General features: G+C 38.6%; 33 protein-coding genes, 3 long non-coding RNA genes, 2 pseudogenes and 1 gene segment (V, D, J or C); 3 read left to right on the top strand and 36 right to left on the bottom strand.

Annotated features, from left to right (window-relative positions):
- Positions 1 to 643: 643 nt before the first annotated feature.
- Positions 644 to 1,736, bottom strand: LOC122973310. The gene is made up of 3 exons (XR_006399972.1): positions 1,644 to 1,736; positions 1,438 to 1,469; positions 644 to 1,286 (listed from the first exon to the last, which is right to left on the bottom strand). It is a non-coding gene; the product is annotated as an uncharacterized LOC122973310 (long non-coding RNA).
- Positions 1,737 to 1,811: 75 nt separating this feature from the next.
- LOC122973295 lies at positions 1,812 to 20,375 on the bottom strand. The segment is given in 3 exon segments: positions 1,812 to 1,917; positions 19,726 to 20,064; positions 20,205 to 20,375. Coding segments are annotated over 3 exon segments (447 nt in total).
- LOC122973287 lies at positions 11,299 to 13,738 on the bottom strand. The gene is made up of 6 exons (XM_044340695.1): positions 13,196 to 13,738; positions 12,701 to 13,042; positions 12,464 to 12,508; positions 12,215 to 12,334; positions 11,999 to 12,030; positions 11,299 to 11,573 (listed from the first exon to the last, which is right to left on the bottom strand). The coding sequence occupies exons 1-6, from the start codon at positions 13,239 to 13,241 to the stop codon at positions 11,472 to 11,474; spliced, it is 687 nt and encodes a 228-aa protein (XP_044196630.1). The 5' UTR covers positions 13,242 to 13,738; the 3' UTR covers positions 11,299 to 11,471.
- LOC122973313 lies at positions 19,117 to 19,718 on the bottom strand. The gene is made up of 3 exons (XR_006399976.1): positions 19,547 to 19,718; positions 19,318 to 19,434; positions 19,117 to 19,142 (listed from the first exon to the last, which is right to left on the bottom strand). It is a non-coding gene; the product is annotated as an uncharacterized LOC122973313 (long non-coding RNA).
- Positions 20,376 to 26,419: 6,044 nt separating the features above from the next.
- LOC122973281 lies at positions 26,420 to 29,472 on the bottom strand. Its single transcript, XM_044340687.1, has 6 exons — positions 27,995 to 29,472; positions 27,500 to 27,841; positions 27,283 to 27,327; positions 27,078 to 27,188; positions 26,895 to 26,929; positions 26,420 to 26,776 (listed from the first exon to the last, which is right to left on the bottom strand). The coding sequence occupies exons 1-6, from the start codon at positions 28,038 to 28,040 to the stop codon at positions 26,621 to 26,623; spliced, it is 735 nt and encodes a 244-aa protein (XP_044196622.1). The 5' UTR covers positions 28,041 to 29,472; the 3' UTR covers positions 26,420 to 26,620.
- Positions 29,473 to 36,614: 7,142 nt separating this feature from the next.
- LOC122974506 (immunoglobulin kappa light chain-like) lies at positions 36,615 to 40,253 on the bottom strand. Its single transcript, XM_044342542.1, has 5 exons — positions 40,199 to 40,253; positions 39,370 to 40,056; positions 38,476 to 38,595; positions 38,358 to 38,395; positions 36,615 to 38,088 (listed from the first exon to the last, which is right to left on the bottom strand). The coding sequence occupies exons 1-5, from the start codon at positions 40,251 to 40,253 to the stop codon at positions 37,969 to 37,971; spliced, it is 1,020 nt and encodes a 339-aa protein (XP_044198477.1). The 3' UTR covers positions 36,615 to 37,968.
- Positions 40,254 to 44,639: 4,386 nt separating this feature from the next.
- On the bottom strand, positions 44,640 to 48,970 carry LOC122973272 (immunoglobulin kappa light chain-like). 3 transcript variants are annotated; one of them, XM_044340679.1, is made up of 5 exons: positions 48,763 to 48,970; positions 47,930 to 48,637; positions 47,689 to 47,811; positions 45,168 to 45,172; positions 44,640 to 44,804 (listed from the first exon to the last, which is right to left on the bottom strand). In XM_044340679.1, exons 1-5 carry the CDS (start codon positions 48,815 to 48,817, stop codon positions 44,685 to 44,687), a joined length of 1,011 nt encoding a protein of 336 aa, XP_044196614.1. In that variant the 5' UTR covers positions 48,818 to 48,970; the 3' UTR covers positions 44,640 to 44,684. The 3 variants fall into 3 exon arrangements, with proteins under 3 accessions (XP_044196614.1, XP_044196612.1, XP_044196613.1); XM_044340677.1 differs by lacking the exons at positions 44,640 to 44,804; positions 45,168 to 45,172 and adding exons at positions 46,909 to 47,435; positions 47,555 to 47,598 and having other exon boundaries at positions 47,930 to 48,970; XM_044340678.1 differs by lacking the exons at positions 44,640 to 44,804; positions 45,168 to 45,172 and adding exons at positions 46,909 to 47,432; positions 47,555 to 47,598 and having other exon boundaries at positions 47,930 to 48,970.
- A 4,534-nt stretch (positions 48,971 to 53,504) lies between these two features.
- LOC122973306 (immunoglobulin kappa light chain-like) lies at positions 53,505 to 54,740 on the bottom strand. The gene is made up of 3 exons (XM_044340713.1): positions 54,663 to 54,740; positions 53,831 to 54,538; positions 53,505 to 53,712 (listed from the first exon to the last, which is right to left on the bottom strand). Exons 1-3 carry the CDS (start codon positions 54,715 to 54,717, stop codon positions 53,558 to 53,560), a joined length of 918 nt encoding a protein of 305 aa, XP_044196648.1. The 5' UTR covers positions 54,718 to 54,740; the 3' UTR covers positions 53,505 to 53,557.
- A 6,162-nt stretch (positions 54,741 to 60,902) lies between these two features.
- On the bottom strand, positions 60,903 to 63,523 carry LOC122973303. Its single transcript, XM_044340709.1, has 5 exons — positions 62,762 to 63,523; positions 61,933 to 62,640; positions 61,689 to 61,814; positions 61,566 to 61,609; positions 60,903 to 61,434 (listed from the first exon to the last, which is right to left on the bottom strand). Exons 1-5 carry the CDS (start codon positions 62,814 to 62,816, stop codon positions 61,321 to 61,323), a joined length of 1,047 nt encoding a protein of 348 aa, XP_044196644.1. The 5' UTR covers positions 62,817 to 63,523; the 3' UTR covers positions 60,903 to 61,320.
- Positions 63,524 to 66,907: 3,384 nt separating this feature from the next.
- Positions 66,908 to 68,446, bottom strand: LOC122974505 (annotated as a pseudogene).
- Positions 68,447 to 71,837: 3,391 nt separating this feature from the next.
- LOC122973275 lies at positions 71,838 to 73,762 on the bottom strand. Its single transcript, XM_044340682.1, has 4 exons — positions 72,914 to 73,762; positions 72,680 to 72,802; positions 72,549 to 72,592; positions 71,838 to 72,423 (listed from the first exon to the last, which is right to left on the bottom strand). The coding sequence occupies exons 1-4, from the start codon at positions 73,614 to 73,616 to the stop codon at positions 72,304 to 72,306; spliced, it is 990 nt and encodes a 329-aa protein (XP_044196617.1). The 5' UTR covers positions 73,617 to 73,762; the 3' UTR covers positions 71,838 to 72,303.
- A 2,810-nt stretch (positions 73,763 to 76,572) lies between these two features.
- LOC122973312 lies at positions 76,573 to 95,648 on the top strand. 2 transcript variants are annotated; one of them, XR_006399974.1, is made up of 5 exons: positions 76,573 to 76,766; positions 92,867 to 92,998; positions 93,172 to 93,318; positions 93,404 to 93,485; positions 95,502 to 95,648. It is a non-coding gene; the product is annotated as an uncharacterized LOC122973312 (long non-coding RNA). The 2 variants fall into 2 exon arrangements; XR_006399975.1 differs by lacking the exon at positions 76,573 to 76,766 and adding an exon at positions 88,120 to 88,282.
- Positions 78,032 to 80,159, bottom strand: LOC122973300 (immunoglobulin kappa light chain-like). The gene is made up of 5 exons (XM_044340707.1): positions 79,913 to 80,159; positions 79,081 to 79,788; positions 78,831 to 78,947; positions 78,715 to 78,758; positions 78,032 to 78,583 (listed from the first exon to the last, which is right to left on the bottom strand). Exons 1-5 carry the CDS (start codon positions 79,965 to 79,967, stop codon positions 78,470 to 78,472), a joined length of 1,038 nt encoding a protein of 345 aa, XP_044196642.1. The 5' UTR covers positions 79,968 to 80,159; the 3' UTR covers positions 78,032 to 78,469.
- On the bottom strand, positions 83,621 to 85,313 carry LOC122973269. The gene is made up of 5 exons (XM_044340673.1): positions 85,255 to 85,313; positions 84,420 to 85,127; positions 84,180 to 84,302; positions 84,049 to 84,092; positions 83,621 to 83,923 (listed from the first exon to the last, which is right to left on the bottom strand). The coding sequence occupies exons 1-5, from the start codon at positions 85,307 to 85,309 to the stop codon at positions 83,804 to 83,806; spliced, it is 1,050 nt and encodes a 349-aa protein (XP_044196608.1). The 5' UTR covers positions 85,310 to 85,313; the 3' UTR covers positions 83,621 to 83,803.
- Positions 89,993 to 91,731, bottom strand: LOC122973271. 2 transcript variants are annotated; one of them, XM_044340675.1, is made up of 5 exons: positions 91,568 to 91,731; positions 90,765 to 91,457; positions 90,518 to 90,634; positions 90,395 to 90,438; positions 89,993 to 90,264 (listed from the first exon to the last, which is right to left on the bottom strand). In XM_044340675.1, the coding sequence occupies exons 1-5, from the start codon at positions 91,623 to 91,625 to the stop codon at positions 90,151 to 90,153; spliced, it is 1,026 nt and encodes a 341-aa protein (XP_044196610.1). In that variant the 5' UTR covers positions 91,626 to 91,731; the 3' UTR covers positions 89,993 to 90,150. The 2 variants fall into 2 exon arrangements, with proteins under 2 accessions (XP_044196610.1, XP_044196611.1); XM_044340676.1 differs by having other exon boundaries at positions 90,518 to 90,631.
- Positions 95,649 to 95,821: 173 nt separating the features above from the next.
- LOC122973299 (immunoglobulin kappa light chain-like) lies at positions 95,822 to 98,301 on the bottom strand. The gene is made up of 5 exons (XM_044340706.1): positions 97,586 to 98,301; positions 96,748 to 97,458; positions 96,507 to 96,629; positions 96,370 to 96,413; positions 95,822 to 96,245 (listed from the first exon to the last, which is right to left on the bottom strand). Exons 1-5 carry the CDS (start codon positions 97,638 to 97,640, stop codon positions 96,126 to 96,128), a joined length of 1,053 nt encoding a protein of 350 aa, XP_044196641.1. The 5' UTR covers positions 97,641 to 98,301; the 3' UTR covers positions 95,822 to 96,125.
- A 3,008-nt stretch (positions 98,302 to 101,309) lies between these two features.
- On the bottom strand, positions 101,310 to 102,919 carry LOC122973276 (immunoglobulin kappa light chain-like). The gene is made up of 4 exons (XM_044340683.1): positions 102,862 to 102,919; positions 101,990 to 102,700; positions 101,743 to 101,856; positions 101,310 to 101,490 (listed from the first exon to the last, which is right to left on the bottom strand). Exons 1-4 carry the CDS (start codon positions 102,917 to 102,919, stop codon positions 101,375 to 101,377), a joined length of 999 nt encoding a protein of 332 aa, XP_044196618.1. The 3' UTR covers positions 101,310 to 101,374.
- Positions 102,920 to 107,617: 4,698 nt separating this feature from the next.
- LOC122973257 (immunoglobulin kappa light chain-like) lies at positions 107,618 to 109,734 on the bottom strand. 2 transcript variants are annotated; one of them, XM_044340657.1, is made up of 5 exons: positions 109,443 to 109,734; positions 108,579 to 109,289; positions 108,332 to 108,449; positions 108,210 to 108,253; positions 107,618 to 108,071 (listed from the first exon to the last, which is right to left on the bottom strand). In XM_044340657.1, the coding sequence occupies exons 1-5, from the start codon at positions 109,495 to 109,497 to the stop codon at positions 107,980 to 107,982; spliced, it is 1,020 nt and encodes a 339-aa protein (XP_044196592.1). In that variant the 5' UTR covers positions 109,498 to 109,734; the 3' UTR covers positions 107,618 to 107,979. The 2 variants fall into 2 exon arrangements, with proteins under 2 accessions (XP_044196592.1, XP_044196591.1); XM_044340656.1 differs by having other exon boundaries at positions 108,332 to 108,445.
- A 5,098-nt stretch (positions 109,735 to 114,832) lies between these two features.
- Positions 114,833 to 116,144, bottom strand: LOC122973278 (immunoglobulin kappa light chain-like). Its single transcript, XM_044340685.1, has 3 exons — positions 116,019 to 116,144; positions 115,155 to 115,865; positions 114,833 to 115,024 (listed from the first exon to the last, which is right to left on the bottom strand). The coding sequence occupies exons 1-3, from the start codon at positions 116,074 to 116,076 to the stop codon at positions 114,876 to 114,878; spliced, it is 918 nt and encodes a 305-aa protein (XP_044196620.1). The 5' UTR covers positions 116,077 to 116,144; the 3' UTR covers positions 114,833 to 114,875.
- Positions 116,145 to 120,946: 4,802 nt separating this feature from the next.
- Positions 120,947 to 122,656, bottom strand: LOC122973302 (annotated as a pseudogene).
- A 4,862-nt stretch (positions 122,657 to 127,518) lies between these two features.
- Positions 127,519 to 129,244, bottom strand: LOC122973261 (immunoglobulin kappa light chain-like). Its single transcript, XM_044340663.1, has 5 exons — positions 129,093 to 129,244; positions 128,221 to 128,931; positions 127,974 to 128,087; positions 127,852 to 127,895; positions 127,519 to 127,714 (listed from the first exon to the last, which is right to left on the bottom strand). The coding sequence occupies exons 1-5, from the start codon at positions 129,145 to 129,147 to the stop codon at positions 127,595 to 127,597; spliced, it is 1,044 nt and encodes a 347-aa protein (XP_044196598.1). The 5' UTR covers positions 129,148 to 129,244; the 3' UTR covers positions 127,519 to 127,594.
- A 4,176-nt stretch (positions 129,245 to 133,420) lies between these two features.
- LOC122973262 (immunoglobulin kappa light chain-like) lies at positions 133,421 to 152,286 on the bottom strand. 2 transcript variants are annotated; one of them, XM_044340664.1, is made up of 6 exons: positions 151,680 to 152,286; positions 150,210 to 150,368; positions 149,338 to 150,048; positions 134,222 to 134,335; positions 134,100 to 134,143; positions 133,421 to 133,961 (listed from the first exon to the last, which is right to left on the bottom strand). In XM_044340664.1, the coding sequence occupies exons 2-6, from the start codon at positions 150,262 to 150,264 to the stop codon at positions 133,842 to 133,844; spliced, it is 1,044 nt and encodes a 347-aa protein (XP_044196599.1). In that variant the 5' UTR covers positions 150,265 to 150,368; positions 151,680 to 152,286; the 3' UTR covers positions 133,421 to 133,841. The 2 variants fall into 2 exon arrangements, with proteins under 2 accessions (XP_044196599.1, XP_044196600.1); XM_044340665.1 differs by lacking the exons at positions 133,421 to 133,961; positions 134,100 to 134,143; positions 134,222 to 134,335 and adding exons at positions 148,538 to 148,851; positions 148,965 to 149,008; positions 149,088 to 149,204.
- Positions 139,678 to 141,558, bottom strand: LOC122973258 (immunoglobulin kappa light chain-like). 2 transcript variants are annotated; one of them, XM_044340659.1, is made up of 5 exons: positions 141,417 to 141,558; positions 140,545 to 141,255; positions 140,298 to 140,415; positions 140,176 to 140,219; positions 139,678 to 140,037 (listed from the first exon to the last, which is right to left on the bottom strand). In XM_044340659.1, exons 1-5 carry the CDS (start codon positions 141,469 to 141,471, stop codon positions 139,946 to 139,948), a joined length of 1,020 nt encoding a protein of 339 aa, XP_044196594.1. In that variant the 5' UTR covers positions 141,472 to 141,558; the 3' UTR covers positions 139,678 to 139,945. The 2 variants fall into 2 exon arrangements, with proteins under 2 accessions (XP_044196594.1, XP_044196593.1); XM_044340658.1 differs by having other exon boundaries at positions 140,298 to 140,411.
- A 2,593-nt stretch (positions 152,287 to 154,879) lies between the features above and the next one.
- LOC122973260 (immunoglobulin kappa light chain-like) lies at positions 154,880 to 157,878 on the bottom strand. Of its 2 annotated transcripts, XM_044340662.1 has the most exons (6): positions 156,644 to 157,878; positions 156,273 to 156,521; positions 155,811 to 156,179; positions 155,564 to 155,677; positions 155,442 to 155,485; positions 154,880 to 155,303 (listed from the first exon to the last, which is right to left on the bottom strand). In XM_044340662.1, exons 1-6 carry the CDS (start codon positions 156,696 to 156,698, stop codon positions 155,184 to 155,186), a joined length of 951 nt encoding a protein of 316 aa, XP_044196597.1. In that variant the 5' UTR covers positions 156,699 to 157,878; the 3' UTR covers positions 154,880 to 155,183. The 2 variants fall into 2 exon arrangements, with proteins under 2 accessions (XP_044196597.1, XP_044196596.1); XM_044340661.1 differs by having other exon boundaries at positions 155,811 to 156,521.
- Positions 157,879 to 161,409: 3,531 nt separating this feature from the next.
- Positions 161,410 to 163,609, bottom strand: LOC122973267 (immunoglobulin kappa light chain-like). The gene is made up of 5 exons (XM_044340670.1): positions 163,270 to 163,609; positions 162,440 to 163,147; positions 162,190 to 162,306; positions 162,068 to 162,111; positions 161,410 to 161,964 (listed from the first exon to the last, which is right to left on the bottom strand). The coding sequence occupies exons 1-5, from the start codon at positions 163,322 to 163,324 to the stop codon at positions 161,851 to 161,853; spliced, it is 1,038 nt and encodes a 345-aa protein (XP_044196605.1). The 5' UTR covers positions 163,325 to 163,609; the 3' UTR covers positions 161,410 to 161,850.
- Positions 163,610 to 167,963: 4,354 nt separating this feature from the next.
- Positions 167,964 to 170,829, bottom strand: LOC122974502. Its single transcript, XM_044342540.1, has 5 exons — positions 170,331 to 170,829; positions 169,489 to 170,190; positions 169,236 to 169,364; positions 169,112 to 169,152; positions 167,964 to 168,083 (listed from the first exon to the last, which is right to left on the bottom strand). The coding sequence occupies exons 1-5, from the start codon at positions 170,383 to 170,385 to the stop codon at positions 167,964 to 167,966; spliced, it is 1,047 nt and encodes a 348-aa protein (XP_044198475.1). The 5' UTR covers positions 170,386 to 170,829.
- A 19-nt stretch (positions 170,830 to 170,848) lies between these two features.
- LOC122973212 lies at positions 170,849 to 174,737 on the bottom strand. The gene is made up of 5 exons (XM_044340550.1): positions 174,634 to 174,737; positions 173,838 to 174,509; positions 173,624 to 173,743; positions 173,093 to 173,136; positions 170,849 to 172,920 (listed from the first exon to the last, which is right to left on the bottom strand). Exons 1-5 carry the CDS (start codon positions 174,686 to 174,688, stop codon positions 172,801 to 172,803), a joined length of 1,011 nt encoding a protein of 336 aa, XP_044196485.1. The 5' UTR covers positions 174,689 to 174,737; the 3' UTR covers positions 170,849 to 172,800.
- A 1,557-nt stretch (positions 174,738 to 176,294) lies between these two features.
- On the bottom strand, positions 176,295 to 179,031 carry LOC122973815. Its single transcript, XM_044341567.1, has 5 exons — positions 178,607 to 179,031; positions 177,784 to 178,491; positions 177,539 to 177,664; positions 177,007 to 177,050; positions 176,295 to 176,642 (listed from the first exon to the last, which is right to left on the bottom strand). Exons 1-5 carry the CDS (start codon positions 178,659 to 178,661, stop codon positions 176,523 to 176,525), a joined length of 1,053 nt encoding a protein of 350 aa, XP_044197502.1. The 5' UTR covers positions 178,662 to 179,031; the 3' UTR covers positions 176,295 to 176,522.
- A 1,219-nt stretch (positions 179,032 to 180,250) lies between these two features.
- LOC122973816 lies at positions 180,251 to 182,605 on the bottom strand. The gene is made up of 5 exons (XM_044341569.1): positions 182,551 to 182,605; positions 181,709 to 182,407; positions 181,466 to 181,591; positions 180,941 to 180,984; positions 180,251 to 180,583 (listed from the first exon to the last, which is right to left on the bottom strand). The coding sequence occupies exons 1-5, from the start codon at positions 182,603 to 182,605 to the stop codon at positions 180,464 to 180,466; spliced, it is 1,044 nt and encodes a 347-aa protein (XP_044197504.1). The 3' UTR covers positions 180,251 to 180,463.
- A 1,106-nt stretch (positions 182,606 to 183,711) lies between these two features.
- Positions 183,712 to 205,577, top strand: LOC122973980 (prostaglandin D2 receptor 2-like). 3 transcript variants are annotated; one of them, XM_044341796.1, is made up of 2 exons: positions 183,712 to 183,848; positions 203,588 to 205,577. In XM_044341796.1, the coding sequence occupies exon 2, from the start codon at positions 203,656 to 203,658 to the stop codon at positions 204,811 to 204,813; it is 1,158 nt and encodes a 385-aa protein (XP_044197731.1). In that variant the 5' UTR covers positions 183,712 to 183,848; positions 203,588 to 203,655; the 3' UTR covers positions 204,814 to 205,577. The 3 variants fall into 3 exon arrangements, with proteins under 3 accessions (XP_044197731.1, XP_044197733.1, XP_044197732.1); XM_044341798.1 differs by lacking the exon at positions 183,712 to 183,848 and adding an exon at positions 198,329 to 198,417; XM_044341797.1 differs by lacking the exon at positions 183,712 to 183,848 and adding an exon at positions 201,862 to 202,093.
- LOC122973981 lies at positions 184,289 to 185,824 on the bottom strand. The gene is made up of 5 exons (XM_044341799.1): positions 185,766 to 185,824; positions 184,958 to 185,659; positions 184,709 to 184,840; positions 184,587 to 184,630; positions 184,289 to 184,471 (listed from the first exon to the last, which is right to left on the bottom strand). The coding sequence occupies exons 1-5, from the start codon at positions 185,806 to 185,808 to the stop codon at positions 184,346 to 184,348; spliced, it is 1,047 nt and encodes a 348-aa protein (XP_044197734.1). The 5' UTR covers positions 185,809 to 185,824; the 3' UTR covers positions 184,289 to 184,345.
- On the bottom strand, positions 192,040 to 198,138 carry LOC122973984. 2 transcript variants are annotated; one of them, XM_044341803.1, is made up of 7 exons: positions 197,934 to 198,138; positions 193,924 to 194,049; positions 193,493 to 193,816; positions 193,059 to 193,403; positions 192,741 to 192,872; positions 192,434 to 192,480; positions 192,040 to 192,330 (listed from the first exon to the last, which is right to left on the bottom strand). In XM_044341803.1, exons 2-7 carry the CDS (start codon positions 193,964 to 193,966, stop codon positions 192,202 to 192,204), a joined length of 1,020 nt encoding a protein of 339 aa, XP_044197738.1. In that variant the 5' UTR covers positions 193,967 to 194,049; positions 197,934 to 198,138; the 3' UTR covers positions 192,040 to 192,201. The 2 variants fall into 2 exon arrangements, with proteins under 2 accessions (XP_044197738.1, XP_044197739.1); XM_044341804.1 differs by lacking the exon at positions 192,434 to 192,480 and having other exon boundaries at positions 192,252 to 192,330.
- A 451-nt stretch (positions 205,578 to 206,028) lies between the features above and the next one.
- si:dkey-165a24.9 (G-protein coupled receptor 4) lies at positions 206,029 to 208,324 on the bottom strand. Of its 3 annotated transcripts, none has more exons than XM_044341800.1 (4): positions 208,185 to 208,324; positions 207,899 to 208,076; positions 207,243 to 207,809; positions 206,029 to 206,890 (listed from the first exon to the last, which is right to left on the bottom strand). In XM_044341800.1, the coding sequence occupies exons 2-4, from the start codon at positions 207,934 to 207,936 to the stop codon at positions 206,467 to 206,469; spliced, it is 1,029 nt and encodes a 342-aa protein (XP_044197735.1). In that variant the 5' UTR covers positions 207,937 to 208,076; positions 208,185 to 208,324; the 3' UTR covers positions 206,029 to 206,466. The 3 variants fall into 3 exon arrangements, with proteins under 3 accessions (XP_044197735.1, XP_044197737.1, XP_044197736.1); XM_044341802.1 differs by having other exon boundaries at positions 207,243 to 207,592; positions 208,185 to 208,321; XM_044341801.1 differs by having other exon boundaries at positions 207,243 to 208,076; positions 208,185 to 208,322.
- A 1,118-nt stretch (positions 208,325 to 209,442) lies between these two features.
- On the bottom strand, positions 209,443 to 214,773 carry ugt5g1 (UDP glucuronosyltransferase 5 family, polypeptide G1). Its single transcript, XM_044340547.1, is given in 3 exon segments — positions 209,443 to 211,950; positions 211,952 to 213,165; positions 214,650 to 214,773. Coding segments are annotated over 2 exon segments (1,578 nt in total). The 5' UTR covers positions 213,163 to 213,165; positions 214,650 to 214,773; the 3' UTR covers positions 209,443 to 211,583.
- A 2,287-nt stretch (positions 214,774 to 217,060) lies between these two features.
- On the bottom strand, positions 217,061 to 218,136 carry LOC122974501 (placenta-specific gene 8 protein-like). Its single transcript, XM_044342539.1, has 3 exons — positions 218,016 to 218,136; positions 217,457 to 217,641; positions 217,061 to 217,367 (listed from the first exon to the last, which is right to left on the bottom strand). The coding sequence occupies exons 1-3, from the start codon at positions 218,134 to 218,136 to the stop codon at positions 217,146 to 217,148; spliced, it is 528 nt and encodes a 175-aa protein (XP_044198474.1). The 3' UTR covers positions 217,061 to 217,145.
- A 508-nt stretch (positions 218,137 to 218,644) lies between these two features.
- On the bottom strand, positions 218,645 to 222,725 carry LOC122973787 (cornifelin homolog B-like). The gene is made up of 4 exons (XM_044341524.1): positions 221,185 to 222,725; positions 220,343 to 220,459; positions 219,758 to 219,912; positions 218,645 to 219,302 (listed from the first exon to the last, which is right to left on the bottom strand). The coding sequence occupies exons 2-4, from the start codon at positions 220,446 to 220,448 to the stop codon at positions 219,183 to 219,185; spliced, it is 381 nt and encodes a 126-aa protein (XP_044197459.1). The 5' UTR covers positions 220,449 to 220,459; positions 221,185 to 222,725; the 3' UTR covers positions 218,645 to 219,182.
- A 307-nt stretch (positions 222,726 to 223,032) lies between these two features.
- On the bottom strand, positions 223,033 to 229,295 carry LOC122973841 (placenta-specific gene 8 protein-like). Its single transcript, XM_044341612.1, has 4 exons — positions 229,097 to 229,295; positions 227,560 to 227,680; positions 227,227 to 227,381; positions 223,033 to 224,066 (listed from the first exon to the last, which is right to left on the bottom strand). The coding sequence occupies exons 2-4, from the start codon at positions 227,672 to 227,674 to the stop codon at positions 223,905 to 223,907; spliced, it is 432 nt and encodes a 143-aa protein (XP_044197547.1). The 5' UTR covers positions 227,675 to 227,680; positions 229,097 to 229,295; the 3' UTR covers positions 223,033 to 223,904.
- Positions 229,296 to 233,350: 4,055 nt separating this feature from the next.
- si:dkey-112a7.4 lies at positions 233,351 to 237,652 on the top strand. 2 transcript variants are annotated; one of them, XM_044341709.1, is made up of 3 exons: positions 233,351 to 233,623; positions 233,958 to 234,299; positions 235,990 to 237,652. In XM_044341709.1, exons 2-3 carry the CDS (start codon positions 234,119 to 234,121, stop codon positions 236,067 to 236,069), a joined length of 261 nt encoding a protein of 86 aa, XP_044197644.1. In that variant the 5' UTR covers positions 233,351 to 233,623; positions 233,958 to 234,118; the 3' UTR covers positions 236,070 to 237,652. The 2 variants fall into 2 exon arrangements, with proteins under 2 accessions (XP_044197644.1, XP_044197645.1); XM_044341710.1 differs by having other exon boundaries at positions 233,351 to 233,628.
- A 1,052-nt stretch (positions 237,653 to 238,704) lies between these two features.
- cldn7a (claudin 7a) overlaps positions 238,705 to 243,793 on the bottom strand; it is a 5,560-nt gene continuing 471 nt past the window's right edge. The window contains exons 1-4 of the mRNA XM_044341432.1: positions 243,767 to 243,793; positions 240,995 to 241,159; positions 240,143 to 240,227; positions 238,705 to 240,054 (exon numbers count right to left, since the gene is read on the bottom strand). The exon at positions 243,767 to 243,793 is cut by the window's right edge and continues 471 nt beyond it. Of these exons, the coding sequence (XP_044197367.1) occupies positions 239,886 to 240,054; positions 240,143 to 240,227; positions 240,995 to 241,159; positions 243,767 to 243,793 (446 nt within the window). The 3' untranslated portion in view covers positions 238,705 to 239,885. The remainder of the gene's footprint in view (positions 240,055 to 240,142; positions 240,228 to 240,994; positions 241,160 to 243,766) is intronic.

Here is a 243,793-nt window from a genome sequence, read left to right as displayed (position 1 = left end):
ATATAGTCTTGTTAAGATTGTTTCTACATCAGTAGAGATCAAGAGGTTAAACAAATTTAGTATCATGACCCATGATGTTCACTTGAGACCACACTGTGCTGTCTCTTCCTGTCAAACAAGTGATGTGTCACCCAAACCTTCCCTATCGTACTCTCTCTGTAACTAAGTTTGACAGTCATCAGTGTCCTTTCTGCTCTTTTAATTGTCACATTAAGATTGTAGACAGATGAAATAAGAAAGACAAAGACTTTGGCTTAGAAAATAAAAAGAAAAACACAAGCATGAAAATACAAACTAGTTTTTATTTTTGTGGTTGCTTGTATTCACCACCTTCATCTGAGAACAACCACAGAATAATATGATAAAGCATCAGAGCTGCAGTTCCAGTTGCTTCCTGTGTCTATCTAGTGGCAGCATAAACAACATGAGTTTCCTCCTCTCTCTCTGCTGCTGGCCTCCTGCTTCTTATTGTTTTTGGAAGGAACCTCAGCACTGAAGAGTTCAGCTCATCTGAGCCCAAATACTGTAAATCAGAGAGTTGGAGTCACATACTGTATCTCACACTGCAATCTCTGTTTTTTCAATGTCTTCAAGTGCTGCACCTTTTACCAACACAGTTCTTCAAAAGTCAGAAAAAACAAAATGTAGTAGCAGTTTTATTTGGTGTGTTTTGTGGTTGTTGCTACATTGTGAAAGTAACACACTGGAGAAAATAGTACAGAGCTGAAGGCCATTCTTGCTGTGGTTGAGATGTCTCTTTTAGGCTGACACAGACAGTACTGTTTGTTACACTTGAAAGTGGCAGGATGGACGACTGAGAGCATAAATACATGTTACATGCTAAAAAAACACACCTGGATGTTAGCTGTAGACTATCTTTATATTTTCTTCCACGTACCACTATAGACACACCGACATACTGTATGTACTGTGCATACAGTCTATATTAAGTCAACATTTAAAGCTTAAGTTTCTGTATTGATGTGCTGTAATAACATCTTTACAAGAGCGATATGGAATAAAACTCAGCACTAGAAAGAAGATGCAACTGTTATGCATCTTTTTTTCTGCCAAAGTGATGGTCTCCTGTCAACCAAACACACAAAAACACATAAAAACACAAGTGCAGATTCACATGAAAAAGCATCAGTTCCCCTCTGAACAGCTTTTCTTGTTTCTTGAGTCTATCTGGTGGCAGCATACACAACATTTGGCTCCACCGCTCTTCTTTTTGCTTTTTGACAGAAAGTCACTGCTGCATAGTTCAGGTCATCAGAGCCCAGATTCTGTAAATAAAAGTATTTACAGTCAGTCACCTTAACAAGTGGAAATGAAGAGAAAAACAAAACTATGGCTGGACATGATCTTAAATTATAAAACAAATACAAGTAAATGATCAAACTTTACTTGTTAAGTAAATGATAAAACATGATTCACCTCACTCTGTTGTCGATTCTTTTCTTCATTAGCTGCCAAATGAAAGAGACAATGGATCTAATCAGTTAATTGACCGTCATTATTCTAAAACTTTACTGTTATTCCGTTTTTGGCAAACATGAAATTTAGTATTCTTCCAAAATATTCACACAACTTTAAAGAATTTGTGAAAAAAATATAAACCAAATACAAGATCGAAACATTACCTCTCTGAAGTTTTCTGTTTTTAACAACCAGACCAATGATGACCGTAGTGTGGAGAACAAACAGACTGCCCAAGATCACCAAGATCACACCCATCAGCTTCGTTGTTGCATCAGACTCTGCCACAAGAAAGATCTTTAATCAAACTGTTTCTCCTTTTCTAGCTAAAAATGACTAACATTAAAATGGACAAATGAATTTTGCACAATGAAATCTATAAGAGACTCTTACGTTTAGACTTTCTGTCAATGTCATCATATGATTCATCATCACTGCCTTTTAATGAAATGAAGATACATTTTATTGTTATTTTGTTTTAAAAATGTGCATCAATATCTTGTTCTGACAATAATTAAATAGCCACATATAGAAAGACATAAGAGAAGAATCTAAATTTCATAACATCTTACCTTCGACATTTAAATGTATGACACTTAAAACTGTCTGTCCACTTCTGAGTAAAAATCCACAGAAATAAACCCCTGAGTCAGATAAATTCACTCCCTTAATGTTGAGGGAGACTGTGGAAATGTTGGAGCTCATTTGAAATTTTCCATTTTGAAATCCATCACAGTATTGAACAGTTTTAGAGCTGAACATATATGAGATACAGCTGGCTTTGTTTCTGTTGACCAGTCTGAACCAGGTTGTCTTTGATGGAATGTTGGAAATGTTGGTGCACTGCAGTGTGACGTTTTCACCAGGCTGGACCTTCACAGTGTGAGACTCAGAAAGTGAGACAGAGATCCAGCCTGAATCACACAGCAGAGACAACAAGAGATTTAGTTGTTATAAGAAGAAAAACAAAACCTCTTAATAAATTGAATAATGAGCAAAAACCATTAAATTGTGGCAGCAATGAAGTTGAGAGAAATGTAGTGGCAGTACTTACTGATGCTGCAGAGAATGAAAGCTGTTATCAAGGTAAGGTTCATCATGGTGCGTATGATTGTAGCTCAGCAATGTGTGTAATCAAACTGTGCTCCAGGAAGGGTGCTCTCAACTTAAGAGGTGGGGCCATTTTTTCTTGCTCATACAGTTGCGTAAACTGTCCACATGAATGCTTTCTGTAAAACGAGTGTTGATGCCAAATGATCGTCTGAACGGATACGAGATGGTTATCCTAAAGATTATTTTAGCTGCATAGTGTTCAAACCAAAGTTAAAGAATGATAGACAGTCACATGTTATTTTCTTATACTAAATACTCACATGGCCTGGATTAATCTCATAAATGCCATAAAAATGGCCACGTCAGACATCTGAGAAGTGTCAGGAAATGTAATATTTTAAAGAGTTCCTGGTCACTCTGAACACCAGCGTGCAAGCTGCAGAATATGAGATAATAGTCTTCATGTGTAGAACAAAGTGCTTTCATCAGTTGTTCATCAGATACATTGAGGAAACAAACAGGCCCAAATAGAAACAACATAAAGACAAGTGGAATTTAAAATCATCTGATGAATGAAAGATGCAGGTTTTATCAACCACTTTTGTTTTGTTGTGACTGCATCAGAAGCTTTAATTAACATTCTTATTTTTTGTAAATGAGGTACTTCCAGTTTTCTTTATGTTTACAGCTGCAGACAGTTGACTTGAATGGTTTACAATACAGATGCTGGTCATGTGTTGTCATTTACTTACTTAAAAATTTTATGTATCTACAAAAAATAGCGTGTTTTCCCACAACATGCTTTAGTGAGTGGGTGTGAAGATCTGTGATTCCATTACATACTCATACATATTCACAGCAGTAGATCACGAAGCTGAGCCTCAATAATAATTCATAAACCTTTGTTTGACTAGTTTATTTCTGAACCTGCCCATTGCACACTGCGTCGTCACATGCTGCACCGTCACGCACCACGCCACCCACCACCACAGGTAAAACACAGGCCTGTGGGAAACACTGTACATGTTGAAGACACAGCAGAGATACAGCAGGTGCAGCTCCTGACCATCTTCACTGTTGTCACATCCTGCCAGGACTTTCTGTTGTGTTTGGATTCTGTGTTTTTGTTCTTTTGGGTTTTCTGTGTTACACTTATGTTGCCCTACTTGAAAAAGTGAGGCTTGACCTAGTCTAATCAGTGCATTCAGGCTTAATCTGTTGCACATTTGCAAAGCCAGGATGAGGAGGTGCGACTATGTCAAGCCAGATGTAAGTAATTCAGATAAGTGCATGTTCACGGCTTTCTTAAACAGACCACAAGGTCGATCACAGAGTTACTGATGCAGAAATGGAGAAGATGCGTGCTGCATACTTCTCACCAAGTGAGCATCAGCTTATAATGGAAACTTATGAGGAGGCGAAATATATGTAAAAAAAAAGGCAATACGGCCGCTGTAATTAAACAGAGAGAAAAAGCCTGGCAGACAATAGTGGACCGACTGAATGCGTAAGTAGTCCAAAAATACACTTATTAACCACTGCTCCACTGAAACGGTCATAATTACAATTCAAGGGATTGTCATTTTCACAAATTAACAGTTGTACACTTTGCCTTAAAAGTGAGCAGTGGAAGTTAATGTTACTCAGGAAACTTACTATGAAGACTAATTACAAACCATAATGCAAGAATATGTACTACAACCGTATGTGCAACTCTCTCTATCTATCTATTTATATATATATATATATATATATATAATCTCTAAATGTTCATACAGAGCAATTATGACTGGACAAAAGAGGACTTGGTAACACGTCAAGATTAAAAGAATAAAAAGAACATTTTGCAGGCTGGTAAGTGCCTTGATTGCTGATGTACAAAAATGATCAGCATGTACAAATCAGGTGTATAAATTACTTAGAAGGTGCACAGGTCACATATTTTATTGACTGCACTTATTTTAGCAGTTAAGAAAAAGGCTCAAGTGTCTGGCACTTGCCCTCTTTATACAAAGTACATTATTCCAGTACTGCACATGGAACACAATCAACCATTTATATGGTGTTATGTGGACTGTCTGACTTTGGTTTGCCTTGCAGCATCTGGCAACACAGTCACTCTTCTGGAGCCACCAGATGATAATCCGGTGAGTATTATTCATTAAAGGCATAGGCTTGGCACATCTTGTCAACACTAGGTCAATACAAGTTCTATTGACAGGGGGAAGGCACTTCTGCGGCATATGACAAGGACACCGTGTCACTGGACTCTTGAGGTATCATGTCAGTCTTGTGGAAATACTTGGTCCATAATGGATAAGAAGTAGTGATGTGGTGCTGATAGAAAATATCACATTTGTAACAGGACCCAGATACTGTACAGCCTGATAGTCAGCCTGGCAATATAGTGAGTATCGCCTAAAGGAAATCCACATTATGCACAATTCCTGTTGTGCTAATTGATAAGCCTTTTTACAGAATTCACAAACTGTCAGATGTCTATACACCAAACACCTAGAGAGACAAATAGAGCTGGCAGATGTGAAGATTTAAGTCCACAAGAAAAAACTGCAGGATATGGACCTTGACATGGAAATTGAATGAAGGAAACTGGACCTGGATATCCTGAAACTAGAAAGAGAAGTAAGTGATTTCAATGCACACTTTAAGCATGACTGGAACACAATGTATTAATCATTGTTGTTCTCTCTCCCAAGCTCCAAGCAGACAAGTGATGACTGCAAAATAAAAAGGTCAAAACACATTGTGGTGTCCTCCCTGTTTCGTGAATGTACAGTATACTATATAGTTATTGGTCCAGTGAAGTGAGACTAATTTGGGAAGATTGTAAAATTATGAAACGTAACAACCAGAAACTGTGTGCTACCAATGCCAAATAAAATATATGTACACAGGGAAGAGTGACATACACTATCCTGTATTAGTAAGGGATAGGCTTCATCAAAAAGAGAATCAGTCAACTGAAATAATTAACAATGTATTGGTCTCTGACCAGTCTGCCATTAACGTTGTCTGGAAATATTGCAGCATTGTCCTAGTCAATCTGTAATGCCACTCTGGGAGCCCTTTCCTTCCTGAGACAGGCAATATTCTGCAGGACTGTGCAGGCAACAGTGACGTTGCAGGTCCTGTCTGGGGTGACCCTCAGGTGGTGAAGACACTGAAAACGTGACATTGGGTCCTTGTTCTCACATGGGCAAGATTATTTGCTTGCTGTGCCACTGTTTGAGGGTCTGCAAGGGGAGTGAGCAGGAATGGCTGACAAGCATAACCCCTGTCTCCCAGCAACATGCAATAGAATACAAAATATAATCGTTACAAGAACATAAATGGAGTAAAACTTTTGACACATTTATTATGTTCAAGGTTCAAGGTGCTTATCAATAAAATGTGTGTGGCTCACCTTGTCATAGTCGCTGGTAAACCGTACTGGCCTGAAAGACTTGGGAGTCATGAACTGAGCCAGGCCACTTTGCCTCTAAATTACTGATTACGCAGTCAGCATCACAGATCATCTGAAACAATAAGATGCAGCCTATTAAGGTAATTAAATACACATAATTAATATATGTAGTTGACAGTAACCATAAGTCATTCTTACCTGAACATTGATAATGTGAAAGGATTTTCTGTTTACAAAATCTCCTTCATGTGCCCCTGAGGGATGTTTAATGTGGATCTGAGTGCAGTCCAGTGCACCAATGACATTAGGGAAAGCTGTAACACAAAATAATGAGTATCTTACAGTGACTGTTCTAATGTTAACGCTTTTTTGTTCTGTAATTGATGTTACCGGTAATCTTGTAGAATTCCTCTTTAATGTAGCAAATTCTTCTGTGGCCAGGGAAGGCGATGAAGATATGTGCCAATGATTTTAATGCCAAATACACATTTCTGATAGAGTGGCAAATAGTGCCTTTATTCAGGTTTTCAGCATCTCCAACTGAATATAAGAACATGCCACTTATGAAGAAACGTGGGCAGGACACAGTATAAATGCAGAATGCAGGTTTTTATTTAGGTGTAAGCTGCAAAGAGGAAACAGCTGCTCTAGCGGTGATAACTGTGAACCTTTATTAGTATTAGCACAGTGCACATGTGTACAGACACAAACTCCATCAGAAGTTTCTACAGCTGTTAAAGCCAACTGACAGCTGATCCATCTGTGATCAGCTGTTGCTGTCATCAGAAATGGATGTCACTTCACATGACGCTTCAGAGGAGAGGACGTCTCATGTCTCTTAAAACAAATTTCCTCGTTTCCTGTCTCCTCGCTTGGTTTCCTTGTGTCTCTTCTTGCATCCACAATGGGAGGGACTAAGACACAAGGAAAAGACGCAAGTGAGGGAAACGTGGATGCAATTTAAGAGACTTGGGATGCACCCTATCAGCTCGCAATCTGCCCTTGGGTTGTGTCACCTGTTCCTTGTTGTCTTTGTTGATTGCCTCATGTGTTTCACCTGTGTGTTGTTTCACTCACCTGTGTTCAGTTTGTAATCAGACCCTGTGTATTTAAAGTCCAGTTTTCAGTTCAGTCTTTGTCAAGTCATCTGTGTTTTTGGTCAGTGTTCCTTCTTCCTGTGTCTTTTGAGTTTTTCTATAAATTTCTGCATCTGATCCTGCCGTCTTCTGTATTTGGGTCAACCTGCTTCACTCGCTTTTTGACAGCTGTGATCTGTACTCAGTCTTCCTCAACGCAGCTGCCAACATGTTTCTTGAAAAATATCAATGACTCCTTACTTATTACTCATTGAATTGGTAATCACATTACTTTTGTACCTACTCAACAGTAGAAAGAAATGACTTATATGAACTGTTACATTAATTTCTGTGAGTCAACCCAGCTCTGTCAAAGGTGCTTTCCAACAATGCCACATCTTTTTGTATTGAATGAGCAAAAGCAGAAATGAGACATTTTGGTTTGAAGGGGACATTTTGTGCACATTTCCAGGTCTATATTTATATTCTGGGGCTCTACTGGAATATCTGTGCATGATCTACAGTTCGAACTTTTTATCTTATACTGGCTCTTTATGCAGCCCCTCAGTTCAGCCTCTGTTTGAAACAGGTCATTTTAGCCCCTGTCTCTTTAAGGCTCCCCTCCTGATTAGCCCACTCTGTTCTGATTGGCCAACTCTTGGAAGCTGCGTCTAAGCTGACATCTGGGGACTCTGGAGGCTACGTAAACAAGAAGTAGTAGTAGTAGTAGTAGTAGTAGTAGTAGTAGGATCTGCTTCTTTTTCTTCTTCACTTGAAATGGAAACTTTTCAGATACATCTGTACATGTTTAAGCCTGATTCTAATGTTGGTATTATGTTGGTGGACAACACAAACAACACAATTTGAGCAACCTTAGCAACAACCTTGGGAACAAAGGCTACAAAATGGATGGTTGTTTGTGGGCATGTGCGAACAATCACTGTCATCACGAGGAGGAAGTAAAGGTAACATTGCAAATGAAGCATTCAGAGCAGGCTGAAGCCCTGAATGTTGACTTTCAGAATAAAATAATGAGTATAGGCCAGAGGCAGACTGAACACCTCTGGATGTCATGTATGCAGCTACACTGGAAACATCCACAATGTCCAGATGATCAGCCATCCTCCTCTAGAACCTCAACAGTGAGGCTCAGCTAAGTGGCTAAGTGATGTACTGCTGTGAATATGTATGAGTATTTAATGGAATCACTGATCTTCACACACACTCACTAAAGCATGTCATGTCAAAACAAGCTATTCTTTGGGGGGTTTTTTTAATTAAAAAAAAAAAAAAAGTCTCCATAAGCCGACAGTTTGACATATATATCAGGTATGAACGTGGGAACTGTTGAAAGGTGAATTTTAAAAAAATCATATGCCAATAAACAGAACTTTATTTCAGATACCTGGAAAAAGAGCGATGAGTGTTTAACCAGTTCCTCCACATGGTATCCCTGGAGGATGGTAAAGCTGACACAGTTGTTGCTGCTGCAAAGGATGTCATCCAGAAAACTTGAGGGGGGGTCACATCGTCAGGACCTTGAGGGGGGCTGTGTGCACTGATTGGGGGGGGGGGGGGGGGGGGGGGGGGGGGGGGGGGGGGGAAGGAATTTGACACTTAGACACTGAGACAGAGATCCACCTTGAAACACACAGAGACAAGAAGAGATTTTTAATTAGAGAAAGTTTGACGGATAATAAATCTTAAACAAAAAGCAGAGAAAACAAAATATTTTTTTCTATAAAAGAAAAGGAACATAAGTAATTAATTTGGGTATATTTTGTAATTAGTGGATAGTGCATCTTGCGTATGACTGTTACACTAAACTGCCCGCAACTGAACCAGTAAGGCTGCTCTCAACATAAAGAGGCGGGGTGTTTTTTCTTTTTTTAGTTACTTGTCTTATTGCTCAAACTGACATCATAAATGCTTTCAGGAAAAGTGTTGATGCAGAATGTTACCCTCAAGTTATTCTTCAGACCATGTTATACAATATGTTGGTCATATCAGACGTTGCAGTTGCAGACATTTGTGTAGAAGCAGTGATTATATACCCCCATATATTAGAACTAAATGGAGCTTTACCTGCACAAGGATGTTTTTGTCTCAGTACAGAGGTGGTCTCAAACGCTTGTGGTCTCCTGTTGATTTCCATCATTGTACACTCAGTTCAGTTAGGACACTCAGGTCAGATTTAAAGGTGCAATAAATGACATTTAGCCTCACTGGATGTCAGCAAACAACTATTTTCTATGTAAGGATATAGTGGAGTAATGGCTACCTGAGCAGTGATTGAAGTTACACTCCCTCTGTGTGTGTTGTTGTCTGAGCTTCTCTGTTCTTTATTTTGGTAGCCACACCAGCCCCATGTGCATGTTGATGCATGTTAGTGCATGTGAGTCCCTCTGTGTCCGTTTCTAAGATGGCGGCCACATCACAAACTTCTCAAATTACAGGTAAACAGTACACTAAAACATGTTTCTGAAAACATTTGAGGTGAGAAATAGGCAATGCAGTAACAGAATCTTGATCCATATTTGATCAGCACCGCCTAGTTTGACAGTTTCAGTATAGATCTGAGTTTTGTGAGTTGTTGGCTTTCTTTTTTCCCCCAATTTTATTGAGTAAACAAAACACATTTGTTTTGGTCTGGGATGTTGATTCTATAGTGCGACATCTAGTGGCTGACTGTTGTGAATTGCAACTTTAACCATTTATTTCAACAAGACATGCATTTTCAATTGACAGCGAAGCTCTGCCCATGTGATGCTCTGGAATAATCTGAGCAAGTTGACACAGACTGACCCTGAGCTTACAAGCCCCCGGCAGAGCTTTACATACACAATGATTGAAGAACATGTATGATTGAACATTCATGTTCACAACAGCTGGATGCTAATACAGGAGGAGGCTGGAGAGGTAGAGTGAGATGAATTACAGTCAGGAGGTAATGCAGGAGTGAGGAGCATAGTGAGCATTATGGCAAGCTGAATGAATGAGCACCTCCGAGTTTATAAGGACAGCGTAAGTGGATGGAATAGATCATGGACATGTATGATTGGACAGAAATGAGACATGTGACTATAACTTACTTCCATGCCTGCCTTAACTAACGCTTAACTCCTTTGATTGTTTTTCAGATTTTTACTTCTATGCAAAAAAAGTAACTGTTTTCCACTAGTGCAGTATGGCATGCTTACATAAGTGACAGTAAAAGATCTGTTACCAACATATTCATACATACAGTATTCACAGCAGGGCATCCCTGAACTGAGACTGGTGGTTTAGGAAGTTCATGCTGCCATTGTGGGCCCACCGCTCTGAAAATGAGCTAATTAGCCTTATAGACTGTGATGGTGGAGGATTTCTTTGCACCCTGAATTGCCTGTACTATGCCAGGGTCTAGACCTAGACTCTGTATTTTGACCCTTTTAGGTCCTATGCCATGAGTAGCTGGCTGAAGATGGACCATGCTTTGATAGTGCTAGTTCCTGTGCTTTTGTATCCTACTGTGTATCCTATATGGATTAACCAGGGTGAGGCTACCAGTATGGTTCAAGAAAACGGGACTTTGTAGTGCTTGCATGCTGGCAGATATCTTGGACTCTGGCCAAAGTGTGACCCAAAACATGAAGTCATCCATAACTACTTATCTCATCATGATGAGTTTTTACAGTAGTTCTGAGAAGAATTTTCCTCTTAAAACTGAATGTCAGTGGATGTATATGCTAGCGTGAGAAGTTAAACCCATAGAGCATGTTACAGGGTTAGAAACGTGGCTCCTTCTCCATTAAACGCTATTCATATGCTTTCAGATGAAGATCTGTGTTTCAAGTGTGAAATGTGACTCATGACAAGAGGAGCAGTGACACAGTTGAAGGCTGATTTACAGCTCACATGATGCTATTTTATTACATCTCCACTTATCACTCACATGGTAAAATATCACAGTAAAATATTCAGTTTTGACATTGTTTAACTGTATGTGTTTCCAAAACCTCTATACAACTTCAGAGACTCTGACTTTTCTCTAAATTTGTTTTTAGAAAGCTTTGATCTAACAGGCCACATGGTTCTCACCTCAGTGGTGCTCAGACCACACTGAGCTGTCTCTTCCTGTCAAAGAAGTCATGTGCACCTCACTCACTCATCCGACCTCAATATAACACTATAAGAGAATCTGGACAATCATCAGTGTCCTCCCTGGCTCGTCCTCCATCAAACACAAATCATATGTTTTTACAAAATAAACTTTGACTGTGAGAAAGAAAATGCTGAGAATTAAAGCTCTGCAGTAGGACAGTGATTGAAAATGATCTTTATTGCAAAATGAGATTTTTTTGTTGGCAAGAGATGTTATTCCTCTCAGCAACAACAACACACAAAAGCCCCAAAGCGGATTAATATGATGAAGCATCATTTCCAGTTGTTCCCTGAGTCTATCTGGTGGCAGCATACACTACATTTGGCTCCACCACCTTTCTTTTTGCTTTTGGTTGAAATGTGACTGCAGCGTAGTTCAGCTCATCAGAGACCTGATTCTGTAAAAAGAGTATTTACAGTCTTAATGTGGTGACTTGATAAGATTGAAATAAAATACAATTTAGATACTGGTTCTTTGAGGCCGATACCAATATTGATATTTGGCCAATTGTCATGAACACCATGATGCCTTGATTTTTTTTAAAGGATTGTGACATTTAGTGAAGATGTGTGTGAAGGAAAACATTTTACAGTTGAAAAATAAACTTGTTCGTGCTCTCTGATGGACACATTATGTAAAGGAGACACTGTTTCTAAATGACACATATCTTCGGCACTTTTATTTCTTGCCGATTTTGCTTATTTCTTACTCATCAGCCAACATAAACTGTGATACTGCAACAAGATCATTTCAGCTAATAGGTCTGGCTGTTTCTTGCTCTGTCATACAATATATCAAAGCAAATGTAAAAGTAGGATTCACCTCACTTGGTTGTGGATTCTGTTCTTCTTCAGCTAAAGGACAGAGACAATTACATCTGATCAGTTATTTGACAGTCATTGTTCTTAAATATTGCTGTTATTACATTTTTCAAGCAAGACGTTTCATATATTTCCTCCATATTGTCAACACTTGAAGAGAATGTCCAGTAGCAACAAAACCAATTATAAGACACACACAGTAACTTTGAAAAAGTACCTGTCTTAAGTTTCCTGATTTTAAGCAGCAGACCAATGATGACCATTACAAGGAAAACAGTCAGACCAGCCAGGATCACACTCGTCAACTTTGTTATTCCATCAGACTCACACTCACATTCTACAAGAAAGATCATTAAATCAGACTAAATTACTACCAGAAGTGACTTGAGATGAAAAAACAAATCAAGCAGAACTGTTTCATTTTCAAATGTTTGATAATCTGCATTTCTACATCTGCAAATCTTACTTTTAGATGTGTCATCCATGTCATCATGTGATCCATCATCACTGCCTTTTAATGAAATGAAGATACATTTAGTCTTGATTTTGTTTTGACAGATTTCACAATCATTGTTTGGTAATGTTTAAACTGTCACTTTGTTGCATATGTAGATATTAGATAATAATTATGAAACATATTAACAATATAAACATAAATGACCAAATAGTTGGTACCAAACAAAATACAAGACATTAATCTTACCTGCAACATTTAAATATATCACAGTGAAAACTGGACGGCCACTTGTGTAGAATCCACAGAAATACATTCCAGAGTCTGATGAATCCACTTGTTTGATGTTCAGAGAGACAGTAGAGGTGTTGGAGCTCATTTCAAATTTTCCCTTCTGAAAGCCATCGCAGAGTTCAGCTTCGCTGCCAGATTTGATCATAACAGAGATACAGTTGATCTTGGTTCTGTTGACAAGTCTCAACCAGAAAGCCACAATGCTATTTTTTAATCTATCGGGACACTGCAGTGTGACTTCTTGTCCAGACTGGACCTCCACAACCTGAGACTCAGACACTGAGACAGAGATCCAGCCTGAAACACACAGCAGAGACAAGTTGTTACAGGAAGATAAACGATACCTCTTAATGAATTTAATAGTGAGTATATAAGTTTCAGTCGTGTCGGCTGAACATAGAATAACAACATTTGTAATGAAGTTGAGACTAATTCAAAGCCAATACTCACTAATGCTGCAGAGACTTAAAGCAGTTATCAAGGTAAAGGTCCTCATGGTGTGTATGACTGAAGCTCTGCAATGTCCGTACTTGATGTGTGACCCAGGAAGGTTGATCTCAACATAAAGAGGCGGGCTGTTTTCTTGTTGCTTGTCCTGTTCCTCAAACTGACATTAATGTTCTCAGGAAAAGCATCTTGATGCAGATGTTTGCCTCAATGAGAACGAGACAAAGTTATTTTTCAGACAATGTGATTTCATAATAAATAATCTTCAAGCCAAATTACATACAATATAGTGAAGAAAGATATATAGAATAAGAGTGTTTCCCCTAGGTTGATTGCTTTGGGGCGGTGGGGGGTGAAGGGTTGTGATGGCTGATGAAAAACTCAGAAGACACATTTCCACGACAACGATTTGGAAGACGAGTCTTTTCTTTGTCTTGAGAAGCTGCAGCATTTATTTATTTACTGCCAGACTGACAAGTTACTGCTAACCTTTTCATCTGCTCCGCTCGCAATCACCGTCACTTTTTTGCCTCTCTCTCTCTGCACTCGCTCAAGAACACACGCTCATTTACACACTCACCACACACACACACATTACACACATTACACACTGCCCTATTCCTAAACAGAGCTACACTACGGCAGTGTGCTGCTGCTGAATGAATATTGGGGAAACACTGAGATATTTACCTCAATATCCAGTTTCTTGCTGTTTGTGCTTTTTCTATTATATCATTACACATTATAGCTGCTCCAAGACTAAACAGTGAGTGCTGACATGCTCTCCATGTTGTTGTTATCTCTGATTTCTTCACAGAGCTGAATACAAACCTTGAGTGCACTTATCATTGTTCTTTTTTTTTTTTTAATATTCTCATTCAACATTAATTGTTTATTAATTTAACAATAAACAATAAAAAAGATTGGGAGCAAGAAAATCCTGAGAACATTTTTCAGGACCCGTTATTGTCGAGTGCTTTCATCTAAATTTCACAAAGTACATGCTTCATATCTGGTTGTGTAAATATGAGTTTGTATATTTCAACAAGTGTGAAAGAAACTGTGAAGGTCAATTAGTCAGTTTGTATAAAGTAATGAGTGGAGTAGTGAAATATTGTCAGGAGTTGATATATACTGGTAACTTTTAACTAGACTTGGATGTTTGTGGTTATGGCTGAAAACCAGTCTTTTTTGACAAGTGAAAGGACCAAGAGGCAACAAAACTCATCATTAACAAGCCGAAGTGCAGCTTCATCCTTTCTGTTGTGGCCTCTCTGCTCTGCATGTGTGCGTGCCACTCAAACAGACAGCAGAGGAGAGACACAGAGAAGCAGGAGAAAATGAAGCACATAAAGAAACACAGTTATGTAACCTGGTAGAGTGGTGGAGTCCTGACCTCAAACTCTGCCTGCTGTTATCACAGCCACTGCCCAAAGGCTGATGCCCAACAGTGTCCCGACTGCAATATAAGTAAATACAGGCAGAGGGCAGGGTCTCTGCAGATACATACACCAACACGCACTTCTAGTGGGTCATAAGTGATGATTACATTTGTATGAGTTTATACATTGTTTGTTTTAGGAAAAGATAAATTCATGAGCTTGATTTTGAGAAACAAAGTAGAGATGTTGGATCATGTTGGTCATTTCAAATGTTCCATTTTGAACCCCATTACAGAAAGAAGCAGGCTCAATATAATTGTACAGAGAGGAAATACAATGGGGCTTGGTTCTGTTGACCAGTCTAAACCAGAATAAACCAGAGAGGAAGAAGTGGAAAAGTTGGAGCACAGCAGAGAGTCTTCTTCACCAAGCTGGACCTCCACAGTCTGAAACTCAGAGGCTGAGACCGAGATCCAGCCTGAAACACACAGCAGAGACAAAATGAGATTTAAATCCCGGCTGTTAAGCAACAGACAGACAACAGTTCCTCTAATCAACTGTATTAAGTCAATTCATTTTTCCTGCTGGTTATTAAAGAAAACATAAGTTAGCCATGGAGAACATTTTGAGAGTAATTCAATGTCAGTACTTACTGAGGCTGCAGAGAAGTAAAGCTGTAATCATAGTAAAGCTCATCATTGTGCATTTGATCATCTACACAACAATGGATCTTAAAATCACTGAGCTCCAGGAAGGAGGTTTGATTATGTCTGTTTATCTTGTCAGCCACTGACCACATAGTTGATATTTTGGGTTGAAGTTGTGGTGCTGAGAACATAGTGTTTTTCTGAGGTAACACATCTCGTTTTGACCTGTATCCCCCTGCTTTGTACCAAACTCTACACTGAACACAGGTTCATTTAAAACTGATCTTTTTATTCACTTTTGGTAAGACAGCCAACAAGCATATTATCCAAATACATGAAGGGGTAAGAAACTCAGTAATTGTTGCAATATAAAGACTCTAAATTCTCAACTTCAGAGACAACCAGGCCTTTATTTGACACAAACTTATAAAGACATGAATCTATTCCTAATTTCCTCTGTTTGCCTTTATAATTGTATCACATTTTAGTAAAATGTCTTGTTTGCTGATCTGAGTTTAATTTTGCAGCTGGTGTTGTAATGCATACTCAAAATGTCCTCCTTGTTTACCTGTTGTCTTGGTCAAATCAGTTCTGTTCCTGTGAGATTTTCTCTATAACAACAATACTGTTTTCACTCACTAATTAATTCTAGTTGATTCTACTTCATTGTCCTCAGGTACTGTCAGTAAATTCAGCACTTTCCAGCAACATGTGACAGTAAATAGCTCTCTCAATGTTGTACTTAATAGTTCAGTTACTGTGGTCTGTAAAGAACGTGACGGTTTGAGATGAGATGGATTTATACTTGATGGTATTTTAACTGATTACATCTCAACAGATACATCACCAAAATATCTTCACGTTAAGAAGAAAACAAGTTGTGTGAAAGAGGAACAGTTTTAATTGCATGTGGTTTTACAGCAGAGAGTTAAAGGCCAGTCTTGCTGTGGTTTTGTTTTGGCTGGTTCACACTTTCACCACAATGGAAAATGACAGGGGCAGGGTGCACAAGACTTGTTGCATGTCTGCACAGTTGCTATACTTATTCACTGTGTCAGTACATAATGGAGACATTTCTGAAATGTAGAAATAATAATATATTGAGCCAAATAGAGGAAAATATAGTCTTGTTGAGATTGTTTCTACATTAGTAGAGATCAAGAGGTTAAACAAATTTAGTTTCATGACCCATGATGTTCACTTGAGACCACACTGTGCTGTACTTCCTGTCAAACAAGTGACGTTTACCTCACTCACTCCTCCCTTCTTGCAGACCATCTGACTCTCCCTATAAGGAGATTTGACAGTCATCAGTGTCCTTTTCTGGCTCCTCCTCCATCAAACATCTAACATGCTCTCGTTTCTCTCAGATTAAGATCAGAGGCAGACAGAATAAGAAAGACTTTAACAGAGAAGGATTGAAAGAAACACAAGCAATAAAATGCAAACTTTTAATTTATTGATCATTTTTTCACAGTGAGTCCTTCCACCCACTGCCCACACACAAACACACATCAGGTTACTGTGATAAAGCATCAGTTCCTTTCTGAGTTTATTTGCTGGCAGCACAAGTTCTCACCTTTTTTTCTTTTGTCTGTCTGAAGAATAAGATGAAGACAAACAAGATAAAAAGACACTGAGACTGAGAGCAAGAGAGAAAGAAGCACGAGAGAATCAAAACTCAACCAGAACATAATTAAAATTAGATTCTAGACAAAGTGATGTCAACTGCTCCTACTTACCACTCACATATGAAAACACATCAGCCAATTAATATGACAAAGCATATTCTAAACTCACACATCCAGTAGCTTCCTGAATCTGGTGGCAGCAGCAAACACAACATTCAGCTCCAGCTCTCTCTCTGATGCAGACCTGCAATTTTTGTTTTGTTTTTGGATGGGCTACATAGTTCAGGTCATCTGAGCTCACATTTTGTACATAAGAGTTCACACAGTCATGTGTTGTATCTTAGATGCTGTAGCTGAGTTTGTCAGGTATCATCCTTAAATCTGTGCATAATCAAAGTTTTTTTTAAAATGTCTTTCTTCCAAACAAGTAGGATAAATCTTGTAATTCAGTCACATTAAAGTTATAATACTATTGTTTTCTCCAATAGCCATTGAATGTATTTCTATTCAGTAATGATCTCTCAGTATAGTAGTTATGCTTCATTCCTGCAGCTTCTACTGTTGTTGTGTATCAGAAGGTGCATTATTGCTCAAATACCAACAGAAAGATGAGAAATACAGAACTTTGGTTTTGTTTTGGCTGGTTCACACTTTTACCACAATAGAAAATGACAGGGGCAGGGTGCACAAGACTTGTTGCATGTCTGCATATAAATGCAAACACAGCTACTATACTTATTCACCGTGTCAGCATATAATGGAGAAATTTCTAAAGTGTAGAAATAATAATATATTGAGCCAAATAGAGGAAAATATAGTCTTGTTAAGATTGTTTCTACATCAGTAGAGATCAAGAGGTTAAACAAATTTAGTATCATGACCCATGATGTTCACTTGAGACCACACTGTGCTGTACTTCCTGTCAAACAAGTGACGTGTCACCCAAACCTTCCCTATCGTACTCTCTCTGTAACTAAGTTTGACAGTCATCAGTGTCCTTTCTGCTCTTTTAATTGTCACATTAAGATTGTAGACAGATGAAATAAGAAAGACAAAGACTTTGGCTTAGAAAAGAAAAAGAAAAACACAAGCGTGAAAATACAAACTATTTTTTATTTTTTTGGTTGCTTGTATTCACCACCTTCATCTGAGAACAACCACAGAATAATATGATAAAGCATCAGAGCTGCAGTTCCAGTTGCTTCCTGAGTCTATCTAGTGGCAGCATAAACAACATGAGTTTCCTCCTCTCTCTCTGCTGCTGGCCTCCTGCTTCTTATTGTTTTTGTAAGGAACCTCAGCACTGAAGAGTTCAGCTCATCTGAGCCCAAATACTGTAAATCAGAGAGTTGGAGTCACATACTGTATCTCACACTGCAATCTCTGTTTTTTCATTTGTGCTGCAGCACAATGTCTTGCTGCACCTTTTACCAACACAGTTCTTCAGAAGTCAGATAAAACAAAATGTAGTAGCAGTTTTATTTGGTGTGTTTTGTGGTTGTTGCTACATTGTGAAAGTAACACACTGGAGAAAATAGTACAGAGCTGAAGGCCATTCTTGCTGTGGTTGAGATGTCTCTTTTAGACTGACACAGACAGTACTGTTTGTTACACTTGAAAGTGGCAGGATGGACGACTGAGAGCATAAATACATGTTACATGCTAAAAAACACACCTGGATGTTAGCTGTAGATTATCTTTGTATTTTCTTCCACGTACCACTATAGACACACCGACATACTGTATGTACTGTGCATACAGTCTATATTAAGTCAACATTTAAAGCTTAAGTTTCTGTATTGATGTGCTGTAATAACATCTTTACAAGAGCGATATGGAATAAAACTCAGCACTAGAAAGAAGATGCAACTATTATGCATCTTTTTTTCTGCCAAAGTGATGGTCTCCTGTCCACCAAACACACAAAAACACATAAAAACACAAGTGCAGATTCACATGAAAAAGCATCAGTTCCCCTCTGAAGAGCTTTTCTTGTTTCTTGAGTCTATCTGGTGGCAGCATACACAACATTTGGCTCCACCGCTCTTCTTTTTGCTTTTGGACCGAAAGTTACTGCTGCATAGTTCAGGTCATCAGAGCCCAGATTCTGTAAATAAAAGTATTTACAGTCAGTCACCTTAACAAGTGGAAATGAAGAGAAAAACAAAACAATGGCTGGACATGATCTTAAATTATAAAACAAATACAAGTAAATGATCAAACTTTACTTGTAAAGTAAATGATAAAACATGATTCACCTCAGTCTGTTGTCGATTCTTTTCTTCATTAGCTGCCAAATGAAAGAGACAATGTATCTAATCAGTTAATTGACCGTCATTATTCTAAAACTTTACTGTTATTCCGTTTTTGGCAAACATGAAATTTAGTATTCTTCCAAAATATTCACACAACTTTAAAGAATTTGTGAAAAAAACTATAAACCAAATACAAGATCGAAACATTACCTCTCTGAAGTTTTCTGTTTTTAACAACCAGACCAATGATGACCGTAGTGTGGAGAACAAACAGACTGCCCAAGATCACCAAGATCACACCCATCAGCTTTGTTGTTGCATCCGACTCTGCCACAAGAAAGATCTTTAATCAGACTGTTTCTCCTTTTCTAGCTAAAAATGACTAACATTAAAATGGACAAATGAATTTTGCACAATGAAATCTATAAGAGACTCTTACGTTTAGACTTTCTGCCAATGTTATCATATGATTCATCATCACTGCCTTTTAATGAAATGAAGATACATTTTATTTTTATTTTGTTTTAAAAATGTGCATCAATATCTTGTTCTGACAATAATTAAATAGCCACATATAGAAAGACATAAGAGAAGAATCTAAATTTCATAACATCTTACCTTCGACATTTAAATGTATGACACTTAAAACTGTCTGTCCATTAATGTAAAATCCACAGAAATAAACCCCTGAGTCAGATAAATCCACTCCCTTAATGTTGAGGGAGACTGTGGAAATGTTGGAGCTCATTTGAAATTTTCCATTTTTAAATCCATCACAGTATTGAACAGTTTTAGAGATGTACATAGTTGAGATACAGCTGGCTTTGGCTCTGTTGACCAGTCTGAACCAGGTTGTCTTTGATGGAATGTTGGAAATGTTGGTGCACTGCAGTGTGACGTTTTCACCAGGCTGGACCTTCACAGTGTGAGACTCAGAAAGTGAGACAGAGATCCAGCCTGAAACACACAGCAGAGACAACAAGAGATTTAGTTGTTATAGGAAGAAAAACAAAACCTCTTAATAAATTGAATAATGAGCAAAAACCATTAAATTGTGGCAGCAATGAAGTTGAGAGAATTGTAGTGGCAGTACTTACTGATGCTGCAGAGAATGAAAGCTGTTATCAAGGTAAGGTTCATCATGGTGCGTATGATTGTAGCTCAGCAATGTGTGTAATCAAACTGTGCTCCAGGAAGGGTGCTCTCAACTTAAGAGGTGGGGCCATTTTTTCTTGCTCATACAGTTGCGTAAACTGTCCACATGAATGCTTTCTGTAAAATGAGTGTTGATGCCAAATGATCGTCTGAACGGATACGAGATGATTATCCTAAAGATTATTTTAGCTGCATAGTGTTCAAACCAAAGTTAAAGAATGATAGACAGTCACATGTTATTTTCTTATACTAAATACTCACATGGCCTGGATTAATCTCTGCCATAAAAATGGCCACATCAGACATCTGAGAAGTGTCAGGAAATGTAATATTTTAAAGAGTTCCTGGTCACTCTGAACATCAGCGTGCAAGCTGCAGAATATGGGATAATAGTCTTCATGTGTAGAACAAAGTGCTTTATGTCTAGTTGTTCATCAGATACATTGAGGAAACAAACAGGCCCAGATAGAAACAACATAAAGACAAGTGGAATTTAAAATCATCTGATGAATGAAAGATGCAGGTTTTATCAACCACTTTTGTTTTGTTGTGACTGCATCAGAAGCTTTAATTAACATTCTTACTTTTTGTAAGTGAGGAACTTGCAGTTTTCTTTATGTTTACAGCTGCAGACAGTTGACTTGAATGGTTTACAATACAGATGCTGGTCATGTGTTGTCATTTACTTACTTAAAAATTTTGTGTATCTACAAAAAATAGTTTGTTTTCCCACAACATGCTTTAGTGAGTGGATGTGAAGATCTGTGATTCCATTACATACTCATACATATTCACAGCAGTAGATCACGAAGCTGAGCCTCAATAATAATTCATAAACCTTTGTTTGACTAGTTTATTTCTGAACCTGCCCATCGCACACTGCGCCGTCACATGCTGCACCGTCACACAGCACGCCACCCACCACCACAGGTAAAACACAGGCCTGTGGGAAACACTGTACATGTTGAAGACATGACAGATCACAGCAGAGATACAGCAGGTGCAGCTCCTGACCATCTTCACTGTTGTCACATCCTGCCAGGACTTTCTGTTGTGTTTGGACTCTGTGTTTTTGTTCTTTTGGGTTTTCTGTGTTACACTTATGTTGCCAGAGGGGTGTTCCATCAACGCAGTTAAAGAAAGCTACGCTTACTTGAAAAAGCCTGGCTAGAATTAACGTCAACTTTCACTTGAGGCTCAAGACTTGAGGCCCACTAATGCAGCTTAGCCATGTCTAGTCAACGCTAAGTCTAATAACGGGACAGAGTGCATTGTAAACTTGGCAGCCACGCATTGCTCTGTTCTGTATTTCTCTGTTTTGTGTCTTCAGGTTATGCTAACCCATTGTTGCTAACTTTGGAGCTAACCCCCTTCACTTTTCCAGCATTTGGGGAAACAACAGATGTGACTTTTTAGCATTTATTAAGCGACACACTGTAGTCTGTATTGTACATTTACTGCCAGACTGACAACTTACTACTAACCTTTTCCTCTGCTCCGCTCGCATCCACCATCACTTCTCTGCCCCTCGCTCTCTCCCACTCGCTACGCAAACATACTCCTTAACGGAGCCATGCTACCAGTCGTTTCCCAGGCAACAACACAGAGGTTGACTCACGTACCGGAACAGCGCTGCTCAGAGACTCCCAAACGCCGTCAGATATCAAATATTAATTTTTTTTTGGCGGGGGTTCTCGTTGTGTCATTATGGTGAAACACAGATTCAGTAAACGTTCAGCACGTTCAGTAAACGTTGAGTACAGTTAGACCCAGTGGTCTCTATTAGGTTGAGCAAGTTCAAAGTTGTGAAAACAATGGGGGTGTTTTGAATACACCCCTGTTTTCACAGGTAATTTGTTAGTCTGTCCCTCCCGCCACAGGAAATAATGGATTACTCCTGGAAAGCTGTTGATGTAGCACTTTTCTCCTCATGAAAATAACACAGAGATTATTCGACCAATGAGAATTTAGTCGGACGAGAGCATATCGACCAACTAATCAACCAGCAGACTACAGCCTTACTGTCTAGGACATTTATCACTATAAGCAGATGATTATTATAACCATTTCTTTTTCTTTATTTGTCATAAACAATACCATCTAATTGACATTTGTATATTTATTAGCCTACATGAATATAAAGTTACCAGTACAGCTGTTTCAAACACAGTGTGCACATTTTTGAAGCAGCAGGTTCTGACTTTTGCAGGTAATAAGTTCCTTCTTTTCCCCGGCGGCAGAACAGGCGAAGATAGTGGTGAATTTTGCTTAAATTTCCCTTTAATTGTCATAAGCTTCGAGGATACTACGTTTGTCATTGAGAGAAAATGACTTTCTGTCTCTGTAATGATTTCAGTGTGCACGCAGCAGCAGCTGCTTATCATGGGAGTAAAGTTTTGTATAGGAATGATTCTGTCTCAGAGCTTTTTGATCCATATAAACAGCTGATCACTGTAACTGTGATCACTATAAGCGGTTACCACTGTATACATTTAAACGCAGCAGGAGGACATGGTTTGGACTTTATTTAATTTTCTTTTTCTCTTCACAGCTTGAACAAAATGAGTGAATGAATAAATAACTAACTTAAAAATAAACGCTGGCACACTTTTATTTCTTAAATTATAAACGCTAAGCTTTTAAATAAAAGGGTTCACTCCAACACAGAAGTGGCCACGAATAAAATGGGGATTTACTTTAGTATTTTTTGTAAAAGTCCCTCAGAGTTCTTCTATTTTATGTTTCCGAGCACGGACAAGTGATGTGAGTGCGAAAAGACACTTGATGGGACCGTCTTTTGAGAGTCTGTTTCCGTCTGTCGGACATTCTTTGACATGCAGCTGAATTAAGCTTGACTGCTAGCCTGCCACAGAGCAGGCTAGTTCTTCTGACCAAGTTACCATGGTTACTGAGCTGGGACTGATATAAGCCGCAGTGGTGGAACGGAACTCTTACTTAAATAATCGAAATTAATTATCGAAATAAGCCAGGCTACACACCCCTGTAGTCATTTGATTGAGCTTGTTTATTATTTGACTTTCGGTCGGATTGTGTCATGTGTTCTGGAATTTGGTTTTCTCTGTGTTTCCCTTGTGTGTTCCTTCACTCCTCCTGTGTTCATGTTCATCCTCCTCTCACCTGCCCTGCATTACCCTCGTTAGCCCTGCCCTGCTCCTAGTGTCTTACTCAGTCTATCAGCTCGCAGTCTGTCCTTGTGTTGTGTCACCTGTTCATTGTTGTCTGATTGCTTTAGTTCCTGTTTTTATTTTGAAATGTTTTCTCCTTGTGTTTTATTACCTTTACCTCCTATGTTTTCCGACTTTGTTGATTGCCTCATGTGTTTCACCTGTGTCTTGTTTCACTCACCTGTGTTCAGTTTGTAATCAGACCCTGTGTATTTAAAGTCCAGGTTTCAGTTCAGTCTTTGTTAAGTTGTCTGTGTTTCTGGTCAGTGTTCCTTCTTCCTGTGTCTCAGTGTCTCCTGTGTGTTTTGAGTTATTCTATAAGTTTCTGTATCTGATCCTGCCTGCTGTTCTCTGTGGTCAGGTCCACCTGCTCCACTCACTTCGTGACAGCTGTGATCTGTACTCAGTCTTCCTCAACGCAGCTGCCAACAGGTTTCTTGAAAAATATCAATGACTCCTTACTTATTACTCATTGAATTGGTAATCACATTACTTTTGTACCTACTCAACAGTAGAAAAAAATGACTATGAACTGTTACATTAATTTCTGTGAGTCAACCCAGCTCTGTCAAAGGTGCTTTCCAACAACTCTACATGTCACATCTTTTTGTGTTTAACAAGCAAAAGAAGGAAATGAGACATTTTGGTTCATAGGGGACATATTGTGCACATTTCTAGGTCTATATTTATATTCTGGGGCTCTACTGGAATATCTGTGCATGATCTACAGTTCAACAAACTCTTTATCTCATACTGGCTCTTTATGCAGCTCCTCAGTTCAGCCTCTGTCTGAAACAGGTCATTTTAGGTCCTGTCTCTTTAAAGTCCCCCTCCCAGTTAGCCTACTCTGCTCTGATTGGCCAACTCTCGGAAGCTGTGTCTCAGCTGACTTCCGGCAGCTCTGGAGGCTACGTAAAAAAACCGTAGTAGTAGGATCTGCTTCTTTTTCCTCTTCACTTGAGATGGAAACTTCTCAAATACATCTGTACATGTCAGAGACTGATTCTGATCTGAAATATGCAAGTGAAGAATGCAGACAACACATGGAACAACCTTAGGAACAAAGGCTACAAAATGGATGGTTATTTGTGGGCATGTGTGAACAATCTGATGTCATCGCAAGGAGGAAGTAGAAGTAACGTTGCAAACGAAGCATTCAGAGCAGGCTGAAGCCCTGGATGTTGACTTTCAGGGAGCATTTTTTCACACATTCACCTCAAGTTTTGGACCTTTGACCATGTTTAACAAACATCTGACATCTTAACATTATAAAAATGAGAGAAAATCTCAAAAAGCATAATGTTGCCTTTTGACAAGCAGCTAGCACACACATTGTAGAGATTCACAACAGTGAGCCCCAGCGCGCTCACACACACACACACACACACACACACACACACACACACACACACACACACTACCAAATCTGAACAAAACCCTGGTGATACCCAAATATAGCAAGAGCTAGCCAGCTAAGGAGACACAATATACACCTAGAGCACTCTCAACTGAATGCACACAGACATTATGTTGATCCTCCATCCAATTCTTTGTAAGACAGCAATCCCACCTTCCTATGTAGGAGTACAAAGAGCATTTCTGGGATTAGTAACTGTCGTCAATGCTGAATTTAAAAACTGAATCCTTTACATTACTTGTAAGAGATTTGAAACTACTCATTAATGAAAAATGTATCACATCAGTGTAATGTGCTCTGGTTAAAACATTCATCAAGAATGTTGTTGGATTTGTTCTGTGTCAGCTGTCAACTGATCTTTGTGTGACTCAATACTAGTAAAACCTCACAATATGTCAATAATGTGTATAGACCAGAGGCAGACTGAACACCACTGGATGTCATGTAGGCAGCTATACTGGAAACATCTACATCTCTATGTCCAGATGATCAGCCGTCCTCCTCTAGAACCTCAACAGTGAGGCTCAGCTAAGTGATGTACTGCTGTGAATATGTATGAGTATGTAATGGAATCACTGATCTTCACACACACTCAAAACAAGCTACTTTTTTGTGGATACTTCAAAGTTTTAAAAATGATGTCTCCATAAGCCGACAGCTTGACATGCATTTCAGGTATGAATGTGGGAACTGATGAAAGGTGAATTAAAAAAATCAGATGCCAATAAGCAGAACTTTATTTCGGATACCTGGAAAAAAGAGGGACGAGTGTTTAACCAGTTCCTCCACATGGCATTCCTGGAGGATGGTAAAGCTGACACAGTGTTGCTGCTGCAAAGGATGTCATCCAGAAAACTTGAGAGGGGGGTCACATGGTCGGGATCTTGAGGGGACCTGTGTGCATTGATTGATTGAAAATTTAAAAAAAAAAATGGAATTTGTATTTTTTGTACCTTGGCAGGTCTTAATCTATCTGGACAGGCTGCCCAAGTAGAGAGAAACACTGATGTACAGTCTGGAGCAGAGTGAATGTTTTCACATGAGGCTGTCAGTGTCAAACTGTGTCACCACAGTGTAAAGTGCAACAAGGGGCAGGTGGGAGCCACATATAATTATATTTAAAAATACGACCTTTCAAAATGCATATTTGAATTCAGATATTTAGTACATCAACATCAGTTTAAATATCCAGTTTTCACTTTGATAGTTGTAAGTTTTACAAAAAGGTTTTTATAAATGTTCTGTAGAAGCTGATCATTTAGTCTACTTGACAGCAGAAAGTCACACAGTTAACTACACAGTTAACTACACAGTTTTGACTGAACAGGTCTCTTGACTTTCAGGTCAGTTGTGCTCTGACTACACTGTGATATTATGTGTAACTCACTCACTCCTCCACTGTTGCATCTAACTCTCTCTATAAGAGAATGTGGACAGTCATCAATGTCCTTACTGGCTCCTCCTCCCTCAAACACAAATCATATTGTTTTTCTGTCAGATCTCCATCTGAGGTGAATAAAATAATCAAGAAAGAGACTTTGAGAGAGAGATTTATTTGCACAAATAACAAAACACACACAAACAATACATTAAAGAATTAAAAATGATTCTCATCAGGTGCTTAACTCAACAACACACAACACAATTTTGTATGAATCAAACTTGTTTAGATGATTTGACATCATTTTTGGATAAGTTGATGGTGTGTATCGCTACCCTCACAATATTCCAGCAGCAGATTAATGAAGCATTAGTTTCACTCTGAGCTGTTGCTGTTGTTTCTTCTTGTCTGTCTGCAGGCAGCATAAATAACATGAGTGTCCACTTCTCTCTGTGATGCAGGCCTCCTGCTTCTTATTGTTGTTGAATACAAAGTCAGTGCTGTGTCCTTCAGCTGATCAGAGTCCAGATTCTGTAAATAAAAGTACATGCAGTTCTACATGTCAAATAGCTGAGTTTGTGAGAAAAACACTATTGACTTGTGATGATTCTACAACCTTTGAAATGATCAAACACAAAAGTGGATTTACCTTGTTCACTAGTGAATTCTGCCCTTCAGTCGCAGCTGAGTGACAGAGACAATACATCTGATCAGTTAATAGAAAGTTTGCTGTCGTCACATCTTGGCTACAAGAAATGTTCTATTTTTTCATCATACTGACACTATTGAACATTTCCATAAGTGTTTAGTTTGAGCAATTCTCATAAAGTACCTGTCTTAAGTTTCCTGATTTTAACCATCTGACCAGTGATGACCATTACAAGGAAAACAGTCAGACCACCCAGGATCACACTCGTCAACTTTGTTGTTTCATCACACTCTTCTACAAGAAAGATCATTAAATCAGACTAAACTTTACCATAAGTGACTTGAAATTGAAGAAAAAAAATCTGCATTTCTACATCTGCAAATCTTACTTTTAGATGTGTGGTCCATGTTATCATGTGATCCATCATCACTGCCTTTTAATGAAATGAAGATACATTTAGTCTTGATTTTGTTTTGACAGATTTGCATCACAATCATTGTTAATGTTTAAACTGTCACTTTGTTGCATATGCAGTTGGATAATTCTGAAACATATCAACAATATAAACATAAATGACCAAACAAAATACAAGACATTAATCTTACCTGCAACATTTAAATATATCACAGTGAAAACTGGACGGCCACTTGTGTAGAATCCACAGAAATACAGTCCAGAGTCTGATGAATCCACTTGTTTGATGTTCAGAGAGACAGTAGAGATGTTGGCGCTCATTTCAAATTTTCCCTTCTGAAAGCCATCGCAGAGTTCAGCTTCGCTGCCAGATCTGATCATAACAGAGATACAGTTGATCTTGGTTCTGTTAACAAGTCTGAACCAGAAAGCCACAGAGCCATATATTAATCTATTGATGCAATGCAGTGTGACTTCTTCACCAGACTGGACCTCCACAACCTGAGACTCAGACACTGAGACAGAGATCCAGCCTGAAACACACAGCAGAGACAAGTTGTTACAGGAAGATAAACGATACCTCTTAATGAATTTAACAGTGAGTATATAAGTTTCAATCGTGTTGGCTAAACATAGAATAACAACATTTGTAATGAAGTTGAGATTAATTCAAAGCCAATACTCACTAATGCTGCAGAGACTTAAAGCAGTTATCAAGGTAAAGGTCCTCATGGTGCGTATGACTGAAGCTCTGCAATGTCTGTTCTAGATGTGTGACCCAGGAAGGTTGCTCTCAACACAAAGAGGAAGGATGTTTTTTTGTTTCTTATCCTGTTGCGCAAACTGACTACATTAATGCTTTCAGGAAAAGAATATAAACGCAGATGTTTGGCCTCAGTGAGAACAAGACAGAGTTATTTTTCAGACAATGTTATTTAATAATGAATAATATTCAACCCAAATTACATACAATATAGTGAACAAAAATATACTGAATAAGAAAATCAAATTTCATCAGAAGATTAACACATAATCTCACACAGGCTCCACTGTCTGCTGGACTCTATGGGTAATCCTCCTCTCATATCACATGCACACAATCGCTCACACTCACCAGAAGCAGTGGCAGCACATCGACAATATGATGTCTCACTCCGCTGCAACTAGACTGAGCTGGAGCTTGAGATAGATCTCTACAGTGAAGATGAAATCACCGCTCCATCTGGCTCTCTGCCGCCACGGCCACCGCTGTCAGATGCCTCAGCTGAGACACTCCAAGCGGCTTCTCCAATGGATGATGACGACAGCCTCTCATCTGTCTCAGCGACTTCACTGACCTTCTGAAATCCGCCGCCCATGTCTGTTCCCCAGGATTTCCTGAAAGTTATGGCTATGGCGGTGGAGCGTGTGGTGCTTCCTTTGCCCACCCCCCATTCCACCCAAGCTGGTCAACTGTGAAGGATTTTATGGCCTGGCTCATCCTGATCAGCCTGCCTTCGTTTCGCCTCCTCTACCAGACATCTGGCATTTCGCCGAAGCGTCCTGGAAGGAGCTGCTGAGAACGAAGTCACCAGTGGCAGGGACTGGTATCCTTCTTGACAGTGCAGGGTCACATGGAGACAGACTGTCCTGGTGTGCCCCCCCTGGAAGAGGCCATTGCAACCCTCTTACTTACCTACACTTGGCTGGTTGGGCAGCAGTGAGAAAGCTGTAGCCTCCACTGGCGCAGGACAGAGACACGCTGGAATATTTAAAAAAATATTCGGGCTGGGCACACAAATACACAGCTGCATGCCTCCTTCATGGTAGATTTCCCATAGCGCCAGACGGTCTCTTCGGATCCCTCTCCTCTGTCACTCAGCACTTCAAGAGGCTTGAAGAAGAGAAGACGCAGCTGAGCTGACATTTGCCACTCGCCCCTTCTTTAAATCAGAGAGGAGACGAGGTGCACGAAGGAGAGTGCGCAGCAGATTTGGAACTGGTTTGGGAGAGTGGAAGTGGACCTGTTCGCCAGTCAAAATAACACCCACTGCCTGCCGCACAACGATTGACCTTTGGGGGTGGATGCCTATGCACACACGCCATGGCCAAGAAGCTGCATTACGCCTTTCCTCCGCTTTGTCTCATTCCCCTGCTGCTGGAGAGAGTGAGACAAGAGTGGTTGTTGGTCATCCTGAAAGCCCCTGGACTGCCGTTTGGCACCGTAGTATGCAGAGATGACTAGGATAATAATAATAATAATAATAATAAATTTTATTTATATAGCACTTTTCTAAACAATGTTACAAAGTGCTTTACAAAAGAGAATGAAACCAACAAGGCAGATAAAATAAGAAAAGAGGAACACATAGGTAAAGGCAGAAGTACATAGTAACAATAGAGAATGCACAATGATAGTAATAAGACAATGGAATGCACAGGAGTAAAATAATGATTAAAAATAAGATAAAATAACATCAATTAATAGGTGTAAAAACAGTAATTAAAACATATCAAACATTTCCAAAAGCTTTCACAAAGAAAAAAGTTTTAAGATGAGTTTTAAAAAGAAGCTAGAGACCTAGTGTGTCTGAGTTCAGTGGGCAAAGAGTTCTAGAGAGTGGGGGCTCTGACAGCAAAAGCCCGATCATCCTTTGTCACAAGCTCTGACCTGGGAATGACCAACAGGGCTCCATCTGTGGATCTTAAGGGCCGAGGGGGCACATATCAGTTCAGTAGTGCAGATATGTAACTGGGAGCAAGGCTGTTTAATGCCTTAAAGTTAAGTAATAAAATTTTAAAATCAATACGAATAGAAGGCTAACTGGGAGCCATTGTAGGGAGGCAAGCACAGGGGTGATGTGCTCATACCTTTTTGTCCCAGTAATGAGACGAGCAGCAGCATTTTGGACCAGCTGGAGACGGTGAAGGGAGCCCTGTCTGATACCTGAATAAAGTGTGTTGCAGTAGTTTAGTCGAAAGTATAGTTTTTTGAAGATCGGCAAAAGATAAAAATGACCTAATTTTGAAGATGAACTTCAACTGGTAGAAACACAACTTCACAACATTTTTGACTTGATTCTCAAAACAGAGGTTGGAGTCAGATGTTGGCGGCTCAGCCCTGCTCCATACCCCAGGTGTGGGGGGGCTTGGCATGTTATGTTGAACGCACAGCTCCCTTTTGGCTATGGAGAGGGAGTGGCTGGTAAAGCCCTACCCAAGAATTGCCTAGCTAGTTGGCTTTATGAGTGCATCTCCCAAGTCTACAGGCAGGTGGGTAAGGTAAGGTCCAAGCAAATTCCACACATAGCATGGCAGCCTCTATGGCCTTGTTCAGTGGGGTGAGTGTCGAGGACATATGCATGGCGGCGTCCTGGTCTACGCCTTGTCCATTCGAGAAGTTCTATGTCTTGGACATGACAGGCTCCTTTTCAAGGTCCATGCTTGCAGGTGTGACTCAGGACTTATGAAAAGGGTGGTGTGTGTCAGCTGTGGTTCACCTGACCCCCTCCTGGGCAATTATACACCCGCATTCTCCGTGATCTAAGGTAACTCAGGAAATGGGGTGTACAGGGTGTTTTGCATATGACCTACGACCTATGTGAGGTTAGGCCATTTTTTTCACCCAGCTCTGCTCCATGTTAACTGTACTGGGTTGGGCCCACTACTGCACCACTAAGCACCTGGGATTATACAGTTGTGGCAGTCTGATGATATGGCGCACATTCATCAGGCTCCTCCTGCTGTGTCCATAGAGTCCAGTAGAGGGTGGAGCCTGTGTGAGATAGAACAAACATTACAATATTGTAATCCTATTTCTATAAGCACAGGCAGCACCCTACCGATGGACCCTGCCACTCCCACGCCGTCCACTGAAGTGGTGTTGGATGGTAAAGCGTCAGCGAGACACTGCTTATATAGTGTGTTGGACACACGTAATTGGTAGGCGCGTCCTGATTGGCCAGCTATGTGCATGCAAATTTCAGTGAGTGATTTCATGCGTGTGATCGAAGAGGAGTATTACCCATAGAGTCCAGTAGACCCTAACCCTCCGCTTGTGCTCATAGAACTAGGGTTACAATATTGTAACCTTCGTTATAAAAAAGCCCTCTTCAGATTGAGAGTTGTCAGGAAATGTAATGCTAAGAGTCAGTTGACACTCTTTCACTGAATAACAGCAAGTTACACAAGTTTATGTAAAAGCTGACATTATAATGTTAACACAGAACAGTGATCTTAAATGTAATGGCACTGAAATCCATTGGGAAAGAAATACATAGTTGTTAGTTTAATTTCACTTGAGTAATTTACTGTTGTGGTCTGTGTTTACATTACCTATTCATACATCCCTACGTCTAAAACAAAATCTAAATCTCAAACAAAATCTAAATCTCAAAAACCTCGCAAGAACTTTGCACGAGCTGCAGATAGTAATGGGTGGACCGATTCTTTTCACAGTATCGGTTCATTTGAGTTGATACATATAAATGTATCAAACCTTCGAGTTTTGATAGTTTTTGCAAAATACTCAGTTATAGTACAAGCACATTCAACAGCTAGTGCTGCCTGCCTCACAAAATTTCTCTTCAGTGCATTACCAGTCATCATGTATAAATTTACATTAATAAAGATCAAATATTAATTTAAATGCATTGATTCACAATCCCACTTGTATGTAAGTAGGCTATATATCAATATGATGTTACAGAAATGTGATGTGACACTGACCAACGATCTGTCGGTCTTTTTGAGGGGCAGGTAGCAGACCTCCTAGTTTGAGAGAACAGCAGTTCATTCTGTCTCGTTCAATTTAACCTGCCGTCTGTCTCGACTTAAGTCCAATTAAATCGCTTCTCGTTCACTCATACGTCCTAGTTCGAGAGAACAGTTCATTTGACCTCGTTCAGTGAGTAGCTGCCAGGCTGTCTCGACTTGAGTCACTCGCTGATGATCTTGTACGAGACAATGATTCCTGCTCATTCATTGGTGCTCATTCATGTTTTGAGCAACTGCACCATTGTGGTTTTGGACTGTGGGAAGAATCAACATGTAAGAGTCTGTCCATTCTTGATGAAAAGCTGTTTGCAGTTTTCACTGTCTAATCTTCTCTTTTTTTGAGCACGCCACGTGATTTCTTCTCTCCCCTTGTGTGTATGTGTGTGTACCATGAAGGATAGAAAAGCTGCTCTGTATAAAATACATATTCTCCGTCATATAATTTATCATTTATTTCACTCATCCATACGATCTGCCCGTGGGAAGAAGGAACATGTAAGAGTCTGTCCATTCTTGATTAAAAGCTCTGTTTTTGCTGTCTACTGTCCTCTTTTTAGAGCACGCCATGTGATTTCTCTGACTGTATTTCTAAATTATCCACTCGTCACTCTGGCGAGTGGAAAATAGGAATTTCCTACACATGCTGGAGAAAGCTGCTGGTTTGCTGTGTTTGTTTGTGGGGGTAGATAACTGGTTCACACTCCAGCTTAGTAGGTGGCAGTGATGCACCTTAACGCTGGTTGCCACCCACCATAAAATATAAAAAAGAAGATAGTGCTGCACACCCAGCAGCAGGTCAATCAGGCTGAGTCTGAGACAGTGACAGGAGCAGGAGAGCAGCCCGGGCTTGTCAGGCAGAGATAATGTTATCCTCTGCCTTCTGCTTAGAATTAATCACCAGCTTATCAGATCATAACCTAACCTTATGTGCGAGAAAACTGACTAAAAATAGATTTAGGACCACGGCAACTAAGGCCCTGTTTACACCTGGTATTAACATGCGTCTTGGGTGATCCGATCACAAGTGGACAGCTTTAAGTGCGTCTGTTTACACCTGGCATTAACATGCGTCTCCACATGCGTCCTGAGTGACCACATGTGATCTGATCTCACTTCCCCGCTCTATATGCAAATAAACATGGACATCATTTCTGTTTTCAAAGACCAAATTTGTTCGTTATTCATCCAAAGCTGTGTTTTACTTCTTTGATAACAGGATAAATATTCAGGATATAAATACAAATTCCGCGTCGGGAGAGAGAGAGATGCAGCGATCTCCCCGCAGCTGCATTTCTCCATTCAGAGACAATTTGCATATTTAAGCATAAGATACAGCAGCATAACTTCATTGATTATTTAAATCTCCGACACGCCGACAGGGTCAGTCAGGGTCTAACATTAATTACTGTTCTGTGTTTATCTGCACATCCAATAGGTCAGCTGTTGCACACACAGTCCAGGTTCATACAGTGAAACTGTTTGGAGTAAAGCAGCCATCCTGAGTTCATTATGTCGAGCAGTGCAGCAAAACTAAAAACTGTAGTTATCAATTTGACAGGACAGAGGAAACTATCCAGCTACGTTTAGCTTCTGAAATATTTAGTTAGACAGTCAAGCAAAAAATTAATGGTTTAATTTCTATTCTAACTGTCGATTTGAAGAGGGAAACCGGTTAGGGGAATGAGAAAAACAAGAAAAAACGGGAGGTGGATTACGTTTTTAATTCATATGGAAAAACAAAATAATTTGTTTATCCTGTTATCAAACAAGTTGAACAGCTTTGGACGGAGGGTCCTGTGTCTAGTCTGCCGGAAAATAGAGGACGTCAGTTGAGTAGGCGGTCCTTCAATGTGGCCCAGGACGCGGGATCTCAGTCCATCCTCAATGCATCTTGGGTGTGTTTACACCTGTACTTAAAGCTGTCCACTTGTGATCGGATCACCCGAGACGGATGTTAATACCAGGTATAAACAGGGCCTAAGACAGTGATCTTTCAATGCATACCCAGAGCTAAGCAAGAAGAATTTGTCAGTGAAATTAACAGCTTGAACTGGGATGATGTACTGTCCTCTGATGATCTAGACTATGACTGTGATACTTTTATTCACAGAATCAACTCTGTGAGGGAAAGATTTAATGTGAGGATACGGATAAAATCTAAAAATAAAAACAATTTACTGTGGTTTAATGTCAAAACTAATGAAATCTAGAGAGGCTGTGCTAAGGAAGGTAATTAAAACTAGAAGAGACACCGACATGCTGATTTATTAAGGTTTAAGGTTTAAGGAACAAAATTATCCAAGAGCTAAGAGAAGCTAAATCTCGTTTTTATCTCAATATATTGAATGAGGCAAAAGGCAACAGTAAATTGATCTGGAAAAACACTGATAATCTCACAAGGAGGGACCCAAAATTTTTAGGAGCACAGGGAGAGTTAATTGAAGATCATCTTACTGTTGCTTCTGTCTTTAATCATTTTTTTCTTGAGTCTGTATATGAGTTAGGAAAAAATATTATGAAAAGGAAACTGGATATTGTCCTTATAGATGCTACAGGCCAGGTTTTCGAGCTGGTGGGGACTAGTGAGTTACAAGTAAACAAAATCAGCTCCTTAAAAAGCTCCAAAAGTAGAGATGCTGTCCAATTTGACACCATGTTTGTTAAATCACACAAAGATATTTTAACTACCCCTATTGCTCATTTAATTAACTTGTCTTTTAAACACAGCTCCTTCCCTGATGACTGGAAATGTGTCACACCTATTTTTAAATCTGGAGTCCACCTTGAAGCCAGTAACTACAGACAAATAAGTATACTGCCAGTACTCTCAAAGGTTGCTGATAAAGTTGTCATTGAACAACTGACAACATTTCTTAATACAAGCAGCTTTGGTCTACATTGTATGCAATTTGGCTTTAGAACAAGTCATTCCACCGAAACTGCTACCTTGCACTTAATAGAGAAAATTAAATCAAGACTTGATAAAGTAGGAGTAGTTGGTGCTGTATTTTTAGATCTGCGTAAAGCATTCAACACAGTCAATCATGATGTTTTAATATAGAAACTCTCTAAATTTAACTTCTCATCTAGAGCACTGTCCCATAACATGAAGTGCACAATGGGTGTTCCACAAGGGACAGTGTTAGGTCCCCTATTATTTAGCCCAGGGGTTCTCAGCTGGTCTCATTCTGGGACCCATATTTTCCCATAGTCATTAAGTCGTGACCCGCTTTTATAGAATTCAAACTGAGCAAATTTATTTTTTCAAAAATATCCTTTGAAAAAACATATGTATGTCATCTTTTTTTTTTTTTAAACATATATTTACATGCACAAAGTGCACTTCAGAGCACATTATTAAGAGGAGGACCATGACAACTGCCAGTACACTAAAATAAATATCAAAACTACACAAAATAAATAAGGCCACAAAATTAGATATTATGGCAAAAATCATAATCACAATTAATTTGGTCAATATTGAGATCACGAATATTTAACACAATTACTTTTTGACTCTCATTTTGCCGATTGCCAGTGCCAATATATGCACATATTTTTTTCCACCTGGCTGAGTAGACTATTACACATGCAATCATAGATTGTACTAATGATCAAGAAAGACAGTATATGAGGGAAGAAATTAGGAAGACTGGATTCAGGAGCTCAGCATTAAAAAAATTAAAACCTGCCAAGTGGGTGGAACAGTAGTTTTCTTTGAGTTTATTAGACAGGATTAATGTGTAGGATTTAATCTTTGGTCCACAGTCCGAAGCAGAAGGGGGCGGTAATGCACCTCATATGCTGGTTGCCAACCGCTGATATAAACCAAAAAGAAGAAAAAGTTTTTTCAGAGTGGTACATCCTGTCAGCTGAGGGGTTTCCTATGCAGCCGAACATGGCAGCACCTCCACGGACTATTACATCCCGGCGGTCCCGGTGCTTCCTCCGCAGGCTCCACTTCACTCAGCTGCCCGACAGTCCCGCTGCTTCTTCCCACTTTAACCTGAATAACAAACTGGGGCTCAGTGCCCTGGTTGGATCCAAATGGAGAGCCGCGGCTAGCTGGGAGGCTATTTTTACAAAATTTTCACAGAAAAATAACTGGATTTAAAAAAAAAAAACCCAGAAAACTACTTTTTAATGCCCAAAATAACAGTATACAAATTCCCAGATTTTCAAAAAAAAGAAAAAACATTAAGGGCCGTGAATATACTGTATATCTCCAAAACCCAGATACAGGAAAGTACCTTTTTTTCCAAGTAATTCTCTGACAGTTAATTCTCTGTGGATTTAGAAGCCAACCTCAAGGAAATTGTCCAGGGACCATCATCTGAGACCGTCCAGCCAGGCGACTCTGTGACCTTCACCTGCACAGTACAAACTGGAACCTGTGATGGAGAGCGCAGAGTTTACTGGTTCAGACACGGATCTCGCCAAGGAATCCTTCGCACCCACATGGATCAGTCTAAACACATCTCCACAGCACAGTCTCCATCACAGAGCTGTGTCTATCATTTTCAGAAAACGAACCTGAGCTCCTCTGAAGCAAGCTGCTCATCAAAGACGATGTTGAAGACCCAATGGCACAGATTAGAGTCTTAGTCTGGCTGTCCATCATTAGAACTGGGATCCTCCTGCTCTTTCTAACTTTGTGTCTCTTGGCTTATATCAGTAAGAGGTGGTGAAGTCCTTAATGTAGAGAATACAGACCAAAAGTAGATGCACACATTTTTTATTTGGCTGTTACAATTTTGAATAAAAGTAACTTTGACAAAGCTCTTTCATCATTTGTCTCTTCATACAAGGTCATTATTTTTGTCAGTGTCACTTGAATTTACAATGAATTTAATCTCTACAAAAGAAAAGCAACTACACAAACAAAACAACATTTTAAACAATTATATAAAACACTTGAAATTGACGGTCAAAAATATTGAAAACAACTTTTCAACCCAGTTGCACTGAATATTATTATTCATTAGTCAATTTATTTAATTCTCCATATAACTTCTTTTTTGTAATGATATCCAAGTCAAAACCAGTAAATTTGAGAACGCCTTCAGTCAACAAAAAACACATCATTTCAACACTGAAATTACTTGAGATTGTGTTAAGATGATTTCATTCTACCAATAACATTAATTTGTTATTGAAAACATTAATAAAAAATAAGAGAGGCTGATGGTGGTGGTGATGTGCTTTTTTTTTTTTATCTCCTTCTTAGTTAGTTTAGTTTAGTTTAGTTAGTTTCTTTTTTGTTTTAGATGCTCTCACCTCTTTCTTCCTGTCAAAAACTAGATGAGTAAAGCAGTGAGAGTACCTCAGGAACATGCTCACTTTGTTTAATCAACCTATAAACTTGAGTTCAGATCTTGCTAACCACAGTGCTACATACCAAGGTGTGTGCGGTCACTCAGAGATGCACAAAAGCACACTGTGTTGTCAATGAATTTAGGCTTCTTAAGATAGAGGTTGATGGCTGAGAGGTTGGCAAAAATAGTTTCCTATGATCTACTGAAAGTCTTGGGGTGGAGGTGGAGCTACATAGGTTTTTGGCACCAAAATGAGGACATCCTGCTTGAAACGACAGTACTACACATGAAAACAAAGAGAGTGAAAGGTCCTATAGAGAGGTGTGAGTGCACTTCTTTTGAATTTGGCAAAGAAGAGTACAGTGATAGTGGAAATTGGCAAGTTGTAAGGCAAGATGTAAGTTTCGCCACTCATCACTTCAAAGAAACCGTCTGACAGAAGTCATTGCAAGGCAAGCTTTCAAAGTATTTGATCAAATGTAAATGAAATCATTTTGACAGAAGTGTTTGTGTTTCAGGAGAACTCACATTACCCTGATAAACAGTTGTCTTTGTACACAGAATCAAAGCACAGATGAAACATGTTGGCTCTACTGCTTTACAGTGGAGTACACACATTCACTCCAGTGGTCGTCCTGCTGTCTTCTTGATCTTTTGGCCTTGTGATCCCTTAAAGCAGCATAATGAAGGTTTTCTGCATCTTGACCTAACTGTTAACAAAATATATGGTTAATTACTATAATATAACATATAGCACATGCATGTGTAAGGACCTGTCATGGTGAAACAAACTAATTCATGCGCTCAAATAAATAATTTGTGTGCACTAATTAACAGAACATAACATTAAACAATCAATTAAAACTACTAACAACCAAAACTGACCAACAGCTGCAACAAAGGCCAACAGGAAAATAAAAATAAAGATGTTGCTGTGCTGTTAAAAATTCTTAATTGTTCAATAGAACATGGTGCTTACCTCTGCATTAGGAGTAGACGTCGCTGAAAATGTTGAGTCTGGTTGTGACAAACAAAATAAAAAGTCAGTTTTGTTCAAATGAAATGTGTCCTCAGTACTTCATTAATATTACAAGTACCTGTACATTGGCAGTTTCTCTTCATTATGCACACTGTGAGAGCCAGTAAAACAACCAGGACTGTGGTGAACGCCAAAGCTCCGCTCAAGAAATGCACCAAGGGAAGAAGGTCCACCTCATCTGTAGACATTACAGAGCTTTTAGCTTTTTTCTCATGTATATCATAATGGTCTTGAGCTTTTCAAGTCTACCTTAAAACAGAACTGACATGCCCATATAGTATGCACAATAAAAGGGTTGTAAATAGTCCACCTCTCCATACAGGCCACAAAAAGATTTCAGTGTAAGTAATGGGGGCCAAATCCACAGTTCTTTGACCTGTGTAAAAATTCATTCTTAAGTTCAGATGAAGCTAATATGAGGCGCTCAGCAGTCTGAGTTCGTCAAAACAAGTGTTTAACTTCCATATGCAATACTCACATGTCAGTTTAAAGAGTTGTTGATCCTCAACCCGTTTATCTTCCAGCGTTAGTCTTTTTTTGTGATTGTATCACCACAAAAAGCATCCCTTGCTTAGCTGTGGTGAAGGGATACTTCTTGGCAGTCAAATGTATATTTGTTGCCAGTGATAAACCTGTATTTAACTGCCAAGATGAAGATACCAACTTGATTTGTTTAAATTCTGAAATATTGAAGCCTCATATTAACTTTGGCTGAACTTTGGAAAGCATATTTTTCACAACAAAAACTGTTGAATTATTCTCCATCTCTTACAGTGGTGTTGCTTTAGGAGGCAGTTGCTTCATGGTTGGTAAAGACAGAAGGAATGATTATAGCAACCATTCATTCTTACTGGCATGTGAGTATTGTATTAAGATAGAAAATCTGGACCTATTCTTTAAGGAGTTCTCTCTATTTAACAAATGACACAACCTCTGCTTGATTGTTACTTACGCTCAAAGTCCAGCTTGGTCTTATTTCCAAATAGTATCTGTCCACATGAGGCGACAGCACAGTAGTACGTCCCAGCATGAGAAAGATTCAGACTCTTCATTGGCAAGTTGTAGACACAGGTGTGTGTTTGTGTGTTGTTGTTCCTCTCACACTGATCATTCCTGCCTCCATGTGTGTAAATGATTCCTGGATGAGATTCTTCAGAGTTTTGGAACCAGTAAACACTGTGTTCTCCATCATCACAGGTCCCAGTGTGTACTGTACAGTTCAGAGTCACTGGCTGGATGCTCTCAGATGCCGACTGATGGACCAAAGCTTGGATGTTCAAACCTGAACCCTTTACATTGAGAGCAGTGCCCTCTACAAATTCAAAGTCATATAAATTGCTACTGACGCAGTAGTAAGTAGCTGAGTCTGAAATGCGCAAAAATGAGATCATCAAGTGATGGGTATTGTTTTCAGTATCCAATGAGAAACGTGGATTGTCCTTGAATTCATCATGAAAAGTGTTAACTTTGTTATGCCTGTAGAACGTAGTCACCAGCTTTGGTTTCTGTCCCAGAGTTTGCTTGTACCAGTAAAGCATCACTGCAATGTTATCTCGACAAAAGCATTGCAAAGTCACACGTTCCCCAACATTAGCTGATTCAAAACGTATAGATGGTTGTTTTAAAGATGTCATATGAGCTGAGGAGAAAGTGAAGAGACAAAGGAAATGCACAAGTCATTTAATGCCAGTATGTTGTAGTGAACTGTATTGCAAAATGCATAAAAACATGTTACAATCATATGGTTACACTTTAAAGCAAAAAGGCAAATCACAACTTACCTGAATTCACCACAAACAGACATGTGAAAAACAAAGCAAAGTATGGAGGCGTCATCGTGCTTCAAATGCTGTGATGAATGAATTGAATCTCTGTACGTTCTCTGCTCTTCAGAGAGATGACTGTGTTTGATTGGCCAATCAGAGGTCCTAATTTGGAAAGAGTGCTCAGTGCCCCTTGCCCTGATAATTTTGGTCCTTGAGAAGAGCTTTATCAGCAACAACATGACTCTTCAGCCTCTAATTAGATTTACAAAGAATCACTGATAAAGAAATGACTTGTGTAGTTTATACATAACATCATACAGTGAAGTCAGTGAACAAGGCGAATCAGGATTTACAGCTTGCAGAAATATGTTGACTGACTGACTGGCTGGTGGGCAATACAAGCTAGTTGTAAGTGCTTAGCATTGATGTTAAATGACTACCTGACAAGCATATCGGGGATAATTTTCAAGATAATATTAATGGTTTTCTTCTAAAGTCGGATGAGAATTTTGAGCAATTTCCTTAATGGTTATTCAGCCACATTAAAAATCAATAGTTGGTTAATCGTTAACAATTTATGAAATACAGTGTACATTTTTCTGCAATAAAATCATTTTAAACCACTGTTGTGGCCTATAATCACTGCAAAATCAGTAGTGAATTAGGAATTTGAAGAACAGGGTCGGTAAACAACAAGTTTCTTGAATTATAAATGAAATAAACAATGTTTTCATTTAAAATGCGAAGTACCCATCTTGTCTGTCACTATTCACAAGTATGTCACAGGACTTCCAGGCTTCATTAGAGGACATAGATTAAATAAGACCAGATCTGTTGGACACATCAAACAAAAACAAATATAACCCATTTTTCCTTTATCAAAAGGGCCTTCAACAGTAAACAGTCTGTAAAAATATTGAATGAATATAAAACAGCTTATCCACAACTGACTTCAGTCTTAATGGTTTTATATATAATAATGTGGGAATTTTTAAAATGTGTGGGGTCCTTACAGGCGGTCAGAAAACACACCTGTAACTCCATCTTATTCAACAGTAAGAGGCACCACGGAGTGGTGCAACTGGGTACTGCAACAAATCTTCAGTATCTTTTCTGATAGTTACACTGCACGGCCGTAGTCTTCTGCATTGTTGGTGAATATATTCTTAATTTCTATTAATTTATTAATGGAAATTAACCAATAACCAATTAATCGCTGACATCACTGTTCAAAATAGTCCAAGATACCAAGAAAGTAAACTTAAGTGTTATACATTTCGGTAACAAATAAAAGACTTCAAGGTCACATTCAATATCTTAACTCTGCTGACCACTATAAGAACTCCATCTTCAAGCTATGTTACACACCAGGGTTTACTGTATATGTACACATGACTCAGTCAAATGAAAAACAACTACTAAGATTTAAAAAATACACAAAAATAAATTTGTCCAATTTGTGATCAATAACAGAACTGTCAACAGTACATAAAGCCACATGATGTTCAACCCAAACTGTTTTGACCTAATGATTAGAAAACCCTGCAAAGAGACCATGCTGATTTGTTGACAGATGACTGTTGATGTAACACTTGAGTGTTTTTTCTGTGTGAACTCTCTGAAGGTGCTGCTCTATTTCCTACCACTTACTGAACCTGGAGACAATATAATAGCTGAGTTGTTCCACACTTTATAATACATACTAGGAACTAAAAGGTGTTAGGTGTTGTCATGGTCAATTAGAGAAAGCTTCACTCTGAGGAGAACTTTAGTTAACATAAGATGATACTCTACTCTCACTTTTAAAATGTTAATCATTCTGTCCTTTTGTGTTGCAGCATGTTATCTGCATTTGAAATATGACCCTCATTTCAGCCAGTTGCCTTTCAAAATGGCTTTTTACTCTTGCCATTTGTCTCAGCTTGTGTACGCTGTGGTTTAGAGACCACAGGCCAGTCTTCCTGTGTTCAAGCGAGGGGTTATGTTTCCACCAGTGGAAACGTCTTCACAGTAGTTCACGCCTTAGTCACAAGAGTCAAAACAAGAGTGAAATGCAGAGAGCTGGCTAGTTTGATGCTACCTGCACTTATGTTTCTGGTCAGAAGAATCTATTAATAGGTCAGAGGGGATTTTTTAGCATGCTTTGTGTACTGTGTCTGTATCTAATGCTGCACATCACAGCTTCCTTTAACAGGGGGTAGTTTGCCATAGACTAGTTTGTGTTGTACATTTTGCCTTTTCTGTTTCATGTATTTTGTGAGGCTTACAGCTTCTGGTGGAAATGACAGAGAGAAGCTGTGCTCTCTTTTTTCCCTCTGCAATGCAAAATGCTGAATATTATTCTTTTAGTTATTTAAGGATGAGCATTGTGACGTTGTAACTAACTAATGTTAATCATGCATCACCACAAACTTTTTTCCTGCTGTCATAATCATTAGCTTTTATTTTGTTTCGCCTACTGCTGCATATTAAAGGGCCAGAATGACTTCTGATAATCCATATAACTCGCTGACCTTTTTATTGGAACGACTTTATACCAAAGAAATAGTCCCCATGAAAAGTGCTCACAGTGAGGTCCATGGATTATTCTGAGTGACAACAACACTGTTTTCAAAGTTAGCACATCACATTTTCTGTGCTTTTTCTTTCTTCAGTGTTTGTTTGTTTACTACTGTGGTCATGGAAATGCTCTGATTAGCTTTAACCAGCCTATATCGCCTCCTTGACAACTGAGATGGATCACCTCCTGCATCTAGAGTATGTTCACCAGGGTTGCATGTTTGTGGCAGCTGGGCCTGGCAATTTGTTTATATACCTGTGTGGAGAATGTTTGTGGCCTTAATGCAGCAGTCACTGGATTCATGCAAGACCCAAGTGCTGATAACTGAACCAGGCCTGCAATTAACAGTTATTTCATTATTTCAGGCTCTCTTTAGTCTTCATTCTCTCTGATTTGTCCGCCTTCTCCAGATGAAACTTCTTGATTCTGTTGTCAGTACCTGATGTCAGAATAAACTACAGAGTCTCCACTGTATTTCACTGTAGCTCGCCTGGAGGAGAGGCGTCTGGGTGCCGCACTCACAGATGCGTATATAACTGCTTGACTAGCCTGTTAGAAACAAAATTTCCAAAAATGAAGACTCAGAAAGATGTCTTGCAAATCAAACAGAAAAGTTATATGAAGCTAACATATTTCTCTGTTAGTGCTCTTACCTGATTGCCTTCAGAAGATCCATCATTAGCCTCTAAAGAAACAAAGATAACTACTGTCAATTGAAGTTACAGCTGAATGTAACACAATGTGGATCTGATTCCGCTGCAGATATACAGCTGATCAGTACAATCTCATCTGAAATACCTGTGGGATCTTTCCTCCGACATTTCAGCATCAAAAAGGTTCCTGGTCCAAACTGAACATCATTTAAATTCATCACTCCACAGTAGTATGTGCCAACATCTTCCCACTTTGTTGCAGATATGCTCAGATTACTGCTGATGCTGTTAAATTTAAATGAATAATGGTGACGAAATTCATCAGCAAAGACATTACAATAGTAGTGAGAATCAAATGCTGTCACAAGCTGCAGTCTCTTCCCTGTAGTCAGTTTGTACCACACTCTTTTTTTCATTTCACTCTTTATGTGACATTCAATAGTAGCTGAGTCTCCGAGCTTCACTGTCTGGAAAGAAACAGGCTGAGAGATAAACAGAATATCATCAGCTCTGTGTGTGAAGACTCTCATGAAAAGATTCCACAAGTGGATTTTTGTTACTTACACAAAGAGCAGAGCAGGAAAACATTTAAAGAGTACATCATCATCTTGTCAGCTTCAGCCTACTGAAGGAACAGCAGACTTACCAGATTTATCAACACTTGTCCTACATTCCGCCACATCTGTCAGGTCCGATTGGCTCATCATCCTCACCCTGCAGAGCGTGATTGGCAGCTGAGACAGCAAGCTTTGACGTCATAAGCCAACAAGAGTTTTTCACTTTGTAGTCTCTTTCTGACCCAGAACAGACCAGTTTTTCTGTAGCCTGAATCAAATGTCACTTCCTCACAGACCCTTTCTGTGAACAATGTGAGGCCCCTTTAACAGGAAACAACTGAGCAGCTTAAATTAGAAGAGGTGTAAATCACCATGTTTGCTACAAGTACTGATAAATCTGTTGTTTCTGTAATGACAATGATAAAAGTTTAGTTTTAATAAACAATGTACATGCGCCTGCAGGCAGTATGTCATCTCCACTGTGAATTACACTGTGAATTTATTTTCAGCACCAGACACAAAGACGTAAGTTTATTGCTGTCTGTTGGTACAGAGATAATGTAAATCATTGCACTTCATGTTACGTCTCTTGTTTAAGGAGTTTATTGGTAAGATAAAACTTTACATTGAACACAATGAAGTAAAATCATACTTACAAAACTGCTGTTTTAGGGAAAGCAAAATGACCCTTTTAAAGTCTAAACATAGACACAGATAAAACATGTCCAGCTCTACTGCTTTACACTAAAGTACACACATTCACTCCAGGTGTTGTTCGTCTGGCTTCTTGATCTGTTGATCTTGATCTCCATCAAAGCAATGTAATGGAGGTTATCTCCATCTTGGTAACCCTGGACATGAGAAACAGTATATCACAATGTGGTACACAACCATTTATGCACACAAAAAAGTGCTGTGCAACAGCTGAATATTTGAATAGTAATTCAATAGTCTAAAAAGAGAATACCTTTGCATTTCTTTTTGAGGCTGCTGAAATTCCTGTATGAGAATCTAAAAAAACAGAATTTAAACCTTCTTAATATCGTGTCATGTTCAGTGAATACACATTAAAGATAAAAACAGCACCAGTTACCTGCACAAGGAGAGTGGTTTCTCTTGTTCATCACACACATTAAGAAAGCCAGTAAAACATTCAGGATGGTGGTGAACACTGCAACCCCACGCCAGAAATTCACTGAGACAAGACAGTCCACCTCATCTGTAGGGAGCCAGACGTCAAGATACATTACAGCTTTGAGCTTTTTTTCTTAAGTTTGATTAGAAGATAACCATCACAAATCTCTGGTTAGAAAGTTACTTACAGCCAAAGTCCAACGTGGTCCCGTCTCCAAACAGTATCTGTCCACATGAGGCGACAGCACAGTAGTAGGTCCCAGCATAAGAAAGATTCACACTCTTCATTGGAAGGTGTAGAATGAGTAATGCAAACCTTCTTGTGTGGTAGTAAATCTGAGATCATTAAGTGATTTTTAACACTTTCAGCATCCACTGCTTATACCAGTAAAGTCTTGTTGTAGCATCAGGTTAATAGAAACATTGTAAAGTCAAACTTTCACCAACATTTGCTGATACAAAACTACTTTCTTGATGAGATGAGGAAGATGTCTCATCAGTTGCTTGAGCTGATGTGAAATAAAAGACAGAAAAAATAAATAATTCATTTTTAGTGATAGAATTCAGCATAATCAGCACATAAAGAAATATTTGAAACATTTGGACAAGCTCTTGTTACAAAACACCACTCACCCATTTTTCCCATTTTTGCTATTCTCAATACTCACAAGGCAATCTTTCAAGTCTAACAATTACAACAAAGTACAAACAGTTTAGATGAAAGAAATGGCCTCACAATCTCATTCCAATCCCACCTATTTATTTTACAAACAGAGTCTAGTGGCAGCGATTCTCAATAGCACCACTAGCTGATGTAGCTGTAATGTTATACAGGAAATGATTAATCATAACCTCAAAAGCAGATCATTTGAACCTACACTATCTCAAAGCGAGGACTATTTTTATGCATAACTGTATAAATAAAATAAAATAATTCCATCCAAGTCTGACTAAAGCTTAAACTAAAGCAAAGTAGTCTGTAGAAGTCTAAATAAGTCCACCACTGAACATTTGGCTGTTTATTAATTCAGACACTTTCATACTGTGAGGAAACACACCACTCTGTCTGTCTCTAATCGATCAGCGGCGGGTTCAACTGAACCAATTCAAAGGGTGGTCTACAAATGTGTGATTTTTTTTTGTAACTTGTTTTTATCAGTTGCTGAAAATAGTAAAATGATCATTGATATAAGCTGCGTAAATATAATCACCTGAATGCAAGGACTGTATGATGATAAGTTTATTTTTAAAAAGACAAAAAGTGGGGTCGCAAAAGCATTACTTTGTTTCCCCTAATTGAATAATGGGGATGAATTCGCTCCACTTGCTCCATTTCACAAGCACGGATGGTAATGACGACTCCAAGATGGAGGCCAGAAGAAGGAGAGGAGTATGAAGTGCAGAAGATGATGGCCTGGGAAGACATTTATGCTTTAAACTTTAATGCTAACTAACTTTATACTTAGACTAATAAATACAGTTCACATCAACATGCGAGTCGTAACTACTGCTAGGAGAATCAAATTTCTCTGAAACCTCCAATAAAATATAAAGTACACATAACACATATGGATGCCTCATATCACTCATAGTTCACATTCAAGATATAATTCATTTCAACACAGATTTAAAATTTATAGTGCTCTATTGACCATCCACATATATTTTTAACACTTACACACGCAAATCTGCCATCATATAACCACCGTAAGTGGTCAGATGCTCTGAACACAAACATAAACATTGTCTCAAGGTCAAATTGTTCCATAATTACATTTATTTCATCATTGCTGACAAAATGTTCATCGAAATGCACAGTTCACATAATCATGTTAAAACCCATTCAGGATAAACAAATACCACTTTTTCCCCTCATGTTCTTCATATCCAAACAGTAACTTGTTATACAGCATAAATGAATCTGGCCTTCTAAATGTTCTTGTATAATCACAGAAAGAATATGATTTTAGAATCAAAGATATATGTTTTATTAAAAGAAAACAATTTAAGAGCAGAGACATCCTGTAGAGGTTCTTTAAACCACACTGACAAGCAACAAAAAGAGTAGAGAGTCCTGAATGGGCTAATTATTACTGAACTCTACCAAAATGCAGAAAATCTCATCTTTTGACTACAGATCATGAAAGCAAATATTTATCTCAAGACCTTTATCTAAGACTACAATACATGATTATCAAGATTCTAAGAAACTTTCCTCACAAGTTCTACATCTTTACACTGGAGTACACACATTCATTCTTGGTGTTGTTCCTCACTCTTCTTGATCTGTTTGCCACATTAGCATTTAAAGCAGCATAATGGAGGTTGTCTGCGTCTTGGTTACCCTGCTAACAAAATATATAAAAGTAAATCACACTGTGATTAAAACAATGTCCACAACACAATTAATTGCTGTGATATAAAAAGGTGGTTAAATGGCAGTATAATACTTCAAAACTGCATTCACCTCTGCATCTGCTGTGGACGGAGCTGCAAATCCATGTTGAGGCTCTGATCATGAAACAAAAAATACTCTTTTATTCAAAAGCTAAATTCAATTAATACAAGTTGTCATAAACAAGTGGTATCATTTGCCTGTACCTGACTGGCAGCTGTTTCTCTTGTTCATCTTGTACACTGAGAAAGCCAATAAAACACTGAGGATGGTGGTGAACGCCAAAGCTCCACTCAAGAAATATACCAAGACAAGAGAGTCCACCTCATCTACAGAAAGTCAGACACCAGGAACAGAGCTTTCAACATGTTTTCAGTTTTCATCCCAAGCTTAATGAGGGAGTAAGACTGTATCAAATGGGACAATGTCTCCTAAAAAGTTACTTACACTCAATGTCCAACGTTGTCCCGTTTCCAAATAGTATCTGTCCACATGAGGCGACAGCACAGTAGTACGTCCCATTATGTGAAAGATCCAGACTCTTCATTGGCAAGTTGTAGACACAGGTGTGTGTTTGTGTGTTGCTGTTCCTCTTACACTGATCATTCCTGCCTCCATGTGTGTAAATGATTCCTGGATGAGATTCTTGAGAGTTTTTGAACCAGTAAACACTGTGTTCTCCATCATCACAGGTCCCAGTGTGTACTACACAGTTCAGAGTCACAGAGTCTCCTGGCTGGATGCTCTCAGATGCCGACTGATGGACCGAAGCTTCAATGTTCAAACCTGAACCCTTTACATTGACAATAATGCTCTCTAAAAATTCATACGAGTATGAATAGCTACTTATGCAGTAGTAAGTAGCTGAGTCTGAGATGTGCAAATCTGTGATCTTCAAGTGATTTTTCTTGTTTTCATTATCCAGTGTGAAACGTGGATTGTTCTTCAATTCATTATGAAAAGTGCCATTACTTTCGTAGTTGTAGAAGGTGGAGATGAGCCTTGGTTTCTGCCCCAGAATTTGCTTATACCAGTAAAGCCTTGAAACAACACCTTCATAGAAACATTGCAAAGTCACCTCATCACCAACATTAGCTGATATAAAACCACTATCTTGACGAACAGATGAGGAGAATTTCACATCAGTCATCTGAGCTGAAGTGAAAAAACAGATAAAAAACGTATAGTTAATTAAATGTGATAGAATTCAGCATAATCAGTAAATATTTGAAAACGAACCACTAACAGATAAAAGTTGGAATCACAAACACGCAACTCACCCATTTCCACCAAGAACAGACATGTGAGATAGAAAGCAAACACTGGAGATGTCATCGTGTTCAACTTGCCGTGTGAAATGAAAAGATCATTTACTTTTCTCCACTCCTCATAGACAAGACTGCGTTTGATTGGCCAACCTGAAGTGACACTGTATAGGAAACATGATCACATGTTCACTGTCATCTGTACTGTCAAATTTCATTCTTGAGAAGACTCACTTGGTGAGAGGTATATGAAGAACATAATGGCTCATTAACGTGGCATTAAGTATAAAATAACTAAAATATAAATTACCACAGACATCCTCACTCATATAATACTGATCTCACTAATGGACCATATTCACTCAACATATTTTGTTCATGTTTCTTTAAAAATACAGAAAAGGCTTACAAAAGCATGAAGATAAGAATAAAAGGCTTTTGGTGCTTGGAAATGCTCGTCATCCAATAGGTGGCTCAGTGATGCAGTGGGCTACTAGTGGCTACTTATTAATCTCCTCTTTAATCCTTTAAAGTTATAATCCTTAATGTTTTCATGAAACAAACCCCATTTTGATTATGGTCAACATTCTTGCTGCAATAGTCATGTGATGTATTTGCATTCTTCATAATTACCTCACTATATAGTAGTTTCATTGCTACTGACATTCCCTGTGTTCAATATTGTTTTATTAGTTCAATACCACTGAATTTCAGGTCATATAGTTGTATTTTCTGCTCTGCTCATCTACTTACCCATAATGGCATTCTATTTTTTTATTTCATTGTGTATTATTTTGTTTCTCTATTCTATTTCCTATTCTGAGGTGCCCACTGCACATCTGAGTTTCCCCCTGGAGATCAATAAAGTTTATCTCTATCAGATGACCTCCTACATATTATGAGGGATTCAAAGAAAATTACACAATGTGTAATCCAGAGTAACTGTTTGTAATTATTCTCATAGAGATTAGCCTAACTCTTTACTGTTCATCGTGCTAATGTTATATCTGAGCTGTGTGAAGTTACCACTGATGCAAATCTGACATCTCTTGTGGCTGCTAGTTCATAATAGAAGTATTAAGCTGGCCAAATGCTGTGTGGTTTTTAATATTCTGCAGTCCCAGGACACGTAATGTATTTGTCATCAAGTTTAACCTGACATCAGTTGTTCATCAAAAATGTGTCTACAATACAAGACTTGGGTATTTTTGTTAGCAGATAAGTTCTAAATATTGTAGGTTGTGGTGGAACAAGAAGGAGCAACCACAGTGAGTTAGATGAAGAGTTGCAGGTGACAGGCTGCACACCTCCTTAGCAAGGTAACTTTCTTTTCACTGTGCCCTGCTGTCATGTAGAAAAGTACTTGCTCTGTGTACAGCATGAAATCACATCACGGCTGCTCATGGTTTGATGGAAAATTCAAATTTTTCACTTGCTTTATTAAAACGATGGTTTGTTTGGCTGCTCTGTTAACAGATGCACCAGTTGCTCTTATTTTGTACTTCTGACCACGTAGTAGCTGAAGGAGCGTTTGCTGGTCCACAATCCTGCGTATTAAACTGAACTTGCTCTTTCTACCAGTAAGTATGGGTTTTTCAAAATCAACCAGAATTAAAATCTTAAGGATTATTACCTTTAAGTTCTGAGTAATCAACACCCGATTTACTTAAAAAATGAATCAATCTCAAGGCAAAGATGTTGCAATGTCTTTCTGAGCACCTTTGAGAAAACTCTTATCTGGAGCAAATGTCAAGTCGTCCTGCTAGACCTCTCTGAAAACGATCTGAGGCTCCCTTACTTGGAAACCACAGATCAACGTAAAACTCTTGTTGTAATTTTACTGCTTTCATACAACACATTGGGCCTCATTCACTAATATGTGCGTGGAAATATTCTTACTTTGTGCACAAAACAAGTTTGCACACAAAATTACCGTCTGGGTTCATGACATGTGTGCACTGGCCAATTTTATTCTTACCACTGTGCGCATGTTAGTGAATCAGAATCATTCTGAATTGACAGGCATGTGCCCACTATCGGTAATTATTACACAGCTTTGATAAATACTCCTGATTCTGATTGGTCAATTACAGCATTTTACGGTCTGTTATTTCTGAATAGCAAACCGCTGCTATGAAATACAGACTGTTGCTAAGGATGCAGTTCTGTTAATAGACTCTGGAGGACCATATCCAATCATATCAATCCGCAGAAAGAAGTCTGGTAAAATTTACCAACTACAGCTCATTTGTGACACCTTGTGGCAAAAAATCGTTAGCAATAATGTCTGTGACTGGGCACAGATGTGACGGCAGCCTGAAGAGCTACAGGGCTCCAACCATTACAGAAAGGGAAAAGTTTAGCAAGATCCTATCGTCCAGTCCAGGCAATGGCAGCAGATCTGGTGAGTGCCTCTCTTAGTTATGCATCACTACACACTAACTTAAATGATAAGCAGTAGTGATAAGAGTAATATTGTTACCAGTTGTAACATTAGTAACACGTGTGTTTCCAGGTACGTCAACTGCAAAGCCCCGGAGAGAAGGAAATGTAGAGATGAATGACAGAAACGTCATGATCTTAAGAAGGCTACAGAGTTTTCATAGATAGTAATGTTACTATGCACGCAGTTCCAACCGTAGAATATAATGGACTATTTTTTTAGTGGAAGCAATAAAATCATTTTTAAATTAATAATTATTTTAAACCAATATTTTGTGTTAGATTATTGATTTCTATAGTAAATAGTTGTGTAACAAGCCTTCAGGGTGATTCAAGACCCCGACACGAACCCTGTCAGGGTTTACTTCACAATAATGACCTGCTCGCTGTACATTATCCCTTACTTAGCATACTACCTGGAAAGCTCTGTTGAAGCAGTGCAGCAATGCAGTGAGTAAAAATGTAGAGACTTTACTGCTTGTGAAATGCAAACAATAGTTTCAGAAGTAGAAGCCAGAAAAGGCAGATTTGGCTGATTAAGATGTCATTGGCACAACTGTTTGGAGCCTGATTGTGAATCCTGTATACAGCCTGCACACCTGTTACACTACTACCACTCAGTGTACATGCACATGCTGATGTTCAAAGTGTCCAAGAAGTTTGTCATATAGCATCATTGAATTTCTTCCTCTTCACAAACAACATCGTGTTTGATTGGCCAATCAGAAGTGACGCCTAATGTCTTACTTTGGAATCATGATCACATGTTCAGAGCCAGTTATAGTATTAAGAGAGGATTTACAAGGTCAGGAGTATATGAGCAACTTAATGGCTCTTCAACTTTGTCAGCAATGGCATTAGCTTTAAAATGACCAAAGCATACAGTACCAGTGAAATGTTTGGACACATTATCTCATTTAAGGGAATGGGAAGGTGTGTCTAAATTTTTGACTGATACTGTATATGACCACAAACATCCTCATTAGTGTAACACTATTCTCATCTCATTCTTTTGGTTCATTTTGACTTTCTGATAAGGTACACAAACTGGGAGGTGAGCCTCATCTCTTCTCAGCTCATGACACCACCTCAAGAAACACCAGAGGAATATCTCTATTAAACATAGTGAGTATGATATATGGCTCAAAGGCAGAATGTTTTGCTTATATATCATCCACATTTATTACTACTTCACAGAATTCATGCAAGTTATTACACTTCTTTCAAAAATCATTCAAGTTAAAGTTAAAAAGATAACATTCTTACTTTTTCTTTATTAAGAGTTTAACACTCAAAACTCAGCTAATCTGCTTCATCAGGACTGTGTGGGTGTGGTTTGCACAGATGTGATTGACAGTGGCTTGGCAAAATAACCCAACAACTGACGTCAGATTCTGATTCAAATTTAGCAAAAGTCTAATTGGGACAGAAATACGTGACATCACCTTATTCCCACCAAGCCCCGCCCACAGTAAACTACTAAGAGGAGTGCAGACAAAACAGCTCAAACAGATATCTCTCAAGTGAAATAAGCAAAACTTTTACTGTCTTTTCCATTCTGTGTTGATTTGTTTCAACTTCAACCTTTTTCTGCCCCAGTGAAAAAAGTTATAAATAGCATAATTTAACATTAACAACAGTAAATCCAGCCTGTCACATAATTTTGCTTGAGATCAGCCAATGTACATTCATGCAGTTCTGTCTCACATACACTTGTTCTGAAGCCCATCTTGTAAAAATGTCATTAGCTCGCTGATTTGCTAAAATTTGACTTGGGTTGTGGATAGAACATTAAAAATTTTTTAATTTGACATAAATATATTATTACTTCAATCCATCACCAACATACATTCTCAAATAACTGGTTGAATCAACTCATCTCTGGGAATTATGGCTGCTCCTGTCTATGGTCACAAGAAAAATATACTGATAACATGATCTCAATCTCTTATGAGTTTGTTAGAAACACTAATAAAGGCATATCTTATTACACTGCAACAAATATAAAACATGTACAGTTCTACTGCTTTACTCTTGAGTACACGCATTCAGCCTCGGTGTTGTTCCTCTGTCTTCTAGATCTGTTGATCTTGTGCTCCTTTAAAGCTGCATAATGGATGTTTTCTTCATTATGGTGACCCTGATCATAAAATATAAATCAGTAAATCACAATATTTGAGAAAAATAAGAATAAATACAAATGGTTGTGCTTAAAAATGTTTTAATAATAATACAATAGTTTATCTAAAAAGACAAAAAGAACATACCTCTGCATCTGTCACGGAGGGAGCTGAAAATCTCACTCGAAACTCTGAGAAAGATTAAAGAGTGAGCTTACTATAATGCCATGTTCAGTGAATACACACTGTCAACTACAAAGAATAGCAGTTATCATACCTTTACACTGGCAGCTGTTTTTTTTCTTGATCACACACACTGAGAAAGCCAGTAAAACAACCAGGATGGTGGTGAATGTCAAAGCTCCACTCAAGAAATACACCAAGACAAGAGAATCCACCTCATCTGCAAAGAGCCAGACAAAAGGAGACAGTAGAAAGCTTTTAGCTGTTATTTTTAGTTTAAATACGGAGTTATGCACTTATTAAAAAAAGGACAACCTTTGTTAGAAAAAGTTACTTACGCTTAATGTCCAGCTTGGTCCCGTTTCCAAACAGTATCTGTCCACATGAGGCGACAGCACAGTAGTAGGTCCCAGCATGAGAAAGATCCAGACTCTTCATTGGCAAGTTGTAGACACAGGTGTGTGTTTGTGTGTTGTTGTTCCTCTCACACTGATCATTCCTGCCTCCATGTGTGTAAATGATTCCTGGATGAGGTTCTTGAGAGTTTTTGAACCAGTAAACACTGTGTTCTCCATCATCACAGGTCCCAGTGTGTACTGTACAGTTCAGAGTCACAGAGCCTCCTGGCTGGATGCTTTCAGATTCCGACTGATGGACCAAAGCTTGGATGTTCAAACCTGAACCCTTTACATTGACAACAGTACCATCTACAAATTCAATCATTAATGAAAACCTTCTTGCGCAGTAGTAAGTAGCTGAGTCTGAAATGCGTAAATCTGAGATCATCAAGTGATTTTTACCACTTTTAGTATCCAGTGTGAAGCGTGGATTGTTCTTGAATTCATCATGAAAAGTGCTATTTCTATTAAACACAAATAAGGTAGACATGAGCCTTGGTTTCTGTCCGAGAGTTTGCTTGTACCAGTAAAGTCTTGTTGTAGCATCAGGTTTATAGAAACATTGTAAATTCAAACTTTCACCAACATTTGCTGATACAAAACTACTTTCTTGATGAGATGAGGAAGATTTCTGATCAGTTGCTTGAGCTGATGTGAAATAAAAGAAAAAGCAAATGAAGAATTAATTTCAAAAGATACAATTCAGCATAATCAGTACATAAAGAAATATTTGAAACATTTGTACAAGTTCTTGTCACAAAACACTACTCACCCATTTTTCCCAAGATAAGACATGCCAGATACAAAACAAAGTTTAGAGATGTCATCGTGTTCAAATTGCCGTGTTGAATGAAAAGAATCTTGATACTTCTCCTCTCTTTAGAGTCAAGGCTGCATTTGATTGGCCAAACAAGTCACATTGAATGTCCTTTTTAGGAAACATGATCACATGTTCACTGACACCTACACTGTTATTTTGTTTTTTTTAAACTCACATGGTGAGAGGTGTATCAAGAACATAATGGTTCCTAATGTTAGCTTCAGATTTTGAATTACAAAAAATCAATGATGTTTCTATACAGTATGCACACTAGTAACATAATATTATATAAAGATATAATGTAGCCCATTTCTGCTCAAAATGAACATACTCATCATGTTGAGCAGATTAACAGGCAGGCATGATACTTTGGTAACTACAGTATCAGTCAAATACAGATATATAACATGGAAAAGATCATTTACCAAATATAGTCATCATTTAACAAGAAAAATGCAACCTATTTTTATGACTTGGTGTGATTCAGAATCAGAAACACGTTTATTTTCAAGTAGGTTTACACATACAACGAATTTGCCTTGTTGTTCTGATGCATAACAATCAAAAAATAGAAAGTAAAAGGAAACAAAGGTTACGATATTGTAACCTTAGTTCTGTAAGCACAGGCAGAGCCCTCTACTCCTCTACTGGATTGTATGGGTAAGACTCCTCTCCAATCACACACACACAATCACTTACTGAAATTTGCATGTACGTAACCAGCCAATCAGGATGCACCTACCAATTATGTGCATCCCGCACCCTATACGTCTCACTGCCACTCACCATCCGATCAGCAGGATCCATCGGTGGAGGGCTCCACCTGTGCTTATAGAACAATATTGTAACCTATGTTCTATCTCACACAGGCTCCGCCCTCCACTGGACTCTATGGGTACAGTAGGCGCTTGATGAATGTACACCCTGCTATGTCATATCCTCAGACTGCCTCACTGAGTCTGGCCAGCCACAGGCTAGTTGCCGTGGCCAACCTACTACTTTATAATCCCAGCCACTTAGTGGAGCAATAGGGGGTCCAACCCAGTCCAGTTAACATGGACCAGAGCTGGGTGAAAAAAATGGCCTAACCTTGCAGGGGTCATAGGTCATATACCAAACACCCTGCATACCCTATTTCACCAGTCATCTTGGATCACGGGAGAATGCTGGTGTATAATTTCCCATGGGAGGCAACTAGCCAACTAGCCAGGCACTTCTTGGATAGGGCTTTACAAGCCACTCCCTCTCTATAGTACACAAACCGCTGGTCAGTGCACAGAAAGGGGGCCGTGCTTTCAACATAACATGCCAATGCACGTACTAGGCACAAGAGGTGCAGTTATGCCTCCCTAGCATCCCCATGGGCAGAGGACAAAACGCCTCTATATGAATAGTTCCTATGTTCTTAGAAACAAAGGGGGAGGAACAAAGTGGGGTTCAGTCTGAGAGTAACACCACTGTGGTCACCACGAAGCAGCAAACAGCTGGGGTGAACCCACAGGGTGACCAACTCTCTCACTCTCATAGCTGAAGTCAGCGCAAAGCTGTCTTGAATGACAACACCTTTTAAAGAGGACTCACTAGAGCCTCAAGCACCACCAGCAGTTCCCACCTGCCGTTGTATCCTGACCCCTTGCAGGAAACGCTTCACGAGGGGGTGGGTGAAGACAGGTCTGTCGCCAATCCCTCCAGAACAGGAGGAAATGGCTGCTGCATACACTTTAACAGTGGCATGAGACAGCCGCTTATCCACCAGATATTGTAGAAAGGAGAGGACCTCTCCCACTGCACATGTCAGGGGGTCCAACCTCCTCTCCTCGCACCAGCATTGGAATCCCAACGATTTTGCCTTGTGGCATAAATGGAGGGTCCTGCTCTTGCCACTTGGATAGTCTGCATGACCTGTGCAGACAGTCCAGCCTTCATCAACCTATCCCTCTCAGAAGCCAAGCCCAGAGAGGTTGGCCTTATGTGGGCAGCGCGCCAATCGAGCCCACCTCCTGGGACAAAGCCCCCCACACGTGGGAAATGGACAAGGGCTGGGCCGCCAACATCTGAGTCATCTCTGCATACCACAGCACCGAATGGCAGTCTGGGGCTATCAGGTTGACCGATAACTGCTCTTGTCTCACTCTCTCCAGCAAGGGGGGAATGAGACAGAGAGGGGGAAGGGTGTAAAGCAGCCTTCTTGGCCATGGCACGTGTGCAAACGCATTCACCCCCAAGGGTGGATCATCGTGCAATGTCAGAAAGAACCACAATGGGCAGTGGGTGTTGTTTCAACTGGTGAACAGGTCCACTTCCGCTTTCCCAAACCGGTCCCAAATCTGCTGCACCACCTCGGGGTGCAGCACCCACTCATCTGGCAGAGGGCTGCCCCTCAACATGAGGTCACCTGCCCTGGAATGTGGTAGGCTCTCAGAGACAGAAGGTGTTCTGAGGCCCACCCCAATAGGTACTCTGCTATCTTCAACAGGGTTGCAGACCGGCCTCTGCCCTGCCTGTTGATGTAGGCAGCTGTGGTGTGGTTGTCTGTTCTCATCAACGCATGTCTCCCCTGAACCAGAGTCAGGAAGTGTTGGCGAACCAGGAGCACCACCTGAAGTTCAAGGAGGTCGATGTGTCTGTTTTCCCCTGGAGGCCACACATGGCTCTCCCCAGACAGGTGCCCATCAGGGACGCAACTGTGAACACCACGATGTAGGAGGTCACTCGGCCTAGGGGTGTCCCTGCCAACAAATGCTGTGGAGCCCCTCAGTAGTGCAGGTCCTCCTACTGGCCACATCCACACATGAACGTGCAGGGAGCCAGCGAGTAGCCAAACTGTAGCTTGTTGTACTCGTAGGTTATCCCCTGGAAGGCGAAACAGAGGAACTTCCTGTGCATCCATCACTCTCTGCATTTCTCACAGAAGAAACAAGAGAGGAGTCTCCTCTCCACTGTGCATGAGTGGGCCCGTGGCGTTACTGTCTAATGAGGAAGTAATGCCATCGGCCACACTAATGTAACCCTGAGTGGAGCGCTGTGTACGCCGTTCCTGAGCAGGATGGCGTGAACTCATGGTCAGTGTGTGGGGCATTATTCCTGTGTTTGTGGATATGACTCCACTCACCGCATCACCGTTTCCCAGGGAGGCGGTGCTGTTTTTTTTGGACCGGCCAGTACAACAGACACAAACGGGAGGCAGGATGTGTGTTTTGCGCATCACATCGCGCCAAATATAGCACTTGAATGCGCTCAGCACTGGGCTTTTTTTTTTTTTTGGCTCACACCATATGCAGCTGAACAAAGCCTCCAACGTCTGCGTCTTTGATACAGAGAAGAGAAGCAGGGGCATGGGCAGAGCAAGTGCTTTCTGTATTACATAGACTCTGTGATCGGTTGGATGAAGCAGGCTGAGCTGTTATCATCCCAGCATCACAGAAGGCTGGAGAGGATGGAGAGGGCAGGGTGGAGGATAGTGCTCTTTGGAAAATGTAATTTGTTTTTATCAGAACATTTTCAACAATTTTGGAACGATCACTGTTTTTAGCATTATGCGCACAGACACACGCTGGACATGAGCTTGAACAGAGGTAGGAGGGGGCCGTGAACTCTGCCGCAATATCCCATGGCCCACTCCGCGGTCGCAGGAGGGCCATTGCTGCGTAGTCTCCATCAAGGTGGTTGAAGCAGGGGGGGCTGACGGTGCTCTGCCCTGCCTGCATTCCCTCCTTTTCACTGTGATATTGTGGCCAGCTGTGTGCCCAGCCGGACTATTTTCTCAAAATAATCAAGCGTGTCTCTGTCCTGTCCTGCAGAGGCTGCAGCTTTCTGCTCACTGCCCAGCCAGCGGAGTGGCTCCTTCCGGATGTTTCACCGCACTGCCAGATGTCTCCCTCTCCCTGGAGAAGAGAGATCAGTGAGCTGATTCCCTGTCACTGAAGAGGGTGGTGAACAGTAGCGAGACGCTGCTTATATAGGGCGCAGGATGCATGTAATCAGTAGGTGCATCCTGATTGGCCGCCTCTGTACATGCAAATTTCAGTGAGCGGTTGCATGCGTGTGATTGGAGAGGAGTATTACCCATAGAGTCCAGTAGAGGGCGGAGCCTGTGTTAGACAGAACACAACCACCACAAAAGACAGGTGATATAAATATATAAATTGAAGAGAGACTGTAAATGAGGCTGCTGTAAAGAGACGCATTTTGACAATAAATTAAAGGTCAAACTTACACAGAAACAATTGAATACTTCCTTTTAAATTAATCTATTCAGTGCTTTTAGCACCATAAAAAAGCATCTATTGTATGTAAGAGTGTAAATACCTTTACATCTTCCTGAAAATCACATAGCCTGCTGTAAAGCATGGGGGTAAAGTTCTGCAGGTCTCGTTGTAATGACTGTAAGGCCGATAGAGCTGACTCTAAACCTGAACAGTAATAGTGAACTAGTAGAGCACCAGGATTCTTGAAAGGATGCCAACTGTTGGGACAGCTTGGCTTTTCATTGATGCTGTCTTAGCTCAATCAGTCAGATCAAACATGGAAGAGAGAGCACATAGAGTGCTGATAGTCAAAAGAAAACCTTCGTGTTCCATTTGACTTTGGTACAAAAATGAAAAGCACATACAGCTGGCAGAAATATTATCCAAAGTGGAAAAAACACATGACCAACTACAGTTGCAGTCGACAGAAACTTTCTATTTGTGGTGGCTGTAGCTCACTTGGTAAAGCGGGTTTAATCACAATGTTGCTTCAGCCAATGTCAACAAGTCCTCCAAATGAAACAACTAAATACGTTGTTTGACCATGCACGCCACATAGGAGCATTTTCTAATCTCACACCCCTATCAGCAGTAATCGGCAGGACATCATCATTAGTCTGTGCTTTTTAAAACCATTACAAATGACTGTTAAAAAATTGTGATGTTTTATGATGAGGTTACACTGTGGTTAAGGTCTGGTTACATTTAGGTACTAAAACCACTTGGTTAGGTTTAGGGAAACATTATGGTTTGGGTTAAAGTATTCATTTTGTTAAGGTTAGACAAATATGTGGTGTGGATTCAAGTTACTACTACTTCCTTAATGTTAGGCGACCTTCATCATCCCCTTAAGGTTAGGGGATAATCATAGTTAAGGTTTTTAAAAAACTGTCCTGACTCACGGTTGGAAACGGGAAATGAACAATGGTCTCCTGTGGCAAAGTCCAATGTTGGGTTAATGCCCTCATCGACCCCTCCTCCTCTGAATGTGGAAATCTGTCAGTTTTTAAATACATCATCTGACCTGTGCCACTACTCCGGATTGTAATTACTACGGCCACTAGATGGCATATGTCACTCAAACATAACTATATGTTGTTTTTGAGTGACTGACATTACGACATATTTGTTGGGTCTCACCAGCCAACGACACGTTTCAAGACTCTAAGAAACAAAGGGAGTCCTCAAGAAAGTCAATTTCCCCAGAGTCTGTGGTTGTTTACACCCAAGTGTGAACTCCACCCATGGACCCAGGTTAACAAAACTAGAAATTCCCCTTTTCTGCCGTCTTTCCCCTCATGGCTGCTGTGGGAGCTCTCTTGTGTGGCCTGCTCACAGCAGTATATAAAAAGGTGATTAAATGGCAGTTCAACAGTTAATTGAAACTGCATTCACCTCTGCATCTGCTGTGGACGGAGCTGTTGTTACTGGTGTCAGCTGTCTGTCATGTGTATGTCGTTATCATGTATATTCAATTTTGTGCCCACACTGCCAACTAATTTCCCTCTGTGATAATATCATTAATCAAATACTTCAGATAGATGTAAAATATCGAAGGTATCATGTCTATTTGTTACTATGAATTAGAAAGTCTTTAATAAAGGCACAACTGCAACTCTCATTTTCACATAAACAGTAATATCGTAACCTAATAGTCTTCCTGTGTCATTTTATTTATTAGTACCAGAACAATTAAGTTTCATCACTCACCCACTCAATAGGGTGGTTGAGGTCAAACACATGCTTTTTATGATAAACATGGTGCCAGTGCTGCAACAACACCTTCACTCTTGCATGAAGAAGCACAAGTTACCGTTATCAAGAATTGCACACACACACACACACACACACACACACACACACACACACACACACACACATTGTCTCATGTGTTCAAAATTCAGATGATGTTTATTTGATTATTAATATACAATGTACACACAGTTCAAAAACACACACATGAGTTGGTTATAAAAAAAACAACAAGATTAAAACACAAAAGTTCAACACAATCTTGATCCTAAAAGCCCACGAGTACCTTCTACAGCATTGACCAAACCAACCTTGAACATTTACTGGTTAAGACACAAAAATCCTTATATTCATACAGTATGTACTAAATATAACCTTAGATACACGGTTTACTTGCAAAAAAACAAAGTAGCAATTTGCAGATACTCTGCTTCAGACCACACTGCAAAAAGTAGAGTTTCCTAAAAATACCAAAGCAGAGCAAGAGATTTAAGAAGCTATAAAAAACATATTTCTTTTAAACTTACAACTAAATCCATGTTACACCTTCAAAGAGATTCTACAATATTATGTCTTATGCACAAAGTACAAATGAAACATGTCCAGTTCTACTACTTTACGCTGTAGTACACACATTCACTCCAGGTTTGGTTCTGTCTTCTTCGTCTGTTGGTCAGGTTCACACTTAAAGCAGCGTAATACAGGTTTTCTGCAGCTTTGTAACCCTGGTAACAAAGTATTAATTATTATGATATTATTCTAAACAATGTCCTAAAAAGAAATGTATTGTTGTACTGAATGTTAAAAAAGGATATTAGCTGTAATTCAAGAATTAATGAATACAGTTATTATTCACCTTCGCATTGACTGTAGAGGGAGATGAAATTCTTGCCTGAGACTCTGGTTGTGAAACACAGAAAAAGTTTTTTATTCAAAAGTCATGTTCAGTGAATACAAGCTGTCAGATATAAACAGTTACCTGCAGATTTGAAGCTGTTGATCATGTTCATCATGCACACTGAGAAAGCCGATAAAACACTGAGGATGGTGGTGAACACCAAAGCTCCACTCAAGAAATACACCAAGACAAGAGAGTTCACCTCATCTACAGAAAGTCAGACACCAGAAACAGAGCTTTCAGCATGTTTTCAGTTTTTATCCTAAGCTTAATGAGGAAGTAAGACTGTATCAAATGGGACAATGCCTCCTAAAAAGTTACTTACTCTCAATGTCCAACGTTGTCCCGTTTCCAAATAATATCTGTCCACATGAGGCAACAGCACAGTAGTACGTCCCATTATGTGAAAGATCCAGACTCTTCATTGGCAAGTTGTAGACACAGGTGTGTGTTTGTGTGTTGTTGTTCCTCTCACACTGATCATTCCTGCCTCCATGTGTGTAAATGATTCCTGGATGAGATTCTTGAGAGTTTTTGAACCAGTAAACACTGTGTTTTCCATCATCACAGGTCCCAGTGTGTACTATACAGTTCAGAGTCACAGAGCCTCCTGGCTGGATGTTCTCAGATGCCGACTGATGGACCGAAGCTTCAATGTTCAAACCTGAACCCTTTACATTGACAATAATGCTCTCTAAAAATTCATACGAGTATGAATAGCTACTTATGCAGTAGTAAGTAGCTGAGTCTGAGATGTGCAAATCTGTGATCTTCAAGTTATTTTTCTTGTTTTCATTATCCAGTGTGAAACGTGGATTGTTCTTCAATTCATTATGAAAAGTGCCATTACTTTCGTAGATGTAGAAGGTGGAGATGAGCCTTGGTTTCTGCCCCAGAATTTGCTTATACCAGTAAAGCCTTGAAACAACACCTTCATAGGAACATTGCAAAGTCACCTCATCACCACCATTAGCTGATATAAAACCACTGTCTTGACGAACAGATGAGGAGAATTTCAGATCAGTCATCTGAGCTGAAGTGAAAAAACAGATAAAGTATAGTTAATTAAATGTGATAGAGTTCAACATAATCAGTAAATATTTGAAAACCAACCACTAACAGATAAAAGTTGGAATCACAAACACGCAACTCACCCATTTCCACCAAGAACAGACATGTGAGATAGAAAGCAAACACTGGAGATGTCATCGTGTTCAACTTGCCGTGTGAAATGAAAAGATCATTTACTTTTCTCCACTCCTCATAGACAAGACTGCATTTGATTGGCCAACCTGAAGTGACACTGTAAAGGAAACATGATCACATGTTCACTGTCATCTGTACTGTCAAATTTCATTCTTGAGCAGAGTCACTTGGTGAGAGGTATATGAAGAACATAATGGCTCATTAACGTGGCATTAAGTGTACTCACCCATAATGGCATTTTATTTTTTATTTATTTTTTTATTATTTTGTTTCTCTATTCTATTTCCTATTCTGAGGTTAACCTGACATCGTTTGTTCATCAAAAATGCATCTAAAACACAAGACTTTTTTGGTAGCAATATTGTAGGTTGTGGTGGAACAAGAAGGAGCAACCACAGTGAGTTAGATGAAGAGTTGCAGGTGACAGGCGGCACACCTCCTTAGCAAAGTAACTTTCTTCTCACTGTGCCCTGCTGTCATGTAGAAAAGTACTTGCGCTGTGTACAGTATGAAATCACATCACGGCTGCTCATGGTTTGATGGAAAATTCAAATTTTTCACTTGCTTTATTAAAACGATGGTTTGTTTGGCTGCTCTGTTAACAGATGCACCAGTTGCTCCTATTTTGTACTTCTGACCACGTAGCAGCTGAAGGAGCATTTGCTGGCCCACAATCCTGCAGTATTAAACTGAACTTGCTCTTTCTACCAGTAAGCATGGGTTTTCCTAAATCAACCAGAATTAAAATCTTAAGGATTATAACTTTAAAGTTCTGAGTAATCAACACCTGACTCACTTAAAAAATGTATCAATCTCAAGGCAAATATGTTGTAGCAGACCTCCTGGCCTCTGCAATGTCTTTCCTAGCACCTTTGTTTTCTCTTATCTGGAGCAAATGTCAAGTCGTCCTGCTAGACCTGAAAATGATCTGAGGCTCCCTTACTTGGAAACCACAGATCAACGTAAAACTCTTGTTGTAATTTTACTGCTTTCATACAACACATTGGGCCTCATTCACTAATATGTGCGTGGAAATATTCTTACTTTGTGCACAAAACAAGTTTGCACACAAAATTACCGTCTGGGTTCATGACACGTGTGCGCTGGCCAATTTTGTTCTTACCAGCGTGTGCATGTTAGTGAATCAGAATCATTCTAAATTGACAGGCATGTGCCCACTATCGGTAATTATTACACAGCTTTGTTAAATACCCCTTATTCTGATTGGTCAATTATGGCATTTTACGGTCTGTCATTTCTGAATAGCAAACCGCTGCTATGAAATACAGACTGTTGCTAAGGACGCAGTTCTGTTCATAGACTCTGGAGGACAATGTCCAATCATATCAATCTGCAGAAAGAAGTCTGGTAAAATTTACCAACTACAGCTCATTCGCGACACCTTGTGGCAAAAAAACGTTAGCGATAATGTCTGTGACTGGGCACAGATGTGACGACAGCCTGAAGACCTACGGGGCTCCAACCATTACAGAAAGGTAAAAGTTTAGCAAGATCCTGTCGTCCAGTCCAGGCAATGGCAGCAGATCTGGTGAGTGCCTCTCTTAGTTGTGCATCACTACACACTAACTTAAATGATAAGCAGAAGTGATAAGAGTAATATTGTTACCAGTTGTAACATTAGTAACAGTTGTGTTTCCAGGTGTGTAAACTGCAAAACCCCGGAAAGAAGGAAATGTAGAGATGAATGACAGAAACGTCATGATCTTCAGAAGGCTACAGAGCTTTCATAGATATTAATGTTACTATGCACGCAATTCCAACCGTAGAATATAATGGACAATTTTTTTAGCAGAAGCACTAAAATAATTTTTAAATCAATATTTTGTATCAGATTATTGATTTCCTTATTAAGTAGCTGTGTAATAAGTCGTTTGGAGCCTGATTGTGAATCCTGTATACAGCCTGCATACCTGTTGCACCACTACCACTCAGTACGTTTAACAAAATAAAAAGTTGGTAACTGTGTAGATCTGTGGAATTAATCTAAATAAATCTCTACTGCTGCACCAGGTGTGCATTGCATTTCGTCTCTCACCGCAATAGGCCGTGATGCAGTGACGATGCAGAGCATCCCTCCCTGTGCCACTACTGAACTGTCAGGCTGTGAGGACACTGAACAGGCTGCTGGTTAACAAGCTGCATATATCACGGCCAAATCTGATGGAGGAAATTAATCACTGTCACATTCAATATGGAAATTCTGATATATCAGCTAAAGCGAAGTCATCCCAAAGTGGGATCAGGACAGTTTTAATCTATTAATAATTTCATAACATTTGTGATGATGATTTATAGATTACAATGTCTTAGCTATTACTTTTATAATTAGTAAATAAGTTGTGTATTATTGGTAATTTCACACTTTTAAATGTTGTATATTTAGGTCCAAACATTTTTTAAATAATTGTGGTTCTAATATATTGTTTACATTGAATACATATAGACTTGATCGTTATTAAAACTGTGGGACATTTATGATTTGTGTGTATGCATGGTCTAAGGCAGTTCTAAATTTGTTTGCAGAGCAAGAATAACTTCAGGTAAGAACATATTTATGAATCCCAAATTTGTGTTTAAAACGTTTGTACGCACAGTTCAAGCACAGATTTGTGCATATGCACTGTTTATGAATGAGCCCCATTGTTTGAAACTAAGCCTACATCATTGGTTTATGTTTTTTTTTTTTTTTTATCATAACATACAAGAATGACCCATCCTTGTCACTTTACATTTTCTCATCACATTGGCAGATAACATTTGTGGTTTGTGGGTTTACACACATGTACGTGTACGTGCACATGCTGATGTTCAAAGTGTCACAGAAACTTGTCATATAGCATCACTGAATTTTTTCTTCTTCACAGACAGTACTGTGTTTGATTGGCCAATCAGAAGTGACACCTAATGTCTTACTTTGGAAACATGATCACATGTTCAGAGCTACTTATGGTATTCAGAGAGGATTTACAAGGTCAGGAGTATATGAGCAACTTAATGACTCTTCAACTTTGTCAGCAATGGCATTAGCTTTAAAATTACCAAAGCATACAGTACCAGTGAAATGTTTGGACACATTATCTCATTCAAGGGAATGGGAAGGTGTGTCCAAATTTTTGACTGGTACTGTATATGGGAGGGTGAGCCTCGTCTCTTCTCAGCTCATGACACCACCTCAAGAAACACCAGAGGAATATCTCTATTAAACATAGTGAGTATGATATATGGCTCAAAGGCAGAATGTTTTGCTTATATATCATCCACATTTATTACTACTTCACAGAATTCATGCAAGTTATTACACTTCTTTCAAAAAAAATTAACATTCAAGTTAAAGTTAAAAAGATAACATTCTTACTTTTTCTTTATTAAGAGTTTAACACTCAAAACTCAGCTAATCTGCTTCATCGGGACTGTGTGGGTGTGGTTTGCACAGATGTGATTGACAGTGGCTTGGCAAAATAACCCAACAACCCAACAACTGACGTCAGATTCTGATTCAAATTTAGCAAAAGTCCGATTGGGACAGAAATACGTGACATCACCTTATTTCCACCAAGCCCCGCCCACAGTAAACTACTGAGAGGAGCGAAGACAAAACAGCTCAGACAGATATCTCTCAAGTGAAATAAGCAAAACTTTTACTGTCTTTTCCATTCTGTGTTGATTTGTTTCAACTTCAACCTTTTTCTGCCCCAGTGAAAAAAGTTATAAATAGCATAATTTAACATTAACAACAGTAAATCCAGCCTGTCACATAATTTTGCTTGAGGTCAGCCAGTGTACATTCATGCAGTTCTGTCTCACATACACTTGTTCTGAAGCCCATCTTGTGAAAATGCTGATTTGCTAAAATTTGACTTGAGTTGTGGATAGAACATTAAAAACTTTTTAATTTGACATAAATATATTATTACTTCAATCCAACACCAACATACATTCTCAAATAACTGGTTGAATCAACTCATCTCTGGGAATTATGGCTGCTCCATTCTATGGTCACAAGAAAAATATACTGATAACATGATCTCAATCTCTTATGAGTTTGTTGGAAACACTAATAAAGGCATATCTTATTACACTGCAACAAATATAAAACATGTACAGTTCTACTGCTTTACTCTTGAGTACACGCATTCAGTCTCGGTGTTGTTCCTCTGTCTTCGAGATCTGTTGACCTTGTGCTTCCTTAATGCTGCGTAATGGATGTTTTCTTCATTTTGGTGACCCTGATCATAAAATATAAAACAGTAAATCACAATATTTGATAAGAATAAAAATAAATGCAAATAGAGTTGTGCTTAAAAATGTTTGAATGGTAATATAATGGTTTATCTAAAAGACAAAAAGAACATACCTCTGCATCTGATGTGGAGGGAGCTGAAAATCTCGCCTGAGACTCTGAGAAAGATCAAACAGTGAGCTTACTATAATGCCATGTTCAGTTACACACTGTCAACTACAAAGAATAGCAGTTATCATACCTTTACACTGGCAGCCGTTTCTCTTCTTCATCTTGTACACTGAGAAAGCCAGTAAAATAACCAGGATGGTGGTGAATGTCAAAGCTCCACTCAAGAAATACACCAAGACAAGAGAATCTACCTCATCTGTGGAGAGCCAGACACCAGGAGACAGTAGAAAGCTTTTAGCTGTGTTATTCTGAGTTTAAATACGGAGTTATGCACTTATAAAAAAAAAGGACAACCTTTGTGAGAAAAAGTTACTTACTGTCAACATCCAGCTTGGTCCCGTTTCCAAACAGTATCCATCCACATGAGGCGACAGCACATTCGGTCCCAGCATAAGAAGGATTCAGACTCTTCATTGGCAAGTTGTAGACACAGGTGTGTGTTTGTGTGTTGTTGTTCCTCTCACACTGATCATTCCTGCCTCCACGTGTGTAAATGATTCCTGGATGAGATTCTTGAGAGTTTTTGAGCCAGTAAACACTGTGTTCTCCGTCATCACAGGTCCCAGTGTGTACTGTACAGTTCAGAGTCACAGAGCCTCCTGGCTGGATGCTCTCAGATGCCGACTGATGGACCAAAGCTTGGATGTTCAAACCTGAACCCTTTACACTGACAACAGTACCCTCCTCAAATTCAATCATTAATGAAGACCTTCTTGCGCAGTAGTAAGTAGCTGAGTCTGAAATGCGTAGATCTGAGATCATCAAGTGATTTTTATTGTTTTCAGTATCCAGTGTGAAACGTGGATTGTCCTTGAATTCATGAAGAAATGTTCCATTTTTATTAAACGCAAATAAGGTAGACATGAGCCTTGGTTTCTGTCCGAGAGTTTGCTTGTACCAGTAAAGTCTTGTTGTAGCATCAGGATCATAGAAACATTGTAAAGTCAAACTTTCACCAACATTTGCTGATACAAAACTACTTTCTTGATGAGATGAGGAAGATTTCTGATCAGTTGCTTGAGCTGATGTGAAATAAAAGACAAAGCAAATGAAGAATTAATTTCAAATGATACAATTCAGCATAATCAGTACATAAAGAAATATTTGAAACATTTGGACAAGTTTGTTTCACAAAACACTACTCACCCATTTTTCCCAAGATAAGACATGCCAGATACAAAATATAGTTTAGAGATGTCATCGTGTTCAAATTGCGGTGTTGAATGAAAAGAATCTTGATACTTCTCCTCTCTTTAGAGACAAGGCTGCATTTGATTGGCCAAACAAGTCACATTGAATGTCCTTTTTAGGAAACACGATCACATGTTCACTGACACCTACACTGTTATTTTGTTCTTTAAATAGAATCACGTGGTGAGAGGTGTATCAAAAACATAATGGTTCCTAATGTTGGCGTTAGATTTTGAATGACAAAAAATCAATGATGTCTCTATACAGTATGCACACTAGTAACATAATAGTATATAAAGATATAATGTAGCCCATTTCTGCTCAAAATGAACGTGCTCATGTTGAGCAGATTAACAGGCAGGCATGATACTTTGCTAACTACAGTATCTGTCAAATACAGATATATAACATGGAAAAGATCATTTGCCAGATGATCAACTTTATCATTTAACAAGAAAAATGCAACCTATTTTTATGACTAGGTGTGATTCAGAATCAGAAACAGGTTTTTTTTCAAGTAGGTTTGCACATACAATGAATTTGCCTTGTTGTATAACAATTGACAAATAGAAGATAAAAGAAAACACAACTAACACAAAAGACTGGTGATAAAAATATATAAATAAAAATTCATCCATGGTGACGATATAATTGACTCTCTTTCAAAGCTGTATCCCAGAGAATGAAGACTATAATTCGGGCTGCTGTAAAGAGACTCATTTTGACAATACATTAAAGGTCAAATTTACACAGAAACAATTGAATACTTCCTTTTAAATTAATGTATTCAGTGCTTTGAGCACCATAAAGACGCATTTATTGTACAAAGAGTACAAACACCTTTACTTCTTGCTGAAAACCACATAGCCTGTTGTAAAGCATGGGAGTAAAGTTCAGCAGGTCCCAGAGTAATGACTGTAAGGCAGATAGATCTGACCTAAACCTAACACAGTGAATTAGTAGAGCACCAGATTTCTTGAAAGGATGCCAACTGTAGGGACAGCTTGGCTTTTCATTGATGCTGTCTTAGTTCAATTGGTCAGGTCAAACATGGAAGAGAGAGCACATAGAGTGCTGATAGTCAAAAGAAAACCTTCATGTTCCATTTGACTTTGGTACAAAAATGAAAAGCGCATACAGCTGGCAGAATTATTATCCAAAATGGAAAGATCACATGACCGACTACAGTTGCAGTCGACAGAAACTTTCTATTGGGGTTGGCTGTAGCTCACTTGGTAAAGCGGGTTTGCCTTTAATCACAAGGTTGCTTCAGCCAATGTCAACAAGTCCTTCAAATGAAACAACTAAATACCTCATCTGACCATGCACGCCACATAGGAGCATTTTCTAATCTCACACCCAAATCAGCAGTAATCAGCAGAACATCATTTGTCTGTGCTTTTCAAAACCTTTACAAATCACTGTTAAAGAATAACAATGTTTTATGATGAGACAACACTGTGGTTAAGGTCTGGTTACGTTTAGGTATTTAAACCACTTGGTTAGATTTAGATAATCATCATGGTTTGGGTTAAAATGATCATTTTATTAAGGTTAGACAAATATGTGGTGTCGGTTAAAGTTACTACTACTTCCTTAATGTTAGGTGACCTTCATTGTCATGACTACAATAATAACTATGGGGTTAAGGTTAGGCGATAATTGTAGTTAAGGTTTTTAAAAAACTGTCCTGACTCTTGGTTGGAAATGGGAAATGAACAACGGTCTCCTGTGGAAAAGTCCAGTGTTGGGTTAATGCCTCCATCCACCCCTCCTCCTCTGAATGCAGAAATCTATCAGCTTTTAAATATGTCATCTGGCCTGCACCACTGCTCCAGGTCATAATTACTACGGCCACTAGATGGGATCTGTCACGCAACCGTAACTATATGTTGTTTTTGAGAGACTGACATTATGATGTATTTTATCGTTTTTCTTGGGAAGCCAGTCTAGCCAATGTATGTGTGTGCCAAAATCTAAGGCAAGTTGGACAGATATGTCATACAAATTACTGTAATATAATGTACTGCTGTCTACATGACCAAGGCATGACAAACGTTAGCATGCCATGGCTAGTCGAAAAAACAATCGGGACAATTTAAGGTGAATCCTGACTGGCTCCATGGTGGGTTTTGTCAGCTGAAAAATAATAAACAAAGTTGAGATTCACAGTTTAGAGACTTTGGCCCAGAGGTCCTGTTGTTCTGGGCTGATGTCTCTGTGACAATGCAGCAATGAAAAGGGAGAAAATAGAGAATTAGAATATGAGACTTTAAACAGAGAAACAGAGATCACCATGACGAAGAATAATATATGCAGTAATGACCATAGGTGCCTGGTTATGTTTAAAAATAGGGGAGCAAACTTGGAAAGATACATTATTGGCAAGGGGGTCTGGGGGTCCTCCCCCAGAAAAAAATGTTATTGAAAACAAATTTCCTGCATTTCTACACCACCTAATCTAAATCAAGAAACAGCCACCTGCACTAGTCTAGAATAGGAGGATGCTATGAAAACCAGGAATGCATCAAGAACAGAACAGTATATAATTGGGTGGATGAGGACAGGAAATGATTATTAGAAGAATGGCTATTTCATATTTGAAATTATATTCATAAAAGCATTATGTAGCCTAAAACAGTAGTAGGTTGCAGGCTACTAGGCCACCTTCAAGGTCAAACAAGGACAAACAATTTATATAAATGAAATAGATTTACAACACATCACAATATGATTTGGATAATCAAACCTGGTTAAACAATGTTAAACCTGAGGGTTGCTATTCTCAATACTCACAAGGCAATCTTCAAAGTCTAACAGCTGCAACAAAGTACTAACAGTTTGTATGAATGAAATGGCCTCACAATCTAATTCCAATCCCACCTGTTTATTTTACACACAGGTTCAAGTGGTAGCTATGAGCACCACTAGCTGATGTAGCAGGAATGAATAATTATAACTTCTAAAGCAGATCATTTTAACCTACATTATCTCAAATCAAGGACTATTTTAATGCACAACTCAGAAGGCGACCTTTGCTCAAGACTTAAAAGGGCCGTTTTCAGTCGAGCACTAGACTTTACACAGCACAGAGCAGCTGGATGAAAGAGAGATCTTGAGATCATTGCACAGAGTGAAGTGTCCTCGTATTTAAAAATGATTCCATCCACTTGGATTTCTCTGAAACCTCCAGTATAATATAAAGTAAACAAATATGGATGCTTCATATCAGCAATAGTTCACATTTAAAATATAACTAATTTCAACACAGATTTAAAGGCTGTTGTGATCTATTGACCATCAACATATATTTTTAAAACCTGACACACCCAACTCTGCTATCATACAACCACCATAAGTGGTCAGATGCTCTGAACGTGAACACAAACATTGTCTCAAGGTCAAAGTGTTCCATAATTACATTTATTTCATCATTACTGACACAAAATATTCATGGAAATGCACAATGCACATGATCAGGTTAAAACCCATTCAAACAAATAATAGCATTTTTTCCCTTCATGTTCCTCATATCCAAACAGTAACTTATTACGTTATACAGCATAAATGAATCTGGTCTTCTAAATGTTCTTGTATAATCACAGAAAGTATATGATTTTAGAATTAAAGATATATATTTTATTTAAAGAAAACAAATTAAAAGCAGAGACATCCTGTAGACGTCCTTTAAAGCACACTGACAAGCAACACAGAGAGTACAGTCCTGAATGTGCAAATTACTAAACCGTACTAAAACACAGAGAATCTCATCTTTTGACTGCAGATCATGAGGCACATATTTATCTCAAGACCTTTATCTAAGACTACAATACATAATGAAGGAGATTCTAAGAAACCTCACAAGTTCTACATCTTTACACTGGAGTACACACATTCATTCTTGGTGTTGTTCCTCGCTCTTCTTGATCTGTTTGCCACATTAGTATTTAATGCAGCATAATGGAGGTTGTCTGCGTCTTGGTTACCCTGCTAACAAAATATATAAAAGTAAATCACACTGTGATTAAAACAATGTCCACAACACAATTAATTGTTCTGCTAATAAAAGGTGGTTAAATGGCAATTCAACTGTTAATTGAAACTGTATTCACCTCTGTATCTGCCGTGGACGGAGCTGCAAATCCATGTTGAGGCTCTAATTGTGAAACAGAAAATGCTCTTTTATTCAAAAGCCAAATTCAGTGAATACAAGCTGTTAACAAGCAGAATCATTTGCTTGTACCTGACTGGCAGCTGTTTCTCTTCTTCATCTTGTACACTGAGAAAGCCAATAAAACACTGAGGATGGTGGTGAACGCCAAAGCTCCACTCAAGAAATACACCAAGACAAGAGAGTCCACCTCATCTACAGAGAGTCAGACACCAGAAACAGAGCTTAGAGCATGTTTTTATCCTAAGCTTGATGAGGAACTAAGACTGTATCAAATAGGACAACGTCTCCTAAAAAGTTACTTACATTCAATGTCCAGCTTGGTCCCGTCTCCAAACACTATCTGTCCACATGAGACGACAGCACAGTAGTAGGTCCCAGTATGAGAAAGATCCAAACTCTTCATTGGCAAGTTATAGACACAGGTGTGTGTTTGTGTGTTGCTGTTCCTCTCACACTGATCATTCCTGCCTCCATGTGTGTAAATGATTCCTGGATGAGATTCTTCAGAGTTTTTGAACCAGTAAACACTGTGTTCTCCATCATCACAGGTCCCAGTGTGTACTATACAGTTCAGAGTCACAGAGCCTCCTGGCTGGATGCTCTCAGATGCCGACTGATGGACCGAAGCTTGGATGTTCAAACCTGAACCCTTTACATTGAGAGTAGTGCCCTCCAAAAATTCTAACGTGTTAAAATAGCTACTAACGCAGTAGTAAGTAGCTGAGTCTGAAATGTGCAAATCTGTGATCTTCAAGTGATTTTTATTGTTTTCAGTATCCAGTGTGAAGCGAGGATTGTTCTTGAATTCATCATGAAACGTGCTGATTACCTCATATTTATAGAAGGTTGAGATTAGCTTAATTTTCTGTCCCAGAGTTTGTTTATACCAGTAAAGCCTTGCAACTTCACCTCCATAGAAACATTGCAAAGTCGTCTCATCACCAACATTAGCTGATATAAAACCACTGTCTTGACGAACAGATGAGGAGAATTTCAGATCAGTCATCTGAGCTGAAGTGAAATAAGAGACAAAGTAAATGTATAGTTAATTGAATGTGATAGAATTCAACGTAATCAGTTAATATTTGAAAACCAACCACTAACAGATAAAAGTTGGAATCACAAACACGCAACTCACCCATTTTCCCCAAGAACAGACATATCATGTCAGACACATGTCATTGTGTTCAACTTGCCGTGTGAAATAAAAAGATCATTTACTTTTCTCCACTCCTCATAGACAAGACTGCTTTTGATTGGCCAATCTGAAGTGACACTGTATAGGAAACAGGATCACATGTTCACTGCCACCTATGATTGTAATGGTGAGAGATATATGAGGAAGATAAAGGCTCCTCATCTTTGATTTGATTTGAAATCACTAAAAAATAAACAACCAAGAAATATCCAATATAAACATAGCTGTAATAAGACATAGTGGAGTCCATTTATGCTCAATATTTTTCATTAAACAGGTAACGAAAACTAATTTTGAGCAATTCATCCATACTTGATACTTTTTAAAGCTGTAATCTGGAGAAACAACACTGCACTCTGTGCTGTATTTAAGAGACAATTTTCTTCAATATGCATACAAGATATGATGGGCTGCACGATTAATCAAAATAAGATCACAATGTTGATTCAGGCTCTATGCAATCTCATTTTTATGAGACAATGATTCGGCTGTGTCTGCATTAGTGTGGAGATCCAGTACATCATGAGAGAGGCAGAGAGCGACAAAAATGTGTTAGAGTCACTGAAACCCAGAAATGGTGAGAAAGGACAAATAGATGTGTCCCCCTAGTTGTGACAAAAAATGCTTTGCTTGTAGTGTCAAAGGTTTTAGTCTGTTGTGTGGAACTGGATTCACAGATGAAGATGTTGGTCAAAAGCACCTACATTACAACCACTGGAAATGTCACAAAACAGCCAGGAAAAACTTCAGCTAAAATACAAAATATGTGTTAATTAATCACCTGAACCTGACTCAACCCACAAACCACCAATTTTTTTTAACCAACACCAGTGGGCTCAGTAAGCTGTGACCAGGCAGCAATAGGCTGCGGACCTTTCGACTACCAGCAGGAAAAATAAAAGGGGGTAAGCTATGTTCTGCTGTCGCTCTGGAGCTTGTTTTCTCCTACTGTGTTGAGGAAATAATGTTTTAGCTGTGTGTGCTCAGGAGTGGACAACTTGTCACTGCGGGGGTGTAGTAGCTGGAGCACTAATATCTGCAGGGTGTTTCTAGTGGGATAGCACCATTTTTGTTGTGTTTTGTCGATATGCTGGTTGTTTGTTAACGATAGCGGGAGAGAGGCAAGGCACTTGGGAGCGTGCAAAAATGTCACTTCCTTTCCGGCCCATGTCCTTCACATAAAAATCAGTCCAGAGGATGCTGCAGACAACCAAGAAAGTCGGGGAAGGTCTCATTTTACATTGTAACATTACTACCCGTTCACTCATTGGCAATAAAAAAGCATTCATACATGTAAATTGCTTCACAATTCTACATATAGAACCTTTAAATGTTTTTAAGTTATTTATTTGAAATGTCTACAGATGCGCTAAGCAAAACTCAGGAGACTCAGCACTACAAATTTTGCTGTTCTCTATTTCTCTGTTTAGTGTCTTCAGGTTAGGCTAACCCATTGCTGTACTGTACATTTACTGCCAGACTGACAACTTACTGATAACCTTTTCCTCCGGTCTGCTGGCATTCACCATCACTTTTCTGCTGCTCGCTCAACTTGTACAACCACACCCTCGCTACGGACACACATTACGCACTGCCCTATTCCTTAAAAGGAGCTCCGCTACCAAGACTTTCCCTGGCAGTGACACAGAGGTTGACTCATGATTTGGAACAGTGGTGCACAGAGGCTCCCAAATGCTACTGATTTCTGAATGAATTGATATTTGGTGTTATTTTTGGCATCAAAAAAATATTTTTCTTTGGCCTGGCAGGGGTTCTTGATGGCCTTGCAGCCCGCCAGGCCTGTACAATTGTAAGGGAAGCACTGCTTAAGTACTATTGGTAGTCCTTAAATGTTTCCTGATAAAGTCTCTACTGTGTTGGGAAGTTTAAGTGGTTTTTGGATTAACATCCAGTTTACACAGGATCAAGCTGTATAACATAAGACTGCGTCTTGGTTGGCAGCTTACACGCCGCTCCTTTCCTGCTCCGCCATCTTAACGCAGCAGTTTTTCTTTTGTTGGAGCAGCTCTCTGAAGGGTGACATTCACTTGTGAATCTAATGTCTGTATTTATTGGCTGTTGAATTAAAATTCAATTTTTATTGATGTGTTTTATTTGTTTCTAACTTGTGTCTAACTTGTGTGGGGAAAGACTCCCTCCTGCTCTCTGTCATCACACATTTTCTGTTTCTGTTGTCTGATAATGGAATGAGTGTAAATTTGATCAGAGCATTGAACTCATATATCACACATGCAGTGTTGTGTAACATGAGTTACAGCACTGGGTGGCAGGTGCTCACACTCACTCTTGCCCACATTAGTTTTGCACATAAAATCTTAGTACTCATGTCAGCAACATAGATAGGCTGATATGTATTTAATTGTGTATTTTTTCGTGCTGTATGGCATTATTGCACTTATGCTAACAAAAGTTTCTAATATTAGATTGCTGCACTTCTACAGTAGAAGCACTGCAGGTTGATACTGTGTAGTATGATTCTGCTTATTGCTGTATTGCTACGACACCATACTGTCATGTCTCATCCTGTCTTAAGGTCATGTTTCTGTTTTTCCCCATCATTCAGTTCTGCATTTTCTGTTTTACTTTGGTGTCTAACTCTCCTCTCGTTTCTGATCCACTTCCTGCCCTTGTGTGTTTTCTGCTCCTGTCATCATCTTTATCCCCTAATGTCATCCACCTGTGTCTAATTACCCTCCCTCTCCTTGTGTATTTAGTCTGTGTGCTCCCTGCTCCCTGTGCCAGTTCGTCTTAGCCGTTTGTTGCAAGCGTTCCAGTCTTTGTATTCCTAGTGATAGCCTCTTTATGTTTTTTGACTTTTGATCTGATCAAATCTCTGCCTTGCCCTTTGTGTTTTGTTTGCCTCCACTGACTGTCTGCCTGTGTACCAAACCTGCCTACTCAGCAAAGACTCTGATTTTTGGAAACCCTGGACTGTCTGTGAGTTTTGCATTTGGGTCCATTTCTGGGGCCTGTACTACAAAGCAAGTTCAACATACCCAGGTTATCTTTTCATTAGCAGGCTTCACTGAGCCTAACATTGGCCGTCCAGATAACCAGTTCCATGAAGCTGGTTATCAACCTGCTCAGTCAACTCTGGGTTTTCCTATCCAGCTACAAGCACATTCATGTGAAAGAGGCGGGGTTGTTAATTACAAGTGACATCATCAGAACTATGAATGAAGTACTTCATACAGTGTGAGATGAAACAGTGATATCAAGTACACACGGAGGAAAACTTCTGTTTTAGGAACAGAAAAAAGTCATATTCGACGAAGTGAAATGTAAACAAGCCTGTAAACATACAACAGAATAAGAAGATGTAGAAACACTAGAAATTTCCAAATATTAAAAGTAGGCTTAAAATACATGTAGGAATTAATATAAATGGCTTAAGTATAGAGTGAGTATGTTTTGCTTTTTAGTTGGATGATGAAGAAACCATTCTGAATATGTCATAAAAAAACTTAAAAGTAATGTCAAACTGTTTCTGCTAAAGAAGCAAAGAGTGTAAAAGTAGTTAATGACTGATGAGGTCTATCTGACCCAAATGTTGAAAGTCTAGAACAATAAAATGTTTCCACTGATCTATAAAAATATATATTAGTTTTTCCTACTTGTCATTTATTGTAACTCAGGACTTTTGTCCATGTCGGGATCCTGTAGGAATGATGACTCTTTATTTCCAGTGGACTGCTTCGTAGTACAGGACTTAGTTGTGTCAGAAAACCTGTCACATACACAGCATGTTGTTACTGGTGTCGGCTGTCTGTCGTGTATGTCGTTATCATGTATAATTAATTTTGTGCCCACACTGCCAACTAATTTCCTTCTGGAATAATATCGGTTATCAAATACTTCAGATAGATGTAAAATATCAAAGGTGTCATGTCTATTTGTTACTATGAATTAGAAAGTCTTTAATAAAGGCACAACTGCAACTCTCATTTTCACATAAACAGTAATATTGTAAACTAATAGAGCCTTCCTGTGCCATTTTATTTTTGGTACCAGAACAATTAAGTTTCATCACTCACCCACTCAGTGGGGTGGTTGAGATCAAACACATGCTTTTTATGATAAACATGGTGCCATTGCTGCAACAACACCTTCACTCTTGCATGAAGAAACACAAGTTACTCTTATCAAGGATTGAACACACACACACACATATTGTCTCATGGTTAAAGTTAGATGATGTTTATTTGATTATTAATATAAAATGTACACACAATTCAGAAACACATACATGATTTGGTTAAAAAACAATGAGGATAAAACACAAAAGTTCAACACAATCTTGATCCTAAAAGCCCACAAGTAACTTCTACAGCATTGATCAAACCAACCTTTTACATTCACTGGTTAAGACACAAAAATCATTATATTCATACAGTATGTACTAAATATGAACATGGATACATGGTTTATTTGCCAGAAACAAAGTTGTGCAGATATTCTGATTCAGACCACACTGACAAAAAATAGAGTATTCTAAAAATACCAAAGCAGAGCAAGAGATTTAAGAAGCTATAAAAACACATTTCTTTCAAGCTTACAACTAAATCCATGTTACACCTTCAAAGAGATTCTACAATATAATGTCTTATGCACAAAGTACAAATGAAACATGTCCAGTTCTACTACTTTAGGCTGTAGTACACACATTCACTCCAGGTTTGGTTCTGTCTTCTTCGTCTGTTGGTCAGATTCACACTTAGAGCAGCATAATACAGGTTTTCTGCAGCTTTGTAACCCTGGTAACCAAGTATTAATTATTATGATATTATTCTAAAACAATATCCAAAAAACAATTTGTTGTTGTACTGAATGTTAAAAAAGGATAATGGCTGCTATTCAAGAATTAATGAATACAGTTATTATTCACCTTTGCATTGGCTGTAGAGGGAGCTGAAATTCTTGCTTGAGACTCTGGTTGTGAAAAAGTAATTTTATTCAAAAGCCATGTTCAGTGAATATAAGCTGTCAGATATAAACAGTTACCTGCAGATTGGTAGCTGTTGATCATGTTCATCATGCACACTGAGAAAGCCGATAAAACACTGAGGATGGTGGTGAACACCAAAGCTCCACTCAAGAAATACACCAAGACAGGAGAGTCTACCTCATTTGCAGAGAGACATAAAGAGATATTACACAGCTCTCAGATTTATCTCTATTATGACGTTTAGTTTGATTAGGGAGTAATCATGTATTGATCAGATGAAACAATGTCTGCTAGAAAGTTACTTACGCTCAATGTCCAGCTTGGCCCCATCTCCAAACACTATCTGTCCACATGAGGTGAAAGCACAGTAGTAGGTCCCAGCATGAGAAAGATTCACACTCTTCATTGGCAAGTTGTACACACAGGTGTGTGTTTGTGTGTTGCTGTTCCTCTCACACTGATCATTCCTGCCTCCATGTGTGTAAATGATTCCTGGTTGAGATTCTTGAGAGTTTTTGAACCAGTAAACACTGTGTTCTCCATCATCACAGGTCCCAGTGTGTACTGTACAGTTCAGAGTCACAGAGCCTCCTGGCTGGATGCTCTCAGATGCCGACTGATGGACCAAAGCTTGGATGTTCAAACCAGAACCCTTTACACTGACAACAGTACCCTCCTCAAATTCAATCATTAATGAAGACCGACTTGCGCAGTAGTAAGTAGCTGAGTCTGAAATGCGTAGATCTGAGATCATCAAGTGATTTTTACCACTTTTAGTATCCAGTGTGAAGCGTGGATTGTCCTTGAATTCATCATGAAAAGTGCTAATTTTATTTAACACAAATAAGGTAGACATGAGCCTTGGTTTCTGTCCGAGAGTTTGCTTGTACCAGTAAAGACTTGTTGTAGCATCAGGATCATAGAAACATTGTAAAGTCAAACTCTCACCAACATTTGCTGATACAAAACTACTTTCTTGATGAGATGAGGAAGATTTCTGATCAGTTGCTTGAGCTGATGTGAAATAAAAGAAAAAGCAAATGAAGAATTAATTTCAAAAGATACAATTCAGCATAATCAGTACATAAAGAAATATTTGAAACATTTGTACAAGTTCTCGTCACAAAACACTACTCACCCATTTTTCCCAAGATAAGACATGCCAGATACAAAACAAAGTTTAGAGATGTCATCGTGTTCAAATTGCCGTGTTGAATGAAAAGAATCTTGATACTTCTCCTCTCTTTAGAGACAAGGCTGCATTTGATTGGCCAAACAAGTCACATTGAATGTCCTTTTTAGGAAACACGATCACATGTTCACTGACACCTACACTGTTATTTTGTTCTTTAAATAGAATCACGTGGTGAGAGGTGTATCAAGAACATAATGGTTCCTAATGTTGGCGTTAGATTTTGAATGACAAAAAATCAATGATGTTTCTATACAGTATGTACACTAGTAACATAATAGTATATAAAGATATAATGTAGCCCGTTTCTGCTCAAAATGAACGTGCTCATGTTGAGCAGATTAACAGGCAGGCATGATACTTTGCTAACTACAGTATCTGTCAAATACAGATATATAACATGGAAAAGATCATTTGCCAGATGATCAACTTTATCATTTAACAAGAAAAATGCAACCTCTTTTTATGACTAGGTGTGATTCAGAAACAGGTTTTTTTTCAAGTAGGTTTGCACATACAATGAATTTGCCTTGTTGTATAACAATTCACAAATAGAAGGTAAAAGAAAACACAACTAACACAAAAGACAGGTGATAAAAATTCATCCATGGCGACGATATAATTGACTCTCTTTCAAAGCTGTATCCCAGAGAATGAAGACTATAATTCGGGCTGCTGTAAAGAGACTCATTTTGACAATACATTAAAGGTCAAATTTACACAGAAACAATTGAATACTTCCTTTTAAATTAATGTATTCAGTGCTTTGAGCACCATAAAGACGCATTTATTGTACGGAGAGTGCAAACACCTTTACATCTTGCTGAAAACCACATAGCCTGTTGTAAAGCATGGGAGTAAAGTTCAGCAGGTCCCAGAGTAATGACTGTAAGGCAGATAGATCTGACCTAAACCTAACACAGTGAATTAGTAGAGCACCAGATTTCTTGAAAGGATGCCAACTGTAGGGACAGCTTGGCTTTTCATTGATGCTGTCTTAGTTCAATTGGTCAGGTCAAACATGGAAGAGAGAGCACATAGAGTGCTGATAGTCAAAAGAAAACCTTCATGTTCCATTTGACTTTGGTACAAAAATGAAAAGCGCATACAGCTGGCAGAATTATTATCCAAAATGGAAAGATCACATGACCGACTACAGTTGCAGTCGACAGAAACTTTCTATTGGGGTTGGCTGTAGCTCACTTGGTAAAGCGGGTTTGCCTTTAATCACAAGGTTGCTTCAGCCAATGTCAACAAGTCCTTCAAATGAAACAACTAAATACCTCATCTGACCATGCACGCCACATAGGAGCATTTTCTAATCTCACACCCAAATCAGCAGTAATCAGCAGAACATCATTTGTCTGTGCTTTTCAAAACCTTTACAAATCACTGTTAAAGAATAACAATGTTTTATGATGAGACAACACTGTGGTTAAGGTCTGGTTACGTTTAGGTATTTAAACCACTTGGTTAGATTTAGATAATCATCATGGTTTGGGTTAAAATGATCATTTTGTTAAGGTTAGACAAATATGTGGTGTAGGTTAAAGTTACTACTACTTCCTTAATGTTAGGTGACCTTCATTGTCATGACTACAATAATAACTATGGGGTTAAGGTTAGGCGATAATTGTAGTTAAGGTTTTTAAAAAACTGTCCTGACTCTTGGTTGGAAATGGGAAATGAACAACGGTCTCCTGTGGAAAAGTCCAGTGTTGGGTTAATGCCTCCATCCATCCCTCCTCCTCTGAATGTAGAAATCTATCAGCTTTTAAATATGTCATCTGGCCTGCACCACTGCTCCAGGTCATAATTACTACGGCCACTAGATGGGATCTGTCACGCAACCGTAACTATATGTTGTTTTTGAGTGACTGACATTATGATGTATTTTATCGTTTTTCTTGGGAAGCCAGTCTAGCCAATGTATGTGTGTGCCAAAATCTAAGGCAAGTTGGACAGATCTGTCATACAAATGACTGTAATATAATATACTGCTGTCTACATGGCCGAGGCATGACAAATGTTAGCATGCCATGGCTAGTCGAAAAAACAATCGGGACAATTTAAGTTGAATCCTGACTGGCTCCATGGTGGGTTTTGTCAGCTTAAAAATAATAAACAAAGTTGAGATTCACAGTTTAGAGACTTTGGCCCAGAGGTCCTGTTGTTCTGGGCTGTTGTCTCTGTGACAATGCAGCAATGAAAAGGGAGAAAATAGAGAATTAGAATATGAGACTTTAAACAGAGAAACAGAGATCACCATGACGAAGAATAATATATGCAGTAATGACCATGGGTGCCTGGTTATGTTTAAAAATAGGGGAGCAAACTTGGAAAGATACATTATTGGCAAGGGGGTCTGGGGGTCCTCCCCCAGAAAAAAATGTTATTGAAAACAAATTTCCTGCATTTCTACACCACCTAATCTAAATCAAGAAACAGCCACCTGCACTAGTCTAGAATAGGAGGATGCTATGAAAACCAGGAATGCATCAAGAACAGAACAGTATATAATTGGGTGGATGAGGACAGGAAATGATTATTAGAAGAATGGCTATTTCATATTTGAAATTATATTCATAAAAGCATTATGTAGCCTAAAACAGTAGTAGGTTGCAGGCTACTAGGCCACCTTCAAGGTCAAACAAGGACAAACAATTTATATAAATGAAATAGATTTACAACACATCACAATATGATTTGGATAATCAAACCTGGTTAAACAATGTTAAACCTGAGGGTTGCTATTCTCAATACTCACAAGGCAATCTTCAAAGTCTAACAGCTGCAACAAAGTACTAACAGTTTGTATGAATGAAATGGCCTCACAATCTAATTCCAATCCCACCTGTTTATTTTACACACAGGTTCAAGTGGTAGCTATGAGCACCACTAGCTGATGTAGCAGGAATGAATAATTATAACTTCTAAAGCAGATCATTTTAACCTACATTATCTCAAATCAAGGACTATTTTAATGCACAACTCAGAAGGCGACCTTTGCTCAAGACTTAAAAGGGCCGTTTTCAGTCGAGCACTAGACTTTACACAGCACAGAGCAGCTGGATGAAAGAGAGATCTTGAGATCATTGCACAGAGTGAAGTGTCCTCGTATTTAAAAATGATTCCATCCACTTGGATTTCTCTGAAACCTCCAGTATAATATAAAGTAAACAAATATGGATGCCTCATATCAGCAATAGTTCACATTTAAGATATAACTAATTTCAACACAGATTTAAAGGCTGTTGTGATCTATTGACCATCAACATATATTTTTAAAACCTGACACACCCAACTCTGCTATCATACAACCACCATAAGTGGTCAGATGCTCTGAACGTGAACACAAACATTGTCTCAAGGTCAAAGTATTCCATAATTACATTTATTTCATCATTACTGACACAAAATATTCATGGAAATGCACAATGCACATAATCAGGTTAAAACCCATTCAAACAAATAATAGCATTTTTTCCCTTCATGTTCCTCATATCCAAACAGTAACTTGTTATACAGCATAAATGAATCTGGTCCTCTAAATGTTCTTGTATAATCACAGAAAGTATATGATTTTAGGATTAAAGATATATATTTTATTTAAAGAAAACAAATTAAAAGCAGAGACATCCTGTAGACGTCCTTTAAAGCACACTGACAAGCAACACAGAGAGTACAGTCCTGAATGTGCAAATTACTAAACCGTACTAAAACACAGAGAATCTCATCTTTTGACTGCAGATCATGAGGCACATATTTATCTCAAGACCTTTATCTAAGACTACAATACATGATAAACAAGATTCTAAGAAACCTTACTCACAAGTTCTACATCTTTACACTGGAGTACACACATTCATTCTTGGTGTTGTTCCTCGCTCTTCTTGATCTGTTTGCCACATTAGCATTTAATGCAGCATAATGGAGGTTGTCTGCGTCTTGGTTACCCTGCTAACAAAATATATAAAAGTAAATCACACTGTGATTAAAACAATGTCCACAACACAATTAATTGTTCTGCTAATAAAAGGTGGTTAAATGGCAATTCAACTGTTAATTGAAACTGTATTCACCTCTGCATCTGCTGTGGACGGAGCTGCAAATCCATGTTGAGGCTCTAATTGTGAAACAGAAAATGCTCTTTTATTCAAAAGCCAAATTCAGTGAATACAAGCTGTTAACAAGCAGAATCATTTGCCTGTACCTGACTGGCAGCTGTTTCTCTTCTTCATCTTGTACACTGAGAAAGCCAATAAAACACTGAGGATGGTGGTGAACGCCAAAGCTCCACTCAAGAAATACACCAAGACAAGAGAGTCCACCTCATCTACAGAGAGTCAGACACCAGAAACAGAGCTTAGAGCATGTTTTTATCCTAAGCTTGATGAGGAACTAAGACTCTATCAAATAGGACAACGTCTCCTAAAAAGTTACTTACTTTTACACTCAATGTCCAGCTTGGTCCCGTTTCCAAACAGTATCTGTCCACATGAGGCGACAGCACAGTAGTAGGTCCCAGCATGAGAAAGATTCAGACTCGTCATTGGCAAGTTATAGACACAGGTGTGTGTTTGTGTGTTGCTGTTCCTCTCACACTGACCATTCCTGCCTCCATGTGTGTAAATGATTCCTGGATGAGATTCTTCAGAGTTTTTGAACCAGTACACACTATGTTCTCCATCAACACAGGTCCCAGTGTGTACTGTACAGTTCAGAGTCACAGAGCCTCCTGGCTGGATGCTCTCAGATGCCGACTGATGGACCAAAGCTTGGATGTTCAAACCTGAACCCTTTACATTGAGAGTAGTGCCCTCCAAAAATTCTAACTTGTTTAAATAGCTATTAATGCAGTAGTAAGTAGCTGAGTCTGAAATGTGCAAATCTGTGATCTTCAAGTGATTTTTATTGTTTTCAGTATCCAGTGCGAAGCGAGGATTGTTCTTGAATTCATCATGAAACGTGCTGATTACCTCATATTTATAGAAGGTTGAGATTAGCTTAATTTTCTGTCCACTGTTCTGTTTATACCAGTAAAGCTTTGCAACTTCACCTCCATAGAAACATTGCAAAGTCGTCTCATCACCAACATTAGCTGATATAAAACCACTGTCTTGACGAACAGATGAGGAGAATTTCAGATCAGTCATCTGAGCTGAAGTGAAATAAGAGACAAAGTAAATGTATAGTTAATTGAATGTGATAGAGTTCAACATAATCAGTTAATATTTGCAAACTAACAACTAACAGATAAAAGTTGGAATCACAAACACGCAACTCACCCATTTTCCCCAAGAACAGACATATGAGATAGAAAGCAAACACTGGAGATGTCATTGTGTTCAACTTGCCGTGTGAAATGAAAAGATCATTTACTTTTCTCCATTCCTCATAGACAAGACTGCTTTTGATTGGCCAATCTGAAGTGACACTGTATAGGAAACAGGATCACATGTTCACTGCCACCTATGATTGTGATGGTGAGAGATATATGAGGAAGATAAAGGCTCCTCATCTTTGATTTGATTTGAAATCACTAAAAAATAAACAACCAAGAAATATCCAATATAAACATAGCTGTAATAAGACACAGTGGAGTCCATTTATGCTCAATATTTTTTATTAAACAGGTAACAAAAACTAATTTTGAGCAATTCATCCATACTTGATACTTTTTTAAAGCTGTAATCTGGAGAAACAACACTGCACTCTGTGCTGTATTTAAGAGACAATTTTCTTCAATATGCATACAAGATATGATGGGCTGCACGATTAATCAAAATAAGATCACAATGTTGATTCAGGCTCTATGCAATCTCATTTTTATGAGACAATGATTCGGCTGTGTCTGCATTAGTGTGGAGATCCAGTACATCATGAGAGAGGCAGAGAGCGACAAAAATGTGTTAGAGTCACTGAAACCCAGAAATGGTGAGAAAGGACAAATAGATGTGTCCCCCTAGTTGTGACAAAAAATGCTTTGCTTGTAGTGTCAAAGGTTTTAGTCTGTTGTGTGGAACTGGATTCACAGATGAAGATGTTGGTCAAAAGCACCTACATTACAACCACTGGAAATGTCACAAAACAGCCAGGAAAAACTTCAGCTAAAATACAAAATATGTGTTAATTAATCACCTGAACCTGACTCAACCCACAAACCACCATTTTTTTTTAACCAACACCAGTGGGCTCAGTAAGCTGTGACCAGGCAGCAATAGGCTGCGGACCTTTCAACTACCAGCAGGAAAAATAAAAGGGGGTAAGCTATGTTCTGCTGTCGCTCTGGAGCTTGTTTTCTCCTACTGTGTTGAGGAAATAATGTTTTAGCTGTGTGTGCTCAGGAGTGGACGACTTGTCACTGCGGGGGTGTAGTAACTGGAGCGCTAATATCTGCAGGGTGTTTCTAGTGGGATAGCACCATTTTTGTTGTGTTTTGTCGTTATGCTTGTCGTTTGTTGACGTTAGTGGGAGAGAGGCAAGGTACTTGGGAGCGTGCAAAAATGTCACTTCCTTTCCGGCCCATGTCCGTCACATAAAAATCAGTCCAGAGGATGCTGCAGACAACCAAGAAAGTCGGGGGAGGTCTCATTTTACATTGTAACATTACTACCCGTTCACTCATTGGCAATAAAAAAGCATTCATACATGAAAATTGCTTCACAATTCTACATATAGAACCTTTAAATGTTTTTAAATTATTTATTTGAAATGTCTGCAGATGCGCTAAGCAAAACTCAGGAGACTCAGCACTAAAAATTTTGCCGTTCTCCATTTCTCTGTTTAGTGTCTTCAGGTTAGGCTAACCCATTGCTGTACTGTACATTTACTGCCAGACTGACAACTTACTGCTAACCTTTTCCTCCGGTCTGCTGGCATTCACCATCACTTTTCTGCTGCTCGCTCAACTTGCACAACCACACCCTCGCTACGGACACACATTACGCACTGCCCTATTCCTTAAAAGGAGCTCCGCTACCAAGACTTTCCCTGGCAGTGACACAGAGGTTGACTCATGATTTGGAACAGTGGTGCACAGAGGCTCCCAAATGCTACTGATTTCTGAATGAATTGATATTTGGTGTTATTTTTGGCATCAAAAAAAATATTTTTCTTTGGCCTGGCAGGGGTTCTTGATGGCCTTGCAGCCCGCCAGGCCTGTACAATTGTAGGGGAAACACTGCTGAAGTACTATTGATAGTATTTGCATTGTCATTAAATGTGACCTGATAAAGTCTCTACTGTGTTGGGAAGTTTAAGTGGTTTTTGGATTAACATCCAGTTTACACAGGATCAGGCTATATAACATAAGACTGCGTCTTGGTTGCCGCTTACACGCCGCTCCTTTCCTGCTCCGCCATCTTAACGCAGCAGGTTTACTTTTGCTGGAGCAGCTCTCTGAAGGTTGACATTCACTTGTGAATCTAATGTCTGTATTTCTTGGCTGTTGAATTAAAATTCCATTTTTATTGATGTGTTTTATTTGTTTCTAACTTGTGTCTAACTTGTGTGGGGAAAGACTCCCTCCTGCTCTCTGTCATCACACATTTTCTGTTTCTGTTGTTTGATAATGGAATGAGTGTAAATTTGATCAGAGCATTGAACTCATATAACACACACGCAGTGTTGTGTAACATGAGTTACAGCACTGGGTGGCAGGTGCTCACACTCACTCTTGCCCACATTAGTTTTGCACATAAAATCTTAGTACTCATGTCAGCAACATAGATAGACTGATATGTATTTCATTGTGTATTTTTTCGTGCTGTATGGCATTATTGCACTTATGCTAACAAAAGTTTCTAATATTAGATTGCTGCACTTCTACAGTAGAAGCACTGCAGGTTGATACTGTGTAGTATGATTCTGCTTATTGCTGTATTGCTACGACACCATACTGTCATGTCTCATCCTGTCTTAAGGTCATGTTTCTGTTTTTCCCATCATTCAGTTCTGCATTTCCTGTTTTACTTTGGTGTCTAACTCTCCTCTCGTTTCTGATCCACTTCCTGCCCTTGTGTGTGTTTCCCGCTCCTGTCATCATCATTATGCCCTAATGTCATCCACCTGTCTCTAATTACCCTCCCTCTCCTTGTGTATTTAGTCTGTGTGTTCCCTGCTCCCTGTGCCAGTTCGTCTTAGCCGTTTGTTACAAGCGTTCCAGTCTTTGTATTCCTAGTGATAGCCTCTTTTGATCTGATCAAATCTCTGCCTTGCCCTTTGTGTTTTGTTTGCCTCCACTGACTGTCTGCCTGTGTACCAAACCTGCCTACTCAGCAAAGACTCTGATTTTTGGAAACCCTGGACTTGTCTGTGAGTTTTGCATTTGGGTCCATTCCTGGGGCCTGTACTACGAAGCAAGTTCAACATACCCAGGATATCTTTTCATTAGCAGGCTTCACTGAGCCTAACATTGGCTGTCCAGATAACCAGTACTATGAAGCTGGTTATCAACCTGCTCAGTCAACTCTGGGTTTTCCTATCTAGCTACAGGCACATTCATCTGAAAGAGGTGGGGTTGTTAATTACAAGTGACATCATCAGAAGTATGAATGAAGTACTTCATACAGTGTGAGATGAAACAGTGATATCAAGTACACACGGAGGAAAACTTCTGTTTTAGGAACAGAAAAAAGTCATATTTAACGAAGTGAAATATAAACAAGCCTGTAAACATACAACAGAGTAAGAAAATGTAGAAACACTAGAAATATTAAAAGTAGGCTAAGGCTTAAAATACATGTAGGAATTAATATAAATGGCTTGAGTATAGAGTGAGTATTTTTTGCTATTTAGTTGGATAATGAAGAAACCATTCTGAATATGTCATAAAAAAAACTTAAAAGTAATGTCAAACTGTTTCTGCTAATGAAGCAAAGAGTGTAAAAGTAGTTAATGACTGATGAGGTCTCTCTGACCCAAATGTTGAAAGTCTAGAACAATAAAATGTTTCCACTGATCTATAAAAATATATATTAGTTTTTTCTACTTGTCACTTTATTGTAACTCAGGACTTTTGTCCATGTCGGTGTCCTGTAGGAATGATGCCTCTTTATTTGCAGTGAACTGATTGGTTAGTGGTTGAGGTGTTGACAGGTTGTGATCCAATCCTCTTAAATTAATCTGCTCCAGGTTAACTGTTCAGCATAACAGAAGAAGAAGAAGTGAACCACTGTTGTGGGACTGAATACCCAGAGTTAAACCTGAAGTTACCTCACTAACCCCAAATCCTGCTTCGTAGTACAGGACTTAGTTGTGTCAGAAAACCTGTCACATACACAGCATGTTGTTACTGGTGTCGGCTGTCTGTCATGTGTGTGTCGTTATCATGTATAATTAATTTTGTGCCCACACTGCCAACTAATTTCCTTCTGGAATAATATCGGTTATCAAATACTTCAGATAGATGTAAAATATCAAAGGTGTCATGTTTATTTGTTACTATGAATTAGAAAGTCTTTAATAAAGGCACAACTGCAACTCTCATTTTCACATAAATAGTAATATTGTAAACTAATAGAGTCTTCCTGTGCCATTTTATTTTTGGTACCAGAACAATTAAGTTTCATCACTCACCCACTCAGTGGGGTGGTTGAGATCAAACACATGCTTTTTATGATAAACATGGTGCCGCTGCTGCAACAACACCTTCACTCTTGCATGAAGAAACACAAGTAACCGTTATCAAGGATTGAACAGACACACACACATATTGTCTCATGGTTAAAGTTAGATGATGTTTATTTGATTATTAATATAAAATGTACACACAGTCCAAGAACACATACATGAGTTGGTTAAAAAACAATGAGGATAAAACACAAAAGTTCAACACAATCTTGATCCTAAAAGCCCACAAGTAACTTCTACAGCATTGATCAAACCAACCTTTTACATTAACTGGTTAAGACACAAAAATCATTATATTCATACAGTATGTACTAAATATGAACATGGATACATGGTTTATTTGCTAGAAACAAAGTTGTGCAGATATTCTGATTCAGACCACACTGACAAAAAATAGAGTATTCTAAAAATACCAAAGCAGAACAAGAGATTTAAGAAGTTATAAAACATATTTCTTTCAAACTTAGAACTAAATCCATGTTACACCTTCAAAGAGATTCTACAATATAATGTCTTATGCACAAAGTACAAATGAAACATGTCCAGTTCTACTACTTTACGCTGTAGTACACACATTCACTCCAGGTTTGGTTCTGTCTTCTTCGTCTGTTGGTCAGATTCACACTGAAAGCAGCGTAATACAGGTTTTCTGCAGCTTTGTAACCCTGGTAACAAAGTATTAATTATTATGATATTATTCTAAAACAATGTCCAAAAAAAAATTGTTGTTGCACTGAATGTTAAAAAAGGATAATGGCTGCTATTCAAGAGTTAATGAATACAGTTATTATTCACCTTTGCATTGACTGTAGAGGGAGCTGAAATTCTTGCTTGAGACTCTGGTTGTGAAACGCAGAAAAAGTTTTTCATTAAAAAGTCATGTTCAATGAATACAAGCTGTCAGATATAAACAGTTACCTGTAGATTGGAAGCTGTTTCTCTTCATCTTGTACACTGAGAAAGCCAGTAAAACACTGAGGATGGTGATGAACACCAAAGCTCCGCTCAAGAAATACACCACGACAGGAGAGTCTACTTCATTTGCAGAGAGACATAAAGAGATATTACACAGCTCTCAGATTTATCTCTATTATGATGTTAATTTTGATTATGGAGTAATCATGTATTGATCAGATGAAACAATGTCTGCTAGAAAGTTACTTACGCTCAACGTCCAGCTTGGTCCCGTTTCCAAACAGTATCTGTCCACATGAGGCGACAGCACAGTAGTAGGTCCCAGCATGAGAAAGATTCAGACTCTTCATTGGCAAATTGTAGACACAGGTGTGTGTTTGTGTGTTGCTGTTCCTCTCACACTGATCATTCCTGCCTCCATGTGTGTAAATGATTCCTGGTTGAGATTCTTCAGAGTTTTTGAACCAGTAAACACTGTGATTTCCATCATTACAGGTCCCAGTGTGTACTGTACAGTTCAGAGTCACAGAGCTCTCAGATGCCGACTGATGGACCAAAGCTTGGATGTTCAAACCTGAACCCTTTACATTGACAATAGTTCCTTCTGCAAATTCAAACTTGGATGAGTAGCTGCTTGCACAGTAGTAAGTAGCTGAGTCTGAGATGCGCAAATTTGTGATCTTCAAGTGATTTTTACCAGTTTCAGTATCCAGTGTGAAACGTGGATTGTTCTTCAATTCATCATGAAAAGTGCCATTACTTTCATACTTGTAGTAGGTAGAGATGATTCTTGGTTTCTGTCCCAGAGTTTGCTTATACCAGTAAAGCCTTGCAACAACACCGTCATAGAAACATTGCAAAGTCAAGTTGTCCCCAGTATTAACAGATACAAAACTTCTCTCTTGACGAACAGATGAGGAGAATTTCACATCAGTCATCTGAGCTGAAGTAAAATGAAAGACAAAGAAAATTCACATTATAAACACATAATTAAAGGAGGAATGACTGCACATTTTAAAAGACACAAACTGGATTCATAAAAACACCACTCACCCATTTTCTGTCCCAATAACAGACATGTCAGAAAGAAAACAAACTCTGCAGATCTCATCGTGTTCAAACTGTCAGGCTAAATGAAAAGAATCTTGGTCTTTTCTTCACTCTTAAGAATCAAGACTGCGTTTGATTGGTCAACCAAAAGTGACACTGTGTGTCCTGTTTAGGAAACATGATCACATGTTGACTGTCACCTTTAGTTTCAAGTTTGAGACACGGTGAGAGCTAAATGAACTACATACAGTACAGATTCCTCATCTCTACATTAGCTTTAAAATCACTTAAATTTATGACCACATAGTACACATGTATTCATACTGATCTAACTGACAGGACTTTGTTTAATAAAATTAGTTCATTATCCATGGTCTACTTGGTTTCAGTCATAAGGAGATAATATATTGATTAATTAACCATTGTTTGGTTTCAAGATAATGTAACATTAATAAAAACATATAGTGGAGTTCAGTCACGCATAGCCTCTGGCAGTGAACTGATCTTTATTAGGAAGACGTGATTATTAATAACTACCTTAAGATGCCAGACATAGATATCAATAAACAAGTAATTAATAAACCCTATCACTAATATTTTGTGCAGTTTCTTCATACTTGACAATATTCTTGCCATGCTGTAGACCAGAGAACACATGACTGTCACCTGTTCTGCTGCAAAAAGACAGATTTGGACAATAAATTAAAGGTCAAACGTACATAGAAAATAATTGAATACATTTCCCCCCTAATTATTCTTGGACATGACAGGTCCTGTAGGTTTATGTATGGAGATTCAGATGTGCTCAGCGAGTTACTGAGTCAGTGCCTTTGGAGATCAGTATCTTCCATTTCACACATTTCATCAGATTAAAAAGGAATCCAAACATGTCGTCCAACTCCTGCATTTGTGTAAAATATGTACAGAGAGCAGTATGAGCCTGATTAGCTAGTCCGTTATATAGACTTGCTCTGGATGCGGGTCTCACCTGTCTGGGAAAAGCCTAATCGCATAGATTATTTTTCATGTGACATTTATTTTCACTGAACAGACAGAAAATTTTCTTTGAAGTATGTTTGGTTAAAAAAATAACTGTATTGCGAGGCCCTAAAAAGGCACGAGACCCCGTACAGTCGCACCACTTGCACAGTCCTTGCGACAGCTATGACCATTTCTGTGGTCCTTGAAGTGAAGGATATAAAAGCAAAAAGAATATTTGTAGTGTAGAGTGTAGAGGTCAACAGCTCTCAGAGTGATGACTGCTTCATTTCTTTTCTTTGTGTTTCTGTGTTTTTTCTTTAGGTTCAGGGAGCAACACTTGCTTACTCCACTCTGTTCTACAACATGGTTATTTCAACCACACACAGCCAACAACCTGTTTGTCCACTACCTATCTGGTTTATGAAGTAGGAAGAACTCAGATGTGTCTTCGCAGTGAGTGTTTTGACCCTTTGCAACCCGTTCACTTCTATGTACTGTATGTATGAGAACAATTGCTTGAATCTGTAATTTATTTACTACAGCCTCATCTGTTATATATTCTGTTTAATTTTCTTACATAGTAATGATTAATATGCCTACTTTACCACAACCTTTTACTCATGAAGACCTTTCAGAGGCTGGTTTTACAGCACCTCAGGCCCCTGGTGCATGACTGCCTGGATCCGCTGCAGTTTGCTGACATCAGTGTAGACAATGCCGTCATTTACCTGCCGGACAGAGTTTATAAATACGTGGAAAAGCCACAAATCACTGTGAGGATCACGTTCTTTGACTTCTCCAATGCTTTCAACAGCATTCAGCATCTCCGGCTGGCTGAGAAAGTTTTTTGTGATGCAGGTGGAACAGGACCTCATGGCCTGGATTACAGACAACCTCACCAACAGGGTGCAGTATGTCAGGCTACAAGGCTGCTTGTCAGGTGTGGTGATGAGCAACACTGGCATACCCCATGGAACTGTACTGTCACCGTTTTTTTCACCCTCTACACCTATAAGTTCCTAGGGGTACAACTCAACAACAAATTGGAAGGTCTGACAAAACGGAGGCCCTCTACAGAAAAGGACACAGTAGGCTGTTCTTTCTGACTAGGCTGCTATGGATGTTCTACCGGTCTGTAGTGGCCAGTGTTATCTTCTTTGCTGTGGTGTGCTGGGAAGGTCACATAGGAATTTGTGGTGCCAACAAACTGGGCAAGCTGGTGAAGAGAATGAACAAGCAAATGATATAAAATGATAAGAGGCATACACTCCAAAAGATACAATTTAGAGTCACAGAGAACTCACCCATTTCCCCCATGAACAGACATGTCAGATAGAAAGCAGAAAACATGTAGGTGTGACAATCTGCTAGCAGCCTGTGAAATACATAAAATTCATCCTATTTTTTATAATTTTGAGCAGTTTTTCCATATGCAACGAAACAACTGACTCTCCTCCCAAGTTATAGTCTGGTGAACAGTGATTTTAATCTGTGCTGTTGTGAAGAGCCACATTTTGACAATAAACAACCAAAGCTATTTGCATGAACAGATACCACAATGGTGAGGTTGAAAGGGCTTTTGACTTTTATATCACCCTCATCAGGACAGTTTAATCTTTTAAGTAGAATATGTTGTAAATCTTATTTTCATTGACTTGTGTCAAGTTGAATTTAAATGGGATCTCTTTTTTTTTTCTTTTTTTTTTAATCACATTTGATTATAAAATCTAGGATTTATAAAAAATCATTCTGGTTGAAATATACTTTCAAATATCTGCTTTTATTTGCCATTACTCTGTTATTCTGTCTTTTGCTATCAATCATCAATCAAGTAGTATTTCAAGTAGGCAGCAATAACTCAGTTTCCATACATGTTACCTGAAAAGGCCTGCACAGTTATGGGATGTTGAAGTGGTCTTTATCTTAAGGAGCATGTATGTGAGAGTACAAAGACTTCTACATCCTGCTGAAAACCACAAAGCATGTTGCACCAAAAGAGATACAAAGCAAAAAAGATTAGAGTTAAGGGTCAACAGGTCTCAGAGTGACTGGAATTCAGACAGACTTTACTGTAACCACATTATTAGTCGAACGAAGTTGTAGGGCCTCAAGTTTTCAGAAAGGACGCCAGTTGTTGGGATATCTTGGCCTTTCCCAGGTGCTGTCTCAGCTCATCAGTCAGATCAAAAAACTTGGACATAAAGTCAGTTGAAAATCTCCCTGTACCGTTTTACTTTGAAACCAAAATGTTGAGTGCAAACAGCTGGCAATAAATATGATCAAAAACAGAAAGACAAAGTGATCAACTAAAGTTGTATTTGACAAAACCATTATATTAGTGTTGCCTGTAGCTCAATTGGTAGAAGCTGGTGACAGGTGCTCCTTAAGACACTGAAATCCAAGTTGCTTGCAATGTACATGTTTGGGAAAATCTAAGGTGTGCTTGAAAAAAGTGTCTGCCAGATGACTGTAATATATTGTACTGCAGTCAATGGGGCCAAACGTTACAATACATTGGCTATTAAAAAACAACAGCATGAGAATTTTAAATTACATTTTTACTAATTTGTTGAGATTTTGACCTTTGTCACTGTGTGGTAAGAGCCTTTTTCTACTTCTTTGGGAACCAGGAGTAGTAAAATCTTTTCATGCTTTAATTTTAATGCTTTATTCACTTTAGTTGAACTTGTATTGTGTGTTACATGTCTCACTGAATGTTTCATGTATGGTTTCAGTTGTACTTGGGTTCTGACATTAGTTGACATTCAGTAAATACTTACACTGGGTAACATTACACTAGATTCCTGCATCATTGAGCCACTCAGCTTTTATGTTTTATGAACATTCATTCAGTTTATCCTAAACAATTTTCAGCAACCACAACAGCAGTTGTATTAGAAGAGAGCTGTCATCAGTTATTAAGACTACTTTGTCTTTTTTCTTTTTGTCCATCCAGCACAGTGGAGAGAATGTGTGTCGGTATCTGCACCTGGTCAGGGACGAGTGAGACCAGCCACATGCTTTATCCAGTACTCAAAGCACCATGAGCCAGAGGTACCACTACCAGAGCTTAAACATAACACAAACATTGTCTCAAGTGTTCCATGGTTAGATTTATTTCATCATTACTGACACAAAACATTCATGGAAAAGCACAATGCAGTTAATCAGGTTAAAACTCATAAAAGACAAATAATACCATTTTTTCCCGTCATGTTCCTCATAACCAAACAGTAGCTTGTTGTACAGCATAAATGAATCTGGCCCTCTAAATGTACTTGTATAATCACAGAAAGAATATGATTTTTTACAATATATATAACATATGATATATGATTTAAGATACATGTTTTTTAAGGAAACAGCAGAGACATCCTGTAGATAAACTTTAAAGCACACGGACAAGCAACAAAGAGACTAGAGAGTCATGAATGTGCCAATTACTAAACCCTACCAAAACACAGAGAATCTCATCTTTTGACTGCAGATCACAAGGCACATATTTATCACAAGACCTTTATCTAAGACAACAATACATGATAAACAAGATTCTAAGAAACTTTATCATTTTTCATAAGTTCTACATCTTTACACTGGAGTACACACATTCATTCTTGGTGTTGTTCCTCGCTTTTCTTGATCTGTTTGCCACGTTAGCATTTAAAGCAGCATAATGGAGGTTGTCTGCATCTGGGTAACCCTGTTACCAAAATATATAAAAGTAAATCATACTGTGATTAAAACAATGTAACAATACAATTCATTGTTGTGCTAATAAAAGGTGTTTAAATGGCAATTCAACAGTTAATTGAAACTGCATTCACCTCTGCATCTGCTGTGGACGGAGCTGCAAATCCATGTTGAGGCTCTGATCATGAAACAGAAAACACTGTTTGCCTTTTATTCAAAAGCCAAATTCAGTGAATACAAGCTGTTAACAAGCAGAATCATTTGCTTGTACCTGACTGGCAGCTGTTTCTCTTCTTCATCTTGTACACTGAGAAAGCCAATAAAACACTGAGGATGGTGGTGAATGCCAAAGCTCCACTCAAGAAATACACCAAGACAAGAGAATCCACCTCATCTACAGAGAGTCAGACACCAGAAACAGAGCTTAGAGCATGTTTTCAGTTTTTATCCTAAGCTTGATGAGGGAGTAAGACTGTATCAAATGGGACAACGTCTTCTAAAAAGTTACTTACGCTCAAAGTCCAGCTTGGTCCTGTCTCCAAACAGTATCTGTCCACATGAGGCGACAGCACAGTAGTAGGTCCCAGCATGAGAAAGATTCAGACCCTTCATTGGCAAGTTGTAGACACAGGTGTGTGTTTGTGTGTTGCTGTTCCTCTCACACTGATCATTCCTGCCTCCATGTGTGTAAATGATTCCTGGTTGAGATTCTTGAGAGTCTCTGAACCAGTAAACACTGTGTTCTCCATCATCACAGGTCCCAGTGTGTACTGTACAGTTCAGAGTCACAGAGCCTCCTGGCTGGATGCTCTCAGATGCCGACTGAAGGACCGAAGCTTGGATGTTTAAACCTGAACCCTTTACACTGAGAGTAGTGCCCTCCAAAAATTCTAACGTGTTTAAATAGCTACTAACGCAGTAGTAAGTAGCTGAGTCTGAAATGTGCAAATCTGTGATCTTCAAGTGATTTTTACCCTTTTCAGTGTCCAGTGTGAAGCGAGGATTGTTGTTGAATTCATCATGAAACGTGCTGATTACCTCATATTTATAGAAGGTAGAGATGCGCCTTGGTTTCTGTCCCAGAGTTTGTTTATACCAATAAAGCCTTGCTGCAACATCACCTTCATAGAAACATTGCAAAGTCATCTCATCACCAACATTAGCTGATATAAAACCACTGTCTTGACGAACAGATGAGGAGAATTTCAGATGAGTCATCTGAGCTGAAGTGAAATAAGAGACAAAGTAAATGTATAGTTAATTGAATGTGATAGAATTCAACATAATCAGTAAATATTTGAAAACTAACAACTAACAGATAAAAGTTGGAATCACAAACACGTAACTCACCCATTTTCCCCAAGAACAGACATGTGAGATAGAAAGCAAACACTGGAGATGTCATTGTGTTCAACTTGCCGTGTGAAATGAAAAGATCATTTACTTTTCTCCACTCCTCATAGACAAGACTGCTTTTGATTGGCCAATCTGAAGTGACACTGTATAGGAAACAGGGTCACATGTTCACTGCCACCTATGATTGTGATGGTGAGAGATATATGAGGAAGATAAAGGCTCCTCATCTTTGATTTGATTTGAAATCACTGAAAAATAAATAACCAATAAATATCCAAAATAAACACAGCAGTAATAAAACACAGTGGAGTCTATTTATGCTCAATATTTTATATTAAACAGCTAACAAAAACTGATTTTGAGCAATTCATCCATACTTGATACTATTTTAAAGCTGTAAACTGGAGAATCAACACGCACTCTGTGCTGTATTTAAGAGACATTTTTCTACAATATACATACAAGATATGATGCTTTGATGATGATGATCAAAACTTCAGTTGAAAGTTCTTTTTAAGGAAGCCCTCAAAAACCCATAGCTGGAGCCTTAAAAAGACTACAGAGGCTCTGACTTATTACCTAATGTGAGCTAAAGATATGATTCTGGTCAACACTACAAAAAAAATAAAATATTTGCAAAAAAATTACTACTCAGTGCCTTTCTACTACTGTCCTTCATGCTGTGCTACCTGCTACCTTTACACTACTTGAGGAGGAAATGCGAAAACAGCAGTTTATGATCAAGCTGAACTATGGAACAAAATGTGAGACTGACAGTTTGTTTTTATTAGCAATGTCTTTACCATGAACTGTCTGAATCTACAGACTGTGGTTTCCTGGAGGATCACACAGATCTGATGCAGACCATTACCTGCTGGAGTTTGGAGGAGGAAAAATGGTTTGCATAAAAATGGACTAGGCTTCTGTGTTTTGGAGCAAAAGTTAGGCTGTGTATTACAATTTTTAACATTTTCTTTCACAGTTTTCTCTATCTGTTTCAAGACATTGTTGTATTCTATATTTCAGGTAAATATTTAAAAAAAAAAATGTTTTTATGTTCTCATATACTACTATATGTCTGCTACAGCAATTCAATCTGATGTTGCAAAATGCCTTTCAAAAAAAAAAAGGGATTCAATCACTTCTGTTGTCAATACTATTCTAAGTTATATTCCTAATAAAATGTATTCTGCAGCGGCAACCTCCAAGATTGAAAAATGAATGGCCACTTGAGGCTGGATCCAAAAGAGAGTCAATCCCCATAGACCCCCATGTTAAAATGCCCAACTTTGCAGCAAAAATAAACATGTTTACAGCCTGGTAAAAAAAAACACTGTTTTGGTCTCTGTTTCCCTGTTCATGACAACTGTGAGGGAGGTGAATTTTTTATATAATTCACCTGTTTAAATTTGATCGAGGCTTTAAATTATGCATAATTAAGGGTGTGGCCACATTGTGTGAAAGGTGGGTGCCGTCACAGGCAAGTAGCTACCATGGTGACAACGTTGTTTAGGTAACGAAACCAAAGCGTAACCCCAGATAAACAGAGTATAGCCTAGGCTTAGCTATAGCCATCGCTACTTCAGTGTGTTGTCTGTTCATCAAAGATAACTAACATTTTGGTTGCCAAAAAAAAACAACTGTTGTTCAGCGTTCGGTTGTACTAAAAGACCCCCTAAGGAGTCGGATGTTTAGTATTGCATTAGCATTATAACAGTTAACCATAGACTGTAAATACATTGTGCTAACCAAGCTAGCAGCTAGCACCTAACACCTAGCGTTAGGGTCAGCTCCACCCTTCATCCAAATATGGTCACTTCTGACTCCAAAGGTCAAAGATGGTGATCGTCAAAATGCAAACTTGAGGCTTCAAAATGGGAGTCCACAAACCAATGGGTGATGTCACGGTGGCTATATCCATTATTTTTTACAGTCTATGGTATTCTGACTAGTACTCTTAAAGAGGTCCTGCACACTAAAACGTGTTTTTTGAGCTGTGAACTAAATTATATAAGTGAACTGTAATGAAACACATAAATGCTGGTGTTCATATTGACATTGACACCAAATTTATAAAATTTGGCATTTCATGAGTTGAAAATGGCTCAACCTGTCATCTGCTGTTTAAAATCAGCCCTGAAAAGGCATGGCCAATGCTGACATGCTTGACCATTTTGGAGTTCTTTACGTCATGGAATTTATATAAATGGTAGAATGATAACACCCACCTCCCCCAGCCCCCGGCTTATTTTCAAACATATGCTAATTGAGAGAAACAGTTTTAGCTTCAGAAGCTAAAAACAGCTACAGTAGTGCTGTCCGGCTGGAGGGGGTCACTCCATTTGCGACTGTCTGCAGGAGGAAGAGCTGCTGGCAGCCACAAAAACAACAGAAATCCTCTTTGTATCTTGTCCTGCAGCTCTTCAGCTTTCCTGCTGTCTGTTCCTGCAGTTATCAACTGGTAAAATCTTGCTTTAAAATGTTAAATCGAGGTGTAAACAAAGCTCCGACAAAACTGTCTGCCCTGTCTGTCAGCTGAACCTTTTCCACAGAGCAGCTCTGCCGAAACTGAACCTGTCCACTGTACAGCAGAGCTGCGGTCACACAGGTTCAGTAATGACTCCGGTTACACTGTGGTTTAATGTTTTAAAACAAGATTTTACCAGCTGATATCTGCAGGAACAGACAGCTGGATAGTTAAAGAGCTGCAGGGTTAGATGTGAGAAAGATTTCTTTTGCTTTTGTGGCTGCCAGCTCTGACTTCTAACTCATTTAAATGCCGTTACATTCTTTGTCTTCTTTATTAATATGTCACTGAGAAACCAAGCCCCCAGGAACAGCGCCGGGCTGTGAGGCCAATTTGACATAGCGGCCAAACCATGTAATTACAACGTCGAGCACGATTGAATTGTTTTATCCCCATTCAAGTTAGCCAGAGGGCTAAACTGTAAGTAGCCGGCTCAGCCAGCAAAAGCCACTAGTGCACTTGCTCTATGGGCCCAATGATCCCGGAAGATTCAGGTCATTTTATATGCGGAAGTCAAACTATTTTGGCTTCATGCGCCACTGAGCAACTTTCATAGGAATGAACGGGGCCCCGCCTCCGATGCTGTATCCAGTTCTCTTTATACATCCATGTGAGAAACTTCTGCCCTCCTGCCTCACACAGCCATGCCCCTCCACGCCCCCCAACCCTCCTCCCCTTACACTCTTGCCAGCAATAATTTTCCCCAAACAGTAACACTGTGTATTAACAGAGCTTCAGATCATTAGAAGAAACCTTCCTGTGCCACTTTATTTTGTAGTCTGGGAACAAGTGACTTGTCTCATGGTCAATGTCCTCCAAATTTTTATTATGTTTATTTGATTATTAATATAAAATGTACAAAAACACATACATGCTAAACCAATACAAACAAACCAATGCGGATAAAACACAAAAGTCCAACACAATCTTGATCCTAAAAGCCCACAAGTATCTTCAACAGTATAGATCAAATGATTTACTGATTAAGACACAAAAATCATTATATTCATACAGTATGTACTAAAAATAACATGAGATACACAGTGTATTTGCAAGAAACAAAGTTGTGCAGATATTCTGCTTTAGACTACTCAGACAAAAAGTAGAGTATCCTAAAAATACTAAAGCAAAGCAAGAGAATTAAGAAACTATAAAACATCTTTCAAATTTATAACTAAATCTAAGTTACACCTTCAAAGAGATTCTACAATATAATGTCTTATGCACAAAGTACAAATGAAACATGTCCAGTTCTACTACTTTACGCTGTAGTACACACATTCACTCCAGGTTTGGTTCTGTCTTCTTCGTCTGTTGGTCAGGTTCACACTTAAAGCCGCATAATACAGGTTGTCTGCGTCTTTGTAACCCTGGTAACAAAGTATTAATTATTATGATATTATTCTAAAACAATGTCCAAAAAACAATTTGTTGTTGCACTGAATGTTAAAAAAGGATAATGGCTGCAATTCAAGAATTAATGAATACAGTTATTATTCACCTTTGCATTGACTGTAGAGGGAGCTGAAAATCTTGCTTGAGACTCTGGTTGTGAAACACAGAAAAAAAAAATTATTCAAAAGCCATGTTCAGTGAATACAAGCTGTCAGATATAAACAGTTACCTGTAGATTGGAAGCTGTTTCTCTTCATCATGTACACTGAGAAAGCCAGTAAAACACTGAGGATGGCGGTGAACGCCAAAGCTCCACTCAAGAAATACACCAAGACAGGAGAGTCTACCTCATTTGCAGAGAGACATAAAGAGATATTACACAGCTCTCAGATTTATCTCCTTTTTGATGTTAAGTTTGATTAGGGAGTAATCATGTATTGATCAGATGAAACAATGTCTGCTAGAAAGTTACTTACAGCCAATGTCCAGCTTAGTCCCGTTTCCAAACAATATCTGTCCACATGCGGCGACAGCACAGTGGTAGGTCCCAGCATAAGAAAGATCCAGACTCTTCAATGGCAAGTTGTAGACACAGGTGTGTGTTTGTGTGTTGTTGTTCCTCTCACACTGATCATTCCTGCCTCCATGTGTGTAAATGACTCCTGGTTGAGATTCTTCAGAGTTTTTGAACCAGTAAACACTGTGTTCTCCATCATCACAGGTCCCAGTGTGTACTGTACAGTTCAGAGTCACAGAGCCTCCTGGCTGGATGCTCTCAGATGCCGACGGATAGACCAAAGCTTGGATGTTCAAACCTGAACCCTTTACACTGACAATAATGTTCTCTGAAAATTCTAATGTGTATAAATAGCTACTAACACAGTAGTAAGTAGCTGAGTCTGAAATGTGCAAATCTGTGATCTTCAAGTAATTTTTACTGTTTTCAGTATCCAGTGTGAAGCGAGGATTGTTGTTGAATTCATTATAAAAAGTGCCATTTCTGTCAAACTTATAGAAAGTGGAGATGATCCTTGGTCCCTGTCCCAGAGTTTGTTTATACCAGCAAAGCCTTGTCACAACATCACCTTCGTAGGAACATTTCAAAGATATGCTGTCACCAACATTAGCTGATATAAAACTACTGTCTTGACGAACAGATGAGGAAAAATTCAGAGCAGTTGTCTGAGCTATAGTGAAATGAGAAATAAAGCAAATTTTTGTCAACTTAATGTGATAGAATTCAGCGTAATCATTACATTAAAAATATTAAAAATATTAGGATAATTTGAATGAGGAGTGAGCATACACTCCTAAAGAAACAAGTTGGAATCACAAAAACACAACTCACCTGTTTTCCCCAAAAACAGACATGTGAGATAGAGAGCAAACACTGGAGATGTCATCATGTTCAACTTGTCGTGTGAAATGAAAAGAGCATTGATCTTTTCTTCACTCTTCAGAGACAAGACTGCATTTGATTGGCCAACCAGAAGTTATACTGACTGTCCTATTAAAGAAACATGATCACATGTTCACTTCAACCTATAATGTGAAGTTTGTCTCTCCACAACATTCACATGATGACAGAAATATATAAAGAACAGCTCACATCTTGGCATTCAATTTAAAATGACTAAAAATTAAATATCTAGTATAATCATGTAGCAGGTCATAGTGGGCAGACTTGAATATTTAACTACCTGTGAAGAACATTAGAGACACAGCATGATGCAGGTCAGTTGGTAGATGTAGTTGTAACTTAATAAGGAAATAGATTTTTACAGAATATAACTGTTCTAAAACCCACATACAAATAGCTGCATGCTTTCTTTTAAATGATCTAATTGTTAATTGTCCTGAGTAAGCAGGACACTTTTGCATTTGAAATTGCAGGCTTTTCATCTTACAAAGTCAATGTAATCAGAAAAGTTTGACCTGATAAGGATGCTGCACTTTTAAGTGTTTAAAGGAAAATTACAGTTTATTTGAACCTGATGTATTTCCCATAAATGTGGCCATTCTGTCACTATGTGTCAGGTAATGTTGCTCTCTCTGGCTCTGTTATAGAGATTCTGGTGATTCACAAAAAACCCTGGCAGCTTACTGGTTTACTGAACCACCCAGCTGATTCATCCAACTTGTTTATATTTATGAGACTGTCTTTCACTGCAGTTAGAATGTAAGGAAACTAAAAAAACTAAATGCAATTATTGGATTATCTGGTGGACTATTATGCGGACAACTGTGAATCATTTCACTTTGACTGGCCAACTGTATTTATTTGAGCCAGAGTACACAGGTGGTAAATGAGTGCACTTATAAAATGCTTTTCAAGTCTACTGAACACTCAGAGTGCTCTACAATACACACCAACTTGCTCATCAGGAGTGATATAGTACTTTTATATCTAAAGCTCTCCACAATGCTTCTAATACTAACCCATTCACACACACACTCACACACTGACGGCAACCATTGGGAGTAATTTGGGGTTCAGTATCTTGCCCAAGAACACTTTGACATGCTGACTGGAGGAGCCGGGCATCGACCCACCGACCATCTAATTAGTGGATGACTCACTCTATGTCCTTCCGCCACAGAGAGGAGATAAAAGAACTGAAAGAGGAAATATAAAGAATGGAGGCAGAAAGGCAACAGGACTGTCAGGAAAGACAACGTACAGTAGCAGTTACCTCAGAGAAACTGCTGCTGTTCCTGAAGTCACTGTTCTCCTGAAGAGTGGAGAGGAAAACTTTTTCTGCAGAGTGGGACCTGTAGCTGTCAGACTCAGAAGATCTAGAAGTGTCAATGGATGAGAGTAATCCCAGCTGTGTAACTACCAAAAATGGATTTACAGCATTTATTTACATTGTCAAACAGACACTGAACTATCCACAGCCTCAGACGTAAACAAACCAACATGCAATTGGTCCCGGATGTAGTTCCCTATTAGTACTGGGAAGTTCCAGTGTTTGAGTTGTCTCAGTATCTTCGATGATGGACTTCTAAATGTATCAAGTATTCCAAGTCTTCTAGTAGTGGGTGTACTAGTGACCTATTATGCATTATAGTGACCTCTCAGGCCATTAACCAGGACACTCTAACCAGATGTGTGTGTATCAAGTGGTAGTAAATACATTTATGCTTCATTATCCTCTCAAAATATTGGGCTGTAAACTAAATACAGCTGATATTTTATTACATCAGTTTGTTTTATTTATTTATTTATTTATTTACAGTGATAATTGTGCTACATGTGTATGATGATTACAGTTAATACTGGCTTGTATGACAAAATAAGAAATGACCTGGAGAAAATGAAGACATTTCAATCAAAATGTAAAACAATTATGAACAGGCACTAAAGCAGTCAAAGTATCTTATCAACCAAACTGCAGCAGAAAGGATCTCGAAAGTATGCAAGTAGCAAAGTATCTACAGGCTAACAAGCTAACAGGCTAACAAACTGTGTCTGACTCTACATGAACAGACAGCGCATCAGCATGTACAGGATGTGTTGAAGGCAGCAAGTCTGAATGGTATCAGTTAAATCAGTATCAGCAGTTGAGTAGAGTCTAGTATACAGGTTTTTAGTACTAGTAATACAGCTACAGTAAGTAGGAGGGGAAAACCTGTCAGTCTGTCAGCAGTCACCTGCACTGCCTCACAACTAAACAGTTTCACACAGTACTCAAATGAATTTTAGCACTATTTAACATTATAATGTTTCCATTTTGATCACTGGCAGTTAGTTTGGTAACATAAGCAGAACAGGTTGGAGAAGGTGAGGGCTTTTGTTAGTGTTTACATGACTACTAGTACTTCCTGGATACAGTACGTACCAGCAGGTCCAGTACGTGTTGAACCCGGAAAAGAATCGGCACTTAGGATTCATTTGTATATTTTTGACCAGCACTGTAGAGACAGAGCCGATTAAGTCCCGCCCACTCTGGAGGGAAAAACAATTCATTGCTCTCCATTGACTTTGTGTTGTGTGGAGCTTCCTCCTTGTCACTTCTGTCTGCTAGCAAACAACAGAAAATGCCTAAAAGCTGCTGTGTGGTGGGATGCACTACCAACAGGATAAAGAACCCAGAACTAAGTTTTTATAAGTTGCTGAACCAAAAAACTGAACTTTTAAGAAGACAGAAGTGGATACAGGGTTGTAAGAGACAGACCTGACCTGAGCTGCACAGACAGCCTGCTGCTCAAAAACCTCCGTAAAAATGACACATATATCTGGACATGCTGCTAGTCACAGAGAACATATGAAAGTAAAAACAGAACAGTTGCTTAATTGAAAGGTATGTTAGTAATAGACGTTTAAATCACAGAATAGCTAACCTGCATTCAGCTGTAATATTAACTGTAAAACGTGCCTGAATTGGAAATGATTGCATGTCTGTGTGTATTGATTATGTTTATAAACTCTAGTCAACATATCAGCAGCCTGTGAAAAATGTCATACCTACCTGTTACGTAGTGGAGTTTGCTATACAGTTATATAGACATGATGTCAGCATGATGTATTGCATCGTAGCATATACAATGTAACAGGTTTCAGCATTTACTATAAACTACCTTTTACACTCTGGTAGACATAGGGCACTAAAATAATCATTTGACATGCTGAAATCTAATGTTTTTCGCTAGCTAGAGGCATTTTGTTAGCATTTCAGCCCTTGGTTGCATATTATGGCGCCGACTGTTTTCCCCTCCGGTGGGCGGGGTTTTCAGAGTATGACGAGATGCACTCTGTCTCTGTTCTCTAAGCAGTTAGCCATTATGGCTACTACAGGCAGCTAGTTTCTTTCTTTACTCTCCGTCCAGACTGAGAAACATACTTTTGAAGTGATTCATGTTTATTTGGAAAGCTGAAGGAGTCTCAGCAGTTTGTCCCAATGATAGACGTCTTTGTGAATTCCCTGAATCTCTATAACAGAGCTGGAGAGAGCAAAATTACCATGACACACAGAGCCACAGTAACCACATTTACGGGAAATACATCAGGTTGAAATGAACTGGAATTTTCCTTTAAGTGGATTTGGCTCAAGAGATATCCTTGTGAGAGTGGAAACACTCTTACATCCTGCTAAAAACCACAAATTATTTTTCTTTTCTACATATGTTCATTATTAAAAAAGTGCCAAAATGTATAACCACTGTATTTCATGAAAGCTTTTCCCCTCTTCAACCTGCTCTACATACGCTGCATAGTGAAAGTCACAGTGCTGCTGTGCACTCAGATGCAGCTCAGTATACAGTCGATGCAGAAATGTGTGGTGGGTTGGAGTCACACTCATAAAACACCAGTATATACCCCGATATATTTTGTGTTGTGTGAGTCTTCGTGTCCATGAATCTCTTTACTGACGCTGGCAAGTGCAAAGTCAGCATGACTCATTGAGTCACAATGACCACATTTATGGAAAATTCATCAGGGAAATATACCACAAATTTCCTTTAAGTAACCAATCACCTCATAGATCAATTAGTCTCATATTTGTATCCAAATCTGCACACACCTGGCATAAAGTCTGTATACAAGCTTGTTTTATAAAAACAATCAAACACTAAGTATTTCTCTGTATTTTCAGTAGTAAATGTTGAAACAGTGGCTGCATGTTGGATGTGCAGTAGAACACAGTACACAGTGGGAAGACACAACGATAACCTGGTTGTGTAATAGTGACTGAATTAATAACAGATCTACTAGATCCTGTTTTCAAATGAAGTCACTGAGTGAAAGTGGGATCATCCTCTAGCCTGTTACATTGTTATATTTCCAGACTTCATATACTGTACCTGACTTGGACATATGTGGATTCAAGTACTGAAGGTCAGTATAAAAACCTTCCTGTGCTATTTTACTTTTGTGCCAGAACACGAGAGTCACCCACTAACTAAAGTGAGTGATGTCAGTTACATGATTTCTCTGATTCATATGATGCCACCAGCCACGCTTGTATGATGAAGCTGCAGTTAATACTACCAGGGACTGAACTCACACCCACACATATTATCTCAAGGTCAAAGTGATCCATAATCAACTTATATCATTTATGTGATCACTAATGATATAAAATGTATATATAAAAACAAAAGCCATGAGTCATCAATTAATCTGTGCTTATACAATACATTTACTAGTTTCATCAAAATGGAATTTATTCAAATGTATTAAAAACTGTCTCAGTATTTCAAATACAGATTTTTCTTCTTATTTTAAGAAATCCTGCTTGAAACCACATAGACAAAAGCAACAGAGACGTTTGCTAAATGTGCACATTAACTAACCACATCTAAGATTAAAGAGATCTAATCTTTTGACTGCAGACCACAAGGAAGCTATAAAAATATATTTATCTCAAGATCAACGTGTAAATCTACATCACACTTTGAATATCAAAAAAAACTTAAAATGCAACATTTCTAATTCCACTGCTTTACACTGGAGTACACACATTCATTCTTGGTGTTGTTCCTCGCTCTTCTTGGTCTGTTGGGCAGGTTCACACTTAAAGCAGCATAATGCAGGTTGTCTGTGTGTTGGTAACCCTGGTAACAAAATATGTACAAGTTGATAACAATATGGCTCCTGACAAACATCAACACAATGTCCAAAAAACTCTCCAACAATAATGGTTATGTAAAAATGTGTTTAAATATTCATTCAACAGTTAAAATAAGTTTTACCTCGCCGTTTGTTGCAGAGGAAGCTGAAAATGTTGTTTGAGACTCTGGTTGTGAAAACAGAAAAAGTAATTTTATTCAAAGTCATGTCCAGTGAATACACGCTGTCAGATATAAACAGTTACCTGCAGATTGGAAGCTGTTTCTCTTCATCTTGTACACTGAGAAAGCCAGTAAAACACTGAGGATGGTGGTGAACGCCAAAGCTCCACTCAAGAAATACACCAAGACAGGAGAGTCTACCTCATTAGCAGAGAGACATAAAGAGATATTACACAGCTCTCAGATTTATCTCCTTTTTGATGTTAAGTTTGATTAGGGAGTAATCATGTATTGATCAGATGAAACAATGTCTGCTAGAAAGTTACTTACAGCCAACGTCCAGCTTGGTCCCGTTTCCAAACAGTATCTGTCCACATGAGGCGACAGCACAGTAGTAGGTCCCAGCATGAGAAAGATCCAGACTCTTCAATGGCAAGTTGTAGACACAGGTGTGTGTTTGTGTGTTGTTGTTCCTCTCACACTGATCATTCCTGCCTCCATGTGTGTAAATGACTCCTGGTTGAGATTCTTGAGAGTTTTTGAACCAGTAAACACTGTGATTTCCATCATCACAGGTCCCAGTGTGTACTGTACAGTTCAGAGTCACAGAGCCCCCTGGCTGGATGCTCTCAGATGCCGACGGATAGACCAAAGCTTGGATGTTCAAACCTGAACCCTTTACACTGACAATAATGTTCTCTGAAAATTTTAATGTGTATAAATAGCTACTAACGCAGTAGTAAGTAGCTGAGTCTGAAATGTGCAAATCTGTGATCTTCAAGTAATTTGTACTGTTTTCAGTATCCAGTGTGAAGCGAGGATTGTTCTTGAATTCATTATAAAAAGTGCCATTTCTGTCAAACGTATAGAAAGTGGAGATGATGCTTGGTCCCTGTCCCAGAATTTGTTTATACCAGTAAAGCCTTGTCACAACATCACCTTCATAGGAACATCTCAAAGATATGCTGTCACCAACATTAGCTGATATAAAACTACTGTCTTGACGAACAGATGAGGAGAAATTCAGAGCAGTTGTCTGAGCTGTAGTAAAATGAGAAATAGAGGAAATTGTTTGCTAACTTAATGTGACAGAATTCAGCATTATCAGTACATTAAAAATATTAGAATCATTTGTATGAGGAGTGAGCATACACTCCTAAAGAAACAAGTTAGAATCACAAAAACACAACTCACCTGTTTTCCCTAAAAACAGACATGTGAGATAGAGAGCAAACACTGGAGATGTCATCGTGTTCAACTTGTCGTGTGAAATGAAAAGAGCATTGATCTTTTCTTCACTCTTCAGAGACAAGACTGCATTTGATTGGCCAACCAGAAGTTATACTGACTGTCCTATTAAAGAAACATGATCACATGTTCACTTCAACCTATAATGTGAAGTTTGTCTCTCGACAACATTCACATGATGACAGAAATATATAAAAAACAGCTCACATCTTGGCATTCAATTTAAAATGACTAAAAATTAAATCTAGTATAATCATGTAGCAGGTCATAGTGGGCAGGCTTGAATATTTACCTACCTGTGAAGAACACTAGAGACACAGCATGATGCAGATCAGTTGGTAGATGTAGTTGTAACTTAATGAGGAAAAAGATTTTTACAGAATATAACTGTTATAAAATCCACATACAAATAGCTGCATGCTTTCTTTTAAATGATCTAACTGTGAATTGTCCTGAGTAAGCAGGACACTGTTTCTGGACAGAGAAGTTGCTGATTTTCTAATGTGTTTGTTTGATGCTTTGAGTGTAATAATAATTACCATTCACCTCCATTTTACTGGACTGGCAACAGAAGTCAAATAAAATCAGTTCAATCACCACTAAGCATAAAGTTAGACAGGCTTTTGCATTTGAAATTGCAGACTTTTCATCTTACAAAGTCGATATAATCAGACAAGTTTGACCTGATAAGGATGCTGCACTTTTAAGTGTATAAAGGAAAATTACAGTTTATTTGAACCTGATGTATTTCCCATAAATGTGGCCATTCTGTCTCTATGTTTCAGGTAATGTTTCTCTCTCTGGCTCTGTTATAGAGATTCTGGTGATTCAGATATTCATGTCAGCTTGCTGGTGAACTGAACCACCCAGCTTATTCATCCAATTTGTTTATATGTATGAGTCTGACTTTCACTGCGGTTAGACTGTAAGGAAACTAAAAAAACTAAATGTAATTATTGGATTATCTGGTGGACTATTATGAGGACAATCGTGAGTCATTTCACTTTGACTGGCCAACTGTATTTATTTGAGCCAGAGTAGACAGGTGGTAAATGAGTGCACTTATAAAATGCTTTTCAAGTCTACTGAACACTCAGAGTGCTCTACAATAAACACCAACCTGCTCATCAGGAGTGATATAGTACTTTTATATCTAAAGCTCTCTACAATGCTTCTAATACTAACCCATTCACACACACACTCACACAATGACAGCAACCATTGGGAGTAATTTGGGGTTCAGTATCTTGCCCAAGAACACTTTGACATGCGGACTGGAGGAGCCGGGCATCGACCCACTGACCTTCCAATTAGTGGATGACTCACTCTACGTCCTGAGTCACAGCCACCACAGAGAGGAGATAAAAGAACTGAAAGAGGAAATAGAAAGAATGGAGGCAGAAAGGCAACAGGACTGTCAGGAAAGACAATGTACAGTAACAGTTACCTCAGAGAAACTGCTGCTGTTCCTGAAGTCACTGTTCTCCTGAAGAGTGGAGAGGAAAACTTTTTCTGCAGAGTGGGACCTGTAGCTGTCAGACTCAGAAGATCTAGAAGTGTCCATGGATGAGAATAATCCCAGCTGTGTAACTACTACAAATAAATTTACAGCATTTATTAACATTTTCAAACAGACACTGAACTATCCACAGCCTCAGATGTAAACAAACCAACATGCAAGTGGTCCTGGGTGTAGTCCCCTATTAGTACTAGGAAGTTCCAATGTTTGAATTGTCTCAGTATACTCGATGATGGACTCCTAAATGTATCAAGTATTCCAAGTCTTCTAGTAGTGGGTGTACTAGTGACCTACTATGCATTATAGTGACCTCTCAGGCCATTAACCAGGATACTCTAACCAGATGTGTGTGTATCAAGTGGTAGTAAATACATTTATGCTTCATTATCCTCTCAAAATATTGGGCTGTAAACTAAATACAGCTGATATTTTATTGCATCAGTTTGTTTTATTTATTTATTTACAGTGATAATTGTGCTACATGTGTATGATTTTTTTAGTTAATACTGACATGTATGACAAAATAAGAAATGACCTGGAGAAAATGAAGACATTTCAATCAAAATGCAAAACAATTATTAACAGGCACTAAAGTAGTCAAAGTATCTTATCAACCAAACTGCAGCAGAAAGGATCTCCAAAGTCTGCAAGTAGCAAAGTATCTACAGGCTAACAAGCTAACAGGCTAACAAACTGTGTCTGACTACATGAACAGACAGCGCATCAGCATGTACAGGATGTGTCGAAGGCAGCAAGTCTGAATGGTATCAGTTATATCAGTATTGCAGTTGAGTAGAGTCTAATATACAGGTTTTTAGTACTAGTAATACAGCTACGGTAAGTAGGAGGGGAAAACCTGTCAGTCTGTCACCAGTCACCTGCACTGCCTCACAACTAAACAGTTTCGCACAATAGTTTCAGTTTTAGCACTATTTAATGTTGTAATGTTTTCATTTTGATCACTGGCAGTTAGTTCAGTAACATAAGCAGAACAGGTTGGAGAAGGTGAGGGCTTTTGTTGGTGTTTACATGGCTACTAGTACTTCCTGGATACAGTATGTACCAGCAGGTCCGGTATGTGTTGAACCCGGAAAACACTTAGGATTCATTTGTAAATTTTTGACCAGCACTGTAGAGACAGAGCTGATTAAGTTCCGCCCACTCTGGAGGGGAAAATAATTCATTGCTCTCCATTGACTTTGTGTTGTGTGGAGCTTCCTCCTTGTTACTTCTGCTTGCAAACAACAAGAAATGCAAAAAAAAGCTGCTGTGTGGTGGGATGCACTACCAACAGGATAAAGAAACCAGAGCTAAGTTTTTATAGTTGCTGAACCAAAAAACTGAACCTTTAAGAAGACAGACGTGGATACAGGGTTGTAAGAGACAGACCTGACCTGAGCTGCACAGACAGCCTGCTGCTCAAAAACCTCCATAAAAATGACACATATACCTGGACATGCTGCTAGTCACAGAGAACACATATGAAAGTAAAAACAGAACAGCTGCTTAATTGAAAGGTACGTTAGTAATAGACTTTTAATCACAGAATAGCTAACCTGCATTCAGCTGAAATATTAATTGTAAAACGTGCCTGAATCGGAAATGATTGCATGTCTGTGTGTATTGATTATGTTTATAAACTGTAGTCAACATATCAGCAGCCTGTGAAAAGTGTCATGCTTACCTGTTACATAGTGGAGTTTGCTATACAGTTGTCCTATCTCTACTGTAGTCATGATGTCAGCCCTTGCATTCATGTATTGCATCTTAGCATATGCAATGTATCAGGTTTCAACATTTACTATAAACTACCTTTTACACTCTGGTAGACATAGCACTAAAATAACAGTAATGCAGTTAACCATTATGGCTACTACAGACAGCTAGTTTCTTTCTTTACTTTCGTTCAGACTGAGAAATATACTTTTGAAGTGATTCATGTTTATTTGGAAAGCTGAAGGAGTCTTAGCAGTTTGTCCCAATGATAGACATCTTTGTGAATTCCCTGAATCTTTATAACAGAGCTGGACAGAGCAAAATTAGCACGACACACACAACCACAATAACCACATTTAAAGAGAATACATCAAGTTGAAATGAAGCGGAATTTTCTTTTCAGTGGATTTGGCTCAAGAGATATCCTTGTGAGAGTGGAAACACTCTTACATCCTGCTAAAAACCACAAATTACTTTTCTTTTCTACATATGTTCATTGTCAAGTGCCAAAATGTATAACCACTGTATTTCATGAAAGCTTTTCCCCTCTTCAACCTGCTCTACATGGGCTGCATAGTGAAAGCAGCACAAAGCAGCAGCTGCAGTCCTCCATCAGTGTGTAACTGGATGTGTTCAGTCACAGTGTTGCTGTGCACTCAGATGCAGCTCAGTATACAGTCGATGCAGTAATGTGTGGTGGGTCAGAGTTACACTCATAAAGCACCAATATATACCCCGATATATGTTGTGTTGCATGAGTCCTCATCCTCGTTAGCATGACTCATTGAGTCACAATGACCACATTTATGGAAAATTCATCAGGGAAATATACCATAAATTTTCTTTTCACTGGTCAGTCAGTCTCATATTTTTATCCAAATCTGCACACACCTGGCATAAAGTCTGTATACAAGCTTGTTTTGTGAAAACAATCAAACACAAGTATTTCTCTGTATTTTCAGCAGTAAATGTTGAAACAGTGGCTGCATGTTGGATGTGCAGTAGAACACAGTACACAGTGGGAAGACACAATGATAACCTGGTCGTGTAATAGTGACTGAGTAACTACAAATCCACTAGATCCAGTTTTCAAATGAAGTCACTGAGTGAAAGTGGGATCATCCTCCAGCCTGTTACATCGTTATATTTCCAGACTTCATATATTGTACCTGACTTGGACATATGTGGATTCAAGTACTGAAGGTCAGTATGAAAACCTTCCTGTGCTATTTTACTTTTGTGCCAGAACACGAGAGTCACCCACTAACTAGAGTGAGTGATGTCAGTTTCATGATTTCTCTGATTCACATGATGCCACCAGCCACACTTGTATGATGAAGCTGCAGTTAATGCTACCAGGAACTGAACTCACACCCACACATATTATCTCAAGGTCAAAGTGATCCATAATCAACTTATATTATTTATGTGATCACTAATGATATAAAATGTATATATAAAAACAAAAGCCATGAGTCATCAATTAATCTGTGCTTACACAATACATTTACTAGTTTCATCAAAATGGAATTTATTCAAATGTATTAAAAACTGTCTCAGTATTTCAAATACAGATTTTTCTTCTTATTATAAGAAATCCTGCTTGAAACCACAAAGACAAAAGCAACAGAGACGTTTGCTAAATGTGCACATTAACTAACCACATCTAAGATTAAAGAGATCTAATCTTTTGACTGCAGACCACAAGGAAGCTATAAAAACATATTTATCTCAAGATTAACATGTAAATCTACATCACACTTTGAATATCAAAAAAAAACTTAAAATGCAACATTTCTAATTCCACTGCTTTACACTGGAGTACACACATTCATTCTTGGTGTTGTTCCTCGCTCTTCTTGGTCTGTTGGGCAGGTTCACACTTAAAGCAGCATAATGGAGGTTGTCTGCTTCTTTGTAACTCTGGTAACAAAATATGTACAAGTTGATAACAATATGGATCCTGACATCAACACAATGTCCAAAAAACTCTCAAACAATAATGGTTATGTAAAAATGTGTTTAAATATTAATTCAACTGTTAAAATAAGTTTTACCTCGCCATTTGTTGCAGAGGAAGCTGAAACCATTGCTTGAGACTCTGGTTGTGAAAACAGAAAAAGTAATTTTATTCAAAGTCATGTTCAGTGAATACAAGCTGTCAGATATAAACAGTTACCTGTAGATTGGAAGCTGTCTCTCTTCATCTTGTACACTGAGAAAGCCAGTAAAACACTGAGGATGGTGGTGAACGCCAAAACTCCACTCAAGAAATACACCAAGACAGGAGAGTCTACCTCATTTGCAGAGACACATAAAGAGATATTACACAGCTCTCAGATTTATCTCTATGATGTTAATTTTGATTAGGGAGTAATAATGTATTGATCAGATGAAACAATGTCTGCTAGAAAGTTACTTACAGCCAACGTCCAGCTTGGTCCCGTTTCCAAACAGTATCTGTCCACATGAGGCGACAGCACAGTAGTAGGTCCCAGCATGAGAAAGATTCAGACTCTTCATTGTCAAGTTGTGGACACAGGTGTGTGTTTGTGTGTTGCTGTTCCTCTCACACTGATCATTCCTGCCTCCATGTGTGTAAATGACTCTTGGATGAGATTCTTGAGAGTTTTTGAACCAGTAAACACTGTGATTTCCATCATCACAGGTCTCAGTGTGTACTGCACAGTTCAGAGTCACAGAGCCTCCTGGCTGGATGCTCTCAGATGCCGACTGATGGACCGAAGATTGGATGTTCAAACCTGAACCCTTTACATTGACAATAATGTTCTCTGAAAATTCTAATGTGTATAAATAACAACTAACGCAGTAGTAAGTCGCTGAGTCTGAAATGTGCAAATCTGTGATCTTCAAGTAATTTTTACTGTTTTCAGTATCCAGTGTGAAGCGAGGATTGTTGTTGAATTCATTATAAAAAGTGCCATTTCTGTCAAACGTATAGAAAGTGGAGATGATCCTTGGTCTCTGTCCCAGAGTTTGTTTATACCAGTAAAGCCTTGTCACAACATCACCTTCATAGGAGCATCTCAAAGATATGCTGTCACCAACATTAGCTGATATAAAACTACTGTCTTGACGAACAGATGAGGAGAAATTCAGAGCAGTTGTCTGAGCTGTAGTAAAATGAGAAATAGAGGAAATTGTTTGCTAACTTAATGTGACAGAATTCAGCATAATCAGTACATTAAAAATATTAGAATCATTTGTATGAGGAGTGAGCATACACTCTTAAAGAAACAAGTTGGAATCACAAAAACACAACTCACCTGTTTTCCCCAAAAACAGACATGTGAGATAGAGAGCAAACACTGGAGATGTCATCATGTTCAACTTGTCATGTGAAATGAAAAGAGCATTGATCTTTTCTTCACTCTTCAGAGACAAGACTGCATTTGATTGGCCAACCAGAAGTTATACTGACTGTCCTATTAAGGAAACATGATCACATGTTCACTTCAACCTATAATGTGAAGTTTGTCTCTCGACAACATTCACATGATGACAGAAATATATAAAAAACAGCTCACATCTTGGCATTCAATTTAAAATGACTAAAAATTAAATCTAGTATAATCATGTAGCAGGTCATAGTGGGCAGGCTTGAATATTTACCTACCTGTGAAGAACACTAGAGACACAGCATGATGCAGATCAGTTGGTAGATGTAGTTGTAACTTAATGAGGAAAAAGATTTTTACAGAATATAACTGTTATAAAATCCACATACAAATAGCTGCATGCTTTCTTTTAAATGATCTAACTGTGAATTGTCCTGAGTAAGCAGGACACTGTTTCTGGACAGAGAAGTTGCTGATTTTCTAATGTGTTTGTTTGATGCTTTGAGTGTAATAATAAATTCCATTCACCTCCATTTTACTGGACTGGCAACAGAAGTCAAATAAAATCAGTTCAATCACCACTAAGCATAAAGTTAGACAGGCTTTTGCATTTGAAATTGCGGGCTTTTCATCTTACAAAGTCGATATAATCAGACAAGTTTGACCTGATAAGGATGCTGCACTTTTAAGTGTTTAAAGGAAAAGTCTGGTTTATTTGAACCTGATGTATTTCCCATAAATGTGGCCATTCTGTCACTATGTGTCAGGTAATGTTTCTCTCTCTGGCTCTGTTATAGAGATTCTGGTGATTCACAAATCCATGTCAGCTTGCTGGTGAACTGAACCACCCAGCTTATTCATCCAATTTGTTAATATGTATGAGTCTGACTTTCACTGTGGTTAGATTGTAAGGAAACTAAAAAAAACTAAATGCAATGACGGATTATCTGGACTATTATGAGGACAACCATGAGTCATTTCACTTTGACTGGCCAACTGTATTTATTTGAGCCAGAGTACACAGGTGGTAAATGACTGCACTTATTAAACGCTTTTCAAGTCTACTGAACACTCAGAGTGCTCTACAATAAACACCAACTTGCTCATCAGGAGTGATATAGTACTTTTATATCTAAAGCTCTCCACAATGCTTCTAATGCTAACCCATTCACACACACACTCACACACTGACGGCAACCATTGGGAGTAATTTGGGGTTCAGTATCTTGCCCAAGAACACTTTGACATGCTGACTGGAGGAGCCGGGCATCGACCCACCGACCATCTAATTAGTGGATGACTCACTCTATGTCCTTCCGCCACAGAGAGGAGATAAAAGAACTGAAAGAGGAAATATAAAGAATGGAGGCAGAAAGGCAACAGGACTGTCAGGAAAGACAACGTACAGTAGCAGTTACCTCAGAGAAACTGCTGCTGTTCCTGAAGTCACTGTTCTCCTGAAGAGTGGAGAGGAAAACTTTTTCTGCAGAGTGGGACCTGTAGCTGTCAGACTCAGAAGATCTAGAAGTGTCAATGGATGAGAGTAATCCCAGCTGTGTAACTACAACAAATAGATTTACAGCATTTATTAACATTGTCAAACAGACACTGAACTATCCACAGCCTCAGACGTAAACAAACCAACATGCAAGTGGTCCCGGATGTAGTTCCCCATTAGTACTGGGAAGTTCCAGTGTTTGAGTTGTCTCAGTATATTCGATGATGGACTCCTAAATGTATCAAGTATTCCAAGTCTTCTAGTAGTGGGTGTACTAGTGACCTAGTGTGCATTATAGTGACCTCTCAGGCCATTAACCAGGACACTCTAACCAGATGTGTGTGTATCAAGTGGTAGTAAATACATTTATGCTTCATTATCCTCTCAAAATATTGGGCTGTAAACTAAATACAGCTGATATTTTATTACATCAGTTTGTTTTATTTATTTATTTATTTACAGTGATAATTGTGCTACATGTGTATGATGATTACAGTTAATACTGGCTTGTATGACATAATAAGAAATGACCTGGAGAAAATGAAGACATTTCAATCAAAATGCAAAACAATTATTAACAGGCACTAAAGCAGTCAAAGTATCTTATCAACCAAACTGCAGCAGAAAGGATCTCCAAAGTCTGCAAGTAGCAAATTATGCACAGGCTAACAAGCTAACAGGCTAACAAACTGTGTCTGACTCTACATGAACAGACAGCGCATCAGCATGCACAGGATGTGTCGAAGGCAGCAAGTCTGAATGGTATCAGTTAAATCAGTATCAGCAGTTGAGTAGAGTCTAGTATACAGGTTTTTAGTACTAGTAATACAGCTACGGTAAGTAGGAGGGGAAAACCTGTCAGTCTGTCACCAGTCACCTGCACTGCCTCACAACTAAACAGTTTCGCACAATAGTTTGAGTTTTAGCACTATTTAATGTTGTAATGTTTTCATTTTGATCACTGGCAGTTAGTTTGGTAACATAAGCAGAACAGGTTGGAGAAGGTGAGGGCTTTTGTTAGTGTTTACATGACTACTAGTACTTCCTGGATACAGTACGTACCAGCAGGTCCAGTACGTGTTGAACCCGGAAAAGAATCGGCACTTAGGATTCATTTGTATATTTTTGACCAGCACTGTAGAGACAGAGCCGATTAAGTCCCGCCCACTCTGGAGGGGAAAATAATTCATTGCTCTCCATTGACTTTGTGTTGTGTGGAGCTTCCTCCTTGTTACTTCTGCTTGCAAAAAACAAGAAATGCAAAAAAAGCTGCTGTGTGGTGGGATGTGCTACCAACAGGATAAAGAAACCAGAACTAAGTTTTTATAAGTTGCTGAACCAAAAAACTGAACTTTTAAGAAGACAGAAGTGGATACAGGGTTGTAAGAGACAGACCTGACCTGAGCTGCACAGACAGCCTGCTGCTCAAAAACCTCCGTAAAAATGACACATATACCTGGACATGCTGCTAGTCACAGAGAACACATATGAAAGTAAAAACAGAACAGCTGCTAATTGAAAGGTATGTTAGTAATAGACATTTAAATCACAGAATAGCTAACCTGCATTCAGCTGAAATATTAACTGTAAAAAGAGCCTGAATAGGAAATGATTGCATGTCTGTGTGTATTGATTATGTTTATAAACTCTAGTCAACATATCAGCAGCCTGTGAAAAGTGTCATGCTTACCTGTTATGTAGTGGAGTTTGCTATACAGTTATATACACATGATGTCAGCCCTTGCACTCATGTATTGCATCTTAGCATATACAATGTATCAGGTTTCAACATTTACTATAAACTACCTTTTACACTCTGGTAGACATAGCACTAAAATGACAGTAATGCAGTTAACCATTATGGCTACTACAGACAGCTAGTTTCTTTCTTTACTTTCGTTCAGACTGAGAAACACACTTTTGAAGTGATTCATGTTTATTTGGGAAGTTGAAGGAGTCTCAGCAGTTTGTCCCAACGATAGACATCTTTGTGAATTCCCTGAATCTCTATAACAGAGCTGGACAGAGCAAAATTAGCACGACACACACAACCACAATAACCACATTTAAAGAGAATACATCAAGTTGAAATGAAGCGGAATTTTCCTTTAAGTGGATTTGGCTCAAGAGATATCCTTGTGAGAGTGGAAACACTCTTACATCCTGCTAAAAACCACAAATTACTTTTCTTTTCTACATATGTTCATTGTCAAAAAAGTGCCAAAATGTATAACCACTGTATTTCATGAAAGCTTTTCCCCTCTTAAACCTGCTCTACATGGACTGCATAGTGAAAGCAGCACAAAGCAGCAGCTGCAGTCCTCCATCAGTGTGTAACTGGATGTGTTCAGTCACAGTGCTGCTGTTCACTCAGATGCAGCTCAGTATACAGTCGATGCAGTAATGTGTGGTGGGTCAGAGTTACACTCATAAAGCACCAATATATACCCCGATATATGTTGTGTTGCATGAGTCCTCATCCTCGTTAGCATGACTCATTGAGTCACAATGACCACATTTATGGAAAATTCATCAGGGAAATATACCATAAATTTTCTTTTCACTGGTCAGTCAGTCTCATATTTGTATCCAAATCTGCACACTGGAACAAAGTCTGTATACCAGCTTGTTTTGTAAAAACAATCAAACACTAAGTATTTCTCTGTATTTTCAGCAGTAAATGTTGAAACAGTGGCTGCATGTTGGATGTGCAGTAGAACACAGTACACAGTGGGAAGACACAATTATAATCTGGTCGTGTAATAGTGACTGAGTTAGTAACAAATCTACTAGATCCTGTTTTCAAATGAAGTCACTGAGTGAAAGTGGGATCATCCTCCAGCCTGTTGCATTGTTACATTTCAAGACTTCATATATTGTACCTGACTTGGACATATGTGGATTCAAGTACTGAAGGATGGTATAAAAACCTTCCTGTGCTATTTTACTTTTGTGCCAGAACACGAGAGTCACCCACTAACTAGAGTGAGTGATGTCAGTTACATGATTTCTCTGATTCACATGATGCCACCAGCCACGCTTGTATGATGAAGCTGCAGTTAATGCTACCAGGGACTGAACTCACACCCACACATATTATCTCAAGGTCAAAGTGATCCATAATCAACTTATATTATTTATATGATCACTAATGATATAAAATGTATATATAAAAACAAAAGCCATGAGTCATCAATTAATCTGTGCTTATACAATACATTTACTAGTTTTTAATCAAAATGGAATTTATTCAAATGTATTAAGAATTGTCTAAGTATTTTAAATACAATTTTTCTTCTTACAATAAGAAATCCTGCTTAAAACCACAAAGACAAAAAATATTTATCTCAAGATCAACTTCTAAATATGCATTTTTGTATAAAAATAAAAAAAACCTTTTTTATATTGTATATATAATATTACTTTAAAACTGGAAATGTAACATGTAATTCTACTGCTTTACACTGGAGTACACACATTCATTCTTGGTGTTGTTCCTCGCTCTTCTTGATCTGTTGGGCAGGTTCACACTTAAAGCAGCATAATGCAGGTTGTCTGTGTGTTGGTAACCCTGGTAACAAAATATGTACAAGTTGATAACAACATGGATCCTGACAAACATCAATACAATGTCCAAAAAACTCTCCAACAATAATGGTTATGTAAAAATGTGTTTAAATATTAATTCAACAGTTAAATAAGTTTTACCTCGCCATTTGTTGTGGAGGAAGCTGAAAATGTTACTTGAGACTCTGGTTGTGAAAACAGAAAAAGTAATTTTATTCAAAGTCATGTCCAGTGAATACAAGCTGTCAGATATTAACAGTTACCTGTAGATTGGAAGCTGTTTCTCTTCATCTTGTACACTGAGAAAGCCAGTAAAACACTGAGGATGGTGGTGAACGCCAAAGCTCCACTCAAGAAATACACCAAGACAGGAGAGTCTACCTCATTAGCAGAGAGACATAAAGAGATATTACACAGCTCTCAGATTTATCTCTATTTTGATGTTAATTTTGATTAGGGAGTAATCATGTATTGATCGGATGAAACAATGTCTGCTAGAAAGTTACTTACAGCCAACGTCCAGCTTGGTCCCGTTTCCAAACAGTATCTGTCCACATGCGGCGACAGCACAGTAGTAGGTCCCAGCATAAGAAAGATTCAGACTCTTCAATGGCAAGTTGTAGACACAGGTGTGTGTTTGTGTGTTGTTGTTCCTCTCACACTGATCATTCCTGCCTCCATGTGTGTAAATGACTCCTGGTTGAGATTCTTGAGAGTTTTTGAACCAGTAAACACTGTGATTTCCATCATCACAGGTCGCAGTGTGTACTGCACAGTTCAGAGTCACAGAGCCTCCTGGCTGGATGCTCTCAGATGCTGACTGACGGACCAAAGCTTGGATGTTCAAACCTGAACCCTTTACGCTGAGAGTAGTGCCCTCCAAAAATTCTAACTTGTTTAAATAGCTACTAACACAGTAGTAAGTAGCTGAGTCTGAAATGTCCAAATCTGTGATCTTCAAATGATACTGTTTTCAGTGTCCAGTTTGAAGCGAGGATTGTTCTTGAATTCATTAGAAAAAGTGCCATTACTTTCGTAGTCGTAGAGGGTGGAGATAATCCTTGGTTTCTGCCCCAGAGTTTGTTTATACCAGTAAAGCTTTGCTGCAACATCACCTTTATAGGAACATCTCAAAGATACGCTATCACCAACATTAGCTGATATAAAACTACTGTCTTGACGAACAGAAGAGGAGAATTTCAGAGCAGTTGTCTGAGCTGAAGTGAAATGAGAAAAAGAACAAATTTTTTGTTAACTTAATGTGACAGAATTCAGCGTAATCAGTACATTAAAAATATTAGAATCATTTGTATTAGGAGTGAGCATACACTCTTAAAGAAACAAGTTGGAATCACAAAAACACAACTCACCTGTTTTCCCTAAAAACAGACATGTGAGATAGAGAGCAAACACTGGAGATGTCATCGTGTTCAACTTGTCGTGTGAAATGAAAAGAGCTATGATCTTTTCTTCACTCTTCAGAGACAAGACTGCATTTGATTGGCCAACCAGAAGTTATGCTGACTGTCCTATTAAAGAAACATGATCACATGTTCACTTCAACCTATAATGTGAAGTTTGTCTCTCCACAACATTCACATGATGACAGAAATATATAAAGGACAGCTCACATCTTGGCATTAAATATAAAATGACTAAAAATTAAATATCTAATATAATCATGTAGCAGGTCATAGTGGGCAGGCTTGAATATTTAACTACCTGTGAAGAACACTAGAGACACAGCATTTTGCAGATTAGTTGGTAGATGTAGTTGTAACTTAATGAGGAAAAAGATTTTTAAAGAATATAACTGTTATAAAATCCACATACAAATAGCTGCATGCTTTCTTTTAAATGATCTAACTGTGAATTGTCCTGAGTAAGCAGGACACTTTTGCATTTGAAATTGCAGGCTTTTCATCTTACAAAGTCAATGTAATCAGAAAAGTTTGACCTGATAAGGATGCTGCACTTTTAAGTGTTTAAAGGAAAATTACAGTTTATTTGAACCTGATGTATTTCCCATAAATGTGGCCATTGTGGATCTATGTGTCAGGTAATGTTGCTCTCTCTGGCTCTGTTATAGAGATTCTGGTGATTCACAAATCTGTGGTAGCTTACTGGTTCACTGAACCACCCAGCTTATTCATCCAATTTGTTTATATGTATGAGTCTGACTTTCACTGCAGTTACAATGTAAGGAAACTAAAAAAAACTAAATGCAATTATTGGATTATCTGGTGGACTATTATGAGGACAACTGTGAATCATTTCACTTTGACTGGCCAACTGTATTTATTTGAGACAGAGTACACAGGTGGTAAATGAGTGCACTTATAAAATGCTTTTCAAGTCTACTGAACACTCAGAGTGCTCTACAATACACACCAACCTGCTCATCAGGAGTGATATAGTACTTTTATATCTAGAGCTCTCTACAATGCTTCTAATACTAACCCATTCACACACACATTCATATAACAATGGCAGCCATTGGGAGTAATTTGGGGTTCAGTATCTTGCCCAAGAACACTTTGACATGCGGACTGGAGGAGCCGGGCATCGACCCACCGACCTTCTAATTACTGGATGACTCACTCTACCTCCTGATTCACAGCCGCCCCAGAGAGGAGATAAAACAATTGAAACAGGAAATATGAGGAATGGAGGCAGAAAGGCAACAGGGCCGTCAGGAAAGACAACGTACAGTAACGGTTACCTCAGAGAAACTGCTGCTGTTCCTGAAGTCACTGTTCTCCTGAAGAGTGGAGAGGAAAACTTTTTCTGCAGAGTGGGACCTGTTGCTGTCAGACTCAGAAGATCTAGAAGTGTCCATGGATGAGAGTAATCCCAGCTGTGTAACTACAACAAATGGATTTACAGCATTTATTTACATTTTCAAACAGACATTGAACTATCCACAGCCTCCGACATAAACAAACCAACATGCAAGTGGTCCCGGATGTAGTTCCCTATTAGTACTGGGAAGTTCCAATGTTTGAGTTGTCTCAGTATCTTCGATGATGGACTCCTAAATGTATCAAGTATTCCAAGTCTTCTAGTAGTGGGTGTACTAGTGACCTATTATGCATTATAGTGACCTCTCAGGCCATTAACCAGGACACTCTAACCAGATGTGTGTGTATCAAGTGGTAGTAAATACATTTATGCTTCATTATCCTCTCAAAATATTGGGCTGTAAACTAAATACAGCTGATATTTTATTGCATCAGTTTGTTTTTTTATTTATTTACAATGATAATTGTGCTACATGTGTATGATTTTTACAGTAAATAAAGAAAAATACTGACTCGTATGAGAAAATAAGAAATGACCTAGAGAAAATGAAGACATTTCAATCAAAATGTAAAACAATTATGAACAGGCACTAAAGCAGTCAAAGTATCTTATCAACCAAACTGCAGTAGAAAGGATCTCCAAAGCCTGCAAGTAGGAAATTATGCACAGGCTAACAAGCTAACAGGCTAACAAACTGTGTCTGACTCTACATGAACAGACAGCGCATCAGCATGTACAGGATGTGTTGAAGGCAGCAAGTCTGAATGGTATCAGTTAAATCAGTATCAGCAGTTGAGTAGAGTCTAGTATACAGGTTTTTAATACTAGTAATACAGCTACAGTAAGTAGGAGGGGAAAACCTGTCAGTCTGTCACCAGTCACCTGCACTGCCTCACAACTAAACAGTTTCGCACAATAGTTTGAGTTTTAGCACTATTTAACATTTCAATATTTCCATTTTGATCGCTGGCAGTTAGTTTTGTAACATAAAATAAACAGAACAGGCTGGAGAAGGTGAGGGCTTTTGTTAGTGTTTACATGACTACTAGTACTTCCTGAATACAGTAAATACCAGCAGGTCCAGTACATATAGAACCCGGAAAAGAGTCGGCACATAGGATTCATCTTTATATTTTTCGCCAGCACTGTAGAGACAGAGCCGATTAAGTCCTTTCCACTCTGGAGGGGAAAACAATTCATCACTCTCCATTGACTTTGTGTTGCGTGGAGCTTCCTCCTTGTCATTTCTGTCTGCTAGCAAACAACAGGAAATGCATAAAAGCTGCTGTGTGGTGGGATGCACTACCAACAGGGTTACGAACCCAGAACTAAGTTTTTATAAGTTGCTGAACCAAAAAACTGAATCTTTAAGGAGACAGAAGTGGATACAGGGTTGTAAGAGACAGACCTGACCTGAGCTGCACAGACAGCCTGCTGCTCAAAAACCTCCGTAAAAATGACACATATACCTGGACATGCTGCTAGTCACAGAGAACACATATGAAAGTAAAAACAGAACAGCTGCTAATTGAAAGGTATGTTAGTAATAGACATTTAAATCACAGAATAGCTAACCTGCATTCAGCTGAAATATTAACTGTAAAAAGAGCCTGAATAGGAAATGATTGCATGTCTGTGTGTATTGATTATGTTTATAAACTCTAGTCAACATATCAGCAGCCTGTGAAAAGTGTCATGCTTACCTGTTACTTAGTGGAGTTTGCTATACAGTTATATAGACATGATGTCAGCCCTTGCATTCATGTATTGCATCTTAGCATATACAATGTAACAGGTTTCAGCATTTACTATAAACTACCTTTTACACTCTGGTAGACATAGGGCGCTAAAATAATCATTTGACATACTGAAATCTAATGTTGTTCACTAGCTAGAGGCATTTTGTTAGCATTTCAGCCCTTGGTTGCATATTATGGCGCCGACTGTTTTCCCCACCGGTGGGCGGGGTTTTCAGAGTATGACGAGATGCACTCTGTCTCTGCTCTCTATGCATTTAGCCATTATGGCTACTACAGACAGCTAGTTTCTTTCTTTACTTTCGTTCAGACCGAGAAATATACTTTTGAAGTGATTCATGTTTATTTGGGAAGTTGAAGGAGTCTCAGCAGTTTGTCCCAATGACAGACCTCTTTGTGAATTCCCTGAATTTCTATAACAGAGCTGGAGAGAGCAAAATTAGCACGACACACAGAACCACAATAACCACATTTACAGGAAATACATCAGGTTGAAATGAAGCGGAATTTTCCTTTAAGTGGATTTGGCTCAAGAGATATCCTTGTGAGAGTGGAAACACTCTTACATCCTGCTAAAAACCACAAATTACTTTTCTTTTCTACATATGTTCATTGTCAAAAAAGTGCCAAAATGTATAACCACTGTATTTCATGAAAGCTTTTCCCCTCTTAAACCTGCTCTACATGGGCTGCATAGTGAAAGCAGCACAAAGCAGCAGCTGCAGTCCTCCATCAGTGTGTAACTGGATGTGTTCAGTCACATTGCTGCTGTGCACTCAGATGCAGCTCAGTATACAGTCGATGCAGTAATGTGTGATGGGTTGGAGTTACACTCATAAAGCACCAGTACATACCCCGATATATTTTGTGTTGTGTGAGTCTTCGTGTCCATGAATCTCTATACTGACGCTGGCGAGTGCAAAGTTAGCATGACTCATTGAGTCACAATGACCACATTTATGGAAAATTCATCAGGGAAATATACCACAAATTTCCTTTAAGTAACCAATCACCTCATAGATCAGTCAGTCTCATATTTGTATCCAAATCTGCACACTGGAACAAAGTCTGTATACAAGCTTGTTTTGTCAAAACAATCAAACACTAAGTATTTCTCTGTATTTTCAGTAGTAAATGTTGAAACAGTGGCTGCATGTTGGATGTGCAGTAGAACACAGTACACAGTGGGAAGACACAACGATAACTGGTCGTGTAATAGCAACTGAGTTAGTAACAAATCTACTAGATCCAGTTTTCAAATGAAGTCACTGAGTGAAAGTGGGATCATCCTCCAGCCTGTTACATTGTTATATTTCCAGACTTCATATATTATACCTGACTTGGACATATGTGGATTCAAGTACTGAAGGATGGTATAAAAACCTTCCTGTGCCATTTTACTTTTGTGCCAGAACACGAGAGTCACCCACTAACTAGAGTGAGTGATGTCAGTTACATGATTTCTCTGATTCACATGATGCCACCAGCCACGCTTGTATGATGAAGCTGCAGTTAATGCTACCAGGGACTGAACTCACACCCACACATATTATCTCAAGGTCAAAGTGATCCATAATCAACTTATATTATTTATGTGATCACTAATGATATAAAATGTATGTATAAAAACAAAGGCCATGAGTCATCAATTCATCTGTGCTTATACAATACATTTACTAGTTTCATCAAAATGGAATTTATTCAAACGTATTAAAAACTGTCTCAGTATTTTAAATACAAATGTTCTTCTTATTATAAGAAATTCTGCTTAAAACCACAAGGACAAAAAATATTTATCTCAAGATCAACTTCTAAATCTACATTTTTGTATAAAAATAAAAAAATAAAAAACTTTAAAACTGGAATTGTAACATGTAATTCTACTGCTTTACACTGGAGTACACACATTCATTCTTGGTGTTGTTCCTCGCTCTTCTTGATCTGTTGGGCAGGTTCACACTTAAAGCAGCATAATGCAGGTTGTCTGTGTGTTGGTAACCCTGGTAACAAAATATGTACAAGTTGATAACAATATGGATCCTGACAAACATCAACACAATGTCCAAAAAACTCTCCAACAATAATGGTTATGTAAAAATGTGTTTAAATATTAATTCAACAGTTAAATAAGTTTTACCTCGCCATTTGTTGTGGAGGAAGCTGAAAATGTTGCTTGAGACTCTGGTTGTGAAAACAGAAAAAGTAATTTTATTCAAAGTCATGTTCAGTGAATACAAGCTGTCAGATATAAACAGTTACCTGCAGATTGGAAGCTGTTTCTCTTCATCTTGTACACTGAGAAAGCCAGTAAAACACTGAGGATGGTGGTGAACGCCAAAGCTCCACTCAAGAAATACACCAAGACAGGAGAGTCTACTTCATTTGCAGAGAGACATAAAGAGATATTACACAGCTCTCAGATTTATCTCCTTTTTGATGTTAAGTTTGATTAGGGAGTAATCATGTATTGATCAGATGAAACAATGTCTGCTAGAAAGTTACTTACAGCCAATGTCCAGCTTGGTCCCGTTTCCAAACACTATCCGTCCACATGAGGCGACAGCACAGTAGTAGGTCCCAGCATGAGAAAGATCCAGACTCTTCATTGTCAAGTTGTAGACACAGGTGTGTGTTTGTGTGTTGTTGTTCCTCTCACACTGATCATTCCTGCCTCCATGTGTGTAAATGACTCCTGGTTGAGATTCTTCAGAGTTTTTGAACCAGTAAACACTGTGTTCTCCATCATCACAGGTCCCAGTGTGTACTGTACAGTTCAGAGTCACAGAGCCTCCTGGCTGGATGCTCTCAGATGCCGACGGATAGACCAAAGCTTGGATGTTCAAAACTGAACCCTTTACACTGACAATAATGTTCTCTGAAAATTCTAATGTGTATAAATAGCTACTAACACAGTAGTAAGTAGCTGAGTCTGAAATGTGCAAATCTGTGATCTTCAAGTAATTTTTACTGTTTTCAGTATCCAGTGTGAAGCGAGGATTGTTCTTGAATTCATTATAAAAAGTGCCATTTCTGTCAAACGTATAGAAAGTGGAGATGATCCTCGGTCCCTGTCCCAGAGTTTGTTTATACCAGTAAAGCCTTGTCACAACATCACCTTCGTAGGAACATTTCAAAGATATGCTGTCACCAACATTAGCTGATATAAAACTACTGTCTTGACGAACAGATGAGGAAAAATTCAGAGCAGTTGTCTGAGCTGAAGTGAAATGAGAAATAAAGCAAATTTTTGTCAACTTAATGTGATAGAATTCAGCGTAATCAGTACATTAAAAATATTAAAAATATTAGGATAATTTGAATGAGGAGTGAGCATACACTCCTAAAGAAACAAGTTGGAATCACAAAAACACAACTCACCTGTTTTCCCCAAAAACAGACATGTGAGATAGAGAGCAAACACTGGAGATGTCATCGTGTTCAACTTGTCGTGTGAAATGAAAAGAGCATTGATCTTTTCTTCACTCTTCAGAGACAAGACTGCATTTGATTGGCCAACCAGAAGTTATACTGACTGTCCTATTAAAGAAACATGATCACATGTTCACTTCAACCTATAATGTGAAGTTTGTCTCTCCACAACATTCACATGATGACAGAAATATATAAAAAACAGCTCACATCTTGGCATTCAATTTAAAATGACTAAAAATTAAATCTAGTATAATCATGTAGCAGGTCATAGTGGGCAGGCTTGAATATTTACCTACCTGTGAAGAACACTAGAGACACAGCATGATGCAGGTCAGTTGGTAGATGTAGTTGTAACTTAATGAGGAAATAGATTTTTACAGAATATAACTGTTCTAAAACCCACATACAAATAGCTGCATGCTTTCTTTTAAATGATCTAATTGTTAATTGTCCTGAGTAAGCAGGACACTTTTGCATTTGAAATTGCAGGCTTTTCATCTTACAAAGTCAATGTAATCAGAAAAGTTTGACCTGATAAGGATGCTGCACTTTTAAGTGTTTAAAGGAAAATTACAGTTTATTTGAACCTGATGTATTTCCCATAAATGTGGCCATTGTGGATCTATGTGTCAGGTAATGTTGCTCTCTCTGACTCTCTCTGATTCACAAATACCCATGTTAGCTTACTGGTGAACTGAACCACCCAGCTTATTCATCCAATTTGTGTATATGTGTGAGGCTGACTTTCACTGCGGTTAGATTGTAAGGAAACTAAAAAAACTAAATGCAATTATTGGATTATCTGGTGGACTATTATGAGGACAATCGTGAGTCATTTAACTTTGACTGGCCAACTGTATTTATTTGAGACAGAGTACACAGGTGGTAAATGAGTGCACTTATAAAATGCTTTTCAAGTCTACTGAACACTCAGAGTGCTCTACAATACACACCAACCTGCTCATCAGGAGTGATATAGTACTTTTATATCTAAAGCTCTCTACAATGCTTCTAATACTAACCCATTCACACACACGCTCACACACTGACGGCAACCATTGGGAGTAATTTGGGGTTCAGTATCTTGCCCAAGAACACTTTGACATGCGGACTGGAGGAGCCGGGCATCGACCCACTGACCTTCCAATTAGTGGATGACTCACTCTACGTCCTGAGTCACAGCCACCACAGAGAGGAGATAAAAGAACTGAAAGAGGAAATAGAAAGAATGGAGGCAGAAAGGCAACAGGACTGTCAGGAAAGACAACGTACAGTAGCAGTTACCTCAGAGAAACTGCTGCTGTTCCTGAAGTCACTGTTCTCCTGAAGAGTGGAGAGGAAAACTTTTTCTGCAGAGTGGGACCTGTAGCTGTCAGACTCAGAAGATCTAGAAGTGTCAATGGATGAGAGTAATCCCAGCTGTGTAACTACCAAAAATGGATTTACAGCATTTATTTACATTGTCAAACAGACACTGAACTATCCACAGCCTCAGACGTAAACAAACCAACATGCAAGTGGTCCTGGGTGTAGATCCCTATTAGTACTGGGAAGTTCCAATGTTGGAGTTGTCTCAGTATATTCGATGATGGACTCCTAAATGTATCAAGTATTCCAAGTCTTCTAGTAGTGGGTGTACTAGTGACCTACTATGCATTATAGTGACCTCTCAGGCCATTAACCAGGATACTCTAACCAGATGTGTGTGTATCAAGTGGTAGTAAATAAATTTATGCTTCATTATCCTCTCAAAATACTGGGCTGTAAACTAAATACAGCTGATATTTTATTGCATCGGTTTGTTTGTTTTTTTATTTACAGTGATAATTGTGCTACATGTGTATGATTTTTATAGTAAATAAAGAAAAACACTGACTCGTATGAGAAAATAAGAAATGACCTGGAGAAAATGAACACATTTCAATCAAAATGCAAAACAATTATTAACAGGCACTAAAGTAGTCAAAGTATCTTATCAACCAAACTGCAGCAGAAAGGATCTCCAAAGTCTACAAGTAGCACAGTCTCTACAGGCTAACAAGCTAACAGGCTAGCAAACTGTGTCTGACTCTACATGAACAGACAGCGCATCAGCATGTACAGGATGTGTTGAAGGCATCAAGTCTGAATGGTATCAGTTATATCAGTATTGGCAGTTGAGTCTAGTATACAGGTTTGTAGTACTAGTTATACAGCTACAGTAAGTAGGAGGGGAAAACCTGTCAGTCTGTCACCAGTCACCTGCACTGCCTAACAACTAAACAGTTTCACACAGTACTCAAGTGAGTTTTAGCACTATTTAACATTATAATTTTTCTATTTTGATCGCTGGCAGTCAGTTTGGTAACATAAGCAGAACAGGTTGGAGAAGGTGAGGGCTTTTGTTAGTGTTTACATCAACCCAGTAAAGAATCGACACTTAGGATTCATTTGTAAATTTTTGACCAGCACTGTAGAGACAGAGTCGATTAAGTCCCGCCCACTCTGGAGGGGAAAACAATTCATCACTCTCCATTGACTTTGTGTTGCGTGGAGCTTCCTCCTTGTCACTTTTGTCTGCTAGCGAACAACAGAAAATGGCTAAAAGCTGCTGTGTGGTGGGATGCACTACCAACAGGGTAAAGAACCCAGAACTAAGTTTTTAGAAGTAAGAACAGCTGCTTAATTGAAAGGTAGGTTAGTAATAGACGTTTAAATCACAGAATAGCTAACCTGCATTCAGCTGAAATATTAACTGTAAAAAGAGCCTGAATAGGAAATGATTGCATGTCTGTGTGTATTGATTATGTTATATTTATTATATTATAAACTGTAGTCCACATATCAGCAGCCTGTGAAAAGTGTCATGCTTACCTGTTACATAGTGGAGTTTGCTATACAGTTATATAGACATGATATCAGCCCTTGCATTCATGTATTGCATCTTAGCATATACAATGTAACAGGTTTCAGCATTTACTATAAACTACCTTTTACACTCCGGTAGACATAGGGCACTAAAATAATCATTTGACATGCTGAAATCTAATGTTGTTCACTAGCTAGAGGCATTTTGTTAGCATTTCAGCTCTTGGTTGCATATTATGGCGCCGACTGTTTTCCCCTCCGGTGGGCGGGATGCATTCTGTCTTTCTTCTCTACGGAGTTAGCCATAATGGGTACTACAGGCAGCTAGTTTCTTTCTTTACTTTCGTTCAGACTGAGAAACACACTTTTGAAGTGATTCATGTTTATTTGGGAAGTTGAAGGAGTCTCAGCAGTTTGTCCCAATGACAGACCTCTTTGTTAATTCCCTGAATCTCTATAACAGAGCTGGAGAGAGCAAAATTAGCACGACACACAGACTCACAATAACCACATTTACGGGAAATACATCAGGTTGAAATGAAGCGGAATTTTCCTTTAAGTGGATTTGGCTCAAGAGATATCCTTGTGAGAGTGGAAACACTCTTACATCCTGCTAAAACCCACAAATTGTTACATGGGTTTATCATCAAAAAAGTGCCAAAATATACAACCACTGTATTTCATGAAAGCTTTTCCCCTCTTAAACCTGCTCTACATGGGCTGCATGGTGAAAGCAGCACAAAGCAGCAGCTGCAGTCCTCCATCAGTGTGTAACTGGATGTGTTCAGTCACAGTGCTGCTGTGCACTCAGATGCAGCTCAGTATACAGTCGATGCAGTAATGTGTGGTGGGTCGAAGTTACACTCATAAAGCACCATTATATACCCCGATATATGTTGTGTTGTGTGAGTCTTCGTGTCCATGAATCTCTATACTGACACTGGCGAGTGCAAAGTTAGCATGACTCATTGAGTCACAATGACCACATTTATGGAAAATTCATCAGGGAAATATACCATAAATTTCCTTTAAGTAACCAATCACCTCATAGATCAGTCAGTCTCATATTTGTATCCAAATCTGCACACTGGAACAAAGTCTGTATACAAGCTTGTTTTGTAAAAACAATCAAGCACTAAGTATTTCTCTGTATTTTCAGCAGTAAATGTTGAAACAGTGGCTGCATGTTGGATGTGCAGTAGAACACAGTACACAGTGGGAAGACACAACGATTACCTGGTCGTGTAATAGTGACTGAGTTAGTAACAAATCTACTAGATCCTGTTTTCAAATGAAGTCACTGAGTGAAAGTGGGATCATCCTCCAGCCTGTTGCATTGTTACATTTCAAGACTTCATATATTGTACCTGACTTGGACATATGTGGATTCAAGTACTGAAGGATGGTATAAAAACCTTCCTGTGCCATTTTACTTTTGTGCCAGAACACGAGAGTCACCCACTAACTAGAGTGAGTGATGTCAGTTACATGATTTCTCTGATTCACATGATGCCACCAGCCACGCTTGTATGATGAAGCTGCAGTTAATGCTACCAGGGACTGAACTCACACCCACACATATTATCTCAAGGTCAAAGTGATCCATAATCAACTTATATTATTTATGTGATCACTAATGATATAAAATGTATGTATAAAAACAAAAGCCATGAGTCATCAATTCATCTGTGCTTATACAATACATTTACTAGTTTCATCAAAATGGAATTTATTCAAATGTATTAAAAATTGTCTGTACAATTTTTCTTCTTACAATAGTAAATCTACATTTTTGTATAAAAACAAAAAAAATAAAAAACTTTAAAACTGGAAATGTAACATGTAATTCTACTGCTTTACACTGGAGTACACACATTCATTCTTGGTGTTGTTCCTCGCTCTTCTTGATCTGTTGGGCAGGTTCACACTTAAAGCAGCATAATGCAGGTTGTCTGCTTCTTTGTAACTCTGGTAACAAAATATGTACAAGTTGATAACAATATGGATCCTGACAAACATCAACACAATGTCCAAAAAACTCTCCAACAATAATGGTTGTGTTAAAAATGTGTTTAAATATTAATTCAACAGTTAAATAAGTTTTACCTCGCCATTTGTTGTGGAGGAAGCTGAAAATGTTGCTTGAGACTCTGGTTGTGAAAACAGAAAAAGTAATTTTATTCAAAGTCATGTTCAGTGAATACAAGCTGTCAGATATAAACAGTTACCTGCAGATTGGAAGCTGTTTCTCTTCATCTTGTACACTGAGAAAGCCAGTAAAACACTGAGGATAGTGGTGAACGCCAAAGCTCCACTCAAGAAATACACCAAGACAGCAGAGTCTACCTCATTTGCAGAGAGACATAAAGAGATATTACACAGCTCTCAGATTTATCTCTATTATGATGTTAATTTTGATTAGGGAGTAATCATGTATTGATCGGATGAAACAATGTCTGCTAGAAAGTTACTTACAGCCAACGTCCAGCTTGGTCCCGTCTCCAAACAGTATCTGTCCACATGAGGCGACAGCACAGTAGTAGGTCCCGGCATGAGAAAGATCCAGACTCTTCATTGGCAAGTTGTAGACACAGGTGTGTGTTTGTGTGTTGTTGTTCCTCTCACACTGATCATTCCTGCCTCCATGTGTGTAAATGACTCCTGGATGAGATTCTTCAGAGTTTTTGAACCAGTAAACACTGTGATTTCCATCATCACAGGTCGCAGTGTGTACTGCACAGTTCAGAGTCACAGAGCCTCCTGGCTGGATGCTCTCAGATGCCGACTGATGGACCAAAGCTTGAATGTTCAAACCTGAACCCTTTACACTGAGAGTAGTGCCCTCCAAAAATTCTATCTTGTTTAAAAAGCTACTAACACAGTAGTAAGTAGCTGAGTCTGAAATGTGCAAATCTGTGATCCTCAAATGATTTTTACTGTTTTCAGTGTCCAGTTTGAAGCGAGGATTGTTGCTGAATTCATTATAAAAAGTGCCATTACTTTCGTAGTCGTAGAGGGTGGAGATGATCCTTGGTTTCTGCCCCAGAGTTTGTTTATACCAGTAAAGCTTTGCTGCAACATCACCTTTATAGGAACATCTCAAAGATACGCTGTCACCAACATTAGCTGATATAAAACTACTGTCTTGACGAACAGAAGAGGAGAATTTCAGAGCAGTTGTCTGAGCTGAAGTGAAATGAGAAATAGAACAAATTTTTTGTTAACTTAATGTGACAGAATTCAGCATAATCAGTACATTAAAAATATTAGAATCGTTTGTATGAGGAGTGAGCATACACTCTTAAAGAAACAAGTTGGAATCACAAAAACACAACTCACCTGTTTTCCCCAAAAAAAGACATGTGAGATAGAGAGCAAACACTGGAGATGTCATCGTGTTCAACTTGTCGTGTGAAATGAAAAGAGCATTGATCTTTTCTTCACTCTTCAGAGACAAGACTGCATTTGATTGGCCAACCAGAAGTCATACTGCGTGTCCTATTGAGGAAACATGATCACATGTTCACTTCAACCTATAATGTGAAGTTTGTCTCTCCACAACATTCACATGATGACAGAAATATATAAAGGACAGCTCACATCTTGGCATTAAATATAAAATGACTAAAAATTAAATATCTAATATAATCATGTAGCAGGTCATAGTGGGCAGGCTTGAATATTTAACTACCTGTGAAGAACACTAGAGACACAGCATTTTGCAGATCAGTTGGTAGATGTAGTTGTAACTTAATGAGGAAAAAGATTTTTAAAGAATATAACTGTTATAAAATCCACATACAAATAGCTGCATGCTTTCTTTTAAATGATCTAACTGTGAATTGTCCTGAGTAAGCAGGACACTTTTGCATTTGAAATTGCAGGCTTTTCATCTTACAAAGTCAATGTAATCAGAAAAGTTTGACCTGATAAGGATGCTGCACTTTTAAGTGTTTAAAGGAAAAGTCCAGTTTGTTTGAACCTGATGTATTTCCCATAAATGTGGCCATTCTGTCACTATGTTTCAGGTAATGTTGCTCTCTCTGGCTCTGTCATAGAGATTCTGGTGATTCACAAAAGTCCGTGGCAGCTCACTGGTGAACTGAACCACCCAGCTTATTCATTCAATTTGTTTATATGTATGAGTCTGACTTTCACTGCAGTTAGACTGTAAGGAAGCTAAAAAAAACTAAATGCAATTATTGGATTATCTGGTGGACTATTATGAGGACAACTGTGAGTCATTTCACTTTGACTGGCCAACTGTATTTATTTGAGCCAGAGTACACAGGTGGTAAATGACTGCACTTATTAAACGCTTTTCAAGTCTACTGAACACTCAGAGTGCTCTACAATAAACACCAACCTGCTCATCATGAGTGATATAGTGCTTTTATATTCAAAACTCTTCACAATGCTTCTAATGCTAACCCATTCACACACACACTCACACAACGATGGCAGCCATTGGGAGTAATTTGGGTTTCAGTATCTTGCCCAAGGACACTTTGACATGCGGACTGGAGGAGCCGGGCATCGACCCACCGACCTTCTAATTAGTGGATGACTCACTCTACCTCCTGATTCACAGCCGCCCCAGAGAGGAGATAAAAGAACTGAAAGAGGAAATAGAAAGAATGGAAGCAGAAAGGCAACAGGACTGTCAGGAAAGACAATGTACAGTAACAGTTACCTCAGAGAAACTGCTGCTGTTCCTGAAGTCACTGTTCTCCTGAAGAGTGAAGAGGAAAACTTTTTCTGCAGAGTGGGACCTTTTGCTTTTAGACTCAGAAGATCTAGAAGTGTCCATGGATGAGAATAATCCCAGCTGTGTAACTACTACAAATGAATTTACAGCATTTATTAACATTGTCAAACAGACACTGAACTATCCACAGCCTCAGATGTAAACAAACCAACATGCAAGTGGTCCCAGATGTAGTTCCCTATTAGTACTGGGAAGTTCCAGTGTTTGAGTTGTCTCAGTATACTCGATGATGGACTTCTAAATGTATCAAGTATTCCAAGTCTTCTAGTAGTGGGTGGACTAGTGACCTAGTGTGCATTATAGTGACCTCTCAGGCCATTAACCAGGACACTCTAACCAGATGTGTGTGTATCAAGTGGTAGTAAATACATTTATGCTTCATTATCCTCTCAAAATATTGGGCTGTGAACTAAATACAGCTAATATTTTATTGCATCAGTTTGTTTTTTTATTTATTTACAGTAATAATTGTGCTACATGTGTATGATTTTTATAAAAATTAAAGAAAAATACTGACTCGTATGAGAAAATAAGAAATGACCTGGAGAAAATGAACACATTTCAATCAAAATGTAAAACAATTATTAACAGGCACTAAAGTAGTCAAAGTATCTTATCAACCAAACTGCAGCAGGAAGGATCTCCAAAGTCTGCAAGTAGCAAAGTATCTACAGGCTAACAAGCTAACAGGCTAACAAACTGTGTCTGACTACATGAACAGACAGCGCATCAGCATGTACAGGATGTGTTGAAGGCAGCAAGTCTGAATGGTATCAGTTGTATCAGCATTAGCAGTTGAGTAGAGTCTAATATACAGGTTTTTAGTACTAGTAATACAGCTACAGTAAGTAGGAGGGGAAAACCTGTCAGTCTGTCACCAGTCACCTGCACTGCCTAACAAATAAACAGTTTTACACAGTACTCAAATGAGTTTTAGCACTATTTAACATTGCAATGTTTTCATTTTGATTGCTAACAGTTAGTTTGGTAACATAAGCAGAATAGACTGGAGAAGGTGAGGGCTTTTGTTAGTGTTGACATGACTACTAGTACGTCCTTGATGCAGTATGTACCAGCAGGTCTGGTATGTATTGAACCCGCAAAAGAATCGGCACTTAGGATTCATTTGTATATTTTTGACCAGCACTGTAGAGACAGAGCCGATTAAGTCCCGCCCACTCTGGAGGGGAAAACAATTCATTGCTCTCCATTGACCTTGTGTTGCGTGGAGCTTCCTCCTTGTTACTTCTGCTTGCAAACAACAGGAAATGCATAAAAGCTGCTGTGTGGTGGGATGTGCTACCAACAGGATAAAGAACCCAGAACTAAGTTTTTATAAGCTACTGAACCAAAAAACTGAACCTTTAAGGAGACCGAAGTGGATACAGGGTTGTAAGAGACAGACCTGACCTGAGCTGCACAGACAGCCTGCTGCTCAAAAACCTCCGTAAAAATGACACATATACCTGGACATGCTGCTAGTCACAGAGAACACATATGAAAGTAAAAACAGAACAGCTGCTAATTGAAAGGTATGTTAGTAATAGACATTTAAATCACAGAATAGCTAACCTGCATTCAGCTGAAATATTAACTGTAAAAAGAGCCTGAATAGGAAATGATTACATGTCTGTGTGTATTGATTATGTTTATAAACTCTAGTCAACATATCAGCAGCCTGTGAAAAGTGTCATGCTTACCTGTTACATAGTGGAGTTTGCTATACAGTTGTCCTATCTCTACTGTAGTCATGATGTCAGCCCTTGAATTCATGTATTGCATCTTTTTCTTTTCTACATATGTTCATTGTCAAAAAAGTGCCAAAATGTATAACCACTGTATTTCATGAAAGCTTTTCCCCTCCTCCTAAACCTGCTCTACATGGGCTGCATTGTGAAAGCAGCACTTGCGCAGCACAAAGCAGCAGCTGCAGTCCTCCATCAGTGTGTAACTGGATGTGTTCAGTCACAGTGCTGCTGTGCACTCAGATGCAGTTCAGTATACAGTCGATGCAGTAATGTGTGGTGGGTCAGAGTTACACTCATAAAGCACCAGTACATACCCCGATATACATTATGTTGTGTTGTGTGAGTCTTCGTGTCCATGAATCTCTATACTGACGCTGGCGAGTGCAATGTTAGGATGACTCATTGAGTCACAATGACCACATTTATGGAAAATTCATCAGGGAAATATACCATAAATTTTCTTTTCACTGGTCAATTAGTCTCATATTTGTATCCAAATCTGCACACTGGAACAAAGTCTGTATACAAGCTTGTTTTGTAAAAACAATCAAGCACTAAGTATTTCTCTGTATTTTCAGTAGTAAATGTTGAAACAGTGGCTGCATGTTGGATGTGCAGTAGAACACAGTACACAGTGGGAAGACACAATGATAACCTGGTCGTGTAATAGTGACTGAGTTAGTAACAGATCTAATAGATCCAGTTTTCAAATGAAGTCACCGAGTGAGAGTGGGATCATCCTCCAGCCTGTTACATTGTTACATTTCCAGACTTCATATATTGTACCTGACTTGGACATATGTGGATTCAAGTACTGAAGGTAAGTATAAAAACCTTCCTGTGCCATTTTACTTTTGTGCCAGAACACGAGAGTCACCCACTAACTAGAGTGAGTGATGTCAGTTACATGATTTCTCTGATTCACATGATGCCACCAGCCACGCTTGTATGATGAAGCTGCAGTTAATGCTACCAGGGACTGAACTCACACCCACACATATTATCTCAAGGTCAAAGTGATCCATAATCAACTTATATTATTTATGTGATCACTAATGATATAAAATGTATATATAAAAACATGAGTCATCAATTAATCTGTGCTTATACAATACATGCATTAGTTTCATCAAAATAGAATTTATTCAAATGTATTAAACATTGTCTCAGTATTTTAAATACAGATTTTTCTTCTTATTTTAAGAAATCCTGCTTGAAACCACAAAGAAATAAGCAACAGAGACGTTTGCTAAATGTGCACATTAACTAACCTCATCTAAGATTAAAGAGATCTTATCTTTTGACTGCAGACCACAAGGAAGCTATAAAAATATATTTATCTCAAGATCAACATGTAAATCTACATCACACTTTGAATATCAAAAAAAAAAATGCAACATTTCTAATTCCACTGCTTTACACTGGAGTACACACATTCATTCTTGGTGTTGTTCCTCGCTCTTCTTGGTCTGTTGGGCAGGTTCACACTTAAAGCAGCATAATGCAGGTTGTCTGCTTCTTGGTAACCCTGGTGACAAAATATGTACAAGTTGATAACAATATGGATCCTGACAAACATCAACATGATGTCCAAAAAACTCTCCAACAATAATGGTTATGTAAAAATGTGTTTAAATATTAATTCAACTGTTAAAATAAGTTTTACCTCGCCGTTTGTTGCAGAGGAAGCTGAAAACGTTGCTTGAGACTCTGGTTGTGAAAACAGAAAAAGTAATTTTATTCAAAGTCATGTCCAGTGAATACAAGCTGTCAGATATAAACAGTTACCTGCAGATTGGAAGCTGTTTCTCTTCATCTTGTACACTGAGAAAGCCAGTAAAACACTGAGGATGGTGGTGAACGCCAAAGCTCCACTCAAGAAATACACCAAGACAGGAGAGTCTACCTCATTTGCAGAGAGACATAAAGAGATATTACACAGCTCTCAGATTTATCTCTATTATGATGTTAATTTTGATTAGGGAGTAATCATGTATTGATCGGATGAAACAATGTCTGCTAGAAAGTTACTTACAGCCAACGTCCAGCTTGGTCCCGTTTCCAAACACTATCCGTCCACATGAGGCGACAGCACAGTAGTAGGTCCCAGCATGAGAAAGATCCAGACTCTTCATTGTCAAGTTGTAGACACAGTTGTGTGTTTGTATGTTGCTGTTTCTCTCACACTGAATATTCCTGCCTCCATGTGTGTAAATGATTCCTGGATGAGATTCTTCAGAGTTTTTGAACCAGTAAACACTGTGTTCTCCATCATCACAGGTCCCAGTGTGTACTGTACAGTTCAGAGTCACAGAGCCTCCTGGCTGGATGCTCTCAGATGCCAACTGATGGACCGAACCTTGGATGTTCAAACCTGAACCCTTTACACTGACAATAATGTTCTCTGAAAATTCTAACTTGTATAAATAACAACCAATGCAGTAGTAAGTAGCTGAGTCTGAAATGTGCAAATCTGTGATCTTCAAGTAATTTTTACTGTTTTCAGTATCCAGTGTGAAGCGAGGATTGTTGTTGAATTCATTATGAAAAGTGCCATTACTTTTGTAGTCGTAGAGGGTGGAGATGATCCTTGGTTTCTGCCCCAGAGTTTGTTTATACCAGTAAAGCTTTGCTGCAACATCACCTTTATAGGAACATCTCAAAGATACGCTGTCACCAACATTAGCTGATATAAAACTACTGTCTTGACGAACAGAAGAGGAGAATTTCAGAGCAGTTGTCTGAGCTGAAGTGAAATGAGAAACAGAGCAAATTTTTGTCAACTTAATGTGACAGAATTCAGCGTAATCAGTATATTAAAAATATTAAAAATATTAGAATCGTTTGTATGAGGAGTGAGCATACACTCTTAAAGAAACAAGTTGGAATCACAAAAACACAACTCACCTGTTTCCCCCAAAAACAGACATGTGAGATAGAGAGCAAACACTGGAGATGTCATCGTGTTCAACTTGTCATGTGAAATGAAAACAGCATTGATCTTTTCTTCACTCTTCAGAGACAAGACTGCATTTGATTGGCCAACCAGAAGTCATACTGCATGTCCTATTGAGGAAACATGATCACATGTTCACTTCAACCTATAATGTGAAGTTTGTCTCTCGATAATATTCACATGATGACAGAAATATATAAAAAAACAGCTCACATCTTGGCATTAAATATAAAATGACTAAAAATTAAATATCTAGTATAATCATGTAGCAGGTCATAGTGGACAGACTTGAATATTTAACTACCTGTGAAGTACACTAGAGACACAGCATGATGCAGATCAGTTGGTAGATGTAGTTGTAACTTAATGAGGAAAAAGATTTTTACAGAATATAACTGTTATAAAACCCACATACAAATAGCTGCATGCTTTCTTTTAAATGATCTAACTGTGAATTGTCCTGAGTAAGCAGGACACTGTTTCTGAACAGAGAAGTTGCTCATTTTCTAATGTGTTTGTTTGATGCTTTAAGTGTAATAATAAATTCCATTCACCTCCATTTTACTGGACTGGCAACAGAAGTCAAATAAAATCAGTTCAATCACCACTAAGCATAAAGTCAGACAGGCTTTTGCATTTGAAATTGCGGGCTTTTCATCTTACAAAGTCGATATAATCAGAAAAGTTTGACCTGATAAGGATGCTGCACTTTTAAGTGTTTAAAGGAAAATCACGGTTTATTTCAACCTTATATATTTCCCATAAATGTGGCCATTGTGGATCTATGTGTCAGGTAATGTTGCTCTCTCTGGCTCTGTTATAGAGATTCTGGTGATTCACAAATCCGTGTCAGCTTGCTGGTGAACTGAACCACCCAGCTTATTCATCCAATTTGTTTATATGTATGAGTCTGACTTTCACTGCCGTTAGACTGTAAGGAAACTAAAAAAAACTAAATGCAATGACGGATTATCTGGTGGACTATTATGAGGACAACCGTGAGTCATTTCACTTTGACTGGCCAACTGTATTTATTTGAGCCAGAGTACACAGGTGGTAAATGAGTGCACTTATAAAACGCTTTTCAAGTTTACTGAACACTCAGAGTGCTCTACAATACACACCACCCTGCTCATCAGGAGTGATATAGTGCTTTTATATCTAAAGCTCTCTACAATGCTTCTAATGCTAACCCATTCACACACACACACACACTCACACAAAAATGGCAACCATTGGGAGTAAATAAGGGTTCGGTGTCTTGCCCAAGAACACTTTGACATGTGGACTGGAGGAGCCGGGCATCGACCCACCGACCATCTAATTAGTGGATGACTCACTCTATGTCCTTCCGCCACAGAGAGGAGATAAAAGAACTGAAAGAGGAAATATAAAGAATGGAGGCAGAAAGGCAACAGGACTGTCAGGAAAGACAACGTACAGTAGCAGTTACCTCAGAGAAACTGCTGCTGTTCCTGAAGTCACTGTTCTCCTGAAGAGTGGAGAGGAAAACTTTTTCTGCAGAGTGGGACCTGTAGCTGTCAGACTCAGAAGATCTAGAAGTGTCAATGGATGAGAGTAATCCCAGCTGTGTAACTACAACAAATAGATTTACAGCATTTATTAACATTGTCAAACAGACACTGAACTATCCACAGCCTCCGACATAAACAAACCAACATGCAAGTGGTCCTGGATGTAGTTCCCTATTAGTACTGGGAAGTTCCAATGTTGGAGTTGTCTCAATGTCTTCGATGATGGACTCCTAAATGTATCAAGTATTCCAAGTCTTCTAGTAGTGGGTGGACTAGTGACCTATTATGCATTATAGTGACCTCTCAGGCCATTAACCAGGACACTCTAACCAGATGTGTGTGTATCAAGTGGTAGTAAATACATTTATGCTTCATTATCCTCTCAAAATATTGGGCTGTAAACTAAATACAGCTAATATTTTATTGCATCAGTTTGTTTTTTTATTTATTTACAGTAATAATTGTGCTACATGTGTATGATTTTTATAATAAATAAAGAAAAATACTGACTCGTATGAGAAAATAAGAAATGACCTGGAGAAAATGAAGACATTTCAATCAAAATGTAAAACAATTATTAACAGGCACTAAAGTAGTCAAAGTATTTTATCAACCAAACTGCAGCAGAAAGGATCTCCAAAGTCTGCAAGTAGCAAAGTATCTACAGGCTAACAAGCTAACAGGCTAACAAACTGTGTCTGACTACATGAACAGACAGCGCATCAGCATGTACAGGATGTGTTGAAGGCAGCAAGTCTGAATGGTATCAGTTCTATCAGTATCAGCAGTTGAGTGGAGTCTAATATACAGGTTTTTAGTACTAGTAATACAGCTACAGTAAGTAGGAGGGGAAAACCTGTCAGTCTGTCACCAGTCACCTGCACTGCCTAACAAATAAACAGTTTTACACAGTACTCAAATGAGTTTTAGCACTATTTACCATTGCAATGTTTTCATTTTGATTGCTGGCAGTTAGTTTGGTAACATAAGCAGAACAGGTTGGAGAAGGTGAGGGCTTTTGTTAGTGTTGACTTGACTACTAGTACTTCCTTGATACAGTATGTACCAGCAGGTCTGGTATGTATTGAACCCGCAAAAGAATCGGCACTTAGGATTCATTTGTATATTTTTGACCAGCACTGTAGAGACAGAGCCGATTAAGTCCCGCCCACTCTGGAGGGGAAAACAATTCATTGCTCTCCATTGACCTTGTGTTGCGTGGAGCTTCCTCCTTGTTACTTCTGCTTGCAAACAACAGGAAATGCATAAAAGCTGCTGTGTGGTGGGATGTGCTACCAACAGGATAAAGAACCCAGAACTAAGTTTTTATAAGCTACTGAACCAAAAAACTGAACCTTTAAGGAGACCGAAGTGGATACAGGGTTGTAAGAGACAGACCTGACCTGAGCTGCACAGACAGCCTGCTGCTCAAAAACCTCTGTAAAAATGACACATATACCTGGACATGCTGCTAGTCACAGAGAACATATGAAAGTAAAAACAGAACAGTTGCTAATTGAAAGGTATGTTAGTAATAGACATTTAAATCACAGAATAGCTAACCTGCATTCAGCTGAAATATTAACTGTAAAAAGAGCCTGAATAGGAAATGATTGCATGTCTGTGTGTATTGATTATGTTTATAAACTCTAGTCAACATATCAGCAGCCTGTGAAAAGTGTCATGCTTACCTGTTACATAGTGGAGTTTGCTATACAGTTGTCCTATCTCTACTGTAGTCATGATGTCAGCCCTTGAATTCATGTATTGCATCTTTTTCTTTTCTACATATGTTCATTGTCAAAAAAGTGCCAAAATGTATAACCACTGTATTTCATGAAAGCTTTTCCCCTCCTCCTAAACCTGCTCTACATGGGCTGCATTGTGAAAGCAGCACTTGCGCAGCACAAAGCAGCAGCTGCAGTCCTCCATCAGTGTGTAACTGGATGTGTTCAGTCACAGTGCTGCTGTGCACTCAGATGCAGTTCAGTATACAGTCGATGCAGTAATGTGTGGTGGGTCAGAGTTACACTCATAAAGCACCAGTACATACCCCGATATACATTATGTTGTGTTGTGTGAGTCTTCGTGTCCATGAATCTCTATACTGACGCTGGCGAGTGCAATGTTAGGATGACTCATTGAGTCACAATGACCACATTTATGGAAAATTCATCAGGGAAATATACCATAAATTTTCTTTTCACTGGTCAATTAGTCTCATATTTGTATCCAAATCTGCACACACCTGGCATAAAGTCTGTATACCAGCTTGTTTTGTAAAAACAATCAAACACTAAGTATTTCTCTGTATTTTCAGTAGTAAATGTTGAAACAGTGGCTGCATGTTGGATGTGCAGTAGAACACAGTACACAGTGGGAAGACACAATGATAACCTGGTCGTATAATAGCGACTGAGTTAGTAACAAATCCACTAGATCCAGTTTTCAAATGAAGTCACTGAGTGAAAGTGGGATCATCTTCCAGCCTGTTACATTGTTATATTTCCAGACTTCATATATTGTACCTGACTTGGACATATGTGGATTCAAGTACTGAAGGTCAGTATGAAAACCTTCCTGTGCCATTTTACTTTTGTGCCAGAACACAAGAGTCACCCACTAACTAGAGTGAGTGATGTCAGTTACATGATTTCTCTGATTCACATGATGCCACCAGCCACACTTGTATGATGAAGCTGCAGTTAATGCTACCAGGGACTGAACTCACACCCACACATATTATGTCAAGGTCAAAGTGATCCATAATCAACTTATATTATTTATGTGATCACTAATGATATAAAATGTATATATAAAAACAAAGGCCATGAGTCATCAATTAATCTGTGCTTATACAATACATTTACTAGTTTCATCAAAATAGAATTTATTCAAATGTATTAAACATTGTCTCAGCATTTTATATACAAGTTTTTCTTCTTATTATAAGAAATCCTGCTTAAAACCACAAAGACAAAAGCAATGAAGAGACGTTTGCTAAATGTGCAAATTAACTAACCACATCTAAGATTAAAGACATCTTATCTTTTGACTGCAGACCACAAGGAAGCTATAAAAAGATATTTATCTCAAGATCAACGTGTAAATCTACATCACACTTTGAATATCAAAAAAAAGTTGAAATTCAACATTTCTAAGTCTACTACTTTACACTGGAGTACACACATTCATTCTTGGTGTTGTTCCTCGCTCTTCTTGATCTGTTGGGCAGGTTCACACTTAAAGCAGCATAATGCAGGTTGTCTGCTTCTTGGTAACCCTGGTAACAAAATATGTACAAGTTGATAACAATATGGATCCTGACAAACATCAACACGATGTCCAAAAAACTCTCCAACAATAATGGTTATGTAAAAATGTGTTTAAATGTTAATTCAACTGTTAAAATAAGTTTTACCTCGCCATTTGTTGTGGAGGAAGCTGAAAATGTTGTTTGAGACTCTGGTTGTGAAAACAGAAAAACTAATGCAGGCATGATAATATTTACCCCCATGATAATATAATACCCCTGAAATAGACAAGAAATACAGCATGGCAAAGATTATTTGTCATATGTGGAAATGGTGGATGGAAAAAAAATCTTTTGTAATCATACCAATCTAAGCTGGAGGAGACAAACCCCTTTTTTCTCAGCTGTAGTCCAAAAATAACTTTTTGATGCTTTGAGCACTACAAATAAGAACTCTGCTGCACTGGGGGTGGAGGCAGAAGACGAATAAAGCCCAAACTATCTACATAGCTAGATACCACTAGTGGTAGTATCAGTGGAAAAATATGGTTTTGTAGATCTTTTTTTTTTAAATCTTTTTTGTAGAGCTTAGAGTTAGATCCAAGTAGCCACATCCGAGGCTGAAAATTTAAGCCAACGCAGAAGTGTCAAAAACTGCAGTTCCTTGAATGGCCACTTGAGGCTGGCTCCAAAAGCGAATCAATCCCCATAGACCCCCATGTTTAAATGTCCAACTTCACAGCAGAAATGTTTACAGCCTGCTACAAAACACAGTTTTCCTTATTACTAATTTCCTTGTTCATGACAACTGTAAAAGGGGGAAATTTTTGTATAGCTTACCCGTTTAAATTTTTATTAAGGCTTAAAGTTAGGCATAATTAAGGGCGAAACATACCATTAGCATTTGCATTATCACAGTTAATCATAGACTGTAAATGCAATGTGCTAACCAAGCTAGCAGCTAGCATTAGGATCAGCTCCATCCTCTCATGTAAATATCGTCATTTCTGGCTCCAAAAATCCAAGATGGCGACAGTCAAAATGCAAACTCGAGGCTTCAAAATGGGAGTCCACAAACCAATGGGTGATGCCACAGTGGCTATGTCCATTATTTTTACAGTCTATGGTATTCTGACTAGTACTCTTAAAGAGGTAACATTACTGCACATTAAAACGTGTTTTTTGAGCCGTAAACTAAATTATATGGCTGTACTGTAATGAAACACATCAACGCTGATGTTCATATTTACATTGACACCAAATTCATACAAAATCGGCATTTCATGGCTTGCAAATGGCTCAACCTGCCATCTGCTGTTTAAAATCAGCCCTGAAAAGGCGTGGCCAATGCTGACATAGGGTGTCATGAAATTTATATAAATGGTAGAATGATAAGACTCATCTCACCCAGCCCCCCGCTTATTTTCAAATATATGCTGATCGAGACAGTTTTAGCTTCAGGAGCTAATGGCAGCTACAGCGCTGTTGTCTGTTCCTGTGGTTATCAGATAGTAAAATCTTGTTTCAAAACGTTAAACTACAGTGTAACCGGAGCTCAGCCAAAACTGCTTGTCCTGTCTATGAGCTGAACCTGTCTGCTACACAGCAGAGCTGCGCTTGGGCAGGATCAGTAATGGCTCCGGTTACATGGTGGTTTAATGTTTTAAAACAAGATTTTACCAGCTGATATCTGCAGGAACAGACAAGTGGAGAGTTAAAGAGCTGCAGGCCGAGATGAGAGGAGGATTTCTTTTGTTTTTGTGGCTGCCAGCTCTGACTTCTGACTCGTTTAAATGACGTTGCACTGTTTGTCTTCCTCTCATTATTATTATTATATGTCACTGAGCCACTCCTGCCCTCCTGCCTCACACAGCCACACCCGCTCCACGCCCCCCAACCCCCCTCCCCTTACACTCTTGCCAGCGTCCATTTTCCCCAAACAGTAACACTGGAAATTAACAGAGCTTCAGGTCATTAGAAGACACCTTCCTGTGCCACTTTATTTTGTTGTTCCAGAACAAGTGACTTGTCTCATGGTCAATGTCTTCCAAATTTAGATTATGTTTATTTGATTAATAATATAAAATGTACAAAAACACATACATGTTAAACCAATACAAACAAACCAATGCAAATAAAACACAACATAATCTTTCTCCTAAAAACCCACAAGTATCTTCTACAGTATAGATCAAATGATTTACTGGTTAAGACACAAAAATCTTTATATTCATACAGTATGTACTAAAAATAACATGAGATACACAGTGTATTTGGAAGAAACAAAGCTGTGCAGATATTCTGCTTAAGACTACTAAGACAAAAAGTAGAGTATCCTAAAAATACTAAAGCAGAGCAAGAGAATTAAGAAACTATAAAACATATTTCTTTCAAACTTTCAACTAAATCCATGTTACACCTTCAAAGAGATTCTACAATATAATGTCTTATGCACAAAGTACAAATGAAACATGTCCAGTTATACTACTTTACGCTGTAGTACACACATTCACTCCAGGTTTGGTTCTGTCTTCTTCGTCTGTTGATCAGGTTCACACTTAAAGCAGCAGAATACAGGTTGTCTGCGTCTTTGTAACCCTGGTAACAAAGTATATATCAATAATTCATGATATTATTCTAAATAAATGTCCAAAAAAAATTATTGTTGCACTGAATGTTAAAAAAGGATATTAGCAAAGGATATATTTCACCTTTGCATTGACTGTGGAAGGAGCTGAAATTCTTGCTTGAGACTCTGGTTGTGAAAACAGAAAAAGTCATTTTATTAAAAAGTCATGTTCAGTGAATACAAGCTGTCAGATATAAACAGTTACCTGCAGATTGGAAGCTGTTGATCATGTTCATCATGCACACTGAGAAAGCCAGTAAAACACTGAGGTTGGTGGTGAACGCCAAAGCTCCACTCAAGAAATACACCAAGACAGGAGAGTCTACCTCATTTGCAGAGAGACATAAAGAGATATTACACAGCTCTCAGATTTATCTCTATTTTGATGTTAAGTTTGATTAGGGAGTAATCATGTATTGATCAGATGAAACAATGTCTGCTAGAAAGTTACTTACAGCCAACGTCCAGCTTGGTCCCGTTTCCAAACAGTATCTGTCCACATGCGGTGACAGCACAGTAGTAGGTCCCAGCATGAGAAAGATCCAGACTCTTCAATGGCAAGTTGTAGACACAGGTGTGTGTTTGTGTGTTGTTGTTCCTCTCACACTGATCATTCCTGCCTCCATGTGTGTAAATGACTCCTGGTTGAGATTCTTCAGAGTTTTTGAACCAGTAAACACTGTGTTCTCCATCATTACAGGTCCCAGTGTGTACTGCACAGTTCAGAGTCACAGAGCCTCCTGGCTGGATGCTCTCAGATGCTGACTGACGGACCAAAGCTTGGATGTTCAAACCTGAACCCTTTACGCTGAGAGTAGTGCCCTCCAAAAATTCTATCTTGTTTAAATAGCTACTAACACAGTAGTAAGTAGCTGAGTCTGAAATGTGCAAATCTGTGATCTTCAAATGATTTTTACTGTTTTCAGTGTCCAGTGTGAAGCGAGGATTGTTGTTGAATTCATTATAAAAAGTGCCATTACTTTCGTAGTCGTAGAGGGTGGAGATAATCCTTGGTTTCTGCCCCAGAGTTTGTTTATACCAGTAAAGCTTTGCTGCAACATCACCTTTATAGGAACATCTCAAAGATACGCTGTCACCAACATTAGCTGATATAAAACTACTGTCTTGACGAACAGAAGAGGAGAATTTCAGAGCAGTTGTCTGAGCTGAAGTGAAATGAGAAATAAAGCAAATTTTTGTCAACTTAATGTGACAGAATTCAGCGTAATCAGTACATTAAAAATATTAAAAATATTAGAATCATTTGTATGAGGAGTGAGCATACACTCCTAAAGAAACAAGTTGGAATCACAAAAACACAACTCACCTGTTTTCCCCAAAAACAGACATGTGAGATAGAGAGCAAACACTGGAGATGTCATCGTGTTCAACTTGTCGTGTGAAATGAAAAGAGCATTGATCTTTTCTTCACTCTTCAGAGACAAGACTGCATTTGATTGGCCAACCAGAAGTCATACTGCGTGTCCTATTGAGGAAACATGATCACATGTTCACTTCAACCTATAATGTGAAGTTTGTCTCTCGACAACATTCACATGATGACAGAAATATATAAAGAACAGCTCACATCTTGGCATTAAATATAAAATGACTAAAAATTAAATATCTAGTATAATCATGTAGCAGGTCATAGTGGGCAGGCTTGAATATTTAACTACCTGTGAAGTACACTAGAGACACAGCATGATGCAGATCAGTTGGTAGATGTAGTTGTAACTTAATGAGGAAATAGATTTTTAAAGAATATAACTTTTTAACCCACATACAAATAGCTGCATGCTTTCTTTTAAATGATCTAACTGTGAATTGTCTTGAGTAAGCAGGACACTGTTTCTGGACAGAGAAGTTGCTGATTTTCTAATGTGTTTGTTTGATGCTTTGAGTGTAATAATAAATTCCATTCACCTCCATTTTACTGGACTGGCAACAGAAGTCAAATAAAATCAGTTCAATCACCACTAAGCATAAAGTCAGACAGGCTTTTGCATTTGAAATTGCGGGCTTTTCATCTTACAGAGTGATATAATCAGACAAGTTTTTTAGTGTTTAAAGGAAAAGTCCGGTTTATTTGAACCTGATGTATTTCCCATAAATGTGGCCATTGTGTCTCTATGTTTCAGGTAATGTTGCTCTCTCTGGCTCTGTTATAGAGATTCTGGTGATTCACAAAAGTCCGTGGCAGCTCACTGGTGAACTGAACCACCCAGCTTATTCATCCAATTTGTGTATATGTGTGAGGCTGACTTTCACTGCGGTTAGTTTGTAAGGAAACTAAAAAAAACTAAATGCAATTATTGGATTATCTGGTGACTCTTATGAGGACAATTGTGAGTCATTTCACTTTGACTGGCCAACTGTATTTATTTGAGCCAGAGTACACAGGTGGTAAATGACTGCACTTATAAAACGCTTTTCAAGTCTACTGAACACTCAGAGTGCTGTACAATACACACCAACCTGCTCATCAGGAGTGATATAGTGCTTTTATATCTAAAGCTCTCTACAGTGCTTCTAATGCTAACCCATTCACACACACACTCACACAATGACGGCAACCATTGGGAGTAATTTGGGGTTCAGTATCTTGCCCAAGGACACTTTGACATGCGTACTGGAGGAGCTGGGCATCGACCCACCGACCGTCTAATTAGTGGATGACTCACTGTACGTCCTGCCGCCACAGAGAGGAAATAAAACAATTGAAACAGGAAATATAAAGAATGGAGGCAGAAAGGCAACAGGGCCGTCAGGAAAGACAACGTACAGTAACAGTTACCTCAGAGAAACTGCTGCTGTTCCTGAAGTCACTGTTCTCCTGAAGAGTGAAGAGGAAAACTTTTTCTGCAGAGTGGGACCTGTAGCTGTCAGACTCAGAAGATCTAGAAGTGTCCATGGATGAGAGTAATCCCAGCTGTGTAACTACTACAAATGGATTTACAGCATTTATTAACATTTTCAAACAGACATTGAACTATCCACAGCCTCCGACATAAACAAACCAACATGCAAGTGGTCCCGGATGTAGTTCCCTATTAGTACTGGGAAGTTCCAGTGTTTGAGTTGTCTCAGTATAATCGATGATGGACTCCTAAATGTATCAAGTATTCCAAGTCTTCTAGTAGTGGGTGTACTAGTGACCTATTATGCATTATAGTGACCTCTCAGGCCATTAACCAGGACACTCTAACCAGATGTGTGTGTATCAAGTGGTAGTAAATAAATTTATGCTTCATTATCCTCTCAAAATATTGGGCTGTGAACTAAATACAGCTGATATTTTATTGCATCAGTTTGTTTTATTTATTTATTTACAGTGATAATTGTGCTACATGTGTATGATTATTACAGTTAATACTGACATGTATGACAAAATAAGAAATGACCTGGAGAAAATAAAAACATTTCAGTCAAAATGCAAAACAATTATTAACAGGCACTAAAGCAGTCAAAGTATTTTATCAACCAAACTGCAGCAGAAAGGATCTCCAAAGTCTGCAAGTAGCAAAGTATCTACAGGCTAACAAGCTAACAGGCTAACAAACTGTGTCTGACTCTACATGAACGGACAGCGCGTCAGCATGTACAGGATGTGTCAAAGGCAGCAAGTCTGAATGGTATCAATTGTATCAGCATTAGCAGTTGAGTAGAGTCTAGTATACAGGTTTTTAGTACTAGTAATACAGCTACAGTAAGTAGGAGGGGAAAACCTGTCAGTCTGTCACCAGTCGCCTGCACTGCCTAACAACTAAACAGTTTTACACAGTACTCAAATGAGTTTTAGCACTATTTAACATTATAATATTTCCATTTTGATTGCTGGCAGTTAGTTTAGCAACATAAGCAGAACAGGTTGGAGAAGGTGAGGGCTTTTGTTAGTGTTTACATGACTACTAGTACTTCCTGGATACAATACGTACCAGCAGGTCCGGTATGTGTTGAACCCGGAAAAGAATCGGCACTTCGGATTCATTTGTATATTTTTGACCAGCACTGTAGAGACAGAGCCGATTAAGTCCCGCCCACTCTGGAGGGAAAAACAATTAATCGCTCTCCATTGTCTTTGTGTTGTGTTCACTACCAACAGGGTAAAAACCCAGAACTAATTTTTTATAAGTAAGAACAGCTGCTTAATTGAAAGGTATGTTAGTAATAGACGTTTAAATCACAGAATAGCTAACCTGCATTCAGCTGAAATATTAACTGTAAAAAGAGCCTGAATAGGAAATGATTGCATGTCTGTGTGTATTGATTATGTTTATAAACTCTAGTCAACATATCAGCAGCCTGTGAAAAGTGTCATGCTTACCTGTTACATAGTGGAGTTTCCTATACAGTTGTCCTATCTCTACTGTAGTCATGATGTCAGCCCTTGAATTCATGTATTGCATCTTAGCATATACAATGTAACAGGTTTCAGCATTTACTATAAACTACCTATTACACTCTGGTAGACATAGGGCACTAAAATAATCATTTGACATGCTGAAATCTAATGTTGTTCACTAGCTAAAGGCATTTTGTTAGCATTTCAGCCCTTGGTTGCATATTATGGTGCCGACTGTTTTCCCCACCGGTGGGCGGGGTTTTCAGAGTATGACGCGGTGCACTCTGTCTCTGCTCTCTATGCAGTTAGCCATTATGGCTACTACAGGCAGCTAGTTTCTTTCTTTACTCTCCATTCAGACTGAGAAACACACTTTTGAAGTGATTCATGTTTATTTGGAAAGCTGAAGGAGTCTCAGCAGTTTGTCCCAATGATAGACGTCTTTGTGAATTCCCTGAATCTCTATAACAGAGCTGGAGAGAGCAAAATTACCACGACACAGAACCACAGTAACCACATTTCCTTTAAGTGGATTTGGCTCAAGAGATATCCTTGTGAGAGTGGAAACACTCTTACATCCTGCTAAAAACCACAAATTATTTTTCTTTTCTACATGTGTTTATCATCAAAAAAGTGCCAAAAATGTATAACCACTGTATTTCATGAAAGCTTTTCCCCTCTTAAACCTGCTCTACATGGACTGCATAGTGAAAGCAGCACAAAGCAGCAGCTGCAGTCCTCCATCAGTATGTAACTGGATGTGTTCAGTCACATTGCTGCTGTGCACTCAGATGCAGCTCAGTATACAGTCGATGCAGTAATGTGTGGTGGGTCGAAGTTACACTCATAAAGCACCAGTATATACCCCGATATATGTTGTGTTGTGTGAGTCTTCATATCCATGAATCTCTATATTGTTGCTGGCGAGTGCAAAGTTAGCATGACTCATTGAGTCACAATGACCACATTTATGGAAAATTCATCAGGGAAATATACCATAAATTTTCTTTTCACTGGTCAGTCAGTCTCATATTTGTATTCAAATCTGCACACAACTGGCATAAAGTCTGTATACAAGCTTGTTTTGTAAAAACAATCAAACACTAAGTATTTCTCTGTATTTTCAGTAGTAAATGTTGAAACAGTGGCTGCATGTTGGATGTGCAGTAGAACACAGTACACAGTGGGAAGACACAATGATAACCTGGTTGTGTAATAGCAACTGAGTTAGTAACAGATCTACTAGATCCAGTTTTCAAATGAAGTCACTGAGTGAAAGTGGGATCATCCTCCAGCCTGTTACATTGTTACATTTCCAGACTTCATATACTGTACCTGACTTGAACATATGTGGATTCAAGTACTGAAGGTCAGTATAAAAACCTTCCTGTGCCATTTTACTTTTGTGCCAGAACACAAGAGTCACCCACTAACTAGAGTGAGTGATGTCAGTTACATGATTTCTCTGATTCACATGATGCCACCAGCCACGCTTGTATGATGAAGCTGCAGTTAATGCTACCAGGGACTGAACTCAAACCCACACATATTATGTCAAGGTCAAAGTGATCCATAATCAACTTATATTATTTATTTGATCACTAATTATATAAAATGTATGTATAAAAACAAAGGCCATGAGTCATCAATTCATCTGTGCTTATACAATACATTTACTAGTTTTGGAATTTATTCAAATGTATTAAAAACTGTCTCAGTATTTCAAATACAGATTTTCATCTTACAATAAGAAATCCTGCTTAAAACCACAAAGACAAAAGCAACACCTTAGAGACGTTTGCTAAATGTGCACATTAACTAACCTCATCTAAGATTAAAGAAGCTATAAAAAATATTTATCTCAAGATCAACTTCTAAATCTACATGATAATATGAAAATGAAATAAAATAAAAATAAAAAATATTACTTTAAAACTGGAAATGTAACATGTAATTCTACTGCTTTACACTGGAGTACACACATTCATCCTTGGTGTTGTTCCTCGCTCTTCTTGGTCTGTTGGGCAGGTTCACACTTAAAGCAGCATAATGCAGGTTGTCTGCTTCTTTGTAACTCTGGTAACAAAATATGTACAAGTTGATAACAATATGGCTCCTGACAAACATCAACACAATGTCCAAAAAACTCTCCAACAATAATGGTTGTGTTAAAAATGTGTTTAAATATTAATTCGACAGTTAAATAAGTTTTACCTCGCCATTTGTTGTGGAGGAAGCTGAAAATGTTGCTTGAGACTCTGGTTGTGAAAACAGAAAAAGTAATTTTATTCAAAGTCATGTTCAGTGAATACAAGCTGTCAGATATAAACAGTTACCTGTAGATTGGAAGCTGTTTCTCTTAATCTTGTACACTGAGAAAGCCAGTAAAACACTGAGGATGGTGGTGAACGCCAAAGCTCCACTCAAGAAATACACCAAGACAGCAGAGTCTACCTCATTTGCAGAGAGACATAAAGAGATATTACACAGCTCTCAGATTTATCTCTATTTTGATGTTAAGTTTGATTATGGAGTAATCATGTATTGATCAGATGAAACAATGTCTGCTAGAGAGTTACTTACAGCCAACGTCCAGCTTGGTCCCATTTCCAAACACTATCCGTCCACATGAGGCGACAGCACAGTAGTAGGTCCCAGCATGAGAAAGATCCAGACTCTTCATTGTCAAGTTGTAGACACAGGTGTGTGTTTGTGTGTTGTTGTTCCTCTCACACTGATCATTCCTGCCTCCATGAGTGTAAATGATTCCTGGATGAGATTCTTGAGAGTTTTTGAACCAGTAAACACTGTGTTCTCCATCATTACAGGTCCCAGTGTGTACTGTACAGTTCAGAGTCACAGAGTCTCCTGGCTGGATGCTCTCAGATGCCGACTGATGGACCAAAGCTTGGATGTTCAAACCTGAACCCTTTACACTGACAACAGTTCCTTCTGCAAATTCAAATTTGTATGATATACTACTTGCACAGTAGTAAGTAGCTGAGTCTGAAAGACGTAACTCTGAAATCGTCAAGTGATTTTTACCGTTTTCAGTATCCAGTGTGAAGCGAGGATTGTTCTTGAATTCATCATAAAAAGTACCATTTATCTCATTCACATAGAAGGTGGAGATGAGCCTTGGTTTCTGTCCCAGAGTTTGCTTGTACCAGTACAGATATGATGAAACATCAACTTCATAGAAACATTGTAAAGACAGCTTTTCCCCAACATTAACTGATAGAAAACCACTCTCTTGGTTCACAGATGAGGACAATTTCAGATTGGTCACCTGTGCTGTAGTATGATGAGAGAGAGATTTTGGTGATAGAAATCAGCACATTGAAAAATTAAACATTTGCATGAGGAGTGAGCTCACACTGAAAGATAAAAACTGGGCACACAAAAACACTACTCACCCATTTTCCCCAAGAACAGACATGTCAGATAGAAAACAAAGTTTGGAGATGTCATCGTGTTCAAATGTCTGTGCTGAATGACAGTATGTCGACAGTTACTCCACTCTTTACAGACAGGACTACGTTTGATTGGCTAACTTGAAGTGACACTGTGTGCCCTAATAAGGAAACTTGATCACATGTTTGCTTTTAGAGACGGTTCACATGGTGAGAGGTACATGAAGAACACAAAGGCTCTCCACCCTGGCGTCATATTTAATATTAAGGAAACATAAACTAACTGTGCAGTATAAACACTAGTGAGGACATACTGTGGAGACCAGTTGTGGTTGAGATTTGGCAACGGAGTGACCGTCATGTTCAGCAAATAACATGCAGGCATGATAATATTTACCCCCATGAATACCCCTGAAATAGACCAGAAATACAGCATGGCAAAGATCATTTGTCAGATGTACACAATCTTATGTTTTCATTTCTACCTAAGCTGGAGGAGACAAATCCCTTTTTTCTCAGCTGTAGTCCAAAAATAACTTTTTGATGCTTTGAGCACTACAAATAAGAACTCTGTTGCACTGGGAGTGGAGGCAGAAAATAAATAAAGCCCAAACTGTCTGCATAGCTAGATACCACTAGTGGTAGTATCAGTGGAAAAATATGGTTTTGTAAATCTTTTTTTTTTTTTTTTTTAATCTTTTTTATAGAGCTTAGAGTTAGATCAAAGCAGCAACATCCAAGGCTGAAAACTGAAGCCAACGCAGAAGTGTCAAAAACTGCAGTTCCTTGAATGGCCACTTGAGGCTGGCTCCAAAAGCGAGTCAATCTCAATCGACTCTCATGTTAAAATGTTCAACTTTACAGCAGAAATAAACATGTTTACAGCCTGGTACAAAACACGGTTTTGCCTATAACCAATTTCCTTGTTCATGACAACTGCACAGGGGGTAAATCTTTGTATAGCTTACCCGTTTAAATTTTTACTAAGGCTTAAAGTTAGGCATAATGAAGGGTGGGGCTGCATTGAGTGACAGGTGGGTGCCGTCCAGTGGCGGCTGGTGACTCAAAAAATTGGGGAGGACAGGAGGAAAACCAACATGGAATCAAACAACAAACCACATCAAACTATATTATTGTCCCACCTCATGAAATCGGAGGGGTAGGGGCAATTTTATATGTCAATAAAACAATTTACCTGAGTGGTGAAATGGCTGCTTCTTTAAAGACATTTAGCATATACATATTGTCTCTAAACAAAGAGGTGCTCATTTTAGCCATGGAGTGGATCAAATGTGTCATTTTACCAACAAACATATCACATGATTTACACGTGTTTCCTTTATATTTTCTTAGTATACAGAAATATATAAAGTAGCACAAAGCTTCTAATGTGATACAGGAACAGATCAGTGCTGAATACTAGAAAGACTGAACACTAAAAATATTCACAGATCTAAAAGTGTAGGTTCACATCAGAAAGTATTAATGCATGTATCAAATACATGACTTACACACTCTGATCTATGTGCATGACATACAAAATATAGTCTACAAAGCTGACATGTCAACATTAGGGGTCTTAACATGAACACAAAACTCATGGTTCGGATCATATCACGGATTTGAGTCACATATCAGATCATTATTAGGATCAGCGAAAAAAAACGTTGGAGACAAATAAAACTTTGTTTTCTATTTATTCTGTAACACACATACAGCCAGAAACAGCAAGGAACTTTTGCCCATGGTCTTAAATGAAAACAACATTTAAGATGTCCAATGTTTAAATAAAATACAATAAAATAAAACATATTAAATATTCAATGCTCAGATATTGCAATATGAGGCATGAAACCTTCCTATTTTAAACAGTGAATGAAACAGCCTCTGTCCACATCAACAAAACTTCATGATAACAAACATTCACCGCTAACGTCAGTTAGCAGCTCGATGCTAATTAGCTGCTCAGTTGCAGCACATTAAACAGCAGGTAAACATAACTCAAATGTCACATCATACCCGTTAGATGCTGGTTTGATCTGTCTGTCCATGACTTGTACTTACAGCAGTTTGTTTACTTACCGAACCGTTGGGGGCGATCCGTACAGATCACGGATCAACTACAATCCGTTACATCACTAGTTAACACTTGTTATTCTAGTTACTTTAAGCTTATTACTCAATATACGGCTCAGCTTAAAAACAAACTAAAGAAACTGCCAGAAGCAAGCAGCCAGACCTCCTGCACTCATTCACTAATCACACATCATCAACAGGTGACTGAACAACCAATTAAAAACGAATGAATGAGTGAGTCCAGACAGCTCACTGTAACTTCAACAAGCAAACTAACGTTACCCACAACACATTATATGATCTCTGCTGCATTCTTGTGAAGGAGATAAATTCACACAACAGCCACACAGAGACATTTAACCAACAGAGATGAAATTGACCAAAGAGACGGAGAGAGAAGCTGTATCTGACTCACGTTATCAGACGTCTTCTTCCTTCTTTCATGGAGATGAAGTATTCATGTCATAACGTCCATTTGTGACTGTTGGTCATCTTGTTTGTTAGTTATCAGAACTTTGTGGCTGTTGCTTAACCAGTCTGATATCATTAGCAACAATGACAAACAAGCTAAATCTCATGGTTGTTTCTCCTGTTGCTTCTCTCTCCAGCCTCCCCAGCAGCGTCCTGCTGCTACTGCGCTGCCCAGTCCAGATATTTTCTCCCATTAGATTAACAACAGTCCTTAAAAGTCCTTCCATGGATGTATAAAGAGTCCTTCAGGCTGCTAAAACAAGCCAGCTGTTGCATTGGCTAAAGCAAGCAGCTATCTACTGCTGCTACTCTGCCTTACAGTGGAGAGAATTGAAGATGAAATCTGGAGGCTATCATTGGACCAACTCAATATCAATATTGCATTCTGGTTGTTGATTGGTAAGGGAGGACAGCCTCCCTTGGGGCGTCATTTTACGTGTCATGGCTAATCACAGATTAGCATGAAAAAAAATGAAATACATTAAGTCCAATGTAAGAGATCCCACCTTGCGGAGGACAGCAGGCACACATCCTCCTCTGTCCCCCACTCCACCTCCAACAATTGCCCCCCCCCCCCAACCACTTCACACACACTGCCCTTTCTCCTCCCGCCCTGCAGGTGTCACTATTGAAGCATTTTAAACAGAATTTCAGTAATGGATTTTTTCCAAAGAAAAGATAAAAAATACTTTATAAATAATACTGAGATTTGTAATGGTTTATTTCAACCAAATATTCTTCTTTATATTTTGATCTCTCCCTTGCCTTTCAAAAAATAGAGGAGGATCAATCTCCTCTGCCTCTACGGACCAGCCTCCACTGGTGCCGTCACAGGCAAGTTGCTCCCATAGCGACAACGTTGGTGAGGTAACGTAACCATCGCGTAGCCCCAGATTCACAGAGTATAGGTGTAGCCATAATTGTCGCTATTTCAGTGTGTTTTCAGTTAATGAAAGTTAATTGTAACATTTTGGTCACCTACAAAAGTCTTGTTCGGCGTTTGGTTGTACTAAAAGACCCTCTAAGGAGTTTTTTTCCAGTAAGTACATTGTGTTTTAATGGTTTAAGCCTGTTGTTCACGAGCGAAAAATACCATTAGCATTTGCATTATCACAGTTAATCATAGACTGTAAATGCAATGTGCTAACCAAGCTAGCAGCTAGCATTAGGATCAGCTCCATCCTCTCATCAATATCGTCATTTCTGACTCCAAAAATCCAAGATGGTGACAGTCAAAATGCAAACTTGAGGCTTCAAAATGGGAGTCCACAAACCAATGGGTGATGTCACAGTGGCTATGTCCATTATTTTTTACAGTCTATGGTATTCTGACTAGTGCTCTTAAAGAGGTAACATTACTGCACACTAAAACGTGTTTTTTGTGCCATAAACTAAATTATATGACTGTACTGTAATGAAACACATCAACGCTGGTGTTCATATTGACATTGACACCAAATTTATACAAAATCGGCATTTCATGGCTTGCAAATGGCTCAACCTGTCATCTGCTGTTTAAAATCAGCCCTGAAAAGGCGTGGCCAATGCTGACATACAGTGTCATGAAATTAATATAAATGGTAGAATGATAACGCCCACCTCACCCAGCCCCCCGCTTATTTTCAAATATATGCTGATCGAGACAGTTGTAGCTTCAGGAGCTAATGGCAGCTACAGCGCTGCTGTCTGTTCCTGTGGTTATCAGCTAGTAAAATCTTGTTTCAAAACGTTAAATTGCAGCCAGAACTGCCTGTCCTGTCTATGAGCTGAACCTGTCTGCTACAGAGCAGAGCTGCGGTCGAGCAGGTTCAGTAATGGCTCAGGTTACACTGTGGTTTAATGTTTTAAAACAAGATTTTACCAGCTGATATCTGCAGGAACGGACAAGTGGAGAGTTAAAGAGCTGCAGGCCGAGATGAGAGGAGGATTTCTTTTGTTTTTGTGACTGCCAGCTCTGACCTCTGACTCGTTTTAACGACGTTGCACTGTTTCTCTTCCTCTCATTATTATTATTATATGTCACTGAGCAACTCCCACCCTCCTGCCTCACACAGCCACACCCGCTCCACGCCCCCCACCCCTCCTCCCCTTACACTCTTGCCAGTCAATTTTCCCCAAACCGTAACACTATAAATTAACAGAGCTTCAGGTCATTAGAAGAAACCTTCCTGTGCCACTTTATTTTGTTGTTCCAGAACAAGTGACTTGTCTCATGGTCAATGTCTTCCAAATTTAGATTATGTTTATTTGATTAATAATATAAAATGTACAAAAACACATACATGTTAAACCAATACAAACAAACCAATGCGGATAAAACACAACATAATCTTTATCCTAAAAACCCACAAGTATCTTCTACAGTATAGATCAAATGATTTACTGGTTAAGACACAAAAATCTTTATATTCATACAGTATGTACTAAAAATAACATGAGATACACAGTGTATTTGCAAGAAACAAAGCTGTGCAGATATTCTGCTTAAGACTACTAAGACAAAAAGTAGAGTATCCTAAAAATACTAAAGCAGAGCAAGAGAATTAAGAAACTATAAAACATATTTCTTTCAAACTTTCAACTAAATCCATGTTACACCTTCAAAGAGATTCTACAATATAATGTCTTATGCACAAAGTACAAATGAAACATGTCCAGTTATACTACTTTACGCTGTAGTACACACATTCACTCCAGGTTTGGTTCTGTCTTCTTCGTCTGTTGGTCAGGTTCACACTTAAAGCAGCATAATACAGGTTGTCTGCGTCTTTGTAACCCTGGTAACAAAGTATATATCAGTATGATATTATTCTAAAACAATGTCCAAAAATTATTTATTGTTGCGCTGAAAAAAGGATATTAGCAAAGGATATTATTCACCTTTGCATTGACTGTGGAGGAAGCTGAAATTCTTTCTTGAGACTCTGGTTGTGAAAACAGAAAAAGTCATTTTATTCAAAGTCATGTTCAGTGAATACAAGCTGTCAGATATAAACAGTTACCTGCAGATTGGAAGCTGTTGATCATGTTCATCATACACACTGAGAAAGCCAGTAAAATACTGATGATGGTGGTGAACGCCAAAGCTCCACTCAAGAAATACACCAAGACAGCAGAGTCTACCTCATTTGCAGAGAGACATAAAGAGATATTACACAGCTCTCAGATTTATCTCTATTTTGATGTTAAGTTTGATTATGGAGTAATCATGTATTGATCAGATGAAACAATGTCTGCTAGAGAGTTACTTACAGCCAACGTCCAGCTTGGTCCCATTTCCAAACACTATCCGTCCACATGAGGCGACAGCACAGTAGTAGGTCCCAGCATGAGAAAGATCCAGACTCTTCATTGTCAAGTTGTAGACACAGGTGTGTGTTTGTGTGTTGTTCCTCTCACACTGATCATTCCTGCCTCCATGAGTGTAAATGATTCCTGGATGAGATTCTTGAGAGTTTTTGAACCAGTAAACACTGTGTTCTCCATCATTACAGGTCCCAGTGTGTACTGTACAGTTCAGAGTCACAGAGTCTCCTGGCTGGATGCTCTCAGATGCCGACTGATGGACCAAAGCTTGGATGTTCAAACCTGAACCCTTTACACTGACAACAGTTCCTTCTGCAAATTCAAATTTGTATGATATACTACTTGCACAGTAGTAAGTAGCTGAGTCTGAAAGACGTAACTCTGAAATCGTCAAGTGATTTTTACCGTTTTCAGTATCCAGTGTGAAGCGAGGATTGTTCTTGAATTCATCATAAAAAGTACCATTTATCTCATTCACATAGAAGGTGGAGATGAGCCTTGGTTTCTGTCCCAGAGTTTGCTTGTACCAGTACAGATATGATGAAACATCAACTTCATAGAAACATTGTAAAGACAGCTTTTCCCCAACATTAACTGATAGAAAACCACTCTCTTGGTTCACAGATGAGGACAATTTCAGATTGGTCACCTGTGCTGTAGTATGATGAGAGAGAGATTTTGGTGATAGAAATCAGCACATTGAAAAATTAAACATTTGCATGAGGAGTGAGCTCACACTGAAAGATAAAAACTGGGCACACAAAAACACTACTCACCCATTTTCCCCAAGAACAGACATGTCAGATAGAAAACAAAGTTTGGAGATGTCATCGTGTTCAAATGTCTGTGCTGAATGACAGTATGTCGACAGTTACTCCACTCTTTACAGACAGGACTACGTTTGATTGGCTAACTTGAAGTGACACTGTGTGCCCTAATAAGGAAACTTGATCACATGTTTGCTTTTAGAGACGGTTCACATGGTGAGAGGTACATGAAGAACACAAAGGCTCTCCACCCTGGCGTCATATTTAATATTAAGGAAACATAAACTAACTGTGCAGTATAAACACTAGTGAGGACATACTGTGGAGACCAGTTGTGGTTGAGATTTGGCAACGGAGTGACCGTCATGTTCAGCAAATAACATGCAGGCATGATAATATTTACCCCTATGAATACCCCTGAAATAGACCAGAAATACAGCATGGCAAAGATCATTTGTCAGATGTACACAATCTTATGTTTTCATTTCTACCTAAGCTGGAGGAGACAAACCCCTTTTTTCTCAGCTGTAGTACAAAAATAACTTTTTGATGCTTTGAGCACTACAAATAAGAACTCTGTTGCACTGGGAGTGGAGGCAGAAAATAAATAAAGCCCAAACTGTCTGCATAGCTAGATACCACTAGTGGTAGTATCAGTGGAAAAATATGGTTCTTTCTTTAAAATCTTTTTTGTAGAGCTTAGAGTTAGATCCAAGCAGCAACCTTTGGGGCTGAAAACTGAGGCCAACACACATGTGTAAAAAACTGCAGTTCCTTGAATGGCCACTTGGGGCTGGCCCCAAAAGCGAGTCAATCCCTATAGACCCCCATGTTAAAATACACAACTTCACAGCAGAAATAAACATGTTTACAGCCTGCTACAAAACACGGTTTTGGTCTGTATAGCTAATTTCCCCATTCATGGCAACTGTACGGGGGTAAATTTTTATATAACTTTAAGTTATGTATAATTGAGGCCGTGACTGCATTAAATGACAGGTGGGTGGGAGTGCAACCATGTCTACATCCTGCAACCCTAACACTAAAACCACAGTAGCTGCTGCAGAGGAATGTTTACAGTGAGGAAAACCTCTATCACTGTTCATATGGACACCTGACTGTTGTTTTAAGGCAGAATTGAAAAAGTGTGAACCTATCTTTTAAGCTACAGCAGGACATTCAGATTAGACAAAGCATCCTCAGCCTCACTCTTTTCTTTTCCAACTGTCTGAGTTTGGCTTTCAAACAGTTCTATCAGCCAATAATAAGAGACAACACCACAGTGTGCACTGAGCTCCCAGTATGAACACTGGTCTGAGGTCAGTACATCAGAGAACCGTGCTGACACAGAACTGATAGAGAGTGGTCTGTTGTGTTATGGCTGAGACGTTTCATACTACAGTACACTGTACATCATGCTCTAAAACTACTACTGTTCCTACTATATCTTGGTTAGTAGGGTCTTGGTAACCACACAGTAAGCATCATATTACCACATCGGTAATGTGATAACCTTTCACAGTGTAACATGATTGAAATTATTAGCTCATTAATGACACAAAAAACATAAACACGGTACTGCATTTAGGACAAAAAAGTGTAACAGTTTATTTTCATTATGTTCCTGCACTTGTACAAAATCAGTGAACATGGCATTTTAAATATACTGGTTTCACTTGAAAAATCATTTATCATCTGCTAAACAATCTGAATTATAAATGCATACTGTAGTTGCTTTGGAAGAAAACAAAGTAAGACTGTGGAGACATCCTGCTTGAAACCATACAGACATAAAAACAAAGAGAGCAGAGAGTCCTCAATATACATATGACTGACTCTTAGCAAAGCATACAGAGATCTCATCTTCTGACTGCAGACCACAAGGGAAGCTATAAAAAGATTGTTAAATCACTGGGTTTGTAGCAACATGTACAAAAAACATGTAAAGACTAACAGATATTTCCTAGATTTGATATTCTATGTTATGTGCAATCAGTTTAATAGAATATTATGTGGCCTGTTTACATTGTCCATGGTGAAGGATTTGCGTGGTAAAATAAAGTGGTGCCTCATGGTTTCAGATACAAAGTGATAGTAGAAATATGGTCTTAAACCTCTGACAACCTCTTCACACTAATTTCAAGTATTTCAGGTCATTGTGGACAAAACTGTAGGGCTGTAGACAACCAAAGAAAATCTTGGTGGACTGAACCTACTCTTCAACCAGTCAATTGGTCTATGGCAGTGGTTGGGCCAGCACCCCCCTATCCATTATCCAGGTCCCTTACTGTCCCCCATCAAATAAAATGTAGGCTAATTGTCTCCCCTGAATATTAATGTTGATTATTATTTTGTGTAATATCATAAAAAATGTTATTATATGCCAAATAACAGATTGATTTAACTGGGCAGTTGGAATATCATTATCATTAGTTTCCCATGCAGGGAGCAAAAAAGCCATATGAATAGAAATTATATTTATGAGTGTTAAACAAATGCAACAGTTAGAAATTTGACACTCAAACAAGAAGAATTCTTATTAATTGTTCCAACAGAAAACAAGAGCAGCCTACCAAAGAAAAAGTCTGAGGCTACTGGAAAAAAGCAGAAGGAAATGTATCCATAGCTAAAGAGTTCAACAGAATGCTGGCGGCATTTTTTCTTGTTCTGCGCCATTTTGCTGATATGATATGATTATTGTTGATTTATGATGCTATTCAGTTGATTAAATAATTGGACCTGTAGTGGTCAAATAAAATAACCAGCTCAAGAGCCCACTGGGGTTCCAGTTGGGGGGGGTTGGGGGTCATCCCCCAAGAAAATTTGATGTTATTTGACTAAAAACTGTGCATTTTCACACAATTTTGAACTATCATCATTACAATATTTATTTAAAAAACACACTGTGTGCCATAAAAAATAATAGCCACAAAACATTGGTAAAACAGGCTTAGAGTGAATGTATTTGAACTGTGATTTTCTCATCCTACCATAGTCAGGCTATGACCAATAACCAGCTGTAGAAACGGCTATGGTTAGAATTTTATCTTTATCTTATCCACAAACAATTTATTTGTCCCATTTTGCACATATCACAGAGATACAACAGACTGCATTAATGCCATCTCACTACTTTTTATTTCCTTGTTGGAATGAAAGGCATACATCAAACTTTATGATCCAACGGATAAAGATTTACACTGTCTGTTAATATTTGACTTTTGCTCCAGTTTTTTCATTCCAAAGTTCAGAGCTGCTGTTCTGCAATCAGATTTACTTAAAGAACACTTCATGTTAGAGATGAATACAGAGAGTTGAGGCTGTTTGTGAATCAGCAGACCTTAAAAACCTCCTGCTGTGAATTACATGTTTGTTCTTCTTCAGGTTGGTTTCCTGGTTGAAGCTGCTGATTAATTTCACCTTCACTCATCAGTTTGATTCAGATCATTTTCAGCATCTAAAGGTAACGTAACCAACCGTTTCCATCATGTTTGTGTCTGTTAAAATGATCTGATAACAGTAGAGATGGTAGTTATACTGATGTGTTATGTTGCTTTGTTGACTGCATTGGTGGAATGAATGAAACGCTAAAAGAAAGAAATAAGAGTATTTATCAATAATATTTTTCATGACTAAAGAATTGGGGGGTTTTGAATTATTATTTTAAAAGAAAATCAGTATAGGATTAGAATAGATTTATATTTTAAATATGACAAAATCTTGTTTCTTACAGCAGCAACAGTAATGTTTCCATCAGCAGTCACTATATAAGTTGATTGATAATGGTGAATAATATCTCACTTGAAAGAAAAAAAAAATCAGTAAAATAAATAATATTCCTGACATTAAAATCCTGAGTGAAGTTTAGAAAGAATGAAGAACAGAGACATCAGTCAGTACCTTAATCCTGTCCTCCTCCTCCTCCTCCCCCCTCTGCTGCTGGTTGAGAGGAGGGGATGTTTCAGCCAGCAGCTAAGTTTACAGGAATTTGCCAAATTTTAATACATGTGAGGTTACAAACTAAGCTAAATACAAACACCAACAAATAGAGCAGGGAGAGGACAGAGAAGCTAGTGTGACCATAAATGACAGCAAAACACTGTAGAGACTCAGCATAGTTTCCCCTTGTGTCTGCACAGGAGGCATTCAGGTACAGTGTTGAGCGTAGGTCACCCATGTCTTCATAGCACTCAGAGCCCAATACAGACATTTGTATGAAGTTACGTGTGTAAAAGAGAGGAAAATAGACTTGACTATGCTGTGAAAAAACAAAGGAAAATGCCGAAGTCTAATGATGAAATTGTGAAAATGTGCATTTGAATCTAGGACTAAACAGGCATTAAAAACAGTACTGCCCCCATTGAGAAATGCTAGTCTATGAGGGAAAAAAACAGTGTTCATGTAATACAGTAAACACCTCCCATGTTTGAGTGTGAACCAGAGTTATCTACAACCACAAACAAACACAGAGCTATCTTCTCACTAAACTTTCGGGGGTTGGATGCCCCAGATGTGGCCCCCGGGGTGGGTCCAGGTGTAACACCAGCTATTGTCTGACCAATGAGAATTCACCAACCGATCAACTGGGAGGCTACAGCCCTACAAAATTGTTCATGTTGTACGAAAATCTACATCACTTCTTCAAGCAGATGTTAACAAAATGACATCTTACACAAAAACAGAGTATTGAAACCTGTCCAGTTCTACTGCCTCACACTGGAGTACACACATTGACTCGAGGTGTCATTCCTCTGCCTTCTCGGTCGGTTGACCTTATTATCCCGTAGAGCAGCATAATGGAGATTGTCTGCATCTTGATAAGCCTGGTAACAAAAAATTAAAAAACAGTACATGAAACAAATGAGAAGTCCAAAATCACCTAATTGCTGTGCTATAAAATAAGTCTTAGTCCTGTGTCAAATGTCCTTGTTAGTTTTCATCATATTTAGTCAACCTAACCCTTTTTTTTTTTTTTTTTTAAGTCTGGTCATTTTAGTCTTATCTTAGACAAAGAAAACTAACTATTTTAGTGTAGTTTTAGTTTTATATTGAACATTTCAGTTAATCTAGCTGAGCCAAAACCAATCATTTTTGTCATTTTAGTCAAACTTATTTCACATGAGGAATCACATGATGAAAAACACAGGTTGAATGATTAAGAATACAGCTTTGCAGAAAGTGTCTGGTCTGATGAGATCATTTTGAGGATTATTTCCAAACATGGAACATGTTCTGATTTGCATATTTATTTTGAACCAACATGATTCAACAACTGGGGCCCAATACTCTCTTTCAAACTATTATAAAACAATGGGCGCTATACAGACAATAAAACATTTTGGAACCAATTTTTTGGATGCCCGAAATACAAACTTACCTTTCTGTTCTGAACAACAGAAATAAAAGTAGTTAGCCTAATAAAATTGAAAAGAATACTGTAAACACACCAATCTGCTCACATTAAAAAAATGTAATAAATATATATCCATATAAGCATATTACTGACACTTGAGTTTACCAAGACACACCTCTCTCTCTCACACACATATTTGGATATTTGGATTGTAATTTGAAAAAAAAAAAACAGTCTATAATATTTTGTTTCCTCTTTTTTGTCAACAAAAATAAAGAGAGATTTTGGTAAAGTTTTTATTTTTTAAACTACATTTTAGTCTTGTATTTTTTCATCAACAATATTGCATGTTGATATAGTCACAGTTACTATTTAATGAAGTCAGTGCCATGTCATCATTGTCTCATCATAGTCATAGAAAAAAAGGTTGTTATATTTAGTCATAGTTTTCGAAAATTAACACTATTCAACACTTTTAATTAAAAAGGTCGTATTCACCTCTCCATTTGTTGGGGTGGAAGCTGAAATTCTTTCAAATTCTGTTGTAAAACAAAGAAAAAGCTTTTTATTTAAAGCCATAATCAGTGATAACAAGTTGCCAGATAAAAACCATCCCAGTTACCTCCACATTGGCAGCCGTTTTTCTTGTTCATCATGCACACTGAGAAAGCCAGTAAAACAACCAGGATGGTGGTGAACGCCAAAGCTCCACTCAAGAAATACACAAGAGAATCTAGAGAGCCCACCTCATCTGCAGAGAAACACATCAGGACAAAGAACTCTCTAGTTTTATGTTTGTATCAATTTCGAGTTCAATTAGGGAGTAATCATAATTACTTCTCATATGAAACAACCTCTGCTAAAGTGTTACTCACCCTTTTGTTTGGTCCCGTTTCCAAACAGTATCTGTCCACATGAGGCAACAGCACAGTCGGTTACAGCATGAGAAAGATTCAGACTCCTCATTGGCGAGTTGTAGACACAGGTGTGTGTTTGTATGTTGCTGTTCCTCTCACACTGATCATTCCTGCCTCCATGTGTGTAAATGATTCCTGGATGAGATTCTTGAGACTTTTTGAACCAGTAAACACTGTGTTCTCCATAATCACAGGTCCCAGTGTGTAATGTACAGTTCAGAGTCACAGAGCCTCCTGGCTGGATGCTCTCAGATGCCGACTGATGGACCAAAGCTTGGATGTTCAAACCTGAACCCTTTACATTGACAGTAATGCCCTCCGCAAATTCAAATTTCAATAATAGACTACTTGCACAGTAGTAAGTAGCCGAGTCTGAAAGACGTAAATTTGAGATCATCAAGTGATTTTTACCGTTTTCAGTGTCCAATGTGAAGCGAGGATCATTCTTGAACTCATCATTAAAAGTGCCTTTTATATCATGTTTATAGAAGTTAGAGATGAGCTGTGGTTTCTGTCCCAGAGTTTGCTTATACCAGTAAAACATTGCTGCTACATCACCTTCATAGAAACATCGCAAAGTCACGTTGTCACCAACATTAGCTGATAAAAATCCACTCTCTTGGTGTACAGATAAGGACAATTTAAGATTAGTCGCTAGAGCTGAAGAGAAAAGAGACAAAGGAGATTTGCAATTAATGCAATGATAGAAGTTTAATGTACTGATTGCAAGAAAATGTAGAAATTATATCAACAAAAATGTATATACATTTTAAGGATACAAAGGCAACTGCAAAACTTACCTGTTCTCCCCAAGAACAGACAAGTCAGAAATAAAGCAAACTTCAGAGATGTCATCGTGTTCAAAATATCTTGTTGAATGTAGAGAACCTCTAAATGTTCTCTACTCTTAGAGCGAAGACAATGTTTGATTGGCTAACAAGAAGTGACACTGCATGTCCTATTTTGGAAACAATGAACACAGGTTCAGCGCCGCCTCCATTGTCAATTGGTTGGTTCCCAGACAAGACACATGGAGAGAGGTACCAGAACCACAATATAACTCTTAAGCCTGAAAGTGCAGTTGAGTCAATTAATTCTCAGGTAGAGTTCTCTAGTCCACAGGTCGCTCACCTTCATTGGCCGGCATCAAGAGCAGTAAAAGTGTGAAGAGGTTTAAACAGGTATTTAGAGAGGACTTTGAGAGACAAACAAATACAAAAGACAAAGAGGCAGGATGTATAATCACACATTTCCTCTCAGGTAACTGTAGATTTGAGTGTAGAAAACTGAAATGAAGTGGATTAAGAGACTTGGTTGTTGAAATATTTGAGGAAGTACTGAATTGCTCTTTTGGTGCTGTATGAATGTCTACTACACTGACCCCAGTAAACACATCTTAACACGGCTGAGCTAGACACAAGTGCAAACCTTGGACCCCAAATTACATTGTGTGGCTATGAAGATTTATTTTATGTACCCCAAAAGGATTGTTTGACAGTATAACACCTTTTATCTGTGTAAACTGAAACATTAGGGAACTGAAAGTTTAATAGAGGTTGGGCATCTAAAACAATTTGGCCAAGGGTAGGGTCAGGATTTTGGTTAGGTTGAACTAAGACAGGCTGAAAGTAGCTCCACTCACTAGTTGTTTTTAGTATTTTAGTATTTGTGGAGCTCAGTATATTATCTTTCCATCCACTGTCCTTCCTTCTTTTACTTTACATTGTATTATTCAACGTGAAATTACAACCTGACTCCAACAAATCACCTGTTCCATGAGTAGAATCGTCTCTCACACTTTATTCAACAGTGTGTTTTTTGAAAGTTATCACATATTTCAGTCAAAAGGTCAGTCTTCCCACCACAGAAGCGATAACGGTGAATGCTGAGAGTTGGCTAGATTTAAAGATGCAACCTGCACTAATGTTTCTAGTTAGAAGAAGGTATTAGTGGATGTTTGTATGGGTTCAATAACTGTAATACACAGTGATGTCTTCATTCTTATTTGATTAATCTGATTTGATTGATTATTGTTAAAAAAGCTTTGCCTACAATGGCCCCCAGTCAGTAGTTGTGGCATCTTTGCTGAAGTGTGTCATGTTAATGGGCTATTAAAGTGACAATTTGCTGATTTTCAATATTCCATGTATCAGTTATATGTTTGGCATGTCTATAATATCCATAATTGTTGCCTGCGTTCTCTGCTGTGTTGACTGTGCGTCTTTGTTAGATGTTTTTGCCAATGGTAGCACATGAAGTGCCAGTGTGTGGGTCAACATGGGGCTTGAAACCTTGCTCAAAGAAAGAAAGAATCAATGCTGACAGGAAGAAGAAAGCAGTGTGATGTTTTAACCAACAGCTAACCTATGCTAACAGCAAAGTCTTGAGTGTTTTTGGCATTACAGTTACACAGTATTCTAAACGATATTGACAAAAACAATCTAATAACCAAGAGCATATACAGTATATTAATGTTATAGAGCTGTTTGTCTCAGCTTTTTGGTGCTGATTTGCTGATACAATCTACTGAAATGCTCTGGGCATTACAGTTAGACTGTGTGGCTGCTTTGCATGAACACACTGTAGACTTCCTGTTTGAAACCACAAAGACAAAGAGAGCAGAGGGTCTTGCAGACGTACATGACTGGAGTATATCGAGAGTAAATCTTTTGACTGCCAACCACACACAGGCTAAAACACACATTTACAGTTTGGGTAAGACTGTGCTTTCGGTGAACTCTCACTATCTGACAGACAAATAGGAAATTACATGTTGGTAGGTCTTGTTGCCATCTTGCTGTGAGAAGGCCCAACGTGTTGTTTCTGAGGCTGTAACCATGTGGGGAATGAGTCACGTCCACATCACACAAGCTTGATGTTTGCAATACCTTTCTGACTGTGTCCCTCTGACCAGTAATATTTGTAGCACAGGATATGTGAGATGGTGAACTACCTTAGTGTGGCAGAGCTTTATCTGCTTTTGAATTAGCAAGTAACCACAAACATGGACCAAATAACATTAAAGTTCACTGCCTGAAACGTTTTGCTTTCACTTCCTCACTCTCACTCACTATCCTGCACACTCTCTGTAGCTTTCTCTTTCTCTTACTCAGTTTTAAAAGACATCTTAAGGTTCAGAAATGACCAAATGTTTATTTGTATGTCAAATAAGGGGAAAGACAGATAGAGAAAAAACACATCTTAAATATACATTATAGATAGATTGATAGGCAGACTTAGAGAGTCATGTCTTCTAAAAGTGCAGCCAGGTTATTGCTTCACACTGGAGTAAACACACTCAGTCAAAGTGTCGTCCCTCTGTCTTCTTGACCTGCTGACCTTGTTCTCCCTTAAAGCAGCGTAATGGAGGTTATCTGCGTCTCTGTAACTCTGAAAATAAAGTATGAAACAATCACCACATTAGTATACATCCTGTGTCTCATTATGTCTTATTTTAGGATGATTGTACTGAATTGTGTCCATCCCCTGTACATGTTGTCATGCTGTAATATACAGTATATTGTTGTTGTTGTTGTAGTAGTACAACTCTAAGAACACTCACCTCTGGATCTGGAGTCGAGTCCACTGGAGATCTTTCTTGAGACTCTTGAGTTGTGAAAAAAGAATAAAAGCTTTTAAAATGCACTAAGCTGGTGATGGGAGGACAAATTTAAGACTTTTTAAAACTTATGATTTTATGTCTGATATATTTCTCAAACATGATGGAAAATGAACCATTGCACCATGATAGATATAAATTAATAAAGATCCAAACCAAAACCACTTCTTACTGTAACACTGACACCATTTAACAGTACAGTATAAAGTTTCTAACTTATGGCCTCTTTAGTTAATATTCTTGTTGACTGGCTCAGTTTCCTATGAATTGATAAATAAAAACTTGAAGTTCTAGTTGATAAACCATGAAAATATGTTCCTACAGTATGTGGAAGTAATCACTGTGGTGGAATATGTTAACACTCTTGTCTTGATTTGATTAACTTGTTGTTCTTATCAACTTCCAATAGCTGTGCCTCCAATATTAAGTACATGAATTCAAACTACCAACAGTAATAAATAACAGTTGGCCTACCTGTACGTTGGCAGCAGTTTTTGTTCATTGTATATGCTGCATATGCCAGAAAAACGATCAGGATGGTGGAGAATGTCAAAGCTCCAAACAAGAAGTAGACCAGGACAAAGTCCACTTCATCTGTAGATTCAGATGATAGGAGACATTATAGAGTTGTAGGAATATTGAGTAGGTAGAAATCATAACCACATATGAAAGCTAGAAGGTTACTTACTGCCAAGGTCCAGCTTGGTCCCGTTTCCAAACAGTATCTGTCCACATGAGGCGACAGCACAGTAGTAGGTCCCAGTATGAGAAAGATTCACACTCTTCATTGGTAAGTTGTAGACACAGGTGTGTGTTTGTGTGTTGCTGTTCCTTTCACACTGATCATTCCTGCCTCCATGTGTGTAAATGATTCCGGGTTGAGATTGTTCAGAGTTTTTGAACCAGTAAACACTGTGTTCTCCATCATCACAGGTCCCAGTGTGTACTGTACAGTTCAGAGTCACAGAGCCTCCTGGCTGGATGCTCTCAGCTTGGATGTCCAAACCTGAACCCTTAACGCTGACAACAATGCCGTCCGCAAATTCAAACTGAAATGCATAGCTACCTATACAGTAATAAGTAGCTGAGTCAGAAACACGTAAATTGGAGATTGTCAAGTGTTTTTTACCATCTCTTGTGTCCAGTGTGAAACGAGAATCATTCTTAAATTCATCATGAAATGTGCCACTTTTATGTTGATAGAAGGTAGAGATGAGCTTTGGTTTCTGTCCTAGAGTTTGTTTATACCAGTAAAACATCACTGCATCACCTTCATAGAAACACTGCAAAGTCACACTTTCACCAACATTAACTGAATAAAAAGTCTTCTCTTGATGCACATACTTCGGTGATTTCTGAGCTGAAGAGAAAAGAGATCCAGAAAGTGCACATTTAATTCCATAATAAAAGTGTATCATAATGATTGCACGAAAAAAATGTAATATACAACATAAACAATAAACAATTAAAAATAAACAACTTACCTGAAGTTCCCAAGAACAAACAAGTCAGGTACCAAGCAATCGTCAAAGGTGTCATCGTGTTCAAAATGCTGCGCTGAAAGAATTGAATCTCAGGATGTTCTCTACTCTTCAGAGAGAAGACTCTGTTTGATTGGCTAGTGAGAAGGAACGCCTAATATCCACATGTGGAAACAATGAAAAAATTTTTTAGTGCTGCCTTGAATGCAATGCATTAACAAAGACCTGCAAGTTCAAACAGAGCTTTGGAGAGAAGTTTCACTCATCTGATTTCTGCTCTTTCATTCCATACATGCTATCAGGTTCTGTAATGTCCAGTTGCTATGAATGTGGGGAGTGGCTCTTAGAAAGCTCACTAATCTTACTTTGCTACTTGCTCTAGTTAATGTTCTGTAATTGGTTGGTTTTTATTGAAATATATCATTTGGATACTTTCAGATTGTGCATTAATATTCAAATATATCCTGAATACCAGATGACATCTTCAGTCTTATTTCTCAGAAATCATCAGTATTAAAAATAATGAACATTTGTGATCACCTCACAACATCCCCACAAATCAGTTGTGGCAACTTCTTGTGTATCAGTAATGGGATGGTGTGTTTATAATAACCATAATCCTTCTGCTTTGACTTTCACTCTGGACTGTGAGATTGTGTGAGATTATGTTGCCAGTGCCAAAGGTTGGTGCATAGCTGTAACCTGATATTATGTTCATATTATGTCAACAAAGTAAATACACTGTTATTTTTTGTGGTTATTGTTAACATTGACGTGTTATATAGGGATGTTTATTGCGTTACCTGTTCTTACTCAAGCACACATGGCACAGTCATGGCCACCATTTGGTTGATATAAGAGTGAATGTAATGCCTGTATGTTGGCACAACTCTGGTGGGCAGAATTACCTGATTTCTATGGCTGGACATGATGAATAGCTGGTGTACATTAACAGGTTTTGACAAAAACATTGACAATATTGGATGCCTCTAACCAAATGCAAAGAGTTACTAGTTACTACTCTATTAGTTTTGAACATTTGAACCCTGTTTTAGTTCTTGAATATGACACAATGTGAAAATTGGTTACAGAGCATCAGTCTTTTTTTTTTAATCAAGTCTGGGCATTAGAGTTATACTGTGTGGAGGCTGTGCATGAAAACACTGCAGAGAGACTTCCTGTTTAAAACCACAAAGAGAGCAGAGGGTCCTACTGAAGTACATGAAGTACACTGAGAGTGAATCTTTTGACTGCAGACCGCACAGAAGCTTAAAAAAGATCCTCACATCTCTGGGTTTGTGATGTGCAATCTACTAATTTACTGTAAACAACTTGTGAAGAACAATAGGCAGTATCAGTGCCAGAGTGTGTTCAGAATACACATGTTGATGAGTATTGTCGCCAGCCTGCTGTGAGAGGGCTGGTTCTGATGTTTCTGAACGTGCTACCACACCTCGTCCGTACCAGACATACAGGATGTTAGCACAACAAGCTGAATGTGTCCCTCTGATTCTGAAATAGTGTTTCTGTCATATGATGATGGTTTTGCTTTGTAAAATAATGTGACATCATGCCTTTAACAGTGCAGCACTTAGAGACTGATACAGACGGCACAGTACTTTGTTTTAATGTTCATTTTTCAGGCTTGCAAACTCTCTCTCGAATATCTGACTCCACAAACACCACAGAGATGTGTTGTGTGTGGTCGTGTGTTTGTACTTTGTTAACTGCAGGTATAGTGAGAGTGGAAATATCGCACCTTTGACAAAACAGATCACATCAAAGAACCCTGGCTCAACTGTAACTGAAAGAAAGTATTTATTTGGTTATATTATATTCAGTTCATTCTTCTTGTCACAGAGACACAAAGTACAAATGAAACATGTTCAGCTCTACTGTCTCACACCGGAGTAAACACATTCAGTCCTGGTGTCGTCCCTCTGTCGTCTTGACCTGCTGACCTTGTTCTCCCTTAAAGCAGCGTAATGGAGGTTATCTGCATCTTGGTAGCCCTGGTAATAAAATATAAAACAGTGTTTGTCTCACTATTGATACAAACAAGCATTGAAAAAAGTATCAGCAACTTCTGTTCACTGTCATGCAAATCAATATATACTTCCTGCAAAAATAACTTCCTTTGTGAAGCTTAAAATGTAATCTAGTACAACAACAACAACAAATTCAGTCTCCCACAGTTACCATTGCAGACTGTTTTACAATCTACAATCAACCTTTACAAGGGTATGTAGCACTTACTGCACTATTTCTAATTGGTTAAAAAATGTTGCTCTTCTTGTATTGTATTATGTTTCCCCTGTGCTCTGTTTTCATTCTGTAAAATATGTTACACTGACATTAGAGCACTTAAACACCTACCTCTGCATTTGGAGCTGCGGCAGCTGATGGTCTTGCTTGTGAGTCTAGTCATGGAAAAAAACAACAAAATTGTTTTTCAAAATTCCTTTTTAACTTAGTTTGATCATTTATACTGAAAGTAATGAAACAGTTCTTCTGATTTATCGGTCACTGAAATGTGACGAACACGAAACTGCAGGGCGAGGCGGCGCTTAAATATAGAAGCCAGATTTGAGTATTTATTAAACTTACATCAATGTATTTAGCTGTTTTAATTTCAGAGATTTATTTAAAAAATATTGTTCTGGACTGGCTCATTTTTCCTGGATTTTTATAAATCTGAAGCAGAAATGCACAGTTCAACACTGATGATGTTTGCAGCTGATGAAACATGAATTTAAAAAATACACAGTATATTCTCATGGTATGTGCATGTTCTTCAATGTACAAATGAACATGTTAAAATCTAAATCTTTGCTAATGTCCACATTGCTGCCCTTCAATATCACGTTCATTACACACTCCAAATATAAGGAACTGCAGTTTAGCCTACCTGTGCCTTGGCAGCTGTTTGTCCTGAACATTGTATATACTGTGTAAGCCAGGAAAACAACCAGGATGGTGGTGAGTGCCAAAGCTCCACTCAAGATATACACCAAGACAAGAGAGTCTTCCTCATCTGCAGATCCAAACATTAGGAGACATTACAGAGTTTTCTTTCTTTGTTCATCAAATTTGATTATAAAGTTTCCTCCACTACTTAACAAATGAGGCCACCTTTGCTACAAAGTTACTTACGCTCAAAGTCCAGCTTGGTTTTGTTTCCAAACAGTATCTGTCCACATGAGGCGACAGCACAGTCAGTCTCAGTATGAGAAAGATTCAGACTCTTCATTGGCAAGTTGTAGACACAGGTGTGTGTTTGTGTGTTGCTGTTCCTCTCACACTGATCATTCCTGCCTCCATGTGTGTAAATGATTCCTGGATGAGATTCTTGAGAGTTTTTGAACCAGTAAACACTGTGTTCTCCATCATCACAGGTCCCAGTATGTACTATACAGTTCAGAGTCACAGAGCCTCCTGGCTGGATGCTCTCAGATGCCGACTGATGGACCAAAGCTTGGATGTTTAAACCTGAACCCTTTACATTGAGAGTAGTGCTTTCCAAAAATTCTAAGTTATTTAAATAGCTACTAACGCAGTAGTAAGTAGCCGAGTCTGAAATTTGCACATCTGAGATCTTCAAGTGATTTTTACCAAGGCTAGCTTCCAGTTCTAAGCGTGGATGGTTCTTAAATTCACCTTGAAAATTGCCATTTGGATCATGTTTATAGAATTTAGACATCAGCTTTGGTTTCTGTCCCAGAGTTTGTTTATACCAGTAAAACATCACTGCAGCATCATCTTTATAGAAACATTCCAAAGTCACGTCTTCACTAACATTAACTGAATAAAAAGTCTTCTCTTGATGCACATACTTGGATGATTTCAGATCATTCATCTGAGCTGAAGAGAAAAGAGATTCAGAAAGTGCACATTTAATTCCGTAATAAAAGTGTATCATAATGATTGCACGAAAAAAATGTAATATATCAAAAACAATTAAAGATAAACAACTTACCTGAAGTTCCCAAGAACAAACAAGTCAAGTACCAAGCAATCGTCAAAGGTGTCATCGTGTTCAAAATGCTGCGCTTAAAGAATTAAATCTCAGGATGTTCTCTACTCTTCAGAGAGAAGACTCTGTTTGATTGGCTAGTGAGAAGGAACGCCTAATATCCACATGTGGAAACAGTGAAAACATTTTAAGTGCTGCCTTGAATGCAATGCATTAACAAAGACCTGCAAGTTCAAACAGAGCTTTGGAGAGAAGTTTCACTCATCTGATTTCTGCTCTTTCATTCCATACATGCTATCAGGTTCTGTAATGTCCAGTTGCTATGAATGTGGGGAGTGGCTCTTAGAAAACTCACTAATCTTACTTTGCTACTTGCACTAGTTAAAGTTCTGTAATTGGTTGGTTTTTATTGAAATATATCATTTGGATACTTTCAGATTGTGCATTAATATTCAAATATATCCTGAATACCAGATGACATCTTCAGTCTTATATCTCAGAAATCATCAGTATTAAAAATAATGAACATTTATGATCACCTCACAACATCCCCACAAATCAGTTGTGGCAACTTCTTGTGTATCAGTAATGGGATGGTGTGTTTATAATAACCATAATCCTTCTGCTTTGACTTTCACTCTGGACTGTGAGATTGTGTGAGATTATGTTGCCAGTGCCAAAGGTTGGTGCATAGCTGTAACCTGATATTATGTTCATATTATGTCAACAAAGTAAATACACTGTTATCTTTTGTGGTTATCGTTAACATTGACGTGTTATATGAGGATGTTTATTGCTTTACCTGTTCTTACCCAAGCACACATGGCACAGTCATGGCCACCATTTGGTTGATATAAGAGTGAATGTTATGCCTGTATGTTGGCACAACTCTGGCAGGCAGAATTTCCTGATTTCTATGGCTGGACATGATGAAAAGCTGGTACACATTAACAGGTTTTGACAAAAACATTGACAATATTGGATTCCTCTAAGCAAATGCACAGAGTTACTAGCTATTAGTTTTGAACATTTGAACCCTGTTTTAGTTCTTGAATATGACACAATGTGAAAATTGGTTACAGAGCATCAGTCTTTTTTTTTTAATCAAGTCTGGGCATTAGAGTTATACTGTGTGGAGGCTGTGCATGAAAACACTGCAGAGACTTCCTGTTTAAAACCACAAAGAGAGCAGAGGGTCCTACTGAATTACATGAAGTACATTGAGAGTGAATCTTTCGACTGCAGACCGCACAGAAGCTAAAAAAAGATCCTCACATCTCTGGGTTTGTGATGTGCAATCTGCTAATTTACTGTAAACAACTTGTGAAGAACAATGGGCAGTATCAGTGCCAGAGTGTGTTCAGAATACACATGTTGATGAGTATTGTCGCCAGCCTGCTGTGAGAGGGCCGGTTCTGATGTTTCTGAACGTGCTACCACACCTGAGAGGAGTCTCGTCTGTACCAGACACACAGGATGTTAGCACAACAAGCTGAATGTGTCCCTCTGACTCTGAAATAGTGTTTCTGTCATATGATGATGGTTTTTCTTTGTAAAATAATGTGACATCATGCCTTTAACAGTGCAGCACTTAGAGACTGATATAGACAGCTGCAGAAACTCTCTCTCAAATATCTGACTCCACAAACACCACAGAGATGTGTTGTGTGTGGTCGTGTGTTTGTACTTTGTTAACTGCAGGCATGGTGAGAATGGAAATATGGCACCTTTGACAAAACAGATCACATCAAAGAACCCTGGCTCAACTGTAACTGAAAGAAAGTATTTATTTGGTTATATTATATTCAGTTCATTCTTCTTGTCACAGAGACACAAAGTACAAATGAAACATGTTCAGCTCTACTGTCTCACACCGGAGTAAACACATTCAGTCCTGGTGTCGTCCCTCTGTCGTCTTGACCTGCTGACCTTGTTCTCCCTTAAAGCAGCGTAATGGAGGTTATCTGCATCTTGGTAGCCCTGGTAATAAAATATAAAACAGTGTTTGTCTCATTATTGATACAAACAAGCATTGAAAAAAGTATCAGCAACTTCTGTTCACTGTCATGCAAATCAATATAAACTTCCTGCAAAAATAACTTCCTTTGTGAAGCTTAAAATGTAATCCAGTACAACAACAACAAATTCAGCCTTCCACAGTTACCATTGCAGACTGTTTTACAATCTACAATCAACCTTTACAAGGGTATGTAGCACTGCATTATTTTTAATTGGTTAAAAAATGTTGCTCTTCTTGTATTGTATTATGTTTCCCCTGTGCTCTGTTTTCATTCTGTAAAATATGTTACAGTGACATTAGAGCACTTAAATACCTACCTCTGCATTTGGAGCCACGGCAGCTGATGGTCTTGCTTGCAAGTCTAGTCATGGAAAAAAACAACAAAATTGTTTTTCAAAATTCCTTTTTAACTTAGTTTGATCATTTATACTGAAAGTAATGAAACAGTTCTTCTGATTTATCGGTCACCGAAACTGCAGGGCGAGGCGGCGCTTAAATATAGAAGCCAGATTTGAGTATTTATTAAACTTACATCAGTTTATTTAGAATACTGTTTTCATTTCAGATTCTTATTTAAAAAAATATCGTTCTGGACTGGCTCATTTTTCCAGGATTTTTTGACTATAAATCTGAAGCAGAAGTGAACAGTTCAACACTGATGATGTTTGCAGCTGATGAAACATGAAATAAAAAATACACAGTATATTCTCATGGTATGTGCATGTTCTTCAATGTACAAATGAAAATGTTAAAATCTAAATCTTTACTAATGTCCACATTACTGCGAATCAATATCACGTTCATTACACACTCCAAATATAAAGAACTGCAGTTTAGCCTACCTGTGCCTTGGCAGCTGTTTGTCTTGAACATTGTATATACTGTGTAAGCCAGGAAAACAACCAGGATGGTGGTGAGTGCCAAAGCTCCACTCAAGATATACACCAAGACAAGAGAGTCTTCCTCATCTGCAGATCCAAACATTAGGACACATTACAGTTTTCTTTCTTTGTTCATCAAATTTGATTATAAAGTTTCCTCCACTACTTAACAAATGAGGCCATCTTTGCTACAAAGTTACTTACGCTCAAAATCCAATGTGGTCCCGTTTCCAAACAGTATCTGTCCACATGAGGCGACAGCACAGTAGTAGGTCCCAGCATGAGAAAGATTCAGACTCTTCATCAGCAAGTTGTAGACACAGGTGTGTGTTTGTGTGTTGTTGTTCCTCTCACACTGATCATTCCTGCCTCCATGTGTGTAAATGATTCCTGGATGAGATTCTTGAGAGTTTTTGAACCAGTAAACACTGTGTTCTCCATAATCACAGGTCCCAGTATGTACTGTACAGTTCAGAGTCACAGAGCCTCCTGGCCGGATGCTCTCAGATGCCGACTGATGGACCAAAGCTTGGATGTTTGAACCTGAATCCTTTACACCGACAATAATGCTCTCTAAAAATTCATACAAATATGAATAGCCAGCTACGCAGTAGTAAGTAGCCGAGTCTGAAATTTGCACATTTGTGATCTTCAAGTGATTTTTACCAGGGCTAGCTTCCAGTCCTAAGCGTGGATGGTTCTTAAATTCACCTTGAAAATTGCCATTTGTATCATGTTTATAGAGTTTAGACATCAGCTTTGGCTTCTGTCCCAGAGTTTGTTTATACCAGTAAAACATCACTGCAGCATCATCTTTATAGAAACATTCCAAAGTCACATCTTCACCAACATTAACTGATTCAAAGCGTAAAGATGATGATGTATTCAGAGATGTAATAGGAGCTGAAGAGAAAATGGAGACCAAGCAAATACACAGTTAACTTTACACCATGACAGGTAGCATATTGTAACATACATAATGTGTGACAGAACAAATCAAAAATATTGATATATAAAGGAAACCAAATGTAAAAGATGCAGCTTACCAATTCTCCCCAAGAGCAGACATGTCACATACAAAACAAAAACTGGAGATGTCATTTTGTTGTAACCCCCGTGATCATTGGAGAGAATCTTTATACATCCTCTACTTTTCAGAGGAACAAGGCTGTGTTTGATTGGCCAATCAGAAAAGACTCTGTTAAAGTAACATTGATCGCATGTTCAGTGCCTCCTACAGTTTTCATGTTTGGTCTAGAAAGGACTGATTCCAAGAGGGCAGAGTTGCGAGTTCAGGTTTTACACACGACTGTGACGCTCATCTTCCAAAGTTAATGTGGTTGAATATGCATGAATGTACATGAGAAAACTACGGGATCATCTGCTGTATAAATGAAGGAGCCTTCTTACTTTTAGCTTAGTTTTATCAGTCTTAAGATAAGACTGTATAAAACTGGTTATGGCAACTCTGACCATTAACACCGCTCTTCTTGACCTTTCTCCCATCACTGTTCGGTATTTGCAGACCTGCTGTTTCTTACTGATTTCATAGGACAGATATAATATGTGTGTTTTCTCCCTGACACCAAGTTGATAAATTTAAACTTAAAACCTAAAGCGTGTTTTTATTCATTGGTTAGAATCTGTGATGTTACAAAAGACACATTTTAGCAATAATGGAAAGGTTGAAAATAAGATTTAAAATTGACCTCTGACCTCCTTATAGTAGCCTGTTTATAATATTCTTTCTTATGGACATTTTTAGTGATGGTATAGATGAAGTTGTGCTTATTTGTGTTGAGTCGTATTCATAATGTGCTGCAAGACGTGGTAAAATGCCAGTTTGGTTGTGTGAACAGTAAGAAAGTTGATCTCCTTCATTATGCACATTATGCTTCTAATGCTGACAGCAGCAGAAAATATTTCATTAAATATCATGTCATACTGTGATATTATATGGCAGCCATATTGTCCACCACTTTAGTACAGCTTCTAATGTAAAAAGTAGTGAAGGAACCACTGGAAATGTTCCTGTATGTTCTGTTCAATGTGACTTTATCCACTACTTCAACTTCTTTAACCAGAAAAACCTCATGTAGTTCGACTTGTGGACCTGCATAATATGTCAACTTCCTCAAAACATTGCAAAACTGGGAGTCTCCTAAAAAGCAAAGCTTTGGGTCAAGTTTGGGCCGGAGTTTTAGGGAACCGAAATAGTGAAATTGTGCAACAATGGGATGATTGAAACTTTTTGTTTGTTATTTATAGAAGAAGAAAACAGACTGAAATGAAAGCGTCACTCAAAGCACTCTTCTGTAAATACATCTCAGCTGTTGGAATGGAGGTATGTAAAAATCAGTTTTTTTCAGTCATTTGTTTTCTGCACCTTGGACATGATACTTGTTTCACAGTCCTGTGAGATTGGGCTTGCTGAGGTGTAAGACGCTGTGAACTGAATGCTACAGGCCACTCTTCCTGTGTTGAAGCTAGGGACTTGTGTTTCCACCAATGGAAACTTATTCTCTGTACTTCACACCACCTTCACCGCAAAAGTGAAAGGTAAACGGTGAGAGCCGGCTAGATAAAATGGTGCAATCTCTGTTGACGTTTCTGGTAGAAGAAGGTATTAATAGAACATAGGGGATTTTCATGAGCCTGCTTTGTCTAAATCTGCCTCCATATTGTCTCTACGAAGAAGTTTCTCTGTGTGACTGAGGAACACTTTCAGAATGTATTTTATCCAAAAACACTGCAAACACATTTTGCTAAAATGTTTTATTGTCTTTATTTCCATATTATTTACATTTATTCTTGTGAATTGTTGACAAGCAAAGTTCTACTTCACTCTTTTCTACTCTTTATTTTAGAGTACACACAAACACTCTCCACATTGTCCTCTCGGCGGTGTCGTTCACTGTTCCTGTTCACACTCAGAGCAGCATAATGGAGATTGTCTGCATCTTGGCTCTGGTAATGACAAATAAACAATAGGAAATAATGACAGAAATATAAGTGGAGCAAATATGATGGTTGTTTCTATAGGAATGAATTTGGCTTTTCGTTATACATTCATTTCACCTACCGCAACGTCAGAGGCTGCAGAACATGTCAGATGAGAAACAGTTCCTGCAAATCAGAATAGAGGAATGATCAAGTCAGGTCAACACGGCAACATTTTGAAAACCTTGATTCTGAAAATCTTACCATGGCAGACAGAGCACAGGTTTTTCTTCAACTTGTGCACAATGAAAACCAAGACAAGGAGCACAATAATGAAAACTGCCAATGCCACACTCAGACAATACACCAGGAGAATGGAGTCTTTGGTCGAGCCTCCTAACATGCAATCAAGAGAAGAGATACATCAAATCCCATTTCATATACAAAAGTTCATTCATGACTTTTTCAAAATGGAAAAAACAATGTTATGCAACATCAGCTGCCACCACATACCTGCAATCTTGATTTCTGTTCCATTTCCGAAAACAATCTCCCCACAGGAGGACAGAGCACAGTAGTAGATCCCAGCATCAGAGGAGCTCACAGACTTTATAGAAAGGTTTATAGTGCAACTTTTTGTGACAGACTCTTCATTGGAGATGTTTTTGTATTGTCCTGCTCTGGGGTATATGACTGCAGGCTGAGACGCACCATGTCTGAACCAGTAGAAGCTCTGCTCCCCTACACATGGTTCAGCGTGTACTGTGCAGCTCAAATTTACAGAGTCTCCTGACTGAAATGGCTGTAATGATGGCTGATGGACAACAGCTTGGATGTTGGACAGTGATGTTTTGACATGAAGGAAAGCTCCTTGTCCAAATTCAATTGCGTTGAATGCTAAAATCCCACAGTAATATGTTGCTGAATCTGACAGGCGAAGGTCTGTGATTATAAGATGATTGATACTTTCTCCACTTTTTGCAAGAACTTGAAACCTCTCCTTAAACTCGGGGGAGATCTCTGCTTCTGTGATGTGCTTCATCCGTGATGATATGAGCTGAGGTTTACCTCCCAATGTTTGCTGGTACCAGAAGAAAAAATTTACAGAATCTTCCTGACAGAGGCATTGCAAAGTAATATTTCCCCCAACTTTGACTGTTCTGACACCACTATCCTGAGTTATACTCGAGATCTCGTGAACAGCTGGTACCTGACCTGCATAAGAAACAAAATATATGAATTATACTTTCAAAACCAGAAAATCCCTCAAAATTATATTCCTACAAGTAGAAACAGTGAGAAAAATGTGTAAAATACTCACATAATTGACTGAGAAATACAAGTAGAATGCAAAGTGGCATCATCTCTGAAGCTCTGCAGTCTGTGTGCTGTGTTTTGACGATCGCACCCAACTCTTATAGGAGACGAAGGCTGTTTGTGATTGGCTAAGGTGAATGGTTTGGTCTAGAGTCAGACTTGCGATTTGTTTTCTCCCAAAAGATCAATGTGATCAGGTGACCAGAGGTGTAATTGGTATTGATCGAGTCTGTTTGGTTATATTCTTGTTGCTGTACACTGGAGGACAGCAAGTGTGACAACATGCTTGTATACCATGAAAAGGAAATTCTCTCAAGTCCATTTTTGAATGGAGGTGTGGAGGTTGGGTGTTTCACTATATGCAATGTGCTTAGAGGTGATTTATTTCCATTTGGAAAAACATGCTGTATTCTTCAGTCATGACACAGGTTTGTTATTCTATTTGTTAGATTTAGGTGTGCATATATGATTATTTATAGGATTACTTGTGCTGATTAAGTGTGTCTGTGGTGATGTGCATGTTTGAATGGCTAAGTGGGTTGAAAGGGAACATGTGGGCAGAAGGCAGAAAAAAGACAGTTCAAGTAATGTAACCCAGTAAAGTACTTTAAAGTTAATGATGATAACTTACAGTTAATTACATATGTCTTTACAAGTTGGTGATGCCTCTCAGGTCAGATGTGGCATTTGTCCCAGGACTTACTCCTTAGTCCTAGTCCCTTGTCCCTAGTCTCTAGTCCTTATACATTCCCATAACCCTTTATTGGAATGGGACAACACCCACTGACTTGTTCACATCAACATCAGAAGTTGTCTGTTCAGATGAAACCACATGTAAAGACTGAGTGACACCAATGTTTTCGAAGGCCATTGTTTTTGTTCTTCTTTTGGTGTTTTTTAATGGCAGACCGCATTAATTTGATGTTTCATTACTGCCAGTGGTGGAGGAAGTATTCAGATCCTTTACTTGAGTAAAAGTTCCAATACAGCAACGTAAAACGACTCCATTACAAGTAAAAGTTCAGCGTGAAAAATCTTATTTAAATAAAAGTCCATAAGTATTATCAGCAAAGTATAGTTAAAGTATCACAGTAAAAGTAGTGGTTTGGTCCCTCTGACTGATTTATTGTTATATATGACATCATTATATTATTAATACTGAAGCATCAGTGTGTAATTAGCATGTTACTGTTGTAGCTGCTAGAGGTGGAGCTAGTTTGAACTACAATATACAGTTAGCTAGTTTAGTCCAGTGGTTCATATAGTGGTTCCACAGTACTTTAGTACTTTCCACCACTGATTACTGCCTTCTGCTGATCAAATAGACCTTATCTATTTGAGGCATTATATTATATATAATGGTTATCCCTCAATGCCAAGTGCAGCATTCAAAAATCTCTGTGAGTAGAAAGAGGAAGGAGGTTAAGATAAAAAAGGGAAGAAATGGAAGAGAGCACCACACTCTGAGATGGCCTCGTTTCCATTCCTATTCTATTACACATAGTTATATGTAGGCATATCACATTCTCTGTTGATGGGTTTTGCAATGTTCCCTCAAAAACACAAACACAAAAAATGTCAACCTCATGTTAGCAATAGAGGAAGAGTCAGGGGATCACCACAGTCAATGGGCTTCATCTTCTGAGGACCATGAATGTTTGTACAACATGTCATGGCCATCCAAAGACCAAGGTGGTGGACCAACTAAGCCAACATTGCCATCCTTAGAGCCAAACTGCTAGCATGATTAAAAACATAACTATACTCATAATGAATGAGTTCCTGTTGTGGAAAGTAAACAGCTAACACAGATAACTTTTATTATGCTAGTAACACAACTGTCTGAGATAGCTAGTTTTACTATTTGTAACAGGAGATAAAGTGGACAATTTTATCTTTTATCAGACCTATGACAAATCACATACAGACAGGTGACAAATTAACAGAAAAACCGGTACAGGCCTGAATACTTGACCCCTTCAATGAGGGGATCCAGTGGCTCTGCTGTGCTTTGAGGGGCATTTTGCTAGAAAAATGGTTTTCATCCCTCCAGAAGAGTTCCAGAGACTTATAAAATCAATGCCAAGGCTGAGGAACACCATTCTTCAAAAAGATATTCCTTCATTTGGTGTTTTGATGATGGTGGTGGAGAGCGCTGTCTAACATGTCAGTCCAAAATCTCCCATTGGTGTTCAATTGGGTTGAGATCTGGTGATGACGAAGGCCATAGCATATGATTCACATCATTTCCATACTCATCAAACCATTAAATGACCCCTCATGCCCTATGAATTGGGGCAGTTTCATCCTGGAAGAGACCACTCCCATCAGGATAGAAAGGTTTCATCATAGGATAAAGGTGATGACTCAGAACAACTTTGTATTGATTTGCAGTGACCCTTCCCTCTAAGGGAACAAGTAGACCCAAACCATGACAGCAAAATGCCCCCCAAAGCATAACAGAGCCACCAGATCCCCTCACTGTAGGCGTCAAGCATTCAGGCCTGTACCAGTTTGTCCTTTAACTTGTCACCTGTCTGTGTGTTTTCTAACCATTTCCTAAAACATACTGTAGTGTTAAGACTGATGAATGTGTTTTTGCTGCCCATACATCTGTTGGTTTTTGTTAAATCATTAGTTCATGAAGCTTGGATCTATTTTTGTCAGAATTACATCATTTTGGCATGGTAATTCAGTTGGAAGTTGTTTCAAAATGATCCCCAGGTATACTTTCCAAAGTGCAGGCTTTGGAAAGAGGGTGGTAGTAATTTAAAGTAGCACATGACCTAAAACATACAAAAATCCAGGTACTGTCCTCTAAACATTAGCTGCTACAGAGGGCTGAATGCTGTGTAATGGACTCAGGGTACTTGACTGTAACACGTGGTTAAAAGATTTCACTGCTCATGTACACTTGTGTGTCTATACTGTACAATTGGTAGGAGCTTGTGTTTCTGTTGGAGTGAGAAAGAAATGGTCTGGTTGTTGTCAGATATCTGCATCTGTTCTTATGCTTTAAGTACAATTTAGTATTTTTGTCTAATTCCCTCAGCCTCACCTTGAAAGATGTAACAGCACTGTCAACTCATGCAGAAGACCTTTGCCTAGCAGAAGCAGGCTGCTGTGTGTGACTCAAACATGTCTTTTGATCTTTGTGGTAGTACGTACATGCTTTAACAAAGCTGTGGTGAAAGAAGAAGGCTGTTTACTCAGTAGAGATGAGCCATTACTGACCGACACTCTTCTCACTTGAACCCATACTTCCTGAGAAGTGACAGTGGGACGGCCTAATCTTCAGTGTTTCTCAGATGAGTCAAAGCTAAACTGAAACAACAAACCATACACCCAACAATGAAGAAATTAAACGGTGCTTTATATTAACATATTTCTTAAAGAAAAGCAAAAAAGGTAGAGATGGATTACTGAGAGTAAATATTAACTGTGGTTTCAGTGTGTTAAGCATGTAGCTGTTTGCCAAGCACAACTCTGCACTGTGTTATGCCTTCAATGTTATTTCAAGGTCATTTGGAGCTAAGTGCTCACTACTGACGTGTTTGTGCTGCACTTCCCAAAAAAGGGTGTTTGGAGGACTCTTTTACTTTAGTTTGGTACTTTGCTTTTTTTATTTTGGTTCACTTTAAGTTTGACTTTCTTCAGTTGATGCTCTTATTATTAGTCAGCTCAGCTTTCATTATACAACCAGCTCCTCCTTTCTTTATTCAAAACAAATACCTTTGACCTGCAGAGTCTCCTTCCTCCACGGGGCCACACAGAGTTGCTGCATGCATGGTTGCAACCTTGACAAGTGTAGACGATGTGAAAGCTACAGTATCATTATGAGCTTATTTTGTGAAATGACTTAGGAGGCAGCTCATAGAACTTGTGTGTATCCTTGTCTAGTCTAATAAATATGTCATCATCAAAAATTTGCAAAGCCAATTTTTATTTTGAATGCATGCATTGTTTACATGTTTACATGCCAGCACTCCTCTTCTTCCTTGCCTTTTTGTTGGCACATTCACTTCTAGGTATGTTATTGCTGCTGTGGAATAGTGTGAAACTGACAGCAGGTTGTGAGTTGCACCACTCTTGTCGTCTTAGCTTTCAATTTTGGTGAGTTACTTGCTAATTTTAAAGGACAATTTAGAACAAAATACTATCACAGAATTGTTTTTTGTGTGTGGTTTGTGTGTTTTGTACAGTATACTTGACCATTTCACATCAAAACCACGACTGAAGACTCCTTATCACAGATGTATATGCTACTATATGTAATTTTGAGGTGGAGTCCTTTATCCATAAATATTTTTTTAAAAAGCCACTCCCTATTGAAGTCCTACAACTTCATCAAACTTTATCTGAACTTTAAATTGGCCACCAAACCATAAACATTATTTTTTTTGGAAACCACTTGAATATTTTGGGAAATCACATTTGAGATTTTATGCTGTTTATGAGACTTTATAACAGGAGTCAGTGGAGGCAGAGAAACCTCACTACTGTTGATCTTTTACATCTCATCTCACCATTTTTACGATTCAGTCACAAATTACAAGTTACACATTACTTTGATAATGGCCTTTTGTGGATAAGATGGGTTGAATTTTCTTAATTTGTTTTCTGTAGTCAAGTTGTTTCTCATAACTGTTGAAAATACGTCAGAAACTGTTAGCTGGCTACCAGAGCACCAGCTTGGTCAGCCCATGTTTCTTGTGGCAATATTGGATTTTTTTTCCACTGCACTGTTGGCATTAAGAAGTGAATTCAGGTCAGTTAGAGGCAAATATACTTCCTTTGTACTTCTGCACTATAAAACATTAAGATCAAATACCTTTTTTGTGGCTTGTGTTGCAATCACAAGAATTTTGCTATTTGCATGCTGCAAATGACACTAAGTTAGCAAGTTTGCATTATTATTCTTTCATATGTTTCTCTTAACATTTATAAAGATATATATTTCAAAAACAGGAACAAAAGCCATGTGGTTACAGAGTGGAGAGAAAGCAAAGACAGGCCTCCAGTGACCTTGTCACAGAGCTCCTCCTCCTCCTTACTTTATAATTGGTGTGACAGCTTCAAGTCAGCAGTGTGACCAATGTGGATGGATTGTTATCATTGCTGTTTTGTTTAGATGAAGTTAAAAGTGTGACTTTGTGTATTGGTTTTTAACCCAACAGACATTAAAGTGTAAAAATATACATCAGAATCAGCAGTGAAAGAACAGAGGCGTTGTAGTGAAGCGACTGGAACAAACAAACAAGAAACAGCATCACAAATAAAACCACATAGACATCCTGTTAGGAGGGGGGGCAGGGGGAGAGAAGGGGGCGAGAAAACCGCTTAAGTAGAACAGTGTGAGAGCTTGACCAGAGCGGGAATTCAGAAGCGAGACTTTTTTTTCTTTTTCTCATTAGTCATTCGGCTGTTACCGCTTGAAAACAGCTCACTGACTTGATGAGAGTTTGAGAGGAAGAGAGAAACAGCAAACCTTTAAGTTTGAACAAAACATCCACCAAACCATACAAATATGTGATCATAAGTTTTTATCGTCTGAGTATGGCACCACTTTTTATTTCTAAGCATCAAAAAAGTGATCAAATCAAAACAGTGATCTAATTTTTATGAAGTTAAAGAAAGTTTTGACATATCCATTTGTATCAATCTATTTGCTGCATCCACGGCACCGGAGCATTCTGAATGAAGGGTAAAAGCAAGCTTTTTATGTCAGGCGACCACAACTAAACCTCCAGGCACATCCCCCCGTGGGCGGATGGCTACAGCATGTTAAGAGCAAACAGGACACACCTTACAAGTTCTGTCTCTGAAATGTTCAAATGCAGTTCAGCCTCTCTCTGCGGTGAATTCACTCAAAAAAGATATTTGACATCACGTCTTTCCAGTTTTAGCTATCTGGTGGTCACAACAGTCTGTGTGTTACGTAATCAGTTATATTTATTTTAGGTGGGCTGCTGCTCCCTACTGACAGAGAGCTTAACTGCACAGAACTGCTGATACTGAATTCATCCACAGCCAAAGATGTACAGTAGAAGGCAGCACAGTAAAGTCACACAAACCCATTGTAGCTTATACAGTGCATTAATTGTAAATGTTCTTTTTTAGATATTGTGTATTTATTTATCATTGTATTTTATTGTTCTACAGACCCCCATGAGCTGTGTCCTTAATAAAGTTATTGTAATCAACAAGAAAAATATATTTAAACTATGAATTAGTCATATTTTTTAAATTATATTTTTATTATAAGAATAAACATTTAATGGAGCAGTACAGCATATTCATGATTTAGGATGATCATAAGTATTAAAACCACAAAAGCTGATCTCATGAAGGATGTTGATAATAATTGGAACGACATGAGTCAGAAAGAGAGCAGGGGCAGTGCAGGTTTTGGAAGGTTTGGTTTGATTCATCAGTAAACATCAGTCCAGGTCTGACACTCTCAGTCCAGAGTAAATCATCTCCTTCTCTGTGCTCCTCTGTCTCCTGCCCTTGCGTTGCCTTTTTTTGAAGTCCAGGGCCACGTACTGCAAAGCACCAGATTCCTCATTCTGTTGGAAATAAGAAGACTAAATAATTATCATGGGATGCAAAACTTATTTCAGAGAAATGACATGTGTCAACAGGCATGTCTGGATGATTTTACTAGCCAACCTGACTGCCAGCAGTGTATTCTGGGGCACTTGGCTGGGGGTGCGGCCCTAGAAAAAAAAATCAGATTTTACAGCAATTACCCTCTAGTCATCTGCCATTAAAGGGTTCAGTGTTGGTTCACTATGTCTTTGATGGAAATTAGGTTCAATAAATTGAGTTCACAGTGGAAAGACATGGTGATGTTAAATGAGAAAAATTACATTTTTAATGTTACCACCACAATCTACATGCCATTCACCTCCATTGTATTGGAATAGAAATTGGGTAAACTAGCCTTTTGTCTCTAATAAATATTGGCCGTGTATACCTCCAGAATGAATGTGTTTTCTCCTGGCCATATTGCAGAGGATACAGGTTAGGATGACGTTCAAGATGACAGACACAAGCAGAACTGCAACCAGACCATGCACCAAGACAGGCAAAGTGTCATGCTGTTTCCCTGTGAAAATATAAAAGCATAGACTAGAAAAAAAATAGGAAGAAATATGAATGACACACCTGTCCTAATGATACAGGCATATTTTTTCACCCTTAAAGTGTATCAGTCTAGACTGATATCAACAATGCATATTCTAAATAGGTTAACAACATAAGGATAAAATTGAAAAGAATATTTGTTGCTCACCTCCAACATTCAGTCTTGTTCCTTTCCCAAACAGTATCTCTCCGCATGAAGCCAAAGCACAGTAGTACGTCCCAGCGTCCGACAGGCTCACGTTCCTTTTCGATAAACTGTACACACAGCTCTGTGCAGGAGACTCTGACTCAAAGCTCTTCACACACTGAGTGCTGCTGTGTGTGTGGATGTACATGATTCCCAAGTGGGAGTCTCCTGAGTCCTTTTTGTACCAGTAAACGCTGTGTTCTCTGTCACTGGTTCCAGTGTACACTGTGCAGTTCAGAGTCACAGAGCCTCCTGCCTGCACAGAGTCGGAAATCGGCTGCTGGAGAAAAGACAAGTGACGGGACTCTAAAAAATAGAGAAATTTTATTTTAGACAGGGTCACGAAAGAAAAAAGAGACAAAATCTGATGGAAAAAATGTGATGAAAAAATATACCTTTGAACACCAAAAGTATTCCATCGTGAAACTCAGTGACAGTAATACTGGTCTGTCCACAGAAGTACATAGCAGAATCCATGTGCTGGACATTAGAAATGTTCAGATGGTAAAACCTTTCTCCAGTGTGAACTGAAAATCGTTTGTTGTTTTTAAACTGGTTGTGGAAGTTGTTGGAGTCAGGTAAATGTTTGTAGAAAGAGGATATTATTTCAGGTTGTTCCCCTGCAACCTGCTTATACCAACACAGATATTTGGCACCGGAGTCATAGGAACATGGCAAAGTCACATTGTCTCCGAGGTTAGCGTAGAGCAGAGCACCATCTGAAACACAGATGAAGATAAATTAAAGACCGCTGACGGTACAGAAAAGCTTTTCTCAGACCTGTAATTCATTTTCAATATGAAAAAGATTGTACGCAGTGACTTACAGGCTCTAGAGAGAGGAACCAAGAGCACATAGAACTTGAACATCCTTCACTCTCCGGTGTTCCAGTGCAATGGCATATTCAGCAAAGGGTTTGAAGACAACACCTACACTTTCAACCGCAAAAGGTCTGCACGTAAAACAGGTGGTGCAGATTTGTGGGTGTCAGTGCTTGTACAAAAGGATATGAGAAGCTTTGATTTGACCTCTTATATTGACATTTAGTAGGTTTCTTTCTCATTGTATTTAGATAGAACATTTCCATAGAATCTAAACAATAAACTTCTTGATGCTCAAAACTTGTTACTATATTTCTTTGTACTCGATCCAAAAGAACTGCTTGTTTTTCGCACAGCTGCTGTAATTTTCCATTGACTCTAGGTGACCTAAAACAATCTTTCTAGGACATCTTTGGCTGTTTTTGATTGAACTTTTTGTGGTTTAGATGCGCTTTATCAGATGTATGAGGTTTGCCAGGCTTGCTTGAGATGGCCTGTGATTCTGCATCTCTATTGTGCATTTAAATGATGCTTCTCATGACTTATCTCCCCTTATTTGAACATTACATTGATTGGCCTGAGGAGGGCGCCAACAACTGCATCATCTTTTCTGGAAGAGATGTTTATTGTTGCCTTGTGGCCAGCAGTCAGCCCCACAGAGTGATTAGAGTGATTCACAGGCAAGGCAAGTTTACTTGTATAGCACCTTTCAACAACAAGGCAATTCAATAATGCTTTGTGCAAGACATAAAAAGGGCATTGAGAAAACACAAGGCAGTATAAAAAGACACATATAAATAGAATTTTGTAAGAGAAAAATTAAATGCAAAATAAAAATGAGCCAAAATTGAATAAAATAGAACCGCTGTAAGAATAGAAATTATACTGCAGTAATGGTGCAGCGCAAGATGTGAATGTATAGTCCCAAATTTTATTTAAGAAAGGAAGTGGCAAACAAAACTTTTAAGCCTTGATTTAAAAGAACTGAGAGGTGGAGCAGACCTCATGTTTTCTGGGAGGTTGTTCGGGATTTGTGGTACATTAAAAACTGAATGCTGCTTCTCCATGTTTAGTTTAGACTTTGAGAACCTTTGAGAAAGGAAACCTGTCCCGGATGATCTGAGAAATTTGGATGGTTCATATTATAGCAGTATAGAGAAATGTATGTTGGCCCTGAACCATTCAGTGTTTTTTAAACCAAGCCAGTGCAAAGATGTGAGAACTGGATGTGATGTGATCCACCTTCTTGGTTGTAGTGAGGACTCTAGCCACAGCATTCTGAATCAGCTGCAGCTGTCTGATCAATTACCATTACATCATCATCTTCCAAAAGATAAAAGCAATGACAAGTTTTTTTCTAAATCTGGCTGAGACATAAGTTTTTTAATTATTGATATATTTTTCAAGGTAATGGAAGGTCTGTAATTGTCTTTATGTGTGTGTGTGTATATATATATATATATATATATATGCACACACACACACACACACACACACACACACATATATATATATATATATATATATATATATATATATATATCTCAATCTTTAAGAAAATGCTAAAGACCCAGCTCTTTTGTGAACACTTCCACACTGATGAACTGAAAAAAAAGTATTAGCCTCTGTGTACTCTTCTATGCACTGTCCGTTGCCCTATTGGACCTGAACTTGGCTTCATGAATCTGTGTACCTTCGTCTCAATTGATTTCCTATTCTGAGACAAAAGTCAGAAAATGAAAAACAGGGCTTTTTTAAAAGATGGTTTTGTCACTCAGTTCGGAAAAAAATGGATATCAAAGCATTTGCTGACATGAAATAGAATTTATAGAAAAAGGCCCAAAATTCTGTTTTTTCATTTTCCAGTTTAATATTTCTTGATAAGGAACCCTCTTTCTAGGTTAATATTAACCCTAACCCTTCAACATTATTAACAACAGCTACCACATGGACAGTTCAGTTATATGTATATGTGTCCAGTCTATAAATAAGCAAGAATGGCCTGCACAGAAGAAGTGCAAGACAACAGTGGTCTGCCTACAATATGCAGGGTAATCTCCCTACTGTTTCATCAAATTTAATAGCCTACCCGCACCCATGTAATTTCTCAAACTCTAAACTTTTCCACCTTCAACATAAATTGGCTGCAAAATGATGGCATATCCTCTGTTAATATATCACATCCACTAACCTGTCAACAGTAGCCTAATCCTGTGGCCAAATGAATAATCAAAGCTATACGGCACTTAGGCCTACAACAGCACATATCAAGGACTCTACCCACTTATTATAAAAGTTGATGGCGGCATGTTGTTGAGTTTTCTTCCACTGTTGCACTAATAGGGGTTTGGAATAGGTCTGGCAATGCACAGTCTGTTATTGATTATTTGGTTGAAAATATGCCTTCTGATAAAAGTCTATATATTAACAGAACATAGGCTATGGTTTTGGAAATATTAACTGAGTATAATAAATGTCCTCACATGGCCAGAGATCCCATCAACAACCTACAGTTGCCCTATGATCATAGTTAATTTAGTCTCATCAGACATATCTGCCAAAATGGAAATGTCCACCCCTTAAAAATATCAATACCTGACCATAGAATAATTGGCTATAATGTATCGTAGTTTTTTCTTCACTGTTATGTTTGGATGGAAAGAAAGGAGTGTAGAAGCTCAGTGTAAACTTTATTTAAAACAAAACCCAAACCCTATTACAGGATACTGTCTGTATCCATCCACCAGGTAGCAGTAATGTACCATAACACAAGTCAGATAACACTAACACTCCCTCCCTGTGTGCTGTACTGTACTACACAGTCAAATAACTGTCTTCAGGAAGATGTTTGTTTAACTTAACACTCTTATATTTCCTTTCCATTCCTTTTTGTTAGATTATCAGTCTTTTATAATAGTCCTTTGTGCTATTACCTTGTTTCAACTTATTAAAAAAATCTCTCATTTTCAACAGAGAAATACTTTCTTTAGATTTTTTCCCCCTAAACTAACCTTCAGTGCCTTTTGATGTGCTGTAAGAACATTAAACATCGTCTGCTTTTGCTTCGTGGCCTCTCCATCCATTTCTGTGGCACAAGGTGCACACACAGGCAACGTTGTGTGAAGTCGTTGTCTGCCTGTGCATCATCTACTTGCTAACTTGCATCTGGTCTTGAATTAACTACCGGAAGAGAGTGGATCCATTTTCTGATATGCATATTTTCTGTTGCATATTTAGATAAATAGCTTACAACTACATGGAAGGAGTCAGAGTTGTTGTTGCATAACCTGTCTTAACTATACTCTTATTTTGGGGTTGTATTATCAAACCAGTGATGTAAAGAAGATATTTTATAGAGACAAAATAATTATGTTTGATTAATAAACATGGGGAATGCACCCCTTGGTGCCAACAAATATATTCTTGCCCTGACCTGCTGCTAAAATCATAGAAAAAAATACCGACGATGAATGCTTCCGGTTCAAATTTTGATACCAAGGATAATTTAAAATCGCCCCAATTTTGCATTTTATAGCAATGGAAATTGGATTTTTTGTGTTTGACTCACTATATGAAAATCTGTAATAAGGCAACAATACAAAATTCTATTTTCAGGACAAATTTAAAGGGAAAACAGATTTCCATTTCCAAACTATTTCCATTTTTAAAATATTGTTACATTACATTGTTTCATTTTCAGATTTTCATTAGGAAATCAACTGAAACGAAGGTACACGGATATTCATGGCACTTATTCGTGTTGTTCTCTCCTGAATAGATCCTCTCTGCTTGTGTATTAATTCTATACATATAATTCTATGTATGTGGCTTTGGATGAAAGCATCTGCCAAATTAAATTGTAACATTGCATTTGTAATACCTAAGCAGCAACCTCTGGGACTATAAAATGAAGCCAATGCGGAAGCCAAAGCCTTGGCTGGCTTGTCAGTCCCAGTAAAAGATCCAGTACATAACATAATTTCCATAAGTTATGAAAGTTACATGTTTCACTCACCAAATGTTGTCCCTGCTCAGCCTGTAGTTTAGTGTAGTCCATTACAGTAGGGTCGGATAGTCTGGCCTCATCCATGCACGAACGCAAATAGCTCATAATGAGTCTCAGTTGTCTGAAACTTCGTCTTACGAGTTTCATTCACCACAAACATAAAAAGACACAAATGGCTCATATTTTGGATAAAGTTTTCAGCGAAGTTGATCATTAACTTTGAATCACTGCTTCTGCAGTCCTCACTTCCCGCGGAGTCACCAAGCAGAAATACGGACAGCGCCACTCTGCCATTGCAACCCACACTGTGGTCGGAGGGGGTATTACATCTGTAGTGATAAGAACTACCATAGAGAATGAAATGAAAAAGTTAAGAGAGTTCTGCTATTCCTGCTGCGCTCGCAGATCGGGTCGCGCGCTATGTCCCCAGCGGGGCCCCGAGTGAGCGTGGGCCTCTGCCCCTGTGGTGGCTCCGCTTATAGCAACAACTAAGGTATTTCAATCATCAATCTTCAATTAATGATGTTCATGTCTTCTTCATACATAAGTCTGTAAGACCAGTCACAATAGTGCATACGTATTCTGTTAAATAACAAGTGGTGTAATCATGATTAACTAAGAATGAATTTTTAATGACTTCATCATTTTTGTGGCCCCTCAAATAAAGTGGTGACCTTACATAAATGAATTCAAGCTTTTTCATGTATGATTACCATAAAGTGTGACTGATATTTTGTAATTTTCCATGGTCTTAGCCAGTGGGAGGATGTAGATGTTGAACAGAAGAGGCCCTAGAATGGACCCTTAGGGAACTCCACATCAGTTTTGTTCAGTCAGATGTGTAATTAGCAATCAGCTCAAAGTAGACCCTTCTTCTTTCTTCTTCTTCTTCTTCTTCCTTCAAAGAAAAATAAGATATATATATATATATATATATATATATATATATCTTATTATATATATATATATACATACAGATCCTGTCAGAAATCCTCATATGTGTCAGGAATCACATATGTGTTACATACATTATGGCCAAAGTTGGCAACATTGACCATTTTTGGCTACAATTTTGACTACAATTTAACATATTATATCATTCTAGTTTTTTGGGATGTTCACAAATTTGGATCAATGTGTTGATTCTTTGTATCCGTGTCATATCCACAGTGTTTCACATGTGCTAAAGAAGGTGATTCCAAATCAATATAGTTATGGGAAAATGGTATGTTGGGTGATTTTGGCATGTGACAAAAGTCTTAACTGATTATCTGTAGATGCAGCAACCTCTATAATGATGAACACTACACTTCTAGTAAAGATGCAGTCATCAGCCTTTTGAGTCATAATGCTTAGCCAGCAATTGTGAAACCGAGAAACTGATTTCAGTATGAACAAAGGGTTTTTTTTTTTTTGTTTGTTTTCAGTCTGATGAAGAGCAGGTGTGCTCGAAACATCACCTTGGTGCAATAAATTCTAGTGGATATTGGAGCCCTGCTGTGTGCGAGCTGTTTATTTGTTTTATCACTTTTTTTGCCATGTCACAAATAGAATGTAAAGACACATAATACACCCATCCATGATCTCTCTCTCTCTCACATACACACACAAATACATGCAGCAGTGAGATAAAAAGCAGAAGTCCTTGTCACATCATCATTTGCTTAATCACCATATGAAGAAATTATAAGTATCTTTATGTATTTAAACAATAACAATGATGTATTTATTGTTTCGACATAATTTGTGTTATGTCAACACAAAAACAGAGAGAGGTTGGGTTTTCATAAAGAGGAACTGTCAGAGAAAGTTTTAGAATCTATCAGCTCCCCAGTGGACCAGCAGGAGGCAGTGTAAACCCAGAACACAACATAATCAAACATGTAGGTTATATTTGCTCTGCCATGACACATCCCAGGCATTTACATCCTCAGACTAGGAAAAAAAGACATGAACCCACATTTCTTGGTATTTTTATCAACAGTGATGTTTGGCACTGATGTAAGAGACTGATTGGAGTATGTCATGTTTCATGATGTGACAGCCTCCCTTGTTCTTGTGTTTAGTAACTTCTGCTTTGAGTCTTGAGTATGAAGCCCATGTGTTGACGCAATGTGTTTTCTCTACTAAATAACACAGAGCAATGAAACACCATCATCTATTTCTTGTACTGAAAGATACAAAGCAAGAGGTTTACCAGTTTGCAGAGTTATATCAGAAGACTGTAATGTATCGACAACAGTCTGCACATTACTAAAAGAGATAAAATGATTCAGTCTAAGTCACAAACTGTGGTTACAAGGATTTAAGACTATAGAGCAGATCATAGGTAGTTCACACAGTTTATTTCTAGGTTGTTCCTTTTTTCATTTTCGAGAGATCATCATCTACAGATAAAGGTCAATAGGTCAAATAAAATTTAGAGCATGACAAGTAAAACTTTATTTATCCCCTTGATGAAATTGTTATTATGGCCAGTGTCCACCAATGTGCTTTATGTGCATAAAAAGGACTTCAACCAATTATGCAATTTCCTTTCATTCCAAAACACAATCAAACCTCAGTGTTTTTTTCTGTTCTGTTTTTCTGTCTGCCAGTTCACCAGCGCAAGAAAGAAGTGAAACAGAAAACATGCAAAAATGTTTCCATGATCTTGGTGTTATTCTGTTTGCTACTTCTAGTCCTTCTAGTCTACTTCTAGTTGCTTCAGTAGCTTCTTATCTGGCATTCTGTTTTTTGCTGAGATAACTCAAATGTTGTCTTTTCCTGATCTGAAATGTCTGAATAAACAAAAAATGTCTCTACCTGTTTAGTCATCAGATACGCATACATTTGGATTATTTCACAGATTGAAGTTGCGTGTAAATACCCTTCAACCATTCTCTGATAGTACTGATAATTTCTATCACATAATCAACTGACAAAATTAATTGTGTCTCCATTCTTTATGACGATCCTCAACTGGCACCGGCCGCAGCGCCTCTCTTTTGGCTGCGGCTGTAAAGTCGCTCCAGTGGTCGCTTTCTCCTACACACATATTCGGCTTCATAACACTGCAGTAGCGCCATATCTCTGATTCCAACATCATATCATGAAACTAGTTTTCCTCCAAATACACTGATATTTTTTGTCTGCTTTTCCCTATCGCTATAGTGAGAAAACAACAAGACAGATAGATTGTTGTGCTCCCTGAGTTCAGAGAACCCCCACACAGTCCTTGAAAGCACCAATACCATGAGGAAATACAAATGAGGAAAAATAGTTTGCAGTCCAAGGCAGATTTCCGCAGTCTTTTGCACCTGAAGAGTGATATTTTAATACAGGGAAGTTTAATGTTATTCATTTATAGGTATCTTCCCACATTAGAAATATAGGAATCAACTTGAAAATTAGTGAAGTCATCCTTTAAGTTGGTAGCTCAATAATACAGACCCCTATTGCATAATTGGGCTGCCAACTTATTAGGCAAGGCCAGACCACATTCTGACTTATTTCAAAACAATGCTGTTTACTTACTCTTTGCCTTTTATGGTCCCAAATGACAAGTAATGTAGTGGAGACCAATTAAATGGTTAGGAACAAATATTAATATATTGTCAAATTACAGTATATTCAGTTCAGTATGCTTTGTTTTATTAGTAACCTTTGATGTTCATACTTGAGTCATAGAAGTAGTTTCAGTAGTGGTTTGGTCAAAGGATACCGTTCTGATGCCAAAAAAATCAACAATTTAATCATAATAGAACATTTAAAAAACAGAGTTCTTAAGAGAAACTAATATGGCTATAACAAATCAACTAAGCCAAATTCAAACAGTAAAAGGAAAGATTGTGAAATAGTAACCCGCAAGATTCTCATGAACTGAAGAGTGTGAGCTACTGGAATCATATACATAAGGCTCTATAAATTGCAAACCTCATTTCCTGAGAGTCTCTTTACAGAAACCAGAAACCTAACAGACTGTATTCATATCAAACAACTCTCTTAAAGGTCCTCTCAAACACATTGGTGTAACACTTGGTTGTACTTCATCTTATGAGAAGTCTTTAGGTTGAGGTTTTTGACTTCCTATTATTGACTTCTACACTCAAGCTCATGCTGTGTGTTGTGTCATACGTTACTATAACATGACAGAGACCTCATTAGACCTGCACAAGACAGAGGAACAGGTGAGTGATTTTTTGCATGGGGATGGTCTGCATGTTTGCATAAAGGGGTTAGTACAAGGGGCTAAAACAAAGGCCGTCTATGTCAGAGTCATTATCTTGCAATGAGACAGATATATCCACTGAGGTAATTTCTTCACTCATAATTTTAAAAAATCATATGAATATGCACTGAAAGAGGTTAAATATTGTGACTTGATTATGTGGCTTTAAGGACAGTTTTAAGACAACAAAGCCAGACTTGTTGAATTTATTTTTTATGTATTTGTCTCCTTGGTTTTATTTGGTGTTTTTTTTGCTGAGTTTGCATCAGCAGCACAGTAGTAACCACAAATGGCTGACCGATCAGTCTAGCTAATTTCCTTTTTCACACATGGGTGAAAACAAGAGATAGACTAAATCTTCACTCTGATCTTCATTTAACAGAATAAGCCAAAGTTAATGTATTATGCTTACTGCATACCTTCCCTATTGTAATTCAGCAATTATGTGAGCTTTTGAGTTGACTACTACAGTTTATGTGAAACTCTAGCATGTAGAGATATTTTAATACTGTGCATATTTAGTTACATGTTCAAATTGGACAGGCTTATAGTTATACAAATGCGCCCGAAACGAATTGCAGAGGATGTGGGTAGTGTCACAGATAAGACTGATAAGACTTTCATTGCCAGCACAAAGGTTGCAAACAAAATGGCAAATGAGAGTCTTATAAATTGACATTATATTTTCCAGTTTGTTGAGTCGGATAAAATGTCAGTTTTATTATATAAAATAAAACTGGTGGTCGGTAAAATGTGTGATTGTTATACAGTGTCATTTTATTAAGGTATATTAGGGTAAAATCATGATAAGAAATACATTTTGGGTTGCCAGGTTGCAAAAAAATCATTTTGGCTCGGGAGTTTTCACAGCCTGACAACCCAAACATTTTCCTAATGAAATACATCAATAAATGGTTTATTCACTACAGCTTATAAACAGTTTTATAGTCTTAATTTTAATAGGGAAAACAAAAGGTGCAAACAAACACTCACAGATCATTTCAATGCAGAGGCTGGTTTAGCTGAGAAACAGTACACCCATGTTCCTCTCACTTCTACCAACTTTCTTATTTTAGCTTTCAGCAATGGTGTGTCTGTGTCAGCATTATAACCACAAACACATTTTCATTTCATGAACAACTTAAAACAGTTTTTGCAATGGATTGAAACCATATGAATTGTTATTAAGACTGTATGAACTATACTAAAGAGCTTTCAAGAGCTTTTAAATTAAATAGCCATTACAGGTTTATTGAAAGAGAAATTATGAGTAAGGTCCAAAAGCTAAAATGTCCCTTATAATCTCCATAAATACACATCATAACAATGGACATTTTTAGAAACAATCCTCTTTCTATATTCTTAAGTTTTTTCTTGCTCTTTCAAAACAGATTCTGACACTTGAAATTGTAAATTGCCTGTTAAGTTTGACATGCTCTAATCTCTGTTGTAGATCTCAGCAGTGTGAAGCAAAAGGCTAAATTAAAGGACATCAGCTCAATAGGACCTTTTCCCTGCAAGATGGCCTCCGTTAATACTGACTACTGTCCTCTCATCCAGAAGATGATAAATATCAGCGCTTCTCCATCAAACCAAACAACCAAAACAAGTTCCTTGAGTGTTTTTACCATTTCCCTGCATGGCTTGTTCTCTACCATTGGCATCCTGGAAAACCTCCTCATCCTCGGAGTAGTGGGCTTTCATGTCCGCCGCTCTGTCATCAGCATTTGGATCCTTAACCTCGCAGCCTCTGACCTGCTGGCCACTGCTTCACTGCCCTTCTTCACCCTCTACATGGCCAGTGGTAACACCTGGACATTGGGCACAACCTTCTGCCGCATCCATTCCTCCATTTTCTTTCTCAACATGTTTGTCAGCGGCTTCCTGCTGGCAGCCATTTCTATGGATCGCTGCCTTGTTGTGTTGAGACCCGTCTGGGCCCAGAACTACAGGAACATCCAACTAATAGGGAAGATATGTTGTGGGATTTGGGCCTTGGCTGTGCTCTGCACTATCCCCTTCTACATATTCCGTGACACCATTCCCCTACGCAATAACAAAGTCCTCTGTTACTACAATTATGCTCTACTCCTCCCTAGTGAGCCCTTTGACCTGAAATCTTTATGTAAGCAGCGTGGGAAGAGCTTGGCCTTCATGAAGCTCTTTCTAGCCTTCCTGATTCCTCTTCTAATCATCATCCTCAGCTATGCTGCCGTGAATACCAGCTTGGCACGCAGAGGCTGCCGACGCTCTTTTCGTTTTGTCCGGCTCGTAGTGGCCGTGGTGGTGAGCTTTGTAGTCTGCTGGGCTCCGTACCACTTCTTCAGTGTTATGGAGGTGGTGGCCCCCAGTCGGCATCCTGCACAGACATTTGCAAGCAAAGTCCTCCCAATTTCAGCCACTATTGGCTTCCTTAACAGTGTCCTAAACCCCTTTCTATATGTGTTCAGCTGCCCTGACCTGTGCAATAGGATAAGACATTCTTTAGGCGCGGTGATGGAGAGTGTTCTGGCTGAGGATCTGGTAGAGCTGGCCCGGCGACGCAGCACCATTCGCACCTCTGTCAGCACAACTGGGGCTGTCTTTAGGCAGAGAAATTCCATTCAAAGCACGAGCCTGAAAACAGAGGAGCAAGAGCAGGGGGAAGATCTGGATAACCCTGCTCAGAACTTAACGTAAACATACCATGAATTCACTAACAGTGAACGAAATTTTGTTAACTTCAACTGTAAAGAGAACCACCCTTTATTTGAAACAGTCCTGTACAAGAGACGGGGCCTTTTCTTTTATCTTATCATATTTTAGCCAGATACCACTGTTTTCTGATCTGCTCATGTTTGAATTTGCAACTGATGCTGTTTGGTATTAAACTCAAAACTTCGACGGAGTCATTGATATTCACCACTCTGCTCCTCTTCTCTAACAGAAATACAGTTTTCATTCATCTCCTGTTGCCTCCTAATTCCCTTTGCTTCCTTTTTCCATCTTTAGAGTGATAAACCACTGTCAATGACATTTCTTGCACAGCCACCCAGCACCTCAATAGGCATTATCCATATTCCTGGCATACTTTTACTTTGAAACATGAGCAAGGAGTCTTAAGTTTCACTGACAGAACCTTAGCAAAGAATCGACTTGACATTGTTGTACTAATGGAATTAGTGGTGTGGAAATAATTTTATTGAAAAGTTTTCATATAAGCACAAGTTATTCCAGCCTTCCTCAATATTTTTTAACCAGCCTTTATAAGTTACTGGCCTTTATTTGTTTGTGCTGGCCATGCCCCCAGCCATTATGACTATTATTTCAATACTGACTTTTATTACAGAACTAATGGTACTTAAAGTGTCTCATCCATCCATCCAACCAATTGTTATATTCTCCAGAGCATTCAATGGGTTAGTCAGCATTATTGTACAGTATGCACTGAATACTCAAACTAGGGATGTTCTTATAGCTCTTAACCTGAACATTTACTGCTGAACATAAAAAAAAAATCAAACACATATAATAGAACATGTGTTTTGTTTATGCTGATGCTTGTTTGTCATGTACATGTTGCTGAATGAGCCATATGATATTGTTTTTCAGTTTCTTTTTTGCTTTGTAAAAAGTGTTTAAACCACAGTATAAGTCACAGATGCATAACATGTTCATTATAATAGATACATTTTGCATTGTGCATATTCTTCAATGTGTATTATTGTACTCATTTACTGCTTTTTAATACTGTGAAGTGACATTTTTAATCCATAATAAAAAAAAAAGGAAATTTGACACTTCAGTATGACACCGCCTTTGCAACAACTTCCTTTATAACCACAGTCATGCTTGTGCTTCCGTAGTGATTCACACCAATTCTATTATTAAAATGATTTCCAGTAAACAAGTGAGTACACATGACTTTTTAATTCTTGTAAACATAACAGTAAAAAAAAAACTTTTGACAAAAAATGTTGACATTTTCACACTGGCTCATTCCCATACACTGCTAAGACTTCAAAAACAAACCCAAACAAATCTAGAAGATATGAATGAATGGATCAGATTAATTCTAGATTTTATCTCATGTGGATCTAGCCACAAGAGATTTTGTGGGTTGTCAGAAAAAAATGTATTTTTGAAATATGAAACCATGTATTTTTGGTTTATTGAGATAATTGAAAGCAGCACTTCAAGTGTCTGTACTTTGACACCTTTGTGCTACTTACAAAGTAACCTATGAAATCATGAGAAACTAAAACTGCACATTAATTTAACACATGCATTTCCACTGGGTGGCACAATTGCTTTGTCTAAATTACAGAAGTCATATCTGTGGTTTGATCCAATTTATATTGCTAGAAGATTATTATGTCCAGTTTCACTCTCGTTCTGGGTGTCTGTGTGAGCTCTGGTACTAAGGGCCATCTTTTTGCGGGTGTTTTGACCCCTTCCTAAACAGGGCAAGGACCTTTGCAGCTCTAGGCGGGCATCAGGGCACAGGAAGATGTAGAAGAGGGGATCTAGCAGGGTGTTGAGGCTAGTCAGACCGTAGCACAGGCGATAGATGAGGAAAATGGAACGCTCTAGTCCGCACGGCTCATCAGTCAGCAGCAAGGAGACAAACCTGTATCCGCCCACGAGGTGGTAGGGTCCGAACACAACAATGAAATTGACGGTGATCACAACCAGGATGCCCACAATTTTGTGCCGCTCATGGTCAGAGAGGGAGGGAGATCGTCGGAGTGTTACCCCAATGTGGGCTGAGGTGTAGCTGAGGAGATAGAGAGATGCAGATTAGAAAATGGTATCCCCTAAGGATTCTGTTAAACTATACCAATCACAAAAAGATAAAAGTAGCCCAGTAGCTCCATTATAACTTGCACATTCACACATTCACTCCATGTTCACAGACTCTGGAGTTGGTCAGACTCAAAAAACACAAATTCTTAACATCGTCTTTATAAGTTTTTATTGTATTATTTCAACTTAAGGTAGCCTTTTTACTGTCCCACAAATGTGACCACTTTCAAGACTTAGACATGAAAGAAGTTCTTATGGCATTGGAAAAGGGTAGACCAATTTCAGTTTAGAGTATCGTCACTGGTATCTTGGGGGTAACTCACCCTAGTATGGCACATGGCAGCAGGAAGCCGAGAGCCACCGTGGTGATCTTGAAGTGGGCGTATCTGGGGCTGACAGGGTACTGCTCCAGACACAGCAGTCTTTCAGCATCAAACACTGATGGCAGCAGCCCCCACAGGCAGAACAGGAAAGTGAGACTCCACACTGCCACACCTGACATCGCTGCCACCCTGACAGTTCTCACCCTGCGGCTGCTCAGTGGGTACACGATGGCCAGGCAGCGGTCCAGCGCTATCAGGCACAGGAACATGACGCTGGCGTAGACGTTTACGTAAAACACATAGCCCACCAGCTCACAGGTCAGCTGGCCGTAGGGCCAGCGGTGCGCACCCTGGAGGTAAAGAATCCACAAAGGCAGGGTGAGCAGCTGGAGGAGGTCTGACAGCAGTAGGTTGAGGATGTAGACCAGCTGGCAGCCTCCCCCACCTGAGCGGCCCAGGTGGTACAGTCCCCAGAGAGACAGCAGGTTGCTGGGGAGACCCAAAGAGAAGATCAGGCCATAGATACAGGTCAGGCCAAATGTGTCCGTGTCCAAGGGGAGGTTGCAGCTGTCATTGGACATGTCTCTGTTGGTCAAATACCTGACATAGAAAACTACAGGTGACCTCACTCAGACATTGATTGGATTGATACTTACAGGAGGATGACTTGGTGCAGAAATACCCATTCATTCATTCATTCAAAGCAAAAGAAAAAAAAAGACAAAAAGTCTAAGTTTTGTCAACATTCTCCTATGGGAAAGGTCAGGCTCAGACTTCGTGCTGTCAGTCAACCAGTCTTCAAAGCATCCAGAATCCATCAGGGGAAAAAAACACCTGCGAGGCAGATAGAAAGATCATTCTCAGGTGGTTTAGTATCAGCAGGTGCATGATGATTTCAACCATACAGTATAATGCAATCTCTGTCCAAGACTTTTCACTCACCTCTGAAGACAGCAAGACCGACTTTGTTCCACAAAAGCGCACTGCCCGCTCTGCAGCTGGGTGACCTGTACTCAAGAAATGTTGGGAACATGGTGTCTCGACTGAGCCTTGTCTATTCTGTAATCGTTTCCTCCACAGGAAACCCACTTCTTCAGCTTTAAAGGCAACATCCTGAGGCAGGAGAACGCCTTTCTGTCCCAGAACAAAAACATACACTCTCTCTCTCTCTCTCTCTCTCTCTCTCTCTCTCTCTCTCTCTCTCTCTCTCTCTCTCTGTCTCCCACTCACTTACTCCAGTAGTAGACACGATGATTAAGGTGGACAAGGGCTGTGAGGGGAGGAAGTGATGTAGGGTGTCCACTAATGCTGTTTAGATTGTTGGTTGCTGGCTATGTGCCATTAAACACATTAACTCTTATTCTTAACTGTTCTCCTGTGCCGCCTTTAAACATGCTTTTCAGCACATTTGAATATTGTTTTTATTACATACTGTAGGATGCAGACATTTTATTTAGCAATTTTAGATTCGCTTTCTATAACTAAAGATGTCAAAATCTATTCATACAGTCACATTATGGGGATTAAACACTCAAAAAGTCTCCACAAAGTAAACCATTGAATTCCAGATTAAAGACTTGTTTCTTTGTTAGGAGTAGGGTTAGAGTTTGGACCAGGGTTAGGGTAAGGCAAGTAATGGTTATGGATGAGGTTGAAGAATCTGTTGAAGGCTGCTCGGCTCTGTGGCCACTGAGTCTGGATTTGATCTCATGGTCCTCTCAAATAATCTTGCTTTTGGTTTGACGTGGTTGCATTGTTGATTTCTGGTTGACATTTTGAGTGTACGTGATGTGCTGTCTTGTGTGGCTTTGTATTTTGTATAGTGTGTCCTGCGTGTTTTTTGCTTTGTACTGTTTGTTATTGTGCTGTTATATGTTTTAACTGTAAGGGACTGCGGATGAAAATTAGCTTGCATCATTTATGTTAAAAACTGTACACTGTCCCGATAAATAAGTACAATACATTACAGCGTCCTCCTAAGTGACAAAAACAAGCATGTGTGTGTGACACTGTGCACATATCTCATTTACCACAGAGAGGTGATTGACAAGATTAGAAGAAAAAAAAACAGAGCAGACAAAAACAGCTCTGTAGCACAAACACTTTTTTTGCAGTAAAAGTAAATATAGGAGTTAAATAAAATGCAATGTCACTTAACTGAACTTAAAATGATTAATTTTATTTATACAATTTGTAGACATTGAATATGTTTAATTTAACCAGGGTGAACTTTTCTCAGGCACCACAGGGAGGAAAAAATCTTGCACAATTGAAATTGTTTTGGGGAAGAATGGGTATGTTGAGACAATGGGTGTTAGGCAGTATTTTTGCTACATGGTTTCAAAGGGAGGAGGGTCTAATCAGTCACTTTATTTCCTTTAAAATGTCACAATCTCTGATTTATTGAATAATCCAAGATGGTTACTAATATACTGACTAATCCCCTGAGACATTACTACCACCCTATGCTCTCCAGAGTGCTGCATAAAGGTCTCCATGTCCCTGCAGTATGCAGACCACATTGGTCTTGATGTGCCAGATATCAGCTGTATGCTGCATAGACAGCAAGTCCAATGGGAAGTGCTGCTGGAGAAGCTCCCAGTAGAGAGGCAACATGATAAGTTGTTCCTGCAGCAGGCTGGCTGCATATCAAAGGAAGTATTCTGTTTTTTGCTGGAATTTCATCTTGTCATGGAACAGCGAGTTGTAAACTTAGCTACTGGGCTATTAGAATGCCTAGAGGGAACACTGGTTCAGTAAAAACAAAGTCACAGCTTGAAGTCTCAAGTCAGGTGCCACTTCAAAGAGCTTCAAAATTATGCTCACACAGGAAGTTGCTGTGTGAAAGTGGTAACTGCATTGCTACATTCTTCTGATAATCAAAAAGCCCAGGTGTGGCTCTATCACATCATGAAAAAAGAAAAAATCAGGGCTGATTCTCTCGTCAGAGCTCTAGTAAGGGGGAAAAAAGGGAAATTTAGTAAAACAAATACTGAGGCTTTCATTTTTACTGTTTCAACCAATGTAGCATCATCACCATATTACTACATCTGAGGCCCTCTGTGGGCAGCTCTGTGGTGTGAGATGTGCATTATAGTATGTGCTCTGGGTATATATTATGCAACCCATTGTCAGTTTCACTTCATCAGCTATTGCTCTTATCCACCCCCAGGTCACCACCATATACATACTGCCACATCACTGAACAAAAATGTTAGTTTTCCTTTCTCTTTTTTCAAAATCTGCACAGGTGAGATAAAATTCCAACAGATTTGTAAAAACATTTCAACACAATATGTATATTGTCAGCTCTGCTACTACAGTCCGGTGAGTGGTTTCATTTTAACCAAAGTACTTTTTCTCCTTAGTGCCTGAGCCCTTTGCTTGACCTGGTTTAAGGTTCTTTTTCAAATTTAGCAGCTACAAAAACAATTGTGTGCACCATGATCTCACACTTGTTTGTAGTTTGCAGCACCAAAGTGAACAATTTCATAAAAAAGACTCCACATGTGTTTGCAATTATAATCTGTTTAAATGTATAGCGTTCATAAAAGTTTCTGACATTGACAATCAAACAATCAGACTCCTTGAGGTCATTAGTATGTTCATATCATATTATCTTGATATAAGCACATACTGTGCATAAGTAAAAATGTAATGTTTGTTATAATGTTGAGTAAACATGCAACTACTAATCACTAATTACATTTGTCAGCTTTTGGGGAAGAGCCACGGGAAAGAGATAGAAGATATTAAAATATGTTCTGTAAAAAAAAAAAAAGATAATATGGTGTTCAAGTTTTTGTCCATGATCAGGCTGTAAGATGGAGGTTGTCACCATTGTGAGATAGTAGTTTATATGGGGATGATATAATGATATGCCATGTTGCTACTGTTACAGTGTATATATATCTTATAAAATATGTCACTTGTTTTAATAAAATCTGGCTTAAACTCCTGTTTGGGCAACATCCTGTACCACTGACCACCAGTTCATTCTCAGGTCAGAACACTCGTTGATAACACGTTGTAGTGAAAACTTATGGACTTTACCCATACAGTGTATGACAAGTGAAAGTATTCCCTAAAGCTGATAAATCTTCCTGAAGTTGAGACAACCCTTCACTTCTCCTAACTATTTCTCATTCATCTCTGGCGAAAATATTTCTATTACAAGATTGTCTAAAATAAATATTTCAAACAATTTACACAATGATTAAGACCTTTGTTTTCTGGAAAAGGTTCAAATATGAGGCAGAAACATTTCTAAACATGTAAATGCATGTCAGTCACTGTTCAAGTCATTGAGCAGTCACTTAGCATGAGTTATGTTCCAATTAGTTACTCTGCTTTCATTTTTCTCCTGGACCTCCAGCAACAGAGAATCCTGCAGACTGAGACTGAAGCCCAGACAAAGGCTCCAATGAGGGACATGATTAAAAAAAACACATCCAGGCAAAAGTAGGAGTACCAAGGCAGGCTAAAAGCTGCTGAGCGCAGGTGGGCTGCTCCTTGGTTCCTGATGACATACTCAATCCAAAAGATGGCAGTGTCCATAGGAGACATTGGATAGTCACGGTGTAGCTTGGAGAGACGCTGTATGTTGTTGCGGTATGAAGGAGTCTCCAGGATGTCCTTTATAGCCTCCAGGAAGTTGTCTTTGGTGAGTGATTTGGCTTCCACCACCCGAGCTGCCCCACGCACCTTCCACGTTGTCAAACTGGTCAAAGAGGAGCGGCAGCCCCAGAACAGGAACGCCATGGTAGATGGCCTCATACATGCCATTGGTGCCTCCGTGGGCTACAAAGACACGAGTCTTGGGGTGTCCCAGGAGATCATTCTGAGGCAGCCAGTCCACCAGCAGGGTGTTGTTCCCCAAAGATGAAGGCTTTTTACCCATAAACTTCCACACTACCTTTTGAGGAAGCTGAGCAAAAGCAGCGGCAATTGCCTCTGAGGCCTCACGAGGCAGGGCTGACACAAATGTCCCCAAAGACATGACCACCACCCCATGCTCCCCGGAGGTCTGCATAAAGGCCTCCAGCTCAGCAGGGAGGGGACGGGCCTTTTTGCACTGGAACCCCCCTATGTAGACCACATTGGGCATGGTTGGCCGAGGGAACTCAAAGACAAAATCTGTCCTCACCAGCCATATATCAGCAGCACGCTCCAAAGATAGCAAGTCTGTTCCAGGAGGGAAGTGCCGCTGAATCAGATCTGAGTACGCAGGATTAATGAAAAAGTGCTGTTCAACAACACTATAAAGATAATGTAACATATTCTTTGTTCGCTCCAGAAAATCCATCTGATCATGAAGTTCACTTCCTGGCACAGGGACATAGGAGACAGGGGAGGGAGCTATGGTGAAATGGCTCTCTCCAGTATTAATCCAGCGCACGTTGAAAACCATTGGCAGCCTGAGGTAACCACCTAGAAGAACCCCTAGTGTCAGACCAGGGTCAGTTAACATTAAGTCAAACTTGGCATCCTGCAGCTTCTTCATAAAAACAGGGTCATCCAACATTGTGGCAGCTGCTCCAGCAAGAATCTGATGGCCTGTTGCCAACATGGATGTAAGCAAGTTTTGTTGGCAAAAGGTGCGTATAAAAATTGGGAACTTGCGGCACTCCATAACATTTTGTAGCATTCTATTGTAGTACTCCTTGTCTGAATCATCCTCCAGCATGCGCACATTAATAGAGGTATAAATTGAGGAGTTACTGGGGATGTACCAGCTTTTGGCAGAGTGCAGCACAGTGAGGTCGTGGCCTCTGGAGTGCAGCTCCCGAAGGATCACCTCCATGTTGATCCAGTGGCTGCCATCTACAGGCACTACCAGAATCCTGCTGCCTTTACAACAAGTGGGCCAGAGAAACAGGAAGCAAAGCGCTGCCAGGGCTATGGTGATGGGGCTTGACATTTCCTGGGAGAAACAACAGGTAGCAATAGTTAGACTGACAAAAACCCCGTAACACTTAACATTGAGGTGTAGCTGAAAATGCTGGAATGAAAGTGATTTACAACTCTTCATGGCTGCCTAAACCAAACCATTAATTAATTTTGTCAGGCGACAAAAGAATGGCATGTCTAATTTGTGCCAGCGTTACATCACCTAATTTGTGGTGTGACTGGTCACACAGCACAGTGTTACCCACTGCAGAATAAGAAGAATGGGGTTTCTTGCTTCTGCATTTAACCTGCTTCTGCTCTTGAGCAAAGGGTCATCTGCAGTATTTTCTAAGCCACTTGACCTTGTCACTTTGTATATTGTATGATCATACAGTGTTAGTATATTTAAACAATCATTATCATCCAAACATTATATTTACACCATGTTTTTATGGCAGCTGTCCAAAGAAAACCTTGTATCTCCTGAGTTTTTTCCATTTTTATGCATTTGGGAAAATTCTTTTTACTTAAGTTAAACAAAGTATTTAAAAGCCCCAAAATGCATTGTCACAAAGTCTTAGCAAATGAAAAGTTGATGTTTTGGGTATGCATGGTTTACTGTAGGACAGTGAGTATTGTGTATGAAGTATGTGGATGAAATTGGACATAATCCTGAGAGAGAAAATACTGTGGGGCTTAATGCTCATATACAAAGTAGGCCAATATATTATTTTTATAGGAATACAGTGATGATCAGCTACTAATCAATAAATTACAGCTATAAACCTGCTTTGAAATAATGGATGCAACCTATTTTACATCTTTAGATTTGTAGGAGTCTGTAAAGAAGATTCACTTCAAACCACAGACGATTGAACTGCGACAAGATGGAAGCTTCACAAAGAAACTGTCACCACTCATCTTATACATGCATCTTTGCATGTCTGCCTTAAAAGTGTGGATCTTCTTCTCTTTGGCCCCATTTAAGTGAGATATGGACCCATATTTTACTTTGCTCCACTCCTAGCTTATCAGTAGCTGGTTGTTAAACTTCAAGGGTTGCACAAAACAGGTTAGCTTATTGCCACATAGATCATTATCTGCCATGTGACAATGCCAAACATTATAAGTCTATAATTCTAAGTTATATATATATGAGTTAAAAATATAAGCCTACAGTTTTATAATATTGCATACACATTTGATCACAAGTCTAAGCAGAGGAATCTTTACTGATAGCATGTTCAGTAGCTGCAGAGACTGAGCCTAAAATGTTATCTAACCCTGGTTGTAATGATAAAACATCAACTTTAAAATTCAACAAAAACAGAAGCAAGTTCTGAATAAACACTTTTTGTGCCACATTTTACATAATATTTACTTATTTTTGATTATTATTATTACTATACATACCTTTTTTACTTTATAGTACAGTGGCATAAAAGATGTATAGTCAGAGCTAGTTGATAAGTTGATAAGTTTTTTGTTATATAATTAAAAGTGAATTGAATGCCTCACCTGGTCCTTGCTGTATTACAATCCAGGCATTTGGCTCAAGCTCCAGGTCCTGAGTGAGGTCTTGTGTTTCAATACAGCTTAACCTCTACACAAACGGACCTATTTCTGTCCAGCCAAAGTCCAGTTTGTGGATTATATGTACCTAACAAAGTTCAAAAGTGTTGTAATAAAGGGCAAAGGTCAATGTTATATGGTAGTGTGCTTATGTAATATTGGTAATGGCTTTTTAGGTGAGTTATCCAACATTTTACACAATTTCTACATTGTCTCAAGTCATTTAAATTCCTCTATGTCTTCCCCCTCATGTCCACTCATTTAAATGAAGTGAGTGCTGATTGGTGAAGTCTTTTGCCCAATCAATATACAATATATAGCAAAAGTTACTCATGAGTGAAGAGATTGTTTAATTGAGCCACCTTAAAGACTTTAGATTTGTTCATAGATGCTAGAATTTGTATTAAATTAAGGAATTTGTTTAAAGTTTACTAAGGAACATTTCATTTGATTGATTTAGTTGTGCGTACACTATGAGTTTTTGTACCTCTTATACTACTTTATCTTGCTGAGCTCCAAATTTCTTTGGATGACTGTTTTCATTTCTTATAGATTCCTATTTGAGCACTCACTGGCAAACTCCATTTACATGCTTCACAATCTGCCTGAGAAATGTAAAACTGACGTTTATGCTGTTGAGATTGATGAGGAAACCTCGGGAAGAATGAGGGAAAAATCCAAACTGAGACACAGTCAGAGTGTGTGAGACGGGAGTGGCGGGGAAAGAGGGAAGGAGGAAGCAGCAAGGTCACACAGCGGAGGGAAAATAAAGTGAGCAGTCATATCAGTGAACCGCAGCCTTCCCCTCCTCTCCTCTGCCTCTGTGGAGTTATATAAACCTGAGCCAGGGAACAACAGTCAGCTTGAGGTAACAGCAGAGATGAAGATATGCCGCTTGTGGCTTGCGTGACTCAAGAATTTACAAGGAACATGTATACGTATGTTTACAAAAGTGACATAGTTGAAAAAGACTGATGCAGCCCATTAAGTTGCAAATAAATGCATGTAAGGTAGATTTATTTTGCTTGCATCTTTGCTGCTTTGCTACGCAGTTTGATAAGAGTAACCTGTGCAAAGAGTTTTGTGACTGTGCAGCTCAGGGCCTGTATGTATCAAAGTACAGTATATATTACTATATGTATTTAGTTACATTTAAGAATGCCTTAAAGAGGAAACTTTTTGGAGTTTTCTGGCTAAAAGTAAGAAAATAAGATACTGTTATCAAGCAGCTTGCTCCCACTGCAGCAAATTGGAGCAGTAACCTCAAAGAAGCTCTTAACCATCCATATGATTAATCACATGTGTGCTCAGCGCAGGAATAGCCAATCAGAGACAAGGGATTCATCTACGTCTGTCCAACTCTTCATTCTTCACAAAATCCTTATGTGTTACTGTGCAGAAGCTGTGCAGTGTGATTTTATTTGTCTTTATCTTAAATATCAATGGCAGAAACAAGTGGCCCACTATATAAATAGGGAATGAATTATAGGACCCTGGCGGAAATGAAAACAAAAAGAAAACCAAACTGAAGCAGGAAGGAAAGTCTGCTACTGGTAGAGGGGGTACTTAAGAGAAAATCTATCATAAAGGGTATCAAGTAATACCTTAATAAGTTCTTACAAAACATATGCACAGAGAAAGAGATTGCAAACAAAATCAATGCCAGTTTTATTTTGTCATTTACCCTAAGGAACTCAAAAAAGTGTAACATCCAATCAAAGGTTAATTTCATACAGGAAAGCAGCAGCTGTAACTGGTAAGCTAAAACTACTATTCTGAACTGAATATATTGCTCTAGATAATTTATCATTTATTGTTTATCATGAGTAATGCTATACAGTCATTCCAAAAATGTCTAAGAAGATGCATATGAGCATTTTCAACCCACGGCTGTAGTTATAGCACAGAGGGGGAAACAGCTAGCCTGGCTCTGTCCAACCATAACAAAACCCACCTACCAGCACTACTCACTAATTAACACGTTATATCTTGTTTGTTTAATCTGAACAATAATCTAAGTGTAAAAATGACAATTCGCAGGTTTATGATGGGTCATATGCTGGACTATGTCTTGGCTGGGACCAGTTGCAAGGCAATGTGCAGAGAGTACAGGAAGATACTGCACCCGGTTACATACTCTCAGCGAGAAGTATGAAAGGCATCACAGTTTTATGACAGTCAGAGCAGTCAATAAAAATTAATCATGATATAAATGTTATTATGAAGATTATGATTGACATAATGTGATGTAAAGCAATTTACAGAAACACATATTTATTTGTAAAGGCATAATAAAACAGTACAAATTTGCCTTTAGCCTTCTTCTTAAAAATATAATGCTATTAGGTTCCCCAGAGTGTCATAAATTAACAAAGCATATTAAATTCTTTTTTTGACATTCATATGCTATAAACCGCTTCTACTTTGGAGAAAATCATAGGTTTACATGGAAGTTAGAACAGCCTGAGGAGCAGCTGAGATCATAGGCTGAGAAGTGATGACCCCCGGCTGGGTGGTCATCATATATTGCTGGGCACCCATGATCCCTGGCTGGGCGTTGATGATGGTGTGCGTCTGCTTGCGTCTCTTGATCTCTCTGGCCACCTGGCACCAGGAGCACACGTTGCAGAAAGTGGCATATACGCAGTCAGCTGTCATGTCACCCTGATCAGGCACAAAAAAAGATTAATACAAGCTTTCTGAAACTGTTGACCAAATAGGGCTTTCTGGCTCTTCTTTTTGTCTATATTTACCTGTATTCCATAGCGGTTACGCACAGCAACCCTCAAGGACATAGAAATAGGTGGAATGCATGTTGGGATGCACGCCATCTGTGTGCTGGTCCATAGCATATCCAGCAGGGGGAGACAGAAACACTCCCCAAACTCAGAGGTGGTTTTGCAGGCAAAGCAAGGAAAGCACCAGTAAGCAAAGCAACCTGATGAGGAAAAGATAAGAGATAACAGGCAGTAAAAGGCTTTATGTCAAGACGCAGTCAGAGGGTCTTTATCATGGGAAGGTTCAAAATAGCCCTGGCAGTTTCATAAAAAGTTTCAGATTTCAGATAAGCACATTCTAAGTTGAGACTTTGGTCGAACACGTTGTTTGTTCCTTACTATGTGAAAATGGAATAAAGTTGCTGAAGTAGCCAGTCTGAGTTTTTCAAGCGGTTTGCAGTTTTTATTCCCTATGGATATGGGTTTGCAGTATTCTTCACATCGAAAGCCCTTAACATTCAAATGCCACTTTGACAATAATTGTAAGTTTCAGTGGAAGGAAAACATGTGACACGCTAAAGGGAAGCAGACTTACAGACATTTAAATCATCGAAGCAGTCACAGATGCCAGTGCTCCACTGGTTGGAGTGGACAGCGATCAGAGTCGGAGGCTGAGGTTGAGGCTGCTGGTTGTTGATGAACACATTCGTTGCCATGGTGATCACTCAAATAAGGAAGGCCTGAGAATAAAAACAATCACAACTTTTTCTCTTTTTTTTTTCTCATGGGGGTCTTTCTATGTTGCACCTTTTCAAAGTTGACCTGCAGCCCAAATGTCTGAACAAAGCTCCCGGGACGCTCGCTGGTTCAGAAGCTTTCCTTCCTTCAATTGTTCTGCGTCATGATATGGGTCATTTAAATCCCCATGACAGTGTTCACACCATTAACTCACACGCTCTGTGTGCACTATCACATGGTGACAGCTGTTTACTATTAATCAAAACACATTTTTGCAGGAATTTCACTGGAGCCTGAAGTTACTGATAATGTAAATGTCTCAGCAGTTGAGCTTCCTTGCATGCATAGTCCAGTAGCCAACTATTCGGTTTTCTTTGCAATCCTTTTTTTTTTAATTTAAATTTGATAATCACTCACCTGATGTTGATGTGTGCCTCTCTGTGAACACAGGTTGGATTTCAATGGAGCAAGAAGTGGCATTTAGCACATCAAGGGAGGATTTAGCAGATTTGCATGTGTAGTTTGCATAGGACTGAGATCACTGAGATTCATTTGATCAACTTAACAAGGACAGGCTTTGATCTATACAAATTTTATTGTACCGTTCAAGAGGACTCACATAGTTATAAATATGAAAAATTTGAATGTAAATGGATGTGAATCGCTCTAGCCATTAAAACAAACAGAATTCATGAATGTAAATGCAAATGGCAATTACAACAATAGGATAAAAGTTTATAAAGCATCAGAAAAAGAATACGTAATGAAAATTATGGATGTCACAGAGGCTGAATGTCTGCTCACAGTATCTCTTGCTTTATTTGATGATACATTCTCTATGTAACCCTCATGTGTTGATCTGTAATCAGCTGTTCAGTGACATTCCTCAGAGGCAGAAATCAGTATCTCTCTCATTTCCGAGTAGCATGAAAGCACTGGTCCTGGCGAGGAAAAGAAGTCCATGGTGGTGATGACGTTTGTTTCAGTAATAATGATGCACTGATGAATTCAGCCTTTGTTCTTATCAGGCAGCCATGTTAACGAAGGTAATGGGATTCATTCTTGTTTTGATTTCTCTTGCTATTTGACACCAGGTGCAGGGCCCGCAGAAGCAAGCATACACGCAGTCATTACAAACTGTACCCTGTGAAGACAGAGGGTGAGAGGTTAAACATACATGAATCAAACAGTAATGGGATAAAACAAAGTCATCCAGCTTGTTCACACTTACAAATACTTGTTTACAATGTGCAATACAGATTTATTTGCATAAATGTTGCTGATATTTCTGCCACAATCAGTAATCATTGTTAGATTCCACCTAAACAAATCAGCTGGACCAAAGGAACACTGTGTACTGCAACCCTCTTTAATGACCCTACTACATGAATTACTGGATGTTGTCTAGGAACGTAAACATAAACAGGTTTAAGACTGATTAGAGATCAGATAAACCCTGACTGTGACACTGACTTTTATGCTGGTAAACACTATGCTAGTATTGACACAGGTGAAGTGCATTTTATTTACATCTGGTCCAACACCAAAAAGCCTCAGTAATGGCACACAGCTTAACAGTTTTTATTTATGTATTTTTACCTCAATGCCATATCGCTGGCGTACTGACACCCTGAGGGCTGTGGTCATTGGTGGGATGACTCCAAAAGCGTCCAGCAGAGGTAAACATAGACACTCCCCGGCCTCACGCGATGTCTTACAGGTGAAGCATGGAAGGCACCAAAAGGCAAAGCAACCTAAAAAATATTTATGACATAAGAATGTGCTCATTTGAGAGATCATGTCCAAATATCCCTTCTTGAACATTTAAGCCTTCTAACGCATTGCTGTAGTGCCCATAAAAAGAGTAAACAAGTCAGAATATCAGCTTTGGGTTTCAGATTTGCAAGTGATGAAGTTACTTTCTTTAAGGTTAACTGTTAGTTTGCATTATCATATGGAGCATCAAGAGTGGTAATGCATAACAAAGCCCACATACTTCACTACACCTACAGATCTCCAATCTGCCGCCTGTTGGCATTCCTATGAACCCAGATCAGTCTGAATGATCAGTGTGGTTTCAGTTCTATGCATGTGACAAGGATTAGATTATGGGTGCTTGTCTCAACATGTGTCCTGAAAATTGTAACTTAGTTAAGAATCAACATAAAAAAGTAGTTCACTTACACTGGGGCGGGTCATCAAAGCAGTCACAGATGCCAGAGGTCCATTGGTTGGATACAGTATTCATGATGAAAGGCCGGGGTTGGGTCACAACCATATTTTCAGACATGGCAACAGCTTCTGAAGGTAACATATAGATAACATAAAATATAAAACTGCTGAAAACCGTATATGTGAGCAATATGAGTCCTGATGGGGGACATATCATGCTTTTTGTGATTTTCTGTCATTTATGTACTGTTATGATGTCTATGTTAAACATAGTCAAGGGTCCAAAACTTGGGGTGAACATATCTCCCTGAAAGCCAAAAACCAGGGATGTCATTGCACAACCCTCAGTTGGGAGCAAGATCAAAGTCAGCACCAAATTTGTCATATTTGGGTCAGTGCCAGATTTTAAATCCTAGTGATGTCATAAATTCAAGGCCTCAAGGCAGTTTTTCAGTTTCTTGCATTAAGAGTGATGCATGTTCAGGCAACTTTACTACACTGCCCTGGGCCATGAAAATTGCATATCTGTTATTAAGTAAAAACCTCTTATCTCCAAGAAAAAAAAGGCTTGATGGTAGGAGGACAGGTCTGGAGATAAGAGTTAATCTACCTTTGTTTTTGAAGAGTTTCAGAATTTATTATGATATAATATAGTTATTGTATGAGGCAATCCTCCACCTTGAGTTAAAATGTGAAAGTCATCTAAATCCAATGCTCATAATAGAAATTAATGTTTCATCCATTTGAGTCAAACTGTATTTTTTCTCCTATCTCCTATGATAACAGTAGAAAATGTAAATTTAAATGCTGCCAATATGTCAGTATTCCCGTCTTGACTAGGTGGATTTTCTTACCTTATTGTTCTTCAAGGGAGAGGGAGCAGTGTTTTTTCAAATCTGCAAACCGGATGACTGTTGAGTTTGCAGGGCAACGGGGCATCTTATAGACACACTGGAGAGCAGTGAACGTGACAGGACAGCAGAGTCTGCATGTCACCAACTGGTCTGTCCAGTCTGACGTGTGTCAACACCTCTGAAAATCAGACATGAGGCTATCTGACCATCACAGATATTTTGAAGCTTCAGACGTCATCACACCCCATAACACACATTACCTCATATTTAAAGTTCACTAGTCTGTTCTTAGACAGCAGTATGTGATAAGAACAAAAGAGAATGTCTTGTACAGTATTCCTCCTCTCTGCCACAGTGACATGCAGCTCTATGGCTTTGTTTGAATGTTTCAAAGTTCTTTGTCACGTTCACTGAGAAGCTGTTGAATCTGCCATTTCCTTGAATTCACATCTACTCATTGTTTTCAGATTAGCATCGCAACATTTGAGGTGGTTGTTTTATTAGAATTAATTTCAGTTGAGACAGTCATGTCAAGATTTAACCATTTATTGTAACAAAATGCATTTTAGTTTGGTGGTGTGGCTCTTGTCATGTGATGCCTTGAGCTCATAAACTCCCTGGCAGAGCCTGAGATACACAACATTTGATGGACCTGACACATAAAAAAGAAACATTCAAAATTCAGAACAAAACTGAGTGCTATAGAAGGGGAGGCAGGGGTTATATGCAGACTGAATGGGTGGCAAAGGTTCATAAAGACTATTGAGAGAAGCAGGTTGTGGACATACATGATTGAAGGGTGTATGGAACATGTGTCTATAAACTGACTGCCTGCATGAATTCAAAAAAATTCAACACAAAATATTTGGATTTTTTTGTATATTAATGGTAGGGCCAATTCAAACTTGAAGACAGCTGAGGAGATGTTTGTAGGAAAAGCAATAATAGCAAAAGTTAAAATGTAGAACTTCTGGGTTATCATGGAGGATTACAACAGGAACATTTACAAATTTGCATAGTTGTTGCCAGTGTCACAAGTCAAATTGTCAATAGCTGTCAATGCTACGTCATTTTAATAATTCCTGGTTGTTGTTGTTTATCATAATCCTAAATGATGGACAAAACTATAACTAAACACTTACTTGAGTAATAAAAATGTTTCTTTTTAGGTAGCAGTGTGGGCAGGAATGGCAATGTCAGTTTGTCATTTGGTTGGTCCAGACAGAAATATCTCTATTGGAGAGATTGCCAAATGTTTTCTACAGACATCCATGGTCCCAAAAGGATTATTTTGGTGATCCCCTGACTTTTCCTCTAGCACCACCATTTTGGCCATTTTGGTTTTAAGTGAAATGTCTCAAGAACTACAGTGTTGGGTGAATTACCATAAAATTTAGTACAGAAATATATGATGTCCAAAATGGCTTAAAGCTGGAGTGCGGGACTTTTGTCTCCCCCTTCTGGCAGTGAGAGTAATTACAAAAACACTGTCAACTTGTGCTTATGTCATAGGCACTGCCGTAGCCTATGCCACTGCGACTGTTGTGGCTGTAAAACGGTGGATAAATTGTTTTGAGCGTCACACAACCCCCACGAAATGATTCATTCCACTATCAGAATTTGATCTATTGGGTCCAATAACATTTGGAAAGGCTGAAGGAGCCACACAATTAAATTATTTTATCCTCATTCAAGTTAGCAGAGAGCTAACTGGAAGTTAGCCAGCTTGGCCGGTGGAAGTCTCTGGGTGTGCAACAGCCAGAGTGGGAATGTCCTGCCCAGCATGAGATTTAAAAACTCTGTATGCTGTGAAATACAGAGAGATTGATTTGGCAGTGATAGACTTAATCAGCATTGTGTGAACTCATTTGGCAAGGGTTTTTCAATGTAATTAATGTTTCATTTATATGTAAAAGTTCAGCACTGTAGGTTTAAACTACTGGCATTCCCATCAGCCTCAGATTGATAGCATTTAGCTGCTGTGCTTAAATACAGTCTCACAGAGCTGCTAGTATGGCTGTAGACTATATGAAGATCCATGAAATCAGCCAAAATAGTTTGTGGTGTATTATTTATTATTTCCCTGCAAATCATGCAAAGTGTTAAAACAGTAAAACTACAGTAAAATCAGTTACTAAGCTATTGCTATGAGATTCGGTGAGCAACCTTTGATTTGGCCACTGAATGTGGAAGTGAATGCTCTATTTGTCCTCATTAATTGATAATTCTTCATAAAATAAGAAAACTAAACTTACTAAGACAGACTTTGGGAGTAATGTGACATTTGGTTTCCATACATTCAGGAAAAGTTTACACTATCATTTTGAAAAGTGGCATGTGCAGTTCTCTTGCTTTACCTTGTTGACAATGTCAAACTCATATTTTGAAATGCAGGTTTTATCGTCTTTGTGTATTGTTTTTTAAAGTATTCTTACTAAAGGCATCATCAGTGGTACTTTTCCATTCTCCCAAAGGAAATATACCAATCAGTGACTTAAAATTGCATGCAAAGTTCCCCCTGCTTTAACATTTGATTCACTTTTGTGCTGCTTTTCAGCACAGACTTAACTTTTCTTTCTGTGAGACACATTGTGTCCCCGCTGAAATCTCTGAGGTAACAAGGAGTGGCGGCAGACCGGAGGAAATGTGATTAAATCAACTCCTGTACCCTGCAGGGACAGGCAGCAGCGGAGGCCAGATGAAAGAAATGTTGGACATGTCTAGATCAAGTGCGCCCCCTGCAGGGAGGTTAGGGCAGTGTATCTGGCTGAGGAGGAGGAGGAGGCGTGGGATGCTGCTCTTCTCTTCAGCTCTCTGGAGATCTGGAGCCAAGATAGCGGGTAGCAGCAGCATCCGTACAGGCAGTCGCTCCAAACACTCCCCTGTAAGACACAGAGAGGACTGAACACAGGTGGGAGGTGCGAACAAAAGGTGAACATTTACATTTAGGTGCAAAAAAGACATGTTTGATGATATACAATGCAGCAGTTCAGCACTTCATGTACCTGTGGTCCTCTGTTATGAGTGTATACTCACATCTTTTGTAAATAACAGTATTACTTATAGTTAGTTAGACTCTTGTCTGGTGGTAAAATCTATAGTTTTACCACATTCCTTTTTGATAAATGTAAGACAAACAAACAAGTGTTACAGAGGACCAAATTTAGTAAATACACCAATAATAATGAACAAAAAAGAGTAATGTATAGTAATGAAAGGCTGCTTGTAGTCTTTACTCTTAGCAACAGCAACCAGGATAAAGGCCTTGTCAGTAATGTCAAGATGGAAATGTTGGTGGGTGAGATATGAAAAATCAATAAAGTCTGAGAAACACAAGAAGGCCAATCCTTATTGTTCCATGTGCAGCCTGTGCATGTGATTTCTCCTTCAGGATACTGAGTCAGCGCTGCAACTTAGAGCCCAATAAGCTTTGATTACTGCAGTACTGTTAGCTTCATCACTGTCAAGTCAAAACATTATACTTAGACATCAACATCTCAAAAGAAAAATCAAAACTTTAATTCTAACTTGACCATTATGCATTGAGTTTACTTTACCAACAGGATATTTATGAAAAATACATATATTAATACCAACTAACATTTACACTCTCTTTGGTGAGCAGCACACTCAACACGCTGTCTCTCTCCTGTGCCTTCTGCCTCCCTTATTTACTGTGGGAGGGTGACATTAACAACTAAAATTATCACACCGCCCCCAAACATCATTACAGGTCTGAGGATGTGAATACAACACGCAACTTTCTGATGTAGAGTTTGTATGCAGATACAACTATATCATAATATACATAATCAAATGAGAATATAGCATCTGAACTACTTGTTTGCATTGATATGTTTGAATAATTTGTTGGTTTATTTAGTGTATTAAGACGCCCTGACAGCTGCTACATGGACAAGTACACAGTTACACTGTGCAAATTTAGAAGATGCAAAGCTATCGATACAATAACAGACAAATAAGAATGAAAAATGTGCATAATTATGAGCATGCAAGACCAAAAACAGCAAGTTTATTGTGATAAAGAAAAGAAAATGTGGTGGTATACACATAAACACAGTTTACACACAAATATTGGTAGATATCCAAATGAGGTTGGTGTAATCTATAGTTATATCCTAATGATACATGCTGTTACAGCATTATCTCCCTCCCCCTGTAAGTACTTCTCTTGCTTTACAAACAACCTACATGCTGAGACTTGTTTTCATAAGAACTTCTGGCACCTTCCTAGCTCGTGCTCTGCAGTATTGACAGCGATCCACAGCCCACTCCACCTCCAGAGAAGCCAACATTACCAACCACCTCCTTCTGGGATGGCAGCTCTCCAGCTCCTGCCTGCCTGGCCTCCAACCACTCCCACCTCCAGCCTTATCTCTGATTCTCTTCACTGTCCCAGAAACGACAAAGGCTCGGCTTATCCAAAATCAAACTCACAACTTGGCCTGGCATGTGCCTGTTTGCATGTGGAACAACTGTTTCGAGCTATGGGCGCTGATCAGTGATGGAGACCTGATGTCTATCAGGATGTGGGGGTCATGCAGGCAGGTGTATGAGTGTTCAATGTGGACAAACAGCACAGCAGTGAAGCAGTGGGTGGGTATCCTGAGCAGCTTGCTGTATCTTAAAAGCACTAACAGTATGTTGTTTATTAATTAAATTATTTATAACTCTAGTGCAGATTTAATAAATGTGTCCTGCATTCTCAGCATAAGATTCTTCTGATGTCACTATATAGACTAAACCATTGTTTGCATTGCATAATAAAGTAATAACTGTGTCATTAGGCACACGTACTTAATTTTGCCGCTATTTCCCATGTGTGCTTTTATTGTGTTTCATCACTGAACCGTCTCCATCTCCTCAGCAGTAATCATAATTATTCAAAGCACCAGCAGCTCTGCGTAATTGAGCCGGGGATACAGTGTGGTATGAGCGAAAGCAATCAGCTGCATTGTTCAAGGCAGTATTTATCACAACATCACAACAACAGGGGCCACTCCACTTGAATGAAAGAATTTAATCGTTACTTGTGAGAGTGAAAGTTAACTCTCACATTCCCACGCGAACGAGGAAAACATCTTAAAAGCTGCATGAGCAAAGCTGTCAAGTTAGCTGTCAAATGTTAAGTATAGCGGTCAAAGCTGTTGAACCAGTTATGGCAATTGCAGTGTCGCGCAACCTGTTGAAATGTTATCAGTCCATTAGCTTTGTTTGAGCACAGTCAGGTCTTTCAGTGTTTGGCATTGCTAATGTTTCCCATGGGATTCAATTAATGATAAAATAATGGAAGTCAGTGGAAGACAAATTGTTATTTTTTCCAAAGCACATGAGTCTTTGCAAAGACATATTGTCCTCTTAATTTAGGCAAAGTGCTGTGAGTCTATCAAATGTTTTATATGAAAGGATGAGGCTGGCGTTATTCTATGTTTTGTATTGTCAGCAAATCCAATTAAAAGACCAAAACCAACAATTAATTAGTCTCATAATATTTTTGCCCTTTGCTACCCTGTTGGTAGCGTTCAGCCCCAAGCCTGTTTGTTCTTACTGAAGAAGTAAACCTTTAAAAATGGGTCACAAATATGTAGTTTGAGTTTTTAATAAAGACTCAGGGATTTCCTAAAACAGTTGGGCACTGTAGGTTTTTGCAAATGTTACTTAAACAGGAGTAATTAGTGAATTTGTTGGGAACTATTTTTCAGTGAATGAATACACTTTCTCTGCACAAGTGAGTACTTACGATACCAGGACCAGAAGTCAAGTTGAACTACGGGTGCAATGTTTATTACAGTGAAGGAACATATCACTCAGTGCCCAGTTTTTCCTTTAATTTGTCACCCATGTCTTTCCCACTTACCCTGTATGTTGTTAGTAGTACACTTTTCTTCCATTGGAACTATTTTTGACTCAAGAAATAAGTTTTAAATTAAAGATGAAAGGTAACAGACAGTTGAGGAGTAAATGAAGCAACTAGTGATATATTTTAGATTTTTTCTTTCATACTCTTGTATGCTGTATTACCTGTATGCCGTATCGTTCCCTGACAGAAGCCCTCATGGCTAATGAAGCTGGAGGTACACAGCCGATACAGTCCAGCAGAGGCAGGCAGGGACATGCACCCACCGCATTGGTCACCTTACAGGTAAACACTGGGAGGCAGCACAGGGCAAAGCAGCCTGCACACACATACAGGGTCAAGTCACAATACACAAAAAGATGACAATTGATGTTTTTCTTTGTTTGTTTGTTTTACAACAGTCCAACATTTCAGGAAATGCACTTAAGCTGTAATTGAGCACAGATGGTCAAATGTACTTTAAATCCACACTGAATGGTTCATATTTGGACACTTACAGTCTCCTATGTCTTTATAGCATTCACACAGGCCAGTGCTCCATTGCCCTGCATCTTGAACCCTGCTTTGCGGCTGGACCTGGACCACCTGTCGGGACATGGCTGAGCTGCTCATCCACGACTGTAAAAAAGAGGTGGGGACTGTTGTAGTCAGAAGATATGGGTCACAGCCAGACTATAACTCCAAGAACATTCATTGTTTTTTCTAGATCTGATGTTCCTCATGTGTTTTGAGCAGAACATATTGTTTTTTCCATTTTGTACATACATACAGTATATACACAGTAAAGTCTCATAATCATTTTCATTAAATCAACTCATCTTTAATCATTCAACTTGTTGTGTTTAGATACATTCATCAGTTTTAAATCAGATCCATTTAAATGTCTAGTTATCACATTCAGAGCCATTTCATAAGTTATTATTGTGAGTTCAGATCTTGTCAATTCAAATGATGAGTTGACCAAACTTATCACTCAAAGTTCACTAATCATTCGTACACTGTATTTAGGATAAAATTCTGCAGAAAGCCTTCTTTCATTTCTGAAAAGTTAAAGCTACAATAATAAATATTTTGTTATAAACAATGGATCAAATGACTACATGTAATGTGAAAGTGGTGACTCATAGTGACTGAGCCACAGAGAATTATCAACAGCTCTGTTGCTGAATATTAGATATTGGACTTATTGACCAAGTGGATATAAAAAGACATAAAATGAATGCTAATGTTGCCCCCAAGTGACACCAAAAACAAAACAAACTAAAAAAAAAAAACTAAGCTACTGCAGCTTTAAATGATGGAGGCTTGTCTTTTTAGCAACCCTGTCTTGTACAAGCATGTTTTATTGAAAACATAATGGCTATGTTATGTTTTTTACCAACATATACTTTAAAAGTGAACATATTTGCAAAGCTTTCACTCAGTGTATTTAATTTGTTTTCCCTTTACAACTACATTGTTGTTTATATGGTGACCAGTATGGTAAAGCAATTCAAAGCAGTTGGTTAAGGTTATGGAAAGATTGTGATCTTGGCTTAATGGTTTAAGATGTCAAAACCACCATGACTACATGACAGGACACATCGACTTTTTAAATATTTAACCAAACAACGTCTTACCATAACCTATTATGGTGGCGTAAATCTGACAACACATGCAGCGCAACACACAAACCCTTATCTGAGATTAAACATTTACCCTCCTCCAAAATGTATTTGGCAAAGCAAATTAGTACATAAGCCTGTTTAGTAAGGCATAACATCAACATCTGAATTACAAACTTGCATCTAAGGGAAACTATGACTAAGGTGCTGATTACAGTTACAAAAATGTGTAATCCTGAGATAAACCAAAGCCAACATCCACCGGAAACCACTATCAGAAGGTGGTAGATTCCATTCAAACTTCCCCTTTCTCTGGTACATGCATGGCTGAGCCAGCCTGCTGTGCTTTAACAAATGATTTACCTTTTTAGGCAGCATGAAGTCCAGTTGAAAATATAACCAGCCTTGTTTTAAAGAACAGATGACTTACCTGTGTTTAGAGTTTTTCAGTTACCAAAATCCTTGGAAATCCATGTATTGGGCACACTTTTCTTCTACTGTGTTTGACTTTTACTCTCTTTATGCCTTCCTGCTTTGTCTTTCACATTTCCGTGTGCTCTTTGCATGACTGCAGTGTTTTGGTGTAAATATGAAACTGTCAGATAAGACAAGTAAACAAGGCAGACACCCAGTTCCCGTGACAGTTAACTCTGCTGACAACGATGTATTTGGAGTACTCATTGAGAGATTAGTTGATGTTTAAAAAGATGCCCAGACACCAGGAATTTCAGTCTAAGTATTTCCTTACAGTGGGATGGTCAATTCCACTTCATTCAGTAACTTTCACTTATTGCCCCTATGTAAAAGAAGATGTTTTGGTTTGAGTGTTACTCCACCGGACACTGATTTCTAACAGTTGAGTAAGAGACGTAAGAAATCACAAAATGTCATCACAGATCACTTTTATGAAACTTTTATCAAACCATTGACAGTAATAGGATTTCAGAGAGATCATTCTCAATGAGGCAGTGCAACATTAAAACAGTTTCTTCTAGGATATCTGATTTCTCATTGTTCAGTCAGAAGTGAGTTTAAGACAGATCAGGAAGGGCCCACAGTGAATCCTACCCTTATCAAGCAAAACCAGTCAACTCTTCCATAAGGGCTGTAGCTGACACATATGATCACACAGAAGATTAACAGAGGGGAAATTCATGGTTAGTTAAAAGTGTCACATCCACGTAAACATGTAAAACTTGATTATTTACAGTCACAGCTGACAATGACAATTTAATTTCTACAGTATACTGTATGTCAGAGGTGACAAAAAGGCTGAAAATGAAGGAAACTGGAAGGAAGGAATTTGCCACATTTAGCTGTTAATGTCTCGATTGAAGATATAATAAAAAGATCAAAAATAACTGACCGTAAGGTTTTCACAGTATAGATTTTACAACCATTCCAGGAAAGAAAGCTTTGAAGGAGCAAAGGAGTAAACTGAGAAGATCAATACCTTGCTCAGTTAGAGTGGTATTACTCTTCTCATTCAACTCTCGGCAAAAAAGCAAATAAACATATTTCCCAAAATTTCACACCATTCCTTCAGGCTTGATGGAGGATTGTGATTGATCCACAGAAAAATGGAAACCTACACAAAGACAGAAGCAAAACTAATAGAAAATATGTCTTTATTTACAATGTGTGACAATATTACAAGGATGGTGAGATACACAGTGTAATGTGATTTCATGTCATGTCATTAACCTGGTTTTGTTATGTGATTTACAATGATGTGCTATTTGTCATGTGACTTGATATACCAGGATATAACAGTATGTTTAACATCATGTGGTATGATGTGGTGATTCCATCTTAGCTCATCATGAAATATGTACAAGCTCCTTCACTCCAGGTCTCTCTGCACAATTCCGCTAATTCATACAAGGGAGATTGGAAAACCGGGAAGCCATGACTTGCAGGGTTCCTGAAACTCTGGAAACTCTGGAAACATACAAAAAGAAGCAACAGCAACACATTACACTCCTCAACTGAATATTAACAGAGAAAAGAGATAATCTTTGTATCTGACACCCACACACAATTTCAGTTCACTCACTGTGTTGGTTTGTTTTGTTGCAGAAGCATTTGATCAGATCCAGTTTGGCTGCTTGGGTTTTGGGAAAGTGTAGGGAGCGACACTTGAGTTTTCCGTTGGGAAGAACTGAAATAAAAACACAGGTGGTCACTTAAATTCACCTCACAGAAACTCTGATCATAAGTGCTCTTAATGCCCGTTTTTCTTCTTTACTTGACAGCATAGTATTGTTTACAATGGCAGGAAAGTCTACAGCTAATCTATTCCAAGTAACAGATCCCAATACAGCATCACAACAGCTCTTTCTCTACAAAAAGTTGAACTTTCTTACCCCTTTGATGAATTTAAATGACTTGCACTAAGCTCTTCACACAGACAGACATCCTGATAATTGTTTGATTGATTTGAATCATTTTTGTATGTATTGCTGATGACCACATAATGCAGGAACCAGTTTAGGCTCGTTGTCATTGTTGCCAATTTTTAACCAAAAAGTATTAAAGAGCAGTGAACACTCACCTCTACACCTGCACTCACGGATGTGAACTTTGGTCACATGAAATCCAGCAGATAAAACTGTAAACAGTGGAAAGAGACAAATAGCAAGAAATCATTTGTGTGGAACAATAATATGTTACCCATCCACCCCTTCTAACATTCACTGTTAAATATAAATTTACATATTGACAGAATGGTGCAAGCACAGTCAATTGTTGACTGTTAAGACACATGTATGCCCATGAAAACCAATTTTCTTTGTATTTACCTGCGTTGTAGTAGAAGTTGTCCACCAGAACAATGAACAGCAGAGTCACACCTATGATTCTGGACATGATGGCAGCAGTTAGTGTGTTCGCTCTGTTCACGACAATGTGTTTGAGTTATTGCTCAAGAGAAGATCATTCCCGACAATTATATACTGGCCCAGATAGTCCAGATCCACGTGGGTCTTCAGAGTTTTGATCTACAGGTAGATCAGTCTTGGCATGTCTACAGGGGGGATTTTTTGGGGGGGATAATCTTTCAACTGTGCATGGATTCATCCCTAAAATGTGATGAACCTAGAGATAGTGCTGGAATTGCAGATGTTCAGGCTTGATCTCTTTGTTCATTTCTTTGTTTCGTTTCATCGAGTTTGCATTCATACTACTACCAGTCAGAGTAGCAGAAGCAGAAAAGCATTTCAACTATTTATTGTCCATTACTTTATCCATTCACACTTTCCTGCTCACTTGCTAACTAGTTTTTATGCACCAGAACATATATTGTAAATATATATACAGCATGTATAACCGAGGTCAGCAACTAATGGTTATATTGTGTGTATCTAAATTGTCAGAAGTGAAAGAAGTGAAAACTGTTATCATTTCGTAGAACTCAGTGAGACATCTTCAAATGTCTTGTTTTGTCTGGTCAGCAGCCCAAAACCCAAAGATATTTGACAGATGAAAAGACAGAAAAGTGTCAAATCCTCACATATGAGAAGCTGACACCAGCAAATGTTTGACATTTTTCCTTTAAAAAATTACTAAAATGATTATTTGATTATCAAAATAGTTGCTGATTCATTTTCTGTCCATCGATTAATCGACTCATTGTTGTAGCTCTTATATCACCTGATCATAACTTATAGTTTTTCAAATAAGGTCAGCTACCCAACAATCATCAGTTTTGGTCTTTTACATTTTTTTAATTAATGATTGATAAATATAAAAAATAACAAGCCTACATGTTGTAAACATTAACACAAATATTGATTTAATCATTAGAATAATACATTACAGTATTTATGTTTTTGTAGCCATAGTTTTAAGGTAGGAAAGTTCATCTTATTCCACACTGTCTGACATTATCATATTGTGTATATTCTGTATCAGCTTATTTTAACTCTTTATATGACATATTTGGTATTTCAGGAAACTTCAGGATCTCCACTCACACTTTAAGTAAAGCTTTATGGGGTTTGAACCATGTTTGTCTGCACAACATGAGATTGTATGACTGGTCCGCTGGCAGGTTTGTTGGGATTAAGAGGTTAACTTGTTCCTTTTGTCCAAAGTGGACACATTTTGATAAAACTGACCATTTGCATCAGAATTACAGGCAGAGCTCTGGCCAAAAACACCAGGAATCTATTTGAAAGCAGTGCTCTTCGGAAGTAACATTAGTGTTCAGTCAGGTTTCCCTTAAAATATTTTTTCTCTGTATGTTTTCCTTAAGGTTGCTCTCTGCATCTGAGTCTCTATACGCAGGCAATGGTTAGATGGAGAAATAACTGGTTGGGTAAGGTTTCAGAATAAGGTAAGGAAAAATACAAATGAATGGGGAAACACTTCAACACAACACTGGCACTGATTCATAAAGTGAAGAAATTAGTGGTCACAAACTTTGCAACATAGAAGATCAGTGTCCTGATTTCTATGGTTTTTTTAAAAAATCTTTTTCTTTGTGTTTTATCTGATTTATCTTTTTCTTTATGACTCCAGGGCAGCAGTTCAGTGAGGAGACCTGAGTTGGTGCCTATGACATAAAGCATTACATGTGTTATGTATGGGGGATTATTGAACTGTGTCTGCCATTGGCTGGCGCCTGAGTCACTCTGTCATTATTGAAGGTGCGTAATTACGCACTGCGCCCTCGAAACTTTGGCACACCTCCACCGTATAATCCAAAGTGTCAGCACAGTCGCGTATATCAACCGCACGGTGACGTCCGTATGCCGATATGAGTCAAGACAAAATACGAGGAAATCCCCAAGGCCGAGAAAACGACGAGAGGCCCCTTTAAATCGACGCTTCCTCGCTGTTGTGCCGAGAGAGAGAGAAAGAGAGAGAGAGAGAGAGCTCTGATAAACAACAACACGGTTCTCAGAAGCCGCTTTTACCGGATTCAGCTCATAACTGCGGCCTCGGTTAAGAAGAGGTGAGGTAATATTTATCATGTTTACGAGTATTTTGAGAGGATTGTAGAGAAAGCGATCTGTTAATGTTGATTTCAGAGTCGGACGGAAAAGCAGTTAATTATAGTGAACACATCAAACAGGAGACAGGTTATTGTACTGTTCAGCTACTGTAATGGCCAGGAAGGCATTTGCTACACCTGTTAGTTATACAGTGGAATACAGAGGAAAACACAGGAGTACATCGCTTATTTTAGTATAAACAGCGGAGAAGTGTTTGTGCGCACTTGCCAAAAACCAGCCGCTCTCTGACGCAGGAGAGCTATTTTTGACAAACGTGTTTACTTTCATTCACAGGCTACGAGGACTTTCTCGCTGTTATTTCCAACATTTCGTCGTCCGCTGTCCATACATTCATTGTTGAATGCCATTACGGAAGTGAGAGGCTTTCCGACACGACACTAAGCTTGGGCTGTGCGGACATCTAGCGGCCAATCAGGAGAAGGCGCCTTCTCGAGATGTACGGAGCTTCAGGTATCCCCGAGCTCATCCCGCCCAGTGGGCCGCCCCGGCAGCCCGGTCCGGCCGGACAGTACAACCCGGGACACCCCCAGGTCAACGGCCACGGCAGCGGGCCCAACCCTCAGAGACTCGGGCAGAGAGCACCCAAGCTGGGTCAGATTGGTCGGTCCAAGAAAGGTGAGTGACGGCACCTTTCAGAGATGTTTGTTTATTTGTTTGTTTGGATCTCCATTGGTTGCTGCGTAACACTATTCCACCTGAGGTCCATATTAAAATATGTATTTGCATATTATATGTGCAGTGACAAAACAAGCACATTGTGTGTATATATAATGTCAATAATGATGACACAAGCAACTGCTACACCCACATAGACATGATCTGAAATTAAAATGACTTTCATAAGCAAACAATAAACCATAACACAACATGAGAGGACAGACACACACAAGCTCAGTATAAGAAAGAAATAAGCACCATCCAAATTGTTTAACTCTATTTGAAGTCTCTTTTCAGAAGATCCCTCTTCGATAAAATTTAAAAACTAGACATACTATTTTCTTGAGTAATCTATCGAGGGAGTGAGTCCATTCATATATATCTCTAGTATTAAGACAGTTTGTTTTTCTAGTTTTAGGCAATATGAACTGCCCTCCTACCGTATGTAAATTAAGTGTATCAATACTTAAAGTTACATTTTTGTCATTATGACATTTCTGATAGAAACTATAGTGTTATGACTACGGTAATCTACCTTTAACATCAGGTGGTTCCCAGTCTGGGTAGTCCAGAGTTCCTGGATGGGAGTTTTGAAACAAAAGGGGGAATTTCAGGGGGTGTCTGCAGTTCCTTTTTTTTCTACTCATTTAGAGAAAGTTAGAAAAGATTCACCAGTTTGAGAAGTTCTTCATAATGCATAAAGCATATTCATTTTACACTAACCTAATGATCAGAACAAAACCACAAATACCCACACCACATAGGAAAAAAAACATTTTTAATTTAACTCCATGGCTCGCCTGTCTTCAGAGCAAGAAGACAAAGTTTAGTTGGAATTATTTAAAGGATATTTGAATATTTGGTGAATATGTCATTGATTTTTCAAAACATAGCTGATAGTTGCAGTCCTACAGTAAATGTCAGCAAGGCTGTGCTCAATTAGATTGAGTATAATGTAATTTAATCTGCAAATACTATAGCTGCTGAAGCAGGGATTGTATTTGAAATATTTAAAGCAGTAGTTTGACAATTTGGTAAATACATGTTCCTTCCCAGAGGTAGTTGAGAAGATTGACACCGCTCTTATGTCATTTCGTATGTGAAATATGTAGCTGTAGCCATCAATCGGTTATCTTAGCTTAGCGTAAAGAATGACAGCAGATGGGAACAGCCTGGCTCTGTCCAAAGATTAAAAAAAGATCTACCTAACAGCATCTCTGAAGATCACAAATTAAGATGTTTAATATCATTTGTCGGGTTTATGAGCCTGATTATTTCTTGTTGGGTGCACTGCAGTGATTTCCTGGTTACCCTGTAAAACCATATCTTTTATGTTTTACACTCCTTGCTGTTTGCCTTGTTTTCAGTCATCATGCTAAGCTAAGCTAACCTGCTGGCGGTAGCTTCATAAATAATGGACAGATATGAGAGTAGTATCAATCTTCTCAACTAGCTCTCTGCAAGAAAGTGTAAACATGTATTTCTCAAAATGTTGAACTACTGCTTTGAGAGAACTGATCCAATTCATCTCTCTAAATGAACAGAATAGACAACCTCCATTTTGCCCAGTATCAAGTATCTGGTATTAGTATTAATGCATTCTTCACCTAGAGGCACACATTCCTGACTTCTGACTTTTCCTCCTCAGTGGACTTGGGTGATGAAGACTTGGATGACATCATGAACAACAACGGGCAGTGTCCTGTATCCTTGTCGCCCATCTCCTAAACTTCACCAAGAAGTGCCAAAAAAAATCCCCCGGGACGCCAAAACTCCCTGTCAGTGATCTTGGCCTTGATCCTGTCAAGTGTCCTACTGAAGCTTCTGATGGCTCAACAAGGCACAAAAATGGCTAATTTAGCGCCAGCTGAAGCCTAGGCCCTCTTTGTAAATAGTGTTTATTTAACTTACCTTTTGGTCAGACTGTGAATGAATTGTACTGCATTGCCCTCTACTCTATACCTCGGTAGGTACTAGACTATCAGGACTTGAGAAGGATTTGAAGAAAGTGTCTATATTTTTCAGAGCTTCTTAACAAGGGCTACATTTCTAAAGTTGCACTGAGCAAATGGTTTGATGAAAAGCAGCCTCTCACCAGCCTGTTTTCTGGTATGGGTTACTGATTGTCTGCGAGTCGGTCGTGTGAGGGAACACAAGCCTGTAAATGTGTACCACACAGGTGAAATGTTATGCTTAGGTTGTGCAATGACTATCATTCTCTACTCTCACACTGATGCAAGTGGTGTACTATTATCCAGTGGATGAAAGCTCGCTATTTACGGGGGAAAAAACTACTGCTAATTATTTATTGTTTAAAAAAACAAGAAGAAACACTTTGTTGTGTTGTTATGGCTTCTACATGTTTTTTACTTGTTTCTGAATGGATATTGCTTCAGTCATCTATAACTGAGATGTATTATGTTTCCAAATGGTGCACTTTGTGGGAATGCCTGTTATGTGCAGTGACATGTTGCAGAATTCAATGCATGGAGTCTGTTAAAGCATCAAAACACGTAACTGGTATCCCGTTATCAAGGGCTATGTAGAAGTATTCCAGACCATGTCACCGTTTTGCTCTTTAGATCATGCAGAGTCAACATTTTTCTGAGCTCATTGTTAGCTTGAGTTGCTGACTCAGCGGGAAAATATCATAAACAAGACAACAACTGACTTATAGAGGATTTGTGTGTTTTCAGTGGCAGGGTTTCCCCAGTTGGCCAGACAACTGTGATGAAAAGAATGTGTACAGTTCTAAATGTTTTGAAAAAATTGCCAAATGATATTTAACGCTACATCAGATTGAACTGATTCAACTTAATTCTGATTGGCTTATCATGATGAACAACACCTACTTTGTATTAGTGTTTAGTTGTATAGCAGTACAAAGTGCTTGCTTAACTACACCTAAATGACGTCATGGCATTGTTCAGGTTCAAGTGGACTGTTTAAAGATAAAGTCAGCCTCCACCTTATAATTACAGTATGGGATCATGGAAAGCAAACAACAGCTTACGATTAGCTCTCACTGCTGAGACAATCCTACACTGATGTGTTTTGGGTCATCTGGGTTTTTTTAAAAGATGCACCTAATGACATATTATTGCTTACAAAGGCTCATGCTGATGTCATGTTACCTTGTTGGCTGTGAAATTGTTACTACTTTAATTTTTTTGTTGTGTCATGAAAGCACTGCGTTTCACAGCTCATTCTCTGACTCAAAGATTGTTGTTTGGGTTGTGGTGGCCGTTTGCATGGAAATGGTCAACTTTTCTTAATGCATCTCGGGAAATAAAGGATGAATCTTTGTGAAATATTTGTATTTTATGTTCACCAATGGTATTTTAACATGACTGATTTATAGGTTTTCTCTGTTTCTCTGATACAAGTCTGTCAACTGCATTCACATAACTTGCAGTGATTTGTTTTTTCACATACACTAGTTCTCTTTTTCTTTTCATACAACTATCATATAAAACACTGTTTGCAGAGCGTTGTTACACAAATTCAGACTACTAATGAGTATTTACTTATAGTATTCTAAATCCTGATCACAATGGAAGAAAAACATCTGTTTTGTTGACTCATTCACTCTACGAACATATGCAGAGTTACAGAACATTTGACTCCAGAACTACAAAATCAAATGTAAAGATACATATCTGATTGGTTACCTGCTGTTTTCCAAAAAAAGGGAAAAAAGGAAGCAAAAGACAATATGCAATGCATCTCTGATGTAGGTGAGGTCAAGTCACACTTGGCCTGTGATGATTCTCTTAGTCGTGCCATGATTGGATTTATCACACAAAGCAATTTTATCTATGTAAGGTGTCTGACCTGTGAGAATGTAACAGTAGTGCTGATGTGTCCTGATGCAAATTACAGGCAAGATATGGAGAAGTGAACCAATTTAAACACTGTATTCCTAAAATTACATCTACTCCTTCTCCTGAATTGAAAAATCCATAATTTATGAATATGCAAATATTTTCCATTTCAAATGTTAAACTGTTAGACATGGACTAGTCCATTCTCAGTATGTGCACTACGTGAACTTTCCACATCCAACTTCTGTATGTCATAGCATGACTGGCTTCAAAACTAGCTGTGATAAGATAAAATCATAAAATCATAAACTGAGATTCATGGTGAACACAAAGAAACTTTCCCCTTTAAGTAGATGAATATGAAAACAACTGAAGTCTGTGACTACATCAATCTGCAGAGTGAAGGTCAAACATCCAAGTGAAGTAACAATAAGCAAAACATATTTATGAGTGGAGGGGGATTTCAAAATATTTTATTTTTAGTTTTGCTTAGTTTTGCAGGTATAAACTTTTTTGGGGGGGTTTGGGAAAAAAAAGGTTCTTTTGGTGTCTTAAGTGAGGAGGGTTTTTTTTTTTACATGCATTTGCTGTTTTACAAATAGCCAGTTTTGGTGTTAGTGTCACCTACTATCAAAACTAGGATCTATGTTTCTAACAATAGAGAAAAACTGTAATCAGCTACCATGACCACCACACGATTAACAATGTTGCTTTATTATTAAGTACTGTTGGACATGTTAAAAAGTGTCTTCCAGTCATTTTCAGTACACCATAATCAGCTAGATGTGCCAAGTGTATACAAAATACAGCTATGACATTTAAAAAAAAACAGCAGACACAGATCAGAGCATAAAACATTGTAATAAAAATATGACATTATAATCTCTGAAAGCTAGAATCGGGCCACAGTGAACTACCAATTATGCAAATCTACAACGGAGCAAAAGCTTCATCCTGCGTTTGACAAAATAAATAGAGGCAGTTTAAAAGGTATCTCATAGTGGCTGATATGGAAGCTATTAGAGTGATAATGGCACAGTGACTACATTATAAAATATTTCATATATGAGCAGGGTTTGTAACAGACTGGTATGAAGAGCTGCAGGGCCTGTAGTGAGTGTTGTAGTAAAAGGCCTGTGTGGCACTGTCACCCTACACAGTGTGTCCTGTGTGTGAAGTCACACCCTGCTCATTGTAATGTCTATTTTAGAACCACCAACAGTTGATACAAAACACCGTATTGTCACCCTGTGTTTCTGTTGTGAGCTCCTGAGCCGGAGCCTAGACACCAAACTGGAATTGATTGCATTCAATTACATGGCAAACGCTAATAGATGCTGGTTCTGACACGGAGGTGCAAGTGTTGGCCATAATCCACCATTTAGGCTACGATTCAAGAGGTTACACCCTGAGGGCTTGTCCATTAAGTCAGGCGATCCAATTATAATGTATTTGTGAAGACCAATTGTAAACAATTGTGGAATGTTTGGATGGGGTGAGAGACATCATTCATGAAATGACTGAGAGTGCTGCATGATAATCAAAGGGTTATCAAAGGCCTGCCTGGAAAAAAAGTAAAGAAAAAGTCCCATTTCAGTAATTCTCCTGTCTATGACTCATAACTGCCCGTACACCTTCAGTTTCACTCTTTACTGGTGCTGAAACAAGGGGGAACTTCTTCAGCGGCTTCTGTTGGACTCCTAGACTGCAGGGGGAGCTCTCAGACGTATTCCTTAGTGCTGCTCGATGGGCCGGAGCGGGAACTGGCCATAGATGGGTATTTGGATACCTGCTTCTTTCGTGGACAGGAAGCAGCCATCATGGCCCCGCCCAGGACATCTAGAAGGGAGCCTCCCCACGCGATGAAGATGGCAGCACCAAACTCAAACCTGAGACAGTGGTTCATGATATGAATTTTATATTAAACAAATAAAATATGGTGGTCAAGCAAGAACAAGGTGCTTTGGGGTTACTTACTTGGTGTTGACAGGAGTGTAGGGATTATAGAAGGCCCGGATCACATTGTGAGCAAACCAGGAGCATGCTACAATGGCACACAGCCCTAACAGGAAGACAAGTCAACAACAAAGATCAATCACCCATCAGCACATCATCAAAAGCTAAGAGGCCAGACATGCTTTTATCCCCTAGCTACTGACTCCAGCACAATTAGCTTTTAGTGTTTCTCCTTAGAGGCAGTTAGACCTCTTATGTTAGAATCAGTGCCAGCAGCACCGGACTCTTTCAGTCTAATGACCTCTGGAGGGCCGGAGCAGAGGAGTGGGAAGAAAGCTTTTTGGACTGAGGATCAAACTGCCTCCTACCTACAGTACTGTATCATGCACATAGGATCTAAGATCTGAGGTGAGTTTAGGTGTTTTGAAATTATATAACCAGATATGTATTGTTTATCAGATGAACATCGGCCCCATCTGTGGCTTTATCATTTGGTCAGCAAAGAATAAACTTTTACACACTTTTGTATACATATTGTATTATTTTACCATTTCAGCTACTCATTAATCAATTTTTCACATTTTTCAATTTTCTTAATGCAAGGTTGATATGTTTTTTAGGCATGCTGGGAGCTCTAGGGATGGCATTATAGTCTAATTATGATTACTATTCATAAGTGTGTCATAAGTGCATTCAAAGTGATATGCATTTAGGAGCATGGCTTCATATTGTGTGAACAGTTCTGACATGTTTTACCAAATGTTTGGTTATATATGGAGGGTCTGAAATGTTTTGGAAATACACATTCACATATGATGGCCATTGTGGCATGATGTACAGGGAAACTTTAAAAACAAGCATTTTAATCCTCACCTCCCACTAGCAGGATGATGCCTCCTGTCATGGCGATGCGGGATTTTCGTAGTTTGTCACTTCCTCCACAGGTGGTGCACTTCATTCCCATACAGGCCACACCCAGCCCAGCGATAGACACAATGATGCCGACTATCATCAAGGCACGAGTGGCCTGGAGCGAACCTGGAGACGACAAAAATGTAAGCATGAGAACAGTACAGCAAGACTGTGTTGGTTCTGTTAAGAGAGGCATTCAATAAGTGGCCTTTCATTTTGTGGAATGTGGGAGTACAGTGTAAAAAGGTTAAATAATAGAACATCTTGCACAAAACACAAAGAGGACATAAAGTCGAATCATAAATCCTGTATTCAAAGTGCAAATCTAGAAGCACAAAGTGGGAAATGAAAAAGAAATACTCAAATAAACCAACTTCCACCTATCAGAGAGGTTTTATGTATGTGTGTCCAGAGGTTGTGAATTACACTCACATTAGCCTGTCAGGACATTTTAATGTGAGCTTTTCCTGGAAGAGAAACCAGGGGATACACATGAAGCCACGCTAGCACACACAAACAGGAAGAGAAAAGACACATCTCACACTCTTCTTTCTGTTGCTGTTTGAGAGGTGGAAACACACACTGCTGAAACACACTACTGTCAGGACCCTCATCTGTCAGCACCCCCTCCCCCCTCCTCATCCTATAAACCTATCACAGGGTGAGCCCCCCCTTTGTCTCTCTCCCCTCTCTGTCCACCTAGAACCAGTCTGTGCCAGTCTAGGCCATCCCTGCCCTGCCCAAACAAACAAAACCCTCCAGCAGCAAGGGAGGGAAGGAGGGATGGGTAGAGAGAGGCGGAGGGGAAGAGGATGAGAGGAGGGAGGTGGACTCTATAAAATAGTGAAGAACAATAGGGTGGATTACAGAAAATGCAGATCCAGAGAAGGATGCACAGTATCCTTGCTCAGAGTTAAATCACAGTGTTCTGATTATTGCCAGTGAGCTTTGCAGTTGTTTCAAAAATGTAACACATCTGGTGTCTCCATGGAAATCTACTGAAGAGAATAAAATGAACCTGAGAAAGATGCTGCTTTGACCTGTGTTCAGTTTGCTATTGTTAAATACGAGTAAAATGGTAGATTTCTTTCAGCATTTAGATACTAGGTAGTTCGACTCCATTATCTAATCCACTAGTTATACAATCGATTTAAGAAAAAATATATATGGTACCAAATACTGTACCAGTCAAAAGTTTGGACACACCTTCCCATTCTTAATATAAATGACAACCACACTGCAACAGGCAATATACTGGAGCTTTCATCAAATAGTAGTTACATGGCTTCAACATTGCATAGCATATGCAAACTAACCATCAGGCCTAGTTACTGCAGTGAACACAACTGTTAGCAAGGCAATGCAAATCACATCTGTTAACACAGAAACACAATCTATCTGATATATCTATCTGATAATTGTTAGTTGTCAATCAAAAGTTGCAAATACAGCACCAGTCAAAAGTTTGGACACACTTTCCCATTCTCTTTTATGAGAAAGTGTGTCCTAACTTTTGACTGGTGCTGTATATTGCCAGAAAATGCTGTGCTTGGCTTCAAAAGTCGACCCACAGTACTTCTCAGGATCTCCAATATGGCTGCCAGAGTTGCTGTTACACTACCTGAAAACCATCAAATGAGACCAAAAGTCTGCAATATATCAGCTGTTATGACTACAGAACAGATGCTATTAAGAACAGGTTAAACCCAGAGGTGCAATTTGTCCTAAAGAAGTGTGGAAAACATTTGTGTGTATGTGTGTGTCAGTGGATGTTTGAGATGCTTGTGCTGCATCAGTGTAGCCACAATGGCCACCCCTATCCATGAAGGTTGGAAATGGATTATTTTGGAAACATCACCAGGGCTGCAACTAACTTAATTATTTTCATTATCGATTAATCAGTCAATTATTTTCTCGATTAATCGGTTAGTTGTTTGATCCATAAAATGTCAGAAAATGGTGAAAAATGATGATCATCACTTCCCAAAGCCCAAGATACAACCTAGCTTTGTCAGTCAACAACCCAAATATATTCAGTTTACTGTCATACAAGACTAAAGCCAAAGCTAAAACCAGAAAATATTCAGATGTGAGAGGCTGGAATCAGAGAATTTGGGTTATTTGGGCTATTTAAAACTATGAATCGATTATCAAAATAGTTTGATACATTTCTGTCAATCGATTAATCATTTAATTGATTAATTTACTGATTGTTGCAGTTCTAAACTTGTTGACACTAAGCTTGTGTCATCTATTGTATGTGATAGCATCAGAAAATATTGGGAGATGGGGAGCAGAGTGGGAGGATTTCCCAGAATGTGACAATGCGAAGGTGAAGTTTCTAAGGAAAGCTCGCTATAGATGTATCTCTTAAGTTCCTTGCAATAGTTTCTTTATAAAAGAAAGCCTTATAAATAAGACAATGTCCCACTGTAGTAATAGATTACAGGGGGTGGATGAGAGGTAATTAAGGTGTGGTTAGCAGGTTGAACCAAATCTAATCAATGACGACAGGTGAAGGAGGTGCTTTGATGGACCAGGTGGGTGTCCAGGTGGAGAAGCTGAACGAATTAAACAAGTGAGAAACTGCACACAATCTAACACTGTAATACTTGTCAAGTGAGTTTAATTTAGAGTGAGCTGCAGGTGTTATCTGTGGATTTAACAACATATATTTGCAGTGAGCATCCTCTTGTTTTTACACAACATAAATTAAACTATCACCACACTTACTGTCGAGCTGCAGAATAGAGTCGTAGA

Source organism: Thunnus albacares, chromosome 22 (assembly GCF_914725855.1).
Source record: "Thunnus albacares chromosome 22, fThuAlb1.1, whole genome shotgun sequence".
In the NCBI taxonomy this organism is placed as follows: domain Eukaryota; kingdom Metazoa; phylum Chordata; class Actinopteri; order Scombriformes; family Scombridae; genus Thunnus; species Thunnus albacares.
Note: the sequence above shows the minus strand (reverse complement) of the source record. Positions and strands in the feature narration are given on the sequence as shown.

Bases quoted from the DNA above. Each gene is read 5' to 3' on its own strand.
- LOC122973269 (XM_044340673.1), bottom strand. From the start codon at position 85,309: ATGACATCTCCAGTGTTTGCTTTCTATCTCATATGTCTGTTCTTGGGG. The intron at 84,093-84,179 runs GTACAGGCAAAT...TTTCACAATTAG, and splicing joins GAGAAACAGCTGCCAGTCAG to AGCCTCAACATGGATTTGCA. The intron at 83,924-84,048 runs GTGAATACAGTT...TTTTGTTAGCAG, and splicing joins CGTCCACAGCAGATGCAGAG to GGTAACCAAGACGCAGACAA.
- LOC122973271 (XM_044340675.1), bottom strand. From the start codon at position 91,625: ATGAGATCTGCAGAGTTTGTTTTCTTTCTGACATGTCTGTTATTGGGA. The intron at 91,458-91,567 runs GTGAGTGGTGTT...ATTTTACTTCAG, and splicing joins GTTATTGGGACAGAAAATGG to CTCAGATGACTGATGTGAAA. The intron at 90,439-90,517 runs GTAACTGTTTAT...TTTCACAACCAG, and splicing joins AAACAGCTTCCAATCTACAG to AGTCTCAAGCAAGAATTTCA.
- LOC122973841 (XM_044341612.1), bottom strand. From the start codon at position 227,674: ATGAGCAGCTCAGCCATGTCCCGACAGGTGGTCCAGGTCCAGCCGCAA. The intron at 227,382-227,559 runs GTAAGTGTCCAA...ATGTGTGTGCAG, and splicing joins CTATAAAGACATAGGAGACT to GCTGCTTTGCCCTGTGCTGC. The intron at 224,067-227,226 runs GTAATACAGCAT...TGTGTCTTACAG, and splicing joins GGGAACGATACGGCATACAG to GGGAGTGTTTGGAGCGACTG.
- LOC122973787 (XM_044341524.1), bottom strand. From the start codon at position 220,448: ATGTCTGAAAATATGGTTGTGACCCAACCCCGGCCTTTCATCATGAAT. The intron at 219,913-220,342 runs GTAAGTGAACTA...AATATTTTTTAG, and splicing joins CTTTGATGACCCGCCCCAGT to GTTGCTTTGCCTTTTGGTGC. The intron at 219,303-219,757 runs GTAAAAATACAT...CTGTCTTCACAG, and splicing joins GCCAGCGATATGGCATTGAG to GGTACAGTTTGTAATGACTG.
- LOC122973981 (XM_044341799.1), bottom strand. From the start codon at position 185,808: ATGATGCCACTTTGCATTCTACTTGTATTTCTCAGTCAATTAT. The intron at 184,841-184,957 runs GTATGTGGTGGC...ATTGCATGTTAG, and splicing joins AACAGAAATCAAGATTGCAG to GAGGCTCGACCAAAGACTCC. The intron at 184,472-184,586 runs GTAGGTGAAATG...TGTCATTACCAG, and splicing joins CTGCAGCCTCTGACGTTGCG to AGCCAAGATGCAGACAATCT.
- LOC122973281 (XM_044340687.1), bottom strand. From the start codon at position 28,040: ATGAGGACCTTTACCTTGATAACTGCTTTAAGTCTCTGCAGCATTA. The intron at 27,189-27,282 runs GTAAGATTTGCA...TCTTTCTTGTAG, and splicing joins CATGGACCACACATCTAAAA to AAGAGTGTGATGAAACAACA. The intron at 26,777-26,894 runs GTAAATCCACTT...TTTTATTTACAG, and splicing joins AGAATTCACTAGTGAACAAG to AATCTGGACTCTGATCAGCT.
- LOC122973980 (XM_044341796.1), top strand. From the start codon at position 203,656: ATGGCCTCCGTTAATACTGACTACTGTCCTCTCATCCAGAAGATGATA.
- LOC122973306 (XM_044340713.1), bottom strand. From the start codon at position 54,717: ATGACATCTCTAAACTTTGTTTTGTATCTGGCATGTCTTATCTTGGGA. The intron at 54,539-54,662 runs GTGAGTAGTGTT...ATTTCACATCAG, and splicing joins TCTTATCTTGGGAAAAATGG to CTCAAGCAACTGATCAGAAA. The intron at 53,713-53,830 runs GTAAGTAACTTT...GGCTCTTTGCAG, and splicing joins GACCAAGCTGGACATTAAGC to ATGAGGTGGATTCTCTTGTC.
- LOC122973257 (XM_044340656.1), bottom strand. From the start codon at position 109,497: ATGACATCTCCAGTGTTTGCTCTCTATCTCACATGTCTGTTTTTAGGG. The intron at 108,446-108,578 runs GTAAGTAACTTT...CTAATGAGGTAG, and splicing joins GACCAAGCTGGACGTTGGCT to ACTCTCCTGTCTTGGTGTAT. The intron at 108,254-108,331 runs GTAACTGTTTAT...TTTCACAACCAG, and splicing joins AAACAGCTTCCAATCTGCAG to AGTCTCAAACAACATTTTCA.
- si:dkey-165a24.9 (XM_044341800.1), bottom strand. From the start codon at position 207,936: ATGAATGAATGGGTATTTCTGCACCAAGTCATCCTCCT. The intron at 207,810-207,898 runs GTAAGTATCAAT...GTCCAATGACAG, and splicing joins CTGCACCAAGTCATCCTCCT to CTGCAACCTCCCCTTGGACA. The intron at 206,891-207,242 runs GTGAGTTACCCC...CTATCTCCTCAG, and splicing joins CTGCCATGTGCCATACTAGG to CTACACCTCAGCCCACATTG.
- LOC122973258 (XM_044340658.1), bottom strand. From the start codon at position 141,471: ATGACATCTCCAGTGTTTGCTCTCTATCTCACATGTCTGTTTTTGGGG. The intron at 140,412-140,544 runs GTAAGTAACTTT...CAAATGAGGTAG, and splicing joins GACCAAGCTGGACGTTGGCT to ACTCTCCTGTCTTGGTGTAT. The intron at 140,220-140,297 runs GTAACTGTTTAT...TTTCACAACCAG, and splicing joins AAACAGCTTCCAATCTGCAG to AGTCTCAAGCAACGTTTTCA.
- LOC122974506 (XM_044342542.1), bottom strand. From the start codon at position 40,253: ATGACGCCTCCATACTTTGCTTTGTTTTTCACATGTCTGTTTGTGGTG. The intron at 38,596-39,369 runs GTAAGTAACAAT...TAATGTCTACAG, and splicing joins GACCAAGCTGGACTTTGAGC to ATGAGGTGGACCTTCTTCCC. The intron at 38,396-38,475 runs GTACTTGTAATA...TGTCACAACCAG, and splicing joins GAGAAACTGCCAATGTACAG to ACTCAACATTTTCAGCGACG.
- LOC122973276 (XM_044340683.1), bottom strand. From the start codon at position 102,919: ATGATGACATCTCCAGTGTTTGCTCTCTATCTCACATGTCTGTTTTTG. The intron at 102,701-102,861 runs GTGAGTTGTGTT...ATTTCACTATAG, and splicing joins TCTGTTTTTGGGGAAAACAG to CTCAGACAACTGCTCTGAAT. The intron at 101,491-101,742 runs GTAACTGTTTAT...TACTTTGTTACC, and splicing joins AAACAGCTTCCAATCTACAG to AGGGTTACAAAGACGCAGAC.
- LOC122973212 (XM_044340550.1), bottom strand. From the start codon at position 174,688: ATGACACCTTTGACGATTGCTTGGTACCTGACTTGTTTGTTCTTGGGA. The intron at 174,510-174,633 runs GTAAGTTGTTTA...TTTTCTCTTCAG, and splicing joins TTTGTTCTTGGGAACTTCAG to CTCAGAAATCACCGAAGTAT. The intron at 173,744-173,837 runs GTAAGTAACCTT...CTGAATCTACAG, and splicing joins GACCAAGCTGGACCTTGGCA to ATGAAGTGGACTTTGTCCTG.
- LOC122974501 (XM_044342539.1), bottom strand. From the start codon at position 218,136: ATGGCAACGAATGTGTTCATCAACAACCAGCAGCCTCAACCTCAGCCT. The intron at 217,642-218,015 runs GTAAGTCTGCTT...TTTCCTCATCAG, and splicing joins CTTCGATGATTTAAATGTCT to GTTGCTTTGCTTACTGGTGC. The intron at 217,368-217,456 runs GTAAATATAGAC...GTGCCTGATCAG, and splicing joins GTAACCGCTATGGAATACAG to GGTGACATGACAGCTGACTG.
- si:dkey-112a7.4 (XM_044341709.1), top strand. From the start codon at position 234,119: ATGTACGGAGCTTCAGGTATCCCCGAGCTCATCCCGCCCAGTGGGCCG. The intron at 234,300-235,989 runs GTGAGTGACGGC...TTTCCTCCTCAG, and splicing joins GATTGGTCGGTCCAAGAAAG to TGGACTTGGGTGATGAAGAC.
- LOC122973272 (XM_044340679.1), bottom strand. From the start codon at position 48,817: ATGACATCTCCAGTGTTTGCTTTCTATCTCACATGTCTGTTCTTGGTG. The intron at 48,638-48,762 runs GTGAGTTGCGTG...TTTTCACTTCAG, and splicing joins TCTGTTCTTGGTGGAAATGG to CTCAGATGACTGATGTGAAA. The intron at 47,812-47,929 runs GTAAGTAACTTT...GACTTTCTGTAG, and splicing joins GACAACGTTGGACATTGAGT to ATGAGGTGGACTCTCTTGTC.
- LOC122973815 (XM_044341567.1), bottom strand. From the start codon at position 178,661: ATGACACCTTTGACGATTGCTTGGTACTTGACTTGTTTGTTCTTGGGA. The intron at 177,051-177,538 runs GTAGGCTAAACT...TTCCATGACTAG, and splicing joins AAACAGCTGCCAAGGCACAG to ACTCACAAGCAAGACCATCA. The intron at 176,643-177,006 runs GTAGGTGTTTAA...TTTTATTACCAG, and splicing joins CCGCAGCTCCAAATGCAGAG to GGCTACCAAGATGCAGATAA.
- LOC122973275 (XM_044340682.1), bottom strand. From the start codon at position 73,616: ATGACTGATCTGAAATTCTCCTCATCTGTTCGTCAAGACAGTGGTTTT. The intron at 72,803-72,913 runs GTAAGTAACTTT...GACTCTCTGTAG, and splicing joins GACCAAGCTGGACATTGAAT to ATGAGGTGGACTCTCTTGTC. The intron at 72,424-72,548 runs GTGAATACAGTT...TTTTGTTAGCAG, and splicing joins CGTCCACGGCAGATACAGAG to GGTAACCAAGACGCAGACAA.
- LOC122973816 (XM_044341569.1), bottom strand. From the start codon at position 182,605: ATGACATCTCCAGTTTTTGTTTTGTATGTGACATGTCTGCTCTTGGGG. The intron at 181,592-181,708 runs GTAAGTAACTTT...TTGGATCTGCAG, and splicing joins GACCACATTGGATTTTGAGC to ATGAGGAAGACTCTCTTGTC. The intron at 180,584-180,940 runs GTAGGTATTTAA...TTTTATTACCAG, and splicing joins CCGTGGCTCCAAATGCAGAG to GGCTACCAAGATGCAGATAA.
- LOC122973300 (XM_044340707.1), bottom strand. From the start codon at position 79,967: ATGACATCTCTAAACTTTGTTTTGTATCTGGCATGTCTTATCTTGGGA. The intron at 79,789-79,912 runs GTGAGTAGTGTT...ATTTCACATCAG, and splicing joins TCTTATCTTGGGAAAAATGG to CTCAAGCAACTGATCAGAAA. The intron at 78,948-79,080 runs GTAAGTAACTTT...CAAATGAGGTAG, and splicing joins GGCCAAGCTGGACATTGAGC to ACTCTCCTGTCTTGGTGTAT.
- LOC122974502 (XM_044342540.1), bottom strand. From the start codon at position 170,385: ATGACATCTCTGAAGTTTGCTTTATTTCTGACTTGTCTGTTCTTGGGG. The intron at 170,191-170,330 runs GTAAGTTTTGCA...TTTTCTCTTCAG, and splicing joins TCTGTTCTTGGGGAGAACAG to CTCTAGCGACTAATCTTAAA. The intron at 168,084-169,111 runs GTGAATACGACC...TTTTGTTACCAG, and splicing joins CCACCCCAACAAATGGAGAG to GCTTATCAAGATGCAGACAA.
- LOC122973303 (XM_044340709.1), bottom strand. From the start codon at position 62,816: ATGACATCTCCAGTGTTTGCTTTCTATCTCACATGTCTGTTCTTGGTG. The intron at 62,641-62,761 runs GTGAGTTGCGTG...TTTTCACTTCAG, and splicing joins TCTGTTCTTGGTGGAAATGG to CTCAGATGACTGATCTGAAA. The intron at 61,435-61,565 runs GTGAATAATAAC...CTTTGTTACCAG, and splicing joins CCTCTACAGTCAATGCGAAG to GGTTACAAAGCTGCAGAAAA.
- LOC122973278 (XM_044340685.1), bottom strand. From the start codon at position 116,076: ATGATGACATCTCCAGTGTTTGCTCTCTATCTCACATGTCTGTTTTTG. The intron at 115,866-116,018 runs GTGAGTTGTGTT...ATTTTACTACAG, and splicing joins TCTGTTTTTGGGGAAAACAG to CTCAGACAACTGCTCTGAAT. The intron at 115,025-115,154 runs GTAAGTAACTTT...CAAATGAGGTAG, and splicing joins GACCAAGCTGGACGTTGGCT to ACTCTCCTGTCTTGGTGTAT.
- LOC122973287 (XM_044340695.1), bottom strand. From the start codon at position 13,241: ATGAGGACCTTTACCTTGATAACTGCTTTAAGTCTCTGCAGCATTA. The intron at 13,043-13,195 runs GTGAGTATTGGC...TGTGTGTTTCAG, and splicing joins TTTAAGTCTCTGCAGCATTA to GCTGGATCTCTGTCTCAGTG. The intron at 12,509-12,700 runs GTAAGATTAATG...TTTCATTAAAAG, and splicing joins GATATATTTAAATGTTGCAG to GCAGTGATGATGGATCACAT.
- LOC122973262 (XM_044340664.1), bottom strand. From the start codon at position 150,264: ATGACATCTCCAGTGTTTGCTCTCTATCTCACATGTCTGTTTTTGGGG. The intron at 134,144-134,221 runs GTAACTGTTTAT...TTTCACAACCAG, and splicing joins AAACAGCTTCCAATCTGCAG to AGTCTCAAGCAACATTTTCA. The intron at 133,962-134,099 runs GTAAAACTTATT...TTTTGTTACCAG, and splicing joins CCTCCACAACAAATGGCGAG to AGTTACAAAGAAGCAGACAA.
- LOC122973267 (XM_044340670.1), bottom strand. From the start codon at position 163,324: ATGACATCTCCAAACTTTGTTTTCTATCTGACATGTCTGTTCTTGGGG. The intron at 162,112-162,189 runs GTAACTGTTTAT...TTTCACAACCAG, and splicing joins CAACAGCTTCCAATCTGCAG to AGTCTCAAGAAAGAATTTCA. The intron at 161,965-162,067 runs GTGAATAATATC...CTTTGTTACCAG, and splicing joins CCTCCACAGTCAATGCAAAG to GGTTACAAAGACGCAGACAA.
- LOC122973261 (XM_044340663.1), bottom strand. From the start codon at position 129,147: ATGACATCTCCAGTGTTTGCTCTCTATCTCACATGTCTGTTTTTGGGG. The intron at 128,088-128,220 runs GTAAGTAACTTT...CAAATGAAGTAG, and splicing joins GACCAAGCTGGACATTGGCT to ACTCTCCTGTCTTGGTGTAT. The intron at 127,715-127,851 runs GTAAAACTTATT...TTTTGTTACCAG, and splicing joins CCTCCACAACAAATGGCGAG to GGTTACCAACACACAGACAA.
- LOC122973299 (XM_044340706.1), bottom strand. From the start codon at position 97,640: ATGACATCTCCAGTGTTTGCTTTCTATCTCACATGTCTGTTCTTGGGG. The intron at 97,459-97,585 runs GTGAGTTACGTG...ATTTCACTTCAG, and splicing joins TCTGTTCTTGGGGAAAATGG to CTCAGATGACTCATCTGAAA. The intron at 96,630-96,747 runs GTAAGTAACTTT...GACTCTCTGTAG, and splicing joins GACCAAGCTGGACTTTGAGC to ATGAGGTGGATTCTCTTGTC.
- LOC122973260 (XM_044340661.1), bottom strand. From the start codon at position 156,698: ATGACATCTCCAAACTTTGTTTTCTATCTGACATGTCTGTTCTTGGGG. The intron at 155,486-155,563 runs GTAACTGTTTAT...TTTCACAACCAG, and splicing joins AAACAGCTTCCAATCTACAG to AGTCTCAAGCAACATTTTCA. The intron at 155,304-155,441 runs GTAAAACTTATT...TTTTGTTACCAG, and splicing joins CCTCCACAACAAATGGCGAG to AGTTACAAAGAAGCAGACAA.
- LOC122973984 (XM_044341803.1), bottom strand. From the start codon at position 193,966: ATGTTCAAGTTCTATGTGCTCTTGGTTCCTCTCTCTAGAGCCT. The intron at 193,404-193,492 runs GTATATTTTTTC...TCTATTTTTTAG, and splicing joins AATACTTTTGGTGTTCAAAG to AGTCCCGTCACTTGTCTTTT. The intron at 192,481-192,740 runs GTATACACGGCC...TTTTTTTTCTAG, and splicing joins AAAACACATTCATTCTGGAG to GGCCGCACCCCCAGCCAAGT.